At 56.8% G+C, this 253,600-nt stretch overlaps 1 protein-coding gene and 1 long non-coding RNA gene across 4 annotated transcripts; both read left to right on the plus strand.

The window, feature by feature from the left end:
• The first annotated feature begins 39,642 nt into the window (after positions 1–39,642).
• Positions 39,643–187,777, plus strand: ARNT2 (aryl hydrocarbon receptor nuclear translocator 2). 3 transcript variants are annotated; one of them, XM_042940820.1, is made up of 19 exons: positions 39,643–39,702; positions 76,879–76,993; positions 83,122–83,169; positions 90,681–90,894; positions 94,232–94,445; positions 118,659–118,761; positions 122,346–122,411; positions 122,672–122,757; positions 152,881–152,957; positions 154,144–154,278; positions 156,435–156,509; positions 161,444–161,595; positions 170,527–170,599; positions 171,387–171,510; positions 174,501–174,600; positions 178,051–178,189; positions 178,551–178,716; positions 184,834–184,970; positions 186,327–187,777. In XM_042940820.1, exons 1-19 carry the CDS (start codon positions 39,672–39,674, stop codon positions 186,423–186,425), a joined length of 2,154 nt encoding a protein of 717 aa, XP_042796754.1. In that variant the 5' UTR covers positions 39,643–39,671; the 3' UTR covers positions 186,426–187,777. The 3 variants fall into 3 exon arrangements, with proteins under 3 accessions (XP_042796754.1, XP_042796756.1, XP_042796755.1); XM_042940822.1 differs by having other exon boundaries at positions 184,834–185,000; positions 186,327–186,404; XM_042940821.1 differs by lacking the exon at positions 39,643–39,702 and adding an exon at positions 51,946–52,019.
• Positions 134,662–138,771, plus strand: LOC122221520. Its single transcript, XR_006203272.1, has 3 exons — positions 134,662–134,750; positions 137,304–137,385; positions 138,544–138,771. It is a non-coding gene; the product is annotated as an uncharacterized LOC122221520 (long non-coding RNA).
• Positions 187,778–253,600: the final 65,823 nt, after the last annotated feature.

Consider the following 253,600-nt stretch of genomic DNA (forward strand, 5'->3'; position numbering starts at 1 on the left):
ATGGATCCTTCCAGGAAGAACTGCCCCGAAGAGGCCGTTTCCTTCTCAAACCAGGCGGGAGACCCCCCCCGACCCCCCCCACAGCAGCAGGTGCTGAAAAAGGTGAAAGTCCTCAAAATCAGGCCCCTGGGAGTCACCACTGCCTTGTCCATCATCATCCTTGTGTGCGTCTCCTTACACGCACACACGCATGCACACACGCACTCACACGTGCACACTCACACACACTCACAACGCACACCCACACACGCACATGTACACACATGCACACGCACACGTGCACACCCACATATGCACACGCACACTCGCACACGCATGTACACTCACACATGCACACTCACACCACTCACAACGCACTCCCACACACGCACATGTACACACACACTCACATGCACTCACGCTCGCACATGCATGTGTGCACACTCACACACATGCACACCCACATATGCACTCGCACACGCATGTACACTCACACATGCACACTCGTGCACACTCACCGCAGGCACACCTACACTCACACACATGCACACGTACACATGCATACCCATGCACGTGCGCATGCACACACATACACACACAAGATTATGCTGCATTACTGAGGGCTCCACTTTAAGTGCTCATTTAAATTCTCATTTTGCTTTGCCGGCCCCTTCTCTTCTCTTTCATTTCTCCTCAGGCTCCACCTCCCCCCCGTTCCCAGCACATGCTAAGAAATTAATGAGTATTTTCCTGTTTCTCTCTCTCTCCATCTCTATGTCCGTCTATCTATCTATCGATCTATCTATCTATCATCTATGTATCTATGTATCTATCATCTATCATCTATGTATTTATCTCTCGTCTATTTTTTTAAATATCTTTTTAAAATTTATTTATTTTTGTGGGGAGGAGGGGCAGAGAAAGAGGGAGAGAAAATCCCAAGCAGGCTCCACGCTGACCTGAGTTGAAATCAAGAGTCGGGACACTTAACCGACTGAGCCACCCAGGTGCCCCATAATACTTATGTATTACCTATCTACCTTCTAATGTATCTATCTACTTATCTATCTATCTATCTATCTATCTATCTACCTATCTTTTTTAAGTATCTTTTCTAAGTTTATTTATTTATTTGAGAGAGAGAGAGAGAGAGAGAGCTTATTTATTTGAGAAAGAGAGAGAGAGCTTATTTATTTATTTGAGAGAGAGAGAGAGAGAGAGAGAGCAAGCGGGGAGGTCAGAGAGAATCCCAAGCAGGATCCATGCTGTGAGCGCAGAGCCTGTCGTGGGGCTCGATCCCATAACCCTGGGATCATGAGCTGAGTCGAAATCAAGGGTTGGACGCTCAACCAACTGAGCTACACAGGCGTCGCTCATATATCTATTATCTATCTATTATCTATCTATCTATCTATCTATCTATCTATCTATCATCTATCTATTTTCTATCTATTATCTATCTATCTCATTTATCTATTATCTATGTATGTATGTATGTATCTATCTATCTATCTATCATCCACCTATCTATGCATAAGTATTCCTGGATTGGGATCCTTGTTTCCTATGGGTGACATTGCCTCTGGGCTGCTCACTGACCTCAGTCCACATGGCAGGGGACACACAGATGCCCTGCTCGCCGCGCAGGAGGCCAGCATGGCGGTGTGCCCGCCTTACCCACGTCTCTTCCTGATGCACACGCACCTTCCTTCTGGGCTCGGCCACCACAGATACGCCGTAGTAAACATGCTTGTACGTGGCCTCTTACCTGGTGGTGCTTTGCCCCACCGTGGGCAGAATCCCAGGAGTGAGATTGAAGCATTGAAGAGTGTGCTTTTAATCTGAATTCAAAACCTTCCTAGCAGACTGTTTGCTCATGGTCTAAAACAACTCCCGTTCCATCAGTGGATGTCAGCGGCTTCTCTTCCCTGAAAGTTTGCCAGAGGGAGGGTTCCCGATTCACTTTAATTTTGCCAGTCCGATGGGCCTCACGCGATAATGCACTATTCACCAGCAATTTTCAAACTTCAGATGGCTTCGGGTGTCTTTTTATTGGCTTATTGGACAGTTGGCTACGATTCTCTGTTAGTTACCTCTTCTTATCCTTTAAAATGAATTTGGATATTAGATAATTAGTTCTTTATCTGCCATAGATGTTCAATTTTTTCCCCAGTCTACCACGTGTCTGTTGAATTCATAATACATAGTTTCCTCTGTGAAATGCAAGTTACCTTGAATTCTATATCTTTTGCCAAGTAAAATTAAAACAGCATTATTTTTCAAATATGCTTATCTTTTCTCCCGTAACTTCTGATGTATTGTCTTGTTTATAGAAGTCTCTGCGTGACTAGATGTACAAAGATGCACTCAGAACAATGGTAACTGTAATCTGTGGCTGAGGACAACATTAACTGTGTCTTCCGTGGGACAGAGTTCTGGGGGTGGCTTCGCTGGGTACCGGCTTCTGGGTTTCTCCCAACACTACACGGCAGCTGTCGGGGGGGCTCTGGTTACCGCCCCGTAGATGGTGAAAGGTCTACTCCTCGCTCAGAGGGCTGCTGGCCACAGGCCACCCTCAGTCCCTGCCCGCCTCCCCCCTTGCCCCATTGGCCTCTCCACGGGACAGCTCACCACCTGGCTGTGGGCTTTTTCAGAGCAAGTGAGCAAGAAGGGGGAGAAAGTGCCAGCCAAGGGGGATGTCATGGCCTAGATGAGTCTGGGGGTGCTGCGAATCACTGCCTCCGTCTTTTAAATGTTTTCAATGTTTTATTTATTTTTGAGAGAGAGGGAGGGAGACACAGAATCCGAAGCAGAATCCAGGCTCCGAGCTGTCAGCACAGAGCCGGACGTGGGGCTCGAACTCACGAACCGTGAGATCACGAGCTGAGCCGAAGCTGGACGTTCAACCGACTCAGCCACCCAGTCGCCCCAATCATTGCCTCTTTCTGTTCTATTCTATTCTATTCTATTCTTCACTAGAAACAAGTCACTAGGTGCAGCCCACACTCAGCACATAAGTGTGTGAACACCAGCAGTGGGGTCACCGGGGACCATCTTGGAAATCTGTCTGTCCCGATGACAGAAATGCATCCGTAAATGGGATTCTAATTCTCAAGGAAAACAGTGTTGTCCTAAGGTAATTCTTTATGCCTGGTTTTTTGTTTATCTGTTTCGACCTCTTGACTTTATATTGAATCAATTTATTTTAGTGAAAAATGACTGCGCTGTCTTTTTCCTTTTCTCTTTCGGTATCAATAACCACATCTCCAAGGACAAACATCAGTGCAAAGGCTGAATTGGGGGAACCTTTGGACTAGAAGTTTCTTTCTGGTTTTCAAACTCCTTGCTGCTTTTCCAACCAGAAATTAACTTCCAAATGTAGCCGTGCTCAACAAAGCTCATTTTACCCATTACAAATGTGTCTTTATTGTCTAATTAAGCTGCTTTGGATTTAGTGAACGGAGAGCCCATAATTGCTTCATCTCTCCATTCATTACACAGATGCTCCTTGATGTGCCTTTTGAAGCGGGTACACTGACTTTTTATATTTTCATTTCAAAAAGAAAGGCTTTAGCCGCGTGCAAACTACATTAAAATGAAAACCCAGCTTAGCAATAATAGGGCATGGAGACTTGGGATTTGATCGCGCACCACGGAAATCAAAGATTACACCCACACCGATATTTTCTTGGAAATTAGTTTATTCCAAGCACAAAACTAAAACAGAAGGGAATTGGTATGTATTTATAATTCTATTTAGCCGTTCATATCTGTCTCTATTTGTTTACTTGCTGGGGTTATAAATACCAGAGTGGTATGTGGGGAAGCTTCCCGGAGAACCAAACACTGGGGGAAAGAACCGTTTTTCTGTGTGAGAAAAATATCCATGTTTGGGATGGCTTGTGCTGTCTTTGAAGGCAAAATAAAAGATCTATAAAAACATAGGGTGAGACTTCTTGTTTGTTTTTAAATTCTTTTTTTTTAAACGTGTATTGATTTTTGAGAGACAGACATGGAGCGTGAGCAGGGGAGGGGTAGAGAGAGGGGGAGACACAGAATCTGAAGCAGGTTCCATCCAGGCTCCGAGCTGTCAGCACAGAGCCCGACGCGGGGCTCGGACTCACAAACCGCGAGATCATGACCTGAGCCCAAGTCAGATGCTCCACCGACCGAGCCACCCAGGCGCCCCTAGAGAGATTTTTATCATCAAAAGCAAGCTTTGTTCACAGAAATAAATCATGCTACTTTAAATCATTTCAAGATATATCCACTTGCATAGTTAAGCTAGTGGCGTAAACATCAGATAAACACAGGGTGACATTTATTTTAGAGCGAAAGTAATCAGAAGCTAAGGAAGCATGTTATGATTTTCGTAAATGTGTGTTTTCTTGGTACTCACAGGGTATCTAATTAGTGCCGTCAAATGCATGCACTATTTATTATTCAATTTAAATTTTTATGGCTTTATTGACTACTGACGTACTGACTGTAAAAAGATAAAAAGATGAGTTTTGACTGGCGCACACACACGAAAACCACCTGCACGATCAAGATAATGAACTTCAAGCCCCAAAGGTTCTTTGCACCTGCGGATTGACCCCCCCCTGGCGACCCTCAGTCCCTCCCTCCCGCCATCCAGGCGACCTCTGGCCTGCTTTTCTGACGCTGTAGATTGGTACGCACGCCCCAGACTTCGTGTAAACGGGGTTCTCCAATATGCGTCGTTCGTTGTCTGGCTCCTTTCACATAATCGCCGTGAGGCTCGGCCATGTGACGGACTGCACCCTAGCCGGTGCCTTGTCCTTGCTGGGCACTTGTCCACAGTACGAATGCGGCAAACTCACGCATTCACCTGCCGACGAGTACGGGGACTGTGTGAGCTTCTGGCCGCAGAGCTGCTGTGAACATTCGTAGGGAAGTGCTTCGTGGACGTGCCTTTATTTCCTCTGGGTGAGTACTTAGCAGTAGGACAGGTGAGCTTTACAATAGGCGTAAAGACTTCACGTTGTCTAAAGGTCCAACCGTGTGCCAAAGCGGCTGTGCCGTTCTAAGTTCCCGCCAGCCCCGGATGAGGGTGCCAGCACCTCCACGCCGCGCCACGAGATGAATTTCCTGGCTGTAGATTCCACGGAGCGTAGAAATATCTCACCAGCTAATGTCGTCAAGTACGAACGGTCTGGGGTCTGTCGTAGGGCCTCACCGGCCACAGTGACCACTCTGAGGGGACCGGTCGGGGAGGGGCAGGTGGGGCAGTAGGGGAGGGGAGTTACACGTCGGGGAGCAGGGCAGGGCCCCCCCTTTCTCTCCGGGGCCCCGGAGTAGGAGGCAGCACCTGGGAGGGAACCCGTGGCTTCTGGGGGCCAAACCCCATCACGGGGCTCACGGCCCCGCCAGGGAGCTCACGCCCAGCCGGGGACGGAGACCTCACAGCCCGTGCTTGCATAGACACCACACAGGCCAGGACGATGGACGGGCTGAGGCTCTTCTCCGATGCCTGGTTCTCACTAGGCGCAGAAACTACTGCCCGGCTCTGGGAGGGCACCTGAGAACAGTGGGGATTATTTTCATCAAACTGGGAAGCAGAGCGTCTGAGGAAGGTTTCATTTAGTTAAAGAACTGTCACAAACGCTGGCTTAGTGGGGCACCGGGGGGGGGAGCTCAGTCGGTTGAGTGACCGACCCTTGATTTCGGGTCTGGTCATGACCTCACGGTTCATGAAATCAAGCCCACGACAGGCTCTATGCTGACAGTGCTGAGGCTGCTTGCGATTCTCTGTCTCCCTCTCTGTCGTCTCCCCCACTCACTCACTCTTTCACTCTCAAATAAATAAACTTAAAAAAGCTATAAGTGAATAAATGCTGGCTTTATAACGTGCGTTCACGCCCAGATTCACACTTACATGAACACACCATCCGGCCAGAGATTTACTACACAACGGGCACGTCAGACGCTGTAAGAATGCTTTAATTTAGGAAAGGCTGGAACGTTCCCCACCGTCTGTGTGCTGACACTCAGCGGTTATCCACTGCTGAGTAACAAGGGACAACAAAGCGGGACGGACGGGACCGCCACCGTCCGTTAGCTCAGGCCCTTGCAGGGTGCGTGTGGTCTGGACCCTCCTGGTCTGGGCCACGCTCAGCGCTCTCAGCGGCTCGGCTCCCGTGTCTTCCGAGAGCCTCCAGGCCAGCGGGAGGCCACGGGCTCCAAAGTCACCTCAGCGGCAGAAGTGGGACGCTGTCCCCGCGGGCGGCCCCTCGTCAGAAGGCCGGCCTGCACTCTGTGTCACGAGGGGGGTTAGAAGGGCGAGATGGTGGGTCCACGCGGGAGGCCGCCTCACGTCTCTGCGGGTACCACAGGCCACTGTCCCGGGGACCAAAGCGACCGTGAGGTCGGCCCCTGCCCAGGGGAGCAGAGAGACGCCTGTCCTGGTAGAGAGGGAGGCAGAGGGGACACAGAGGGGCCAGGACCAGGCAGGGGAAGGATGGGTGGCCAGGTCCCCACTCATCAGAAAGGTCTGATCAGCAGCGAGCGGAGGGTGGGGACGCCGCAGGGCTGGTCAGGGACACGTCAGCCAGGAAGCCGTGGGGAAAACCACAGTGAGAAACGTGTCCGGACAGAGAGGAGGAGGGAAAGGGCCCAGAGCATCCGGGACCCCCACCTGCTCATGTGCTCCTGTGGGGGAGGGGGTTCCGGACAGAGGAAGGGCCCAGGACACGGGACGAGGCCACAGTGACACTTTCATTGTGTTTCTCAGCAAACACACTTTTTTCTTCTCTTGTGATTCCAAGGGCCTGTGCTGTCCCTGCTCCCGGAGCCACGAGAACCAGCCCCCTCCCTCCTCAGGAAAGTGCTCTCCCTCCGCGACGATGTCGGGCTGCCCTCCGCTCCCCTCAGTCTCCTCCAACCCTCCTCAGGAGGCTCCACGATTTTCTGGTCCCTGTTCCAAAGGCCTCAGAGAAGGGAGGGATCCAACCGCAGCAGGGACGGTGGGATCCCCGGGGCCTCCTAAGCGCCCCCCCCCCGGACGCTGGGGGCGCGGGGGCTCCGGGCCCCCCCGGGAGGCCATCCTCCTGCCCTCCGGGGCCACAACAACCCCGCCTGGGACTCAGCACGGGGAGGGCCAGGGCACACGGTCCCCTCTGCGTGCGGGCCGACGACGCCGGGTCTTTCTGCGGGGTCATCATTCCCTCATCTGTTCGCCAGCGTGCACCGAGTCCCCACCGTGCGTCGGGCGCTCCCCGACTCTGTGGGGCCAGAGACGCGACACCGGGCTGGGACTGGCCCCCAGGGGCTCGCACTGCCCTGCAGGACACAGAGTCGAGGCTGAGCCTCGGCCAGAGTCCCGGAGAGGGAGACAGAGGTGCCGAGCTCCTCAGGTGCACGGCAGGGAGAGCGCTGGTCCGGGCACCCCGCGAGCTGTGACCGCAGGATGGCCCCGACAGCGGCACTCGCCGGTCTAAATGCTCCACGCGGACGGGCCTCTTCAACCTCTGACGGCCGCCGCGGGCGGGCAGGGTCTCCGTTCCACAGGGGAGGACGGGGGCCGGGGGGCCGGCTTGCGGGTCCGAGACGCATGGCCAGCACAGGTGGAGCCGGAACCACAGCCAGGAGCGCGGCTGGAGTCAGCTCTCTGTGCCTCCCTCGTCCCCACGACAGGGTGAGCCCCGGGGGGGAACGGCCCCAGAGGAGGCTCAGAGGAAGGGAGACAGGAGGGCCTCCCAGGGGACGCTGTGTGGCCAGGGATGCAGGGCCGAGCCCCACACGCAGTCGCGAGAGAGGTCTGGCAGGAAGCTCACCCATGTCCTGGGCCCCCTCCCCTGCGTGCTCACCCCTCCCTCCCTGCAGGGACAGGAGCCTCCCGGGGGCAGGGCAGGGTCCCAGGCACCTCACTGTGTAATTTCTGCAGCACCTCCCCCAGCGGCCCCGCTCACCCTGCCCGCACCGGCCGCCTGGCCCCTGTGCTGCTGTGTTCGGGTTCGGACCAGGCCACCAACTCGGCCCTGCCACGGATGACATCACACTGGAACCCCAGCCTCCCTCAGGTCCCGGCTGCTCTCCGAGATGGCCCTGGGGGACGGAGCCCGGGGCTGCCGAGCCCCAGAGATCCAGCCCCGACTCTGAGCCCCGAGCGTCCAGACCTGGGAGGAGGGACGGAAGTCCTCGCGGAGACCACCCTCCTGGCCCCGGGGAGGAATCGCCACAGCCAGGGACGGAGGCCTTTCTCTGAGACTCTGGGTGCTGCCGCAGGAAGACAGGCTGACGGACAGGAGGGCGGCCGGGGCGCCTGTCCCTGGACAGAAGCCAGGGCCGCGGGCGAGAGAGCCGGAGGGACAAATGAGCCCCCGGACGCTCTCACTGAGAGAGTGTCACTCAGCAGAGGGTCCCAGCGTCTCACCTGAAGGAACAATGGGCGAGCGAGTGAGCGAACCCAAGGCCTGTCTGTCTCCCGGGAGACCAGAACGTTCCGTACTTGTGTCCGAGAAGTAACTCAAGCCTCAGGCCTGAGACCCTCCCGCACAGAGGAAGGACGCAGGCAGGGGGCAGCCGGGCACATGGTGCAGGACTGGGGACGGGGGCGCAGGGCACTGGTCCTTCTTGGTGGCACACTTTCTCACGGGTCTCGTGGGGCGTTTAGAGGAGACCTCGGTCAGGAGGTTCTGGACGCGGGTGCAGTGAGGAGCTCGGGGCCCACAAGGCAGGGGTCCCCTCCTGGCGAGCTCCGCAGCTGCCCCCGGCCCGTCCGGGGCAGAGACCTGGGCAGGTGCCGACCCCCGGCCGCAGGACCTCCCCTCCCCTCTCGACCCCCCTCTCCCCTGGGCTCCGCAGCCGGCCGGGCGCACACAGGCTCCCTCACGGTCCCTCGACATCCCCCTCCTTACTGAGCCTGAGCCCCTGCTATAAATCCTGGGCCCTCCCTCTCCCCACCCTCTCCGCCCTCCGCTGTGCTGCCCGTTCCTGAGTCCTCCCTGTCCGGTCCTCTGTCTGGCCCCCACCGCCCTCCCGACCCCTCTCCATCCTGCCTCTTCCCGGGCCTTTCACCCCCACCGCTCTATAAACGCCCCAAACCTGCCCCCATCTGAGGTGCGTCCTGAGCCCCCCAAACTGCCTGCGCGCTCCGACGCACGCACGGACCCCGGGGCTGACAGCTGATCCACCTCAGTGAGGGTGTCCCCCGTTGGCCATGGGAGGTTAGGCTCTCAGACCAGGACAGGTGCTTCCTGCCCGAAGAGCTCCCCTCACGGGGACGCGGGGAAGGACTCTGTTCACACAAAGCCGTTTCCGCCGCCTAGAGTTTCGGGGGAAGGAGGGCACAGGGCAGAACTAGACAAGCAAGAGCCCAAAGCAAGGGCGCGGATCGTTAGGACTCTAAGTATAGTCCCTTCTATCGGCGCCCCTCCCCCCCCTCCTTTGGGCGCTGGGTCTCCAGATGTGCTCAGAATCCACCTGGTAGGAGTCGCGGGCAGACGAGTAACAGAGGTCGTGAAGGCCCCGGGAACGAGCTCATCTCCAAGCACCAACGGGCTAAGGTCATCGGGCATCACACAGATGATGCTGGAAACAAATGAGCCCGAAGAGCCTCCCATCACAAACACGGACCCCAGTGTCTCCCTAGAGTGGACGCTGCCACAGGGCACCAGCGAGTTTCGGGACCGACAGGTGAAGGCAGAGGGGACCCCGGGAGGAGACGGATGAGGCTCCGCGAAGCTGCGGGAGGCAGGGATCCCGGAGCCCCGAGCCCGGGACACGGAGACCTGGACGCGGGGTCGTGGCTTTCACTCTGCTCCCGGAGGCCTGTCCCCGAGCCGCAGGGACGCGCGGCAGCCTGCACCTGCGCGTCCCCGCTTCGGGCCCAGGAGCCACCTAGTGGCTCTCAGAGGCCTGTCTCCGCGGCTCCCGCCGTGTGGCTCCCCGCGTCCCCCAGAATGTGCGCACCCGGAGGGGCGCCCCCCCACTGCGTACGCACCGGCCGGCCCCGCGCCCGTTCTCCGGGCACCAGCGCCCCGCGCCGTCGAGGCTCAGCCGCTGCAGGACCGCACCGTGGGCTCTGCCCCCAGCCTGGCCCAGGACTCGTGCCTGCTGGCGTCCCGGAGCCCCCCCCCGCCCCCGCCGCCCCCGGACGGGAGTCCGGGTCACCTGCCGCCGCCTGCTCGCGTCCAGGCCGCCCCGGGGGCGAACGGGGAGCACGGCGCCAGGGGGCGTCAGCGGCCGCGTGTTCCTTGGGGAGATGCCGGAGCGGCGGCGGCCGCACTTGACCCCGAGGAGCGGGCCCGAGCGTGTCACCTGCTGGCCCGGCGCCCTCTGCTGGCGGCGCGAGGAGGCGGTGCGAGCTGGAGGTGGGACGGGCCGCGGCAGGTGCCCTGGGCAAGCTGGTTTCTTCTTCCATAGGCCAAATATTTTATGGTCAACTACACCCGGCATTCAGTTTCTGGACTTGCTGTTCGGAAATCTCGCTCCCCCATAGCTTCCTAATTTTCTATCAAGATTGTTGTTGGTTCCTTTTTACAGAAAACAACCCACTGAATCCACACTACTTCGAAAAAAGGAATCGTAACGTTCCCGAGCTGCTGGACTGCCTTTGTAATCTTGGTGAGCAGGGTCTCCCGTGGGCTCTGTTCCCTGGGTCTGCTCGTCAGTTTCCAGGCCGCAGCGTTGTTTTTTATCCCGTATTTGATGAGGCAAGATCCCTGTGCCTTCCGCCTTTCTTGTTTACCCTTTGGTGTTTTGCCATTTGGATTTTAAGATTTCTAGAAACAGTAATTGCATTCGATGTATACAGTATTTGGGAGTCGGGCTAATTTTTTACAAGTCTTATCATTCTGGAATGTGTCCTATTACATTCAATCAGCTTTTGCTTAATTTATTCAGTAGCTGGGTTTTTCATAAGTCGCTTGCTGTCCTACTGACGTGTTTTCCTAATAGTTTACAGTTTTGATTCTGTTTGGTACAAAGATATAACGGGGGAAGAGAATGGTCTATACCTCACACCTTCTTTTCTTTTCTTTTCTTTTCTTTCTTTTCTTTTTTCTTTTCTTTCTTTTCTTTTTTCTTTTCTTCTTCTTTCTTTTCTTTCTTTTTTTCTTCTTTCTTTTCTTTCTTTCTTTCTTTCTTTCTTTCGAGTGCTAATTAAGTTGGAGAGAAGCCATGGATTTGGGTATATTTGTTCTGTTTTTAGCCACTTACCAACATTTTTCATTCAGTGTTCTCGGTCTGCAGTTGCATAATAACTAGAATGTTTAGCATCTTGATATTTGTACCTGTCATTTAAAATGTCTGGCTTATTCGGGGAATCTGGCTGGCTCATTCAGAGAAGCGTGCTAGTTTTGGTCTCGGGGTCATGAGTTGGAACCCCACGTTGGGTGTAGAGATTCCTTAAATAAACAAAACCTTAAAGAAAAAAAAATTCTGGCTTATTCATTCATCTTCAAAACGGTGTTGAGAGATAAAATAACAGGTCACTATCTAGTTCCACATTTTATTAAAACATACTGAATAACTTGGCCATTGTTCCCGCATCGGCTGACTTTGGTGATAGTTTGTTATCCACAGCGGGTAACTAACGCATCTGTTTCTTTGACCATTATGGTATTTACCCTCATAGGACACGTTGGGACGGTTTTTCTCTATTTCTACACTTTGATGGTGTTTGTTTTAATATTAAAATGATCTGTTCCTCACGCGTTTGGTGGAACCTGCCAGAGAATTGTCCCAACCTGTTATATCCTTTGTAGAAGATTTTTAACTGTTCCATTTTTTTAACGGTTAACGGGGTCCACAGGAAACAAGTTACTACAAAGGCTGTTTCTGTTTGCTCCAGGCTGCTAAATCCTATCTTAAATTTGTAGATGTTCACTGTTTTCAGCCCTGTCCAAATCAATCAACGAACTCCCAACTGGTAATCATTCCTGGTTAAATGGTCTGTTACCTCACGCTTACTTGCTGCAAGGAAATGAACACTAGTATATACAAGTAGTTTGGGGTCTACAGACTCCGTGGGTCCATTATGTGGGCACGAAATTTTCTAATATTTTTTCCAGTTTGTTTCTTGAATTTTTAAAAACACGTTTGCTCAGTGGTTTCAGTTTTGCTCTCCACATCGGGTCTGTAATCTGGCTGGACTGATTCTGTGCATGGTGTAGACTGGACGGCCGGTGCACCTGTCCATTGGCAAGGAACTGGAATGAATGGGCAGCTGGCGGGGTGGGGGGCGGAGTGGTGGACCCTCGGGGGAAGGCGCCGGAGGATGGCACGGGGTCCTCAGGGGGCTGCGCTGCAAGCCTTAGGGACCGCGGGACCAGGACTTGCGGGCCTCGGGCCCCAGGCCTCCCGGAGCGGCCGGCCCCGTGGGGACCGACAGGAGGAGGGCAAGGGAGGTCCCGGACCCTGACCCGATCCCGGCCCTGCCCCCGATCCGAGGAGTTGTGCTACAGCTGCCTGGGAGGCAGCACTCGAGCCGAGGGTCCTCGGCTCCTGGGTGGCTCAGCCGGTTGAGCGTCTGAGGCTTGATCTCAGCTTAGGTCTTGATCTCAGGGTCCTGACCTCAAGCCCTGAATTGGGCGCCGCGCGGGGCGTGAGGTCTACCTAAAAGAATGGTTTTTTTGGCTTCTAGTGGGGCAAATCGAAAAATCTAGGTTTGGTTTTGTTTGGTTTGGTTGTTTTTGTAAAGTTTCTCTGGCTCCTTTCGCTCTTTCGTGGTTTTTACACACAGTTTAAGAGCCGGCCTTTTAGGCTCCCCAAGAACTCTGCTGCAATCCTGATTGGCACTGCTTGGAGTTTACAGATTGTTTCCAAAAAAATTGTCGTCATTAAATTCCTCAATTTGTTCTATTCACGAACACGATCTAATTCTCCATTTCCTAAGGAGGTTTTTACATTTTCCGAGAAAGATTTAAATACTTCTCGAGAAGATCTGACACGTCTTTAGTCATATCGAAGCTGAGTTTGCCCACAGTGAATCAAAGCCTTAAAGGTTTTTATTCTTGGGGCGCCTGGGGGGCTCAGTCCGTGAAGCGTCCGACTCTTGATTTCAGCTCAGGTCACGATCTCACAGTTCGTGGGCTCGAGCCCCACGTCAAGCTCTGTGCTGACGGCCGGGAGCCCGCTTGGGATTCTCTCTCTGCCCCTCCCCCACTTGTGCTAGCTCTCTCTAATAAATAAATAAACTTAAAAAAATGACAAAAACAAGTTTTTATTCTTTGTGGCACTTTTTAACGACCACAGATTCTTCCACGTGCCTCCCGCCGTGAGGTGGCAGCTGGCGGCCCTTGGCTGGGGGATGGTGGCAGCATCGTCACGGGTCGCTTAGGGCGGAAGTGATGCTGTGCGGCTTCTAGGGCCAGGTCAGAAAAGGCCACGCTTCCTCCTGGTTTGCTCGCGATGCCCAGTTTCGGAAGCTCTCCTCCCCGACGTTCTGTCTCACGGCCCAGCCCCGCTGGGGGAGAGGCACCACAGGCCTCGTGGAGAATCCCCCCCACCCAGGCTGTCCGGCCAAGGGCTCCGCTGAGCACCCCCTCGGCCAGCCCAGCCCGGATGTGACGGAGGCCAAGGGGCCCTGGACATCCCCCCCCCCCCCCCAGCCGTTAGCAGGGGCAGATGGCAGGAGTCCCCGCCGAGCCTGCTCCAGATCTCCGACCCACGGCATCTGGAAGCATCACAAAACCGTAATAAGGTTTCTGTGTCTTTTATGTGAGAAAGTTTGGATCACCTGTCATCCGGCAACGGTGAACAGAGCGTTCTTTATTGCTCGTGAACAGACGTACAATCGGGAGCCATCGCAAGTGAAAAGTAAAGTGAACACACAAACCGTAGAAGATGAAACTGTTTATTTATTTACTTACTTTAGAGAGCACGAGCAGTGGGGAGGAGCAGGGGAGAGGGAGAGGGAGAGAGAGTCCCAAGCAGCCTCCACACGCAGCCCAGAGCCCGGTGCAGGGCTCGGTCCCACAGCCCTGGGATCATGACCTGAGCCGAAATCAAGGGTCGATGCCCAACCGACTGAGCCACCCAGGCGCCCCTGGAACAATTTATTTAAAAAACAGAATTAAGGGGCGCCTGGGTGGCTCAGTCGGTTAAGCGGCCGACTTCGGCTCAGGTCACGATCTCACGGTCCGTGGGTTCGAGCCCCGCGTCGGGCTCTGTGCTGACAGCTTGGAGCCTGTTTCAGATTCTGCGTCTCCCTCTCTCTGACCCTCCCCTGTTCATGCTCTGACTCTCCCTGTCTCAAAAATAAATAAACGTTAAAAAAAAAAACAATTAAAAGGAAAAAAAAGCCATCCATCCCTGTGGGGGTGCGTATGTACATGATAAAACTCGCTGTATTCAAAGGGCATAAGAATCTGCATATACCAGTGAAAATGAATTTGCTGACTGTTCACAAGCTCTCCATGTGATTTGTAACTTTTTTCTGCCAGATACGTCTGATTCCGAAAGAGTGTCTTGGAATTCTCCAAAGAATGCTTTTGTCATTTTCCACGGATGTATCTGAATTGGACGTTAACTTATATTTAAATTAACATTTCTTTCTATTAAAATTATACGTGACACACAAACGTGTGTATATAAAAATGTAGTATCACTTTCAATGCTTTTAAACTTTTATGTATCATGTAACTTTCTATATTCTGCAACGTAATTTAAAAAAAACAAAGTATAATTGCTATTTACGGTAGCAAATAAAAGAAATAGGGAAAAAAATTGGTGAATATGTTAGAGTCAAGAAAACATATCCCGGCCCCCAGTTAATGACATGTGAAGGATACAAGGATACTTTCCGTCAGATTTCAAGCAAACGGGAGAGAGACTGATATGATTTCAGTGGAAAAGAGAAACATTAAACAATGCAGAGAATTTTGTTAAGCAGAAACGGTTCCTTATTAAAGGAAGAAAATAGGCAGAAATATGAAAATATTAAACTGATGCAGTTACTAAAGTAATTCACAAAGCTAAAATCCGAAACCTGAGGCCACGGTAACGATACCAAAGGAAAGATATAATAAGTCTTTAATCCTGTTTTAATATCAGAGAGAAGCAGCTGGGCTGGGTCCTCGTCCAACATAGAAATTACTTAATGCTGAGCGATTAGAATGGAAATTTTTAATTTGAATCCTAATAGCTGCTGATGCTCCAGACTCGGAGAAATCGTCCACGAGATGGGGCCCTTGCTCGTGGTGTAAGCTGTTACCTGTGCTCCCCCTTTGGAAGCTTTCCACCGTCGTTCCGTCAACTGTCTCATATCTGTCACAGAACACTTGCATTTTCCGTATTTAAAAACTTTTTAAAAAGGTTTTTATTTATTTTTGAGAGAGAGCAAGACAAAGTGTGAGCAGGGGAGGGGCAGGGAGAGAGAGACACACACACACACACACACACACACACACACACACACACACACAGAATCCGAAGCAGGTTCCAGGCTCTGAGCTGTCAGCACAGAGCCCGACGCGGGGCTCGAGCTCTCAGACCGCGAGATCATGACCTGAGCCGAAGTCAGGCGCTCAACCGCTTAACCGACCGAGCCACCCAGGCGCCGCTGTAGTAATGACTACAGTGTGTATGTTGTGTAGGACATACGGCTACAGTGTTTCCATTCTGACCAGTCCCCTCGGCAGCTTAGGCAGTGGAGGATCACGCAAGTAATGGAAACATTGACATTCGAGGAACACGCAGTGAGGAAGAGTCACATCTGCGAATAAAGAACACTGGGCGTAAAAGTTTCTCCAAAATAACGCAAGACATTCAGGCCACAGGTTTAGGGAAGGAAAGACACGGGAGTGAGCGCATGGTCGCCGAACGCAGAGAAGACGGCTGTCGCCAGCACGAGTTAATATGTACACGGGTCCCCGCGGGTGCGGGTTTCAGTTCTGGGAGCGGCGTGCCACAGACAGAGGGAAATAGTGTTGGTAAGTGCCCTCATCGGATTAGGTCAGGGTTAGAAGAATCTTTTGCAGGCAGCTTATTCGATTATTTGCAGTCTGATGGCCACCTGAGGATCCGAGGACACGCCATGTGATGAGAGTTTAGACGCCTCTTTCCGCAAGACCACCTGCTGCGCTCCTCCCCCTGCCTTCCCAGCCGGGCTGGGCGATCTGCTTCCTTACTTGGTTGCCACCAAATGGGATCAAATCTGTGTCATTGACGCAGCCCAGCCCTGAGCCTTCGTGAATCTGCCTGTAGCGGGGCGTGGCTTCGTTCTGAATCGGACCCCCCATTACTCCCGTGCTGTGCTCCCGACATCGATGAGGCCATCACCCTCCCTTACCCCTTCTGGGGCCATCAGTTACTTCTCAGGAAAGCCACATATTCTCTCTGCCAGAAAAATCTATTTCCTTTGGGAGTTCCAGAAGGCAGCTTTGTTCCAGGTCTATTATGGGCTGTGTCCCCCCACATTCACACGTTGGTGCCCTGCCCACCCCCTCATGTGATGGTACAGAGAGGTGGGGCCTTTGGGAAGTCATCAGAGAAGGTCATGGCTGCGGGGCCCTCGTGAATGGGATTTAGTGCCCCTGAGAGAGTCAGGGGACAGCTCGCCCTCTGCCACGTGGACATCAACAGAGAAGTCAGCTCTCTGCGACCCAGGAGAGGGCCCTCAACAGACCTGGACCTACTTACTCTGATCTCGGGCTGCCGGCCTCCAGGCCCCTGAGGAATGCGTTTCCGTAAGCCCCCCGGTCTTGGGTACTTTTTGTGATAGCAGCCCAAACAGAGGAAGACCTTACAGAAAATTTCCCCCCTTTGTGCCCCGAGTGCGTGTCTGGCCTCACGGTGAAGAGCCAGCCTGGTCTCAGCCACGGGGGGCTTTCTCAGGAGAGGGGTGGCAGGACGTGAGGGAGGAGGGGTGAACTTGTACTTCTTACTCGGCGTTATGTCTGTGACAGGCGCCTGTACCCGTGGCTTACTCTCCATGCTGGCGAGTCATGTAGTTTAGTTGGGTCTCATTTTAGTCACTCATGTTCCCGTTTACAAATACCACGTGTTCCTGGGTTTTAGGTTTCATCGTGTTGCTGGGGATGCTTGTGAGCCTGTCTCCTGGTGTGCTTACGTAAGGGGTTTCTCCACGGTAAACACCTGTCAGCGAAATTGCTGGATTACACGTCACACGTGTTTCCCATTTGGCTGGATGTTGCTGAACTGCTCTCAGAGTCGTTCCCTTCGTGTCTCAAGGTGGCTGCACCGGCTCCGGGCACACGTCCAAACACGACAAGGGAAATGATCTCTCCTGGTCCTCTTCTCGGGAACGAGAGAACCTTTCTCCGAGACCTCATGGCAGACTGTGTCTCCAGACTGGTGGCTGGGATCAAGTCGCACGCCTGTCCCGGAACTAAACCCGGCCGCGTGGAGCCCACTTTCAGAGCTTCTTGACCTCTGTGCTGTGGACATCTGGGCCGGAGCATTCTCCGTGGTGAGAGACCGTCCTGTGCCTGCAGGACATTTAACAGCGCCTCTGGCCTCCCCCCCCCCCCCCCCCCGCCATCAGATGCCGGCACCTCCCCAGATGTGACAGCAAAAAATGTCACATTTTGCCAAACATCACCCAAAGGGGGTGGGGGAAAACAGCTTCTGGATGAGAACCACTGGCCGGACGAGGTGCTGGGTGAGGACTAGCTGGTGGGAGGGACCCCTGGTGACCCCGAGAGGCCGGGTGCAGGGTGCGGGTGAGCGTCCCGCCCCCGTGTGGAGTGCCTGAGGGCCAGACGCTTTGCTTCCGGTAAAGGCTTCTTTCCGGGAGGGGGGTGGGGGAGGGGGGCAAAACGCTGGATAGTCTGGGTACAGAGTATGACTCACCACAGAGCCTCCCTCAGCTGGGCAGGGAGGAGAGCCCAGGAGTCACCCCCACAGAAGCTTCTGCTACCCCCCCCCCCCCCCCGCCACCGGTGTTCAGGTCGGAATCTCGTCGAAAACCAGGGCCCCCGACTCTCCTCCCAAGGTGTTGAGATCCTTGCAAGTATTGTTGGACACAGAGACAAAACATACCTGGTCTGTTAATTTTCCTCCCACTTTACGGACAGCATGGACTGGTTTTCTGTCTCCTGCTTCGGGGACAGTGACCTTGGCTTCCAGCGGGTGGGGCGTGGCACCGTTTCTGCCCTCAGGGAACCCCTATTTCCGGGGCCCCCACCCCCTCCAGGCTCCTGGGTCCACAGGCGGGACGACCCCGGTCCCCCACCGTGGCGGTCTGGGAGGGCGTCATGCCCCCCGGGCTTCCGAGGGCTCGCACACTTTGGGAAGACCCTCTGCCGTGCAGGGCGCTGATGGGGAACCCTCGCGTGGGCCCTTCTAGCTCTCCCTCTGTCCAGGCACCTCACGTGGCCCAACGGGAGACACAGAAAGCTCAGGGAGAGTCGCAGGTGACGTGTCAGTGTTTCAGAGGGAAGCCCTGCCCCGCGCCCCCCGCCCCGCACCGTGTCCCCTGGCCCCCACTCCTCACCACATGCCAAGCCAGATCCCGCTGTCTGTGACCTGCTGTCCCCCCAGCGCTGTGCTAGGACGCCGGGCCTGCCCTCTGCGGGAGCTCACGGGGACGGTGCCCCCGAATGGCAGGTGTGCGAGGGGCGCCGAGAGCCTCCCGGCTCCTATGACCCGCGGGCGCCCTGGGCATCCTGAGAAGGGCCAGCCGGGTGCCGGCCTCCTGGAGTGACGGGAGCACCGGCATCCGAGCCTCCCTCCTCCACATTGTCGACGCCGCTTTGGGGGGGGGGGGTTGACCTCTTCGACCTCACATTCCCCCACCTGCACCAGCGCTCACTCAGCAGCAGTCGGGTACCAGCCCTCTGCTTGCTGGTTCCTCCCTGCATTCCGCACACGGTCCCGGCACCTACTGCGAGGCAGGGATTTCTGGGGGTGCGAAAGGCAGGCCGGAGAACAGACGTTCCAAGCGCTGCCCTCACAGCCGCGAGGCGGGGACCGGACCGCCAGGTCAGGAGGGGTGAGAAAGAAGGGGTCGAGGGGCCGGAGGGGCTACTTGGCGGTGGGGTGTCCAGGGTGTCAGAGACGAACGGAAGGGGGGGCGTGCAGGTGTCAGGAGAGGAGCCCCCAGCGCAGCGGGGCTCGGGGGGCCTTCTGCGCCGGGGGTGGGGGCACTCAGGGCCGGTGTGGCCGAGGCAGAGCCAGTGAGAGAGGAGGGGACCAGCGGGACACGGTGGGCAGGGCCCGGACGTGCGGGACCTACGGGCCGTGCAAGGGTGGCCTGCTGTGAATGTGGTGGGAGACCATCGGAGGGGACAGCGCCGTCCCGTGGTGTCGCTTTCAGTTCAAAAGTGTCCCTCTGGGTGTCACGAAGAGTGGTGGAGAAGGCGGGGAGACCGGTGCCGGTGACGCGTGATGGTGGCCTGGAGGGCGGACTGGGGTCGTGACGGGGGAGGAGGGCCCATCACCGAGGGGCCGGATGTGGGGTGAGAGCGAGAGACAGGAGGCAGCGCGAGCGGCGGGGCAGTGACGCCTCCGCTAACTCGCGAGCGGACCCACTGGGGCCGAGCGGGTTCGGGAGGTGGGGGTCAAGGGCTCTGCTCTGGCCGTGATGAGCCTAAGACCCTGTCAGACTTCAATGAAGGTGTCACGCAGGCAGTGGACATATTTGGGTTGATATTAACTGAACGTATTAACCACTCAATCCTGGTGACAGACCGCGGTGTTTACTCAGTCTGCACCCATGTTACAGATGCGGGACGGGCCCGGAGAGGTCATGTCAGCAGGAACTCCGTGTCAGGCGTCAATCGGGGCAGGGGGCCGTGACTCACAACGGAGCGGGCGGGACAAGGAAGGTCGTCCCTGGCGGGTCACTGGGGACTCTGGTTGGATCAGAGAAGTGGTCTCGGGACGTGGGGCACGGGTCACACCTGCATCCAGGCGCCGGGTGCCATGTGGCCACCTCGCCCGCCGCTGGTTCCTCCGGCTCCTGACTCGGCTTCCTCGGCCAAGAGGAGGGGCAGAATCAGCGTGGGGGCTTCCCGGGGCCCAGAGACGTCCAGCGAGAAGGGCTTCCTAGGCCGCGGGAGCCTCGGACGGCCCCCCTCCCGTCCTCACGGCCAGCTGTCCCCGACGCAGCCGCACGCCGGCGTGCACGGAATCCTGTCCTCCTCAAGGCCCAGGTCCTTTCCTTCGTCAGGGAGAAGTTCAAACCCCCCCCAAGGCTTGGAAAGAAAGCGCTCCCTCCAGCATCTTCCAGACGCCCGCGCGGGAGCAAATAGTGGAAGGAATCCGGCCTCCACGCCGCCGAGCTCCAAAACCGCCTTTGTGTGCCCTAGAAGCACATTCACTCCATTCACCCAACAGCCATGGAAACCGATCGCAGAGGCATTTTTATTAAGCTCTAACTCAAAAGCTTAATCGCGTTTTGGCAGCTTTCCTCCATGACGCAGAAGCACACACTCTGTTCTCTCTCTCTCTGCCCCTCAGGTCCGGGGATTAGGCCCGTCTTTACGGAACATCACGGCGGTTAAGGAGGAGAGTGGTAAGCTTGCCGGCCACGCCGGGCCGTTCTGTGTGCCGAACCCGGTACTTGTCCCATTGCAGACGCTGCCGGGACGGGTGTCTACCCTCCGGATCTGGAAGCTATAGGAGGAGGGCCCGTGAGGTGTGACACCGACGGCTTCTGATTTCCTCCGTCTCCTACGGGCCGCGTGGCGGGGGGACGGCCAGACTGAAGGGCGACGGGGAGGAAGAGGCGGGGAAGCTGGCGGGACCGGAGGAACCAGAGCGGAGCGATGCCTTTACGAAGCAGAAGACGGTAAACAGAGGCCAGGAAAGTCCGGCTCAGGCCACACTGACCACTAACACCCGAAGGACACCAGCTGGGGTTGGGGGTGGGGATGGGGGTGGGGAGGTCAGAGCAGGAGAGGTGGAGTGTCAAATCTGGGCCTTATCATAAATCCGTAAGAAAGGAAGGAGGCATTTAAGGAAGAGAGGTCGGTTAAGTGCCCGACATCCGCTCAGGTCATGATCTCAGGTTCGTGATTTCGAGCCCCGTGTCGGGCTCTGCGCTCACAGCAAGGAGCCTGCTTGGGACTCTCTCTCTCCCTCTATCTCTGCCCCTCTCTGCTCTCTCTCTCTCTCTCTCAAAATAAATTAACATTAAAAGTCAAGTCTGGGGCGCCTGAATGGCTCAGCCAGTTAAATGTCCGACTTGGGCTCAGCTCATGATCTCAGCATTCGTGGGTTCGAGCCCCGCGTCGGGCTCTGTGCCGACCGCTCGGAGCCTGGAGCCTGCGTCGGATTCTGTGTCTCCCTCTCTCTCTGCCCCTCCCCTGCTCACACTCTGTGTCTCTGTCTCTCAAAAATAAATACACATTACATTTTTTTTTTTAAAGCCCAGCAGGCTGGGGTGCTGAGCAGAGCTGTGAGACGGTCTACCCCTACTGGCTCCTGTGAGCCCACGGTGAAGTTCCCCCGAGTTCTGTGAGTCCGTTGACACCGTGGGCCCAAGATAACACACTTCTTAGAAGCTCCAAACTGGGATCCAAACACAGGCCATCTCCAGTCCCGCCCTTCACACGTTGTGGGCCAGTGAACAGTAAGGATGTCATTTTGCGTAAATTCCTCGGATCGCTATTTCCTTTAGGGTCCCCGTGATCTAGCCATGGCCTCATACCATAAACAGATTAGTCACATAGACTCTTAACCCGGGCCGGGTGAGTGGCTGTGAGGCACCGTCCCCTCAATCCCTCTACAACACACAGCCGGGAGCTTCACGCTCCAACCGGCACAGCCGTCCGATTTCACCCCGTAGTTTTTCTGTGGGTTGTGACGGCGAGACTATGAAGACACCAGATGAGCCCACTCCGGACCCGCCCAGCACACGGGCCCCCCACCACGCCGCGTGGCCACAGAAGTTCTGACAGAACAAAATAAACGAGATCTCTCACGCGTTGGAATAAATCCGCAATTCTACCGTTCAGGAGAGCCACCGTGTCGTGAAAAGTTTCTCCGGCTTTTGGAAATCGGGCTCCTCGCAGGAAAATACAGGCAGAAGGCAACCCGTGGCATCACAGAGAAGCCGGGCCCAAGGAACGAGGGCCACGCGATAAACTGATGCGAATAGGTCGGCGGAGGGAATTCACTGTGATTTCTTCTTTTAAACGTGGACTTAATTTGGAAAGAGAAGCCTCATCGTCTCTTTGTATTTATCAAAGAGCGGATTGCCGCTTTTAGCAAGAAACGCAGTGTCGTTCTTCTAAGAGTTGCTCAAACAAAATTGAAAGGCCCAGCATGCTCTGCCTTGGTATCAATGTCACAGAGCACTGAACGCTGGGCAAAGGCCCCAGCTGCACGGAGAACAGGGACTCCGGTTCACTCTGGCCCAAAGCCGGCCTGCTCTGCGAAGGCTGCGTGTCTTTGGAAGGGTCATTCTACGTCCCTGAGCCTTGATTGCCTTCTCTGGATGACGGAGAGACTCAGAGCTTGCGGGTTATTGGTAAGAAGCACGCGGTATCATTTAGAGCAAAGCTCGCCCGGTTGAGACAGGGGGCTGAGCACTCCCTCTCTCCGCTGAGTTTGGGTGGTATTTACTGTTCACAGATGCCACTGCATCATAATCGTGTCTCAGCCGACTGTTTCCCTCTCTAGAGCGTGAGTTATTTACTCCTGGGGGTGGTGGGGTGGTGGTGACTTTTGTCTTTCCTTTGCAAAAAACACCTGCCTGGTGGTGGTACCTGGGGACTGTCCAGGGAGTGAAGGAATCCACAAGCGGATGGAAGGATGGAGTTTGCGAACTTGAACGTGCACCGGGTAGCGCTCGGGAACCGGCGAGGATTTAATCAGCTCCCTCCGCCCGCCAACACAAAGCCAGCCAGTCCTTGGTGGAATTCATTCCCCGCCATCTTGCCTTCCCTCCCCAGCCTCTTTGCCATCCTCTGAGACAGTGTCTCCTGCTTCAATTCGTTGTCTCATTTCACAGATTGGACCCAACCTTCACGACCACGGCCAGCCTCGTGGTTCTCAAAGCCCAGCAAGCACTGGGATCACCTAGCGGGGGGCTTGTTAAAACACACGTTTCTGGGACACATCCCCGAGAGTTTCTAATTCCAAAGGTCTGGGCAGGAGCTTGAGGTTTTGAAATCGAACAAGTTCCCAGGTGACATTGATGCTCCTGGTGTGGGGACCTCACTTTGAGAACTACCAGTCTAGGTTTCTCTTTCACAGGGAGCCCTCCCCTGGGAGCTCGGAGGTTCCTCCAAGATCCCCTTACGCAGCCCCCTCAGGATGTAAAGGGCTAGGCTGACCTCCTGGGCTGGATCTTTCAGGCCGTTGGGATTTCAGGCCACTGGAGCCTAGGGGCCTGGCAGTCGGGGCCATGTTGCTAAGCGGGTAACAACTGGCTAAGGAGGGCTTGGGGGAGACGGCCAGATATGGGACATTTACCGGTACGGCATAAACACACTGTAGCCAATTTCACGCTACGCATACAGTCCCAGGAGCCCAACGGATACCCAGTAAATGCTTCCTCTTGTTTTCAGGATTCCCCCCAGAACTCCCCCCGAAACATTACAATCCCTCCCAGGGAATAGTCTGTGCGGAGCTTCAGTCACAGAGGATCACATTCTCAAAGTCAGACGTTTGTGTTTTAGAACCTGCTTTCAATGGTGCCGGGAAAGTTCACTTCTCAGCCGGTGTTTGAGCCTGAAACAGGGTAGAGTGCTCGTGTTGTGCCCCATTCAAGACACATGGTACTACGGTGTTTTTCTCATCTCAGGTTCTGCATCAGCGAGAGTGAGGATCGTCGAACTATCAGTCATTACTCCCTGGCAGTCACCAAGCTGTGGCTGTCTGCCTGGCAGACAGTGTTTCAGAACCCTCCGCGTCCAAGAACCCAGAATAACGGGAAACCAGAAAAACAGACCCCGCCCCACCTTGCAGGGCTGTTTTCCAGAGCAGCATTTTCTTCCGTAGCAGGCATGTGCCCTCCAGAGACGATCTGGGCAGAGTCAGGTGCATTCTCGCCAACCTCCAAGTGTGGAGATCCCAAAATGCCCATCTGGCGGGGCGCCTTGTGGGGCTCACTTGGTTGAGCGTCAGACTCTTGATTCCGGCTCAGATCGTGGTCTCATAGTCTGTGAGTTGGAGTCTGCACAGAGCCTGCTTGGGATTCTCTCTCTCTCTCTCTCTCTCTCTCAAAATAAACACAAAAACATTTAAAAATGCCCGTTTGGCACGCACAGATGGGAAGAGAGGCGGACTCTCCAAGCCATAGGCATTCAGCTCGTCTCGAGGAATCGGCAAGGCTCCTGACTCCAAGCACCCCCCGCCGGTCAGGGTCCGCAGTCACTGAGCCACAGGACCGAGCAGGACGGACACCTCCAAGGTGCCACGCGAGGAGTCAGACCGGATGGAGAGGCCGCCGGGCTCCCACGACTCAAGTCCGACTCCGGGATGAAAGGCGTAGATGTGACGACAACAAAAAGTCAGAACTTCTGCTGAGTGTAAACTGGTCGTAATTAACATTTTCGGCTGTAACTACAGGGGACACATCAAGTGGGTTCAGTCCTAGAAGCGGAGGTGGGCTCAGGGGTGTGTGCGAAGCGTCCCGGGGAGAGCTCTTGGGGGGCCCAGAGCCAGATGCCCCCAGGTACCCAAACAGCTCTCCAACCCCCCCACCTCTGTCCCTGCCTGTCTGCTTCACTTTTGTCTTTGTCCCACCTGCCTTCCCAGGCGCCCGCAGGGGACAGCTGCCCCACAGAGGCTAAGAGTCTTCTCCAAATCTGAACAAGGCAGCAATTTCGAGGAGCTTCTAGAGCAACAGGGCAGGTGCCCTGGGCTGGCGAGGTGCATCCTCGGGGCACGGGAGCCATTGGGTTAGGTCCCCCCGCAGGGTAAAGCACTAGGTTGGGACATATGAGGGGACGCGGCCTCTGCCCAGGAAGCTTACGTCCGGCGCACAGACAGCGGTGGAAATGTCCAGATAGAACCAGTACGGAAAGAGCGGCGTAGAAACGTGCTGCGGGAGGTTCCGGAGAAGGTGCGACTGCAGGGCAGGAGGGAGGCGAGCAGAGAGAAGGGGCACTGAAGGAACGTTCCAACCAGCGTAGGAACTGGAAGGAAGCCTGAACCCAGAGGGTGAAGGGGGAGCCTCCGGGGCCCTCAAACAGCAATTGTGGGGCCGGGGCACCAGGTGGGGTGGGGCACCGGGAACGAGTGGGGACAGACAGACGGTTCAGAACAAACGCCAGAATGAGCGCGTCCGCATTCTGCCTCTGTGACGTGCCGGGGAAAGTTGTGACCTTTCCAAGTAGCCAGCTGGGCACAGCTCCTCTGGGCCCTTCTCCAGGGCCATCTTCAGGGACCTGCCACTCAGCCGCGTGCGGTCGGCCCCGGGCCTGTTCTGGCTACGCCTTTGCCCACGTTACGCCTCTTGGATCCTGAGCCCTGGAAATCCGCAGGGTCACCTGTTTGCATCTGCGAAACCTCTCGCAGTGGCGTCACCGCTTAGCTGGGCGCCTCGAAACAAGGGAGCATCTACTTTCAGCCTCGAAGGTCAAACAGAAGCCCCTAAGTAGACAATATGTGTGCTTAAGCTCTTGACTCCTTTAAACGTGGAGATAAATTTAAGTACACTTGGGTGTCAATCCCAACGGCATGAATTAGAGACAATTGTAGCAAGTGCGTCTGACAGCATTTCAGCCCCCGCCCCCTCCTCGTTTTGCGCTAATTAGGAAGCATGGAGCTGAAATCATTTGCATTGATTTATCCAATTTCCTATCGTCAAGTGCTCTGTCCTTGACGTGATTATGCTAATGTGCTAATTAAGCTTGACGTCCTTTGTTGGGCACGAGGCTTTCCGCAAAGTAAGGTAGCATCGCAGGTACGTTCGCCTCGAACGTGTTCTGGGACGCAGAGGGCAATGCCCTGAGAGAGCGGGAAGTGTCATCCCGGGGGCTGAGCCGGCTTCGATACGATTTAATTGGAACAAGCGACGTATTTATGGGGTATGAGAAGCAAGTAAAGAGCACTGACGCCGGGCAGGGGGCCGGGCCCTCACAGCCCTCAAGTGGGGGTGGGGGGATGGTGACCGTGGCTGCACGCGGGTCCCGGGGTTTGGGGGGGGGACCTCGGCGGGGGAGGCAGAGCACAGAATGCTCTGGGTACGGCTCCCCCGACGTCACGTTTAACTCGGGATTTACATCCTGCTCTATCTTTTCCCCTGACTCAACTTACGCAGACGTTTTCATTATCTTTCGTGTCGATGTGGCTTCTGTGTTCATTCTGAAACCCCAGAAGCCCAGGGGTTTGGGCCTGAGGCCCAGACCCTGTCCGCGATGGTGGATGAGGAAGAGTCCGTTGTTTCGATTCACAAACGGCCCCGTGAGCGGAAAGGACCCAGGAATGCTGGGTCCCCGGTCCTCAGAGCGCGGTGAGGGGCCCGAGGGCCTGTCGGCGGAGCCCCGTGTCTGTGCCAGCTCTGCCTCAGGGCCCCCACGGCAAATGAGCTTGATACGTAACGTCAAAACTGGAGCTTTCAAAAGCTTGGAGACCAGCTAAGAGCCGGGATGCGGAGCAGAGGCCTGAGTGACGATCTTGGCTCTCTTACTCACTTTGTAGGTTACTGCACTTTGTAGGTTTCCTCTACTCATTTGTTTTGTTCCTTAAGTTCTACATACGAGTGAAATCGTATGGTATTTATCTTTTTCTGACAGACTTATTTCACTTTGCATAATACCCTCCAGTTCCATCCACGTTGTTGCAAATGGCGAGATCTCATTCCTTTTTATGGCTGAGTAGTATTCTGTCCTCTGTGTGTGTTACACCTTCTCGATCTACTCCACAGTCATGGACGCTTGGTGGACACCTTGAAATAATAGTGCCTTAAGAGTCGATGAACAATAGGTATCAGAAATGCTACCCTAGGGGCGCCCGGGGGGCTCAGTCGGCTGGACGTCCGACTTCTGCTCAGGTCACGATCTCGCGGTTTGTGGGTTCGAGGCCCGCATCGGGCTCTGTGCTGACAGCTCGGAGCCTGGAGCCTGCTGCTGATTCTGTGTCTCCCTTTCTCTCTCTGCCCCTCTCCCACTCGTTCTCTCTCTCTCTCTCTCAAAAACTAAAAACACTAAAAAAGAAAAAAAGAAATGCTGCCCTAACGTTTTATGATGCTTCTGTGTAAATCATCAAGTAATTAAGGTAATAAATTATACCCAGCCTTTAGGATATTTTAGATATGTGTGTATATCAAGTTGCAAATAAATGGAAAATTGAGACCAAAGATATACTAAATTGTGGAGGTAATTTGGGTGCCCTGGGCCCCAACCTGGACTACAGATTCAGCTGGTTATGTTATTGGCGGTCACTTAAGGTCACAGCAGTGAGATCAGTCACAACTCCATCATGAGAAAATCGTAGCAGCCAGTCTAGCCACAGGCCTGGAGGTATGATCGACGGACAAGGACCGTTAATGCTTCAAAAACGGTGGCAGGAACATCTCACCGCACGTGCCTGTTAGAACGGTGAGAACCCAAAGCATTGGCAACGCCACATGCTGGCGAGATTTGGGGCCACAGGGCCCCTCCTTGGATGCAGGGGGAGTGTGACACAGGGCAGCCACTCCAGAAGGCAGTCTGGTGGTTTCTTACCAAATGAAACGTGCTTTTACCGCAGGATCGGCCCACGTGTTCCTTGGTATTTACCAACAGGAGTTGAAAACCTGTGTCCACACAAAACCTGCCCATAGATGTTCACAGAAGCTCTGTTGGTAATCACCAAAGCCTGGAAACAACCAGGATGTCCTTCTGTAGGCGAGCAGGTAAACGAACTGTGGTCCGTCCAGACAATGGAAGATCACTCGGCACTAAAACCAGGCGAGCTACCATGAAAAGACTGGAGGGACCTTAAAACATACCCGTAGGTGAAAGAAATCCATCCGAAAAGGCCACAGATTATAGGATTCCAACACTAGGACATTCTGCAAAGGGCAAAATGAAAAACTATGGAGACGGTAAAAAGATCAGTGCTCACCAGGGGTTCGGAGCCGGGCAGAGATGAGCAGGGAGGGAACAGGATTTTCAGGGCAGTGAAACTATCTGTGTTTGAAACCATCTTTGTGCTATAATGGTGGATACATGCCATTCAATATTTGTCGAAACACATAGAATGCACAGCAAAAGTGAACCCTAATGTAACTGCCGACTTGGGGTGATAACAATGCGTCAATGTCGGTTTGTCGATCGTAACAAACGTCCCACTCTGGGGCACGGCGCTGACAGAGGGCGAGGTTGTGTGTGTGTGTGTGTGTGTGTGTGTGTGTGTGTGTAGGGGGAGGCATATAGGAACCTTCTGCACTTCTGCTTATTTTTTTCTGTGACCCCGAAACCATACTAAAAAATGAAGTTGATTACAGGGGACTACAGAGACATGACAATGTGTGATTATGGACTGGGTTCTGGGAGCCAGTATTCCTTTTCTCCATAAAGAACATTTCGGGGATAATCGGGGAAGACGAAAAATGTGTGCGGCTTCGCTAATCATATCCCATCACGATAATGTCTTGATTTTAATAATTACAATGTGGTTGTGTAAGAGCAAGCCCTCGTTCTTAGGAAATACGCACTAAGGTCTGTGGCAGGAAGGGCTATGATGTCTCCGATTATTCTCAAATATTCAGAAAAAGATAATATGGAGATATATGGAGAGAAAACCTAAGCGTTGTAAAATGTTGACAACTGGGGCGAAATGTATCTGATAGTTCTTTCTACAATTTTTACAACTTTACTGTAAGTCTGAAATTATTTCAGAATAAAGGAGCACAAACTATTGGGGAAAGGAACCACTTCCAGCAGACTACAAAGGACGCAAAGAGTATTAAAGTCATGTCGAACCAATTCTGAATTCCAGCCTCCCCTCGTCACGATGTCACTGCGTTCAGGGACTCCTCCGCCACTACGAATTTCCTCAGCCTGCAGGGGACCGTCTGAAACGAAGTCCACTCATGAGCCTTAGGAAACGTCACTTTGCACGTTAGAGAAGTTGCCAGTTGCCTTCTGATTTCACTGGAACATTCAGCACAAGGGACAGCACATTCATCATAGGGCGTATGGAGTTAGTCACCCGTGAGACCATAACGACCAGTTCTCAGAGCGGTCAGCCTGCAGGCTCCCGCCGCCTGGGTGACCAGACCTCGCCGGAGGCACGGGGCCCGGAGGGCCAACCCCCCTTCCCACACCTGCTCACTCCCCTTGTACCTCGTTTCCACAGTTTACAGCCTCCTAAATCTGCTTCCAACTACCTTCAGGAAGTTAACCAGGGAAGCTACCTGTCAAGTTCGTATGTTACAGTGAGATAACATCCACCAGTGGATCTTGATAGTTGGAGACTGAGTGAGCGAAACTCTGGAGTCAGACCAGTCTGGGTTCATACAGTTGGCTCTGTAACTCATTAGCCGTGTGACCTTGGGTAAGTCATCCAACCTCTCTGAGTATCAGTCACCAGATCTGTCAAATGAAAGCGGCAGTAAGTGAGCTAAAGAATGACAAAGGGTTAAATAAAATATATACAAAAATCATTTTGAATCTTTTAGGCACCTTATATAGATGCAGCATAGATAGATAGATAGATAGATAGATAGATAGATACAGGCCTACGTAGTCACATAAATACCAATGTGATACAGTCGTTATCTAGGTTGCATTGATTAAAATTGGAAACCAGCAAGATGCCCTCCAGGGAGGCCAGGTGATTCTCAGCGTCAGCTTGGGGCATAACCATTGCCTATGGTCTGGAAACGTTTTTTTCTTTTCTTTTCACCTCCAGCGGGCTTATCAGACCTCGAGGGACAGATGGAACCACCCAAATACCAATTTATTTGTAACAGGGAACAAAAATAGAAGGCAGAGTGCTCCTGTGGGCTAAGCGGCTCATTTCCCCCTCACAGCAAGGCCTCCTTAGGTGGCCAGATTATTCCCTGAGGGCGGCCACGGAAGGGTGCGGTGTGTGCGGTGTGGGGCCTGGGCCCGACGGGGAGTCCCGGGGACGAGACCCGTGGCCTTGTGGCCAATGTCACTGCGTCACGACAGCCCCATGCATATCCCTCTGGGGGCTGGGACCAGCCACACACACAGGTTCCCTGGGGCCCTGGACGCACTTTGCTTTCTTTCGCACGTTCCTTCCTGGCTCCTCACCGACGGTTCCTTTCTGTTGCCAAAGGAGTTGTTGATATATTTGGATTTTGTTTTGTTTTGTTTTGTGTTTTCACTTCTCCTTTTTTTTCTTCCTCCTGCTCCTCCCCGTCCCCCTCCTCCAAATATATATTTGTCTTCAGCAGGGCTTTCTTAGATTCTCCGTTCCTGTTCTTTCTGCTTTTGAACAAAGAAAGAGCTTTCAAGCCAACGTCGGCCTCAGACCATTTTCTCTGTTTCGTGTGGACTCCTCAGCTCTGAGTGGAGCCTGAGCTCAGTCTCAGCCCAGGATCCTGACTCTAATTTCCTGTCGCTCACGAACAACCACACCGACCGGCAAAGAGCTCTTCTCTGTGGGCACTGAGCCAGTAACTGGGGGTCTCCCAATAAGGAATACACCTGTTCCTGGGGAGAAGGAGAGAGGCGCCGGGTGCCTCAGTCTGATTCTTTTGTTTTGTTTGATGTTTATTCATTTTTGAGAGAGAGAGAGAAAGGCAGAGAAAGGGGGAGACACAGAATCTGAAGCAGGCTCCAGGCTCTGAGCTGAGCCACCTGAGCCACCCAGGTGCCCCTGAGTCTGATCCTTGATATCGGCTCAGGTCGTGATCTTGCAGTTTGTGGGATCGAGCCCTGCATTGGGTGCTGTGTTGAGCCTGAAGCCTGCTTGGGATTCTCCCTCTCTCTCTCCCTCTCTCTCAAAATAAAAAAAAAGGGAGAAAGTGAAGGTTTCAGGACACCTTATATCGACAGTGTCTGGGATGTACCGTCATCAGCAAGGTTGCTCACGTCCTGTGGGTTGGGTCCCCGTCTGACCACATTCTTGTGAGTTGTGTGAGCAAACAGTCGATACTGGGACGGTCAGTATTACTTTTTCCTTCAAGGATAATAAAGCCAAAGGTGATTTGGTAAACGAATACTCCGTTTAAATCACGATTTTAGAAGCTCGAGGGGTGCAGTTAAGCCCACGTGAAGACTTGTGCTTCCTCCTAAGCATTTTCTCGCTCCTTCCCCGCTGCGGCTGTGTGCTGTAGTTTACCAAAGAGCCTCACCCTGGTTACCCGTCCCCCCCTCCCGCCCCATTCCTGCACTGAGTTTTCTAATAGGGAATATGCTTTAGGATTATAAAGCCAGAGAAGCCTACACGTAGGGAAACTTCCCACTCCCGGCCTCGCCCATCTTGTGGACACAGCAGGGGCAGGGAGAGGAACCCACAGCCTGGTAGGTCTGGGAGGGAGCGCGGGCCCCACCTTCAGGCTTCTAGAGGAGCTGGGACCCTTCAACCAGTCGGCTAAGGGAGGCGTTGCCCCTCTTTCTGGGAGCTGGAAGAAATCGGGGCTCCGGGCTTTAAGAAGTAAGGGAGGGTAGAGCATCTGGGGTGAAGGGTGTGTGCCTGCAGGCAGGCGGGCAGGCCAATGGCATCGACACACCCCGGTTCTCTGGTCTGGCTTGGTGTTCAGCGGATAGCAGGTGGTTTGGGGCACCAGGGCAGGGGAATTAGCACACAGAATGGCCAGTTTCTGGGGGAGCCGGCACCCGGGCCAGTAGCTGGCGACACTTCTGGGTTCTGAGTCAATCTGCAGGTGTAAGAAGGAGCAGAGGCCTCCCCTGCGGTGACCCGGGACGACAGCCCTGGGGTTGGCAAAGGCGGCCAGCGGAGCAGAAACCTAACAGATCATCAGAAGAGCCGGGCGCCAGGCAGGAGAGAAGTCCGGAGCAGACGTTCCCAGGAGGTGGCCGACTGGCGTGCGAGGCACTGGGACGGACCCCTGGGAAATTCAGATTCCTTGAACCCCGCCCCCGCCCCCCCGCCCCAGGACACACCCCTGAAAGAGCAGCTCCACTGCTGATGGGAAAAGGCAGCGTTCCCCTTATCCTCTGAAACACAACAAGGAACCAATGGCGATGGGCCGGCCTTCCCTGCACCCCTCCCCCCCCACCTCGCCCCAGATGCTAACTCGGTCCGGAGCTGGTGCACCTAGACCCTTCCCTCACGATACAGTAAGCAGGGAGGACTGGAGAGCTTCTACGGTTTACCTCTCAGTTACGTACAAGGTGGCTTTCTAAAGTTCAGTTGTCAATTCCACAGACCGTGTTAACACAGGAAGACGTGTAGAAGACCCAAATCTGACCCCTCAAGCAGCTAGACCGTGCGTGCTCAAGATAGCCGTTCTCCCACAGAACCGTGCCCGGCCTCCCTCTACCAGTATGACCTACGGGGAGGGAGTCATTGTCACCTGTCCTGTGTTTGCGCTGATTTGCATGCTAACGACCGAGCTGTTGCAGACCGCTTGGCTGGATAATGAACTTGGTCTGGGCGTGTCGTCTCACAGTAACCAGTGTGGACGCCGACGGAATGTCGAATATTATTACTTGGAGAGAGAGATCAATCATTAACCAACCCCATTAATTCTCGCGGCACTGGTAAGCAAGAACTATGTGTTTATACATAACATAAGCTCAAATGCACCTATTTAGAATTACCCGCTAAAACGTTTGGAGAATCTTCTTAGGCTGAAAAAAAAAAAAAAAGCTGTTGTCATTGGTGAGGACGGTTTCCAAAGTGGATTAAAACAAGCGGGAAAGTGGCTGTCTATGAAAATCCGAATATGGGGTGCCTGGGTGGCTCAGTCGGTTAAGCGGCCGACTTCAGCTCAGGTCATGATCTCGCAGTCCGTGAGTTCAAGCCCCGCGTCGGGCTCTGTGCTGACAGCTCGGAGCCTGGAGCCTGTTTCAGATTCTGTGTCTCCCTCTCTCTGACCCTCCCCCGTTCATGCTCTGTCTCTCTCTGTCTCAAAAATAAATAAACGTTGAAAAAACAATTTAAAAAAAAAAAAAAAAGAAGAAAATCCGAATACATTCACTCGTGCGGCATGCTGTCACTAAGGAGGCCGAGTCAGAACTGTCCCAGCTGTGAAACAAAGGTGTTAGATAGACCGGACTGCCCGAAAGAGCTGAGTGTATGTGTGTAAATTATATGTAATTCATATGTACATATATATATATATGGAATTTATTTATACATGCCTGTTTACATAAATTCTACTCTGATTTTTAGATTCCACATACGAATGTGGGTGGGGGGGTTACAGTCGCTGCGGGAGATGACGCAGTCACTGAGCTCCTCACGCACCTGGAGAGAACAAGGTCGGAGCAGGGCACTGAGCACGGAGTACCTTTTCCTACTCATGTCCCTCTTGCTTCCCAGGAGTAAGTGACACAGCTTCTAATATGCATCGGAATTAGAGCAGATTAACAATAAACTCCCAGCCAAGAGGAGCCAAAGGGAGATGCTGGGAGGATGCGAGCGGCCGCAGAGGGGAGGGCACTGGGCAGCTGTCCACGCGTTTCCTACCCCGGGGGGGGCACAGAGGGGAGGCGTGGCGGGTTATGTGAGCACTCACGACCGACAAGACCGTCAGCCGGACGAGCTAGGTGCCAGGGAAGGGAAAACACGGAAGCAGTAGCTCACAGCTTCACAAAATATGCGTGGACAAGAAATCGACCCTGGCCCGGTGAGGCACGTGAAAGAACGAGGGAGAAGGTGGGACCCAGAGCCCCGTCACGGTGCAGGCGCCACCTGGAAGGGAGGCAGTGACCAGTAATACAGGGTTACGAAGAACGAGAAGTTCACAGGGGAGAAGGGAAAGGGGGATCTCTGTGTGGGTCGGAAAGGACAAGGAGCTGGGTTTTATCGGTGCACAGGTGTTGGTGGGGGGTGGGGACAGGTAGGTGGCTACAGGGAGGTCCCTTCCAAAGACTCAGCCCTTGGACTAATTTACAGATGTTTCTTTTTATTTAATTTTTTTTGGAGTTTATTTAGAAAGAGAAAGAGCATATGCATGGGTGGGGGTTCGGGGAGAGAGAGAGAGAGAGAGAGAGAGAGAGAGAGAGAGAGAATCCCAAGCAGGCCGTGCACTGTCGGCACAGAGCCCGACATGGGTCTTGATCTCCTGGACCATGAGATGATGACCTGAGCCGAAATCACAAGTTAGAGGCTCAACTGTCGGCAGCCACCCAGGTGCCCCTCTTTTTTTTTTTTCCTTATAAGTGTTTCTCTCTGACTTCTTGCTAAATCAGCATCTGCATTTATCTTAGGCAATTTCTTCCCACGTCGTCGTGGAAATGTCCTCACGTCCTTTCGAGCTGCAGGGTTCTACCAGGAGGGTCTTTCTTCTTATGCGACGGGGTCTCCTATCGCGAGAGGGCACAGTCGTGGTCACCGGCCCCCTGGACATGGTTGTTCCGGAGGCAGGCGGCCCAGCCTTCCCCCGAGATGCCTTCCATTCTTTAACGGGGGAGGTGGAGCCAGAGAGGGCACCACCTCTACTCGGCAGGGGCGAGGTCTGCCCACGGGGAGGCAGGAGGGAGAGGTGAGGAAGGGGCTGTATGCACGTGGGGTCCCGGAGACGCGCAGACGCGTGGCTGGGGTTTTGTGTCCCTGCCCTTCCACGCTTCCGCCCTTCGCCCTTTCTTCGGATTCTTCCGCCGAGACCAGTTGAGAAGCTCTCCTTACTGATCGACTCCACCATTTGTCGCCCGTGTTCGTTTGTTCCTGGTTAATGATCAAGTCTTTGCAGCTGTGAATTCCTCCCCGGGGACAGCTTTTGATAAACGGAGTCACCTGTACACTATTTTCCAAATCGCCACTTGCTGTGGTTTGGCATCCGCCCCCAATTTGCCCCATCTCGTTCTCGGTGACTGCACCTTGCTTCTTGGATAACAACCACGCTGTCAACGCGTTTCGCCAACCACGCTCGGGATGATGCTCTAAGCTGTAGACTCACGTTAGCGCCCCTGATTCTCACAAGCCACCCACCCCCGGGGTAAGGACTATTTTATCCCTACTTCATGGATGAAGAGACTGAGGCACAGAGAGTGTAAGTCACACGGCAGGTGTGAGCAGCGTGTTTGGACACGGGCTGTCTGGCTTCCGGGGCCACGCTCTGAGAGCCGTGTAGAGTTTATACCACTCTGTGCGGTAGGGAAGATCACCAGCGTGCCACCAGCCACGGAGAAAGCCCGAGACCCCCGCAGGAGGACGGGGGCAAGCCTGGAGCCGTGCAGGCCGTGGGACGCTGGGTCTTTCAGCCCCGAGAGCAACTCCCAAAGGGCAGGCGCATCCGGGGAGGAAGGTCACGGCTGCCGAGTTTGGGTCCAATACTGCCTCCCGAGGGCCGGACCCTGGCCACGTGCCTTTCCCTCGGGGGCTGGGAGGGGTTCGTTCGGGGGAAGGGGGACACCCGTTTGGTCCTAGTCGTCACTGCCTTGTGATTTGCCAGCCCCTCGAATCTCGAGCAGCATTTTCTGTCTGCGTTTTCACACCACGGGTTTTCACCCCTGAGAATTCACGGAGGGTACGTGTCACTGTCCATGTGTCGTGGCTGTGAAGTTCTGACTTTGGACTGTCTCTTTGTCCCACGTGGCAGGGGCACAAATCTACTCAGCCTAGACTCCTCTGAACCGAGCAAACCCTGACCTTGAACACTGATGGTGTCTCTTTTGGCGAGGGTGGCCTCCTTCAGATGGGGGGCTGAGGGTGGGGAAGGGCCCTGGGGTTCTTGCTCCCCTCCATCCTGGGCGGCCGGGGTGGTCATCTGGCTGCTGAACCTGAAGGCATCGTTCGGAGGCCGGGTTGTGGCTGGAATCCGTGGCCCCTGGTTTGGAGCCTGTGCTCACTGAGTCCTGCTCGCTGAGGCTGGTCCTCCGCACCCAGGAGCCTGGACTCTCTTGGGACCTTACGGACCCCTGGCCTGTGGGAACGTGAGCATCCCAGGCACCCCACACGGAGGCCCCGCGGGGCCAGGAGCGCCACGTGGGGCCCGGCTCACTGGCTGCCTCGTCCCTCAGTCCTCGCAGAAATGTCCTGCGTGGTTTCCCTCCCTGGGCCTCCCGATGGGGGAAAGCCCTCTGCTTTCGGCTTTTGCGTCAGCGTGTTTGAGGTGCGTTCCCGGGACGTGAGCCAGAAGACAGAGGTCAGAACCCGTGGGTCCGACGGCTGTTCCCCTCCTTCTTCCCCCCCACCCCACCTCCACGAAGGCACAACGCAGCTTGCTGCCCCTTCCCGTGTCTCTCCCCCTGTCTGCCACACTTCCCTCCTCTCCGCCAAACTGTCAGAGCAGCATTCTAAAGCATCTCGACTCTACAGAGCACACACATGACCACAGTCAAGTTCATCATCACTGCGGCTCCGCACAGAGGTTCAGGTGGGGAAAGCGAGGCTTTCCTCAGGCTCTAGGGCTGGGAGGGTGACAGAGCACACTTGGTCCCCTCTCTCTGCTTCCAAGGCCGGGTTCCCGCCCTCCTCTGTAGACCCGCCGGCTCTCAGCTGGGCCCGTGACTCAGAGTAACCAGGAAACCTGCCGGCTGGGGGGCCGCCTGGACACAGGGCCTCTGGGCAGCTGTGGAACTGAACACGGGAGGCAGGGTGGGGGTAGCGGACCCACGAGCCTTTCCCTCCTGCCTTGAGCAAGAAGTTAGAAGGAACGGAGGACTGAGGGAGGCTGGCAGGGCCGTGCAGCGTGTGACAGAGAAGAAACTCCCTTCTTGTAGACATGTCAGCCTGTTCCCCTACCTTCCACGCCCTCTTTCTCTGAGGAAGGCCCTGCTTTTCGCCCCGGTCTCTTGCTATCTTTTTTTTTTTTTTTTTTTTAGTTTATTTATTTTGAGAGAAAGAGAGAGAGAGAGAGAGAGAGAATGAGTGGGGGAGAGGCAGAGAGAGACAGAGAGAAAATCCCAAGCAGGCTCCAAGTTCCACACTGAGCTCGACTTGGGGCTCGATCCCAGGACCATGAGATTGTGACCTGAGCTGAAATCCAGAGTCGGATGCTCGACCCACTGAGCCACCCAGGCGCCCCGGTCTCTTGCTATCTTAAAGGGAAGTCAAGGGAAGAGAAGATCCTGGGGTCATCACACATTGTCCGATGGGAGTCCCGGGTCTCACGTCAGAACTCGCAGGGATGTGAGGCAGGGTCCAGGTGACCGACCACTTCCCCCACATGTGTCACCCGCACTGTGGCCGCCAGCCCCGGTCACCGCTGGGAGCGGCACACTGAATCACGTGCTAGGGGCCCAGCTGGTCTGCACCCATTTACAAAAAAAGAAAGCGGGCCTCAGCTTCCAACTCCACAGCCTCCTCTGGAATTTAAAACAGTTCTAGGTGGTTTAAAGGTGCGGACTGAGGCTGCTAACTGGTCACGGCCCGCCAGCCGTCGTAATTAGCACAAGACCACTGTATCGTGTAAATGCCGCTCAGTGTTCAGCAATGACTAACCGCTCCATTTCAGGCTGTTTACTTAAGAGCGGGGCTTTCCTCCACAATGGATGTTTCTGGGTATTTACCCACTTAGCAAGAGAGGAGAGAGGAGAGAGGAGAGAGAGAGAAAGAAAAGGTGAAACGTCTCTGTTAAATTCACACACGCTTCTTACTTACTGAAAACCACAGCACGACAGGCTAGGTCTGTCTCCAAGCAGACTACGGAAGTGTCCCGGCCTCTAGCAGCTGGCCACATGCTACCCAGACAAATGCAAAAAGAAGGATTAAAGGTATCTGCGGAGTAACCCCTGGAAAACGGGCGGCAGGCCTGAGCACACAGTAAGAGAGTAAAACTTGTCAACAGATACGTATGTATATGGTAAATGTGTGTGTGTGTGTGTGATGACGATCATGTTCACTACAATTTTCTTTTCTAGGGAGAATGTTGCAAACGTATCTGTGTGCAGACAATACCAAAGCGAGCCTCGTGTGACGGCGGGTGGGGAAACCCCAAGGAGAAAAGCTGGCCGCCTTGAGGGGCAGGGAAGGCTGGACAGCGCGGGGCTCAGTGCTGGGTGCCGTGTATGGAGACGGGCCAGCACGACAGGCCTGCCGGTGGGGCCCGGGGCCCGGAAGGGCACTGTTCTAGACAGCGGGAACATTTAAGATGGATTTTTTTTACCTTGTCTGAGGTGGAGTGAACGAGTGGACCGCCCCTGGCATTTACCGTAGGAAATCCTCAGTCAGGTACCTATTGTGTATCGAGTGCCTGTGGGTATTGGAGTGCTGATGCCTTGTGTAGAAAAGAGGCTGGGTTCTCCTTTGGCTTGATCTCGGGAAAATCAGGAACATTCTACTTGATGCAACGATGGCGGGGGGTGGGGAGGAGGGCTCAGTTGTCATCCGAGTTGATCTCTACCTGCCTGGGCCTGGCCTATCTCATTGCCAAAGCCAACACCCTTCGATCTTTTCACTTGACGTGTCTTTGTCCACCTCTCCACGTTCCGCTCATTTCTTCCAAGGCTAGTGTTCATTTTCCCGATCACTCCACCCTCTCTCTGCCCGGATTCATTCCCCAGTGACCACCATGCCCCCCCCCCCCCCCCCAACCCTCCAGGCATCTGTGTGTTTCTTGAGCGCTCCTCGCCTCCCCACCCCCAGGTTGCAAGCCCGGGAGGACAGAGCCCCTGTGGCTTTCTTTCCCTGCTCTGCCCAGCGGGCACCTAGCTGGCACGTGGCAGACTTTCAGCGTCTGCGCAATCATAACCGAATGAGTATCATTAAGCCCCTATTAGTCAGATCAATAGTGACAAACTCCCCAATAACCATGCTTATTTGAAAATACATCCCAAGCATTGTTTCTCTACCCGCCCCCCCCCCCCCATGCTTCTCTGCAGGGATTGAAGGCAGTCTGATGTTTTTGCAAACGTGTCCCCGTTTAGGGGCCGTCTTGTCCTTGTTGGCTCTCCCCTGGGATGTATCCATTCTTTCCCGGAAGCTTGCACACAGGGCGCCCGCCTTGGCGGGTTTGCTTCCTAAGCGCCGTGGTCTTTCACGGGGATGCTGGGGTCTGGTAGAAAAACAGGGGTGCCTCCACGCTCTGCGCAGCCCAACCCTCTCACCAGGCTCTGCAGATAAAACACTTAAAAACCCGGTTAAATCTCGGTTTGCTTGTGTCGCTACGGCTCCTGCAGCCGCCCCAGGTAACAGGCACCGCGGTGGGCAGGCGGGAGGAAGGCAGAGCGGGTGCGCCCCTCGACGCTAAGGCACTCCCGGCTCCCGGGCCGGCTGCCTGGGCCGCGGTGCGTACCGAGCGCGCTCCGAAGCGGTCCCCGGCCTCGGAGACTTCTGGGCGCCGGGCGCTCAGCCCTCGGCCCCGGGCCCGGGCAGCAGGCGGCGCGGCGCCGGCATGCTAAGTGGGCCGCACTGGGCGCCTTTGTTCCCCGCGCCTCCGAGGACCGCTTCCCTCTGCATCCTAATGGGCTCGTCCCCCCGCCCCCCTCCGCGTCCCGGACCCCGGGGCGCCGCCCGCCCCCGCCCCGCGGGCTGAGCACCTGCGCCGCCCCCCGCCGCGCCCCCCAGCGGGGGGTCCGGCGGCCCGCCGCGCAAGTCTCGCGGTGCTACGGCCCCGGCGGGGGAGCCGCGGCCCGCGCCCCCCGCCGCGCGACAAAGGCCGGCCCGGGAGGCGGGGGCGGGGCGGCGGCGGCGCGGGGGCGGGGGGGGGGGAGCGGAGGCAGCGCCCGCCCGCGCCGTCCTTTGTGTGGCGGCGGCGGCGGCGCCTGGGCCCGCCCGCCCTCCGGGGCCCGGCTCCGCGCCGCCCTCCGCCCCGCCCGGCCGCCCGGCCTCCCGGCAAGATGGCAACCCCGGCGGCGGTCAACCCTCCCGGTGAGTAGCGGCCCGGCCGGGACCCGCGCTCGGGGGTTCTGCGCTCCGGGGACCCGCGCTCGGGGTGGGGGGGGGGGGGGCGGCTGCGCTCCGGGGACCCGCGCTCCGGGGACCCGCGCGCCGCAGCCCCGGCCCCGGCCGCAGCATCAGCACCGGCACAGCCCCGGCGGCGGAGGCGGGCCTCGCGGCCCCCGGGACCCCCCCCCCCTCCTCGCGTGCCGAGGACGCCCGCCGCCGGCTACCCGGTGCCGCGCGCTGTCGCGTTCGGGGCGCGGCCCCGTGGCATCTCCGGCGGCGGCCGCGGCGGCGGGAGGGCACGGCGCGGGCGCGGGCAAAAGTTTGGAGCCGGGATTCAACAGGGTGGACCGGGGTGGAGCTCGCGGCTGGTCCCCGCGCGGCCCGCCCCCGGGCGCCCCGGTGCCCCCTCCCCGCCGCGCCCCCCCCCCCCCCCCCCCGGCTCCGCAGTGGGCACGGGCGCCCGGCCTGCGGCGGCGGCGGCGGCGGCGGCGGCGGCGGCGGCGGCGCGGAGCATCCCGGCCCCTCCCGGCTCGCGCCCTCTGCCTCCGCGGGCCGCCCTGTCCTCAGGGTGCGGCCGGTGACAACCGTGCTCGCCCCGGCAGATTTCGAAAATGGAACTAGGTCCTGCTAAGCGGGACTACTGACCTGGTTTGCAGTGGGCGCAGGGAAACCCCGGCTTAGTTGGGGAGTCGGGCTCCCTAGGGGTGCCCAAGAATGGGAAGGGGACAGGCAGGCTGCCGGCTGTGAAGTTTTGGTGTCGCGCCGGCATGGCTTGGTGCCGGGTCTGGGGGGCATGCAGGCGGACGAGTCAGAGGCCAGTCCTCAAGGACCCCCCCGCCCCCAGAGGGAGGTGGCCTGTTGGAGGTGGCGATGGGGTGGGGTGCCTAGCAGAGAAAACAAAACTGTCGTCAGAGTTAGGAGTGAAGGATCCCCTGCATCCAAAGTGGTCAGGGGGCGCTTTTGGAGATCAGACATCTCCCAACTGGCCTTGGGAGGATTGGAAGGTTTGAATGTGCAGAGCAGGGCCCAGGGGGCGTGCGTGGGGAGGGGACAGCGTGAATGGCAGACACACTGAGTAGGTTTCAATGAATATTCGGGGACTCCGGAGATTTAGGAGGGAGCAGTGGGGTTTCACAGACTGGTTCGGCTCTGAAGGACAGCCTAGGGAGTCGACTCCCTCCCCGCTCCCCCCACCCCCCCAGGTTAAGGAGTCCTTGGTGGTCTTGAACGCGGAAGTCATGTGATCATGGTTCTTCTGGAAGGTTGACTTGTCAGCCATGTCTAGATAACCTAGAAAGGAAGGAGCAAGGTTGGAGGCAGAGAGGCTGGTCCAAACGAGGCATATGGTGGGGAGGCCTGGAGTTGACAAACTGCTCGGAGTTGGGACATGGGTAAGGGGGGGGCCCTGGAGACACAGGTAGGGAGTCTGAGTAGCTCCCGAGAGGCAGGTTCCATAAGAGAACCTCAGAAGTCTCAGAAGAACTGACGGGGAGCTCCCGGTCCAGGACACGGAAGGGGAACGTGGCACATTTGGAGACCACCCCTCAAGTTTGCTAGTGACTCAAGTCTGCAGTTTCAGCCGGGTCCGCTGCTTACGAACCAATAGCCAGTTGATGGATTTAAATGTTGTGATGTTAAAAAAAAAAAAAAAGGCAAACACAGTAACATGAAGATGTTTTGGTCCCATACAGGCTTATATTGGAAAGAGGAGTACGAAACTGAGGAAACTGAGGGCGTTTACCTAATACACACACACACGCACACACACACACACACACACACCATTACATCACTGTTGGAAACGATTTTGTTCGTCATCGTGGTCCCACGAGCCGCCCGGAGTCAATAGGGCAGCTGCCTGGCGTGGCAGCGTGGTGCCCATGAGTGTCCGTGCCCCGGACGCCGGGAGACCCCACTGCTACAAGTGAGGGGTTGTTTTTATTATTTGGAAACACCGGGCCTCCTTGACAGACGGTGATGTCTGTGTGTCCTGTCCACTGGCTGAGAGGCCAGGGATCGTGAGCACGGAGAGGTCTTCTCAAGGGAAGAGTCTTTCTCTGACCCGGTGCCCTGGGGTGGCACTCAGCTCTGTGGGGCGTGTTGCTCCTGGCCCCTGTGAATATCTGCCTTGTCTCTAAGGAGAAGGCCGATATAGTTTGAACGGATAGGTTGAAAGGCTTGAGCCCAAGAGAGAGACTTCAGATCTGACTTGCAGTTTACAGCAAAGAGAGGCAGGGCACCCAAGCTTCTTGCCAAGTCCACTGCTCCGGGGCAGGAGTCCCTGGATGCTTCTTTGAGCATCTCATCCTCCTGCCACACCCCTGGCCCTGGACGTTGTTGCTCTGCAGAGAGTAAGAGCTTGGTAAACACGGGCCGATGCACCGGGGGGCACCGAGATCTCTGTGTGCTGGTACTTTGTGCCCAGGGTACAAAGGCCGCAGCCCGTCACCTCCCCGCCCACCCACACGCTTTTTCCGTTTTCCCAGCTGAGCCCTCACTGCCCACCGGCAGACCCCTCCGCAGTTCTGCGTCTCCGTGAGGCAGGGCGAGGGCACTCGGGGGCCCGATGATGCCCGAGGAAGCTGGAGGTTTCACATCCTGTGGTGGTTCGGGCGACAGGAGCCCCATTTAAAGCTCTGATTTGGCCTTTCCAGTCTCCTGCTGGGGTTTCAGGTCTGGATTCCAGCAGCCACTCCGGGGGAGACGGGGCTCCCAGGAATTCTCAGGAACTGACTACTTGGCGTATTGCGTTTCATGGAGCCACGTGCCCGTCCACGGCAGGGACACATCGCTGTTTCATCGACTCCTAAGGAAAGACTAGGGCCAATTATACGATGAGGCTCCATTTCAGGCATGTTTTAAAAATGTGCATTGAGAATCAGCCAAGAACCGTGCATTAAGGAAAAACCCATTCTGCTGCTGGCCCGTCCATGTGTAAAACATACGGTCATGTTTTCAACAAAAATCTGTGTAGAGTTTACGCTCTAGGCATGTGCCATGATGGCCTTTTGAGTTCTGCCAAATGAAGAGAACAGTGTCTGAAAAAGCTTCCCTTGTTCTCAGCCAATAGTTACCGTGCAACTATTTTTTTTAAGCTTATTTATTTATTTTGAAGGGGGTGTGCAGAGAGAGGGAGAGGGAGAATCCCGCGAGCAGGCTGTGCGCTGTCGGCCTGGGGGCTCGATCTCGCAAACCGTGAGATCCTGAGCTGAGCCAAAATCAAGAACCAGACGCTCAGCCCAGTAAAGGGAAGCCTGAGCCCTGCAGGCTTCCCTTTACTGAGCAACTGTTATGTGCCAGGTACCGAGAGCTAGGTTCTGGGTGATCAGTGGTAAACCCAGGACAGCGCCTGCCATCGTCCTGTTTGCCGGTGGCCGGGGAATACGTAGTTGTAAAGAATCACGCGGATGTGTGAGTTATGACATCGCTAATGCTACAAATGAAGGAGGTTTGGGGTTTGCCTCTTGGAGGGGGCAGCTTATTTTCTTATATTAAATATAATTTATTGTGAAATTGGTTTCCATACAACACCCAGTGCTCATCCCAATAGGTGCCCTCCTCCATGCCCATCACCCACTCTCCCCTCTCCCCCCAACCCCCGTCAACCCTCAGTTTGTTCTCAGTATTGAAGAGTCTCTCATGGTTTGCCTCCTTCCCTCTCTGTAACTTTTCCCCCCCCTTCCCCTCCCCTCTGGTCTTCTGCTGAGTTTCTCAAGATCCACATATGAGTGAAAACATATGGTATCTGTCTTTCTCTGCCTGACATATTTCACTCAGCATAATACCCTCCAGTTCCATCCACGTTGCTGCAAATGGCCAGATTTCATTCTTTCTCATTGCCAAGTAGTATTCCGTTGTGTATATAAACCACATCTTCTTTACCCGTTCATCAGTTGATGGACATTTAGGATCCTTCCGTAATTTGGCTATTGTTGAAAGTGCTGCTATAAACATTGGGTACAGGTGCCCCTCTGCATCAGCACTCCTGTATCCCGTGGATAAATGCCTAGCAGTGCTATTGCTGGGTCATAGGGTAGATCTAGTTTTAATTTTGTGAGGAACCTCCACACTGTTCTCCAGAGCGGCTGCACCAGTTTGCATTCCCACCAACCGTGCAAGAGGGTTCCCGTTTCTCCACATCCTCGCCAGCATCTAGAGTCTCCTGATTTGTTGATCTTAGCCGCTCTGACCAGTGTGAGGTGGTATCTCAGTGAGGTTTTGATGAGTATGTCTGAGGGAGCAACTTAAAACAAGTTCTTTTTTCCGAGCACTTGATTTTATTGCTTTCTCTTACAGATCGCTCCATATAAAGCCAACTTGGTATATCGATCAGCAGATTTAGAATCAAAACACTCTGACGTGACAGTTGCTACAAAAAAGTCAAGAGGACATTGTGTCAGAGGGTTCCTAGGCGGTCATCGTTTTTAAGGGTTTGTCTTCTTCATTGAGGTTGTCCTGACACTTGCGACGTTGCACGGGCGATTGCAGGCATTTGGTTAATACACAGGTCAGGACTGCTGTCTATCACGAGACATTTTATAGGTGAGAAGGCGGGCGTGGGAACTGTGGATCTCGGCGAAGGTGATAGTGAAACTGATGATCGATGTTGCAGGGGGTTCTACGAGGCAGTACTTTATGACCAACCACTTAGCGTTTGCTGCATAGGTGGGGTGCATTCTAATATGGACGTGTATACGTTCGTAAAACAGAATACGTATTAATCGAACAGAGTAAGTGTACGATGTGTAACGAGAAGCTTTGTGAGACTGTATTTCAGGTTAAGACGAACTTTGTGACATTTATGTGATTTTCCCTTTTGTTGCTGTTGAGTGTAGTTGGCACACAGTGTTACATTAGTCTCACGTCTTACGTTATCCTGGGCCCCACAAGCGTGGCCACCGTCTGTCACCACGTGGCACTGTTATGGCACCATCGGCTGTATTCCACGTGCTGCGCCTTCCGTCCGTGGCCTCCTCGTCCCGTGACTGGCGGCCTGGACCCCCCTCTCCCCTTCACCCATTTGCGATCCCCCCACCCACTCCCTTCTGGCAACCACGAGTTTGTCCTCCGTATTTATGGGTTTTTGGTTTTTTTTTTAGCTTAATACATGTAAGGGCAATCGTGTAGTATTTGTCTTTCTCTGTCGGACTTATTTCACTTAGTATAATGCTCTCTGGGTCCATCCATGTTGTTACAAATGACAAGATCTCATTTTTTTTTAATGGCTGAATCATATTCCATTGTGTGTATGTATGTGTGTATATATATGTAGATACATATGTGGATACATATGTATCTACATATATATATACACATATACACACATATACATATATACAATATATACACATATAGATACATATACACACACATGGATCTACGTATATATACATATGTAGATACGTGTGTGTATATGTATCTATATGTGTATATATATATATGTAGATATGTATGTATATATATGTATATATTTGTAGATATATATGTATCTATATATGTATCTATTTATCTATATCTATATCTGTATCTATATCTATATACACACCACATCTTTATCCATCTATTGATGGACACTTGGGTTTCTGCCTCATCTTGACTATTACAAATAAGGCTGCAGTAAACACAGGGTTGCATATATCTTTTTGAATTAGTGTTTGTTTTCTTTGGGTAAATACCTAGTAGTTGACTTACTGGGTGATATGGTAATTCTGGTTTTAACTTTTTGAGGAACCTCCACACTTCTCCACAGCGGCTGCACCAGTCTGCCTTCCCACCAACAGTGCAAAGGGTTCCCGTTTCTCCACATCCTCGCCAGCATCTAGAGTCTCCTGATTTGTTCGTTTTAGCCGCTCTGACCGGCATGAGGTGGTATCTGAGAGTGGTTTTGATTTGCGTTTCCCTGATGACGAGTGATGTTGAACACCTTTTTGCGTGTCTGTTGGCCTCTGGATGTCTTCTATGGAAAGATGTCTGTTCAGGTTCTTTGGTCGTTTTCTAATCAGACTGTTCGTTTTTGGTGTTGAGTTGTGTATGTTCTCTGTGTAGTTTCGATATTAACCCCTCATTGGATGTGTCGTTTGCAAATATCTTCTCCCATTCCGTAGGCTGCCTTTTCATTTTGCGGATGCTTTTCCTTTGCTGTGCAAAGGCTCTTTATTTTAGTGGCGTCCCAGTAGTTTATTTTTGCTTCTGTTTCCCTTGCCTTAGGAGACGTATCTAGAAAAATGATGCTAAGCCTGTTGTCCAAGGCATGACTGCCTGTTTTCTTTTAGGAGTTTCATGGTTTCGGGTCTCACATTTAAGTCTTTAATCCATTTTGAGTTTATTTTTGTGCCTGGTGTAGGAAAGTGGTCCAGTTTCATTCTGGATGTGGCTGTCCAGTTTTCCCAGCACCTTTTATCAAATGGACTGTCTTACATATTCTTGCCTTGAGGAGCCAACCTGTGAGTTGAGATCCGAGGAGTGAAGAGAAACACGGGCAAGCAGGTGCATTCTGGGAAGAGCCTCTGCAAAGGCCCTGGGGTCAGAAGGGCCCGTCTGCTTTGAGGAACCAGAGCGGGTCAGAGCAGCTGGAGGTGCGGTGGGCGGGTGGGGTCTCGAGCAGGGGAGGGACGTGACGTGACCCGCACTCCGCTGGGCCCTGGCTGCTGTGCGGAGAGCAGATTGGAAGGCCGGACTCCGGTTGGAGGTGGCTGCCAGGGACCCCGGCTGGCAGGGGAGACGCGGAGAAGCACACGGAGGCGAGGTACCCCTTGGGGCGGGGCCGCCACGCTGAACACGCACATCCTCGTGCATCTAGCAGTGGGCCGGGGACCCCCCCGTGTGACCCCCTGCAGCTGCTCCTTTTGGGCAGAACCGGCAGGGCCGCGGTGGGGAGGGTGGGTGTGGTGTGCGCCTGGGTGACAGGAGGTGACCGGACTGGGGAGCCCCCGAGACGAGCCCCCGAGACTGGGCGGGAGCTGTCGCGGAGACAGCAGTCAGGCTGGAGTCCCTCTGTCCCCGTCGGTCTGTGCTGACGCTGGCTGACATGCCCGGGGACGTCATCCCCCTGTGCCACGGCCCCTGGGTGCTGGGCCGTAACGCAAGGGGCAGGTACTGGCAGCCGTGTGGGGCCGGCCGGGCCTGCAGACAGGCTGGTGGGAGCTGTCACTGCTCAGGCGGGCCCTTCCACCCCTTGCAGCCCGATGCCACGCACCCGATTCTGGCCCAGACCCTCGGCTCCAGAGCTCTGGCCGGCGCCGAGCTCCCCTGTCTGCACCCGCCCCTTGCCCACACCTGAGGGTTTCCCTGCCCATGCCCTCTGCTCCTCCTGGTCCCGGCTTGGATCGTCCCTTCTCCCAAAGCCTGTCTCCAGAGACGGCGTGCCCATGCTGCCGTCCGCCCCGGCCCCGTGCACTCCGCATCTGGAGCATTTCCGTGACCCGGGGTGGAGCGGTAAGGTACGTAGCTGCTGCTGGATGCCAGGGTCTCCTGCTGGCCCCGAGGCCCCACGAGGGCGGGGGGAGCCTTCCTCACCCTGCAGCCCCTCCCGTCACACCGCCTCCCGCACGGCAGGCTGCCCATAAGGTGTGCCCGTGGACAAGTGCACGGGTGCCGGGGAGCCGTGTTACATGCCCGTGCGCACCTGCTTGTGAACGCCTGCCTGGGAGACAAGCTGTGCGGCGTGTTCGTGGGCGCCCGAAACAGGAGGCCAGAGCTGTCGAATTTAGGTTCTGGCCTTGGTTTGGGGGAACTGGTTTTGATCTGTAAATCCTAGCAGAGTGGTCCGAACCCAGATCAGCTCCTCCAGACTTCGTCTCATCGTAAAGGAACCCGGGAGATGCACAGATCGTATCCTCTGCCCCAGAAGGAGGGGAGGTCAGACTGGCAATAACCTGGCGACCGGCTGGGAGTCGTGGGAGGCCCGTGCCCACCGCCTTCCTTACGAAAGTCCCCGAGGGTCCCCTGGAAGGGGTCTCCCCGTTCTGCCTTCTGTTCTGTGTGCGGAACCGTGGGTGTGGTGGGCGTGATTCCCGGGGGGCTCCAGACACGACACGGAGGCAGCTTCACTTCTGTTCAGGGGATGCCCGCCGCCCCCCGACGCGATGCTGCTGGGCCCGAGGCCAAGCCCTTTGCAGACAAGGAGCCTCTGTGGCCTTCAAGACTGCAACACTTTGACCGTTTTCCAGGCGAATCCACAGAAAAAGTGAAACTGCCCACGAGCAGGTACTTCCTGCTGTTGTACATTGTGCAGAAGCGGGGGGCCTCTTTCGCCGCCTTGGTTGTGCCGTGAGGGTGGCCAGGCGGAGCCCGCGGGTCCCCCAGCCCCTGCCGAGGCGCCCCCTCCTTTCCTGCTCATAACCGACTCCCTTCCCCCGAGTACAACAATAAACAGACAGGACTTTTCCCCCCAAAGACCATGTGCACATACAGAAGAGAATCGTTCTGAACACACTGCTTTGTTGCCTTTATTTCCCTTAATTAATAGTACGAATGCCACAGCCTCTGTCTTATGGCCCCGTCCTCATCTATGGGCTCTGTCTCTCATGCTTACGTTCATAGCATTTGCTACGCTTTTCCGTTCGTCAGAAGTATGCACAGCGTGTTCATGGACGTCCCCGTATATAAATATACAATTACATGATTTCTTTCTCCCCTTAGGTTAACTTCCTAGAGGAGAATCGAACAATCAGATGGGTTTAAATGCTTTTTAGAAATATGCTTTTTTTGCTTTAATGTTTATTTCTTTTGAGAAAGAGAGCACGAGTGGGGGAGGGACAGAAAGAGAGGGAGAGAGAATCTCAAGCGGGTTCTGCACAGAGCCTGACGTGGGGCTCAATCTCACAACTGTGAGATCGTGACCTGAGCTGAGGTTAGGAGTCAGACTGAGCCCTCCAGGTGCCCCACATGCTTTTATTTTGTATTGGTTTCCGCAGAGGTTAACCCAGAGGCTCAGACTGGTTCAGAGACTTGCCTGGGGTTCCCACAGTATAAATGGGGGAGGAGGAAAGGGCCCCCGCGAGGTCTTCTCTTCCACGTGGCCTTTTCCAGCTGGAGGTGCCATCAGCTGCCCTGGAAACCTTGGATCGCTGCTGCCTGTCTGTGCGTGGCCCGGGCCCGTCCCCAGGGCTTTGAGAGCACGGGGCAGGGGGGGCGCTGTCCTCCCTCTGCCTGCGCCCTGTGGGCTTAGACAGTTTGTGGTGGTTATTCCTGCTTTGGATGCAAACCCAGGAGGTTTTAACACCTGGGGTTGTGTGTGTGTGTGTGTGTGTGTGTGTGTGTGTGTATTTGATTTGCGGACCCCTGTACTGGATAGATACCTCTCTCCCTGGGCCCCGGTGACAAAGGAGAGGCTAGCTGTAGGACAGCTGGGGAGGACTCCCAGGCTGGCACCGAAACCAGGCTCCATGGGTAGATCAGGGCCTCCCGAGAGCCAGATCAGCGAAGGCCTTGCTGGCAGCTGAGTGAGGAACCAGGAGAGAAGGGGGTCATCCTCTGTTCATCAGATCCTCCCGGGGCCCTGCAGTGGTCCACTGGGGCCATCAGAGGCTTGTAGCCTGTCGATGAGGCTTCTGCCTGCCGAGTTTTGCCTGGCCCACCGAACTGTCCTAGTGGCAGTTAAGGAAAAAGCCACTGAAATTGCTAAGATAAGGGAGGCCAGGAAAGCTACGTGGATACACCTTGCAACATCAGTGAATGAGCCGGGTCCCAGACTTCGAGGCACCAGGAGGCCGGATGCTCATTTATGTATGCATTTTTTAAATTTAAATTTAAATTTTATTTCATTTGAGAGAGAGAGAGAGGGAGAATGAGCAGGGGAGGGGCAGAGAGAGAGGGAGACACAGAATCCGAAGCAGGCTCCGGGCTCTGAGCCGTCAGCACAGAGCCCGATGCGGGGCTGGAACCCACGCGCTGTGAGATCCTGACCTGAGCAGAAGTCAGACACTCAACCGACTGAGCCACCCAGGGGCCCCTCCACAGATTTTAAATTCATGGCTATCTCCAAATGGTATTCTCTTTCTTATCTCGGAGAGCCATCTGACCCAGCCGTGTGGCAGAGCCTCTCAGAAACCGGGCACGGGAGCAGAGGTGTGTCCGCAGAGGTGTGTGGTTTCTAGAGGGGGTCTGGTTGTCACGACACTGAAGGGGGTGGGGAGGTGGGGGGGGCATCTGGTGGGTGGAGGCCAGGGATGCTGTTGAACGTCCCACGGCCCCCACACAGCGCAGTTATCCGGCCCCAGATGGCACTCGTGCCCGGGGGGAACAGCCCCGGTGTGTGGGGACAGGACTTTTTGTAACCTCTGGGCACTGGCAGCTGGCCAAGGAGCCCAGAAGTTCCGTGGGGCGTGTGGCCGGCAGAGAATTAGGGGCTGGCTCCCACGACCGGCACGTCGGCGGTGGCCGTAAGGACGAGGTGGTACTTTTCAGATAATCATGATACCCGTGAAGGAAGTTAATTTAAATGTGAAATAACAGAACTGCCAGATTTTTTTTTTTTATTATTATTTTTAGAACAGCATCGATGTTTCTATCACATCAGCAGTTTGAAATGAGGCGTAGTCCGGAATCATCTGCCGTAATTTGATATGCTTGATGGATTCCAAGTTCCCCAAAGAATAAAATGAATGAATGTGTTCAAGGATCACAGCTGTGTTCTCTCCTTTGGAAAGCAGTTCCCACCAGAAATCTTCCCGTTGGGTTCGGGTAGCTTGTCCAGCGGTTTCGGAAACGGCCTCCAGGACAGGCATGTTGGGACAGTTTCTGCCAATGACTGGCCGCCCGCTGGACGGCAGAGGGAGGGGACCCCACTGGCGCCTCCCGCGGGCACGGAGGACGCGAAAGGCCGGGCTGGGGGCATACGGCCGCTTCTGGGACGAGAGCCCGTGGCCTTCCCTGACGCCCGTCTCCAGCTGCCTGCCGGGGGCGTCTGTCCGTGTGTCCCCCGGACCCTGAAGCCTGCCTCTCCTGCACTTCCTGCTCCCCCAAGGCCCCCGGTGGCGGTGAATGGCGCCTGTCTCCATTCACCGGCCAGAGCCAGACAGTAATTATTTTAATCGCTTACCCACCTAATTAAACAGATATTAATTGGATGCCAACTGCGTGCTCACAGCGGCGTGCCAGGGCCGGCGTGGTTTCCGCTTTCGCGGAGCTCGCCGTGTCTTAGATAATCAGGGGCGCGAGGCGATCATTAAAATAAGTAGCGGGAGAGAGAGGGGTCTTCGTTTCCAGATGCCACGGGGAGGCCCGAAGTGGAGGGGACAGGGGCAGAGACCGAGGGGGGGTCTACCCCCCAGGTACGTTGGCGGTAAGCCCGGCCGAGCCGGGCGGCGGACTGGATGTCGCCGATGCGGGGGCAGGAGCGCCACGTTCCCGATTAGGTCACGGGGCGGGTAGGGCGCCGTTTTCCAGGCCAGAGGACCCGGCGAGTCGGGGCCCTTGGGGGTATTTTGGTGGAGGCGGCGGGGAGAGCACGATCGGTCTCGCACATGCTGAGCTCAAGACACCTAAGTGCCTCGGGGATTTGCCGGGAGCCTCGGAGTCGCTCGTTTCCCTTCGGGTCGGGGCGTCTTGTGTTACTTTAACCACCGTGTCCCCAGTTCCTCGACCGAGGCGTGGCACGCGATTGGTGCCTCATGAGCGTTCGTGGAGTGGGCGCCCGACGTGAGCTCCACGTCTCCCAGACGGCAAGCCAACGGAGAGTTGGGTCCACCACAAGGTTGTTCTGGTTTCGGTGGCGTTTACGCGGGGCGGGCAGCTGGCTCGCAGAGAAGTGGCGAGAACGGAGCACAGGACCGGGCTCCCCGAGGGTCAGCCGCGGCCTGTGTGCCGGGTCCTCCCGCTGGCCTCTGTCTCCCTGGGCAACTTGAGGGTGCATGGTGCACCCCGTGCCCCGTCCCTTCTGAATACTGCCACGTGCCTCCTGGTGACGAGGGGACAGGCCCCCCACTAAGTACCTGAGACACGCGGTGTGGCATCCCACACGGAGCTCGCGGCTGCCTCCGTGTGCAACCCTGTGTCGGCAAGAGCCAGACCTCCAAGGTCCCGCGGACCCTGTTGTCAGCGCCCCGAAATTCCTCGGGAGCCGCCGTCGTCGCTGCGCGCCCCAGACTTGCGAGCACACGATCGGTCTCTCCTCACCACCCCCGTGCCGCCCTCTCTGCCCACGGGTCCCGCCCCCGTGCTGTGACAAAAGCACGCTTTTGCACCGCGAGACATCTCCAGAGTTCTTTCTTGACCGTCGCGACGCCACGTCACTGGGAAGAAGGACGTTCTCTTAGGGGACAACAGTTTGTGACCCACGTCAGGGCATCAGCGTCCAGGTGACCCCCAACGTCGCACCCCCCGACCCTACTCTTACTCCGTTAGGCGTTCTTCCAGAATCCTGCTGTTTCCTGGTCCTCGGTTTCATCCAGGGTCGCAAATCCCACTTACTGTATTTCTGATCTCTCCGGCTTATTTATTTCATAACTGGACGTCTGTACCTCTTCTTGCCTTTAACCAGTGCCTGTCACCCCCCCCCCCCACCAGTTCTCTGTATTTAAGAGCGTGTTTCTTTGTTTTTTATTTGTTCATTTCTTTTTGTTTTGTTTTAGATTCCACATCCAAGTCAATCATACGGTCTCTGTCTTTCTCTGTCTGACTTATTTCACACAGCGTAACTCCCTCTGGGCCACGGTTGTGATGTCCCTTTACTCCCCTTTAATTCTGGAACAGTCGCTCAGAGGCGTTGTTGTGTTGGTTTGTTTTGTTTTTTGGTTTTTCTTTTATGGCCTTGACATTTTTTGCCAAGTATGGGCCAGTCATTTTGTAAAAAACCTCCCAATTTTGTTCGATGTTGCCTCATCGTGACACTGAGGTTGTGCTTTTTAAATCAAAAAAAAATCTTAAATTTCATTCTATTTATTTATTTTAAAAATTTTTAAATGGGGGCGCCTGGGTGGCGCAGTCGGTTAAGCGGCCGACTTCAGCCAGGTCATGATCTCGCGGTCCGTGAGTTCGAGCCCCGCGTCAGGCTCTGGGCTGATGCCTCGGAGCCTGGAGCCTGTTTCCGATTCTGTGTCTCCCTCTCTCTCTGCCCCTCCCCCGTTCATGCTCTGTCTCTCTCTGTCCCAAAAATAAATAAAAAAAAAAAAAATAAAAAAAATAAAATAAAAATTTTTAAATGTTTATTTTTTAGAGAGACAGAGTGTGAGCAGGGGCGGGGCAGAGAGAGAGGGAGACACAGAATCCGAAGCAGGATCCAGGCTCCGAGCTGTCAGCACAGAGCCCGACGCGGGGCTCGAACCCACAGACCGTGAGATCCTGACCTGAGCCGAAGTCGGATGCTCAACCGACTGAGCCACCCAGGCTGCCCCGAAATTTTAAATTTTTATCGAATTTTTAAATTTTTATCAAAAACACCACCAGGGTGACGTTGTGTCACGAGGGCGTCTGTCAGCCGTGACGGCAGGGTCCCGTGTGGCCAGGGCTGAGGAGGGGGATTCGTGGTCTCAGAGCCCCCCATGCTTGGTAAGCCTCCTCTGTGGGTTTGCACACCCTTTGTGGGCAGCCACAGATACTCCTTGGTGAGTGCAGGTCCCGGGGGAGTTTTAAAGAAAAGCCCATAAGGCTAATACTTCCCTCAACTAAATTTCAACTTCCTCTGACAAATAAAATAATTATAATCTCACCGTGTAAGGACGATCATATCTCTAATAAAGTCAGTAGGGATTTTGGGCGTTTAATTAGCAGCTCTCCCGACACACGCTGCAAGGCTCTTCAGGTGAGCTGCTCGTGTGCGACTCGTGAGACCGCAGTTTGCGGCGAGACCTTCCTTCAGACGGTGGTTGGCGTGTCGCGTGTCCCGCCCTTTGTTGCTGGTGCACGCCCGCGCTGAGATGTGCATTTTCATTTATTCCAGGAGGCTCGTTTGCTCCTTCTGTGTTCCACTGAAGAGATAAGTTTGTAATTTACTGTGACTTTATAAAGAAAGACCTAGTAACTCAAGAGCCGGGGTTCTTTCTGGAATAATTGGCCTGCAGGCACCTGCTGCGTTTTCCTAAGCCAGAGGCCCTCCCTCATCCCTGTCCCTCTCCCCGCGTCCCCCCTTTCTTTCTCCCTTTTTCCTCCTCCTCCTCCAACTCCTCCTTTCTCCCCAACCCCTGCCCATCCCCCCGCCCTTCTCTCTCATCAGAGACCCGAGGGTGGAAATGTTGGCCTCCAACCGCCAACCCGGGCAGGTATGCAGAACGCAGAGCCCTCCCCTCTGTGCGCAGGGGTGATGTGAAGCCGCCTCCTGGGAGAGGGTACTCTGGGCTGTGTCCTCCGTCCTGTTGTGACTGTCCTTCCCGCCCTCCCCACCTGCTGCTTTCCAGCCCAGTCGTGCCCTGCCCCCCACTCCTCCTCCTCCCTGTCCTCGCGGGCATCACCCAGGGACCGTCCTCCCTCCCAGCACCTCCCATGCACCGGACAGGCCGGGGGGGGGCGGGGGGGGGGGACGGCCGCTCAAGAGGGTCCCCGGACTCTGTGCGGGGCACTTGCCTCTGCAGACGGTGGCTCGGCGCCCCCATCTGCTTCCACCTACTTAAGCGGCTCCCGCCGCGTCCAGGGCAATCGAGTTTGTACACTTTGTGGACAAACTAGAGGTTCGGACACGGGCCTTTTTGCCTTCATCCGTTCGGCACGTGTGTGTCGGCTGCCTGCCGTCACCAGTCCCGGTGCTCAGGTGCTGGGATATGCTGGGGAGACCCAAGGACGCGGCCGGCTGGGAGGCGTGTGCGGTCTTCTGCGCCTGCGCCCCGAGCACCCCCGCAGCGCAGGTCTGTTAGGCCTGTCGGCCACCAGGTGGCGCCGTCCTACAGGTAACGCCGTTCCTCCCGGAGACCTGCGAGCATCCCCCGGAGGCAGGCGTGTGGGGCCCAGTGCCGCCCTCCGCCCCGTCCCGGAGGCTCTGTCGGTGGATAGGCCGGGATGCAGGGGGGCGGCGTTTGCATTTCGGACCAGTCCCCAGGTGACGCTGATGCTCCTGGTTCCTGGACCACCCCGAGGTCCACCGAGGCAGAGGCCGCGAAGCCCAGTGCTGTGCCCGCTGCTGCCCAACCCACCTGGTTCAGGATCCATGAACTCATTGGATCTTCCTGCTGCTTGGGGGTTAATGGCCCCATTTCACAGCTGGTGAGTGTGAGGCTGTTCTGATCCCAGGCGCACTCTCTTTCCACTGTCACCCTGGCTCTCCTGGGTGGCTTCAAGAGGAAGGCAGTGGGTGCATGAGCGAGCTGTCCTGGGAGAGGCGACTGACGTTGTTAGCTGGGCATCAGGCAGCATGAGAGAGGGACCAGAGCCGTGTCCCTGCCCCAGAGGTCGCTCTGGGCATCGGGCAGCATGAGAGAGGGACCAGAGCCGTGTCCCTGCCCCAGAGGTCGCTCTGGGCATCGGGCAGCATGAGAGAGGGCCAGAGCCGTGTCCCTGCCCCAGAGGTCGCTCTGGGCATCGGGCAGCATGAGAGAGGGACCAGAGCCGTGTCCCTGCCCCGGAGCTCGCTCTGGGCATCGGGCAGCATGAGAGAGGGACCAGAGCCGTGTCCCTGCCCCAGAGCTCGCTCTGGGCATCGGGCAGCATGAGAGAGGGACCAGAGCCGTGTCCCTGCCCCAGAGGTCGCTCTGGGCATCGGGCAGCATGAGAGAGGGACCAGAGCCGTGTCCCTGCCCCAGAGGTCGCTCTGGGCATCAGGCAGCATGAGAGAGGGACCAGAGCCGTGTCCCTGCCCCAGAGCTCACTCTGGGCTCTTGGGGACCCTGCTTTCCTTTCTTCTCATCTATAAGATGAAGGTCGGTCCTTGGTGTGGGGATTTGTTTCAGTTATTGTTCTGGGCGTTCAGTGGCCCTTTCAACCTACTAAATTCTTTCTCTGTGTTCTGTCCTTCTGGAAATTCTGGTAGCTGGACATAGACCAGCTGGAGTGGTCCTCCAGGAGGACCCAACTCCTCGATCACTTTGGGGAGATTTAAACTTCTTCAGAAAATAAATCTCTTATTTCTTTCCCCAGAGAAGACTCCAGTTTCTTGGCATCGGGGGTTCACGGAATGCCCTCACTGTCGTTGATGGGATGTCGGGACTCAGGAGTGACAGGGTGTGAGTTCAGTGTGGCGTCTTTCACTGGAAAATGGTGGCTTTTCAAAGCATTTAGGTTAATTGTTTTGTTTTAAGAGAACAAGATTCTCTAATTGAGTAGAATGACTGATGCCCAAGTATACCATCATATACTAGTTACGACTTGAAGAAAGTGATTCAAGGGTTTGAAAATAAAAGGTCTGGCTGTAGTCTGTGAGGCCAATGCAGAGGAAAAGAAACCATGGTCACGATTTTAAAATCAGTGAAAAGGAAATTATGTCACAACATCTCATGGTACAAAGGAGACCATTTTTAGCCTGTAATTTACTGGGTTTGAACCTTAATGCACCAAACAACATTCTATAACTGACAGGAATTTCTCAGGACCCTTGAATGCAAGCCCCATGTTACTGCATTATTTTTTCCCATCAAATTAAATCTGCCTCATCCTTTCCAGCTTGGCTGTTGGGACGTCCTATCTCATTTTCCCTGGGGAAGGTGACCTTTTCCCTGGGGTCATTTAGGACGCTTTGGGCCTTACGTAGCCCAGGAGCACTGGAAGAGGGGCCTCAGATCTTCTGTCAGTTGTGACTCTTTGTGAGACACTCGTTGCCCAGGTCCTTAGGGTGCACGTGAAGGCAGCCAGCTGGCCGGCTGTCGTTAAATCCAAGTGGGCTGTCAGGAAATTACAGCGTTGAAAAATAAACAAGATTAGGGGATCAGTGGAAGAATTTAATAGCTACTAAACACAGATGAATAGAGAATTAATGAATTAGAAAGTGGGATGGAAGGAATTACGGAGCATTTAGCACAGAGGCTGAGTCAGGACCCAGGAGCATGGGGCTCTGAGTCAGAGCCCCGTGCATAATCCACTTATGCACGTAGATTAGAGCCGTGGGCAGAGACGGGTGCAGGGCCGGCCGGAATCCAGGAGAAGAGGCTGGTCACCTTCCAGAACTAATGAGAGGCCCCGAGCCTCGGAGTCAGGAGTTATGGCAGACTGCAAGCGAGAAAAATGAAAAGAAACGCAAACCTAAACCAAGTGTAGTGAAAACAGAAAGGAGCAAAGACAAAGAGGACCAAGGGACTCGAACCCGTCTCCGAACACCTCCCGGCAGGAATGCCGTCCCCGGAGCCCGAGGCGCTGTGCCACCCTTGACACGCCCACGTGTGGCACGCTGCTGTCCCGTGGCCCCCTAAACTGCCATGTTTCCGTGCAGTCCTGACGGGCGTGTTTCCCTCCCACCCTCTTTTGTGAAGGTGGGTATTCCGGTGGCATTTCCACTGGATGACATGGGGGGCCACGGTCCCTATTTCGGGTCCCCGCGTCTACCCGTGAGTCTCCGGCGAATTAGGTACCTCTCAGGATTGGACGGTTAGGGGAGAAGAGAGCAGCATGTAGGGGGTGCACGCGTACAGGAGGAAAGGTTCCCTGTTCCTCTGTGGCCGGGCTGGACGGTAGTTGAGGGCTGTCTCTCCCTTAGGTAGAGCCACAGCTGGGCGGTGCCGGTCCGCGTACTCTCTACTCGGAGCTAAGCTGCGGGAGCGGAGCCGGCTTCGGGGTGCCGTCCTCTTAGATGCGACGGCCCTCACGGCAGCCCAGCTGCCTCCCAAACTCGGTCTCTGTCGACCTCCTGCCCATCCAGCGAAGCCCCGCCTCTCCACGGCCCTTTCCCCCGGGGCTGCCGTGTGGGGGTGGACCTGGCGAAGGGAAGGGCGGGCGGGCTTGGTGCAAGGTCACGGGCCTCGGTCACGAGGCTGTTCCCTCTCCGGCTCCGTGTGGGGTAAAGGGCGTTTCGCTGCTCCTGACCAGGTCAGATGATCTCCTTTGGAGGAACGCGTTGCACAGGTGAGAAACAAACACCCTCTTTGACTGGGTGCCGTTGACCGACCGCCCGGGTCAGCTCGGGCCGCCGTAACGCGGGGCCGTAGACCCGGCGGCTTCGGTAGCAGAAGTTCAGGTTTTCAGTTTGGAGTCCGGGAAGGTCGAGAGCGAGGTGCGGGACGGTTCGGTTCCTGGCCGGAGCCCCCCTGCTGGCTCGATGGCCGCCTTGTCGCCGTGTCTGCTCTGGTGCGGAGGGGGTAGCCTGCTCTCCGTCACCTCCTCCGGCAAGGACGCTGATCCCAGTGCGAGGCCTCACCCTCGAGACCTCCTCTAAGCCTGGTCAGCCCGCACAGGCCCCGCCTCCCTGGGCCGCCACCTTAGGAGCTGGGGCCTCAACCGGGGAGTGGGGCACAGGGGGGCACGAGTCGGTCTGTAGCACCCGCTCGACGCTTCTGTTGGATGTGGTCGCAGCGAGCCACGTTTGGGGCCACGCGGTTGTAGACCTGAGTGGGAAAGGGGAGGTGAAACAGACACAGGGCGGGGGGTCGGCGGGAGTGGCTGACCCGTGACGCCGAGGGACTCCGCCACGGCTCTGCTAAGACGTGAGCGCGGGTTTTGCGAGCCACGTCGTAAAATTATTTTTGGTTCACGGATCACAGTGGACCATCCAGTCGATTCTGACTTGAGGACAGTGACTGGGAGGGCACCTGATGCAGGACGGGCGCCCAGAAACCCTTCGTGGGGGGGATAGTCCGTGGGAGGGCACCTGATGCAGGACGGGCGCCCAGAAACCCTTCGTGGGGGGGATAGTCCGTGGGAGGGCACCTGATGCAGGATGGGCGCCCAGAAACCCTTCGTGGGGGGGATAGTCCGTGGGAGGGCACCTGATGCAGGACGGCACCCAGAAACCCTTCATGGGGGGGATAGTCCGTGGGAGGGCACCTGATGCAGGACGGGCGCCCAGAAACCCTTCGTGGGGGGGATAGTCCGTGGGAGGGCACCTGATGCAGGATGGGCGCCCAGAAACCCTTCGTGGGGGGGATAGTCCGTGGGAGGGTACCTGATACAGGATGGGCGCCCAGAAACCCTTCGTGGGGGGGATAGTCCGTGGGAGGGCACCTGATACAGGACGGCACCCAGAAACCCTTCATGGGGGGGATAGTCCGTGGGAGGGCACCTGATGCAGGACGGCACCCAGAAACCCTTCATGGGGGGGATAGTCCGTGGGAGGGCACCTGATGCAGGACGGGCGCCCAGAAACCCTTCGTGGGGGGGATAGTCCGTGGGAGGGCACCTGATACAGGACGGCACCCAGAAACCCTTCGTGGGGGGGATAGTCCGTGGGAGGGCACCTGATGCAGGACGGCACCCAGAAACCCTTCATGGGGGGGATAGTCCGTGGGAGGGCACCTGATGCAGGACGGCACCCAGAAACCCTTCATGGGGGGGATAGTCCGTGGGAGGGCACCTGATGCAGGACGGCACCCAGAAACCCTTCATGGGGGGGATAGTCTGTGGGAGGGTACCTGATGCAGGACGGCACCCAGAAACCCTTCGTGGGGGGCAGGCAGGAGTTGAGAGCCTCGGGACTTAAGTGAGGTCTGCTGGCAGGATGCCTGGAAGTCAGCCTGCCACGTGGTTTGGGGAGGAGACAGTGAGCTTGGTTTCGAATGTAGAGACTGAGGTCATCTGTGAAACCTCAGCACGTTATGCCCCGCGGTTAGAGGTCAGAGAGCCGCCCTCTTAGGAAGTGTAGGTCGCTGGCCTCAGCCCTGCGGTCACAGCAGGAGCCCCGCAAGGAAGCCGTGGCCTGGTGTCGCCCAGGGCTTGCCCGCTGCGCTCTCCGAGGGGACGCTTTTCTTTTACGTTTACACAGTCTCAGCCCCGGCAGGTTCGCCGCTGCCCTTCCAAACCTGCCTCCCTGACAATTCCCTTTGTTCTGACCTCTGAGGGATGACAGCCCGCATGCGTCTTCACTTCTCCGTGCGTGTTCACCCCCAGCCCTGCCTCCCGGGTGTCGGGACCCCCCCACACCCACCTGCCTGTCCTGCCAGCGCTGGGGACGGCCTCTGTCTGCTGTGGGCGCCTGTGGGCTTAGTGCAGTGGCTTGGGCGGCACCGGTGTGAGGTGCGTGCACCGTAAAAACTATACCTGCTGGTGGCCAGGTGGGGCGTCCCTCGTGGGCCCGCGGCAACGTGGGTGCCCTTCTCCCATCCTGCAGCAGGCAGTGCTGTGGAATCACGCACCCTGAGCGCGTCTGTGCGTAGACCCGGAGTGTTGGAGGGAAGATGCCGGTGGCGTAACAGACGGTGCTCGCGTTGCGCGTTGCCACTTTGACCTGCTCGCAGCGGCTCGGACGTTATCTCACGAGGCGCGAGTAGGGGGGATGCGTAATTTGCAGACGGGTGGAACGCGACCGTGACTCCGCCAGTCTCACGGGTGGGTGAGGCAGGAGCCGGATGCCTTTCTGCGTCCCAGCCGCGGTCCCGTGCTCAGCCTTACGCCCGAGCGGTGCGGCAGTGACCTCACCGGCCGGAAGCCGCTGTCTGCGGAAGCGTCCTCGACCGGTCAGTGCAGAAACGGGCTGAAGGAGGACCGAGGTCCCACGGAGGAGGAGCCGGAAGAAACGAGGTCGTGGCTGTGTGTCCCCCTCCCGGACTCGTGCACCTACACAGCAGGTGTCTCCAGCGTGTTTTTTTCCCCTGATTTTGTAATTTATTTTTATCTGTTTAATTTTTACTTATGTATATATTTTTTAATTTAGAAATGTTTTATTTTTTTTGAGAGAGAGAGAGAGAGAGGGGGAGAGAGAGAGAGAGAGCATGAGTGGGAGAGGAACAGAGAGAGAGGGAGACACAGGATCCGAAGCAGATTCCAGGCTCCAAGCTGTCAGCACAGAGCCCGACACGGGGCTCGAACTCATGAACCGTGAGATCATGACCTGAGCCGAAGTCGGATGCTCAACCGACTGAGCCACCCGGGCGCCTCATTTATGTGTGTTTAGTTAGTCACCTGCTTGTATCTGGACAACAGCAGTTTTCCACGTGTAATGAACCAGATCCTCAATATTTGTCACATACTCCCTGCCCGGAAATGGATTGGAAAAGACGTAGGATTTACCTGATTCGGTGCGTGTGGCCAGGAGAACGACTGTTCTGCGTTCTAGGCTTTCTCTTTGGATAGAACACTGCTCGGCAGGTGCAGTTTTCGGACCAGAGGCACGTGGTGGCCTGACACAGTGCAGTGACAGAGCCTTTGTCCAGCCAGGGGATGCCAGACCCTTCCTCCTCACCTGCGGGGTCACGGGCAGCTTTCTGGTGTAGGATGCACCCCCGACAGCATGTCCTTAGTCTTCCTGTCCTCCCCCCCCCCCATTGTGGTCACACCCACGGGACATCGTTGTCATGCTGAGAAAATACGGACCGGGCAGCCTTGGTGTCACATGCCTATTATTCCCCGCCCCCCACACCCCCCCCAACCCTCTGGCCATCATCCGGGTCTTTCCTTCTCCGGGCACCTTGGGCCCCCCCCCCCCCCCAGACGAAGGCCGCTGTTCCGGGGACGGCCAGGGCCTCCTGGGCCTTCTGCCTCGATAGCACCGCCGAAAACAGGGCTTTCCCGGGCACCCTGTGACAGGTGCACCGGCCCCGTGGCTGCATGTGCGTGGTCCAGGCTCAGAGATCTGCGTGGTTTCCCCGCTCCCCAGGCCCAACCCGCCCCTCCGGGAGCCTGGCCCCCAGGCCAGGCCAGCCACTTCCTTCAGGACCCCAAGTCTCAGGTTGGAAACCTGTCCTGTCTCTTGGCCTCTCTTCCTTGTGCCTCTCGAGAGAGGCTTGGGAGCCACCTGCTCCTTCCAGGGTCGTGGCCGTGGGGTTTCTCTTTTGCTTTCGTGACACAGAGAAGCCATCAGAATGCGAATGGGGGGTGAAGTGCCGTCATCCTCCGTACCGCCCCCAGAACCGAGAAAGCCGTGGGGCGGCCTGCCCGGGCTCGCGTGGCCACCGTGTGCCAGGGGACGACCCCTCCTCTCTCCTTCCTCAGCTCACCCAGGATGGGCGCACATCTGCCCTGCTACCCCTGTTCTGGGCGCTGCGTGAGCAGTGATGAGTCACACGTCCCCCTCCCCGGACAGGGTCCCGGGGGTCTTGCCGGCCATCTTCATACCCTTCACCAGAGTCCACGATCATCGTCCCTCCCACGGGACACTGGGCATCGTCCAGGGAACCAACACATCGTCCAGAAAAGCCAACCAGTCACCTGCCACCAACACCCCTCCCCCCAGTAAAGGCAACAATAGAACTGAACCCCGCACCCCAGATCGTGGCCGGGAGGTCAGCACAGGACCGGAACCCCATGCCCCAGACTGTCCCCAGGAGGTCAGCATAGAACTGGAACCCTGTGCCTCAGACTGTCCCCGGGAGGTCAGTAGCCTTGGGCATTGTGACCAGCGGGCCCTGTGCCTCCTCTGCATGGTCTCCTGGGGGCCCCGCTCTCCTCCGTGCAGGTGGGTGGTTGGGATCGCTGGGGCCCTGGCTGGTTGGATGTGGCCCTTGTGGCCTTGCTCTTGCCCGGGGTCCGGTCATGGCAGGGCCAGCCCCTCCAGCCCCGCGCCGGGGCAGGCTCTCCCCTTCCCGCTGGAACCCCCACGCCGGCTCCCCAGCGCCAGCTTCCTCTCGGGGCCCTGCCCCGGAGCCGTGCTGGTGTCCGAGGCCAGCTGACCCCAGAGCCCGTCCCGGGGCCGGCGCGTCGTGGGGCTGCGGTGGGGACACGCTGGGCGGACGGTGCCTTCCCGGCCAGCCCACCTCCCTCTAGGGTTCCTTCCTCCCATGTCCTCCCTCCGTGCTCTCTCTTCCCCCGGTGCTCCAGCCCGTCTGGCTCCTGTGGCAAGATGCTGTCGTCTTGCGTTTGCCTCTGTTCCTTCAGTCAGCTGCTGGTGGCTCCTGCCGGTGCCCAGGGCGGGCCCTGCATCCCCGGGCTTCCTCAGAGATCCCTGGCAGGGGGCTCATCTCTCACCCCGAGCCGGGCGAGCCTGCGTGGCCCTGGGGGGAGCAGCGCCTGCTGGGCAGGTAGCCCAGCAGTGAAGGCACTGCTCCGAAGGGACCCGGCCGCTCCCGCATCTGCGCCCGGGGACCTCTGCCTCCCGGACAGGCTCTGACGTGCCACCCCCGGGGGCCTGCCGCTCCCCTGCGGCTCAGGCACAGTGGGAGGGCCGTGCCTTGCCCACCGGTCGGCTGAGCTGAGCTACAGGTAGCGGACTCCCCAGCCCCCCCGGGTTCTTGGCCCAGATTGCTGGGCTTATTTGCTTAGGCCAGAGGTTGGCCAGTTACGGCTGATGGACCTCGCCTGTCCGGCCTCCTATTTTTCTGTGTCCCACAAGTTAGAATTATTTTTACGTTTTTTAAAAATTTTTTTAACGTTTATTTATTGTTGAGAGACAGAGAGACACAGAGCATGAGCAGTGGGGGGGCAGAAAGAGAGAGAGACACAGAATCTGAAGCAGGCTCCAGGCTCTGAGCTGTCCGCACAGAGCCCGATGCGGGGCTCGAACTCACAAACTGCGAGATCATGACCTGAGCCCAAGTCGGACGCTTAACCAACTGAGCCACCCAGGTGCCCCTATTTTTACGTTTTTAAATGATTGGGGGGGGGGGCATAAAGGAACGCTATTTCGTGATGTGAACGTGTATGAGATTCTAATTTCAGTGTTCATGGGCTGGTGCACAGCCAAGCCCACTCATTTCGTGGCATCTGGGGCTGCTTTTGTGTAATGCCTGTGTGGATGAGTAGGTGCCACGGAGACCCCGTGGCCTCTGAAGCTAACATACCCGCTCCCTGACCCTCACAGGAAAGTGTGCGGGCCTCTGGCGTAGCTGGTCCACACTGACGGGACCTTCTGCTGGGCCGGAGCCTCTGGGACAGGAATGGTGTTCCCATGAGCTCCGGGAGCCCAGGTCTGCTAAGCCAGAGGTGTGTCCCATGATCCCCGAGGGCCTCGGCCGCCCGGGCTTTGCAGGGGGCCGGGAGCCCCAGCATTCTGTCCTCCAGGGGCCCACCCGCTGCTCTCTGCGACGTTAGGTCCCAGGCAGAGATCCGGCCACTGAGGACAGATCCCATTGGTCCATGGCACCAGAGAGCACAAGGATGAAAAAACACATTACAACGCCTTGCGTGCAAACACTTTTAGTATTTTGAATATTTTATAGTTAGAGAGTAATTCACTGTTTAAAATTGAACACGAGACCTATTTGTCAAATGATGGATGAATACGTTCATCAAGGAATATATTCAACTACTTTGTTTCGAGAAAAGTACTTTGTTTCGTAAAACGTTTGGAAAGGGATTCTGTGTCTACGGAAGGATATGTGATTTCCTTAATCAGTTTGTTGTGTAAACAAGGGGGCATCTTCACATTTATTTTTTTCCTTTTCCAGAAAGGCATTTTTATAGAAGGGGTTGTATGTAAAGAATGGGAAGGGTTCGTAGCTTTTTGTTGGGATTTTACGGATTTCTTTTTTTTTTTTTTAATCTTTTAATGTTTATTTTTGAGAGAGAGAAAGACAGAGAGGGAGAGAGCATGAGCGGGGGAGGCGCAGAGAGAGAGGGAGACACAGAATCGGAAGCAGGCTCCAGGCTCTGAGCCGTCAGCGCAGAGCCCGACGCGGGGCTCGAACTCACGAACCGTGAGATGAGCTGAAGTCGGCCGCCCCACCGACAGCCACCCAGGATCAGGCGCCCCGGGTTTTACAGATTTCTTGACCGAGAAGTGTCCCTCCTGACTTGGGCATCTGTGGGCTCGAGAATAAGAAAGTTGCCTTCTCCAGCGTCCTGTGCAAACCCTACCACCTTGGCATTGATTTTCAGGTAGAGTCAGATGGCAGTGCGTGACTGGGCCTGAAAAGTTGAGGCCGGAAGCTGGGTCTAGAGAGACAAAACCAGGACGGAGGGGCCTCAGAGAGAGAGCGGGGGTGTGGGCGTATGTCGAGTTTACGTGTACTTCTGTTGGGGGGGCGGCGTTGGCAGGAATCGGGAGTCACAGCTCAGTGCGAGCCAGAGGTGAGGGCTGGAGTGAGGGGTCTGGGACCACCGGCAGGCGGTGGAGAAGGGGGCACAGGGGCGGGGGCGGTGAGGGGACAGGGGACAGAGGAGTGTAGGGAGTGTGCCTTCTCAGGGCACAGGAACCCCCCCGAGAAGAGTTGCCGTCTAGTTCTGCTTCTGCGTCAGCAAAGCCCGGTGCTGCCGAGCTGAGGCCGGTCGGCCCTGCGAACTGGCCACCTGTCACCGGGGGCCCCCCTGTGCTCACCTTCCCAGCCCTTCTCATTGTCACGCTTCCCTCCCAGCCACCCAGCGGCCATCCCTGTGCACATCGCTGGCCGTGTCACCCCTCGTCCCACAGCCCCCCGTCTCGGGGCCTCCCCTCCCTCCCTCCATGTGGAGAGTACCCCCCGCCAAGGCCGTTACCGGGGCAGACGTGGGCGGCTCGTGGGCTCCCGAGGTTTTGACACTGCGGTTGATGGCTTGGCACTGATTTTGTGTGTGAATAATTGCGAACCTGGATGTGCCTCGTCAGGTAGCACCCACACTTGGAGTCCATTCGTTCACTCAGGCATTCATTCATTCACTCACCCATTCATTCATTCGTTCACTCATTCATTCATTCATTCGTTCACTCATTCATTCGTTCACTCATTCATTCATTCACTCATTCATTCACTCATTCATTCACTCACTCATTCATTCATTCACTCACTCATTCATTCATTCGTTCATTCACTCATTCATTCACTCATTCATTCACTCATTTACTCATTCATTCACTCATTTACTCATTCATTCACTCATTTACTCATTCATTCACTCATTCATTCATTCACTCATTCATTCATTCACTCATTCATTCATTCATTCACGCATTCATTCATTCACTCATTCACTCACTCACTCATTCATTCATTCACTCACTCATTCATTCACTCACCCATCCATTCATTCATTCACTCACTCATTCACTCACTTACTCATTCATTCACTCACCCATTCATTCACTCATTCACTCATTCATTCATTCACTCACCCATTCATTCACTCACCCATTCACTCACTCACCCATTCATTCACTCATTCATTCATTCATACATGTAGCACCTGTGTTGGAGGGCCAGCACCTCCCAGCTCCCACGCTTGGCACGTGGACACCAGGGAATGAATGATCTCTGTCCACCTGCACCCTGTCTGGTCCTTTCCTCTGCCCACCCCCCCCCCCCCCCCCCGGCCTGCCCAGCCCCCTCTGTGCCTGCCCAGCCCCCTCCGGTTAGAGCCCACCCCCCACCCCCGCGTTGGCTCCTGGTCCTGGCCCTAGCCTCATGCAGCCTGGCTGAGCCCACCACAGTGGGGGCCCCCCATCTTACCGCAGACGCTGTGTCCCGGGGACTCGGTCTCAGTCTGCTGGAGCGACTGTAGTGACGAGGGTGCCACACACTGGGCGGCTCAACCCGCAGACACTTACCTCTGCCAGTCCTGGAGGCGGGAAGTCCAAGGTCAAGGTGCCGGCCGCGTGTCTGGTGAGGGCTCGCCCGTGGACGCCTTCTCGCTGTATCTTCACGTGGCCGGGGGCAGAGAGAGGGAAGCGAGGTCTCCTGCCTCTGCTTGAAAGGGCACTCATCCCAGTGAAGGCTCCACCCTCGTGCCCAAATCCCCCCCTGGTCCCGTCCCACAGGGGATTAGAGGGGACCCAGGAGTCTTTGGGGCCATGAACGTGCGGACCTCAGCCGGTGGGAGAAGCACGCTGGAGCAGGGGTGTGGCGATCAGAGCTCCGTTCTGGGGCCCAGTTTTCCCAGATGCGGCCACAAGGGAAACACGGCCGCCACCGAAGGACGTTGTGATGCCGCGAGATACGGGAATCAACACTGCGCCCTCCGGGCCCTCACCTTTCCTCGGGGCTCGGTGACCCGGCGAGTGGCACGTCGTGGCCACGTGATGGGCTTTCACCTCGTCCGACCACGTGTCCGCGTCCCGGTGCCACCTCTGTAGGGTTGAGCGGGCGGTCTTGGCCGCTGGGTGGCTTGGGGAGCCTAAACGTGGCGGCGGTTTACTCGTGGTTTAGACGGGTCCTGGCTCCGGGGACACGGCCCCCTTGTTGGAGACCGACCACCATCCTGCGTGCGGGCTGCTGTCCGCTTGAGCGTCTGTCCCGCTGTCCCCCGGAGGCGTCCCTGTTTGGATGACAGAGGGTGAGGCCACAGGATCTAGGAGACCCCGTCTGACTCTGTTGGTTCCTGGGTAAACGGCTCACACGACCCGCCGGCTCCCCGCCTCCAGCGCCCGCGGCCCTTCCACGCGTGCCGCGGCTCGGGCTGCGGTCGGCCGGGCCCGGCGGCTGCCCTGCCGCTCTCGTCCTTGGCCGCTTGCTGCTCCTTCTTCCCCGACCTTGGTGGCTCCGTCCTTCCTGTCTGTACGTCTGGGGCCTCGCGCTGCACCCGGATCCTACAGGCGCTGGGCTCCCACTGAGGCGCACTGACGAGTTCACGGCCAGGAGGAGCAGCCGGGCCCCGTCCGTGGAGGCCTTCGGCCCCGTCCCCCGCCGGCGCTGAGACGCCGGGATGGCCAGGACAGGTGCGGGGTCGCCGCCGGGAGGGACCGCGTGTCGTGGCCGCTGTGACCCCTTGTCCCCGCCTGTGGGCCGGTGGCCTGGCCTGCCCCCTCCAGCAACCGACTCCCCGCGTGTCTTCGCTGGAGCCTCACCTTCGTGTCTCACGTCCTGTCTTGTCTTCTTTGCTCTCGTGCAGCCTTGTCTCCCGTCACGTGCACTTTCCTGAGTGTCTCAGGTTGTTCACTGGGCGCCAGTCTGATGCGCTAAGTGCGTGCGATAACCGTTATCACACCGGGAGGCCAGGATAACGACGCTGCCTCCCCGCCCTGCGGGAGGGCCAAGGAGCCTGCGGTGCCTGGCAGCCTCGGGGGCTCCGAAGACACCTCTCGGGGTGGGCCCCACCCTGCCCTCTCCCACCCTTCCCTGCCGTCATCTCCCCTCCTTACCCCTTCCCTGCCATCTCCTCCCCTGCCTTCCCTCACCCCTTCTCTGGTCAACCCTCCCCACCCCTCCCTTCCCCAGCCCTCCCTCATCCCTTCCCTTTGTCTCCCCTCCCCTCTCCCACCCCTTCTTTGCCCTGCCCTGCTCACCCCTTCCCTCTCCTCCCTACCCCTCCCCTCTCTCCTCCTCCTACCCATTCCTTGTCCCTCCATCCCCTCCCCAGCCCTCCCTCACCCCTTGCCTTTGTCCCCCCTCCCTTCCCTACCCCTCTGATCCCCCCTCTTCCTCCCACCCCTCCCTGCCCTACCATCCCCTCCCCAGCCCTCCCTCACCCCTTCCCTTTGTCTCCCCTCCCTTCCCCACCCCTCCCATCCTCCCTCTTCCTCCAACCCCTCCCTGCCCTACCATCCCCGCCCCAACCCTCCCTCACCCCTTCCCTTTGTCCCCCCTCCCTTTCCTACCCCTGCCTTCCCCCCTCCTCCTCCCACCCCTCCCTGCCCTACCATCCCCTCCCCAGCCCTCCCTCACCCCTTCCCTTTGTCCCCCCTCCCTTCCCTACCCCTCCCTTCCCCTCCTCCTCCCACCCCTCCCTGCCCTACCATCCCCTCCCCAGCCCTCCCTCACCCCTTCCCCTTGTCTCTCCTCCTCTCCTCTCCCTCCGGGCTAGGCTGCACGAGGCCCAGATTTCAGGATTTCACGGAGAGCTTCTGTCCACTCCCCAAGCTCTGTCCGAGCTCCCAGCGGCTGCTGTGGAGTCCGGCGTCCTGGGTCTGCTCGCTCACTTTCCGTGGAATCCCGTGCACTATGTGCTGATCATGAGAGCTCTGTATTCTGAGGGTTCACACCCGAGATACCCTAGGAAGTGGTAGGTGGGGGATGAGAGTCCCGTGTGGGTGTTGGCTGTGCCCCCCCCCAGGGGGCTTGCCTTAAGACCCACGGACACACACAGTCTCTGCTCACACACCCACCGGAGGTGCGCGGAGGGAATCGGCGCACGTCACGCCGGGTGGCTGTTTGGTTGTGATTCTGGCTGAAGCTGAAGCTGATCCTTCCTGAATGGAGACCTGACATCTTAACAAAAACGGGTCATTACTGTGCTGTCATTTCGGACCCGTGTGACAGCGGCCCCCAGCGGTCTGTCCAGGCTCCCGTCTATGGCCAGGCTGCCTGGCTGCCTGGCGTTGCAGCTCATGGGACTAAACACGTCCGTTTGCAGCGGGGGCTGGCGGAGAGGTGCTGTGCTGGGGGCTCGATGTTCCCGAACGTCTGCTGCTTTTCCTTGGACCCTTTGTTTTCTTAGCTGTGTCTGGACGGACGACGAGCTGTTTAGATTGTCTTGGTGTGTCTGATTTTTTAAAAGAATTTTTAGTATTGGGCTAAATGGGGAAGGGGCATTAAGGAATCTACTCCTGAAATCATTGTTGCACTATATGCTAACTAATTTGGATGTAAATTAAAAAAAATTAAATTAAAAAAAAATTAGTGCTTATATTTGAGAGAGAGACAGAACGCGAGTGGGGGTGGGACAGAGAGGGAGACACAGATTCTAAAGCAGGCTTCAGGCTCCGAGCTGTCAGCACAGAGCCCGACGCGGGGCTCGAACTCACGGACCGCGAGGTCATGACCAGAGCTGAAGTCAGATGCTTAACCTCCTGAGCCCCCCCAGGTGTCCCTGGTATGTCTGATTTTGAAGCTCCCCGCCTTGTGCATTTTTGAGGTGGCAAAGGTGACCCAGTTGGGTATCACTTTATCCTTAAAAAGATAGGAAAGCGTCCAAATATGACTTTTTCTTGAAATATATGTGGCCTAAACAGAAATAAACGTTTTGATAAGCGCTCATAGTCGTTTGTTATCGCCAAGGCCCGAATACCGGACAGACCCACAAAGGTGCTGGTCACAATGCACTGTGGTAATGGCCTTTCGCCTGCTTTGGATTTTCACTTACGGATCCTTTTCAAAGAGGACAGAGAGGCCTTGCTTCAGGTGTTAGCGAACACGCTCCCTCAGTGTTGCTATTTCGCCCACGTTTCCTTTTACGTGTAAGTATTTGGAAGTTCTCGATCGTTGGTGCTGCGTGTAAAATGGATGGCCTTCACCATATGGCCGTGGACGATCACACGTTTACTCCTGCAACAATGCGCTATATTTGTGAACCGTCTGATTGAGAGGACAAATCCCGCACACGAGATCTTCAGCTTAGTTCGTCTAGAACGCACTTTACATATGAAAGTGAGTGTTCAGGCTCGGGTGACAGGCTCACACAGCACGGCCTATTTGTAGCACCGATGGTGGTCCCTCGGCCGTTGGGTTTGCCCCGAGCGTGACACAGAGGCCGGGTGGGGGTCGCCTCGTGGCTAGCCCTGAGGGGGGGCCCGGGCTGAGCGTGGAGCTTGCCCTCAACGTCCTGCTCCGGAGTCATCATCTCGATGGAAGTCTCCCCGCCCTTCTTCCAGGCCACCTTGGCACCAACTCTGGTTCTCCAAAGCCAAAACCTGCCTGCCGGCGGTGGGGGCGGGGAGGGGGAGCTCAGGCACATGGCGATGCCCCGAGGCCCGTGCCCAGGCTGGAGGCACCGGCTGGTGGAGGCAGGGCCTGGCCTCGCCCGCGTCCACCACCTCCGCCCTGCTGCGGGGACCCGGCCTGCCTGTGGGATGAGCCTGCCTTACAGAGGACACAGGGCTGCTTAAAACGTAGCCAGGACCTGGGGTCCGAGGCCCCGGGCTCTCGGTCTGATGACTTTTCTGTACGTTGAGCTATAAAAATCCCACCCCACGGAGGGCCTTTGGGAATCGAGCGTCCTGCCTTCCTTCCAGAAGTGGAAGGGACCCTCCCTTGCTCTCAGGTCTGGAGGAACCCTTTCTGATCTCCCCCCCGGGACGCGTTAATAATAATCTAGACGTTTTCAATGCATATTGTGGCTGCGTGAGAAATCCAAGTCGCCGAATTTTCAGAACCTAAGCAGTTAATGTTAGAAATTTTGCTGCAAATAAATTGATCAGTATGCAAGACAGTTTTCACGGCTGAATCATGGTCCACAGTTTAGGTAAACAGATCTGTGATGACATTTTCTGAGTGGAATACAAATGCCGTTCATTTCCTCCCAGCGGCTCCTGGCTCTTCTTCTACACGGATAACAGATTCTCCCAAGAAGGTGTTGGACACCAGGAAGAAAGATCTTTGTTTAATCCCTCTGAAAAGGTAGGGCTGTGATATCGGGTGCGATTTCCGTGAAAGGAATTGCTCTGAGAGACATGGCTGTTGGGAGGACATTTTTCTTTGCCTATTAGCTGCCTCTGTGCACCCCCGACCCCCGGAGAGACCCCTTCTGGTGTTCTGATTCTTGGAATTGTCGTGAAAACATCATGTTGTCTTGTGAAAGTTTGCACGTAATTAATTTTTCTCCCCATGTTGTGAATGAAGATCGAGGGATATTTTTCTTATTGCGATTTCCATGAAATAGCAGGGTGGGGGGGGGGGGCCCGGGGTGTTTTCTCACTTCCTCGTGCCGCCGGCATCCGTGATGCTCCCGGGCTCCCTTCTCCCCGCGTCCTCGCTGCCTGTGCCGTGTGGTAGGGATCTGGCACAATATGTCTGCGTCTGAAATGGGAGCCGGTCTTGAGCTAGATGCTACATCACGAGCCAGCTCTGTTCTCTGGGTGGTGGCAAGGCTTTCAGAGCCCTTAGCTCATACTGATGTTAAAACGAGCCGAGAAGCTCATTGCAACTTTGCGCGAGGCAGGCAGTCATTTTGCCCGTGTGTGTGTGTGTGTGTGTGTGTGTGTGTGTGTGTGTGTGAGATGGGAGTCGGTGCTTCCCGGGGTGGGGGGTGGGGAGCGTCTGTGTTTGGAGTCAGACCGCTGTGGACAGAGATCATTCTGCCTGTTTGTGCATTTGCCGTCGGTCATGACCCCGGACCCCGCGCCCAGGTCTGTGCACCAGGGCCGCCTTTGAGGTGGGGGAGGAGTGTTGATGTCGCAGGAGGTGGGGACCGCCAGGGCACGGGAGCCAGGGGGCACGCCCCCCAAGGGCCGGGCCGGGCGGATCCGGTCAACAGCTCTGCAGCAGTCAGAGGAATACATTTCGGAAGAGGGCACCCCGTACATCCTGCTTCATTTCTCCCAGAGCGTTTCCACGGCCAGGATGGCATAGGTGTGGCCTCCTCCAGGAAGCCTTCCTGGGCCCTCGTGGGCATTCCCACAACGTGCTGCCAGGCCACCTGCGCAGCCCGCGGCCCTCGCGAGGGCTCTGCCCAGCCCCGTCGCCACCAGAGAGGCAGGAGGGGTCCTCTCGTCTCTGACCACCCAGCCTCTGCCAGGCTCCCGGCGCCAAAAGCAGAGCTTCGCGAATGCCGTTTGTGATCGCGACGGGGCCCCATTTTCTTACAGCAGCCTCTGCAAAAGGAAGCAGGGTCCGGATTAATCCCATTTCCCGGTTGGAGCACAGGTAGAGAAACAGAGTCGCGCGATGGGGAATCCAGGCCTGTGCCCAGGACCCCGAGCTGGCACACGGCCCTCGGGGTAAGAGGCCGGAGGGAGGTGTGAGCTCGCGCCCCGCCCGGCCGCGGAGGCCCCGTGTGTCAGGTGTGTGGCGTGCACAGATGCAAATGCGCATCCGGCCCGACCATACTTTCCTTCCTCCTCCGGAAATTTTTTGCCCCATAGTCTCCGTGTGGGAGGATCAGGTGATCGAGGCTTTTTAGAATCTTCCCTTTCTGGGTGCTGACGGCGACACATGGAGTATTTTGGGGCGTTGACATCATCTCTTCCCTCCTGAACGCCCTCTTCGCAGCTTGCATCACTCAGGCCCTGCCATCGTCCACCTGGACGGCTGTGACCTTCCTTGCTTCACAGCAGGAGCAGCACAGGTGTGGTAAGAATGAACCACAGGGGACCGGGCCCAGGCCGGGGAAGGGACCGGCCAGGGACAAGCTTCCTGCAGAAGTAATGTTTGAGCTGAGCTGAATGACTGTTAGGAGTTAGCTTGGTGAAGAGGGAGGAGAGCGTTCTTGCCACAGGACATAGCGTGTGCAAAGGCCCTGAGGTGGGAGGGAGCACGCCGTGTTCAAGAAACAGAGAGCAAGCAGTGTGACCAGAGCTCAAGACGGGTGGGTGGCAGCCTGACCACACGGGGACTGGCTGGATGTGGCAGGGAGCTCCACATTTGTGCCGGGAGCGGACAGAAGCCGCCAGACGATATGAGCGAGGCTGGTCTTGGCAGATCTGGCCCCCGTGATGATGCGTGGGGGGGAGAGTAGGTGCAGGAGGCCAGCGGACGGGGGCCTGAGGCAGGCCTGCAGCGGAACCCAGAGGTTGGAGAGACCTTTAGGAGTAACAGCAGGACCCAATGGTGCATTTGGGATCATGGCCAAGCGCCTGGACGAGATGCCCTGGGGAGAGGAGAGGTGGAGGGGAGCAGGGAGACCCAGGAGGCGGGGCCTGTGAGTGGGAGGGGCGTCTGGCACCTTGAAGCCCGGGGGAGGGAGCTCCAGGTGGGCGAGGCGGGGGCAGCTCTCTGGTGGGGGCACGGGGACAAAGGCCTGAGTGCCAAGGGCTGCACGGGAGGCCCCGAGGCTTCAGGGTGACCCACAAGGGACAGGAGACTACTTTACCACGTGACAGACTGTCCCTTGTACAGTTGAAAGTCCCTCATTTGTTTGTACCGTGGGTTTGCATTTTGCTACATGATCTGTCAGTAAAACCGTTCATGTTTCTGGGCCGCACTAGACGCTTCTCCTTTCTCATGTGGTCAGCCCCAACTACATGGGAAAGTCCGGGTGAGGACCGTGACCTTGCCTTCCCTTCCAGCGTCTGCTGGGGCCGCCAAGGGCCTGGGGTCCAGGACTCCCCGGCTCCGCTGGCCTGCCTCCACCCTCGTGCAGGGGTGTAGGGCCATGTCTGTGCACCTGCTCGGGGACGCTCCCGGAGGGCCGTGTCCACGTTGGGGTCAGGGCGGTGTTCCCGCGTGTGCCCGTGTGTGAAGCCCCGTGGGGGCACGGGCAGGGCGGAGGTCGGGGAGGTCAGGGACGGCACAGGGGTGGAGGCACACTCGGGGCCTGTCTGCTGACCCCACCTGCAGTGGTGGTGCTGTGCAGGGAGGCATGAAGTTGGCCCTGGAGAAGAGCTCCCCCCTCACAGCCCTTTGCTCCCACATCACTCGGTGAACTGTCGTGAACGGGGGCCGCTGAGCGATCGGGAGGGCCCTCTGTATGGCCGTACCCCCCTTTGTGGCCCAGCACATAAAATCCTAGAAGTAATTTCATTCCTTACAGTAAGAAAATGACTCCCGGTTTTGTTAGCGTCTGTGTGTTTAATTTGGCCACGTTTATGTGTTCTTTTTAAGTGTATTTATTTATTTATTTTTTTAAGGTTTATTCATTTTTCAGAGGCAGAGAGAGACAGAGCGTGGGGGGTGGCAGGGGCAGAGAGAGAGGGAGACACAGAATCCGAAGCAGATTCCAGGCTCCCGGCTGTCAGCACAGGGCCCGACGCAGGGCTCGAACTCACAAAACAAGAGATCACGACCTGAGCCGAAGTCGGTTGCTTAACCGACTAGGCCACCCGGGTGCCCCAAAGCTCTAACATCTTCGTCCCCCTGTCGGCTCGCGCCCGGTGTCCTGCAGAGGCTCGGAGGGCTCGGGGGTGTGCTCAGGGGGGTCTGATGGAGGCAGAGGAGGTCCACCCGTGCATAGCGTCCAGTGGGCCAGACAGGGTGTCGACGTGCCACGAAGACGGGGCCTGCCCTGCCCTGGCCAAGCCTGGGCACTCGTGCAAAGCAGCCAGTCTCCTTCTCCTTGCTCCCCTCATTCATCTGAGGAAAGGATTGGACAGTGGGTGCCCCTTAGTCGGGTTTTGGGGACCTTTGCTTTCTGTGTCTCCCTCTCTCTCTGCACCTCACCCGCTCATGCTTTCTCTCTCTCTCTCTCTCTCTCCCTCTTTCTCTCTCAAAAATAAATAAATGTTACAAAATCTAAAAAAACAATAAAATAAAGGACGCTCCAAGGAGGGCGAATGGTGTGTGGCTTTTCCTAGCTTGCTTAACCGTGGAAAACTTTTTCTCGGAGAATCTGAGGGGACTGACTCTGTGTGGTTTGTTTTGGGAAGTGGCAACTTTCGTTTTCACCCGTATTTGTGCTGGCAGAGGGATTTTGCCTTCCGTTTTGGGGCCTTCACGGACTTCATCTGTTTCAGTCCCCCTTTCAGAAAAAGGACGGCTTTCTTATCAGAAGCAGCTGCGGTGACAAGGTCATCCCTGTTCACGCTGTCTAGCTGTCACCAATCCAGTACAGTAATTGTTGACAGGGGAGAGCATTACCTTAAGAAAGGGTTTTTTTTCCCCCCCAGAGTACTTTCCAGCGTGTACCTTCGTTTAAAAAAACCCAGCAACTGTGACAGCTCTCGGATTTCTGTGATCAGAGCCCAGCAGCTAAATAAGGTTTTGTTTGTTAGTATTCTAAAATTCTCCTTCAGAAGTTTGGAGCACAGTCGTTTGAGTTGACCTTAGAATGTGTTTATGAAACTCGATGTCTTTGGAAGTAATGTGGGGCAGCTGTCGGACGCCTGCCTGGTTTCTGGAAGGAGGCGGGGCGTGGGAACCCGCCCCTTCTGAGCACCTCCGGACCCCGGGTGCCCGTTCTCCGCTGACAAGGGCCCCAATTCCCGTATTTATCCCGACCTGTCTTCTCGAAGCACATCTAGGAAGCCTGCAGCTTCCCTCCAGACCAGGGTAGGAGCCGGGCCGGGCAAGTGTGGGGCCTAATCTCCAGAACAGTAAGCAGAGTCAGAGAGGACCCTTGAATATTTACTTTGGCGTTTAGCACTCTGCCTGAGTTCAGGAACCCTCTACAGAGTAGGAAGGAGAAGCCGTTTAGCTGTGTGGTTTCCCTGAAATTGGGAATGTCCGAGACGGCCTCAACCCGCTTGCAGAAGCGTCCAGCTCATTAGGAGTGAGGTGTTCAGAGAGTGACGTACAGGAAAGGTCATGCCAGACCTTCTCCTCTTGTTTTGAAAAATGTACTTACTTAAACTCAGGTCAGTTGACACGTTGTGTAATAATGGCTTCAGGGGCAGACCCCAGGGATTCGTCGCCTCCATACAGCACCCAGGGCTCATCCCAGCAAGCGCCCTCCCCAGTGCCCATCCCCCACGCCCATCCCCCCACCCACTCCTTCCATCAACCCCCACTTTGTTCTCTGCATTTGAGTCTCTTATGGTTTGTCTCCCTCTCTGTTGTTTTTTTTAAATTTTTTTTTTTTAACATTTATTTATTTTTGAGACAGAGAGAGACAGAGCATGAACAGGGGAGGGGCAGAGAGAGAGGGAGACACAGAATCTGAAACAGGCTCCAGGCTCCGAGCTGTCAGCACAGAGCCCGACGCGGGGCTCGAACTCACGGACCGCGAGATCATGACCTGAGCCGAAGTCGGACGCTCAACCGACTGAGCCACCCAGGCGCCCCTCCCTCTCTGTTTTCATCTTATTTTTCCTTCCCTTCCCCTGTGTTCATCTGTTGTGTGTCTCAGATTCCACAAAGGAGTGAAGTCCTGTGATATTGGTCTTTCTCTGACTAATTTCGCTTGGCATATCTCCCTGTAGTTCCAGCCACGTTGTTGCGACTGGCAAAACCTCATTCTTTTTGATCTCCGAGGAATACTCCACCGTAAATTCCACATCTTCCTTGTTCATTCACCAGCTGGTGGATCTTTCAGACCTTCTTGTTCGTTACGTTAATGCTCATCCTGGGGAACGTGATCCCGTGAGAGCTGGGGCATCGGACAGGCCCTGTCACTGGCTCATCCTGCGGCCCGTGGTGATGCTTTGAGGCTCCCTGGGCCTCAGTGTCCTCGTGGTGAGCGGCGGGGCCATGCAGGGCTCTATATCCAGGGTTCTGAGTCCAAATTCAAGATGGGGAACAGTCTTCGCCCCTGAGGACGAACGCCCAGGTGGCAGGGGCCGCGGGGGGCTGACTCCTGCCTCTCGGTGGGTTTGCTGCATCCGAGCGGTTTTGCTTTCCGTGGTGCTCGTTCCCCTCAGGTTTTGGCCACGCTGCTGCGTCCGTGGAAGTCTTACCTGCCTCCAGGTGTCCCTCCAGGTGTCCCTATGAAAGCTGCAGATCTGTGCCCTCTTTCACCACCTGGCTCTGCGTAAGGGCACCTCCTAGAGGCCGCTTCCGGTACTGCTGGGTGACTTTCTCGCTCGTTCCTTTCGCGGCATTGACAGACCCTCTCTTGTCTGCATTCCAGAAATGGCTTCGGACATCCCTGGATCGGTGACATTGCCTGTTGCCCCCATGGCGGCCACGGGACAGGTGAGGATGGCGGGAGCCATGCCCGCCCGTGGAGGAAAGCGGCGTTCCGGGTAAGCACCCTCAGCGTTTCCAGGAATCTGGCTTAATACGTGTTGGGCAACACTCTCGACCCGTGAGGGCAATAGTGTCTCTCCCCCTCCGGAGAATCAAAGCTCAGCGGTTTGCATACTGTTTAGATTTTGCAAGATTCCCAACTCTGCGCATGATTTGCACCCAGCTGGGACCTTCTGTTTGCTTGTCCTTGTGAGGGGGAGGTGGGTCGCGGCCCCCTGGGCCCTGCTCAGGCCATCTCTGGGAGGGGGCGCCCCTCCGTCCCCCTGCCTCCGCACGCCAGCCGGGGGGGGGGGGGCGCGGGCTGCAGGCCTGAGCTCCGGGTGGGTGGCGACGACCCCCCTGGTGCTCTGCCTCTGCTCCGTCCTGTGCAGGAATTTGTAGGAATTCCTTTCGAAACCTTGGCTACAGCCCGGCAGCTGAAGGCCAGGCGTTTGCATTGTCTGCTGCTAATGATGCTGCTGAAGGGGTGCGGGCCAGGGCTGGGGGCGGGGGGTGCCGGGCGGACGTGGCCCTGGAGCTGGGGGGACCGAAAACCGCATCTCGTCATGAGCATAGCACCTGTGGTCCCAGGCGCGGGTCTAAAGAACGAGGCAGCTGACAGCAATCCCTGCAGGGAACACGGGACGGACGTTTTCACACCCCGTCTGACCCCCGGCCCTTTGCCCATCAGGTCAGTGTTGTCCCCAGCGAAATGGCTGATGACTTCCTCCTGACGGACATCAGTCTGTCACGGTGCGCCGCGTGGCCCTTACGCGAGGGGCCGGGATTTCCAAGGGTGTCGGGGGGCGGTTTGCAGAGGCCGAGAGGCGGAGCGCAGGGCCCGCCCGCCCCAGCTGTCCTGCGATGCCCGGCCGCTCGCGGCGTGCAGGTGCAGGACCCCACAGCCACGGGGCCGGTCCTCAGGGCAGAACCCCCACACCGGCCGTGGGGTGAGGCTGAGGCCCCGCCGCGCCACTGCAGGGGTGCGGGTCCCGTCCGCCCCTCAACCGACTTGTCTTTTAACAGATTCTAGGTGTTTTGAACTTACTTTATTTTTTTTTTTTATGTTTATTTGTTTTGAGAGAGAGAGAGCTCACCGGGAGGGGAGGGGCAGAGAGACGGAGAGAGAGCATCCCAAGCAGGCTCCGCCCCATCAGCGCAGAGCCTGACACGGGGCTCAGACCCACGAATCATTGAGATCAGGACCTGAGCTGAAACCAAGAGTCGGATGCTCAACCCACTGAGCCACCCAGGCGCCCCTGAAATTATTAAAAAAATGTTTTTAATGTTGGTTTATTTTTGAGAGAGAGAGAGAGAGAGACAGAGCATGAGCAGGGGAGGGGCGGAGATAGAGGGAGACGCAGAATCCAAAGCAGGCTCCAGGCTCCGAGCCGTCAGCACAGAGCCCGACGCGGGGCTTTGAACTCAGGAATGGCGAGATCATGACCTGTGCCTGTCGGACACTTAACCCAATGAGTCACCCAGACGTCCCTGAAATTATTTCAAACGTGTGGCTCCCTCACTTCCGTCCCCTGGAGACGGAGCCCCATGGCTGGCCTCGTCCTTTCTCAGAAGAGGCCAGACGGTCAGGCCCAGCCCGTGGTTTGCAGGGTGATCAGCCCCTCGGTACCGGGGGCCGGTGCTGAACCTCCAGGAGTCCTGCCCCACTTCCCGTCCCGCTCGGGGCTGGGCCACATGGGCCCGCAGCCCACAGCTGGACCCTGACTTGTGCTTCCGCCCCTGGCTGGCAGTTGGGTTGTGGTCAGTGTCTCCTCTGCAGAAGTTGTCCCAGCTTCCCTTCCCGAGCAGACCACACACAGCACGTCCTGGAGGTCGGCACCACCCCTGCCCAGCACGTCCAATGTCAGGAAAAGAAAGGAGGGGCGCCTGGGGGCCTCGGTCGGTTGAGCGTCCGACTTCAGCTCAGGTCATGATCTTGCGGTTTGTGAGTTCGAGCCCCGCGTCGGGCTCTGTGCTGACAGCTTGGAGCCTGGAGCCTGCTTCAGATTCTGGGTCTCCCTCTCTTTCTCTGCCCCTCTCCTGCTCAAGCTCTGTCTGTCTCTCTCTCAAAAAAAAAAAAAAAAAAGTTAAAAAAATTTAAAAAAAGAACAGAAAGGAGAGGTTCAGGAGGGGGTACGGTGCTGACCATTGGCCGACTGTGGACAAGGCATGGGCCCTTTGCCACAGATCAGGAGGCCTGTCTTTCGCGGTCCTCCCTCGTGAGGAAGGTGCCGGCTTCCTTCTCCCCGTCACAGGGAGGGGAGCGAGCACACTGTGGCTCCTTCTGCTACAACCCCAGTGACTTGGGGACTCGGCCCCTGTGTCCAAGCAAGGAAGTGCCCATTCCCACAGGGCTCCGTCCAGAGTGCTTCTCACACCTGGCGTTTTCACCGGTGCTGAAGCTGTGTGATCGAGGCCCCTGCTCTACTCTTGCGAACACTCTGGCCGCAGCCTCAACACTGAGACAAACGCAAAGGAGAGCGTGATGGAGGTCACGCTCATCAGCACGCAGGTGACCGCACGGCAGGGCCCTGCTTCTGTCCCAGGACAGACGCCTTTATCCACGGAATGTGGGGGTGCACCGGGAGCCACAGGCAGGGGGGGAGGGAGAAGAGAGAAGGGGCCCGGGTGATGGGGAAAGGAAGCGGCAACGGGCGGGGGCCCTCTGCCCGCCCTCCGCCCCTGTCCGGGGCTTTCTGGTGGAGGAAGCGTCCGGAATCCCGGGACGGCCACCCGGCCGTCCCCGCAGAGCCGGCCCCTCGCAGGCCTTGGACCCGCCTGGCCGCCTGCCTGGCCCGTCCCTGAGGACCCTCGGGGCTTGGATGTCCTCGCCCTGCCCCGGCAGCCTTCCCCGGGAGCTGAGGGCAAGCCGAGCACCCCGCTGGCCGCCGGGACACAAGGTGAAGGTTCAGGAGTTTCAGATTCTTTGCAAAGTGATTCCACATGTTGGCGGGGGGGGGGGGGTGCTGAAGCGAGTCACTTTGTTCATCTTTGCCGAGACTCCCCCCCCCCCCCATCTCAGGGCCAGCGTGGGGGGGGGGGGCGCACTTCTGGTCGTGGCCGGGGGCCTCGGGCTGGCCCAGCGTCCTCCCCTGCTGCCCCCTCTCCTGCAGAGCACGGGCGAGCTCCGTCCGCCGACTCAGCTTTGCGGACGCATCGTGGTCGCGCCTCGGTCTGTCCCGGGGACGCACACGGCCGACTCTTAACTACTCGCGTGCCCAGAGCAGCCTTTCCTGGCCCCGTACTGAGGTACGAGTTCTTGCTCGTTGGCAGGAAAGTGAGGCAGTGCGTTTTCAGCCCGACGTTTTGTACCGAATTCTTGAAAGTGAACACGGTAGGACTCAGAAGTCCCGTTTTGCTTCTCTCCGTCGTTATCCAGAGGCTTCGTGACAGAGGCACGTGGAGAACACAGAGCCAAGCGTGATTGACTTAGAGCTTTTACAGCAGAAGGAATAAGCCTCGTTATTGTCGTGTTTAAAGTCGGGGTGTGAAGGGGTGACAGAGACCCAAAGGCAGCGTCCTGGTTGTGGCCGTGTCCCCAGGAGCTAGGTTTCCTGTGCTGCTGAGCAGGGAGGCCCGTGAGGTCAGGTGACTTGTCCTGAGGGTTTGGCCCGTTGTCTGTGCACTGATTTATCTGCTGGGCTCAGCCCCGTATCGTGCTTTTCCGAGTCACCGAATCTCATCGCTGCACACGTGTGGTCACGTGTGCATGAGAGAGGAGGCACGGTTTCGTGGTCTCTAATCGTCTGCGGACAAACCCTGGTTCCCGAGCTCCCGCTGACCCCAGAGCAGGGCCGTCCCTTCCCGGTCCCCTGGCTCCCTCGCCGGAGCCACAGCTGACCCGGCCCCAGCGGGGACCGCGTACCCTGCCCGGATGGCTCACGTCCCCGTCTCTCTGCGCCAGCGAGGTCCCCGTAGAGATCGGAGCTGTCTTCACGAAAACCAGGGTGACCAAGCGTCCTGGCTGGCCCGGGACGCCCCCAGTGTTAGCACTGGCGCCCGGCGTCCTGGGAGCCCTCTCAGCCCGGGAAGGTCGGGATGTCTTGTCACCCCAAACACGAGGACGGGGGGCTGACGAACACACGGCGTCGTGCGGGAGCCCGATTCTCACACTCCTGTCGGCGTGCCCTGACCGGCATCGTGCAGATAACAGAGCATCTCACACTCGCTGAAGGTTTTGGCCAAGTGCTTACCTAAATCCTCAGGAATTCTGAAAATTTTGCAAATGCAGAGTCTTTTCCTTGACACAGAGTCTCTTGTAGTCGGGGGCTTAGGTCATCTTTGTGCGGACCGCTCAGTTGCACTGTCCCGTGGGGAGCACTAGGGGGCAGCGTCGCTCTGTGGCTCCGCAGAGGATGGGGGGGGGGGGGGATTTGGTGGCGGCATTTTTGGTGGCTCTCCGGATGTAATTCCTGGTGAGGGTGGGGAGCCGGCTTCGTGACGGTGTGGCGTAACGATGGCTTTGCCCCATTTGGAGAGCCACGCGTTCGGCCCCCATTTGCCCACCACGCAGGCGAGCCTGTGGCTGGCGCCTGACACCCTGTCACCCAGGCGTCACAGGGGGCTGCAGGTCTGTCTCTGCAGTGGTGCGTACGTGGCCCTTCAACTCTCCTTTCGCTTCCTCAGCACTTTTCTTCCCCGCCGCGCCTGCCCTTCGTGCCTGGGGGTGTTTGTCGTCACTGCCGTGTCCCTACTCTTGCCTCGCGCCTTCTGTTCTGTCCCCGGCAGCTAGTGTGGCCCGAGCGTCTGGACATAAGGGATTCCAGACTGGCATTGGATCCCATCATCAGGGCAGCAGATTAGGACTCTGGCCACACCGCACGAAAAGCAAAACAAAAACAACCAAATGATCCCATTTTAAGAAGAAAATAGTCCTTTGCCCTAAGTCCAGTCCCAGAGTCCCCCAAGTTACCCGAAGCCAGAGAATACGATTTATCTCATGAGGGGCCTCTCTCGTGCGTGCGTGCGTGTGTGTGCGTGTGTGTGTGCGCGCGTGCCTGGGGATGGCCCTGCCTGTGCACCTGGCCTTTCCTGGTGGCCGGGGCGGCGTCCTGTACCTTCCCTGAGTCACCACTGCCCACCTGGGGCTGGAGGTGGGGGTCGTGTTCCCCGCGAGGCCGGCCCACCTTCCGCCCCTGGGCCCAGTGGCTCCAGCGGGGGCTTCTCGGCACCGGCGGCCGGGCGGCTGGCCGTCCTCTGCGTGGAGCCCACGGGACCGCACCTCACTGGCCCCTCAGTCCCACTGGGAACGGGGTGGGCAGTGCAGTGGCTCAGGCTTTCCCCAAGGAGCCCCCCTCGGCCCGAATGGCCAGGACATCCATACGATTTCTCATTTTGCTCCTGGGAGATTCTGGGCACAGTTTATCCGAATTAACTGCCCCAGCATCTTGAGGAGCCGTGTTAATTGCTGTTGGAGGGGATTGGTGTTCTCAGGGGAGTTTGGGATATCAGTTAAACAAATGCCTATCAGGACTGTTTTACATGTGTACGGAGAGGCCCAGGGAGGTGGGGTCGTGAGGATTCGGTGGGTTTCAACAGGCAGACGAGTTCTTTGAGCAGCTCAGTCCCCAGGTTTCTCCTGTGCATGCGTTTGTTTGGGTTTGGACCGTAGGGGATAGTGGCCTTCAACGCCCCTTTCGCTCGGACTCCTCCAGAGCGGCCACGTTCTCAGGCAGCACGGCCTGTGCGGGTCCCTTTATCGTCCTTAAAGCTTCCTGTCTTAGGGCCCCTGGGGCGTTTGTGGCCTGCCGATGATATGCCAGGGAACAGTGCAGGATGCAGTTGTCGTGGAACAAACCACGTGGCGGGGAGCAGGTGCCCCAGAGCTGCGGGGGGGGGGGGGGGGTGACATCAGGCACCGTGGACCTTTGCAGGGCACCGTTTGCAAGCCGCCGGCGGCCCGTGGGGGCCCCTTTGCACAAGTCCCCGACCACGTAATGAATGGCGCGTATATGCACGCCCTTCCTTTTGCCCTTTCCTGTACCGAACCCGTTGGCTGACCGCGTCCGAGCGTCTACCAAATAGCTGGGGCTTGGGAGGCTGGGGCATTTGTCCCCCTGCATGGAGCCCCCTCGGTGCCAGCAGCTCGGGTCACCAGTGATGTGTCCTGCCTGTAATGAGTCTCCTCGTGCTCTTGACTTTTCAGGATGGACTTTGACGACGAAGACGGAGAAGGACCCAGCAAATTTTCCAGGTGAGTTTGCTTTATGCCCCTCGGATTCCAAGAAGCCACAGCCGGCCGTCACCGTACTGGGACACCCAGTTTGTCGCTGGACAAGCCGTTGCCTGTAGTCGGGCCCCTTGATTGTCCCTCATCCCGGGCCCGTGTTTGACCCAGTGACAGGCAGCTGGAGGTAGCCCTTCCCGCACGCCGGCCAGATCGCGGAGTCCGGTCACCGGGGCAGGATTGTTGGTCTCAAAAGTGCAGTTAGCTCTTTAAACAATGATTGCCGAGCATTACAGGCTCCTTTTTAAATCTCTTCTTAAAAATATTTTTAAAATCTATTTTTGAGAACGAGAAAGCACACACGTGTGGGGGAGGGGCAGAGAGAGAGGATCCCAAGCAGGGTCCACACTGTCAGCACTGAGCCCGATGTGGGTCTTGATCTCACAACCCTGAGATGATGACCTGGGCCGAAACCCAGAGTCAGACGCTTAACGGACTGAACCCAGCCACACAGGCCCCTGGACTCCTTTTTAACAGACCTAGAGCTCAGGTTTAGAGAAAAGATTCGGCCTCTCCTAGCACGGACAAGAAGGGGAAAGGAAGGCAGTGGGTGGCCGGGGTGCGGCACTGTGAGGTCCTGGGGGCCGTGTTCCTCACCGGGCACGTTGACAGCGTGGTTAATGGGGCTCAGGGGCCGTCCTGAGTGCAGACCGCCTCCCGGAAGGGCGGGGCCGCGGATGCAGGTGGTCAACTATCGCGTACGGGAAGGGTAAGGCAGGCGCAGCCCCTCGGCCCGTCCCTCTTTGTCTTTTCTTTTTCCTCTCTTTTTTTGCGTTGTTTTGTGTGCGTTACACTAGGCGGTTTGGCTGTGTGGAGAGAGAGGCACGGATCGCTCGATCTTCTTGGCAAAGTGCCTGCCCCATCCCTGATTCTCGCTTGTGGAGGGACTTGAAACCCGGCCCGGGTGACGGGTGCCTTCCTCTGGCGTCTGCATTCCACAGTTTCCGTTGACGGCCTTGGTGATTTTTTCTAGGTTTTTAGAAGGATGATGTCCGTGGGGAGCCCCAGGCCCACTGACCTCCCCAGTCTGCTGGCCCCCACAGCAGTTATTTTAGGTCACGGTTCTTTTCGCCCACGTCGTGGCTGTGAATTGAGCACATGTCACCCCAAATGGAGAGCAACACACGTCCCGTTACTATTCGGGGCCTCCCGGCGTCTGCACGTAGTAAACTTACCTCCTGGAGGCACTGTCCTCCCCAACCTGGTCCTCCCGTCCTCAGTGTGGGCTTCGGGGGAGACCGCAGAGAGGAGACAGAGAATACTGTGCTCTCTAATGACCCCGGAGTTTTCTAATTGAAACAAGACGTGAGTTTGAGTCACAGAAGCATGTAGTGTTTTCCCTCAGTGTGGACAGAGCTCCAGCTTGGACGCCCACTTGTTCTAGGGAAAAGCTTTACATTTAGAAAAAAATGTTTTAACATTTATTTATTTTTGAGAGACAGAGAGAGACAGAGCACAACTGGGCGAGGGGCAGAGAGCGAGGGAGACGCAGAATCGGAAGCAGGCTCCAGGCTCCGAGCTGTCAGCACAGAGCCCGACGCAGGGCTCGAACCCACGAACTGGGAGATCATGACCTGAGCTGAAGTCGGACGCTTAACCGACTGAGCCTCCCAGGCGCCCCTAGGGAACAGCTTTAATTGCAGGGAGTGCTTTGTTCCCGAAATGGGAGTAGCCCTTGGACGTAAGGGCACATGGCCCCCTGTCCTGGTCCATGGGCGCCTTACCCAGCCTCCCTTCGTAAGGAGACAGCGACCCCCTCCCCCGCCCCCCGGGTTTCTCCGGTCAGAATCCCCCTTGAGACGACATTGTGCACCGTGTCGAGCTCAGGAGACCGTGATCCCTGGGGCCTCAGGACAGAGAGGAGGAGAGGTACCGAGTGACATTTGCCTGACATTGAGGATCTGAGTCAGGGATGAAATCACAGGGCAGGCTACAAAGAGCTCATTGTACGAAAGCCCATCTTTAAGAACAAACCTTAGATTCTGGGCAGCTATCTCATCAGCCCGCCCGTCCGCAAGTCAGTTTTTCCACGGCCAGAGTTCACAGCGAGGCCTCTGCGGGCCGCGTCCTTCCTTCCACACTTGAGAAACGAGGGGGAAAGATGGGACGTGTTTCAGCAGGAGCCGGGGCCGCACCACTGTGTCACAGGGTGGGGGGTGGTCCACGGACCGGGCAGCCGGCGGGTGCATCCCGGCCGCTCGGAGCTGGGCCAGCCGGCAGAGACCATCCCCAGCCCTCACGCGGCCAGCGGCCAGGGTGCCCTGCGGAGCGGGCTGGAGAGGCCGCTTCGGGTGGCCCCTGGCGGCCGTGTGCGCGGCACGCCTGGGGTCTCTCGGCGTCCCGCCCCTCTGCTCACGGTCAGCCGGGAGAAGCCCCCCAGGGAGGCCCTGGAAGAGAGGGTGGCCAGGTGCCGCCCCGCACCCAGTGCAGATTTGTGACTCAGAATCCGGCCGGGGTGCTGAGCCGTGGCTTCCGGCCCCTGATGTTTGCTCAGCCAGCTTTCCCAGGCTCTCTCCAGGGTGGTCCGAAAGTCAAACCCATCATCAGACCTCGTGTCTCAGTTTCTTATTTGGGAACTATGGTCACTGTCACATAGGAGGTAAGTCATGGCCGTTTTCTTAGAGGGACAGCCAGCTGTTTGGGTAGGAGGATGCAGATTTGCCACGGATGCAGGGTCAGGGGTGAGGCAGGTGCACGAAGCGGGGGCCAGGGGCAGGGGCCCAGCTCAGAGGGGGTGGGGTGAGGCCAGGGCCGGGACGGATGAGGACCAAGTCTCCATTCTCAGGATGGAGCCTCCTCGGTCTGCGGTCTGCGGTGTGGAGTGGGCTCTAAGGTTTTCCGCCCCCTTCTCTGTTGGCATCCGTGGGATCCAGCTCGGGTCACCCCAGACTTGTCTCGGGCACGCCGTGTCGCCTCTGCCGGCCCCTGGACAATGAGGGGGCCGGAGGCAGGGCAGGGCAGGCGTGCATTGGAAGAACGGTGCAGGTTCCACGGGCACCTGAGAGCTGATGCGGGCGGGGGTGGGGGGGCTGTGTTCCAACGGCGGGGGTGCAGCCGTGGGAGGGGCTGGCCGCGGCCTGCGGGAGGGGGAGGGGACAGGAGGTGGGCTACGTGCCATTGGCCCCCCACACCGTGCCGTGTCTGCATGTGCAGCCGATGGGTGACCGTGACTAGGGCCTCGAGGGCGATAGAGACGGGCGGCCCGAGCATCACAGGAGGAGCGATTTTTGCCAAAGAGGCAAGAGAAGCAGGGGTACAGAGTGACCTTGCTTCCGGGGCCGGGTCTGGGGAGGACAGCTTCCGTTGAGAGCACGGAGCCTGACCGCACAGCCGTCCCGCGAGCTCCCGTGTCAGTCAGGGACCCGGGGGAACCGATCACACTCCAGAAAGCGTTTCTGCAAACATGAGTCTCCCCGGCAGCCGGGAGTGGGGCAGGCCCTCTTTCCGGGAGGCCACCGCGAGCCCCGTCCCCCCCCCCCCCCACCTGTGTGGGTGGTCCTGGCCCACCTGGGAGGTGAGCACCTGTCCTGCCCCCGCCCCCAGCAGGGCCTCCAACCTCAAGCCTCCTACCCACGCCTCTTCCTCCCCCACCCCCGCCGCTGCCCCGTGGTGCATTTTCTGGTGGGTCCGGGGTTCCTTTCCGCGTGTGCCTGCAGCCGGGCTTGGCCACCAGCAGTGGGTGCTGGCTCGAATGTCGCTGCAGGGACACCTGGCAGCCCGGAGCCGCCATCAACCGTCAGACCTAGACACGGTGCTCTTTGCGTGATTTGCACGTGTGTGTGTGTGCACACACATGTGCCCACGCATACTGGTTCATGAAAAGAAAGGAAGGGAAACGTGGCCAAGTCAAACCCTTTTGACATTCGATTTACAACTTCCCTCCCAACCTTTCATTCCTGCCCCTGCATGTTATCAACCTGGTTTTCTGCCGTATTCGGACTCACTCTGGACCCCGGCTCTAAACATCCCAGAGACCTTGCCGGCCTTCTCACACCTGTTCTGTGAACCCGGCCACAGTGCGCGGGGCGTCCTGTAAGCCTGGAATCAACCCCCCCTGGAGGCTTTACGAGGCTCTCTCCCCCTTCAACGAATGGGTCTAAGCGACCTTCCTGAGGCCCCACCCCGTCTCTGACGTGTCTTTTTCCTGGGACGCGTAGGGCACCCAGCTGCACTGGTCCCCAGCCACTGCTGGGGGAGCCTCGCCGAGGAACCTCTAGCATTATCTAAAAGGAAAGCTATTCGTGAGAGGAAAGTTTCCACTGAGTCAGCCTTTTATCCTTCATCGCACCTGTTCTGATACTTTCCTCGTGACTTCTGTGCGGTATTTACGCTCAAGAGCACGTTTTTGGTTTCATAGGTGGTGATGATGCTTTAGTTCTCGTCTTTCCCTGTGAATTTGCCACCTGTCTCGTTTATATGTATGGCGACTAAAACCCCGTTGGTCCGGGGAAAAATCCGTGTGGCAGATGTGTCCTGCACAGACCTTCCCCGGCGGAAAAAGCGGAGGGCGGTTGGTTCCCAGAACCCTTTGCCTGCGCATCCTTGGAAAGCCGGGTAGTGTGTTCCCAGGTGGGAAGACACTCCATGCCCTCCTGACGCAGAGAGGGTGGCCAGGAAGGAGGAGGGGTTCCCCTCCACCTGCCGACCTGCTGCCCGGTGTGGGACACGTGCATTGGCCCCGGGAGCGCTCTTTACGGCAGGGAGATAGATGTCCAGCTGAGCCTTCCTGGCTCCAGAGCAAAGACCCAAGGTGGACGTTTCCAGACTCTCCCGACGCTCTACGCCTTGGCGTCCTTGGAGCTCACGACCCAGATAAGCGGGGCGGACCTCGGCAGGGCCACAGGGTGACCAGGGCGTTGAGTTGGGGGTTCTTGCAGACTCAGCAGTTTGGGGTTAGGATCTGGGTTAAAACGCTTCGGAATGAGATCCGTTTTCTGGGGAGCAGGGTCTCTAACATCAGGCCCACGTGGGCCGGTCTTCCCTTCGTATGAGATGTTTGGTGCCCACGTGATTGACGTGGTTTTGATGTCCTTCTTACCTTGTTCGGCTGCCCCCCTCCTCCGTTTCTGTCCTGCAGAGATGAATTAACCGTGACTTGTGGTGACAGTGCCCGGAGAACAGCGGGACTTTGTGGGGAGCGGGGAGGAAATCATTTCTGGGGTCACATGTAGTCCCGAGCTGTGTCCCTCGGAAGCCGCCGGGCATTTCCTCCCCCATGACGCCTGTCAAGGCAGGGGCGTTCCGGCTCTGGATCCGGGACCGGTGAGCGCGCTGGGGAGGCCTGGCTCAGGTCCTGCTAAGTCAGTACCTCTGAGCCGTTGGCCCCTCTGCCACAGAGGGTGTGGGGAGGGTCCGATGTGGCTGTCGAGGCCTTGGCGAGCCGGAAGGTGCTATGTACACGTGGAGGCTGTGTGTCCTGCCGGGGACAGGGATGACCAGAGGCTGGGCCTGGCCCCTTCTTGGGAGGGTCGGCCTTCTCAGTCCCCACCTCTCTGTGCTGCACGGGGACCTTATCTTCAGCCTGGACGTGTGGCTGCCTTTCGCCTGGCAGAATCTGCCTTGTATGGCTCCGGCGGGCAGGGCACCTGCCCGCTTCCCAGGGAAGGAGCGTCCCTTCCCCTTCTGGAGAAGCCTCAGACGCCAGGGAGGGTTCCCGGCTGGACGTGCCTCTGCGGATCCCCCAGAGGGCCTGGCCAGCCCCAGGCTCATTATGGGGCTGCACAGAGTGGCTTTTCTTAGGCTTCCTCGGCTCTCCAGACGTTCTGCCCTGCTGCCCAGGAAGGGCTGGCCGGGACAGGAAGGGTGTTCCCTGAACGCCCAGCAAGATACAGCCTCCCTTCCTGCTGTCAGGAGGAGGGTGCACGTCTGCCGTTAAGAGTGCCTTTGGGCAGGAGACGGGAGGGAAGCTCATCCAGGGTTCCCATCAAGAGTGCAGGCTTGGGTGGGGACAGGCTGCATCCTGCATCACAGCTGCTGTCCCTGAGCGGCCAGAGTTCATGCCCGATGTCGTACCCCCTTTGGCAGCCCCAGACAGCATTCTCTGCACACCATCTCCCCACCTGTCTGCTTTGACAAGGTGCAGGCTGGCCTGGGGGGATAGGGGGTGGGGCGAGGACACCACCCTGAGCAAGCTCACCCAGCCTTTCCCAGAGTCCCGGGGCCAGCAACCCCCCCCCCCATGCCGCCTCCCGTGACAGGTGCACAGTGCTGGGCACAGGTTGGGGGGGGGCCTGGGGCCAGGTGCGTCCCATCCTGCCTCCTGTGACAGGTGCACAGTGCCGGGTACAGGTTGGGGGGGGGGTCCCATCCCGCCTCCTGTGACAGGTGCATGGTGCCAGCACAGGTGGGGAGGGTCCCGGGGCCAGCGCCCCCCATCCTGCCTCCCATGACAGGTGCACGGTGCCGGGCCCAGGTGGGGGGGGGGGGGCGCCTGGGGCCAGGTGTGTCCCATCCTGCCTCCCGTGACAGGTGCATGGTGCCAGCACAGGTGGGGAGGGTCCCGGGGCCAGCGCCCCCCATCCTGCCTCCCGTGACAGGTGCATGGTGCCAGCACAGGTGGGGAGGGTCCCGGGGCCAGCGCCCCCCATCCTGCCTCCCATGACAGGTGCACGGTGCCGGGCCCAGGTGGGGGGGGGGGGGGCGCCTGGGGCCAGGTGTGTCCCATCCCGCCTCCCGTGACAGGTGCATGGTGCCAGCACAGGTGGGGAGGGTCCCGGGGCCAGCGCCCCCCATCCTGCCTCCCGTGACAGGTGCATGGTGCCGGGCCCAGGTCGGGGGGGGGGGTCCCAGGCCCAAATGGGGGGTCCCGGGCCCAGGTGGCGCTGGGCTGTTACTCTACTTCACCCTCAAGGTAATAATCCCGAGGTGGGAGCGCCCAACCATCCCTTCTGCTGGGTTTTCTCTGCACGCATCATGGAGACCGATTCCAGCAACCCCTCACGGTTCTTTTTAACCAATGGGCCATTCGCTGTTTAATAAGCCAGGAGCGCACCTGTCCTATCCTGGGCCGTAGAAACCCTGCCGGGCCTACAGGAGAGGTTTGTCCACGGTCTCGTCCGTCTGTGGCCCTGAGGATGGCGAGGCCACACGGTGCTTCTCACTGTAGGGCCGCAGGAGACACACATCCACGTGGAGCACAGCTCCGAGCAGCGGGCGGGCGCGCACCCACGTGCAGATTCAGGCGCGCACGCACGTTGCCTTTGCTTCCCGCGGCTGAGGGATCAGGTCTCCATTCTCTGTGCTTAGTGGAAACTAGTCGGGTGCGTGGGAACAATGACAAGGGCTCAGGACGCCCTTGGAGGTGAGACGGGGCCCTGCGGAAGCCTGTGCCCCACCCCCGGAAGGCCGCAAGGGGTCTGTGTTTGAAGCGGCAGCCGTTCCGGGTCGGTGTTAGCGGACGCGCCGCTCGGTCCCGTTAGACGGCGACCGCTGGTCTGACGCTTGTCTTTCCCCCGCCCTGTCGTTGCGCTCTCGGGAAGAGAGAACCACAGCGAGATCGAGCGGCGGCGGAGGAACAAGATGACCCAGTACATCACGGAGCTGTCGGACATGGTGCCCACGTGCAGCGCGCTGGCCCGGAAGCCGGACAAGCTGACCATCCTCCGCATGGCCGTGTCGCACATGAAGTCCATGAGGGGCACAGGGAACAAGTCCACAGACGGCGCCTACAAGCCGTCGTTCCTGACGGAGCAGGTACCGTCCGTGGCCCGTCCGTGGGCCCGCGCGTCCCCACGGAGTCACTGTGGGGAGGGGACGAAGTCACCGTCACCGGGGTGACACAAGCTACGCGGGGAAAGGGGTTAAAGGTTGAGGGGTGGGTGGAACCAGGAAGCTGTACTCCTTTCTTCGTGGCGGTGTTTGTCCATCTCTGTGTCCTTTGCTTTTGAGTTTCCCGTAAACCTCAGTGAGGCATCTCTCCGAGAACACCCCGGGCTTAGTGTGCGGACGTGGGACCGTGTCCGTGTAAGCCACGTGCCGCCGTGCCAGCGAGTGGTGGCTATACCATCAAGGTGGCAGCCCGGGAGCGGTCGTGGTGATAATTGTGGCGTCATCACCGCCGGCTGCCAGCTCTCTGCCCGTTTTCGTGCTTCCTCCTCACTCTAGCCGGGGGAGAGGCCGCTAGTGTTGGTCCCTGCTGTGTAGACGAGGGCGTCGTGGCTCACAAAGGGTCCGGCCACCGCTCAGAGGCAGAGCCGGGGCCTGGCACAGGTTGGCCGGGCCCCAAAGCCGTGCTTTCCATCCGTGACGAAGAGCTCACACGCGGAGTGGTTGGCGGGATAGTGTTTTACCAAGTTTACAAACCCCTGCGTCAACGGGAAGGCCCGTGTCCCACTCTCAGCCCTGGCCTGTGCGCCCGTCAGAGGCAGGTCCTCAAACGCTCCAAGCTTCACTTTGCTCGACTCTGGAATGAACGGAGGCTTTTTGCGTCCCTGACCCCGAACGCTTTTGCAGGACACATGGGCCGGTGGGTCTGGAAGGACTTGGTCCAGGGTGGTGGGCGTGGGACAGGCAAGGTGAGGTGGCCGTGGGAGAATGTGGGCGGGACTGAAGTAAGGGAGACTTTGAGGAACCCGCAGAGCATGGCCTGAATCCCTAGCAGTGCGGGGCCATGGGGGGGGGGGGGCCAGAGCGCGCCCGGAGAGCCGGGGACGGGGCACTTGACAGGAAGAGGTCGTGGGCGTGGGGCCGCGGGGGTGGGAGCGAAAGGCGTGACTAGAGACGGAGCCATCTGCTCTGGTGGGGCCGGGCTGTGTCAGGTCAGGGGAGCGAGGTTCCGAAAAAGGACGAGGAAAAGGGGCAGACGCGGGTGACTTCCGCTCTGTGGCCACAGGATCTCACCTGCCCTTTCCTGTCGTCCTGGCGCCTGACCTCGCACGTGTGAGGAGGCTGTGGCCTTGCCATGACCGTGACCCGGGGGACCCAGAGCCTGGCGGTAGGGGCCTGGCTGCCAGCCCCGTGTCCCCTCCATAGGGTAGCTCCACCCACCAAGGCTCTGCTTCCCACAGGGCCTGGCCGGTAACGGGAGGGGGGATCCCCTGGCAGGTGACGGGGCAGAAATGTGTTACGTGCCCACGAGCCGCCAGGGTAAGAACAACGCTTTCTCTACGGGTCCCTTTAACTCACCACAGTCTTGCCGGGTCCGCCTTTGAAGTTAATCCTCATCCTTAAGTGACTGAGGATGGGGAAGGTGAGGAGGGAGGCGGGTACTCTGCTTCCATGAGTCCGGCCCATTCCGTGGTCAATGGCGACAATAGCTGCATCTATGGGGCGCCGACTGTATGCCAAGCCCTTCCTGAGTGTCCACACGCAAGAGCTCATTCAGCGTCACAAAATCCCACCGGAAAAACCCGTGTGGAGAGACGGAGGCTGAGGACAGTACCGTGCCCGGAGGCACACAGCTGCGTGGGTTGAGAGGCACTTCTTTCCCTCCAGAACCCGTGCTCGCCGGCCTTCCTGTTGGTTTAACTGGAGCTCGGAAGCCCGTGACCTTGATTAGGAATCACGTGCTCCCGGAAGACAAAACTGCGGAGGGGTAGACAGAGGGGCCTTGACCAGCGTGAGGCTCCGACCCCTAGACCTTCCCGCAGCCTTCAGCCTCCGCCCCGTCCGCCGGCGCACGGGATCCGCTGTTATGCAGACATCCTGCTCCCTTCTTACGGTCCTACCGGTTGTGAGCTCTTGCGGTCCTGAGCGTGAAGGTGTCGACCCATCCTCTGAGCTCAGGAAGCGGCGGGGAGGCACAGATCAGCTGAAGGACGAAGCAAGGGAAGTGGACAAAACAAACTTTTTCTTAGAAAATCCTGTATAGTCTGCTTCCGCCCTAGGGTCCCAGGCCGAAGATGTTCAAGTTCTGACCCAGCCAAGAGCTCAGAGCTCCCCAGATTCTGCTCACCAGCAGACCCGCGTTTTCTTTGGGTCCTCGGAGCGCCCTGGGGCTGGGCCCCATGCGTCAGATTCCCGCGTGTGCTGTGGGCGCTTAATCGGTGTTACAGTGGGGCGACATCCGAACCGAGGATTCCCAGCAGAAAGTGGCCCTTTGTGGCGGGAGCCTGCTGAGTGCGTGGGGTGTTGGAGGCGCACGTGTGGGCGCGGGGCATGTGGGAGAGTTAGCTCCTCAACGCCCAGAGGGGCAGAGCACATTGCATCGGACTTGATGCGAAAATGACACGGGTAGGTAGGCTACACTTGGGCCGCCTTCAGGCAAAGAAGAGACATCTTAACAGAGTTGACTCTGCTCCGTTCACGCCCCTCTTGGGATGATGGTGGGGCTGCCCGCTGCCCGTTCACGGATTCCACGCAGCTTCCTTCCTGCCCTCGCTGACCGTCACAAGCCCCGTGAGTCAGCGCGGCCCCAGGGCTGGCGCAGCTAACCTTTCTTCTCGCCATAAAGCGATGTGGGCAATGCTGTGTGCCCTGCTGCCTCCCGACGCTGCCCGGAGAGTCTGTCGAGGAGTTCTGGAAGTTTGACGGGTGCCCGAATATGAGGAGATACTCCCGTATCCGCTGCCGGCATTGCGCTCAGAGCGCAGGAAGGGGAGGAAGTGCACGCCAGCCGTGCGGGAGCGGTGGCTGGGACACTGCCCTCCTCACTGTCCCCTTTCTCTTCCCCTCCCCTCCCTTCCAGCAGCAGCACCTTCTGTATTGAGCCCTGTGCCCCGGGCCCTTCTTGTGCCCCAGCAACAGGACTGCAGCTTGAATATGTAGGTGAGGCTATTCACACCTATGGCAGCCCAGCACATTCTGGTGATCACTCCCTTGCTTTCCAGCCCCTGCCCTGGGCAAGAATTTCCTTCTCTCCCTAAGAGAGGGCTGGTTTGGGCAGGGCCAGAAGTCTTTGGAGTAGCTGTATCTCAGAGCTAGGACAAGCTCTGTGCATTTTTTAGCTTATTTTTCAGTAAGAAAAAAGCAATCAAAGTTTCTAAAACTGTGTATCCCAGTGAGGGAGCAAAAGTCAAAGGTTGCTGATAGGACAACTTAATGAGGCTGCGTTTGTCAGTGTTCTGTCCTAACCTCGATCTTCTCTTCCCAGGAGCTGAAGCACCTCATCCTGGAAGCAGCCGATGGCTTTCTGTTTGTAGTGGCGGCAGAGACGGGACGGGTCATTTACGTGTCTGACTCCGTCACCCCTGTGCTGAACCAGCCCCAGTCAGAGTGGTTTGGGAGCACCCTGTACGAGCAGGTGCACCCCGACGATGTGGAGAAGCTGAGAGAGCAGCTGTGCACCTCCGAAAACTCCATGACAGGTCAGTGCTGCCCCCTCCTGGGGGCTGTTTGAGTCTGGAGAGGGATGTCTTTCAGTAAACAGATCAGGAAGCTGGAGGTCAGAAAAAGCTGCCTAAAGGTGAAGCTGGAGGTCAGAAAAAGCTGCCTAAAGGTGAGGGGGTCTATTTGACTTGGCTTGTGCAATGACTTCATTTACCTTGTAACATTTAAACAATTCGATTTTAATACATAAGGGTTTTTCCCCCCACTCTCTATATTCTACCTGCAATTAGGGGATGTTGTCACTAGGAGGCGATGTTGCTACATTAGCCAGAACCACATGTTCTGTGATGAGGTTTATGCCTCTCAGAGCTTAATTATGGTGGTCCTGATCGTAGGCAGTTATTACCTAGGCCTTACTTAGTTCCCTGCAACGAAGTTCCTTATTGTAACATCTAAATAAGGCAGTTCTGCTATAACACAACATACGCATTCCTGGAAGTCACCGCGGTACTCAGACTCTGGAGATAAAAGCTCCAGCAGGAAGAGACGGGTTAGGAGCACAACACTCAAGAACGAATCGCTGACAGATAAAAACAGGAATAGGAACCTGGTAAAAATGGGAGCATAATTTTGCACATTAAACGGTTAAGAAATTCATAAACGTGAACGTGGCACCAGGCCTTGAGACTGACGTGAAATTTACTCGTACAGGTGGGTCCTGGAAGGGTTGCCACTTGAGCGTTTTTGTGCGAGGACAGTCACGTGATGTTAGAAGTTGAAAGGTGGTCGTGACGGTGGATACAGGTGGCTTGTGACGCGTGACAGCCTGGGGGACCCGGCAGGTGTCTGAAACGCGTGCGTGTGTGAGCCGCGTGCTTCCGTTCAGCTGGGTGCGCTTCTCTGTGTTCACGCAGCGTTCCTTGTGGACAGAAGCACGCATAAGCGCACACAGAGCTCACATCGTACTCGATTGTTCCCCAGCAGCTCAATCGCGTTGGAACAAATTTGCATTTTCAGAACAAGCCACTGGGCCGCCGTGTTTGTCTTGCGCTGGGTGGTAGACACGTCTGTGCCTTCAGTTCCCTGCTGCACCGAGAGCCGCGGGGTCTCCATCTACATGTGTGTCCTCAGCAGGAGCCTGGTGAATGCGGGACGGGGGGGTGAACGCTTTGCCCGTTGTGTCCGTTTGCTAGGGCCGCCGTAAAAAATACCAGAGACTGGCGGCTGGCACAGCAGAAATTTATTTTCTCACGCTCTTGCACTCTGGAACACTCTGGAACACTCCGGAAGTCCAAGACCCAGGCCTTGGTAGACGTGCTTCCCCTGAAGCCTCTCTCACCGGCTTGTCCCTGGCACCTGCCCGCCGTGTCCTCACGTGGTCTGCTCTGTGCCCAGGCGCCCCCCATGTCTCCCTTCCTGGGAGGACATTGGTCAGATTAGGGCCCCACTCTCATGACTCTATTTAACATTATCTCCTTAAAGGTCCTGCCTCCACATATAGTCACATTCTGAGGTTCTGGGAGTTAGGGCTCCACCATACTCATTTTGGGGGGACACAGGCCGGCCCCTAACACTTAGATAAGACTGAGTCGGACGTGGTCAGAAATAATAGACGTACAGCTGTTTCTGGACGATACTGGTAATGGTCTCGGTGTTGGTGTCAGTGACGTGGGGGCAGAGGTGGGGAGTTATAGGGATGGGGCCTGTGCTGTGCTCACCTCCACGTGGCCTGTAACGGTGACGCCTGGCCGGTCAGGGAGCTCCACGCACAGGCTGAGAAATGATGCTAAAACGGACTCTGCTGTCGCAGCCTCGAGCCAGATCAGAGAGCCCCACGTAGCACTTCCAAGGGAGACACTTTATAAAGTTCGGCATTCCAGAGGGACTCGAGAAGGACAGTAAATCAACCAGGAAGTGTTGACAGCTGGAGTCACCTTTTCCGGAAAGAGCCGTCTGTCTTTCCCTACTTTGCCTAGGCTTCTGGGTCTGACCACAGGATGTGGCTTTTGGAAACCCAGTCAGGAGCCCCGCCTGGGGCAGATGGCAGAGGGGGTGATGGTCAGGGGGAGGTCAGGCTCTGGCCATGGGTCTAGCTGACTCACCAGACCTGGGTGGACACGTAATAAACCTCGGGGGTGATTTGGGGCCTTTGGCCACTGGGCTAGGGTCTCAAGCCCTCCCGTCCCTTCATTTCCGGCGTGGGGAGCAAGGTCGCGGCCCCCCTGGTGGGGGTCAGCGTGGGAGGGTGAGGGGCAGGGGGCCGGGCAGGTCACTGGGAGTGGCGAGGGGGGGTGGCGCTCAGCCTGGCCTCTGGGCCTCTCCGTTGCACAGTCCATGCCTCAGCCGTGGGACCCACAGGGTGGGCTTGTACCACACGGGGGGGGGCACTTGGGGGGCATTGAACGTGCACGGTAGGGGGGACATGTCGTCACTGGACGGTGGGCCCGCCTTCCTCCCAGAGACCTCTGCGCTTACAGAAAAGTGGCTGTGCAGCCAGCCCGGGTTCAAGTGACAGAAAACCAGCCCCGACTGGCTTGAGTGACACAGGGACTATCGCTGCCGGACGGCAAGGGCCTGTCGGCTTCAGGCGCAGTGATCAGACGCTGGAAACGGAACCACGCTCCTCCCTCGTCACTCGGGAGTCTGTACTTGCAAATCCGCCTCTTGGCAGAACTCAGTTGTAACCCCAAAATGCATTTGCAGGCAGACGCGGACGTGCACAGAGGGGAGAAAATCTGAGTCGCTGGGGCCCGCGTTTCTGGCTAAGGTCACACGGGATGATCGCTGCCCTTGCCTCCAGCCCTTCGTGCGCTGGGTGGTTTTGCTCTGTTTGGTTTTGCATGTTCGTGCTTTTTGTCGGAGATCTTGCCGTCGAAGATGACCCCGGAGCGAAGGCTGATGTGCCGGCCGGGGTCCGCGAGGGCGGGCCGCCATGTGCCTCACGGGGGAGACCCTCGTGTGTGGGTCAGCTTCTCGCGGGCGCGAGTCACGGGGCTGGTGGCCGGCAGTGCAGGGTTACCGAGTCGGCGACACCGAATGAGGGGTCTTGGAGCAGAAACGCACCTGAGACACGGTTCCGAATCCCGGATGACGACGGTGCTGCGCGCGGAGGCTTTCCGGGAGCTGTTGCCTCGGAGCAGCGGTCCAGTACCCGCTCGTTGGTGTTTGCAGTGACTTCGTAAAACGTAACTACGCTGGCTGGGCGTGGTTTTCTCCATCTCCCGGCTTCGCTTCTGTAGGTACGCCCTCACGCGAGCAGCCGAGCGTGTTTAATGCGTATGTTTTCGTGAGTCTGGTCGTACGCACACACCCGGGGATACCATTGCCACTGTCGGGGTACTAAGCACATCCGTCACCTCCAGAAATTTCCCGTGTCCCTTTGTGGCTTTTTCCTTTTCCTTCTCTCTCTCTTCCTTTCTCTCCTTTTTGTGCTAAGAACACTGGATACGAGCTCTCCCCTCTTAACGTGTTTCAAAGCGCCCACCCCTGGGGGCGACGGGGCGGCTCAGTCTTGAGCATCTGACTCTTGATTTCAGCTCACAGTTGTGGGATCAAGCCCCGCGTGGGGCTCTGCGTTGACGGCGCGGAACCTGCTTGGGATTCCGTCTCTCCCCCTCTCTCTCTGGTCCTCCCCGCCCCCCTATAAAATGAACAAATAAAATAGGTGTTTTTAAAGCACGCTCTCTGTATTAGCCGCAGGCACAGTGTTAGCCGGCTGACTCCAGAACTCATTCACCCCACGCGATTGAAACGTTGCGCCCGTTACGCCCCAGCTCTCCGTTTCAAGCCACCCTTGTGTTCTCTGCTTCTGAGTTGACTCTTGTAGATTTCTCACGGAAGGGGAACCATGCAGCGGTTGTCCTGTGACGGTCTCACGTCACTTAGCATGCTGGCCTCTCAATTCATCCATCGTGCTGCAAATGATAAGCTCCCCCCTCCCCCACCGCCTTTTTCAGGCCGAGTGATACTTCAGGGTGTGTGTACCACCTTTTCTGTGTCCATCTCTCCGTCGCTGGGCTTTGGGCTTCCTTCTGTGTCTTGGCTGCTGTGAATAACGCGGCAGCGAACGTGGTGTGCCGACGCCTCTTTGAGGTCCTGTTTTCAGTTCTTTGGGGTCTGCGTGCGACCCGGGACGGGGGTTGCTCCTGCGCAGGGTGCGTTCTCAGGCGGGCTCTCCTCACGTAATGGAGGTGTGTGTTAGCAGCCGCGGGCCCCGTGGACCGCTCGGCAGAACCAGCAGAATCCGCCTTCTCTGGGCGTCCCCGCAGAGAGCCCAGGACCTGCCCTGCCCACTTCGGGGGGGGGGGGGCCAAGGAGTCTGGGCCTGGGGGGTGAAGCCGGAAAGTCAGGGAGGGGTGATTCCCCGTGGAAATGGGGCGCAGTCGCCACAGGGAGGGAGGTTTGCACCGGCCGGCTGGGAGAGCTGGCCTCCGTGGTGTTAGCGGTGGTCCTTTCGGGGAAGGGCGGGGGCACATCTTGATTGCTGGGGGAATGCTGGCATATTTGCGTTCCGGGCTTGAGACGGAGGGGAAGCTTCTGGCAGGTGAGGACGGTGGTAGGGGTCAGATAAAAGTCGGCGGACGTGGGGGGCGTGCTTCAGAGACACGTACCGAGGACGTCTGAGTGACCTCAGCCGCAGCCCGCTGTGGGGAGGGAGGGAGCTGAGGACAGGCCCTGGGCTTCCCAGGAGATCCCAGAGCCTCTGAGGGTGACCGAGTCTGCCCCACGGGCCGGGGTTCGGAGGGCAGGCAGCACAGCGAGGGAGCACAGAGGGAGCGCGTCCTTCTCTGCGTCCGTGGCCTTTCCCAACTTCCCCTCCACCCCTGTCCGTGGCCGCTAAGCTCTGGCCGGCCTCGATCCCGGGAGCAGAAGCTGGAGGCGTCTCATCGGTGACCTCAGGCGCCGTGCCGCGTAGGAAGTGCCCAGCTGCCCCGCCTGGGACGCGGGTGTGGAAACGGGTAACCCGTGGCCCCGACAGAGAGAGGTTGGCGTGGCCCATCCCCTCCGTCTGACTCCTTCTTCCTTTGTCCGGAGAATCGGGCCAGCATTTTGGCTCAATACAGGGAAAAGTTGGCAGCGGTTGGGGCAGTGCGGTGGTGGAGACGGATGTGAGCCAAAGCAGAATTAATTCTCCCTCCCTGCCTCCACCCCTGCCCTCCCCACCCTCTCGCCCCTCCCTCCCCTCCCCCCCTTCTTTGTCCGTAAGCTCATGCATTCAGCAGGTACCTGTGTGCGTGGGGTTCCCAGCTGCTGGCGAATGAATGGACCCCGTTTCCTAGCTGTTGTGATAATCTGGGGAGAGCGCGGGCCGGGTCGGTCCCTGAGGGCTGTGGCCAGAAAGCCCCTCGTGCACGAGCACCACGAGTCACAATCAGCTGCGATTAAGCCCCCACCCCCACCCCCACCCCACGTCTCCTGGGAGCCCCGCTGCGGTCCAGAGATGCTTTCGGCCTTGGCTCAGAGGATTTGGCCGGCGCTGGTCAGGGCCCAGAGAGCAGCTCGGGAGAGCGGGCCTCCGGGGACCCCTGTTGGGTCATCGACCTCTCCTCGGGTTTGTGTGACATTCAAGACGGTGTGGGCCTGTCAGGGAGAGGAGACATCTGCGGCACGCTGGGCGCATTGTGCTTTCACGGCGAAATAGTAATGTTGCGGTGAGCTCTCTTACATTTTATAGCACCTCTTCTTTTCTTTGTTTTTTAACCCACTTAGTGGTTCTCAACCCGGGCCGAGAACTCATCACCTGGGCACATGTGACAGGCATGCCTGCCCGGGATTTGGGGGTGATGGGGGGTTTGGTATGGACCCCAGATGACAGGTGAGGAGAGAGACGCTTGGAGTCACGGAGAGGTTCTGGGGGCCACACGGCCGGGGCCGAACAGGTGCTGCAAAGCGGAGCTCGTCTGTGAGGGCGGAGCCTTTGTGCCTTTGGGGACATCTGGGTACAAAGAAGCCTCAGAAGGCTGGCCTCGTGTGGCCAGTCCAGACGAAGTGCTCAACACAGGGCTTTGGGGCCCCTGCCCCAGGGGCAGGCGGGCAGGAGTCAGTGGGGGCCCCTGCCCCAGGGGGCAGGCGGGCAGCGGTCAGTGGGGCCCCAGACACAGGGGCCTCCGGGGTCCTGCGTGATCTCATGTAGGCTCTCACGGTGTGGCCTCTGGTCCCGCTGCTTGAGCATCACTCGTGAACTTGTCGGGGAGGCAACTCCGCCGGAACCCAGACCTCCTGAGGCGGGAGCGTGGAGGGCCCGGGAACGTGCATTCCCAGTGGCGCTCCTCGCGGTTTGACAAGGCCTGGCTTGGTGCCCGCATCCGGGGACGCGACACCACGTCCCCTGGGTTGGGTCCACCTCTGTTTGACCTCGTCCGGTCGTCTCATCTCTGACTCGAACCTAAGGTGGGGACTGTCACGTTAGCTGTGACCCTCAAGGCAGACGTTGATTTGTGTTGGATGGTAAACCCCGGTGAGATCAGAACCTGTGCTCTGTGGCTTCGCACCACCTGCAGCCCCTGGGAACCTCCTAGAAATGCAGGTTCACAGGCCCCATCGTCCGGTGGGGGGGCGGGGGCAGGGGCTGACTCAGCACCTGCATTTTCATTTTTAATGTATATGCATATTGACGTTTGAGAAGCCGTGCATTAAAAACCAGCAGGGTGTGGCTGGGGGCCTCCTGCAGCTGCGGCCATGGCCAGGGGGTCTCGGGCAGGGCCGGGCCTTGGGGCAGAGCCGGGAGGAGAGCAGTGTCTGGGGTTTGTGTCCCCCCCCACCGCCCCCCGGGGCCTGGGGATGCAGCAGCGGCGGGGGGGGACATCACTCTGCAAGTCTGCCCTCCACACGGACAGCGGGGTCAGCAGGGGCTGCCGTATATTCAGCCGGCCGGCATCCACCGCGGCTCAGGGACACAGCGAGGAACCGAGGGCGTGCCCGCGCTGGCTCCCCGGGCGACCCGGGTCGGAGCAGAAAACGCCCCACCTCCGCATGATACACAGACACGTGTCACGGACCGTGGCTGGGAAAGTGGCCGGCAGCTGTCAGCACTGAGGCCCAGCCCCTCCAAGATGGCCGGGCCTTCTCGGGGACACTTTGCGAAGAGGGCGAGGGCAAAACCGCGTGGCCGCGGCCGTGCAGTCCTCCCGTGCAGGACCGTCAGGTCACGGCCCCACAGGGGCTCGGTGAGCTGTGGAGCCCTTCCCCCCACCGCTGTATCAGTTCTGGAAAAGGACGGCCTCTTCCCACGTGTCCGTCACGAAGGTAACTTCATTAAAACCACACTTGCAAATACGTGGCTTATTTTCTTTGCGATACCCAGGCTTCGCCCTCGGACTGGTGCCAGAACCCGAGATCCAAAACACGGCTCGGCAGCCTGGTTCTTGCCTTATGAGGGGAACAGATAAACATGGCCAAGAAAAGAAAAATTCCCGATTTTGTCTGAGTCAGCGATTAACAGTGTTCCTGGGTTTCTGTGTTTGAAATAGAAATAAAGTGTTTTGGTGGCGAGAGGAGCATGTTTATTTGACTTAGGCCCCAGTGATGTAGTCCACACGCCGGCCCCGGAGGAAGCATCTGCGGGCAGGTGCTCCGTGAGCCCACGAGAGAGTGCAGCTGAGAACCACGGGCTGGTTACTTCTCGTCCTTCTCAGCGACGTTCCCGCTGGAAACCGCAGCCCCCTCGGATCCGTGATCCCAGATGCACTTTGGTGCTGGCTCAGTTCTTTCCTCCCAAGGTTAAATATTGGTACGACCCGCCTCGGTCCCCTTCCCTCCGTGCCTAGCGTGCTAAAGCCGCTTGTGTTCCTCTGTTTTGTGTTGAAAGATGTTTCCTGAATCTGGATAGGTTTCCAACTCAGGCGGCTGGGTTCGTTATCGCTCTGGTGTCCCGGCAGATAAGGGAGTCAAGTGCAGGGTCTGTGTACCCATCAGGGACCCCGGCTGGAGGGCCGCGTCCCCGCCCGTGTGCGTGCTCTCCTGGGCGGCTACGGGTGAGGCTGGTGTGGGCTTGGGCTGTAGGGGAGGCAGCTGGGGGGCAGTGGAAGGAAGGATCCCCTGGTGCCAGTCACGGTTCACGGCCCTTTGCTTTGGGTGGCGGACTTCACCGCCCCAGGTCTCCGTGTCCTCGTCCATGAACGCACCACACCCAGTGAGACGCTGTGCTGACTGTGGAGGGTGTACTGAGAAACAACACTGATGGGGTCTGGCTCTCGGGGGGTCCGCGGGCTAGGGGTGGAGAGAGACATCAGCGGCATAATCACATGGAAAGGCCATCGCGCATCACGATGAGTGTTGAGCAGGAAAAGTCGGTGGGGCATTGAGAACCTGTCGATGTCACCTGTCACCAGGCCTGTCTGGTGGGTTGGGCAGGGCTCTCGGGAGCGCGTGAGGCCTGGGAAGGTCTGGGGAGGAGATGGTGGGGGGGGGAGGGGGTGGGTGCCCGTCCCCAGGGCAGGAGATGCCAGACCCCTACAGGTGTTTGCCCAGAGGAGTCCCGTGATCCAAGTGCAGAGCGGGGAGCGTGTCGGGGTGGGGGGCAGACCAGCCGGGGGACGAGCCGGCGAGGGTGCCGACGGGGCGCAGGGGAGACCGCGGGGCGGGGTTGGGTGCTGTCCGTCGCTGCCATCGGCACGCACCAGGCCGCCAAAAACCTCAGGGGTGTCCTCTCTCACGGCTCCGGGGCTGGGAGGTCCGAAATCAGGATGTCAGCACGGCGGTTCCTTCCGTGGGCTCCGTGGGAGAGACTGTTCCGCGCCTCCTTCCCGGCTTCTGCTGGCGGCCAGCGGTCCTGAGCCTCCCCGGCTGTAGGCGCCCCTCCCGTCTCTGCCCCGGTCACACACAGCGTTCTCCCCGTGTCTCTGTGCAGACTTTCCTCCTCCCGTCAGCGCCCATCCCTCACCCAGTTCGGCCTCATCTCGCCTGTCTCCGCGCGAGGCCACGCCCAGCAATTCCAGGCAGACCCGCTCGGCGCAGCGATGGTGGGGACGTGGGCTCTCAGGGAGCACAACGTGGGCGTGTTTCCACTCGCTCTAGTTCTTTCCTCCACCCAGATAACGTTAAGAGAGCTGATTATCGGGGGACCTTGGTGACCCTTTCTCGCGGCCCCGTGTTGTCACTGCCCCATCTCTTCGGCCGGAAGGACAGCAGGAGGCACCTCGTCGGTGGCCCCAGCTTGCCGTGTTGAGTCGGGCCACAAGACCCACGCCTTCCACGGACGCGTTTGTGTTAACCGCCGGGTCCCCGTGGGCCCATCGGTCCCTCTTCACCGACCGACGTGGCTCGGGTGCGGGAGGCGCTCCGCGTGCCCACGCTCGGGTTTGCTGTGTGCGCCGCGAGCCGCCAGGAGCCAGGAGCGGTCCTCCAGCCCCTCCCCGCCCTTGCACCTGCTCGTCCAGGTGTGAGCGTCCTGGAGGCGAACCACGCTGTGTCACTCTCCTGCCCCCGCTTCCCCACCTCCCCCCCCCCCCCAGCTGCACCTGCTGGCACTGTCTTCCTCCCTGGACGGTGGGGTAGGCCCGCCCGAGGGGGGACAGAGAGCACACTCTCTCCCTGCTTCTCCGCGTCTCTCGGATCTGCCGGGGCCTGGAGCGGTCACCCCCCCCCCCGGCCCCGTGGTGCCGTGCGATCTCTCGGCGGTGCCCCTCTCCTGGGATCTCCTCGCTCCAGCCCCTCGCCCGCCTTCCGACTCAACTCACTGCCTGGTGCCTGGGTCCTGCCTCGGGCCAGACCTGCCACTTGGCACTGCCTTCGTGGACAGAAGCGGGGCCGGGACCAAGGCCCTTTTCTCCAGAGACCAGTAGGAGGTCACCACGGCCGGAGGAGGGGGTCGGGGGGTGAGCCAGAGGGAGGCAGTGGTGCAGGGACGCCCGAGCCGGGGAGGTGGGGACAAGCAGTGGACAGCTGATGGGTGAGGGGCAGTTTGGCCTCCAGCCCGGGACGGGTTCTGCTGTGACAAGGACCCGGCCCGCTCAGGCCCGGCTCTGCCAGTCTTCAGGGTACAGAGTAGTTTCCGGAAGCAGCACTTACTAGTGGATGCAGGCCGGCTGGTGCCGGGCCCTGTGCCTAGGTTTCCCGAGGCGTCCTTTGTGGCGTGGCACCCTGTCCCCATCACCGGGCCCAGACTCCTTTTTCTTCCTGTCCTTGCCTCCCATGCCCCAGGCCCTAGCCGGTGTGGTCCAGAGTAACAGCTCCAGAGTAACAGCTTGTTTGGGAATGGGCCCTGAAACCAAAGCATGCTGGGCTTTGCAAGGCTGAGTACTGGTGGCACCGAATGACGGGCTTTTGCATCGGTCCCAGAGCCCACATCCGTAGGAGAAGTGACAGGTGTGCACAGCCTCCTTCACGAAGGGGCTTGCAGGGAGGCAGGAAGGCAGCCAGGGACGCAAGGGAGGCAGCCATGGCTGGGAGCCCTGTGTCCCCTGCGCCCCGCACCTGGGCGAGTCGAGAAAAAGTGGCGACGACGTTAGGTTCTCTCGAACGAGCCCATCTTCGTATCTCCCAGCCCCTTACAAATGCGTGTGCATGGCATTTGGGAACCCTCGATCTCGCTCTAAATCCACGGGGAGACGTCACCACCTCAGCGGAGCGTCGCTGCGTTCCTTTGTGATGCTACGAACCTCGAGATCTGTTCTCTGCGTTTCCATTTCTGTAGCCTGGCTTTTCCTGAAATGGAACATCCAAGTAATGCTTGCAGAACAGCAGCTTTGTTAGTAACTTTTGAAAATCCCCAGCCCCTAAAACAGTGGTCCTCAATGTCCGTGCACATCTGAATTTTACTGGCTCTTTTCAGGCTTCTGAGGCTGGCATTGCAACCCATTTCTCTGACCCTGTCGTGGTAAAGGCCAGGCGTCCAGACTCGCCCGGCGTGTCCCTCACCAAAAACAAACAAACCAACCAAAAAACACCCATAAAAATGAAAGAATACAGCCCGGATCTGTTTTTTAGCAGGACAAACATGTCAGCAGGATCAAAATAAAGAAACAAAATGTTAACAATGTCATCTGTCAGCAACATCATTGAAAGTAAGCAGCAGGAGCCCTGAAATCCTCTTTGCAAGCCTGGAATTCTTAACCAAGTATCTTTGGTCCTAGCTCTGAGGCTCAACCAGTAAATAGACAAAGACTTGATTTCTCCATCTATAATGGGAAACTGGAACAAAAATAACCTATGAGTCGTATTGTTTTTAGGCAGATAGAATTATTTCGAGTTACTTTAGGACAAGTGAAGAGACCAACGGCATCATTGCTTGCTCCTGTAGGATGCAGGTTTTAGTAAGAGCCTCACGTGGCGGCCGTATTTTGTAATGCTTTGGTTAAAAATAACTCGATTGCAAACGCTCCAGCAGGATCAAGAAAATTAAAATAGTTTCCTTTAGCTTCACTAAAAAAAGAGACACGTTTCCTTCTGAGATGTCATGACTCACACCAAACGGTTAAATAAAAATGCACGCACAGCAGTGATCTTTCCTGTTTATTGCTCTCCCGGTAGAAGCTAATTGAGACGAACATCTGCGTTCACTTTTCCTTTTATTTTTGTAGATTCTTTTCTTACGCACCAACGCAGAGCCTCGCCTGCCAGCCGTTTACTCAGGCAGTGATCCGACGACCGATGGGTTTCAGTTTTCCCCTTTCTGGTGATGACATAAATTAGTCTCAAATGAGCTATTTACAATGTCATTCTTTAACCTTGAATCAAGTGCACATATTCTGAGGGCCCAGAATCAGAAGAGCTCCGTGCCGTGGGGACCTCAGCGCTCATACAGGCCAGCTCTTGTCTGGGCCGCCTGGCTCCTTCTGGAATGCACCCTGCCCGGGAGCCCCTGGCCGTGTCAGGAGACTGCCCGGCCGCCGTGGAATGTACGTGCTTGTGCTCAGTTCGAAGCCCCCTTGGTCGCCCTGCCTCTGTGCTCAGCAGCCCGGCTGACACTGTGGGACGGGACCGGGAAAGTGCACGTGCCTCACAGTTTGTGCCCATGCACACTCACCTGTGCCCGGGGTGGGGGAGCTAAGAGTGTGGGCCTGGGAGCCATAGTCCGCCATGGGTTTGGGTCCCGGGTTTACCCCAGACCATTTAGGCAGTCGTGAACAAGGTATGGGTTCTCCCTAGGTGCCCAGGTCCCCACCGGCACGAGGACAGTGTGAGTGGCACCCAAGACAGTGCCCTGTGAGCTCGGTTGGTGCTTTCCTCGTGCAGGCAGGCTCTGTCTCGGGCCGAGTGCCTGGACAGCAAGCCTAGATGGGGATCTGTGCACACGCTCGGAGAGAGACACCCCTGGGCGGGCCGTAAAGGGGGAGCAGTGCAGGTGACAGGAGGGGCCAGGCCAAGACGCGGCTCAGGAAGGTCTCGCCTCAGCCTGATGGCCCAGGGGGCTCGGGAGGAAAGGATGCACTGGAGGCAAGAGGGCGGCTGTCGCCTGGAGGGGTGGGTGAGACTCCCAAGCATCCTCAAGCCGTGTGGCTTTATGAGAAGGTGCCCGAGTGAGCCGTCAGCTGAGGCGCCGTCAGCGGCTGGGGCAGGGCCGTGCCCGTCGGGTGGGTCTGAGCGCCGGGGGATGCGACTGGGGGTCAGCAGTGGCCCTGGCGGCCCTGGAAGGACCGAAGGCAGCCCATGGTGACCCCCAGGCTGGCCCCTGAGAGTAGCCGAGGCTCCGGGGCTGAGACAGGACCCACACGGGCCCTCCTCTCCAGGACTGCCGGCTCCCAGGGCTTGGCCAGCGGGTCTTTGCGGACGAGGGGAAGCACTTGACGGAGGCAGGTGGCGCGTCGTGAGGCCATCCCCTCGTTGCTCGTGCAGCACGCGTAACTGCGCCCGATACGGGAGGCACGTGGGTGGCCACGCAAAGCGGACGCGGTCCCCGTCCGTGGTGGAGCTGGGGGAGGGGTGTGGCTGGGGGAGATGGCCTCTACCGTGATGACAGCGTGGCATTTCCTTTCTAGTTCTTGCAGTGAAGTACATTGTTTGAGTTTTTCAAAGCGAAGCAGGTCTTTGGTTCCTGAGATGAACCGCACTTGGGGCAGGACGTGGTCGGGTTTGACTTGCTGACGTTCTGTGTCAGGGTTCTTCCGCGGTGCTGGTGACGGGCGTGGGCCTGTGGTTTCCTTTGCTGCTGTGAATCCAGCATCTTCTCGTTGGCGTTGGCTCCCGCGAGAAACTCCGTGCCGTTCTCAACCCTGCCCTCGGTACAAAATACCTCTTTTTATCCGGCTGGCTTTAAGGTTTTTCTCTTTGTAACTGGTGTTGAACATGGGATTATGGCTCGCCTGCGTATGGCTTCCTCGTGTTTATTGTACTTGGTGTTCATTTAGTGACTTTCATCTTTGGGCTTACGGTTTTCATCATATTTATAAGAAGCACCAGCTTTTCATTCCGCACATGTTTTTCCCTGTTCCCGTCTTTCCCTCCTGTTTCTGGGACACCAATTACACATATATTAGACGGCGAGAGTTCTCCCACGGTTCACGGATGCTCTTTTCATTTCCTTAAATCCTTTTGATCTCTGTGTATTTCATTTTGAATACTTTTTTCTGTGTGTTCAAGTTCACTAATCTCTTTTTCTGAAACATCTTGTCTGCCTTTAATCCCATCTTGTGTGTTTTCCATTGGAGACAGCGGTTTTCATGTCCAGAATTTCAGTTCTCAGCTCTTCCTTCTTTCTAACCTTCCCGCGGGCACTTTCTTTGGCCTCAGGTGGTTTCCTCACACGCACCAGCCGATCGGTAGCCTGGTACTGGCTCCAGGGGACCCCTGCAGAACTCTGGGGTCCCCTGTGTGTCCCCTCCCGCCCTGGTTCTCCGTCCTAGTCTCCCAGGTGCACATCCTCCACTAGCTGGCTCAGTCTGGGCCCTGTCCCCTGAGCTGCGGCCTGGGGGTGCTCTCCAGGCGGTCCCTGGGGGACCCGTGGCCTCGCCTCGCCTGTTCACTGTTGTCCTATGTATTTTGTCAGTTGTTTGATGGGTTCAGAGGGAAGGTGAAGCTGGGCCCCATTGCTCTGTCTAGACTGGAAGCAGAAGCCCCTGTAGTGTGTCCCCTGTCCCCCGTGTCCCCCGCTGTGGGCTCTGTTCTGTGGCTCCAGGACTATTTCTCGGAGGTTCTTGTAGTTTCCTGGTTGAGCTGCTCTCATTTGGGCTTTGATCCTGAAATCACGTTTTTCACCCAAAAGCAACCTTTCCCAGACTCAGGTCATTGCCTTTCTGTTTATGAAGGATCTTGTGCGTACCACCAAGATGGGTATTTCGGTGTGGCCCGCGTCCCTGGAATGCGTTTCGTGGGGTGGGGGTGGGGGGGTACTTGGTGTGATTTTGCAGTCACATCCTTCTTGCCGTGTTGAATCTTCCCATGCGTTACGCTCGCCTCCTTCACCTTTTCATTCATCCCTGGATCCTAAGGTGTACAAAGAGCTGAAATGGTTTGGGTCTGTGTGTATTTCTTTGAGAGTTAATTTTTCTAGACTGGGGCTGGGTTGTGGGGGGCGGGGCTGGGAGGCTGCCGCCAGCTGGGGTTGGCAGGGGCAGGGGGTGGCGTGTGTGCTGGAAGGTTCCCCCCCATCCCCCACCCCGTTCCCCAGCCCCCTCCCCCGACAGCCTGCCTCCTTCCTCCCCTTCACGGGGCGGGCTGGCTGCCAGAAGCCCGGGTGACACGAGAGCTCTGGCCGGGGCCCTCCGTCCAGGCCCTGGGACCCTCGTCTGCTTCCCGACTCCCTGGTCTTTCTGCTGCTTGTGCATTTGGAGGCTTCCCTTAGGGGAACCTGTTATTTGCTTCCCAGACAGTCCCTTCCTCTGTCTTTGTTGAACCACAGGCCGCACGTGCCCTGTTCCTGCAGAAATCCCTCCGTGTTTCGGATCTGTTCGAGGCCCTTTTCGCCGCGTTTCCGCATGGATACGGATTTCTGTGGCTATTTTTGTGTTTTCTTGATTGTCTTGTTAGCAGTGTGCAGGGGAGGCAAGGCATGGCCTGAAACTGCCTTCTGGAACACAGTGTGTCAGCCCGGGCTCCTTGTACGCGCCAGGCGGCCTTTCCGCAGCCAAGGATGGAGAGGGCGCTTCATCGTTTACCGTTACAATGAAAGCCTCAGGCCTGCATTTCTGGCATTTTTGTAGCATGATACCCCGAGAGGAATGTGTTTCTTTAAAGCACAGCCCAGCATGTTCTAAACAGGACGAAGCACTTGTACTGTTTCTGCAGATTAAATAGCAGAAGAGGCGCGGGGGGGGCCGGGGGGGGCCAGGGGTGGCCACGGCGGGGGAGGGACAGGGCGGGGGGTGGGGTGCGGGTTTGGAATGAACACTGGAGCCGCGGGTGGCGCTCGGGTGGTTGGCGTCAGGCCTGGAATGTGTCCGCCGGAGAAAGTTCCAAGCCGGGGGCTCTTGGGAGGCCGCGGGAGCCCGGTTGTCCACGGCAGAGGCAGCGTGGCCGTCCCCCACCGAGGGTCTCTGCCTACCCCCGTGTCCACCCTGCCCTTGTCAGCGTGCAGGACATCACCTCCGTGATGCTCTGCGCACGATGGCCCGGCCGCCGGCCCCTTGCCCGGCCAGAGGCTCCCCACCGCCTTCCCCGGGGGGCAGGGTGGGCTCGCGCACAAGTCACAGGGGCTCCTTGTGAGCGTCTGTGGGGCCTCGGCCCCTGTCACCAGCTCTAGTTGTGGGTCCCTTTGTGTTTCTTTTGCTATTCGAGGGCCATGGGCTAAGTCCTAACCCAGAGGAGGGATGGTTCCCTGCGAGCCTGTCCTGCTCCCTGGAAACGCTTCCCTCTCTGGGCTCTTCTGTTCGGTGACATGATCACCGCTGCCAGTGGTCACTTCTCCCAGCTTCCTTCCCCGCAGACTGACTAGGACGCTCAGTCCCCCAGGCCGGGCGTCTCTCTCTCGCTCTCTCAGAGATGGGCGGCATTAAGTATTAATGCTAGTCTTATAAGCATTTGCTTCTAAAATCTAAATTATTGATAGTCTTACATTTAAAATACAAATCATCTGAATTTCCCCAGACGGTTCTGCCTTTACAGTGTGGGGCGGCCCTCGCGAAGCACACTCAGAGTATTGCCCACTGACGACGTCAGGGGACCGCTGGACCTCAGAAGCGTCAGGAATCCCTGGCCGGCCTGCCTCTGGGGGAGTGACTGCTCTCCTAGTAACTTCTGGGACAGCGGGCAAAGCCAGGACCGCCCCGGCCAGCCCCGCCAGCCTGGTCACTGGCTGTGCCTGCCCCGGGGGTGCTGAGGCCCTGTCACTGCACCCACAGTGGGTGCAGACCCCTCAGGAGTGTCCCCGGGATGGCGTGACCTAAAGGCTCCTACCAAAATGCAGGCAAAACCGGAAAAGCAATAAACACACGAATTACAAAAGAGGGAAAAACCACCACCCTGGGATCCACCCCTGCAGCGGCTGTCCCCTGTCCCCCACCCACCCTGCTCGCCCACCCTGCTCTCCGCTGGTTGTGGGGGAGGGGTGGGCTACAAGTCCCCGAGCAGCGGCTGCCCTGGGAGCAAGGACCCTTCCTCAGATCCCCACGAGGAGGCCAGTCTTGGCTGAGTTTTCTGGTGTCTCTGGGCTTCAGTTTGCCTCGGGGACCACACGGCCGGGTCTCGCGAGCAGGGGGGTCGTGGGGTGTCTGTGCCCGGGCCGCCACAGTGAGGGGCTGCACTGCGCACGGAGAATTTAGGAACAACAGCGGAGCCTCCCCTAAGTCGGTCTGCGTCTTATTATCTCCATGTGCCCGTAGTTCCCGGACGTCTGGACGGCACAGACAGGGTTTCTCCCCGGGAGGCCGGCCCCTCCCAGTCAGTGCCCTTCTCCTCCTGCCTGTTGGCTTCACCGTGACCCCACTTCTGGGGTCGTGATGGGGTCTCACGGGGTCACGCGCACAAACTGTTGTGTCGTGCCCCGCCCTTAGGAAAAGCCTCAGTAGCCCTCGGTCCCTTGTCCTTCCTTCTGTCAAAGGCCGAAGAGGGTTGCATTCGTCTGGGCTGTTTGCTTGCAAGTGACAGAAGCGGGTGTTCAAGGGGGGGAGGGGTCTGGGGGTTGGTGGCACCAAGGATCTGAACACCGTGATGGCACTCTCACCAGGCAGCACCTTCACGGCTTTCTTAGAGTCCGTCTCGTTGCCGTCGGTCCGGTCCTCCCGTGAGGCTGAGCTCAGGTTCCTAAAGAAAAGGGTAGAGAGAGGACAGGTGGGAATGCTCACATTTGGCCCGTGGGGGACCCTGACTGGCCTGGCTGGATCCTTTCCGAGTTTGGGGACCGGTCACTATGGACAGAGGAGGAACGAGGTGCTGTGATTGGTGCAGCGTGTGCCAGGGGCCCAGCCCTCAACCAATCATCATGGCCGGGGAGGCGGGCTCAGACAAGAAGGTGGCAAATGCTGTGACAGTCACAATAAAGAAATAGCAGGAGAGCACTGTGCTGGGGGAGGCCCGGGTGCTTGGGGCGACGGGTGTCCTGCCCACCCAGAGCCCCTTCATCTGGTGCGAGAAGAAAACCGTTCTGGCCACCACTTGAGCGTTGGTGTGGCTGTGCCCTCGGTCGTGCCCAGACACCTGCCAGCCAGGACGAAATACGAGGGAAACGCACCCGAGCTCCCTCGCAGGAGGCTCCGTCGATGCGGCTTGCGCTCTGGAGCAGATCCCACGTGCCGGGGGGTGTTTGTTCCTGTGTGCACAGCTGCTAACGTGGCCGGGGTCAGCCTCTGAGAACAAGAACACGCTGTCACTGGAACAGCAACCAAAGTCCCGTCCAGCCTCTGGTCCCCATCCCGGGGGCCACACGTCTTTGGAACAGCATCAAATAGTGTCCATCACGGGGCCACCGCTTTGCCTTTGTTCCTAATAATTTTCCCATGTTTTCCTCCTTTGCTATCTTGGGGTTTCTTCTTTTTAAACCGAGATAAGATGTTTCCAGTTTTCTTAAGGATTCTTTTGATGAAATAATTCTCATTTATATTTGTATTTCTGCTGTAGCCTGGGGAGCTGTTTTATGAGCACAGAGCTTTCTTTTGTGATCTTATCCAACACAAACTTCTGATTCTTTTTCTTCTTCTTCTTCTTTTTTTTTTTTTTACAAAGTTACCGCTGATCTAAATAATACTTAAAAATCAGCTTAGTGAAAACAGTTACAGAAGGACCCTTTGCCCATAGAGGACCCACTCTGTGTTGGCATCTGTGATCATTCTTCTAAAAGTGGGAGCTGGCAAATGGTTTTTTGTTGAGGGCCAGGTAGTCGGTAGGTTTGGCTTTGTGAGTCTTACAGTGTCTTTCACACGCACTCAACTCTGCCATCGTAGCACGAGAGGAGCCGTGACGGCTGTGGCCGTGATCCAATAAATATTTAAATAACAGTGAGCCCCTTTGGGGTCAGATGTCACAGATGTCAACACGTAGATTGCCGAGTCCTGTTCTAAACCCTATACGCTTTAGACTTAGAAAAATTATCATCGAAAAGCCTGAGATGTGCCATAATTCTGTCCGTTTCATAGAGTGGAAACACTCTCCGTGCGGGACCGTCCGCGGTTCACTCGGAGCCTGGAGTAGACCGGGTGTTGGTACGGACAGCCTGTTGTCACCGGAGGCGGGATTTCCATTCTTGGGAACCTACCCTGACATGGTGTGGATGTATTTTTCTTCCCAGTTGCTCGCCACGGCATTATTTGCCGTGTGGAAGCCCTGGGAATAGCTTCATGTCCGAAAGTAAATTATCTACTCAAAGTGATGCTATAGAGCCTTTCAAATAATGTTTATGATTACATTTTATGAGTTTCTGTTGTGACATAAGGTGGAAAAGTAAAGACCATGAAGCCTCAATTAATGAAAAGAAAGAGCAGACATGCACACGAAAAGTTTGACGGGAAATAGGCCCAGATGTCGATAGTCTCTTTCTCTGGACAGGAAGATTGGGGTTTTTACTGTGTGTGTATATGTATGCGTGTATTTGATTTTTCCAAGAGATCACTTTGGATTTACAGTAAAAGCATTTTAAGAGGAAAACAAGTAGTTCTGCAACCCTTTAGCCTGAGATGGTGTTCTGGGCTGTATTCTAGAACCTTCCAGAATGCCCTCTTCCCTCAGAGAAAGCCAAGAGGCAGGGGCCGGGCCGACCAGGGGAGGCTCCCCGACCGTGGGGCTCCAGGCCAGGATGCTGTCATCTTGGGGCTCACGCAAGTGCCTCCTGGACCCGCCAGGCTCTTACGCTCTGGTTCCTGAAGGGGGTTGACTGACCTTGCACGTGTACGTCTTAGGTTGTTCACGTGACCTTCAGAGTAGGCATGTCTGGTCCCGTGTTCCCACAGAGAGGACACCAAGCAGGCCGCTCGTCCCCCACAACCCCCACGGGCGGGGGCCGAGCCTCCGGGCCCTGCTGCCCCTTCCTTCCGGAATGGGCCATGCCATTGGGTCCCAGATGGTTCCCCTCTGTGCGCCAAATCCAGAGAAGTGTATGCTTCCGCAGCTGCTGGTTGTGTGGAGGTGGCCGGGGCCTCTTTGGCACCCTGGCCACGGAGTCACATGGGCCCTGCCTGCTCTGAGAATGGACCCACGCCCCGGGGGGAGTCATCGCTTCTGTACGGTGCTGAGGATGTAGGGGTGCGCGTTCCAGAGGGCACCGTGGAGGAGAGAGGGCAGGAGGGGAGCAGGGGCATGGGGCGTGGGCGAGGGGTGCAGGGACGAGAGGTGGCCTCGTGTCTCTAGTTCAGCAGTGGCCACGGCGGGGCAGGCCGGGGTTCGTGGTGGGCCCGCCCCACAGTGGCTTTGCAGAGTGGGCCCTCCGACCCCCGGGGAGCAGGTTGGACCCTGGAAGGCGTCGGCCTCGGCCTGGATTCCGCTCCGAGGGGCCGCTTGCCTCCATACGTCCCCGCTGCTTTCAAATTTGTCAAAACTCCAGTTTTCCGGACAGCCTTTCAGGAACACCCACTGTACGAAGTTGAGCACGTTTTCCTCCCGAGGGGCCCGGGAAGGGGGCTCATCGTGCCCAAGGAAACCAGAGAAGCACACGGAGAAATAAACGTGGGAGTGGTTGCCTCTCGGGGTCACGACAGCAGATCATGGAAATGTGTTTTTTCATTTCCTCGTATTCCACGGCTCATGTGTTGCGCAGCTGTGATTTATTTTCAGAGCCCACTTTGGAATTTGACAGACTCTCACGCTGGCCCGCTTCAAAGCTGAAACCGTGTGCCATTTGGTCGATGATAAAGCAAGTGACAATTTACAACGAAAACAGCCGCAAAAAAGAAGCCGTCTGTGAGTGAGACAGACAGGTGTCAAACCGGGGCAGGGGCTCCCGGCAGCCTGGGGGGCGGGCCTCTCGCTGGGGCCGAATCCTGGTGGACACGTCCTGCCCGCAGGTGCAGGGCCGGCAGCGCCCGGAGTGCTGGTGTCCATAGGGGGCCGTTCACCCTGCAGGGCTGGTCCCCTGGGAAGCAGAGGCTGGAGCGTCCCTGCCGCTGAGGGTGCTGGGAGGGCCGGCCGGCGAGGCACCTGCTCCAGCCCTGAGTGCCAGCTGGCTCTGGTCCAGGGAGACGGGGTCCCCAGGTGCTGGGTGGGGGGGGACGGGAGGTGACCACCCTGTGCTGTACGTGCTCTCTACTCCCTCCTCTCTGTTGGGAGCGGTGAGCCCAGCCCTTTGGGTTTCAAGTGATAGAAATCCATTCAACTGTTTATCGCAAAGGGGCGGGTCTCTGGTCACGCGGTTACCCTTTCTCTGCTTTCTTTTTGTTTGTAGCATTTATCGCCACCTGACAACGGTCTCTTCCCTCCCTTGTTTTCTCTTCTTCGGCTTTTGCTGTCTGTTCACCCTCGAGATTATATAATGGCTTCTGCCTGTGTAACTCTTTGTGCTTTTATCGGTGCCTAGCATACTGGAGGCATTTAGTAAATATGTATTAAATGATGGCAAGGTGACGCCTGGGTAAGTTGTGACAAGAAATGGGAGGTCATCAGGCAAAGGGAAGGAGGAGCTGCTGGGGAGGCCAGGGCCTCAGGACCCGGAGTGGCGCATGGGGACGGACGGGGACAGCGAGTTGCTCTGAGCCGGGCGGGATTGGGGGGGGGGGGGGGTGGAGGGGCACGCAGGGGTGCAGCAGGTGCAGCCAGAGAGGCGAGCAGAGGCCAGATCTGGGGGCGCCTTCGCAGAGGGCTGCAGGTCTTGCAGTGTTTTGGGGATCCGTAGCGGGGAGCATGAAAGGAGCGGGACACGATCGTTTGTTTTGAGTTTCCCGGGAACCTCGCGCTTCGTGCGTTCCTTGTGTGTGTCCTGAGCGCCGGGTCTTAAGCCTCCGTTGGCGGAAAAGGGAAAGCAAACCAAGCGAGCATAGAGCAGCAAAGCTGAGCGCCAGGGTCACCCTAGTGATCGAGCCCGGCCGTTTCGTGTTGGAAGTGGAGACTTCTGAGGGATGCGGACGACGGGTGGAAGGGGGTGAGGCCGGGCGGGTCGGCTGCCCACGCGGACGAGCAGGGGGCTGAGGGCGTCGGGACGCGGACGCGGGAAGGTGTCGGGGGGGGGGGGGGGGGGGAGGGCAGGAGGGACAGAGTGTTGGCGGCTCCTCAGATGCGCCGTGAGCGCTCCGTGTTCCGTACTCAGTAAGCGTTTCTAGAGCACTTCCTGAGCCACACACGGTGTTGGTCCCTCTGTGGCGTCCGCGGGTTTCCTCGTCACGCCAGCGTCGGGGGGCGACACTCCTGCAACCCTCATTTTACAGGTCACACGCCCAGGGTCGCGCAGGAAGAGAAGGAGGCGCGATCGAAGCAGGTCTGTGCCCCTGGCACTGGACGTCTGGCTTGAGCGGCTGGGTAGGGGTGGGCTGGTGACCGCGACGGGGCCTGCGGGAGGCAGGGAAGGTCTGGGCGCCCTGGACAGGAACGCGGGTTTGGTCTTGGACCCGCAGAGCGCCAAGTGTCTGAGAGGCCCCGACGGCAGGTGGACGCGTACGAGCCTCCCAGAGAGGTCCTGCTGGGGAGGCCGCCTTGGTGTCATCGGCACGCAAGGCGTGGGGCAGCCGAAAGAGCCCCTGAAGGTCCTGCGGAGAGCGAGGGAGAAGGGTCCCGGCCCACAGGGGGAGGACTGGGGGGGGAGGAGCCCCCCAGGGCCGAGAACCAGCAAAGGAGAGGCAGGAGACAGAGGCGCCCTGGGGGAGAAACGTCCAAGAGGGACGTGCAGGTCGAGGACAGGGACCATTTCTGTTTGCCCCCTCCCCCGCCACCATGACGGAGATGTGAGGGTGTCTGAGTGCCGGACGGAGGAAGAGGAGGAAGAGGAGGAGGAGCGGCCGGGAGGCAGGTGCCTGGTCGCGAAACAGGGCCCGCTGAGGGCGGGGACGCGGCGTTTCTTCCGCGGAGGGAGCAAGGCAGGGGTGATGGATGCGTGCCTCTTCGTGAGTGCTCTGCTGTGGGATCAGGGAAACGGGTAGGTAGGAAGCCGTTCGTACTAGCTGGTTCCTTCGTGCCCACTTTGGGCAAAAGCCCTTTCCGGACACATACAAACGGTTTCAGTTCAACCGGCAAGTACGGTTTTCCAGGCACTCTCAGCCGTGTTGGGACGTTTCGCACTTGGTCCCGGCCCGCGAGGCACAGAGCTCAAGCGCAGGGCGGGTAAGTCCTCGCCGTCCAACGTGACGGGTGTCACAGACGGGTTTCCTCCACGGGACGTGCGGGGAGGGTGACCGTGCTCGCAGCCGCGTGGGTCCCGGAGCCTCACAAGATGCCGGGCGCGGCAAAGCCATCGGATACACACTGAGCAGGCGAGCAGGCGAATGAAGACGTGGACGGGGGGGGGGGGGGGGGGGGGGGGGCCCTGCCCGGGGGCCAGGGACAGACTCCCCGGGGTCGTGACCCCCGAGCTGGCCCTGGACAACGAGCAGCCGTTCACCAGGATGACAGTTCACGTGGAACGGGGCGTGAGCTGGCAGAAAGGCCTGCGCGTGCACACGTGTGGGGCGCAAGGCCCCGGGAGATGCGCACGCGGGGGCACCGTGTCTGGAGCCGCTCGCACACCCCGTCCAGGGGCCACCGACCACGTGTGCTCGCCACGCGCCCGGAACAGGCTCGTTGGAGTGGAGATGTGCCCCGTGTGTGAGAGACACATCCCTTGCAAAGACCCAGAGAGAAAGAATGAGGGGCGCCCGGGGGGCTCAGTCGGTTAAGCGTCTGACTCGATCTGGGCTCCGGTCACGATCCGAGCGTCGTGGGATCGAGCCCTGTGTCGGGATTCTCTGTCTCCCTCTCTCTGCCCCTCCCTCGGTCACGCACGTGCGCGTGTGCACTCTCTCTCTCTCAAAAAAAAAAAAAAGAAAAAAATGAGACATTGCCCATTAGTGTTCTACACGGTGAAATGGTAATACTCCAGATCTATTACTGAAAGCAACTTCGCCTATTTGTTAACTTTTTTAAGAAATGTGCCTTCTAGAACGTGTCAAACTAGACGGGTGGTTCCCACAACATCTCTCTCGGGCAGGGTGACGGGAAGTGTAGCGGAAACGAGGCGCCGTGGCTGGCAGGGCCGCGTGCCGAGACGCTCTGCCGGGGGCTCCTGTGAGCGATGTGCTTTGGAGCCCAGGCGGGCAGTCAGATGTGTGCTGTCTACACAGCTGGAGGCCGTGGGACAGGGGCACTGACAGAAAGGATGCTGGAGGTTGGGAGCCAGCGAGTGTCAGTTGAGGGAAGGCAGGCAGGGGGAGGAGGTGGAGAGACCGATGGGGGTGCAGGAGGGGAGGGCGGGAAGGACTCCCACATGGTGTCTGGAATTCTGACCTGGATTTCCGCGCTGACGGGGGTGCATTGGCTGATGTCGGGGAGGAGTGGGTGGTGCTGGGTGGTCTCGGGCTGGGGCGGAGGGGCTGCAGGGGCCGGTGCCGGAGGCGTGGGGTGCAGAGGCGGTGTCCCGGCCGTGGACGAAGCCGGTAGGGGGGCGCGGCGGGAGGAGAGAGGATGGCCCAGCTGGGGTCTCCTCGGAGAGGAGAGGAGACCACGGGCAGCGGCTGCTGGGGTTGGCATCTGGGGACCGCGGCGAACGTGTCTCCGTGAAATGATGGGGGAGAAACCGAGTCGGAATGACTCCAGGTGGTGTCCTAGGACAGAGCAGGGACAGCAGGTACAGACTGTCCTCGGAAGAAGACGAGGCATTTAGAATCGTACGGGTTTTGTGACCCCGCGGTGTTCCCAGCCCGAGAATGTTGGGGATCCAAGAAACGATCCGTGCAGCCCCGTGTGCCCTCATTTGCAGAGCGTTTGGAGAAAGCTCTCCCCGCCCTACGCCCTCGTCCGAGGCAGAGGCTCACACGTGTCCCTCTCTCGCTTAGGCCGGATCCTGGACCTGAAGACGGGGACGGTGAAGAAAGAGGGACAGCAGTCCTCCATGAGGATGTGCATGGGCTCGCGGAGGTCCTTCATTTGCAGGATGAGGTGTGTGCGGGGCGGAGGGCCGTGGGTGGCGGGTAGATGAGGTCTGTGCGGGGCGGCGGGCGGCGGGCAGTGGGCGGCCGCTCCCTCTGCTCCACCAGTAGGAGCCTTGACGGGCTCTGCTGAGGTGAAACCCCGTGGTCCCGGCTGCAGCACGTGAGCCTACACACCCCGTGGTCCACCTCGGACGCCGCGTCCCCCTTCCTCCCACCCACCTTGTCTGACTTCCTGCCCGTCCCTGCCCCCTCCTGGGTTGGCTTCCCCTGTCGGCTGGGTCCCAACTTTCTCCCGGTCCTTCAGGACCCTTCTGAACTCCAACCCCTCCAGGCACCATATTGTTCAACACGTTTTATGTAAGATGGGTCGATTTTGGACGCTTTTGTGTCTCCTGTGCCAAAGCACACGTTTTCATTAGCGTTTAATTATTAGATTGTCGCATGATGCTTCAGGTGGAAATGCCTGGGCTCTGTGAGTCAGCAACGGTTGCCCTGAGGACAGGGGCTTGGAGTTACCTTCTCTGAGCCGCCCGCGATCTACACCGAGTGTGTACGTGGTTAACGCGTGGTGTGGAGGAAATGCAGGAGTGACTGAACTGGGGGGTAATTAGAGAATTTTCTGTCCCCTTGGAAGAAAGAACAAGGCTTCAGAGTCCCTGTACCCTCAGCCCCAGGCCCTGTAGGGGTGGGGCGGGGGTGCCTGGTGAGTCGAATCTGCCGGGACGTGGAATTGCAGGGGCTGTAAGACGAGGCAGTGCCCCTCATTCATTCATTCATTCATTCATTCATTCATTCATTCAGACATCTATCGAGGGCCTGCCTGTGCCAGGCCGGGGTTCAGCCCTGAGTAAAGCAAACAAAATCCCTGAGCTTGTAGAATGTCACTTCAGTAAGGGAGATCTAGGATGGACAAAAGTACCAAGTAGAGACAGGGAATGTCAGATGGCAGTAAGTGCTCTTGAGGAAAATAAAACAAATTTAAGGAGGAGGAGGAGTGGTTAGTTCACATGTTACGTAGGTTGGGTGGGGGTGGGGGGTCTCAGTGATAAGGTGGCATTTTGGAGATGTCCCAGGAGACCTGGGACTACGTGGGGAAAGAAAATACCAAGTGGAGGGAACCGCAAGTGTAAAGGCCCTGGGGCAGGGATGTTCTTGTGTTTAACCAACAATAAGGTTACTATCCAAGGAACAGGGTGAGTGGCCGTGGTGGGCAGAATGGTCATCAGTAAGGTTGGGCTGGGGGCGCCTGGGTAGCTCAGTCGGTTAAGCATCCGACTTTGACTCAGGTCATGATCTTGTGGTTCGTGGGCTGGAGCCCCGTCTGTGCTGACAGCTCGGAGCCTGGAGCCTGCTTTGGATTCTGTGTTTCCCTCTCTCTCTGCCCTTCCCCAGCTTGCATTCTGTCTGTCTGTCTGTCTCTCTCTCTCTCAGAAATAAACATTAAAAAAATTAAAGTAAAGTAAGGTGGGGATGTTGGGTAACTTACAGCTTTTACTCTGAACGAGGCAGGAGACCACTGGCGTTTTCTCGTAAGAATGACACGTTCTGAATCACGTTAAATAACTCACTCTGCCTGTGTGGGGGGGACAAACCCGCAGGGGGGACGAACAAGGGTGCGAGTGAGGAGGCGGCTGGACGCAGGATTCTGGAATGCAAGGGAGAGGTTGGGCCGAAGGTACGGACTTGGGGACCGCCGTCACCGAGATGCTCCCCGAAGCCTGGAGACTGAATGAGGTCACCGGGAGGTGGGCGGGGCTGGAGGAGAGGTCGAGCCTCAGCCCCCGGGTCGCTCCTGTGGCAGGGGGGCGAGGAGGGGCCAACAAGCCCCAGATGGAGCTGCGGGCCGGTGGCAGGGAAGGGGGGTGAAGGACGTTCCTGCAGGGAAGGCGTGCTCCCCGCAGAGGCTCCTGAGGGGTCCTGAACACGAGGGCCGGGGCATCCCCGCCGCAGAAGGAGAAACCTCGGGAGCCCCAGCTGCAGGCAGGTGGCAGGGCGGCCTCCGCCCTCTCTTCCCTGGCACGGGAGCCTGTCCCCGCTGCCCGGCTCGTGGTCTCCCAGGCTGTCCTCGAGTCCCTGGGACCCCACACCGACCTTGATCGAGCCCGGCCGTCTCCTGCCCTTTCTGAGCTTCTGCCGAGCTGTGCGACAGCCCCAGGCTGGCTCAGGGGAGCTCAGCACAGATGTCGCTCTCCTCCCGTTTGCTGCCGGACCTGTGACTCGTCAGGGCCGTCCGTGCAGAGGGGAGACCCGCCCTCCAGCCTGGCGCTGGGCCCCAGGAGCCGACAGAGGGCTTGAGGAGGGCTGCCCTCTCCTCCGAGCCAGCGCCCCTCCGTTCTTGCGGAAGACGGGACGGAACTCCCTTCGACACCTGCCTCAGGTCACACGACGGCATTCGGGCGACGGAAAACACGATCACTGCATCTGAGTTCATATTAGCCTGTGTGGATGAGTGCTCTCAGTCCGCTGACAGGCACGGGGACGGCAGGGTGCCCGTGTGCTGGAGGCCACTGGGGACAGAACGCCGTCCCGGGGACAGAACCGCGGACAGCGCCCCATCAGCAGAGCACGCCCACCCCGGCGCGGGGGCAGCACCTGCCGGATTTTGAGTCCAGCACCACGCGGCCCCCTGCGGAACGCCTTCCCCGGGGACGTCACCACACCCGGTTCTGCGTCTCCGTGCCATCGTCACTCTGCCTGCAGGCCACGTCAGGCAGCCCCGCCCTGCCCCGGTGCCCTCTGGGGGACGTGACTGCCCCCTGAGGCAGGCAGTTCTGCCGTCTGCCGAGCGCCTGACCTCGTCCTCCCAATAAAGCGGGTTCGTTCTGGGAGGATGCCAGCCGGCCAGGCGGCGCGGTCCCGGGTCGTCCCTGCTGGGGGACACGCACCTGTGGGTGGCCGTCCCCGGTCTCAGAGCACAGCTGGCCTCTCCTCTGTGCCCTACGGAGCGTGAAGATGTCCAGAGCGTTACCTGCCCTGGAGTCGGGACACGGAAGCACATGGAAGGATGGGTACACACAGCACCGGCTGTACCCTGGTGGCAGGGCGACCCTCGATGTTCAGAGCCTGGGGGGGATTGAGAGGGGCGGTGCAGAAGGTCGCCTCCCGGCCCCCGCCTCCCGGAGAAGGGCCTCCGTCGCCCCCACTCTGCCCTTTGCCGTCAGCGGGCTGAGGCGGTTACGTCGCTGCCAGTGACGGGACACTGCAGGGGCAGGGAGGGTCCCCACGGCCGCAGCCGCAGCTGCAGCCTGGGAACATGCGTCCTTCCGTCAGCGGGCAACGTGCGTCTTGCGTTGATGGCTCTGCTGAGGCCCGAAGAGACCCCACCGCCCTGCTTGCGTGACCCCGAACGTGATCGGGAGCCCCTAGAGTCTTTCTTAGGGGTCCGGCCTGCGGCGGGGGGGTGGGGGAGATGAGGGAGGCTTTGCATCGCCAGGTGGGTCACGCTCCCCCGGCCGCGGTGACAGCCGGGGACCGGAGGTGCGCGAGCCCGCGTCAGAGCGCCAGCATCGATCAGAGCGGCTCTCTGACCGCAGGGCCATCCCGTACGCCTGCTTCGGGCTTTACTCATCCTCAGCCTTTACCGAATCCTAGGTGTGGGAACGCTCCTTTGGACCACCTGCCGCTGAACAGAATAACCACCATGAGGAAAAGGTTCAGGTCAGTGAGCCTTGGCGACGCGTGACGGGGGCCGCGCGGGGGGGAGGGCGTGATGAGCGCCCTGAGCTGGGGTGCCGGGGGGGGGGGCGTGGGACGCGTGCGGGGCTGAGGGGAGGGAGGGGGCTGGGTGCACCTGCCGGGGGAGGAGGGACATCAGGGTGCCGGGAGGGCGAAATTCAAGCCCCCGAGGCACGCATGACCCCGGCGTCCCTGCCTCCCGCCTCGTGCGGAAAGCCGTCTCACGGATGCTCTTTCTTCAGGAACGGCCTTGGCCCCGTGAAAGACGGGGAGGCCCAGTACGCCGTGGTGCACTGCACGGGTTACATCAAGGCGTGGCCCCCCGCAGGTAAGCCGTGCGTTCTTCCCGGGCGGCTGGGTGCCCTCACCCGACTGTGCCTTCCCGTCGGGAGCGTGTGCCGCAAAGAGGCAGAGAGATGCGCTCGTCGTTCTTTGTGCTTAGAACGTGATGATCTCTGTCACTGGGGCAAGTCCCGCTTCCGGGAGCAAAGGTTTCTGGAAAGAGCGATCCTGCGCGGGTGCTTAGAGCCTCCGCCGCTTCCTGCGGTCTGTCACCCGGAGCCCTGTGTGAGGTCGCGGTGGCCTCTGAAATGACAGCTGTCACTGTCACCGGGACGGTGCCACAGACGGCGGCAGGCGTCGGCGAGGAGCTGGAACCTTGGCAGCCCTCAGGTCGCGCAGGAGGCGCGGTAAACCAGTGCGGCTGCTTCTGGAAACCGGAGGGCCGGTCCTGGCCGCCGTGTGCCCGGGCCACCCCACTCCCAAGGGCACGCGGGAGAACCGAAAGCGTTCGTCCGCCAAGAAACTTCCAACAGGGGAAGCGGGCAAGTGATTCCTGCTGCAATATCCGTGCACCTTGAAAGCGTCACGCTAAGCGGGAGAAGCCACACACCCAAGGTGACCCGTGATAGGATTTCATTTATGTGCAATATCCAGAGAAGGTAGATCCCTCCAGGAAGAAAGTAGACGTGTGGTTTCCAGGTGCTGGGCGGCGGGACGAAGGGGGGCGTGGCTGTCCCGGGTACAGCGTTTCTTTTCTAGATGACACAAATCCTGAAATCAGATGGAGTGACGGTTGCACAAGTCTACAGATCTGAAAACCACTGCCTTGTGCCCTTGAAGATGGCGGGTTTTATGGCGTGTGAGTTATTAATCAATCTGTTATTAAGCAAAGGAATATACGTCTTGTCGACCATCTGCGTCCCCGCGATGGCTCCGAAAGTGGTCTGGCTCTGGGAACGTTCCCGGTCTGCTGGAGAACGTTGCGACTCTGCTGTTATCGGATGGAGTATTTAAGTGCCCGCGAGGTCAGGTTGATCGATAACGCTGTGAAGGACGACTGTGTCCTTATTGATTTTCACCTGCTCGATGGATTGATCGCTGAGGGAGGCGTGTTGAAGTCTCCAACTGTAACAGAGAGAGGGCTTGCCTGTTCCTTCCGGTTTTGCCCGTGTCTGCCTCTCATCTCTTGATGCTCTGTTGTATGGTCCATACACGCTACGGGTTTTTATGTCTTCTTGGAGAAGTGACCCCTTTGTCAGTGTGTGATGCCCTTCCTTCTTCCTCATAAGTTTCCCTGCTCCGAATTCTGCTTTGTCTGAAAATAATACAGCGACTCCAGCTTTCTTTGAATTGGTGTAAGCATGGGGTGTTTTTCTCCATTTTTTACTTTTAACCTGTGTCATAGTTTAAAAAAAATTTTTTTTAACGTTTATTCAGTTTTGAGAGACAGAAAGAGAGCGCAAGCAGGGAAGGGGCAGAGAGAGACACAGAATCCGAAGCAGGCTCCAGGCTCTGAGCTGTCAGCACAGAGCCCAGCACGGGGCTCAAACCCACAGACCGCAAGATCGTGACCTGAGCCAAAGTCGGAGGCTTAACTGCCTGAGCCACCCAGGCGCCCCTAACCTGTGTCATTATATTTAAAGTGAGCTTCTTATAGATGTGTTGCTGGGTCCAGTGTTTTTACCCACTCCGACCATACAACTTTTAATTGGTGTATTTAAACCATTCACGTTTAATGGGATTATTCATATAGTTTACTCAATACCTACCGTGTTTTCTATTCCGTGTATTTGTTCTTTCTTCTCCCCTCTCTGTGCATTCCCTGGTTTCCACTGAACGTTCTGTAGGATCTCATAGTCTCTCCTAGCATATCAGTAATATTTCCTTAAAAATATCTTTGTTGTTTGCCCTGAGTTGAAATGTATATTTACACCTAATGTAAATCCAGTTCCAAATAATACTGTACTGCTTTTGTGGGTAGTGCGAGGGTCCCTGGACTCAGCTTCCCTTCCTCCCTCCCTCTCCCACAACACCGCTCTCATGGGCTACACTTACCCATGAGCACATTGTTACTGTTGTTGCCGGGAACACACGGAAATATATTAGCTCAATTAAGAAGAAAAGCGCGCCTGGGTGGCTCAGTCGGTTAAGCATCCGACTCTCGATCCTGGCTCAGGTCATGATCTCACCCTTCGTGGGTTCGAGCCCCCAGTCGGGCTGTGCACTGATGGCATGGAACCCACTTGGAATTCTCTCTCCCTCTCTGTCTGCCCCTCCCCCATTCTCTCTCAAAAGAAATAAGTAAACTCAAAAATTAGGTTGAAATAAAAATAACAAAAATAAAAAAGTGTATTTCCCCTTAATTTTTTCCTTTATGTGTATCCGAGTTTCTAACCCATATTGTCTCCTCCTTCCTGAAGAACCTCTTTTAACATTTACCGCAGGACGGCTCTGCCGGGGGGTGAAGTCTCTATTTTTGTTTTTCCCAGGTTCATTATTTCTCCCTCACTCTCAAAGGATAATTCTGCTGGGTTTAAGGTTTTAGGTTGGCCTGATTTTCCCCCGGCACTTCAGATCTCCACGCCTTCCTTGTTCCTGTGGTTTCTGACGAGAAGTTCACGGAACTGGTACCTTTGTTTTCCTGTAGCCCGTGTGGGACTTTTTTTTTTTTTTTCTGGCTTCTTTCAAGGTTTTTTCTCTTTGTCTTTGCTTTTCTGCAGTTCTAATATTACATGCCTCAGAAGCTCGTTTTATTTTGGTTTTTGGTTATTTATACCGCTTGGTAATTTCCGAGCTTCCTGTGTCTGTGGTTTGGTGTCCTTACTTTTGAAAAATTCGTCGGGGCGTCTGGGTGGCGCAGCTGGCTAAACACCTGACTCTCAACTTCCGTTCAGATCGTGATCACAGTTCATGAGTTCAAGCCCCGTGACAGCATGGAGCCCACTTGGGATTCTCTCTCTCTCTCTCTCTCTCTCTCTCTCTCTCTTCCTCTCTCTCCCTCTCTCTCCCTCTCTGGCCCTCCCCCGCTCATGCTGTCTCTCAGAATGAATAAACTTTTTTAAAAAAAGGAGAAATTTTTGAACGCTGTGTCTTCACATATTTTCTTTGTTCCGTCTCCTTTCTCTTCCTCCTGGGATCGCGACTGCCCGCGTATTATGTCGCGTTCGAAATTGTGTTGCGACTCGGGCGTCTTCTGTTCTGGATCTTTTCACTCTTTTCTCCTCTTTGCATTCTAGTTTGGGGAGTGTCAGTCGACAGATCTTCATGCTCACCGATTCTTTCCTTCTCGACGTCCAGTCTGCTGATGAGTCTGTCGAAGGCACTGCTCGTTTCTCCAACAGTGTTTTTTGTTTGAATTTTTTAAAAAGTTTATTTATTTATTTTGTGAGAGAGCCGGGGAGGGACAGAGAGGGAGACAGAGACAATCCCAGGCAGGTTCCACGCTGTCAGTGCAGAGCCCGACGTGGGGCTCGAACTCAACGAACGGTGAGAACGTGACCTGAGCCGAAACCAAGAGTCTCCGACGGTGTTTTTTATTTCTAGAATCTCCTTTCGGTTTCCTCCTGGAGTTTCTGCCCCTCTACTCGTGTTACCCATCCGGTTTTGCTACTGTCTGCTTCTTCCATTAGAGCTCTTAGCATATTAATTATAGTTATTTTAAATTCCCTGTCCAGCAATTTCAGTCTGTGTCATAGTGCAGTCCGGTTAAGATGCTGACTTTGTCTCCTCAGGCTGTGCTTTTTCTTGCCATTTAGCACGCCTTGTAAATCTTTGTTGGAGTCCAGATGTGACGCGTCAGGTGATACCAACGGAGGTTAAATAGGTCATAGAAGTTTAATTGAATTATTCCAGGAGTCGGATGTGTTTAATTTTTTTTTTTAACGTTTATTTATTTTTGAGACAGAGAGAGACAGAGCATGAACGGGGAGGGTCAGAGAGAGGGAGACACAGAATCTGAAACAGGCTCCGGGCTCCGAGCTGTCAGCCCAGAGCCCGACGCGGGGCTCGAACTCACGGACCGCGAGATCATGACCTGAGCCGAAGTCGGACGCTTAACCGACCGAGCCACCCAGGCGCCCCAAGAGTCGGATGTGTTTAATGTTTGCCATATATATACATATATATCAGTTCGACATACAGACGTGCGTGTGTTATATACTTTTAAATTGTGTATTTTTTATTTATAGATTTTTCTTTCCTGTATAAATCATAACACACATAATTATCAGGGTGCTGCTTGCCTGAAGGGCCCCAGTTAGATTCAAGACTTTGAGCGAGCTGCCTTCACAGGTGTCCCGAGCCCAGACCTCAGCTCTGTAGATCTAGAAACAGTCCTGATGGGGCCCGAGAACGGACCAGCCCCGGCGAAGGTGGGAGTCCTTGCAGGCTGATGTCTTAACCGGGTGTGACCCATAATGCCGCGGGGCTTCCCCGTCTCTGATGGGGATGCTCACGCCCGTCGTCCGGGGATCCCGTGAGGTTCTGAGGCTGCCGTGAGGCCAGATTTGCATTGGAAGGTTGTTTGACGAGAGGCAAACCAGAGGAGAGGCGTGGACAGCCTGGAGAGAGACTTTGCGCAGCAGCGTGGCTCAGGGAGCACGCGCGATGGCCTGACCTGTGCCCGCTGCTGAGCACCAGACACGGGCCCGTCCCTCGGGGAGCATGGAGCCGTGTGGCTGGGGGGCCAGCACGCGCACAGGTGATGCAGGAGGGTGTGGGGAGACGGCCCGTCCCAGGGACGGTGGGGGGGCCTGATGCCCCCCGGGGACAGGAGAGCTTCCTGGAGGAGGCTCCTCGCAGTGTGGGTCGGTACCACCAAGTCCAGCCCTTGGGACCCCTGTTCCAGGAGACCATCTCGTTCCTGAGTTCCTCTCCTGAACTCGTCACTCTTACGATACCAGGCAAATTCCCCGTCCTGTTTCTGGCCTCAGAGTGCCCTCCTTCTGACCGCCGTATTTGGGCTCCACGCCTACAACATCACGAGAACTGCCACGGTCATGGTGAGTCTAACGCAGAGTCCTTGTGGGTGAGCAGGAGAGAGGAGTCTGAGGCCCGGGGTGCAGGCAGGTGACTGTACCCAGAGCCCACAGAGGTGACTCAGGGCAGGCCCTTCTGGAGCCGCGTGTGGGTGCGTGCCTGCGAGTGTTTGTGTGCCCGGGGTCACGGGGCCAGTAGGACTTGGCATGAAGCCTTCAGTGACCGCCCTTGAAACCGCACCATGTGCAAAGGCGTTGAAGGAGCCGGGGGTGTTTATCTTGGAGAAAGCGAGACATGATTTCTGTCTCTAAGTATTTGAGGGGGTGTCATATGAAGGAAGAATTAATCTTACGAAGGATAGTTCCAGAAGGCACAGTTTGGACCAAAAGAGGAAAATTACCAAAAGGCAGATTTTTAACTCAATAGGGAGAAATGAGCAAAGGACCGAGCAGGACAACAAAAATAGCTCTAAATACGAATACGTTCCACGCTCAACAAATGGGGAAAATTTAGTTTCTGGTCAGAGCTGCAAATGAAAATAATTTCATACTGTCTCCTCTTACCTATCGAGTGGCAAAAAAGTCAAAAAGACAAAAAAAAAATGTCGGGCTGTGCCGACAGCTCGGAGCCCGGAGCCTGCTTCCGATTCCGTGTCTCCCTCTCTCTCTGCCCCTGCCCCGCTCACTCTCTCTCTCTCTCTCAAAAATAAAAACATTAAAACAAAAAAGACAGAATACACCGCATTGGTAAAGTTCAGGAAAATGGACACTTGGATGTACCGCTGGTGGGGATATTATAAATCAGCGCCAACCTTCCGAGGGGGAAGTTGGCCGTATCACCAGATGCTTTAAAAAGCACATTCCTCAACATACAGGGCTCGCGCTTCTAGGGATTGACCCCAGGGAGTCAATCAGAGAGACGTGTGTGGCACGTTTAAGCATCGTCTGTAACCGTGGAAGCTTCGAATTGACCCAGATCTCAGTGGTAGAGAAGAGCTTAAAAAACAGCACGGAACATCCATTTGGTGGAGTACCGGACGGCCGCAGAGTAGGCCTGCTTTCGAAGGACGCTTAAGGACGCAGCGGCGAGCTGCGAAGGGTCAGGCCAGCAGCTTCTACAGAGTAAACGTCGTGACCCACGTGTATCTTTCAGGTGTGAATGAGTCGTGTCATCTGTGCGTTGACGAGGTGTGCATACGGCGTGAGCCATTGTTACTCCCGGGGAGCAAAGCGCTGGTTACTTTCTTCTTCCCTCTTCGCTCCTACGTTTGCCCAGTTACCACGTGACTTTCGTAATCAGAGACAATGACGTTTTAAAGAAGTCCCTGTGACTTTTCTAATGCACGCTGCGGACAGTCGGAGCGAGTGGTTCGTACTGAGTTCAGAAATGGTGCCTTTCTGTTTGCGTTTTGGTTTGGTCTCACGGTGTAGCATTCGACTGCTGGCCCCTAGGAACCTAGAACTTCTGGAAAACAAGCCTGCGTCAAACCAGCCTGAGGCTGTGCTGCTCGTTCCTTGGTGGATAACTACATTCTTAGCACCTGTCACACTTTGTGCCTCCCCCTGAGACTCGAGACCGAGCTCAGGCTGCATCCTTCTCCTGCCCCAGGACTTAGCCCAGACCGGGCTCGGAGGGTATATTTCAAGAAGACTGGACGGACGGATGGATGAAAAGAAAGAAGGAGTGAAAAGGATGAACGAGACGAGAGTAGTTGACCTAGGGAGTGGACGTGGGAAAGAATTTCTTGCCAGAATTTCCAAAGGCGTTTCTAGGACCTGCTTTTCCAGAAATCTTTTCAGATGGAAGAAGCAGTCATCTGCCCTGGATGAGGTGGCTGGAGTGAGGTCATTGGCACACTCACCCTAGAATCAGGTCACGGGGCCGGAGGCCGGGAGGAGGAGCTCCCTCTCCGCTTGCACGGAGCCTGGTGAACGTTCTCCAGGAGTCGTGTCCCCGCGGCCCCCAGCTCCTTAGTCGCAAACCACGACGTGCTTAGAAAGGATGAAGATTTCCCGAGCACCAAAGTTGCCGACCTTGACAGTCTCTCAAGGTGCAAAGACGCGGACCTCACGGAGCAGACGGGGGGCTCGGGAAGGACCCTGGGGAAGCCGCGTGCAGCACGTGCGCGTCCCCGCGAGCCTGCCGGGTGTGCGCTCAGAGCCCTGCCTGGGGCCGCCGACCCCACGCTGCACAGGAACAGCACAGCGCACTTCGGCGTGTCCAGAGGCCTTCGTGATTTGCCTCGCTGCGTTGTGTACCGCGTGGGTTTCACCTGAAGTGTTTGGGGTGCGACAGGGAGGAAAGACGGGGTTCCGAAGACCGTCCCCTTGCCAAATCCCGCAGCTGCTTCGTCTGAAGACGCGGGCTGTGCTCGACAGAATGAGCAGGTGAAGAAGCGCCCAGAACGGGTTGCGTTTTGTATCTCGTGAGGTGTGTCCAGAGCCCGAAGGAGACTTTGACCTTGGGAAGACGTTATTTGTGGCCCCCACCGGGCCGTCATCGCCCTGTGGCCTTGCATTTCAGACGGACGTCCAGAGTCGAGCCTCTGTTCCGGTGACCGTCCTCTAACCTGCCTGGGTCGTCACCTGGCAACCCGTGGGAGACCTCTGGTGAAGGGGCAGTGTGTCCGCACAGGGCAGCAGCGGTCAGGCCCGGGGGAGGGGGAGCCCGAGCAGGGCCCAGCTGCTCCCGCCCGGACCGCGAGGTCAGGACGGGGGTCGCTGTCGGTGCCCGCGTGCCTTTTCGGCGGTGAGGCCGGTTCCTGCCTTCACTTTGCTGCCGGCCGGTCAGGGAGCCTCGGCCACGGCGTGCCAGAGGCCGAGGTGTTTGGGGGTCTTGGCTAGAGTCCGCGGTGGCCAGGCTGGTGCTGTCCCTTCGCCAGACGGCTCCGCCCCTGCGCCCGCTCACCTCGAGCAGCCCCACGCTTCTTGTGCTTTGCTCGTTGAACACGATGTGCCTCCGGTTGAAAATCTCCAAAAGCTGCTTTGTCTGAATCGAGGCCACCGGCCCACGAGGCGGCGGCCGGCTCCCTGCTGTCTCTTACCCGCGGCCACCCTGTCCTGCGTCTGCACATCAAGCCTCGGTCTCCTGCTCGGCCCCTCGGTCTGAAGCCCCGGTCAGACGGCAGAGCCGTGACCTTTGCTTTGAGACCCAGAGCTGTGGTCCGCGAGGCCTTTCGGGGCAAAGCTGCCCTTCCGTTCCCACCATGGGCCGGGCACTTGGCTGGGCCCTGGGGACCCTCAGGCTGGTCGGGCCCAGTTCCTGCCCCTGTAGGTCCGGTCCACTGGAGGGTGCAGGTAGGCGTGCGGGTCATAGCAGAGCCCGGGGTCAAGGGTGGCAACGGAGGCACAGAGGGGAGAGCCCGTCTGCTGGGAGTGCCCTCCTGCTCCCTCTGGCGACCCTCCCCGAAAGCCTCGCCGGCAGGCAGAAAGTCACAGTCGAGCAGGAATGTCGACAGGAGGGAGACAGAGGGATTTCCTCATCGAGAAAAAGCCTGGCAGGTGTAGGGAAAGCATGGATGGGGGCTGCAGGTTGAACAGCGACCGCGGCTCCCTTGGTGAGTGCTCGCCATGAGCGAGGCTCTAGGAAAGGTCCCCTGTGTGCTTTAGGCTGCTGAGCTTTCACGACGCCCTCCGGAGGTGCTGGCCCCGTCGTCATCCCCGCGGCACAGACGGGACACCGGAGGGCACGCACGGTGCCGTTGCCAGCCGGCAAGTGGGAGCGCTGGGCTTGCGGATGCCCTTGCCGCGGCGCCCTGCTTTCTGCCGGTGGGAGGGGTGCTGGGCCGGCAGCCACGTGCGGTTCTCCGCGGCCGGAGGGGGAGACGCTGCGTGGGCAGGAGGGGTCCCGTCCGGGGACCAGGCCGGGGTTTGGAGCCTGCTCTACACTGAGCATCGCTGAGGCCGCTGCCGGTGTTTAAAGATCGTTCTGCGTGTTGAAGCCAAGCGGAGGGGGAGCGGGGATGGGCCCGGAGGCCCGGGGACCGGAGGAGACTCACCCAGGGAGCCACAGGGCTGCCTGAGTCGGAGCCAGGCCGTGCTGATGGCAAGGGGTCGGGGGTGCCGGGAAAGCAGGTGCGGGCTGGCCGCACGGCTGGTGGGGCCCGGGCTCCAGCCCAGGACCGACTCCAGAGTCCGCGGGTTCAAGGGTCACGCGAGATTGGTTCCCCTTACGCGTGCGCAGATCCATAGCACAGAGTTCAGGTATTCGGTCGTTGTCTTACGTCATCGTCTCTCAGGACGGTCGCCCACCCTTGCTCGGCCCCCCGTGACTGCTCTGCTCACCCTCGTCCCCCCCAGGCCGGGTTCCCTCCGTTATTGTATGTCCTGCCTCAGTGCCACGGTGACCCTTAACAGGCCTCTTCAAGAAGGGGGAGTGGGGGCACCATTCACAAGCCCTCGACGTGGCTGCTCCTGGGAACTCGCGGGTCGCGGGGCTCCCTGCCTGAAGGGGCCCGAGACGGGCTTCTGTTCTGGGCGGCCTGCTTCCCTTTTGTCCCGCTGTGACATTTGTAGTTATCCCCGGAATTCAAGACTTTCACTCGGGTGGCATCCAGTGTCAGTCTGTTTTCATTAATTGTAACTGGTCCTGGCTGACACCTCCCCCCCCCCTCCCCCGACTCTGTCTTCACCGTGGGGGGCTCGTCTAGATTTTCCAGGTCGCTGCTGCTTCCCGGCCTGCCCGGCTCACACCTGCGGCCACATCGATTTCCCGCGTCTGCCCCCTCCCACTTCCACTGGTTTCTTTATCCCCTTCTTCCACATTCTGGTGGAGTTTCTCAGTCCTAATCCCCTCTCTGTGGTTCCCATTTAACTTTGCAAAAACTCTGTTGTGGTACATTTCACGTGAGCTCAATGCTTGTTGAATTAAAGCTGTGTCTTTTTTGTAAATACGGTAAATTTAGGGGATCCCCCCCTTTTTTTTTAAACTAACTTTTTTTTTTAGTGGGAACATGCACTGTGATTCCTTCACTCAGTCTCCTCTTTTTCACATGGTTGTGATTTTCCCACGGGGCTCACCTTCCAGAGGCCGCTGGGCGGGCGTCCACTGTCGAGGCCAGAGGCCGGTTCCATCACTGACCGTGTGGGTTCTGGGATGACCTGTCAGGCCCGACCAGGGCAGACGAGCAGTGCTTCCCTTTACCAATACCTGACCGGGGGTCCGTTTGTCTGCACCCGACGACAGGGTGGGGACAGGAGGAGACTGAAGTCACAGACAGCCCAGATGGGGCGCCCTGATGCCTTCTGGGAGGTGTGGGTTCCAGGCTGGCTCTCCCTCATGACTTCCCCCCTTCCACACTTGTCTCCGGCCGCCATAGCTCGAAGCTTGTAGGTTGGCCGTATCGGGCACCCCAGGTGACCTTAACCTTCCTGTACGGGGACTTGTGTCTTGCTCAGCTCTCCCCTTGGTGGTCTTGCCCAAACCACCCCCACACAGGTCTGCTCACGCTTGCCCGTCTGCTTATGGGAACCCTGCTGGTTTCTGATGCTGACGCACACTTGTCCCGGCTCAGGTTCTGGTCCTTTCCACGGTGACTTGGGAGGCCGGGGTGGTTAGTCAAGTGGTCTCAGTTGCCTCTTTTCCGCTTTGCGAAGTGGAGGGTCCATTTCTTCAGAGTCACCAGCAGGAACGCTGAAATTCAGCATTTTCCCAAGTATCTTCCGAGACCATGTGTCCCCGGAGAGGCTCCGTGAAGAAAACGCTCTGTGGTCAGTGACTTGGGAAATTTCACGTCCTGTTTTTCCCTCGTAGGGAAGCATATCCCAGAGGTGCAAACCAAAGTCTCTGAGAAGCCCTAAGTGATGAAACGCCTTTATCTCTGTTTAAACTATGCTTCCCAAATGTGTTTGGCCAGAGAAACTTTTTTTTTTTTTTTTTTTTGCCTAAAACTTATTAGTATTCCTCGGGGAGTATTTGGGACGTGTGCTATGAACAAGTGGCCTGAATTCCTTGCAGCAGAAGGTGGTTGTTTTCTCCCCCTGCGTTTGGCAGGGTGCAAAACTGTGTCTTCATCCACATGTGAGGATGTGGGTCCCAGGACAGACTCCACCCAGCGTTACCGAAAAACAGGCCAACTTTCCATGAGCATCTGCGCGGGGTTAGTGCAACCCCGGGTAAGAAATGAACACACACTTCTGGCCGCTGCTGAGTTTTACCCCAAGCAGAAGTTTCCAGTTACACGTCATTCATGCTGTTGTTTGTATTAGTCGGGATTTATTTAGACCTGGCATCAGCGAAGCGGGTTTCCGAAAGAGAGGCGATCGAGCGTAAGGCAAGCTGAGTTTGTGAAACCGATTAGGGAACTACTGAAATCTGTTAAAATGGCTGCAGTTATCCTGTTCCTATTAAAACCCACTTTGCTCAGAGCTGCGGGTCCTGCCAGGAGGCGTCCCTTCCCGACACCCTTCCTCCAGGCCTGGCCTCTGGCCTCCTCGCAGCCCTGTGCCCCTCTCTGTGCGGTGCTCTGGCTCTCTGTGCCCCCCACCAGCCAGGCGGCTCCTTGAGGGCGGGAGCCGGGCCTCACGCGCCGCTAAACCCCCAGGGGAGTCCGGGCGCTGAGGACCAGCTCAGACGGTGCGTTGAACCTGGCTGACTGCGTGGCTGAACTGCGACCTGGCCTTTGGACCCCTGGAATGTCAGAGCCAAGGAGAACCTTGAGCTCACCTCGGGCCAGCCCTCTCTGCAGAGGAAGCCCCGCAAGGCCGTGTCTCCGCTGACCCCGGTGTCTCTCCCCTGCCCTTAACCGCAGCCCAGGCCCTCCAGAGGGACGCCTGCAGCCAGGCAGAGCCCAGCCACCGCATGAGGCCGCCTCTGTGACCAGTCTAGGGATGGCACTTTCTGTGTCACAGTGAGGGTGAGAGCCGGTTGTATCCAGTTGCCCATGCTGGGCACTGTGCCAGATGCTTAATACATACTGCGTTGCCCCATGCCCCCTTCACGCTTCGTCGCCCTGTGCCCCTGCACTTCCCATTGTACAGATCACAACTGTCATGGTCCCGTCTTCTGAGGCTCTGAGAGGCTGGGCGCTTTGCAGTCAGTACAGGGTGGACCTCAGATTCCCAGGTCAGGACTCCTGTCACCGCCGCTGGGGGGCCTTTGTCCCCAGCAAGACCACTCTGTTCCCAAAGACTTGTCTCCTGTCGAAGCTGGTGTCAGCCATGGTGACCACGCTCTCTTGAAGGCCTTCTTTCCCGGGGCCAGGTTTGCCGCTCGGTGCCCTCGCCGGGAGGCTGACATCCTTGTCACCAGCATTCTGGGTACAAAGACAGCGCGTGCCTCGCCGTGTCCAGGGGTGACCCCAGTGCTCAGCCGCCGCCCCCTGAAATATGCCCCCGGAAGGACACACGTGCCTTCTGCGCCACGGGCAGGCCACGGGCCGCCCTCCGAAGGGTGAGGAGAGACAGTGGAGCTCAGCCAGCCTGGGGCGGAAAGTTCTTCGTTCTTCTGTCTCGAGTATCTGCCCTTCGCATCGTCCCCCCCTTCCCACGGGCCAGGTTTTCCGGGTACGAGCCGCCGGAACCAGTTTGGAGATGCGCTCCCACAGGTGGAGCGAACGGCCCCCAAGTTGGGGGGCCTTGTAGGTGTTTTGAAGGGGGGCTTGACATCGGGTGGGGGCCGCACTTTCAGGGGGTACAGGGCGGAGCACGGCCAGGATGGGTGGCAGGGGAGGGGCGAGCGTGGATGTGGGCAGAGGGCTGCAGAGCTGCGGCAGGAGGACGGTTGTGGGGGGGCAGCTGGGTGGGGGGGGGGTGTCCACAGTTAGGGGCCATTGGAGGAAGGAGCAGCCCCTGCTGGGGCGGTGGTCACGGGGAGGAGGGTCCTGGAGGCGGCCAGGTCACAGAGCCTGCAAGAGGCAGGTGGCCACGGGCTTGGGTGGCAAAGAATCATTTCTAAGGACTGAGTGGAAGGAGCTCAGTTCGAGAAGGTGAGCGGAGGCAATGGGGGCCTGACGTTCGTGGGGGAAGAATACGGAGCAGGAAGTGGTGGGTGGAGGGTGACAGCCGGCCGGGGGGCAGGTCACGGCCGTGGCAGGGGGGGCCCTCGGGTGCCCAAGGCAGCAGTGCTTTGGGGAGGCAGTGAGAGCACAGCCCTAGGCAGGCACGGGGACGACAGACTGCTGGCCATAGTCCCCTTCTGCGCCACTGGGGGTTTCGATTCTAGAAGCCAGCTAGTGGGACGTGTGCCTTTATCTGTGAACTTGTCACAACTGAGAGCTGAAAATCGCAGTGAAGTCCCCCCTGCCCGGGCGTGCGGAGGACCGGGGGTTCAGTGTTCTTGTTCTTCCCTTGGAAAACAGCCCACTGCTGTCCATGGAAACCCCTCCCTGTCAGGGAAAGTGACAGCGACTCGGCCTCACATGGCCGGGGGCCTGGGAGGCCTATGGTGAGGTGGAGGCCTGGAGAGGGGTGGCCGATGTGCCCCCGACTCCTTCTTCCCAGTGTCCGCGCTGCACCTCCGTGGGGCGTTAGTGTCACAGCCCCTTACCGGCCAGTGCTTTGTTTACAGGTTATGATTTATTGGAAAGAACGCTCTCGGTCCAAGTTTATACAGAAAATACTCGTTTACAACTTGCCTTTTAGGCAAAAGAAGATGCATGTTAATTTGCATGATTTAGGGGCAGTTAATTTGGAAAAGGGGTGTTCCATTTCTGCCAGATGTTTTAGAACTAAACTCCTACCGTCTCGGGTGCATTTTCCCTCAATTTGGGGATCAAAGGGTAGAGTCCTTATTTTATTTTATTTTTTAGTGTTTTTTATATTTGAGAGACAGAGCATGAGCAGGGGAGGGTTAGAGAGAGAGGGAGACACAGAATTCGAAGCAGGCTCCGCTCTGTTCTATGTTATCAGCATAGCGCCCAACGCGGGGCTCGAACCCACGAACTATGAGATCACGACCTGAGCCAAAGTCGGATGTTTAACCAACTGAGCCCCTAGGCGCCCCACAGGGTAGAGTTCTGATGTCTGGATTTAAGCACACAGCACCCATGGTCCTGGCTCTTACGTACCACCTAAGAAAACTTCCCAAGTGTGTGAAGCCCACATTTTAAGTATTGGACACCATGTGCTTGCCTTATTTTTATCTTGTTGTCTTTAGTTTTTAAACAGCTATTGCAAAAACAGCCCATCTTCATTAAAGAAATTTAAAAAGTCTATAAAATCTTGAAAAATATGGTCAAATTCACCCACAAATCCATTTTTTTTTAATTTTTAAAAGGTTTTAAAAGCCTACAAATAAGTCTCCCTTCGTACCCTGGTCCTACGCCTGAGAACCAACTGGGAACACCCCCGTGCTTCATCTTCTAGGTCTTTTTCTATATAAGAAAACGGTCGGAGGTCATGTTATATATTTTACGACACAGCTCGTGTTTTAACGGGTCACGAATTTCATGAATATGTTACCAAGCTGGTACATACACCACTAGTCCATTCTTTTCATTCTTTTAAGTGGCTGCATCAGATTTCATCGGCCATTCCTCAAACGAGAGCACTGAGATCGTTTCTAGGTTAGGGCTCCGGCTGAGGGATGACCTTGTATGCGATTCTTTACCCTTGAGTGTGGGTTTCTGCAGGGAAGTCTCCGCGTTGGTAGAGTGATGACCCAAGCCCCTTTTCGTAGATACTACCAAGTTCACCTTACAAAGCTGGAGGCCAATGTGTCCGTTTTTCCACACTCTTACCAAGAATGTTTCCATGCTCTGGTAAGTTTTGCCAGTCTGATAGGTTTGGGGGGAAAGGACATATTTTAAATTGAGTTTTCTTCATTAGCAAAGTTGAGCATCTTTCCTTGGTGCATTGACTATCTATCTGCATTTCCCCGTGAGTTGCTTGTTCATGACGTACGCCCAGTTTCCTGTCGGGGGATGTGTTTTCCTCGTTCACTTAGAGAGGGTCTTTATAACATTATAAATATTAATCCTCTGTTTATTGTATGTTGCAGATATTTTCTTCTGGCCTGATGTTTAGCTTCTGATATTATTGTTTTTCACGCACAGAATGGATGAGGCACACGGAACATAGTCTCATCTCTCTCTGCTGATTCGGAGCTCTTATGACAGAGTTCTAGTGCTGGACAGGAATTCACGTGACAATTCAAAGATGTCCTCAGGACTTTTCAGCCCACTGCCGCCTCCCCTGTGGCTGTTGTTTTATTGGTGGTTTGTTTCGGTGGTTGTTTCCTTTTACGCTCCATAGGATCCACTGTCCTCAAATCCACCTGCTGGTGGCTGACGCTTGTTCCCTTGCATGTGCCTGTTTTCATCCTGTCCCCATCTGGGGACACAAATTGCTGTTTGTCATCCTTCATGGTCGAGACAATCAAACAGCCCAACTTGCTGGTATCCCGGGTGAGAGGAAATAAAATAGGCTGTGAGCTGGGGACTGGCAGCCTTTCCTGAGAGCAGAGCGTACGGACTATACCGAATGGTCTTGGGGACATCCGTGAGGGGAGCGGGGAAACGTCGTTCTGGTTGCCGAGATGATAACGGGTACTTCCCAGATGGATGAGGTGCTTTTGCAGGCTTCCGCCTTGCATGAGGGACCCCCTGTCGCCTGGGGGCACAGGGCCTGGACGTGTGTGTAACTGTGCCAGACTTCCGTGGCACCACGCCGCACCCTCCCCCCAGCGCCATTCCAGACCCTTCCGTCCGCAGTGCCCACCAGTCCCGCCACTGACCCACCCAATTCTCACAGACCCTTGTCCCTAAAGCCTCCCCCAGCGTTCCGCCAATAACTTCCAAGCCACTTTATTTGTGTCCTGTTGTCCTTGTTATGACAGCTTGTTCGCATCTGTTTTCCCCGCGTACGTGCTGCTCCTGGAGAGCAGGGGCCACATCACGCGCATTTCTGTGTTATTTAAGCTGCAGAGCACGGGGCTTCGGACACGGCGGGAAGCCTGGTGAATGTTTGGTGCCTGAATCTCTCTCTACATCTCCCAGTTACACACCCCACAGTTTCTATCCAGGAGGTACCCAGATTTACCGCTGTCACTATTTAAAATCTTTAATCAGTGCTACTGAAAGAATTTATGCAACTTTACAATAAAACACTAAGTACAAAAACAGCAACGGCAGATAGGTTTTATTTGAAAGCCCACTTTAAAAAAAAATTTTTTTAATGCTTATTATTTTTGAGACAGAGACAGAGCATGAGCGGGGGAGGGGTAGAGAGAGAGGGAGACACAGAATCCGAAGCAGCTCCAGGCTCTGAGCTGTCAGCACAGAGCCTGACACGGGGCTCGAACTCACGACCCGTGAGATCATGACCTGATCTGAAGTCAGACGCCCAACCGACTGAGCTACCCAGGTGCCCCATTAACACATGTGACTCTTGATCTCAGGGTTGTGGGTTCGAGCCCCACGTTGGGTGTAGAGATTACTTACAAATAAAATCTTAAAAAAAATAAAGCTGTGGCTTGAAATGCTTTTATTATTAAATTGGGGAAAACTAGGAATTTAACTTATGAAAATCGAACTTATTTAACCTGTGAACAAGGAAAAGATAACAAATTACCATGAGCTAAGTAAGAAGATGGAAGTAATGAAATAAAAATGAAAAAAATTAAATCTGAAAAGAGAACTATTGTCTTATTGATAAACAAGTCCTCGTGAAGATGTGTAGAAGAGACTCTGAAAGCCTAATTCTAGTTTTATAAAAAGAATGAAAATAAATTGATGTTAAGAATGAAGAAATTTATCAGAAAAAGTTTAAAACATATAAACATATAGCATGTGTAATTTAGATTGATGCATGTTAAAATCTTTAGGAAGAAAGCTAATTTCTGGGAAAATATATAACTAAATTTGAATTAAGAAGGGAGAAAAGATCAAAGCCAGGCAAGACATTGTAAAAACTGACAAAGAATTGCTCCCTAAATGGTACCAGGCCTGGAGGTTTTATGGGCAAATTATTAAACACTTCCAGAGTATAGGAAGAGATAGAAAGTGCACTGCTTTGTTTTTTAAAGTTAGCACGACTTTGATACAAAACTGGTAAGGGCATATTAAAAAAAAAAAAAAAGTATGAATGCAATTTCATTTGTAAATATAAGACACTAAGTACAAGGGTCAGCAAATCAAATGCACGATTGCAAGGTTGCTTGAGTGGTTTAACATTAGAAAATCTGTTCATGTCATTAATTATCCAAAAGACAAAAGCTATATGACAGAAATTCATTTCAGTCAGCAAATATTAAAAATAGATATCTTTAGAAACTAATGAAAGAACCATATTTCCTTAACATGGACGAAACGGTCGTCAACACCTTACGGGACGCGGAAGCATGGGAAGGGTCCGGGGCCTTCACTGCAGGGGCCAGTGCTCCCCGGCCCCCTCACACAGCATTGCTGTGAGACCCCCACCCACAGCAATCACATGAGAAGAGGAAAGAAGACACAATTACTGCTTGAAAGGAAGGAAAGAAAGAAAAGTAAGATGAAATTAACATTACTTGCAGAGGATGTGATGATCTCCCAGAAAAACCAAATCTAACCTACAGAAAATGTTTTAGGAGATTGAGTACAGAGCCATTTAGGAAATTCTAGAAAAACAAAAAATCAGTACCAGTTAGAAAAATACAATATGAAAAATACCCATTTATGAAGATAGCAACATTACAGCATACATGTTAAAAATATTGACATGTGTAAGAGTACTGAGACACCTGGGGGGCTCAGTCAGTTAAGTGTCTGACTTCAGCTGAGATCATGATCTCGCAGTTTGTGGGTTCAAGCCCCGCATTGGGCTCTGCACTGACAGAACAGGCCTTCTTGGGATTCTGTCTCTCCTTCTCTGTCCCTCCCCTGCTTTCTCTCTCAAAATAAATAAAAATAAACATTAAAAAAAGAAATGCGTAGAATTAAACTACCAAATAATACTGAGGGACACAAATGACCTAGCTAACTAGAGCATCCTGCATAGTCTTTGAGACAAAGGTTTAGCATTATAAAGATTTCAGTTAGTTCCAAACCAGTGTAGAGATTTGATACAGTTCCAATAGTTGCCCCATTGAGATTTCTTCTAAATGAAAATTAATTCTCAAATTCATACAGGCCAATAAATATTAAAATAGCTAATAAAATCTCAATACACTGCTGGGGAGTAATTTCTGTACCAAATATGAAAATACGTGTGTTAAAACCTGAATAGTTAAAATGTGCCACGAAAGTACAAATCAAGTTATTGAACAAAAAGACCCAAAAGAGACCCAAGTATTTTTAGAAATGGGCTATGTGATGAGGGGAAGCATTTCGGCTAGTGGAAAAAGGAAAAAATTGGTCAGTACATAGTTTGAGGACAACTGACTAATCATTTGGAAAAACATGATGTCAAGCATATCAAAAATAAGTTTCAGATTTATTAAAGACAAAATACGAAATTTGAAAGTACTCTATGAAAATATAGGTGAATATTTTCCATAACCTTAGGGTAGAGGTCATTTCAAAAATTTTGTTTTAATGTTTATTTATTTTTGGGAGAGAGAGCACGAGCAGGGGAGGAGCAGAGAGAGAGGGAGACACAGAATCCAAAGCAGGCCCCAGGCTCCCAGCTGTCAGCACAGAGCCCAACGAGGGGCTTGAACTCACAGACCGCGAGATCATGACCTGAGCCAAAGTCTGATGCTCAACCGACTGAGCCACCCAGGCGCCCCTGGTAGGGGTCATTTCAGAGAATGAACCCCAAAGGCCAAAATTACAGGGTAAAGACTGACCGTTCTGATCATCTATTCTTTAATAATATTCTGTTCAAACAGTAAGAAAATACTTTTGGGGTGCCTGGGTGGCTCAGTTGGTTAAGCATCTGACTTCATTTCAGGTCCTGATCTCACGGTTCGTGGGTTCGAGCCCTGCGTCAGGCTCTGTGCTGACAGGTCAGAGCCTGGAGCCCGCTTCGGATTCTGTGTCCCCCTCTCTCTCTGCCCCTCCCCCACTCATGCTCTGTCTCTCTCAAAAATAAATATAAACATTAAATTAAAAAAACAAAGCCAGAGGGGTCTAAAAAGTGACATTTTCAGGATGTCCAGAGGACAGTGTGCATTTCTCTAAACCCAAAATGAGATATTCCTTTTCCTTTAGAAATGACCCTGCAATTCTCAATTTAACTTCTTGATCTTCTGGGGCCATATACTGAATCAATCATTTCTGCAAGGCGTCAGATTTTTCCTAATTAGGGAAGAAGGATCGACACTATATGCTAAGAAGGAAGCAGGACCATTTTCTTCTGCAGAGAATCTCGAAAGCCTTCAGACCAACAACCTAACCAGACAAGTGGAGGCTCCAGGATCTGATTTGGAGCTATAGGTGGGATATTTCCCACGTGCATTTATTTAACAGAATGGACTTAATCATTAAAATAGAGTTAGTCAAGGAGCGCCTGGGTGGCTCAGTCAGTTCAGCGTCCAGCTTCAGCTCAGGTCATGATCTCACGGCTCGTGAGTTTGAGCCCTGAGTCGGTCCCTGTGCTAACAGCTCAGAGCCTGGAGCCTGCTTCAGATTCTGTGTCTCCCTCTCTCTCTGCCCCTCCCCTGCTCATGCTCTGTCTCTCTCTCTCTCTGAAAAGTAAGTAAACATTAACATTTAAAAGAAAAAGAAAAAAATATACTCTTTAGAAAACAAACTTAAAAAGTAACTTGTGTGAGCCCCGTGTATTCTTAGCATGTAATGAGAGTTTGGAAATCCATGAAAAAAAAATGATCCCCAAGAGCTCTTTGGTATCAAAGAGTCTGCACAGGCTGTCCCCTAAAGAACAAATGGAAAATAAATATATATTCAAATGAAATAAAAGAACAGCAAATATACCCAATAGCGAAGTACCGTTTATGTTCTCTGAGCCAGCAGTTTCGCTTCTAGGAACTTTTATAGGAAAGAAGTCCTCGATCTGCTGGAAGTCTTTGTCTGCAAGGGTGCGGGTGGGGGCATCACTCAGGTGAGCGAAAAGCTGGAACACCAAATGGCTCAGGACCGAAGGGTTCGGGTCCGACGCATCACCGTCCGGCCGTACAAAGGGAAAACGACAAACAGATGTTTCAACACATCGAGAGGTTTTCCCAGTAAGTTCTAAAGTTTCCGAAGCAGGTTACAAAACAGTTTGAGGGAAAAAGAAAAAAAAAAAAAAAAAAAAAGACCTTTTATTATATACACAGTAAAGGGCATAAACACTCTTCCCGTAATTACGGGTAATTTTTAACGTTTATCTTTTATTTTTCTATAGTTTCTAAATATGCTCCACAAAGACAAAAGTATACCAAATTGTCACCTTTGATATTTTTTGGCTTTGGTGGGACTGTTTTTTTTTTTTTTTTAATGTTTATTTATTTTTGAGAGAGAAAGAGAGACAGAGCACGAGCGGGGAAGGGGCAGAGAGAGAGGGAGACACAGAATCCGAAGCAGATTCCAGGCTCTGAGCTGTCAGCACAGAGCCCCACGTGGGGCTCGAACCCACGAACCGCGAGATCATGAGCTGAGCCCAAGTCGGACGCTTCACCGACTGAGCCACCCGGCGCCCCTGTTTTGGTGGGACTTTTGAGTGGCTGTTTATTCCCTTCAGCTCCACCTCTTTGTGTTTCAAAATCTTTTTTTTTTTAATACACCAGCTTGATTGAGATATCATGCAGATATCATAAAATTCACCCATTTAAAGCGTACAGTCTCTTGGATTTTGGTGCATTCGCGTAGTTTTGCAACCGTCCCCACCGCGAATTGGAGGATATTTTCGCCACCGCCACAAGACATTCCGTACGCGATGACAGCTAGCCCCCCTTTCCCCCCAGTTCTAGGCACCCGCTTTCTAGATCCACGGACTTCCCTATGCTGGACGCTCCCCACAGACCCGTGCCGTACGTGATGCCTGTGTCTGGCTTCTTTCCCTCGGCCCGACAGTTGGCGAGGTTCACGCTACAGCGCGAGTCACGGCTTCCTCTTTGTTGTGAGTAAGACTGCATTGTCCGTGTGTCCCCTCAGCAGGTGCTGGGTGTTAGGGCTGTTGACACTCGTGGGGGCCACGTGGTAGCTCGGTGCTGAGCCTCGTGAGGAAGCCGCCAGACTGTTTTCCGAGGCCCTGGCACCGATTCACGTTCCGGCCGGCGGCGTGGGAGGCTGCGATCTCCCCACAGCTTCACCAGCATTTGTCACTGCATTTTTCGAAGCTGTAGTCACCGTGCTAGGTGCGAGGTGGCTTTGACTCGCATTTCCCGAATGGCTCACGATGGGCAGCGTCGTGCCTTGTGCTCATTACTCACTCAGGCGTCTTCTCGTTTGGAGTAACGTTCAGACCCCTTGCTCGTTTTCAGTGGGGAATACGTGTCTCTCTATTGCTGGGAACTGAGTGAAAGCCGTGCTTCGAGATCCCGTGGGACCTGAGGACGGCGCAGAAGCAACACTGGGAAAACAGAGACCATCCAGATACGCGGAGGGTAACCCGAGGATGGCCCAGGACCGCCGTGTCCGAGGTGCGTCGGAACAGAGGGCCACCCTGAAGCCGCCCCGCCTCCCGCGGGCACCCGCAGCCGCTGGGCCCCAGTCACCGGAGGGGTGGCTGCAGGTGCACCGGCGGGCAGACCCGGGCTCGTGGGGGCTGTGGCAGGACAAGCGTCTGGCCCGCCGGCCTCGCTGCCGCCCCTTTCCTGGGGGAGCCGAGCCCAGGGTCCTGAGAGATCCTTCAGACCTAGGCCCCTAAAGAACCTGGTCCCTTCAGGAAGGTTGGCGTTACTGAAGACTTTCTGGAAACCTCACAGACGCACCGTTGGATCCCATTCCCTCCGTGACTTGCCCGCATTGAGACCCAACCCGTTCATGCAGCAGGTTGCGCCGCACTTCTGCAAAGCCAAGGAATTATTTCAGCGTGACTTTACCTGGTTGGCCAAAAGACATTCTCCCAGGCGCGCCTGTCCGCGTGCGTCCCGGACCGGTGTCTCGGGCCCCGTCCCACGTCCTCCTCTGCCCGTCCAGGCTGCCGCCCCTTCTGACCAGGACTCGTTTCCTTTCCTTGGTTGGCATAAAACCACCAGCATTTTCTCATGCTCGCGGAGCGTGTGGGGGAGGACCTTAGACGCGGTGCGGTAAGGACAGCCTTCCTCCGCCCCACCGAGCCTGGGGCCGCGGTCTGGCATCACTTGCACTGTGTTTTACTGGTCAGAGTCGTCACAAGGGAAGCCAACTTCAGCCCTCGGTGGAAGGGACGTGGAAGAGAATTTGTGGCTGTTTTTTTTCTCTGCGGAAGTTCTCCGTCAGCGCCTGTTAGACGAAGAACGGACTCTCGAACGAACCGCAGCGCGTCCGGTAGGCGGTGTCGGGTATCGGCCAGGGAGAGCCTGACCCTGCGGGGTCCCCCCAGAGGCTGGAACTGACGCCACTTCCCTTCACGCCGGCCACCCCACAGCGCCCTTCGCACAGGCCCCTCCGCTCCCCGCCCGGCCTGTGGCGCTGTGTCCTGATCCCACGTATGGCGGACACGCACCTGTGCCCGCTGCCTTCCTTGCCCACAAGCCCACCGATTCCCAGCAGCTGGAGAGCGAGGGCAGAGAAGAGAGAAGGCGGCCGGTACCCAGGCCCCGGGCTGGGAGCTCCACGCACATGGTCTCCTTCGGCCCTCGCCACGTCCCCGCAAGGGGGGCTCGTTCGCCCCTTTCGCATGTCGGGAACCGAGGGTCCTGTTGGGTCGCTCCCGCGGACACCTCGGGCGCCCGGCCCTGGTCTCAGCCCCAGCCGCGGCCGACGGGTCCTGGGGAGCTGAGACCCGGCCCGGGCTGACAGCGCCCGGCATCGCGGTGTGGCATCTTACTACTTTCCGCACCAGCGGCTTCCCTGAAGGGATGGCGCCTCGCACAGTCGCGAGCAGAGCCCGGAGCCTGGAGGCGCTAACCCTCGGCTGGGCTCCCCCTCTGTCACACCCCTCCCTTCCTCGCGCCCTCCTCCTTGGCCTGCCTCCCACAGGAACCGTCCGCACCGAGGTCCTGGCCTCAGGCGCCGATTTGGGACAAACCTCACTTGGCCAGTTGCGGGAAAAACTAGGGTTGGGACCGCGTTGAGTCCGTGACACCTGAAGAACGGCGTGCGTCACACGGCCCCGGAGCCTTCGCCACTGACGGCCGAAACCGATGGAAGACGATGGGGGTGCAGGAGAGCGGGGGCTAAAGGGCGCACGGGACAACCCCCACGGCCCCTCCACCTCTTTCTGCGCGCGCTCAAGTGAGGCTGTGGGTCAAGGCGTGCCTGAGCAATCGGCGAGTGAGGACGTGAATCCTTGCAAGTTTTGGAACTCGTCCTCGACAGTAGGCGCCGTGCCCCTCATGAGCACCGCGGCGTGCGGCAGAATCCGAAGCAGGCTCCAGACCCCGAGCTGTCAGCCCAGAGCCTGACGTGAGGCTCAAACCCATGAACCACAAGATCATGACCTGAGCCAAAGTCGGACGCTTAACCGACTGAGCCACCCAGGCGCCCTGAAAGACCTTTCCACTTGGTAAAGATTTCTAGGTAGGCAGGTTTTTGTTTCCCTCTCTCTCTCGATACTTTAAAATACACGCACTTGCATTGTTTCTGTCAAGAAATCGACTCTTCTAAAACGCATTTCGTTGTCTGTAGGTCAACGTGTCCCTTTCCCCTGGATGCTTGGAAGATTTTGTCACTGGTTTTCGACAAGTGATGCTGTGTGCTGCTGAAATTGTCATAGCTCCTGTGCTTGGGGTTCGCCAGGCTTCTAGCATCTGTAGATTCATACTTTGTAGTAAATTTGAAAAGTGTTCAGCCATTAGTTGTTCAAATATCCTTCCTGTCTCCCTTCTCCCTCTTTGGAGACCCCAGGTGCACATATCAGGCCACTTGAGGTTTCCATGGCTCACGCACTGGTGTGCACTTCTCTAAAAAATCGTTTTGTTTCTAATGTGGGATCGTTTCCAGTGCTGTGCCTTTGAAGCACATCCCTCCTTTGCCATTAATACATCCAGGACACGTTTCATCTCACACATTATAGTTTCCATCTCCAGGAATTTGATTTTGGTCTTTTTAAAATATCTCCCTTGGCTCGACTTAACTATTTGAACATACGGAATGCAGTTATAAAAACAGTTTCAGTGTGTTTGCTAATTCTAAGATCCGTGTCAGTTCTGGGTCTGTTCTGCCTGGTTGATCTTTTCCCTTATTTATAGGTTATATTTTCGTGCTTCGTTCCATGCCTGGTAATTTTTTATCTGACGGTAGACATTGTGAAATTTAAGCTGCCGGCTTGGAGACTCTTAAGGCGAGAAGTTGGGGCGATCGTCGGGCACATTTGCTTTCCATACCTCACAGATGATTCTTATTTATTGTCTCATATACAGTGTCTTGAACACCATTGTTTCTTTTTTTTAATACTTATTTTTGAGAGAGAGTGAACAGGGGAGGGGCAGAGAGGGAGAGGGAGGAAGGGAGGGAGGGAGGGAGGGAGGGAGAGAGAGAGAGAGAGAGAGAGAGAGAGAGAGAGAGAGAGAGAAGCCGAAGCAGGCTCCATGCCGTCAGTGCAAAGTCCAACAGGGGCCCCAAACCCACAAACTGTGAGATCATGACCTGAGCTAAAATCAAGAGGCAGACGTTTAACCAACCAAGCCACCCACGTGCCCCCAAAACCGTTGTTTCTTAGATCTGTTTGTTTCCGGCTGTTTCGGGCAGGAAGGTAAATTGGCTGGAAGTGTAAGTCGTGGGCAAGCGTATTGTGGACGGCTGTCAGCGTGACTCACACCTTGCCTGCCCCGCCTTCCGTGCCAGGGACCCACGTTCCGTAGCGTCCAGAATAAACGAAGCGAGGTCATGGCAATGGTCATACCTAGAGCATCCTGGAAAACCGTTTCCAGGGGAATGCCCCGGCCAGAAGCATATTCAGAGGAGTGACAAGGAGAAAGGGACACTTGGGCCATTTTTGAAGGAAGAACGGTTAAACTGAAGCAAAAGGATGTTTGGCCGCCTTGGGGGACCGCGTACCCTTTATCTGTCGGAAGGGCGAGTGCAGACAGGTCGAGGGCCTGCAGGTGAAAAGTCAAGAGACCGTCATTAGGTACGCGGTGACCATCCCATCTCTGGAGGCCTTGTCGTGTGGCCGTGGCTTCCTGCCTTCAGGATGGCTGCAAGGGCTCCACCATCACGCTTGGGCTCCCCAAAAGGAGGCTCTTTCCTGAGAGCCTCGCGCAGGGACTTCCGCTCACGCCTCACAGGCCAGAGCTGCGTCCCTGACCACCGCCACCTCCAACGGGGTGGACACAGCCCCCTCTGAACAAACCTGCGTTCTGCCGGCATGGAAGGGGCAGAGGATGTACGCGTACGCGGGACGAAGGGGGCGGGAACGTACGCCGGAGGGGGAGGGGACGTACGCATACGAGGGAGGGGGAGGGGACTATGCATATGCAGGAGGAAGGGGGAGGGGACGTACGCGGGAGGGGGAGGGGACGTACGCCTGCGTGGAAGGGGGAGGGGACTATGCGTAAGCAGGAGGAAGGGGGAGGGGACAGACGCGGAAGGGGGAGACGTCACCAGCCGTCCTCTGCAGGAAGGGAGACCAGGGGAGCAGGCGTTGGCAGGACGATTTGGGCAGGGTTGAGTCTGACGGCGTGAGACAGGGGTGAATCTTCCCAGGAGGCAGGTGGAGTCAGGGCCCGGAGCTCCAGAGGCAGAGCGAGTCGGGGACGGTCTCGGGTCCGGTTACTGTGTGGCTAGAAGTGGAGGCAGGGGGAGAGGATCAGCGGAGACGAGGCCGGGAGGCCCAGGCTGGGGGGGGTGGGGGTGGTGACAGCACGTGCAGTGGCGGCTGTCAGGGCTGCTCCGTGGACCCCGGGCGTCCGGAGACCGTCTCAGAGGCGCGCAGAGTTGAGACGCTTTCCCCGGGGCCCTGAGACGTGGTTGGACCTTTAAACTGCGTCCGCTTTGCGCGGGTGGTGCGTAAGCAGTGGCGGGTAGACACTTGTGGAGCCTCAGCGTGCGTCAAGGCAGTGCCACCAACCTGCCGTCGTGGTCACCGCACGCTTGCAGTGAAAGACACTGTAACATTTTTTTAATGCTGGTTTCGCCTAAGCATGTCCTTGATGAGGCTGTAAAAAGCACTGACCGGATGGGACCCTGAAATGGGAAGGACGCACGCACACAGCCACTTGTGCTGCATATCCAAGCATAGTGGTTGTGTCCGGGAGAAGCACATGTGCAGTTGTTTGAGTTGTGAGCCCAACAAGTTGCTTTTTTTATGACACGCCATTTTTTACTTGAAAGAATGACTGACAAACTGTGGTTTATTTAAACTTGCATATTTGGGGGGCGCCTGGGGGGCTCAGTCAGTGAAGTGTCTGACTTCGGCTGGGGTCATGATCTCATGATTCGTGAGTTCAAGCCCCACATCAGGCTGCTTGGGATCCTCTGTCTCCCTCTTTCTGTCCACCCCCCTGCTTTCATGCATGCGCGCGCACACTCTCTCTCTCTCAAAAACAAACGTTAAAAGATAAGTAGATAAATTTGTGCATTTGGCAGATATTTTTGTAAAAAATGAAAATGAACCTGTCACCTCAAGGAAAATGATAGTATTTGCTGTCAGTGATACAATTAAAGCTTTCTAGTAAGAATGTGAATTTTGGGAAACTTGTGTCCACCACCATGGTCTTGACCAATACCTAGAAATGTTTCTGATGAAATACGCCATGGTATTAACTAGCAAGTCAGATTTTTAAAATATCACGTATTCTAACGTGGCGACATTTAGATCTGTGTGATTTCATGGACCAGTATTTCCCTAGCGATCAATACATTGTGTTCCACTCATATATCAGTGAAAGGCCCATTCAAGGCCCATTCAAAGTGTTAGACCAATCTGTTAGAATGTAACGTTCTGAAATACTCATTGATACCGTTTTTATTTTTACATTGCAGTTGACCTTAAAGAAGCAACCACTTGTCAGGGCGCCTGGGTGGCTCAGTCGGTTAAGTGTCCGACTTCGGCTCAGGTCACGATCGCACGGTTCGTGGGTTCGAGCCCCGTGTCGGGCTCTGTGCTGATGGCTCACAGCCTGGAGCCTGCTTCCGATTCTGTCTCCCTCTCTCTCTGCTCCCCCCTCCCTGCTCACACTCTATGTCTCAAAAATAAATAAACATTAAAAAAAAAAAAAAAAGGAGAAACAGCCACTTGTCAAGATTTAGGAAAGCATCAAAGATTAACATCCACAATGATCTGAGAAAAAACTTCTCCCTCCTCCAGCTACCTGTCTGTGTGAGGGCACATTTTCTTCATATACCTCAAGTAAAACAATATATTGTAATCGACTGTGTGCGTAACAGATGTTAGAATCCAGATGTCTCCTATGAAGGCATTAGATAGATTTTCAAGAATATACCAAAGTGATTCAGGGATAACTTGTCTTTTAAGAAGGTATCTTATGTGATCGAGAAATCTCCGGCATTTCCAGTAAGATCGGAAACAAGGCAGGACTTCCCAATCTCTCTACCACTCTTCAGCGTCGTAAGAGATACCAGCCCGTTCCCTTAGATGAATCAGAGGCAACTAAATGTGTGAAGAAGGAAAAATGACGTCTTTTCAATTCTGTGATAGTTCACCTGCAAAAGCCCAGTGGGCCAGTCACAAAGCTAACTGAAACAGTAGCACAATTCAGTGAAATGGCTCACCGCGGTGCGGACATACAAAATCAGTCGTCCCCGTATACGTAAATAATAAACGGAAGTCGTAACGGTAGAGCGAACCCCCTTTAAATAGCAACGGAAGACGATTAAAGACTTAGGAATAATTTTAGTAAGTGTACAGAGTACAAGTACATGCGAGGAAAATTTTAAACACCCCCCCAAAGACACAAAAGCAGGCTCAAACGAATCGGAAAATGCCCCCCGTTCTTGGGGAAGATGACTCCCCATCACAAAGATGTCCGTTCTCGTGAAGTTAATTGATACATTTAACGCAGGCCGGATAAGAAAACCAGAAAGCTATTTTGTGGAGTGAAGTAAGTTGGTACTAAGCTTCATGTAAATACCTGAGCATAGCCTAGAAAACACTGAAAAAGCGTAAGAGAGGAACAGCCTTACCAGATACTAAACCCTACGATAACGCCTCTATGATTAAAATTGCACAGGACTGATGCTTAATAGACCGCTGGCCAGTAGAATAGAAGAGAAAGCCCAGAGTTAGATCCAAAGGTGTATGGGAATTTATCGTAGGATAAAGGCAACATCTTAGATCACTGTGCTGTTAATAAATGTGGATGGACAAACAGCCATTCGGACAAAGATCAGATCCCGTAGCGCACGCCCCACACGAGAATAGTTTCCAGTAGGTTAGGGATCTAAATGTAGGAAGTGAAAGCATGAAAACATCAGGGGAAAACACGGGTGAGTTTTGGTGTAGGAAATGGCTTTCTGGAACTCCATAAAAGAGCTTGCTGGTATTTTAAGAACGATGGTGGTAAAAGAAAAGATTGATGAATCTGACTCCATAAAAACTAAAGTTCAGTCGCCATATGCAAAGCCAGAAGACGGCACCAACCAGGAGACCATATTCACGACAAGGACTTAATCCCTTAATATGTGACGAACTCTTGAGTATTGAGAGGCAGAAGGGCGCCTGGGAAGCTCAGTAGGTTAAGCGGCCGACTTCGGCTCAGGTCATGATCTCACAGTCTGTGAGTTCGAGCCTCGAATCGGGCTCTGTGCTGACAGCTCGGAGCCTGGAGCCTGCTTCGGATTCTGTGTCTCCCTCCCTCTCTGCCCCTCCCCTGCTTGGACTCTCTCTCCCCAAAATAAATAAACATTCAAGAGAAAATTGAGAGTCAAAGGACCAAAATCCCAGTAGGAAAATGGGGAAGGGACGGAACAGATAATTCACGGAAGGGCAGGATCCAAAACTGGTCCTCACACGTATGTGACGGCATGCTCCGCTGGCCGAGACTGGGGGGACGCGGGCCTCTCGGACACGTTGTGGGAACGCTCGTCGGCACGCCCCTCCCGGGGGAAATTTGGCAACACCCAAGCCTACGACGGCACCTGCCCTGCACCTGGCAGTCCCTGGGACGGGTGTCCTCTGGGCGAATTTGCAGGCGCACTTCCTCACAGTTGCCGGAAGACGCACGAGCACAAGGTGGTTCTTTGAGGCGTTGACATTGCCCAGCGTGAGAAACACCTGCACGTTCGCACGCGGGCAAGTGGTCGATGAGCCCCGGTACCTGCGACCTGGGAATAACGAGGGCGTGCGTTCCGGGACCTGCTGTCCGGTGAGGTGAGCGAAAGCCCGGGAGTGTCTGAGGTACGCTCCTCTTCCCGGTCCAAAGGAGAGGAGGTAAGAAAACGACGCGTGTACCTGCTCCTTTGGGTGGGAGAGAAATACAGCAGGGGTGAAGCAGAAACTTCAGAGACCGGCTACCTGCGGGAGCGGACGGGACGGAACGCTGGGAACGGAGCGACGCTTCTCTGGCTCTCAGAGCCGCGCTCGGCGGTGAGGGGCTGTCCCCGTACTTGTGGGGTCGCGTCCCCGGAAGCTTTGGGGTGACCAGTGTGGCGGTATTTATGATAAGCTGCGCGGCGTAAGAGACGCTCGCTTGCTTCACTAAGGCGGGAACCTTGCACCACGAGCGACGCGCGTTGCCAGACCCCCGCCGGACGGGGCAGAAGACTCTTTTCCGACCAGAGAACAACGAGGGTTGTTTGAACCAGGTCCTGCCTCTCCAGAGCACCGGGGTTTTGTTTGTTGTTTAAGGATTTTATTTTTAGGCGACCCCCGCGCCCAACGTGGGGCTCGAACTCGCAGCCCCGAGATCCGGAGTCTAATGATGCCCCGGCGACTGAGCCAGCCGGGCGCCCCAGAGAGCTCTGGTTCTCAGCGCTCGGTAACCATCCCCTTTTGTCCTTTCGAGTCCGTGCAAATGAAACGTTTACGGCACCAGAAATGCCCACTTGTGCTTCTTCCCGAGGTTTCTTTTATAGCTGGACGTCCTGGCCAAGTTTGCAAATGTCCAAATGGATACTTTGCACTTCATCTTCCTCACCATCTTGCGTGTCATCCACAGACGCAGGTGTGAGGCCCCGGGAGGCCACCGGAGACGCCGGCCGGGCGGGTCCCTCCACTGCCGCCTCCCCAGACCGTGGGTGGCCCACGCGTATCTGTACTTTTGGCTGCACTCGTACGTGCCTGGGCGCTTCTGCCCTTTTCCATCCGCCTTGGGCAGGCGTGGACGAGCCCGGCTTGTCTCGTTTCAGGGATGACTATACCTGAGGAGGACGCGGACGTGGGGCAGGGCAGCAAGTACTGCCTCGTGGCCATCGGAAGACTCCAGGTGAGGGAGGACAGCAGGAGCGGGTGGGTGACTGCCCCCAGCCCTGCGAGCCCAGCGTCCTCAGGGCTCCGGGCCCCTCGCCGGGCAGGGCGGAGGCTGGAGGTGGGAGAGAGCAGGGACGGCAGGACGCCAGCCCCTGCTGGCAACCGCGGGCCACAGTAGACGTGGCTCGGGGGACGCTAGCCTGTCGCGCTCCTGGCTCCCAGGTCTCACCGCCTTCAGACACGTGGTTGAGAGGCGTCATTCACGTATCCACGTGTGATAAGCATTGCTTATTCCTCACAGTGGTGGGGGGGGGGGGTGGAGAGTGAAGCCTTGCAAACATTCGCTCCACAAGCGTCTACTGTCCAAACGTCTGACCCGTCCCATACAGCCATTTGCCATCCTGAGTCAGGGGAAGGTGGGGAAGGGAAGAGTAGGAACACCTCTGAGCACCAGCTGCATACCCTGTGAGATCGCAGGGGGTTCGTTGTTCCCACTGGCCGGTGGGGAAACTGAGGCTCAGAATGTAAGGTGGCCCAAGCGTACAATTAGTCGAAGGCGAGGCCAGGACGCTTTGAATGTTAAATTTTTTTTTAATGTTTATTTATTTTTGAGAGAGAGAGACAGACAGAGCATGAGTGGGGGAGGGGCAGAGAGAGAGGGAGACCCAGAATCCGAAGCAGGCTCCAGGCTCTGAGCTGTCAGCACAGAGCCCGACGCGGGGCTCGAACTCACGAACTTCGAGATCATAACCTGAGCTGAAGCCAGACGCTCAACCGACTGAGCCACCCAGGAGCCCCTAGAATTTTCCTCTTTAGAGGAAGAGGCAAAGACATGAGATATAAAAAAAAATTTTTTTTTAACATTTATTTATTTTTGAGAGAGAAAGACAGAGTGTGAGTGGGGGAGGGGCAGAGAGAGAGAGAGACCCAGAATCCGAAGCAGGCTGCAGGCTCCAAGCTGTCAGCACAGAGCCCGACATGGGGCTCGAACCCACCGACCACGAGATCGTGACCTGAGCCAAAGTCGGGCGTTCAGCCAACTGAGCCACCCAGGCGCCCCTTTGAACATTTCAGACCCGCTGTACCGATGACACAGAAGCATCTGTGACATTAACTCCCCGTGGGTTGTTCCCAGTCTCTGCCTCTCCTGCCCCTGTCCCTGTCTCTGTCAAGACCACCTCAGTGCGGATCCCTCCTTGCAGGTGACCAGCTCTCCCGTGTGCATGGACATGAGCGGGGTGTCGGTGCCCACGGAGTTCTTATCCCGACACAGCTCTGATGGGGTCATCACGTTCGTGGACCCCCGGTGCATCAGCGTGGTTGGCTACCAACCCCAGGTACGTAGCTCGGGGCCCGTGGCGGGTGGCTAGAGATTCGCCTTTACTTGAAAAGCCCTTCTGTCCTTTGTTCGAGATTCAGCAGGACGACAGTGTAGGGAACACGGCATAGAAATCCATATTCCTGCCGGGAGAGAGGGATGTCCTTCCAAAGCAAGGAAGACGTTGCACATGGCCGGCTGCACGGCTTAAAATTAACCCTTCGCTTCTGGCCCTCGCCATCCCGTCCGTCTGGCTGAGTTTTCACAAACCAGAGTCAAGATGCTCTAGGGAAAAGGGGCTCTCGGATCCGTTACCTTGGATGATCACGAAACAGGACTTCTCCTTCTTGGGAACTTAACAAAAACATATTCTCAGTGTCAGGACTGAGAAGCCTTGAGGAAAGACATTCACCTAATTTTGCCTAATCCCTTGTTACTGAAACGTACTGGGGACCTTTTGTTACAGGAGCATATTGTCCGATCTTTGTCCCAGACCTTTTTTAAGAAATATCAGCGTCACGAGAGACACAGAAAGGCAGGAGAAGTTATTCTAGATTAAGAGAACCCAAATACAAAACGTCACAGTCTGCAGTGGGAGAGCCTTCCGTGGGGCCCCAGGCTGGAGACACGTAGCCAGAAAGACGTCTGGGAGATAACTGAAGAAATATCAATATGTGTGGAGTATCAGTGGGGTTTTTAGGTTTCATAGGGAATATTCATTTTCTCGTCAGATGCCATTTTTTGAGATACATACTTTAGGACAGGTGTCATTCTGTCTGCTGCTTCCAGATGATTTAATAAGAACTTTTTCAGGGTGTGTGTGTACGTACGAAAGATGTTTCGCTTCACATATTTTCATATTTCTCATTCGTGTACTTATGTTTCCATACGTGCAAGAGAAAGTGAAAACCGCAGACATGACAATCTAGGTAAAGGACTTTTCTATGGATTGTAATGTCTCCCGAAAGAAAAAGCATTTAAAAGAAGAAAGAAGAAGACCTCTGTTCTAGGAACGAAATCTGGGATACGCCGGTGTGGGTCTTTCGCTTACCTGTGATTTTAGAGCCACAAACCAAATTGAAATACTGGAACCATTCGGACCAACGTCCATCTCCAGATTCTTGCAAACTTGAGGTTCTTGGGTGGAATCCAGGGGGGAAATGAACTGGTCCCCAAATTCCCCGTAACCTCAGACGGCGGCATGTGCCTAGCCAGACCCGTGCACCCGCCGGCACCTTCCGGGAGCATCTAGATGCCTCTTGGCACGCAGAGCGGACTTCCTCCCCCCTGCCAGCTCCCGCTGAGGCCACTTGCTGGTTCGGGTTCCCATCAGTGGATTAGCTTCCGTCCTTTGCCGCCTACGACACGTCCCACGTCCAGCTGGACCACTTTCCCACAACACACAGGAGCTGCCTTGCGACGGCTCGTCTTCCACTGGCTGGTTTTGCGGCAAAACACGCTTTGGTCTCGGGTCGGTGCTGGGTCCTTTGGATACAAGGCAGACGGTGAAGGTAGACGGTAAACAGCCTTCACAAGTGCAGTTATCTCACACTCCAGCGTGCGTGCGGCCACGAGAGAGTGCCGCTGTCCACACCAAAACAGTTCCCGTTTCCGTAGGCAGCACATCCGTCCTTGCCCTGCCATTTGCTTTCTTTTCATGCTTTTTTTAAACATTTATTTTTGAGAGAGAGAGAGAGAGAGAGAGAGCACGAGCAGAGGAGGGGCAGAGAGAGAGGGAGGCACAGAATCGGAAGCAGGCTCCAGGCTCCGAGCCGTCAGCACACAGCCCGACAAGGGACTCGAACCCACGAACCTCGAGATCATGACCTGAGCCGAAGTCGGACGCTTCGCCGACTGAGCCACGCAGACGTCCCTCAAGTTTTTAAAACATTTTTAAATGTTTTAAAGCGTGTTTATTACCGTTTGCCTCTCCAAGGCGAACCAGTAACATCGCACTGGGGCTGCTGACGGAGGGCCTGAGCCAGATGCAGAAGGGGTGCCGAGCGAGCAGAGGGACAGAGGTGGGCACGGGGGGGGGGCCCCCCGCGTCCACTGTCCCCCTTACGACGCGGTGAGCGGAGGGACAGGGCGGAAGGGGATGCAGACGGATGCTTCTGCAGTCGTGCGTCAGTCGTGGGGGGCGCGGGGGTTCTTCACACTTGTCTCTTTATTCAGGATCTCCTCGGAAAGGACATTTTGGAATTCTGCCACTCAGAGGATCAGAGCCACCTGCGCGAGAGCTTCCAGCAGGTACCGCCGGAGCCGGCTGCTGACATGCGGCCCGGGTACCCGTTCGTCCCCGCACCTGCTGGGCAGGTCCAGTGGGGAGGGCGGACCCAGCCGGGAGCCGTGACTGGCAGAAGGGCAGAGGACAGAGAGGCTAATAATGTGCAGGGAGGCGGGGGGCCGGGGTGAAGGCTGCCGAGGCCACGTGAGGCGTTCAGGCCCCCACCCCCGCCCGAGTCCCCGACGAGAGTGCACGCGGGGCAGCATATTCGAGACGGTTTTGGCGGCCGGGGTGCAAGGAAGGCAAATGTGGGGGCACCTGCCTGGAGGGGGTGCCCTGGGAGCTGGACGTCCAGGTGAGGGGTGCCGGGTGGGGAGGGGCCTCAGGACACCCCTGTCGGCCTGCTGACGCCCCGGGAGGGGCAGGGCGGGGGAGACAGACTCAGGACGCTCCGGGAGCCTGGGAGGAAGGCGCCCCCTCGCGGGCCCGCCGTCCGCTGCCTGGGGCTGAGCACCTGCTCCGGTGGGGCCCGGGCTCCGCGGGAGACCTGCGCCCTCAACTTGCTGGCCGCTTCTGCACAGTCGCGGGCACATCTGGGGACAGGAGAGGGCCACTCGGGAGCAGGGGCTCCTGAGACCACAGGGTGGATGCGTGGGAGCCAGGTGTCCCAGCGCTCAGCCGTGGCGGCCGGGAAGAGGTTCCTCCTCCCAGGCCGCGGGCGTCCCAGCCCAGGAAGGGAAACCGCGGGTTTTCCAGGATGAGGGCCTTTGAGTTCCTTCTTTAGGGGGAATGGCCGCTCGCCGCGTCCACCGCCAAAACACCGCTCCATTCACGCCCCGTGTCGCCGTCGGGCAGGTCTCGGCTCCCCCTCCCCCCCCCCCACTCGTCTCAAACACCGCCAGATCCTGCTTCTCCAAGAGCTGGGCCCTTGCCTGCCTTCCCTCTTGCTGTCCCCATAGCATCTCCCCAGCGACTTTGTCCAGGTGACAGCACCGACTGTGGGCGCCCAGGCACCTCGCACGCCCCTGCACCGCGCCCACAGCCCTCGGGCTCTCCGAGCCCGCCCCCCTGCACCGCCGTGGCCCCGCCTGCACGGGCCAGGAACCCAGACAGCGTCCTCCCTGCTCTGGCTTTGCTGCCACACCCAGCACTCACGTCCTGTTCCCCCGGGACGTGTACACAGCTGTCCCCTCTCCCTCCGCTCCTTCCTGCCCGCCTCGACCAGCACCCCCCTCCCCACCCACTCTCACTCTCTCCATTGCGGCCGCAGCCTTGCCGGTCTCCCCGCTCTACTCCCGCCCGCTCCACACCGCTGAAGACGCAAATCAGGCTTTGCCGTGGCCTTATTTACCCGTGCCGGTGGTTTTCCAGCACAGCCAGAATCAGATCCGAGCTCCGTGCCACGGTCGCAGGCTCAGTGTGACCCTCGGGTCTTCGGGTGCTGTTCCCCACCTCAGGGCCTTTGCACATGCTCCCTCCGACTAGAATGCTGTTCCCGCACTCTTCCCAGGACCGAGGTCTTCTTACCGATTAGGCTTTAACTCCTGTCCTCTCAGAGGTGTGGTCAACGGCCACCATGCCACCCAAGAAAGCCCCCACCCTCCTTCTCTGCCCTCGTTTTTCCTCCACAACAGCTGACCCAGTTGGTAATTGTTTTATCTATTTGTCCCCTGATTGCCTTCCCCCCATTCCCTCTCTGAAACATAAGCTTCCTGTGGTCGGGCTCCACGTCTGTGCGTGTCACCATCACGTCCACCGTGGAGGTGGAGCTTCCTCCTGGGTGGGTGGCTCTTGATAAAGTCTGAATGGACCGCGGCCCGTGGCAAGTGACTTTCCTTCCGGGAACACGTGAGAGGAGAGGCTGAAGCGTGTTGCCCGAGTCGTCCTCATGAGACGTGTTCGCCGAATCCCTGGAGATCGTTCTACACCTCGCGCTGGGTCTGCTCCCCTTTTCCGGGTCTGTGGCCACAGAGCCTCCCTGCCCGGTTAGTGACAGAGCCCTTGTCGCACACGATCTAAGGTAATCGTCAGCCCACGGGGTGTGCAGGCAGCCCCACTTTTCAGGGCGGACGCCAGGACTCAGAGAGCTTTGGCCGCTGGCCCAAAGTCACACAGCACGGCGCTAACCGGGGGGTGAGGCCACCGTTGCCAGCCCGTCCTGCCTGTCACCACATCGCACCCAGGCCTCTCCGTCCGACAGCAGGCTGACATGACCCCGCGGATGCTGCCGGAAGCCGGTGGTTTGGGGGCAGAAACAGGAGGAATGTAACACCCGACCCCGCGCGGCACCTGCTTACGGACCCCTCGCCCCGGGAGCGACCAGCTCACCCTGCGGGCAGGAGGCGAAGCCCGAGCCACACCTGAGGGCCGGCGGCCCTGCGGTCACCGCTCGGCAGGCCACAGCCGGGCGGCCACGGGGACGTCCTGGAGCGCTGGCCTCGGCCCCTCGAATGTGTTCTTTGGGCTGTGGCCACTGGCGGCCGGGCTGGGGGACAGATGTTGATCAAAGGAAGCGGCTGGTTTTTCCAGAAGCGCAGAGGGGGCTGTGTCGGCCCACGGTCCGCCCTGGAACTCCGGATTTAAACCGAAGTGTGTGAGCGGCCCGGACGTGAGACCTCAGGGGGCCGCCAGGTTCCTGAGCGGTTTGGGTTTGGGGGGGGCCCGACGCAGGGGCCCCCAAGCTGCGTCTGCCCTTGGCTCTGCTCTCGGACCCTCGCCGGGTTACAGGTCCCCAGAGGTCAGGCGGAAGTGTGGGACCCCGAGGGACCTGCGGCCAGGACCCCGGCCCCCTCTGCTGTCCGCTTGCTCGCCATGCCCAGTGGAGCACCGAGTGCGGGGTGGCGGGGCTGTGGCCGGCCTGCGTGGTCCGTGCGAGCCTGGCAGCCGGACTCAGCGTGCACGTCGATGCTGTACGTCCGGGAGCCCAGCCCTGTCTCCGTCCAGGAACCCTCCGCGGACCCCACGGCGTCCTGGCGACCCCGTGCCTCCTGAGCCTACCGTTTTGAGACGCGACTCGGCCTGCTGGGTCTGGTTACCGCCGCTGACGTACCTGTCCCGGGACAGGGGCTCTGCCTCGGCCTCAGAGGGTCATGAAGACACAGCGGGCGGTGGGGGCCGGGGGATCCGGGACCCCCTCCTGCCTCCGCGCCGCTCCGTCAGGCCCTGGCGGGATGTTTAACTCCTTTGGGGCTCGCTGTCCAGATCCACGCGGTGCTGTCGTGAGGGCCACGCGAGGTGGCTGGTGTCACAGGCCGAGCCAGGAACTTGGCCCCGGGGAGGGCGGGGGCTGCCGGCGCCCTCCCTCCGCTCCTTCGGCTTTGCACCCGGGCGGTGCCTTGGCTGGTGTTTGTTCCGTGGAGCTAAAACCTCTCCCCCCATCTCGGGCATTCGGTTAGGAGACGCACAGCAGCTGCCTCAGGGAGCCACGACCCGGGGCTCAACACGTAGGAGGTGGCTGCCCTCTTCCCCGTGTTCTGTGCAGATTCAGAGAGTCTCCCACGGGACCCCCTCAGCGTGCCGGCCTCCGGGGCACGTGGCCTTGACCTGTGGTCCTGTGGGGAAAGAGCCAGCTTCCTGCTGGGACCTGCTGACGGGCAGTGACCCCTGAGGGTCGGGGTCTTGCCTGACCCCGCGTCCGCCTCCTCGAGCTCGGTGCCAGGAAGGGTCACCGCCCCCCTGGACATTGGTCTGGTTTCTGGATCACTCAGGGTTTCCCACCAGGGCGTCCAGCCCTCTCAGGTTTCATTCGTCTGGGTTCCCCAGGGGTGGTCGCTCAGGCGCATCAGCCCAGGGCGTGGGGCCAACAGACCCATCAAGGAAGTTCAGATGATGTGCCGGCTCTGTGCGAGGGCAGGGCTGGGGGTGGGGGGGGGGGGGGGACTCAGGTCACCAAGAGGTCCCTGTCCCCAGGCTGTGCACAGACATCCAACCAGGAATAAAGTACAAGTGAGGGCAGTTAAGGAAGAGGGGCCGGGCCCTCTGCGACCCTGGGACCAGGTCCCCGTTCTCACCTCTGATCACACTCTGGTCTCGTGGTCAAGCCAGCCCCGCTTCCCCGGGTCCAGAGCCTTCTCTGTCCCGACCAGCCCCAGGATCTGGGGACACAGGCCTGCGGAGAGGCATGCCCGTCCGCCTGGCTTTGTTCCTGGGCTTTCTCCTGTTTATGCCGTAGCCGTGGGAGCTGGTAGCAAGGGCCGTGTGAGCACGCTCACAGCCCTGTGTCTCTGCTTGTGCACACATTGTGCGTATACACGGAGCACAGGAGCGGGCACTCGTGGTTTGGCAGTAAGACCTTGCTTCCCGGCCGAGCTTCTCCCCCAGAGTCGTCTGATCTCCGGCAGCTTACTTAACTTGTCCGAGACTCGGTATTAAAGCCCTACCCAGAGTGAGACCCACCTTACCAGCCTCCTGTGAGGACGTGCGTTTGGAGGTAGTTTGGAAGCCGTGCCGCAGCGTAAAAGCAGTAACAGGTCCGCGCACGCACAGATAACGCACATGAATTTATCGTTTCGTTACCCTTCCTCCCGGAGGGTATACCTGACCCAATTAGCAGCGTTAAACGGAGCTTAAGGATTTTTGTAATGCGAGGTGGGAAGCAATGAATCCACTGCTACGATGTAACTCTACACCCGAGTGAGATCATTTCTTGGGGGGGGGGGGGGGGGGGGGGGGCGGGGACGGGGTACCAGTTGCAAACCCAGAGTACCCTAGCAGCCCAGGCGAAAAGGGAAACACTTGGCTCATAGAGTTTTATGGCCCGATTTGGAAGAGCTGAGAAGTCCTGGTAGAAGACAGGTGTTTCAGAGAACGTGACAGAGGACAGTGCCTGCTTCAGGGGGAGAGGCCCCCTCGGCCCAGCCTTGCTCTCTGGCCGTCCCCTCGGGCTGTCTTTGCCGCGGCGCCCCGTTCTGAGCCCTGCCTCCCCCTGACTTCCTTCCTCCTCCGAATGTTTCCTCAGGTGGTCAAACTGAAGGGCCAGGTGCTGTCGGTCATGTACCGGCTCCGCACCAAGAACCGGGAGTGGCTGTTGATCCGCACCAGCAGCTTCACATTCCAGAACCCCTACTCCGACGAGATAGAGTACGTCATCTGCACCAACACCAACGTCAAGTACGTGCTCGCCACGCCCCAGCCCTGCTGGGTCCGGGTGCCCTCCCCGAGTCGAGGGCTGGTGACCTTACCCCGGGCCCTTTCCCCCCCCATAGGCTCCCCGCCCCTGCAGCGGGCGGTCGGTCCCTGTGGGCCCCTCACTGCGTCCTCTGCCACCGCCATGCTTCCGTCCCCCTTCCCTCCAAGGCCGAGGGACGTTCCCTGCTCCTGGCAGCCCTGCTTCTCGGCCTCAATTCCGGTGCCCTGCTCCCCAGGCCTCCCTGGTTCCCTGCCTGGTGCGCCGGCCGCCTGTGCCTGGTTTCCGGGCCCTTCTGAAGCTGGGTGGGGGGAGCGAGGCTAAGGCCCTGGCAGCTCCAGGGCCCCGGGGCAGGGGGCTGGGGGTGGCGCTGCAGGGACACTCCTGCTCAAGGCTCCGCAGTCCCCGGACCACCCCCGGCTTCACCCTGTACCCCACGCGCCTTGGCACGCACACCTGGGCCCCGGTCTGGACACCCGGCTTCCTGTACCTCGAGTTGGGTGTCACGTTACTTCACAGCCCTCGCTTTCCCGTCTGTGCAATGGGGCGATAATGCCTCTCCACTGGGTTGCTGCGGGGAGTCAGTGGGGCCGGGCTCCCGGCCGGGACCAGGTCATGCCTCCTCCCTGTTATTCTCGAGGAAATGCAAGGTCAAAGAAGCAGTGTGAACAAAGGCCAGGGCGGTCCCAGCGTCTGCGGGCACTACAGCAGGGGAGCGGGGTGAGCTGGCAGTGGGGGGAACAGTCCCTGAGTGCCCGCGCTGGCCAGTGGCACCCCTGTCCCATTTTCCCCGGCTCCGCACTGAGCTGGTGGTGTCTGCTCCCCCCTCCAGCTCCCGACGGCCGTCCCGGTGATGCCGCCCCCAGGCAGTGGCCGTGGCCTCCTGTCTCGCTCACTCAGTGCTCTGGCCCCATTGTGTCCCCTGCCGGCTCCCTGGATTGGGGCGTTCCCCTCGGAGCCCCCCTCGGGGCGTCCTTCCGGGGAAGCCCCACCCCGTGCCTGTGCCTCAGCCTCAGCCCCGCTCCTCGCCCACAAGGCACGGAGCCGGCCGGGCCGGGCCACCCGCTCGAGGTCCCTCCGGGCGGCTGACCTGGGTTTCCGCGTGGCCCCCGCCCGGCACGTCTGTCAGGTGACCTCGGGTCCCGCGTGCAGCCGGCGTGTGTGAAGCAGGCGGGCGGGACAGCGAGCCGGAGCGGGCCCGGTCGGTGGGGTGGGGTCCGCCTCAGTTGCCGCAGACGGTGTTGGGGCCGCGGGATCCCCTCTGCCACCTGCCCGCCGTCCGCTCTGGGGCCCTGGCGTGAGCCGTCCTGCTGGCTCCTCCCGGCTGCTTCCTGCCTGGCGGTGAACCGAGAAGCAGGGCCCGGGCACGAACCTCCTCCCGTCGGAGGGACCGAGGGGCTCAGCGTCCCCTCCTCTCCTCCCGCTCCTTCCCCCTCCGGGGCCCTCCCAGCGCATCCTCTGTCTCCCGTGGGCCACACTCCTTGTCCACCCCTGCCACGGGCTCTTCCTGAGACTCTCGGACGGGCACCCGCTTCCTGAACATTGAAGACCCCGGGCTTTCTGGTCTTCCAGAACTTTCTCTGCCCAGCTCTCTGTCGGGAGCCCCCCTTGGCCGTCCATCCCGTCGTAACCCCTCACAGCCTGGCATTTGCTCCCACTTCTGTCTGGCTTTCTCTGCAGCCACGGGGACGGGGCGGGGGACGGGGGGGGGGGACTGGTGTCAGCAACTCGCTCTCAATGCCCTCTGTCCCCGGGCCGAGTGACCTCCTGCTCTCTGTCCCCAGGCCGTGTGGCCTCCTGCCCTCTGTCCCCGGGCCGTGTGGCCTCCTGCTCTCTGACCCCAGGCCATGTGACCTCCTGCTCTCTGCCCCCGGGCCGTGTGGCCTCCTGCTCTCTGTCCCCGGGCCGTGTGGCCTCCTGTTCTCTGTCCCCGGGCCGAGTGACCTCCTGCTCTCTGTCCCCAGGCCGTGTGGCCTCCTGCCCTCTGTCCCCGGGCCGTGTGACCTCCTGCCCTCTGTCCCCAGGCTGTGTGACCACCTGCTCTCTGTCCCCGGGCCGAGTGACCTCCTGCTCTCTGTCCCCGGGCCGTGTGGCCTCCTGTTCTCTGTCCCCAGGCCGTGTGGCCTCCTGCTCTCTGACCCCGGGCTGTGTGGCCTCCTGCCTTCTGTCCCCAGGCCGTGTGGCCTCCTGCTCTCTGACCCCGGGCCGTGTGGCCTCCTGCCTTCTGTCCCCAGGCCGAGTGACCTCCTGCTCTCTGCCCCCGGGCCGTGTGGCCTACTGTTCTCTGTCCCCGGGCCGAGTGACCTCCTGCTCTCTGTCCCCGGGCCAAGTGACCTCCTGCTCTCTGTCCCCGGGCCATGTGACCTCCTGTTCTCTGTCCCCGGGCCATGTGACCTCCTGCTCTCTGTCCCCGGGCCGAGTGACCTCCTGTTCTCTGTCCCTGGGCCGTGTGACCTCCTGCTCTCTGACCCCAGGCCGTGTGACCTCCTGCCCTCTGTCCCCAGGCCGTGTGGCCTCCTGCTGTCTGCCCCCGGGCCGTGTGACCTCCTGCCCTCTGTCCCCGGGCCGTGTGACCTCCTGCTCTCTGTCCCCGGGCCGAGTGACCTCCTGCTCTCTGACCTCAGGCCTTGTGGCCTCCTGCCCTCTGTCCCCAGGCCGTGTGACCTCCTGCCCTCTGTCCCCGGGCCGTGTGACCTCCTGCCCTCTGTCCCCAGGCTGTGTGACCACCTGCTCTCTGTCCCCGGGCCGAGTGACCTCCTGCTCTCTGTCCCCGGGCCGTGTGGCCTCCTGTTCTCTGTCCCCAGGCCGTGTGGCCTCCTGCTCTCTGACCCCGGGCTGTGTGGCCTCCTGCCTTCTGTCCCCAGGCCGAGTGACCTCCTGCTCTCTGCCCCTGGGCCGTGTGGCCTACTGTTCTCTGTCCCCGGGCCGAGTGACCTCCTGCTCTCTGTCCCCGGGCCAAGTGACCTCCTGCTCTCTGTCCCCGGGCCATGTGACCTCCTGTTCTCTGTCCCCGGGCCATGTGACCTCCTGCTCTCTGTCTCCGGGCCGAGTGACCTCCTGTTCTCTGTCCCCGGGCCGTGTGACCTCCTGCTCTCTGACCCCAGGCCGTGTGACCTCCTGCCCTCTGTCCCCAGGCCGTGTGGCCTCCTGCTGTCTGCCCCCGGGCCGTGTGACCTCCTGCCCTCTGTCCCCAGGCCGTGTGACCTCCTCTCTGTCCCCGGGCCGAGTGACCTCCTGCTCTCTGACCTCAGGCCTTGTGGCCTCCTGCTCTCTGTCCCCAGGCCGTGTGACCTCCTGCCCTGTGTACCCAGGCCGTGTGACCTACTGTTCTCTGTCCCCGGGCCGAGTGACGTCCTGCTCTCTTTTCCCGTGCCGTGTGACCTCCTGCTCTCTGTCCCCGGGCCAAGTGACCTCCTGCTCTCTGTCCCCGGGCCATGTGATCTCCTGCTCTCTGTCCCCGGGCCGTGTGACCTCCTGTTCTCTGTCCCTGGGCCGTGTGTCCTCCTGCCCTCTGTCCCCGGGCCATGTGGCCTCCTGCCCTCTGTCCCTGGGCCGTGTGACCTCCTGCTCTCTGTCCCCGGGCCGTGTGACCTCCTGCTCTCTGTCCCCGGGCCGTGTGACCGCCTGTTCTCTGTCCCCGGGCCGTGTGGCCTCCTGCCCTCTGTCCCCGGGCCGTGTGACCTCCTGCTCTCTGTCCCCGGGCCATGTGACTTCCTGCTGTCTGTCCCCGGGCCGTGTGACTGCCTGTTCTCTGTCCCCGGGCCAAGTGACCTCTTGCCCTCTGTCCCCGGGCCGTGTGGCCTTCTGCCCTCTGTCCCCAGGCCGTGTGACCTCCTCTCTGTCCCCGGGGCGTGTGACCTCCTGCTCTCTGTCCCCAGGCCAAGTGACCTCCTGCCCTCTCTCCCCCGGCCGTGTGGCCTCCTGCCCTCTGTCCCCAGGCCGTGTGACCTCCTGCTCTCTGTCCCCAGGCCAAGTGACCTCCTGCCCTCTGTCCCCGGGCCGTGTGGCCTTCTGCCCTCTGTCCCCAGGCCGTGTGACCTCCTCTCTGTCCCCGGGGCGTGTGACCTCCTGCTCTCTGCCCCCAGGCCGTGTGGCCTCCTGCCCTCTGTCCCCGGGCCGTGTGACCTCCTGCCCTCTGTCCCCGGGCCGTGTGACCTCCTGCTCTCTGTCCCCGGGCCGTGTGACCGCCTGTTCTCTGTCCCGGGCCGTGTGACCTCCTGCCCTCTGTCCCCGGGGCGTGTGACCTCCTGCTCTCTGTTCCCAGGCCAAGCGACCTCCTGCCCTCTGTCCCCGGGCCGTGTGGCCTCCTGCCCTCTGTCCCCGGGCCGTGTGATCTCCTGCTCTCTGTCCCCGGGCCGTGTGACCGCCTGTTCTCTGTCCCGGGCCGTGTGACCTCCTGCCCTCTGTCCCCGGGGCGTGTGACCTCCTGCTCTCTGTTCCCAGGCCAAGCGACCTCCTGCCCTCTGTCCCCGGGCCGTGTGGCCTCCTGCCCTCTGTCCCCGGGCCGTGTGACCTCCTGCTCTCTGTCCCCGGGCCGTGTGACCGCCTGTTCTCTGTCCCCGGGCCATGTGACCTCCTGCCCTCTGTCCCCGGGCCGTGTGACCTCCTGCTCTCTGTCCCCAGGCCAAGTGACCTCCTGCCCTCTGTCCCCGGGCCGTGTGACCTCCTCTCTGTCCCCAGGCCGTGTGACCTCCTCTCTGTCCCCGGGGTGTGTGACCTCCTGCTCTCTGTCCCCAGGCCAAGTGACCTCCTGCCCTCTGTCCCCGGGCCGTGTGGCCTCCTGCCCTCTGTCCCCAGGCCGTGTGACCTCCTGCTCTCTGTCCCCAGGCCAAGTGACCTCCTGCCCTCTGTCCCCGGGCCGTGTGACCTCCTGCCCTCTGTCCCCGGGCCGTGTGACCTCCTGCTCTCTGTCCCCGGGCCAAGTGACCTCCCGCCCTCTGTCCCCGGGCCGTGTGACCTCCTCTCTGTCCCTGGGCCGTGTGGCCTCCTGCTTGCAAACGGGAGTCGATCTGTGCTGCAGAAACAGCACGCTCCCTCATTCTCTCCCGTATCTGAGACGGTCTAGTTGCAATAGGGTAAACTTGGTCACGTTGAGGGCTTTTGACTCCCTCCCTCCCCCGCAGAGGTGTGATCTCTGGGTCTGAGTCCGGCTGCCCCGACACAACAGGACGCACGTCCCTGCGGGGTGCGGCCCCACGTGTTGCTCTTGACAGCCCTTTGGGGGCAGAGGGGAGGAGACCGCCGGCGGGAGGAGCTGACAGCCAAGGGGACAGAGCGGCCCTCCCTGGGCGGGGACGGCGGGAGCTGTTCGCCGTGGGCAGCAGAGGGCAGTGACGACCGCCAGCCCTCCGGCCCTCCCCGCGTTCCTGCCTCTGGCTGGACTCGGCCAGCAGCAGCAGACTCCGCGGAAAGGTCCTTAACCGCCCTGTGTCCCGGGGGCAGGAGTGGGGGCGGGAGCGGGGAGCGAGAGCAAGGGGCCGACCTCGCCTCTGCAGAGCTTAGGGCCCCGGCCCGGGGCTCGGCCTGCGTCCCGCCCTCCTGCGCACCTGCTGCAGACAGCCTGGTGGAGAAGAGGGCCCCACAGCGTCTCTCCTGGGACTCCTGTCCTCCCTCCCTGCCTCTTCCCCTGTGCCCTGATGAGGCCGCCGCCCTGTCTCAGGGGACGTCCCTCCTCTTTGCCGAGCAGCTCCCCCTGCCTTCTGTCCCGCCCCGAGGAGCCCTCTCCGTAGAACACGCCCCTGCTTCTGGACGGAGGCAGCCACGGACCCCGTGAGGGGCATTCGGAGTCCTTCCCCACGGGCGTGCAGACGGCACTCCGCCCGTGGGGGGCACTGGTAGCCCCACCCGGGTCGGCCGAGCCCGTGGAGCCCCCGTGCCTCCTCACCAGATCCCGGTTCTCCCAGACGTCCGACGGCCCCCCTCGTGGCTGCTCGCTTGCTCTGTCGGGGGAGTGTCACACGTGATCGACGGCATCCCGACGTCCCTGGCGCAGGGAGGCCACGCAGACCTTGAGGCTCTGTGTGCGTCTGTGAAATGGGGAGGCCGCAGGGGCACCGCAGGGCAGGCAGGGAGAGGCCCCGGCTGCCCAGGGGCCCGCAGGGTACACGTGAATTGGCAAAACCGTAAGAGACGAGTAGGGCGATACGGACAGTTAGGGTGTTTCTGCGGATTGTTAGATTGATTCTTTTTCCATGTTCTGAAATAGCAATTGTTTAAAAACCTGATTTTAGTGCTGCTGTTTCCTGGTGTTGTGGGTGCAGGTACAGACTCCTGGGGGGAAATCCCACGTTTTATGGCTCACCTTTCCCCTGGGCTCTCGCACCCGGGTCTGGAGACCAGCCGCGTGTTCTTTCTTCCCGCGTCCTGCCTCTGACGTCAGCACCCTGGGCTTGCGGACTCCTCTGTCCTCCCGTGGAGAATGTCCACACCGTGACCACCCAGACCCTGTGGGGCTGGCCCCGTCATTCCCCGGATCTAGCACGGAGCCTGGTGTAGACAGTCTAGGACGCTTCCTGGAACGGGGCCGGTCTGGGCTAGCTTCTAAATAAGCTGGTCGCTGGTCCCCCAACGGGGCTCTCTTCTACGTGGTCTTCCCTTGGCGGTTGGGGGGTGGGGACACACGCCCAGGCCCACGTGAAGGGCACGGCTGCAGGTGAGTGGGGTTCAGACGTGCATCTGTCTGGCTGCTGAGAAGAATTCAGTTTGTCCCGTTTCTTGGGCCGGAGGATGGGAACTCAAAATGGGACTTGGAAGGAAGTAGGTCTGGGCTGTTTCAGGGACAGACTTGTTGTGATTGCTTCCCTCCGCGATGGGGCAGGCTGCCTGGAGAAGCGGCGGGTCCCCAGCAGAGAGGGCGCCTGGCGGCTCAGTCGGCTGAGCGTCGACGCTTGATTTCGGCTCAGGTCATGATCCCAGAGTCACGGGCTTGAGCCCCGCATCAGGCTCTGCGCTGAGCCCAGAGCCCGCGTGGGATTCTCTCCCCTCCTCCCTCTGCCCCTCCCTTGCTTGCTCTCTCTCTCTCTCTCAAAAAGAGAAAAGGGGGAAACAGAGACCGGCAGCGACCTGTGCCGTCTCCGTCTCGGTGGGGGGCTGTGGACCACACCGCCTCTGCTGACTCTGCCCCCAGGAGCGGAAGTGGTCACTAAGCGGGGGGGAGGGGGGGCTCTTGGTCAGTGTGACCCAAACAGCCTGCACGTGGACCGAGGCAACCTAGTCGCGCTCCGTCTACACCGCCCGCCAGTCTGGTGGCCCGGCCTGTTTGCCGGGGTCGGGCCGACGTTCGCCTCCGTGGACAGGACAGCATGAGCTCCTTGCTCTCAAGCTTCCAGCTGGGGGGCCGGTAGAGGGACTGGTGGGGGGCCGTGGGGCAAGACTTTGGTGACACCCCCCTGCTCTGGGGTGGCAACTGGGCTCTGAGGCCGGGCTCCTGGCGGGCCTCGCCCACCGGGTCCGGTCACCGGCGCCCACAGTGGCCGGCCCAGGCCTTCCTGGACCTCCCAGGTGGGTGTCCCTTACGCTGTGAAATAGCCCCTGCCCCAAACCCTCTTTCGTCACCCGCTCCCCAGGGCACGGTCTCTCTCCTGCAGACGCCTGGCGTCTCGGGGCCTCGGCGCGCTCCGCCGTGAAGGGAGTTCAGAAACCACCCACTTGGAGCGGTGGCGGCTCCCTTCGTGAGCTCAGCGTAGGTCGCGGTGAGCGCAGGGCCCCGGGGCACGCGGAGGGCACCGGCGTCCTCCGTGTGGAGCTCTGCCGTGGGCATCTCCCCCGCGCCGGAACTTTCTGCGCAAGCCGCCGTGCTAACTGTGTTGTTACCCGCTTCGTAGTCGAAGAATTGATCGCCCTCCAGGTTCGTCCTAATTTGCACTCACTCTGTTTATTTAAGGCTGAAAGTGTTTCCCTGCTTACTGTGAACGTACACGTGCTGTGTGTGTCACATGTACGTTTGTGCCTGAATTGTCCGTGTCCCTTAAGCTGACTCCTGGGCGTGTGGTTCGGGTCAGCAGTCTAACCATGTTCGCCTGGCGTTCTTGGCCGTGTGTGGACTGGAAAAAGACGCTCTCATCCTGCCCCATCGTTAGGCTCTGAGCTGTGGGGCTCACTGTCCCGGGAACGTAACCAGTTTCCACCTTCTGAAACTTTGTAAAGCAGCCATTTCCTGTAACGAGTCCTTTTCTGTCCCGAACGGGGCAGTGGGGGGGCCTGCAGAGCACAGAGTGGGGACCGGGGGCATCAGGTCAGGTCCTGGCCGCGAGGCCACCACCTGGGGAAGCCTCTGTGTACTGGGCGTCAGGTCAGGTAACGCTGTGAGAGTCCAGTGTGAGGGCTGGAGGGGGGGACATGAGGTCACCCCCCCCCCATCAAGCTTACAGGTTGTCAGGCCAAGGGTTTCTTCTTTCCGTGTTGATCGGAACTTTGCCGTAACTGTTCGTTTTCACGTGGTGTCTTCTTACCCTGCGTGACATGAAATCATTAACCAAAACGCATTTCCTAAATGTTGGCAACCTAAACTTAAAACACAGGGCTTGGAGTCTTGATTTGGGGCATTTAAAAATAATCACAAGGGGCGCCTGGGAGGGTCAGTTGGTCAAGCGTCCGACTCTGGTTGTCGGCTCGGGTCACGATCTCACAGTTTTTGGGTTCCAGTCCCGCGTCAGCCTCTGTGCTGACCCCATGGAGCCTGCGTGGGACTCTCTCCTTCTCTCCCTCTCTCTCTCTCTCTCTCTGCCCCTCCCCTGCTCGCGCTCTCAAAATAAACTTTAAAAAGTCATAAACTAAAACAAGTAAAAATTGAAAACCACTTAGAGGCCCGTTGGGTGTCACCCGCCGTCCCTCTGGGTTGGGGGAAGGTTCTAGTTCGGCCCCGCGGCCACCACGTCATGACCTTGTCATGACTCTGTTGACCTCTCGTTCCACAGGCAGCTCCAGCAGCAGCAGGCAGAGTTGGAGGTGCACCAGAGAGATGGGCTGTCGTCATACGACCTGTCGCAGGTGAACTTCCGGAAGGTTCTTTCCCAGTTGGAGCTGTCTCCGGGCCAAGGGTCGGGGGCTAAGTTCAACCCTTAGCTTGACGCCCTCAGCCCAGCAGGTGCTGGTGCTCTGTCCTCCCACCGAGTGCAGAGACGCAGGTCCCACCCTGGGGGTGTCCTGGGACCCTCCTGCAGGGCTGGGCCATGGAAGGTAGAGGACACGTGAGGACTGGGCGGCCGAGTAGGGCCTGAGCTGCCCGTATGGGGAGTGTCCCGGGGCGATTGGGAGCTGCGGGGGCTCTAAGTGAGCCCAAGGACCGGACCAGCAGACGCGGAAGCCGACAGAGGCAGTTCTGAGCCGCGTCACCCGTGCCCTTCCCGGCCGTCTGTCCTGCCCTGCACCGGGTCCCCACTCTGTCCACGCAACCTCCCTCCCTCCTCCCTTCCCCTCTGTCCCTCCTCTTCCTTCTGCCTTTTCTCCCGCTGCTTCCGACGGCCGTGTAGAGAAATGACAAGGTGTGTTGGGGCTGGGCCTGTCACCCACCTTAGACTTCAAGTCCACGCTTCTGGTGTTTAGGGTGGTTGATTATCGGTTATCTCTCTGTAAGGGATCCGTGCCACTCTGCGGTCCCCGGCTCACACCGCACCTCCCGGTCTCCAGACGAGCCCCCCACCTCAGTAAAACCACACAGCCTGAACTGCCAGCGAGTGGGGGGGGGGGAGGGGACCCGACGGGGACCCGACGGGGCTGCAGACACGTGCTCTGTGTCTCACACTCTGGATGTGGTTGTGTTTTCACGTGCAAACAGGTTCCTGTCCCCAACCTCCCGGCCGGCGTTCACGAGGCGGGGAAGTCCGTGGAGAAGGCCGATGCCATCTTCTCCCAGGAGAGAGACCCCCGGTTTGCTGAGATGTTTGCGGGAATCAGTGCGTGTAAGTTCCCGAACAGCGCTAACGTGCCGAGGGTGTGGGGCGTGTGGCCGCCGTCGGGCCGTCAAGGGGCGGCCATCCCGAGGGAGCGGGTGTGGACGAGTGCCGAGTCCAGGAGTCCGAATGGAACCCCTCGACTTCTGGCCTTGCCTCTCGTTCGCCTGCCGCCTGGGGCCCTGGACCCCTCATCTGCTGAATTCGAGGGTTTGGAATAGACGTGCACACGGATGTCCACGGTTCACCCGGTGGCGGCCAGCGGGGGCCCCCCTGTGTCCGCCTCGCTCCCGGACGGAAGCGTGCCATTCTCGGCTTCCCACCCCCGCCCCCCAGGCAGATTTCCACTAAGATGAGCAGCCTGGAAACATCTCTGTCATTCCAAACCAGCTGACCCACCCAAAGGAAGCATGGGAACGCTGATCGGAAGGGACCCCACAGCGTCCTACGGGACTGAGGAGCCGGGGCCATTCGCGCAAATCCCAGTCCTCCTGACGTCGACACCTGTGGAGACCCCGCCGTCCTCCCGCTGGGCCGTGGACCAAAGGCGAAGGAGCAGGGAGGTGCCCGAGCCGCCTCCCTGGAGCGCCACCGTCGGGTGGGGCGTGGCCTCCGGTCTCCAGCACAGAACACGCCCGTTAGCACCACCAGGAGGCTCTCCGCTGTTGGCTCCCACGGGCCATCCAGACACGCCGGCTGCGTCCACCCCTGTCTCTCCACGTCCGCGGACGAGAGCAGAGACGGCACGTCTAAAAGGGCCTCTCTTCCTCTCCGAGGAGCCGGAATGTTTGACCGGATCCCCACGATATTCCCAGGGAATCCGTGTGAGGTTGTGATGTTACCCAAACACGGACACCTTCCCACAAGGATGACAGAACAGGGGACACGAACCCCCAGGAAAAAGGAAAGGGAAGGAAGGAAAGCAGGAGATGCAGTGCTGCCCCCACCAGGCTGCGCTCACAGCCGGAAGCCGCAGAAGGACTCCCCAGACACGGGCCGTCTGCCTAGGCTTCTGAGAAGACGGCCTGCAGACACGGTGCTTGTTCGCGACATGAATCGAAATGGAGAAGACCGGAATGGAAGTGGCAGGTTGAAAAAGCAGGAGTGTGAAGGACGAGGCACGCCGAGAGTCGGCGCGAAGATTGTCGGAAGGTACAAAAGAAAGGGTAAATAAAAACCCGAATCGAACCCATTCAGCAAAGATCTAGGTGCATCCTGGGTTGGGGGTCCTACACAGACGTTTCCCATCGGCACGTGCTGGTTTTTTTTCTCTGACGTTTATGGAGAAACCCAGCTTCCCGTGGGTCTAAAGATAGCCACTCTTGAAAGGAGAAAAGGAGAAGCAGGAAGGAAGTCTCACAAGAAAAGACGAGGACATTTTTAGCAAATTGCAGGATACTCAGAAAAAAAGCGAACGGGTAAGGAAGCGTGAACATCACGAACGATAAACTAAGCTGGTGTTCAGGGGCCCCTGACCAGCAACTCCCGATTGACATGCTGCCGAAATACGCCGTAGCCCAAACGACATGACGTGAAACCCTTTAACCCGGAGGAGTAGGGGTGTGGTGCCCTCGGAGGCAGCTAAGAGCCGTGGGCCAAGATGGTTGTCTTCTTTTTTTAAAGTTTATTTATTTTAAGAGAGAGAGAGAGAGAGACTGGGGGCGCGGGGGCAGAGAGAGGGAGACAGAGAATCCCAAGCAGGCTCCACGCTGTCCCCGCAGAGCCCCGCGCGGGGCTCGATCTCACGAACCGTGAGGTCATGACCTGAGTCGACACCAAGTCGGATGCCTAACCGACTGGGCCACCCGGGCGCCCCGCTGAGATGGCTAACTTCTACAGATACGATGCAGATACGGGCTGGACCCGAAGGTGAAGGTACATGTGTCATGAGCCTCGGAACACGGGAAAACCAAAATAAGCAGGAACACGAGAAAATCCTGACAGAGCCAGATTTTGCAGCGGTCAAGCAGGTCAAAGCCACAGAGCGAAAAAGGACGCAGAAGACTGAATGATAAAACCGAACATCTTTACATACCTGTGTCCACGTATGATCTCGTACCCTACAAACGTCTTAGAGCGCTTAGGAAAAAATGCGTTTCTCATTTACCCAAACCACCCAAACCCCTAAGTGCGTAAGAAAATAACAGCTTACGTTGAGTGGATGGTCACAAGTCCCTGGGGCACCTGTCTCCTGAAACCTTTAGCCCCTCTCCACCTGCGGACCAGTCAGAGGCACCCACGTAGGAGTCCAAGCCCCTCCGTGCTGTGGGGTTTTCGCTGCAGCAAAGGAAACGGACCCAGAGGCTGCCCAGTGCCTCAGTTTATCGGCCCGTCACAGAGGTAGTCGGCGCGTGGTCAAGGAAGCCCGCCCTCTCCGCCCCAGGTCCGCGAGCCCGCGTGTCCATCCCTGCTCATGTCCGCCCAGTGGGGGACCCCCCCCAACTCTGCGTGTCCCCCCCCCACCTCCCAGGCCACAGATGGGTACAGGCGAGGGGTCTGTCGAGGCACGAAATAATTGCCCTGTAACTAACTTTAACTTCCCTTATCCTGGTATCTCGTGGGTGGGCCAGCAGGTGTGTGGAAATAACACGTGTGGGAGTTTCGAGACTGCAGGGAAAGGAGCCCCTCGGTCACAGGTGCAAGGCCACGCCATGACAAGCAGGGCGGCGCTGGGGTCCACGCTCAGGGAGTTGGGGCCACTGCCCCGCGCTTCCTCCGTGGGCTTGGGAGGAAACTGTCCGAGGAGGAGCTTCCTTCCGTTGGTTCTTTCCATCGTCCCGACCCTCGGGAAGGGCCCGCCCTCCGGCAGCGTGTGGCCCAGCCCGGGTGTTGGAGGACGGCCCGTGCCCTCGTGCGCAGAGAAGGCGTGTGCGGCCGGACGGCCGGGATGCGTCCTGCTCGAGGACACCCGTCCTTCGCCTGCTCCCCGGCTGCCCCCCGCGTCCCATAGTCTGGAGGACAGGGAGCCCTTGACCGTGACCTTGCCCTGCCTTTCCTAGCGGAGAAGAAGATGATGACCTCAGCCTCTGCGGCGGGAACCCAGCAGATCTACTCCCAGGGAAGCCCGTTCCCCCCCGGACACTCGGGGAAGGCCTTCAGGTACGTACTGGGAGGGGGCCGGGGGCGGGGGATGCCCCTCACAGGGAAGCCCTGGATCTCAGAGCTCGGCCCCGTGCACGGCGAATGCTGCAAACACCAGTTAGGGGCTGCTGCCCTCTGGGCCCTGGGCCGGGCCGGGGTTCTGGTGGCTCTGGTCCTGCCCCGGGAGCGCCCAACGTGTTGCTATTAGATGCATTGCTATCGCCGGCTGGGGAAGGAGGGTCGGGGACTGGGAAGAACGGCCAGAAGAGAGACGGGCTGCCCGCAGGAGGGTGTGTGGGTCCTACGTGCACCCACCAAACATCCAGCTCTCGAGGAGAACGGTCCCAGGCCCAAGCCCAGGCGGGCAGAGGTCCCCATACAGCCTGGCCACCGGGTGACTTGGCCAGAGCCCAAGGGAGCGTCAGGTGCAGGCAGGGACCGGGACCGGGCAGGTGGCACTGACCGCCCCGGGGGAGGGGGCCCTGCCAGGAACCTGCCCTCACGAAGGAGGTGCAGGCTCACGCTTCCCCACTGGGCCGCGGACGGACCTGGAGAAGCAGCTCAGAGCCGACCCCAGGGTAGCAGGCTGAGATCCCACGGTGGCCGCGGCCTGCCCTTCAGCGGGGTGTTCTGGATGCAGCCTGCTCCGGGGCTCTGGGGAGCGGCTCCCCGGTCCGGACAAGAAGGCGGCCGAGCCAGCTGCTCCTGAGCCTTCGTCACCGCCGGCCGCCCCTCCCTGCGGCACAGTGCAGGAGGCTCCAGACTCCTCTCCTGCCGCGGGGTTACGTGCCCCCCCCCCGCTCTCGGCACACGGTGACGGCCACAGTTCCGTGCCAGGCTCTGCACCACTCCCAGCCCGGGCAGGCGCTCACCGAGTCCTGGCGACACTTGCCGCCTGTCCCTCTGTACAAGGGGCGGCGGGGAGGGAGCAGAGGCCAGAGGTGAGGAGCGGCCAGGCCTAGGTAGCACATCCGGCGAAGGCCTGGCCGGCTCCTGAGCCGAGCCTGGAAGCCAAGGTCAGCTTGTCACTCGATGGGGCGATGGGGCACGCAGGCCTCGGGAATGTGCCGAGCAAAGCCTGGGTGGCGGGAGAGGCTTCGAGTCTGGGGGAAACAGGAGGGGACCGCGGAGGCCTTGAACACCATGCTAGGGAGCTGGAGGGGAGAGACTTGGGGAAATGGGTCTGGGAGAAAGTCGGGGGCGGTGTGTCGGGGGAGAGTGGAAAGTGAGGCTGGAGATGGTTCTTAGGACAGATGGTCCAGCTTGGGATGCTGAGCTGGGCTGAGGCTGTTGTCATAGAAGCAGAAGTTGGAGGGCAGTTACGGAGGAGAGGCAGGCTGGCGGTGTGGGGAAGGAGTCAGGGGAAGGCGCCAGCCCCCTGACTGGGATCCCGAGCCTGGCATCGGGAGGCATTTACTCACTGCTCATCTATGGAGTGGATGGATGGGTGGATGAAGAAGGGATGGAGGGAGGGAGGGAAGGAGGGATGGAGGGATGATGGAGGGAGGGAGGGAGGAAGGGAAAGAAGGAGGGAGGGAGGGAGGGATGATGGAGGGAGGGAGGGAGAGAGGAAGGGAAGGAGGGAGGGAGGGAGAGATGGAGGGATGATGGATGGAGGGGGGGAGGGAAGAAGGGAGGGAAAGGAGGGAGGGAGGGGGGAAGGAGGGATGATGGATGGAGGGAGAGAGGGAGGGAGGGAAGGAGGGAGGGAGGGAGAGATGGAGGGATGATGGATGGAGGGGGGGAGGGAAAGACGGAGGGGTGGAGGGATGATGGATGGAGGGAGAGAGGGAGGAAGGGAAGGAGGGAGGGAGGGAAGGAGGGATGGAGGGATGATGGAGGGAGGGAGGGAGGGAGGAAGGGAAAGAAGGAGGGAGGGAGGGAGGGAGGGATGATGGATGGAGGGAGGGAGAGAGGAAGGGAAGGAGGGAGGGAGGGAGAGATGGAGGGATGATGGATAGAGGGAGGGAGGGAAGAAGGGAGGGAAAGGAGGGAGGGAGGGGGGAAGGAGGGATGATGGATGGAGGGAGAGAAGGAGGGAGGGAGGGGGGAAGGAGGGATGATGGATGGAGAGAGGGAGGAAGGGAGGGAAGGGAGGGAGGGAGGGGGCAAAGAGGGATGATGGATGGAGGGAGGGAGGGAGGGAGGAAAGGAGGGAGGGTTGGATGGATGCTCATGAGGCCTTAACCCTGTGGAATGGGCTGAATTTCCTGTAAATCTAAGGGGCCCGCGCTCGTTTGAGGGGGAAGAGTGTGGGGCGAATGGCAGAGGTGGCCCTGAGCCCTAGCACAGTGGCCTTGCTGCACATGCCCAAGCGTGTCCTCACCCGAGTCCTGCCGTGGTGCTGCCGGCCTTGGCCCCGGCCCGTGTGTTCCGAGACAGGGGCCTCTGGGGAGGGCCGGGCACGGGGCCGGCCCTCCTCTGCCAGCCCCCTCCCGGGGGTGGCGGGGTGGGGGAGAGGCCCCTGTAAAGAACCGGGATCAGAAAAGGCCTTCTGAGGCCGCCTGGGAAAGGGGCCTTGTGTGTGAAGTGACGAAGTGTTTTATGGGGGACGGGAACGATGTCCCCTCGTCACGGCCAGGACCGGAGGGCTCTGATGTTCTCCGGGGCTCCCTGGCTGGAGGGGAACCGGATGGCATAGAAGAAAGACTAACTCATGAGTAACGTTGTCCCCTCGCTTCTCTACTGGTCTGTAAACTGCCTTTCTTCAAAACCCACCAGAGCCTTCCGTGGTTAGCCCCGTCCCCCTCCCCCGACTCCCCCCTGGGCCCCCAGCGCTCTGGCCCGAGAGCGGAGCCAGGAGGAAGGGCCTGAAGGGAGACAGCAGTCTCTGGCCACCTTCCGGTCTTTAATGAGCTTATTGTATAATCGGAGTGGCTGGAAAAAGCTCTGGGCAGCAGCGTCTGCCTGCAGGGGCCATGGGGCCGTGGGGATGCGCCCCCTGTGACACACACACAGCAGGCGTGGGGGGTCGTGAGGAGTGAGGGGGGCGGCGGGGAAGTGTGCTCTGGGGGTTGGGGGAGGCCCCCCCCCCCCGTCCCCCCCAGCAAGCTTTCACTCACAGGCTCTCTGTTCACTGGGAACCAGCCGACAGCCTGCGGCCCGTTTGCTGAATCCTCGGCCCTGTGGGCGTCCCCTAAGGGACACATTAACCAGAGCACAGAGCAGCCATCCACTCCGGGCTGATTTTCCTTCTAAGGAGCCGCCCCCTCAGAATCTTCTGCGGGGAGCAAGAGACACACGGGTGGGGTCTGGGCCGCGGGGAAGAGAGAGCAGGGGGCTCTCTGCTGGGGCCAAAGAGGCAGAGTGCAGCGGTGACGGGCTGGGGGCCTTTTTGTCCCGTGACGTGCTGCCCTGGAGAGACAGACGGACGGACAGAGGCCGCACGTGGGATTGAACAGGAGGCCCAGGGACCCGCGTCGCGGGCGAGGGGTCTCCCGGGGACAAAAGCGATGTCGTCTCTCGTAGCTCTTCCGTGGTCCACGTGCCTGGTGTGAATGACATCCAGTCCTCCTCGTCAACGGGCCAGAACATGTCCCAAATCTCCCGACAGCTGAACCAGAGTCAGGTGGCGTGGACAGGGAGCCGGCCGCCCTTTCCCGGACAGGTACGGGCCTCAGTGAGGGCGTTGCCCTGGGTGCCAGGCTGCTGGGAGCCCCCGGCCCTGGGACACGCCCAGCCCCCTGGTAGTCGCCATGAGGCGGGTGTCCACTGTGGAGTCTGCCGAGCCCAGCGCCCCGAGAGCCCCGCTCACTGCGGGACCGGGGGCAGGTTCAACCAGACCCGCCCCAGAGACGCGGGGCCCAAGTCCTGCAGTTCCTGGGCCCACACACGCTGGCCCGATCCCAGGCTCGTGCCCAGTTGGCCAGGAGGGCCATGGGGAGTCACCGTCGGCCACTGGGGTGGCAGCGACCCACCTGGGGCCTGCTGGCGACACCGCCCTCCTCTCTGCTTTGTCCTGATTGTAGCAAATCCCTTCCCAGTCTGGCAAGACTCAGTCGTCTCCCTTTGGGATTGGAACGAGCCACACGTACCCAGCAGACCCCTCTTCCTACAGCCCTCTCTCCAGCCCAGCTACGTCCTCGCCCAGCGGGAACGCCTACTCCAGTCTCGCCAGCAGGACTCCGGGGTTCGGTAGGTGGGGCGTGAGGGCGGGAATTCCCGGGGGAGCCGGCAGAGTGCTTTCTGCACATCCCGAGTTCGGGGGACCGAGCCCCCAGCTCCCAGAGCCCTGGGACCAGGTCTGGAGGTTTCCAAGCGCCTCCTGTCCAGCTCTGGGGGTCCGGTGGTATTCCTAAGACACTGGCTGCTTGGGTCTTGGCTTTGTGGGGTGACTGGCATTTCCAAGGCCCTGGGACTATATTCCTGTGTGCCGCTGCGTTCTGAGAGCTGTTTCAGCCCTTTTCGGTCCTTGGCAAGGAGTTTCAGGTGCCCCACGTCAAAAACACCATAACCTTGGTTTCAAACAGTCAAGGAACAGTCGTGAGGATGGCCAATTGTATAAAGACATCGTGTGTGAATAAGAGGCACTGTGATGTTCTCTCTCTTGTTAATATGCAAAGAGGGGCCCCCTCCCACGTGAGAACACCTGTCCCAGCTCCTCAGGCCGTAAAGGGTTAAGTGGCCGTTCCTTCTGGTGCGAGTCCCGGGGGCCTTTGCTCCTGCTGTGTGGCTTGTGTGGCTGGCGTGGGCCGGGGCTCTGCTTCACATCAGGAGGGGCTGGGGAGGGGCCCGGGGCCCGGCCCAGCATCCTGAGCTGACGCCCGCCCGCCTTCTCACAGCGCGGTCGCCAGTGACAGCCAATGACATGGCCCTCGGGGCGGGCGCCTCACTGCTGATCGGGATTTCCATTCCAGGCCGGAAGCTCCCCTTTGCGTGTCTGTCGGCCTTACGGACGAGGCCGTGTCCCTCGCCCGCACGCGGGGTCGTCCGCCGCGCCCCACGTCTTCTCCCACCCCCGCCACTCGCGGCCCCGCAGCCCCTGCGGCATGAGGTCGTGGGCGTGGCGTTTCGCAACCTCTTGGGGTCACTGCCGCGTGGCTGCAGCTCAGCTCTGTGGCCGTCCGTTCACTTGGAGCAGGTGCTCGTGTGGGGCCTCAAGCTCCCCCTGCCAGCTGGTTCCGCGCCGTTTCAGGAAGGACAGGCCCTGAGCCGCTGCCTTCCAGGCCCCCGGGCACCCAGCTCGGAAGCCACCCTGGTCCCCTCACCCTCACCTCCCGGCGGTCTCTGCCTCCGGCTCCGGCCCCTGGGGAGCGGTCCACACGCCTCACCCTGAAGGGGCCGGGGCAGACCAGGCCTGCAGGCACCCGGTGCTTCCTGGGAGACGGGAGGCCTGGCCCTCGGTGCGGCATCGAGGCCGGGAGACGCACGGGCACCGGGAGACGGGCAGGGCAGCTCTCTGGGGACAGCAGCCTCGGTGTGACACAGGCCCGGGGGGCCGCCGCGTCTGGAGGGTCAGGGGAGAGTGGGTGCTCGTCCTGGCAAGGCCACAGCAAAAACAGCGGGGGCCCCTGCGCTGCCCTGGCGATCTGGGCTCTGATCTCCCCCTGGCAAATGCGGGCTCTGAGCTGTAGACGTAGATGAGACACGGGAGGGACACAGGCCCCGGGCTGAGGCCCCTGCACGACTCGACGGCCAAGAGCAGCCCCACACGGACGGGGCTCCGGGCTCAGCAGACGCCTCGGCATTGCGCTCACGCTCTGCTGCCCTCGGCGATCCCGGTGGGAGTCACGGCCGCGGCTGACTCTGGACGCTCTGTCTGCCCGGCACTCGGCACGCGAGAATCCTTCAGTGCTGCCGGTAGCCCTAAGGGGGAGAGGCCTGATCGCTCCCATTTCACAGAGAAGTACACTGAGGCGCGGTGAGGCCCCCTCGGGCTCTGCTCACCAGCGTCTTCCAATCCGCTGTTCAGGGCGCCTTAGAATCGGGTGGGGATCGGTGTCCCTGCAGAGGTCTCTTGGTCTGTGTTAACGAGAGGGCCGGGACCCCCTTGGCAGGGTGCGTGGAGAGCGGTTTCCCGTGGCCTTCCCTCTGTCCCTCCTTTGCTGACGGTGACCCAGCGAGGGGGCCGTGGCGGGCTTGGAAGCCAGGCCCTGGGGAGGGGGACAGGAAGCTGAGGGGGAGCTTGGGACGGGGGTTGGTCTTGATGGGGGGGTGCCAGCACCATCCAGACGAGGCGCTCGCGGGGGCCGGCCAGCGGCTGGTGTGGGCAGGAGGCCCCAGCACAGGTGTGGGGGGCTGGGGGGCAGGCGGGGTGGGGATGGGGGATGGGGGATGTGCAACGTGTCGGAGACCCATAGCTCTGCTCCAGGGGCTTCAGGGACACGGGGCCCGTGGGGACGGGCTTCGGGCAGGGTCAGAGAGAAGAGGGTGTTCAAGGGGCTGGTGAACAAGGATGGGTGGTCCCGAGCACGGTGGGAGGGGTGCAGGGAAGAGAGCGGGAGAAGGGACAGAGCAGCCCCCACTAAGGCCAGACTCAGCAGTCATCGAATGAACCCAGGACTACGAGCCAGCCGCATCTAGCCGTGCAGTGGACACTCCCCCAGGCCCCGTGTGCGACCTGAGTGGCTTCCGGGCCCCCTCTGAGGGCGCAGGCCGGACAGCCGTGCGTGGGGCCTGCTGGTTGGGCCCGGAGGGTTCGCAGGCCCGCAGCCCCCCTGCCCACAGTACCTGGCTCAGCTGGTTGCCCGGGGCCGGATACCGGGGTCCCGACTGCCCTGTGTCACCAGCCAGAGCAGGCGAACTGACGGCCGGCACCCATGGCAGCCGGCGTGACCAAGGTCTGGCACAAACAGGCCAGCGCTCCGGCGGGCTCCTCAGGATGGCCTGTGGACCGAGCTCCGACCTTGAACGGGAAAGCGGCCCTTCTGGGTTCTGGCACCTTCTACGAACCACACGCTCATTTGCTCCCCGGGTTTCCCGGCGTCTGCCCAAAACGCTCCCGCCCTCGCGGGCCTGGTGACGCGCCCTGAGCTGCGCTGCCGATGCGTTTCCATTTCCAGAACTGGTTTCAGCTTCTGCTCAGCCTGGGTCTCACCCCGCCCGACGAGGAGGTCCAGACGCGGAACCGGAGCCACGTCCTGGGGGCCGACAGGTGCGAGCGTCGCCTCCCTGTGGAGCTAAGCGGGAGGGGCGCGGTCCGGGTCCAGGCAGGACGCAGAAACCACACCAGCCACGGGAACCGGGACGCTCGGTATAAAGATCCTTAACTAAGAAGAGGCGGTGAAAGACGCGGCCTGAGGAAGACCGGTGCGGCAACATGGGCGCCAGCTTCCCGCTCAGAGAAGCGGGTTGCTCCTACGACCCAGGAATCCACGCGCTTCTCGAGGTTGTGAAGTTTGGTCTGGAAGCCCACCCGTTTGCCCGGATGGCAGCAGCCCGCAGCACGCTCTCCTTGGACCGCGGGGCTGGCGGGCTAGGAGCGGCCAGCCCCGCGTCACCCGGGAGGGGTCGCCTTGTAGTCACGGCGCATCGTGGAGTCTGCCCGTCACCCGCACGGCTCGGGAAGCGGTGTCTCAGTGGCAGAGGCTGGAAGAAAGAAGGTCCAACCCCCAGGCCTCCTGGCGGTGCCTGGGAGGGACCTCCCCCGGGAAGACCCCGCAACGGGAGGTCCGGCTTCCGCGTCCCCCCGACGCCGCCCGGCTCCCCTTGCAGCTGTCGGCGCTCCTGGTGGCCTGGTCGCTCATCTGTCCTCCCCAGGGCACTGGCCAGTCTTGGTCACCACCGTGGCCCCAGCACTCCGCTCAGCGGCAGGTGCACGGTGGGTGTTGGATACAAACGCTCGGTTTACCAAGCGAGTGCACGGGGCGTCCGCGTCAGAACGGGGCTCCGGCATTCACAAGCCGGACGAGTCGGGCCAGTTCTTTCCCTGGCGTCTTAGAGCCTCGGTTTCCTTGTGTGGCAAAGGCGGGTAACGGGCCCGTGTCTTAGGGTCAGAGGGAAGAGTAAGTGACACAGAGTGACTTTTCCCGTGGCGAACGTTTAAGAAGGAGCATTTTCCTTCCCGGCAGTTTAAGGATGTTTATTCTGAAATCCCGCGTCTGTCGTCAGCAGAACTACGCCGACCGTCCTGCAGCCTTCAGCCCCTGCCGCCTGGCCCGCCGCGGGGCGTCACGGGGCTGACGCAGGAACGTGCATGGGTTTCATCACAAGCTGACGGTGGCCGGGACGCTTCAAATGGGAGGAGGAGGAGAGGGTGACGGGAGGTTCGGCCCTCTTTCCGCTCCTTTCCGTTCTTCTTTCCCTCCGCAAATACGTCCGGAAGTCTCCAGTATCGAGAACTGGGGGGACCCTCGGTGACGCGTGACCTGGGGCTGGGTCAGCGTAGTGGCGGCCCCGCCAGGAGGTGACGTGAGGCCACAGGCAGGCTGGCACCCGACGGGGCGCTGCGTTCAGGGACGCGGTGCAGGGGAGTGGACGTGAGCCGGAGGAGAGAGCCCACAGCTGTGCCTTCCCCGCCTGGAAAGGGGGAGAGAAGCTGGATTGTCGCACAGGGAGCCCGAGGCACCCCTCGGAGACTTAGACGTGGCCCCCAGGCCGGGCAGGTGATCCCGCAGCCGAGAGAAGCAGGGCTGTGCGCGTCCACCCACCGGACGCAGGTGTGGTGTCCTGACCGCCCGCGGCCTCCACCTGCGCCCCCTCCGCCCCGCGTCCGCTGCCAGGCGCCCTCACGTCGTGCACCCGTTGCCACGGCGGCCGCCTCGTATCTGGGCTCCTTTGCTCTCTGTGCGCTCGCCCTGGGCGGTGGGGCTCCCGGATGCACGGGGCTGTGCGGCCGCTCCCCTGCCTGCGAACCCCTGCGGGTCCCTGCCACCTGCACAGCGGGGGACCCGAGCCTGGGCCTTCCCTCCGGCTGGTCACACTCAGGCCCTTATCCCCAGAGCCGCCACTGGGTCCCCGGGCAGAACACGCCCTCCTCACGCCCACGTCTTTGCACAGACGGATCCCTGCGTCGGGGACGCTCTTCACCGTGCCTCCGAGCTCTGTGCCGTCAGCTCCTGCCCCTGGGAGCTTTTCCTGCATGCGGGGACGGGTCAGGTGCCCTCCGAGAGCTGGCTTTGTCACTGTCGCACCCTGTCACGGCAGCCCCCGACTGCGTGGCCCTGCCTTTCTGTCCCCTCCCTGCCCTGCCGTGAGCTCCTCCAGGAGGGGCCGGCTTCCTGGCCTGGGTGCCTACTTGCAGGGAGCCGGGGTCAGGGCAGGAGCTCAGGACCAGCATATGGGGGGTGGGGGGGACAAGGTTAAGGCCGTAGCCGGAAGGAAAGATGGAAGGAATTGATTCACGGCGGGCAGAACCCCAGCAAGGACTCACTGTGGTGGCAAAGTCCTGGGGCCTCCCGAACCGCGGTCCCTCCCCCGAACACTTTGTGGGGTCGCCTGTGGTCAGTGTCGCCGCTGGAAAGGGCAGGATGGGGCCTGTCCTGCTACCCAGAGCCTGACGGAGAGCTCATTGCCTGCAACATGGCACCGAATGGTTTACAAGAGAGAACGTTCGAGGTGTTTCTTTTTTTTTTTTTTTTAGCGTGCTCCCGGATAAACTGATCCTCTTAGGTTGAATCTTCAAAATATTTTAGACCGACTTCTGCTCGTTTTTCCTGCTTGGTTTTTCCATTGGGTGTTTGTTGTAAAGTGTAGACGGAGACAAGCTGTTCTCCGCACAAATTAACGTGCCGATTCCTGCAAAGAGGCCCATCTCCGGGTCTGAGCCGCGCCCCAGTGCCTTTGCTCACACGCCACCTGGAAACACTCAGGGACGAGCCAGCGGGGCCGTGGCTCGGGGCCCCCGTGGAAGGCCCTCGCGGCTTCAGCGCAGTGAGGTTGGCGGAAGGCAGGGCACGCTGAGCCGAAACTCTTCCTCGGGCAGAACCAGACTTTTCAGAGGACAGCCCGGGGGCTGCAGCGGCAGAGATGGCTTCTCCCTTCTCGGGGCTGCAGGGGGGCGGCCCGGGGTGGGGGTGGGGGCTCCCGGAGCCCGCAGACAAGCCCCCCACCAAAGCTCCAGAGGGCACGGAGGGCTCCAGGACCGAGCCCCCGGTGCCCCTGCCGGTGCGCTCCGAGGGGACCCGCCCCCTGCACCGAGTGCTGGCGGTTGGCATCGACTTGCTACCCGTGGGTCGGTGCGAGCCAGAAGGGGACGGCGGCCGGCTCTGGACGGAGCGTGCCTTCCAGACGCGGGGGCCTCTGGGCCGTGGCAGGTCCGACGGAGCCGCGGCTCGGCCCTGAAGGCGGTGTCCTGTGCGTGGGCTCTTTCAGCTGAGAGCGGACAGAGCGGCGGGCAGTTCCAAGGGCGGCCCTCGGAGGTCTGGTCCCAGTGGCAGAGCCAGCACCACGGGCAGCAGAGCGGTGAGCAGCACCCCCACCAGCAGCCCGGTCAGACTGAAGTGTTCCAGGTAAATCGAGCGAGCACCGCCTTGTCGTAGGTACCGGCACCTTCTCTCTGCTTCCTTTCCCCTGCCCCCCGCCACAGCCCCGCCTGCTCCATAGAGACCTGAGTTCTGGCCCAGCCCCGGGGACGGGGGCCGGGAGCCCGGGCCTCCGCTGCCCTCTCTGGTCGGGGACACCCGGGCATCACGTAGCCGTCCGTCGTTGGAGACGCTCCCGGCCACGCCTCGTCCCCTAGCCCCGCGCGCCAGTGCTCTGCCCCCTTGGGCTTTTTCTGGGCCCATCTTCGGCCACAAGTTTCCCCGGGAGGAAGGTTCCAGATGGAGGCGTGAGCTGATTGGCTCCCCGAGCCCAGTGCTCGGCCCATCCCACGGGGCCCGCACGAGGAAGAAGCACCGAGGCGCCTTCCGTTGTGCCCGGAGCTTCCAGGTCTGCCCTGCAGAGCACGGATGCGCAGGAAGCACGTGGGGGGAGGGACTTGAGACCCCCCGGCCCGTAACCCCCCTCCCGAGGGGGCTCTCTCCTCGTCCCCAGCGCCTCTCCCACCCAGCCGAGCGACACCTTCGCAGACAGGGGTCTAGAACCCAGATGTCCCTCTAGGTCTCCAGAGGGGCAGCGTTCTGACCTCCTTCCTCCTTCCTTACGCCGCACAGCAGCCGCGTGGCGCAGAATTCCCCAACCCGGCTCTTCGTGGTCGCGAGGCTAAAAAGAATTCTTGGTCAAATAAGCGCGTGAAACGCTGGTTAAGCAAAGTTGTTCGGTTTCTTGACCGCAGGACTTATCAGAGGCTTTTATTATACTAATGAAGACTGAGGCTATTTTAGGCGGTAGGCGGAGTGCGTATGCCTTGTTCCCCACAACGGGCTCGTCCACACAGTCCTTTTCTCCCAGAGTGTCTCACGGGCCAAGAACTTGAGAGAACACGCCTTGGGAAATTTTCCACAGGGGATTGAAATACTGGCTATGCCCATTGTCTGGATGGGCACTCTGAGGCCGGCCGAACTCGAAGGGCCTGTTACAAGTGAAGCTTCAGGAGGCAGGCATTTGGCCCCGCCCCCGGAACACGCACAGCCTTGCTCCGGGCCCTGATAGGTTCACCCCACCGATGGGCTCCTGTGCGCCCTCCGTCCTGGCGTTACATACACGCGGGTTATGTCCTGAGGCTCGGTTTACCTGCTGGGATGACCCCGCCCCCCCAGGGGGTAGCGGCTTCCGGGTGTGGACATCTGAGGCCCCCCTGAGACCCCTGGGCTGCCCCAAGGAAGGTGAGCGTGAGGGGGAGCGGCAGGCTGGGCTCCTGGGACACGCAGGTGCCCAGGAGGGGGAGCTGACCGCCCTCGGCCTTCTCTTCTCCCCTCCCGCAGGACATGCTGCCCATGCCCGGAGACCCGACCCAGGGGACCGGCAACTATAACATCGAGGACTTCGCGGACCTGGGCATGTTCCCGCCCTTCTCCGAGTAGCGGCGGGCAGAGTGCGGCCGGCGCTGGGCGGCGTGGCTCCTGTCGTGACCGCGCCACCCACGCGGGCGGGGCCCCCCCCCGCACCCTGCTTGCCCCGCCCGCCCCGCCACGGTCCCCCCCAGCAGAAAGCGTCTCACCCCCGTGCTCCTCCCCTGCACAGCGCCTCTCCGCTCTGGCCCCCAGCCCGGGGCCACCGACCAGGAGCCCCGGTAGCCGTCGGGGGGCTGGTTGTATTTATTGTACTTTGTGTGTGCTTGGGAGGCGAGCCGACTGGGCGCCGGGAGTCTGGTTGTGAATAATCTCCTAGTAGACGGTTTTCGCCTATAAAACGTTCACCTGCAGTCCAGAGTGAGTGTCCGGGGCCTGCCCAGGCCTCAGTAATTGGGTCTCTTCCCGCCTTTAACCGCCGTGGGTGGGCGGGCTCGGGTGCGGGGAAGGGAGGCCAGCAGGACGCCTGGCCTGTGTTCTCCGCGCTGGGCCCGAGCAGGCGGGGACCCAGGGCCGGACGCCAGCTCCCCTGCCCCCCAGCTCAGCGGCGCCCCGACTGGAGCGAGCTTGGCCCGGGGTCCCGGTGCCCGGCTGCGGTTCCACAGCCTCGCCAGGAGTCCTGGCCGGGAGCCCGCTCGCTTTAATGCGCCGGGCTTCTGAGAGGAAGCGGCCGCCTCCTCTTCCAGGAGGCCCCGAGGACCTGGCTGCCTGGTGAGCGCACGCCCTCGTCCCCCCACCAGGCCAGCGCCTCTGGGGCTGCAGAGCCCTGGGCCTTATGTGGAGGAGCGAGCGGGGAGGCGGGACGCCCAGGCCCCCTCGTCCCGTGCCCTGCCGTGCGGGCCTGCTCCCCCAGGACCGGCCCTGGCGGCCACGTTGCATCAGTGACCTGGACGGGGCTCAGGTGCAGACCCGCACGGGGGCAGGAACGCAACCCACCAGGCCCCTGAGCCTTCTCTCCTCGGCCGGCTGGGGGGCCGTGGTGTCTGGGGAGGGACAGGGTGCAGGTCTGTGAGGCAGGAGCCTGGGGCTCCCGCTCTGATTCTGCCACACTCTCCCCGGGGCCCCGAATTCCTCAGGTGGTCTCAGGACGCGAAGAAGAGCCCACTTCTGGAAACTTCTGCTGGCTGACTGAGCCGTGGTCCCTGGCTGGCTGTGTTTCCCCGTCTTTGCTGACCTCGCCCCCTCCCACGCCCTGTGCGCACAGAGGCAGGCTCTCTGAGCCTCTCCTGTCCTCTTCGTGACAGCCACGCCTGGCCCCACCGTCCCGTGGGCCCCCTGCCTCCCACCCCCGGGAAAGCCCTGCGTCCCTCCCAGGGTCCCTCAGGCAGCCCTGCTCAGGCACCTGCCTCGGACACAACCCACGTGTCCCTCCCCTGGGATTCCGGAAGGCCAGGCCGAGTGGAGCAGGGTCTCAGCTGCCTGAGAGCAGAGTGGGCCCGGCGTGCAGGACGGGGCCGGGAGCAGTGTCTGCGCTGACCTCTGCGAGCTGGGCCTTAAACGCCAGCCCCGCCCGGTGTCCGTCAGGGATCCGCGTGGCCTGTCTTGCTTGGAGAGGTCCACCTGCAACAGTCCAATGTGGGTAGAATAGCTTTGGCGAGCAGCCAGCTCTGGGTGATCCTGGTTCCTAGACTCTGGGTTCACACTCACTCAGCAGTTTCTAGAGCAGCTTTAACCCCTTTGTGTATAGCGGTGATTGACGATTGAGTACCGGGTTTAGGCACACCGGGGTCATTTTACCCTCCACACACCCTCACCGTGCCAGACCCAGAGATGGGGACAGGTGCCAGACCGCCGGGGGGTGGTGAGGGGCAGGTGCCAGACCTGGGGGGGGACAGGTGCCAGACCCAGAGATGGGGACAGGTGCCAGACCGCCGGGGGGTGGTGAGGGGCAGGTGCCAGACCTGGGGGGGGGGGGGGGGGGACAGGTGCCAGACCCAGAGATGGGGACAGGTGCCAGACCTGGGGGTGGTGAGGGGCAGGTGCCAGACCTGGGGGGGGGCAGGTGCCAGACTGGAGTGGGGGGCTTCCCAGGGCTCACCCTGCCCGGGGCCGCCTCTGCCTCCAAGCCTGAGCCGACCCCGAGCCGTGCGTGTGTAATGTTTTCTGAGAAAGGCACAAAAAGGGCTTTTGGGTCCAAGAGCGGTTGCTCTGTGAAACGAAAACAGACTTTTTGTGGCCTTTAGCCTGTGAGTTTGGCAGAATCGGGAATTTCGTATTTGTTCCTTCTGTTTTCTGGAGGGAACTAGGGGATTCTCTGGGCTGCGCACGTCAGGGGGGGCACGCCAGCTGTGACCTGGGGCCATGCTGGACGCGGAGGGGACGCGGAGGGGACGCGGGAGAGGCAGAGCAGCCTTGCCCCGGCGGCCTTCCGTCCTCTTCTGTCCCCACACCAGGGCCTAGGGTGCAGGCTGCTGCGGTCCGGGTCCGGCAGGCGAGGCCAGAGGGGCCTGAAAGCCAGTGTCATGCAGAATGTCATGACTCAGGAGGCGTGGCCTCCCCTCCCCCGACCCCCCATCCCGCATCGTCCCAGGGGCGCCCACAGGGAGCCTGACCGCGGTCCGATGGGCCGGCCTGAGCTCTGCGTCCTCTCTCCTCCACCTCCCGCTTTCTGGTTGTGATTCTTGGAAGCCATCATGTGGCCAATGGGAAAACAGGACTGGAAGGATCTCGTGCCCCAGAGACTCTTCCCCCAAGGAATCTTGAGGCCGGCCAGGGTAAGAGTTGGAGCCCTACCGGGCCTCACTGTCCGGCTTGGGAACAGGCCCGTCCAGCCAGCAGGGGACCGAGCGAGGCCCCGGCCCAGACGCCTCTCCCGCGACAGACGCGGCCCAGCCTGGGCTGGGGCTTCGGCCGTGACTCGCTCTGCCGCTCGCACCTCCTCTCCCCTGTGAGACCTTCCCGGGCTCCCCCACGGAGCGGGCCGGGCCGTGGCTGCCTGCGTCTTGCGGGAGGACACGAAGCAGCCACGTCGAGGCTCAACCGGGACTTGGCTGGTGACTGTGGCCGTGGCTAGGGAGGTTCTAGAACACTACGGATGTGTCACTAGGGAGCTGGTTTTGTTTCTAGCTATGGCGTCAGGGAGTGACAGAGCCGTCACAAACGTCACGTTCTTCCTCTGCTCCCCGATGTATTCAATCCAGCCCCTTTGCTGTTTCGTGAATACCGTGCAGAGAGTTGGCGGGGATGGGGCGGGGGGCGGTTCTCTTAGTCGGAACTTACATCAGGGAGCATGGACTCCGGTAAAGAGACGGTGTCTCCCCCATTTAGCCACATGTGACACAAGGGATGGGGCAGGTCCCAGGAAAGTGAGTACCGGTCCCCGAGCGCATCAGCACCTGGGGGCAGGGACCGCGACAGCCACTCCCCTGGCCCGCCTGCTCCCTGATGGTTGTGACCCGTCTCCGAGCAAGACCGAGCCTGCTGCCTCACGGACGCTCTAGCGAGTCACGAGTCAGGACAGAAGTGCCAGAAACTACGAGTTTGGTCAGTACTTGCCAAGGGGGCCCGTTGTCTCCTCCCTCCGCCACATCCCCGCCCCGCCTCGTGTACGAGGGGGCCACGAGTCACCTGGCTGTCCACCTGTTATCGACGGCCGGGGGTCTGGGACAACGTGGAGAGGCAGCGCACCGCGGGGCAGGCACCTGTCCACTTCTAGAGTGCCTGGGTCTGGTGGCCAAGGCTGGTTCGGCGGTCCGGCCACCGGCCAGAGCCCGCGTGGGCGGCACCGACCGTGAAGACCAGGGCTCGCTGGGCCAGGCCTCTTCCTTCATAGACGAGGGCTTCTCAGACGGGCGTCCGTGGACAAGTCGAGCACTTAATCGTTTCTCTTGTAGCCTTTCTTCTTATGGATGTGAGCCGTGCTGTGGATAAATCATCGTTTGTATTTCTTGAATGTTCTCTATGACTAACGGTTATTGAGTTGGTTGTGTATATGTGTAACTAATGTAACTGCCTTTTAAAATTTCATTACAATAAAAATGACTTTGCTCTGAACCGTGAACAGCGCAGGCCAACTTTGTGATTGAGCAGTTCGCGGAACCTTCCCGTGGACGTTGGGACGTGCCCGGGGTCACGCCTCTTCCTTAGGGGTGTGTTTGTGTCACAGCCGGCACAGGGCCGGAGAGCTTTGGGCAACGGAGGGACCCTTCCTGGGGCCTTAGCTACCTAGGAGAGGAGGGGAAAAGAACCGCTCTCCTTGCCTGTTAGACGAGGCTTTCTAGAAGCCTGTCTGTAAGTGGTGTATTTGCTCCTCGTTACAAACCTGTGCTGTGTGATTATTACTCCCAGTTTGTGGATTGCAGAACTGGGCTGAGAGCAGTCACGTGGCGTACCTGAGAACCCGAGGGAAGAAATGACAAACCCAGGATTTCACAGGCCCCACTCCGAGCCCTGGACACGTTGTCCTCTCCACACACTCATTATTGCTTTTTAAAATTCTGCCAAACTTGGGGCGCCTGGGTGGCTCAGTCGGTTAAGCGTCCGACTTCAGCTCAGGTCACGATCTCACTGTCCGTGGGTTCGAGCCCCGCGTCGGGCTCTGTGCTGACCGCTCAGAGCCCGAAGCCTGTTTCGGATTCTGTGTCTCCCTCTCTCTCTGACCCTCCCCCGTTCATGCTCTGTCTCTCTCTGTCTCAAAAATAAATAAATATTAAAAAAAAAATTAAAAAAAATAAAATAAAATTCTCCCAAACTTTAGTATTTTAATATACCCAAGCCTCTAGTAAATACTTACACATTCTAACATTTCTCTGCTGAGAGACGACTGTGTGGGGTCTAGCAAAATGGCGGCCTGAAATCATTTAAAACTTTTCCATCAGACATCCAGCGTTCCCATTTTTTTTACAACTTTATTGAACGATTATGTGTTTACGGCCTAAATGGGAGAAGATTTGGTGATCTTGAGTTAGGCGTGGATTTCTTAGATACTGCACCTAAAAAGCATGATCTATAAAAGAATAAAATTATAAAGTGGACTTCATAAAAAATTCAAAACCTTTGCTTTTCAAGGACACTGTTAGGAGCGTGAAAAGATCCTCCATTGACGGGGAGGAAACATGTGCAAGCCCTGTATCTGACAAAGGATTTGTATCCAAACTATGTAAAGAACCCTTATGACTAATTAAACAAGTCAGTGCAAAACAGGCAATAAATTTGAACAGACACGTCACCAAAGGAGATACATGGGGGGAAATGAAAACCTAAATAATGGCGAGGGTCATTAGTCATCCGGCAAATGCCATCCCAATCCCCCGGGCCGTTAGAATGGTTAAAATTTAAACAGATTGATGACAGCAAGCGTCCAGTGTGTGGAGCCCCGAGACACCCCCACATGCGTGCCGAGCGCCACGGCCCCTTTGCACAATAGTTTGGCAGTCTTGTATAAAGCTAACGCACACGCGCACCACATGGCCTGGTCTTGCCACATCTAGGTCCTTACTTGCCCAGGGGACGTGAAAACACGTTTCCGCACAGAGACGTCAGTAGGAATTTTCACCGCAGCCGTATGTGTACTAAGAACCAAAAACAACCCCGCTTGATGTCCAGTGGGGGTGACTATGTCCACACGGCAGCACGCTACCCAGCAACAAAACAGAGCGAAGTGTTGGTACGAGCAACCACGGAGACCCGCGTAAACAGCACGCAGAGTAAAAGAAGCCAGGTACAAATGTACCGCGTGATTCCATGTATATGAAATTCTGGGAGAGACTCCTCCACGGGACAGGAAGCAGGCTGGTGGTTCTGGGGCTGGGAGAGGGGCTGGGGAGGAAGAGAGGAGGCGACCGGGAAGCTCTAGATTGGACTGGTGGCCGCAAAGGTCTATGCAGCTCACGAAACCTTCACTCTTCACCGAAGGTGGGTGCTTTCATTACGTTGTGTATAGTTATGTCTAAGTTGGTATAAAAATAATCACGGGAGAGGTTTTTTGTGTAATCTGACAAGGTGGTCCCAGATTTCCTACGGAAGAAAAAAAGAAATAATAGCCAATAAATGTCATTGACATTTATAATTTTTTTAATGTTTTATTTATTCTTTAGAGAGACAGAGACAGAGCGTGAGCAGGGGACGGGCAGAGAGAGAGGGAGGCACAGAATCTGAAGCAGACTCCAGGCTCCGAGCCATCAGCACAGAGCCCGATGCAGGGCTCGAACTCACAGACTGTGAGATCATGACCTGAGCCGAAGTCGGGCGCTTAACCGACTGTGCCACCCAGGCACCCCCTTTTTTTTTCATTTTTTAAAATATTTTATTTGTTTTTGAGAGAGGAATGAGACATTTGAAGAAGGGCAGGAAAGGAGGAGGAGGAGGAGGAGGAAAACAGCATTCTGCCTTCCAGGCACCTGGAGGCTTCATAATGAAAAGTGTGGCTTTGGCGCGGATACAGAAGGCTAGATCAGGAAGAACGTTCAGAAGGGGGTTGTGGTTTGGGAGAGTCACGGGGGCCGGGCAGACTCCCAGGGAACACTGGCAGGAAACCCGCAGGAAGCAGACATTTTATCCTTGTGTTTCACTACGTACAAAATACGGTTCGCAGAGAACAAATCCCACGGGGATGACAATACCTGAATGGTGGAAGGCGATGTATGCAGGGGTGCTGGGGGACTCAGTCGGTTGGGCGTCCGACTTCTACTCAGGTCAGAATCTCGAGGTCCGCGGGTTCGAGCCCCACGTCAGGTTTTGTGCTGACGGCTCGGAGTCTGGAGCCTGCTTCTGATTCTGTGTCTCCCTCTGTCTCTGCCCCTCCCCTACTCATGCTCTGTCTCTCAAAAATAAATAAATAAATAAAAATAAATAAATAAGCATTTAAAGAAATGTAAAAGACAGCCAATAAACTTATAGAAAATGCGTGCCATTTATATTTTATATGCCCAATGGAGTGGTAATTGGGCAGAGTATTCAGAATATATGAAGGATTTATTAAAATCGATAAGAAAAACACAACGGGCACATGAGCAAAGGGTTTGAACTGTCCGTTCGTAAAACTCAAATGGCATTAAATACATCAGAAGAAGTTGAGCCTCCCTAGTAACTGAGGGAAACACGAGATTAAAGCAAGTTCGTTACGTCCTCAGATTTACGAAGTCTGATCAACACAGTTGTCATTGAGGACGTGGGGGGAGAGGGGGCCTTCCCTTGTTGGTGGGAGACGGGGCGGCTGCCCAGGAGACTGTTAGGCAGTGTCTCTGCAGGTCAAAGATGCAGGAGACCTCCGAGTCGGCGACCCCAACTCCAAGCCTTTGGCACCAGCGCCAGAGGACAGGGAAAAGGAGACCGTGGGGCTGTGTGTGACAGTGAAAAGTGAGGCAGTCTAACCGTATCTCAGAGGAGCAGGGGGGACACTCGGTCACACAAAGGAATACGCTTCAGACCATCACGTGGTCTCCTTGCAAACAGGGCACTGAATTCACATTTTTATAACTCAGGGCCATCGCGTATTTTACGCATAGAGAAGTAGTTAAAGAGTTAAAAAAAAAAAAAAAAAAAGTCTCATGGACCGACCGATGGGGGCAACTCTGGATGGAGAGGGCGAGGAGCTGGTGGGACTGTGGAGTTTGCACGGTTGAGTTCGTCTTCACACAGATTAAGAAAGAAAAGAGAGGGCGGCGTGGATCAGAAATAGAGGGAAGAAGGATCTGAAGGATTATGGCCAACTGTTCAACAGCTGGTGTCGTCTTGGCAGTGAGCATGGGGGACAATGTTACCCTTTTCTCAGAGTTGCTGTGTTATGGAAATATTTAATAATTGCAAATAAATCAGGAAGCGTGAAAACAGCTACTTCATCTCAGGAAAATGCAAATTAAAGTAACAACGTGACGGCATTTCTCAGCCCCAACTGCATCCACCAAAGCACAAAAGAACACTTAACACCCGTCCTTGTGGCAGGCACAGAGGCACGGAAAGAATCTTCTGACATGTTTTTGGTAGAAATGTACGTGTTTTTACAACTTACTGTGACAGTGTCTTTTATATTTTTGAATGTTTATTTACTTTTGAGGGAGAGAGAGAGGCAGAGACAGAGTGGGAGCAAGGAAGGGGCAGGGGGAGAGGGAGACACAGAATCCGAAGCAGGCTCCAGGCTCTGAGCCGTCAGCACAGAGCCCGACACAGGGCTCGAACCCATGAACCATGGGAGATCATGACCTGAGCGGAAGTCGGACGCTTAACCGACGGAGCCACCCGGGCACCCCGAGTGACAGTGTCTTTTACTTGAAAATAAACCCATCTCTGGCCCGGCTGTCTCCATTCTCGACATCCTTCCTGGTGAAATAAAAGCCTTGAAACACTCAAGTGTGTGCGTGAGAACGCTTGTGGCACAGTATTTCGCAGCGGGAGAAAAGCGGTAGATGGAGGCAGGGCCCCCGATAGACGAATGGATGGCCCAGCTGGGGAACGCTTTCCCATGACATACAAATGGCGTCACCTCCGTATGCAAACAGATATAAAACAACACCACTTTCGGCCCAACAGTTGTGACCCCGTTTTCCCGCAAACTCTCTCCAGCCTGTTCTCGGTAAACGCCTTTGTGACAACGGCCACCTGCGAGACACGGGGCTGGGGCTGCCCGGGGAAGACGCGCCCCGTCCGTAGAAAGCCCAGTCCTAGGGGAGAGAGACGAGCAAACAGATAGGACATTCCAGAACGTGCTAAGGGTTCAGGCAGAGGCCCCCATCCCACACCAACGCCCGACCGGGAGACTGAGCCAGCACGAAGGGCTGAACAGCATGGAAGGGTGTGCCTTGCTTGACCTTGACCTTGACCGAACCAACAGGGCCCAGACGGGGGACCCATCAGCCGGGGAGCCTCCCCGCTGGGATCGCAGCTTGTGGGCTCAGCCTTTTCAGGAAACAGTGGGTTCTCATCTCCAAGCCCAAGACCCTTAAAAGTCCTGAGCGGGTCTGCCGCCCTCAGAGGACACGGGCCGGGCTGGCGAGCAGGGACATGGCACTGCCCCGTGGCAGCGTGGAGGCGTGAGAGCTCCCGACAGCACGAGCCACGTCCACTCACTTGTCTCGGGGACCTCCACACGCCATGCGGCTGCCACGTCATCGCTGTGGCCGTGGCTGAGCGGAAGCTGGGCCGCAGAGCCACAAGCATGGGCCACAGCAGGCCAGGCAGCCCCGGAAACTGTCCCTGTCCCCGTGAGTTCACGGTGGCCGGTGGGGGCTCAGAAGAGGTTTCCGGGAGGGGTCAGCCCCGACTCCGCGGGCCGTGGTTCTGGGACACGGGGAGGGGGAAGTCCGCGGGAGTTGGGGTGTACACACGTGCCTGTGGCCGGGGAGGCCGGGGAGAGGCCGGGCTCTGGAGGTCGTGGGCACAAGCGCCCCCTCTCTGGGACCTCCGAGCTTTGCCCCCGTGTATCTGTTTTCCCTTGTCGTGTATGTGGGGAGGAGAAGGCGTCTACCAGAGCCAGATCCACAGTCTGTCCCAGGGAGGGACCTGCAGGGACGCCCAAGCGTGTAGGCCGTTCTTGTCACCGGACAAGACAGCTCCTCGGTGCCTGGGCCAGTGGCCGAGCGGTGGAGCACCTGGGACAGAAAACCTGAAGTTACAAGAGAAAGACAGGCGAGGAGGCTGTGTGGCCGGGGCCCCGATGGGAATGCTGGTCCCCGAGGACCCTGGGCCGGCCCGGCTCCCAGAGAACCGGGCCTCAGGATGACAGGAGAAGGCGACAAGGAGGTCACAGGACACGGGCTGGGTTGGGAGGGTGCTGCCCCTCCGAGGAGACCGCAGACGCCCCTGAGCTCCGTCCCGCTGGTGGACAAGCCACCGGGCGGCCCCCCTGCCCGCTCTCTCTCTCCGGCTCTCTCTGACTCCGTCTCTGTTAGGACTGTCCTCGGCCACCGGGCTCCGCCCTGCCGGCACTCGAGTCACTGTCACAGGAACGTTTTTCTTAGGTTCTGCTTCCAAAAAAGCCAACCTCAGCACCTCACACCCTGAATGGAGCAAAACAAAGAATTAAAAACATGTGAACACCTCATCGTTCTAGCAGAAACGACATACAAAGAAGATGCCTTTTATTTATTTATTTATTTATTTTTAAATTTTTTTTTTCAACGTTTTTTATTTATTTTTGGGACAGAGAGAGACAGAGCATGAACGGGGGAGGGGCGGAGAGAGAGGGAGACACAGAATCGGAAACAGGCTCCAGGCTCCGAGCCATCAGCCCAGAGCCTGACGCGGGGCTCGAACTCACGGACCGCGAGATCGTGACCTGAGCCGAAGTCGGACGCTTAACCGACTGAGCCACCCAGGTGCCCCAGAAGATGCCTTTTAAAGAGCTATGGGTACCGGGGACCTGGGGGGCTCAGGTCAGGATCTCGTGGTTCGTGGGTTCGAGCCGAGCTGTCGGCTCGGAGCCTGGAGTCTGCTTCGGATTCTGTGTCTCCCTCTCTCTGCCCCTCCCCTGCTCACGCTCTGTCTCTCTGTCTCTTAAAAATAAATTGAACATTACGAGAAAAAGAGCTACACATACAAAAAAAAATGAGCCTTTACCTGTCAATGAAAACAAGTGGATATTGTTAGTGATCTTTCGTACTGGAGACGGGACAGCGTGATGCCCTCAAGGATCCCAAATTTCCCCCAGGAAAGTAGCTCGTCCCAGTTTACCCGGGACTTTCCCCGTGGTAGCCGTGAAAGTCCCACATCCCGAAAGCAAACAAAACGAGGCCACATGCTCACCCACCCGGGACCCCAACATTTGCTGGCCGTGAAGGCGGAGCCCGTTGGCAGGAAGGAAGACATCGGCGGGATTTCGTAAGGCCGCAGACGGCTGGAGCCGGACGGGATTTCGGTGATAACCCGGAGCCCAGAGCTGCATTCTTAGGTAACAGACAGGGAAAGGGGGTCCAGAAGTTCACGTGGATCTTGCTTTGTTTCCCAGAAGCTTTAGCAACAGAAGAATGCTCTTCTGGGCCATGGCTGTGGGGATGACCGAGGTCAAGCACCGGACCCACACAGATCCCGCGAGGAGTTGGCGGGAGGGGTTCTCTATGCCCCCAGCAACTCAGCAGCAATCATTCCTTGAATGTCCAGACACACATTGTTTTGGTTTTTTAAGATTTTGCTTTTTTAGGTCATGTCTACATCCAACGTGGGGCTTCAACCCACAACCCTGAGATCAAGAGTCACATCCTGCCCCCACGGAGCTGGCCAGGTGCCCCCACATTGCATGTTAGTTGGTTTTTGGCTTTTGGGGTTTTTTTTGAGATAAATTCACATTCCATACAATGTGCCATGTTGAATTGTACAACTCACTTAAAAGGCTAAAAATAATACATCATACAGGTCAGTGGTTTTAGTCCATAAACAAGCTTGTGCGACCATTGGCACCATCAACTCCAGACCTCATCGCCCCACAAGCAAACCCGTCCCCCCTCTAGTCCCTCCTCCCCTCAACTCCTACGACCGCTCGCCTCCTTCGTGAGTCTGGGGTTTGCCTCTTCCGGGCAGCGCACACAGACGGCGTCATGTGGCGTGAGGCCATCACTCCGAGCCTCTCTCCGGCTCCCCCCATGCCGCGGCGTGTCCCTGCTTTAGCCCTCGTATTGCCACATAATATCCCTTGTGTGAACACGGCGCTGTGTATTTATCCGTTCATCAGTTGGTGGCCATTTGGGGTTGTTTCCACTTTTCGAACGTTACGGATAATGCGGTGACGAGCACGTGTTCATTTGCACGAACACGAAGAGCGGAGCTGCGGTTTCACGTGGGAAGTCCACGGTCAACCTTCTGAGGAACCGCCAGACCCGTTTCCAAACGGCTGCCCCACTTTACGGCCGTGTCCCCGTGTCTCCCTCATGCACACCTGTTATCATCTGTCTTCGTATTTATAACCACCCTAGCGGGCGTCAGGAGCTATCTCGCTGTGGGTTTTGTTTGCATTCTCTTGATGGCCCAGGATGTTAAATGTCTTCACCTGTATTTAACGTCCATTTGTCCGTCTACTTTGGAGACATGTCTATTCGGATCCTTTGCCCATTTTTAAATTGGATTACAGGAAAACCTTGGATCGCGAGGAACTTGTTCTAGGAGGGTTCCGCAAGAGGATCAAACGTTTCTAATAAATTTAACCCTGATAAACAAGCCATGTCTTGCGATACGAGGCGTACGTGATGTCACATGATCACAACGGAGCCAATGGTTCTTTCTCTCTCTCTCTCTCACTGTGGGATTGTGGGTGATTGTGTCCCATGCTCGGATGCTCGGTCTCAGGCCGTGGCGTTTGGCAGAAATCCGTGATTTTTCAGCACGTTGGAGGGTGCCCGTAACTGGCACTCGTGTATTTTTTGTCACTTCCAAGCACCTGTGGACAGTCCTTTGCTTTTGCGTCCAAGAGTGACCTTAGGAACGCTTTGCTCATTCCAGGTCAGGCTGCCTGCTGATACAGACCCTTTCCTCTGCTGCCTTATTGCCAGTTATATTCGATATAGTGTATGACAAGAGTTTAGTAATACTGTACTGTAGTCAACAGCCGTTAGTGACGGTGAAAGTCGTCCTCCACAGTGACCCTCCTCTCTCTCTTGTCTCCCTCACACCAGCCACGAAGGTTTTCGAAGGTAAGTGCTGGTTAATTTGTTTATTTTTCTTTATATTTTGTATTTTCTTTATTATTTTGTATTAGATGACAGTATTGTAATCGTTTTTAGATGGATATTTTTGGCTTGTGCAACGAATCATCCGAGTTTCCATTATTTCTTATGGGGAACTCCACTTTGATGTACGAGTGCTTTGGATTACAAGCGTGTTTCCGGAACGAATTGTGCTTGCAAACCGAGGTTTTACTGTAATTGTTTTTTTGTAATTGAGTTGTAAGACTTAGTGATGCCTTCTTAGCCATGAGTCCCTTATTAGATACATGCCTTGCAACCACCTTCTTCCATTCTGCGGGTTGACTTCTTACTTTCCTTATGGTGTATCCTTTGAGGCACAAAGGTTTTTAATTTTGACGACGTCCAATTTACTTTTTGTGGCTGTTATTTGTGCTTGTGGGGTTATAGCTAAGAAACTGGCATCTATTCCAAGGTCCCAGAGACTGACACCTGTTTGCTTCTAAGCGTAGCACTTGGGTCTTTGGTCCATTTTGAGTTAACTTTTGCATGTGAGGTAGGAGTCCAAATTTGTCCTTTTGCCTGTAGAAATCCAGACATCCCAGCGCTATTTGCTAAATAGGCCACTGTCCTCCCGGACAGTGGACCCCTGGCCAGTGGACCCTGCAGGAAAGAAATGGACCGGCGATGTGAGGACTCCTTTCTGGCCTCTCCATTTCATCCCGTCGGTCTCCGTGTGCGTACTTAGCCCAGTACCACAGTCTTGATTGCTATAGTTCTTGATTTCTATAGCTTTTGAAATCGGGAAGTGTGGATTCTCCAGGTCTGTTTCTCCTAAGGACAGCTTGGCTACTCGGGTCCCGTGCATTTCTAGACGAACGAATGAATTTATGAATAGGAATGTGAATGTCTAGGCACACGAATAGGGGTGAATTTTGGAATCGGCTTGTCCCGCTGCAAAAAGGGCAGACACTCATCTGTTGATCCACTTGGGGATTTATCCTTAACAGTAGTAGGTCTTACAATCCACGAACACGAGACTCTATTCATCCATGTCGGCTTTTAATTCTTTCAACAAGGTTTTACAGTTTCCAAGTATACAAGTCATATACTTCTCTCGTTACATGTATTCCGGGGCTTTGATCGTAGAAATGGAATTTTCTTCATTTGCCGAATGCCCGTAGCCGGTGTGTGTGACACAGCTGATGCGCGTATGATCTTGAACCAGGCAGGCTCGGTGAAGTCACTGATAGGCTCTAGTGTTTCTTGGTTTTGGGGGGGTTGTTTTGTTTTGTTTTGTTTGCCTTTTGCGGACGCTTTAGGATTTTCTCTATATGGGCTCATGTCACCCGCGAATAGAGATTGAGCTTCACTTCTCCTTTCCAATCGGGTGCCTCTTGCTTCCTTCCCTACTTATCCAGGCAAAACCTACGGTTCAGGGTCACACGGCTTCAGTGAGAGCAACCGACCTTGTCTTATCCGTGACCTTCAGGGAAAAGCTTTCAGTCTTTCACCAGTAAGTGACCCTTATCTGATGGAGGCATTTCCCTTCCAGTCCCGCTTTGGTAGGTGTTTTTGTGATAAAAGGGTGTTGGATTTTATTCAGTGTTCTTTTCTGCATCGATTACATCTGTTAAGATGCTCGTGTGGCTTTTGTCCTTTATTCTATTAATACGGTGTCTCCGTGACAGATGACCTTTTCTTCCGCCGTGTCCAGTAGTCAGTTAATCCCCTCCCCCATTATTTTTCATCGCAGACACTGTATTTTTCACCCAGAAGTTCAAGTGGGGTCTCTTTATATTTTTTGTTTCTACTTACCATCATCTTTAGTCTACCTCATTGTCGTATAAACTACATTCTCAAAACAGGTCTCACGTTCTTCTCTGCCCCTTTTATCATCTGTATCATTGCCGGATCTGTTTCTATGGGCTGAATTTTCTCCTCAACATGGATCACATTTCCCCGCGTCTTCAAATGCCTGGTAAGTTTTGCTCGGATGACGGACCTAAAGTTTACCCTCACGGATGCTGGATAGGTTTCTATTCGGAGGATAATCGGTCCCTTCTCATGGGGCAGTGCCTGCCCTCCGAGCACCCTCCCTGATGCCCCCCCAAATGATGGAGTTCCCGGTTCCAGCTTGGGGACACAGGAACGGGTCCCAGACCTGCGTGTGTACCGGGAACTGTTCTCTGCTCCTTCGGGCTGCACTTTCTCTGACCTTAAATGGTTCCTGATCCCGCTCAGCTGAAGACTCAGAAAAGCTTCTTTCAAGAGCTCCGTACCTACATCCAGGCCTGCACGTGTAGGTGCACAGCCGTGCCCCCGCCACTAGGCGCCTTGGCTTTCCCTGGTCCCCAAGCTCTTTTGCTTCAATCCGGAGGCTCTAGATGCTGCCTAGACCCCCTTTCTCTGCGCTGCATTCTGGAAACTCAGGCACTAACCCGGGGAGGTAACCGTAGCGCCCTCCTCACAGATCCCGGCTTCTCTTCTTACCGGATGAGCAGGGTCAGAAAACCACTATTTTATCTATTTTATCCGTGTTGCCTGACTCAGGTAGGAGCGTAAATCTGCCTAATGTGTTTGAGTCAGGCTGATACCTACTCCGAAGTCTGAACCTGGCCTTGGTCTCCGATTACAAGTCCCCCTCCTCCTGCTCCTGTCTGAGCCCCAGACTCCGCCAATCTGTCTCCTTGCACCTGCAGATCCCCCTGTTAGGGACACACGGGATTTCGGTCTCCCGCGTGCTGCCCTGGGGAGAACCGAACGCCTGTCCAGACCACCTCCACCTGCCTGCGTCCTTCTCCCGTCACCCCGCGGCTCCGTGGTGCTGGGCCCGGCCCGTGTGGCCTGCAGCAGAAAGAGAGCGGCACGGACCCTCAGGTGCTTCCTGCACAGAGAGCTGCTGCAGGCGGTGTGTGTCATTTCCGTGTTTGTGTCACTCGTCCTACATTTGGCTGAGGGCAGCATTCTAAGCTCCAGAAGGTCAGGGATCTTTGTGGTGTTGTCTGATGACTCCCAGCGGCCGAGGTTATTAGCGGGCAGACGGTGGCACACAGCATCCGCTGAGTATTTTCCGAATTTCCCTCTCTCAGAAACACTTCCTGTTTGGTAAGAACTTCCTGACCTCATCATTGACTTCTTCTTCTTATGTAAGGGACTAGATTGTTCTGGGTGGTAGCGCCCTCCTCCTTTTCCCAGGGGCTCTGGTTCCCAGGCTTTCTGCGAGATGGCAGAAAGGCCCACAGAGGAAGGAAAATATCCAGATTGCTAAGACAGAAAAGACGTGGGCAGGTAAATCAAAGATATTTTCTTTAAAAAATTTTTTAAATTCTTATTTATTTTAGAGAGGCGGGGGGAGTGGGGGAGGAACAGAGTGAGAGGAAGACAGAATCCAAAGCAGGCTCCAGGCTCCGAGCTGTCCGCGCAGAGCCCCACACGGGGCTCGAACCCACGAGCTGTGAGATCATGAGCTGAGCCGAAGTCGGACGCTCATCCGACTGAGCCCCCCCCCCCCAGGGGCACCCCTAATCAAAGATATTTTCCAGGCTACTTGAGGCACTGTGTTTTTGCAAAGGACAGACTTCTTTGCTGTAGGTTATTTCCAGGTTAAAAGCTAAGCCTTTCCTGTTAATGATATGGGGCCTTCAGCCACGATGGAAATAGGTAAATTACAAGTGTCATGAGACATCACAACGGCTACAGTGAACAGCAGTGACAGCGCCACGGGCTGGCGGGAACGCGAAGATGTTGCCCGTGGGAATAGAAAATGGGATTCGGAGAGGTCGCTGGCCTTGCGAAACTAAAAAAAAAAACCAATGTGGATTGATCCGGACCCAGCATCTGCAGTGTGGACATGTCTCCCAGGAAAACGAAGGCTTATTTTTCACCCAAGAATTTGAAAATAAATGCTCGGAACAGCTTTCTTCATAAATAATCAAAAAGTGGTCTTCAGTGGATAAAAAACCCAAAAACTCCTTTGCTACATCCTCACTGGGGAACACCACTCAGCGACCGACTGGTGATTCGTGTGACAACCGGGAGGGTCCTCAGGGAAATCAGGCCCATGTCAGGAGGACACGTGCCGCTTGATTCTAGCGATGTGACGTTCGGAGGATAACAGTCACCGAGATGGGGAAGGACAGGTGTTCCCGGGGCTCTGGGTGGGACGGGTGCGGTAGAGACGCGAACAGGAGCCAGTCCTGGGAGGGTGGAGCTGGGTATCCTCTTTGTGGTAGCGGGTAGGCAGGCCACACACGGGCGAAACCGCGCAGGGCTGCGCGCACACACACACACACACACACTCATTCACACATGCACACTCACACTCCCTTGCACACACACACATTCACACATGCACACTCACACTCATTCACACAACACTCGCACACACACACACTCATTCACACATGCACACTCACACTCATATTCACACAACACTCACACTCCCTCGCACACACACACACAGTCATTCACACATGCACACTCACACTCATTCACACAACACTCTCACACTCCCTTGCACACACACACATTCACACATGCACACTCACACTCATTCACACAACACTCGCACACACACACACACAGTCATTCACACATGCACACTCACACTCATATTCACACAACACTCGCACATACACACACACACTCACACACTCAGGCCACACACGGGCGAAACCGCGCAGGGCTGCACACACACACACACACACACACACACACACACAGTCATTCACACATGCACACTCACACTCATATTCACACAACACTCGCACATACACACACACACTCACACTCAGGCCACACACGGGCGAAACCGTGCAGGGCTGCACACACACACACTCATTCACTCACACATGCACACTCACACCCATATTCACACAACACTCTCACACTCCCTTGCACACACACATGCTTACACACTCAGACCACACACTGGCAAAACTGCAGGGCTACACACACACACACACTCTCTCACACATGCACACTCATTCACACAACACCGCACACTCCCTTGCACACACACACACGCTCACACACTCGGGCCACACACAGGCGAAACCGTGCAGGGCTGCACACACACACACACACACACTCATTCACTCACATGCACACTCACACTCATATTCACACAACACTCACACACTCACTTGCTCACACACTCAGGCCACACACGGGAAAAACTGCCCACGGCGACACACACACTCACACTCTTACACACAGGCATGCACACTCGCACACACTCACACACACTCATCCAGTCACAGTCTCACACCCACCCACACATTCACACTCATATTCACACCATACTCGCACACTCACTCACACACTTTCACACTCACGCTCACACTCACTCTTACACCCACACATTCACACAACACTCGCACACACTCACACACTCACGCTCACACACTCAGGCCACACACGGGCAAAACCACGCAGAGCTACTGACACACTCAGACTCTTACACTCACACATGCACACTCGCACACACTCACACACTCACACACGCACACTCATGCTCACATACTCATGCGGTCACACTCTCACACCCACCCACACACTCACACATATTCACAACATACTCGCACACTCACACACACTTTCACACTCACTCACGCTCACACACACGCGTGCATACAGAACAGCTGAACTCAGCAAGCTCTGGATTGCACCGGTTCAATCTCGGGGCTACGATGTCCGATGGCTGTGAAAACATATAAAATTTAACAAGGGTTCAGAGGAGAGAGAAGGGTGCACGGGACCTCCCTGCGCATTATTTTGCAACTCCTGTGAATGTAGAATCACTTCCAGGTAAAAAGTTTGTTTTTCGGGGCGCCTGGGTGGCGCAGTCGGTTAAGCGTCCGACTTCAGCCAGGTCACGATCTCGCGGTCCGTGAGTTCGAGCCCCGCGTCGGGCTCTGGGCTGATGGCTCGGAGCCTGGAGCCTGTTTCCGATTCTGTGTCTCCCTCTCTCTCTGCCCCTCCCCCGTTCATGTTCTGTCTCTCTCTGTCCCAAAAATAAATAAAAAAAAAAAAACGTTGAAAAAAAAAATTAAAAAAAAAAAAAAAAAGTTTGTTTTTCAATGAGGCTTCAGTACGGCACGAGTGCCGTGTATCTATCTGTTGTGAAATGCTTTTCCAGATCCCTTTCTGCCCTTTGTATCTTCCCGTCACTAACGCACACTTGCTCCCAACACTCAGGAAAGCCAAAAGGGAACCATCATTTTTTTTAAACAGACACGTATTAAGGAAGTAGCACAGCTGTCTAATGATATTTGGCCCGGAAAGTGTCCGCTGGCTCTGAGTTTAGGAGTCACCGGGGACCCAGCGAGTGAAAGTCCAGTGGCGAAGCAGAGATAGAAGTCAGGTGCCCTGTCTGTGAGGACTGGCCCCTGGAGGTTATTCGGAGGAAGACAGGGACGGCGGGGCAAAGCCCGGGTGCCAGGCTGTGATTCCGGAAGCACGGCTCAGCGAGTGGACCCACGGCTCCAGAGGCTGGGCGGAGCCCGCAGGGGGAGGGCACGGCAGTGGGGGAGAGCCACGACGATGCTTCCCGCCGCACGAGCGCGTGCTCAGGGATGCACAAGGCGGCCACGCAAACGCGCAAGGACCCCGAGTCACGTATCGCTCCGTGCTGTACTCGGCCTCGGCACGGCCGTCTACGGCTGTCTTAAGAATAAAAAATGGGACCTCCGTGCACTCTCCTTCCTGCGCTAAGTGGTCATTATTGATCTCGGGGATACGGCGCTGGTCCCGCGGGGCCCAGAACAGACCACTGCACGTTTCTGATGGCCATTTAGCGAGAGGTCATACGCCAGGCAGACCTATGAGCAAAGCCCCATCCATTCATCCAGAACCTGGGAATGTATTATTCAACAGAAGGAAGAGCTAAATCTGCAAAATGCTTCATTTCAGTTACGTTTATGCTGTCGGGTAACGACTTAATCCCGCGTCAGGAATATTCCACCGCCTTCGCCCTCTCCTTCCCTTCCCACTAGCCGCGCAGGGAGCCCGAACAGCCTCTGTGCATCCTGCCACCGGTGACAAACAGAAAGGGCCTTAGCAAAGGGACGGAGGGATTCCATAAAGACACAGAGCAGCCACAGTCAAGGCACTTCGCGAGATCCAGCCTTTCTGGAAAGTTTAAGAGGATTTTCTAGGTATTCTAGGGTCTGGGATTCAAACGCAAGAAGCCAAGGTCGGGGAGCCGAGTGGAGTTCTAACCTCCCGTAGAGTAAGGACGACTCGGGGTGACCTGACAGTCCCCCTTTGCCAACAGTGACTGACCTGAACCCGTGGGGGCTCGGGATACGTCACCCGAGATATGCCGCTTCGGTGCATCGATTATTTTGAAGTATGAGTACTTGAGAAACGACAGGTGCAGGAGGGACCCGCTGCCCCTCCTCTGCCCCGTGAAAGCAGGAGATAAATCTCCTGTGGGAAAGGGGGCCTCCCGGACCCGACACCTCTGTCACCAGAGACGGGATTGAGGACCGGGATGCCCGGAGGACAAGCCTTGTGACTTCTTCACCATTGGCCACCCACAGCCCAGACCCCTTGTCTTGTGCAGATCTTCACAAACTTGTTGTTTCTTTGTCTGAAAGGTATAAAAGCTGCGTGCTCTGGCCCCGTCTCTGAGTCTCCTGTCTTCGTGGGGCTTGTACGGACATAATTAATTTGCTTTTCTCCTGTCAATCTGGCTTCTTATTAAGGGGGGGAGGGGTCTCTCAGTCAAGGATCTAGAAAAGTAGAGGGAAAGTGATTTTTCCTCCCATGCACACCCAAAGGGCCGACCAGGGAGGACGGTCAGAGCAGACAGGCTGTGGTGTGGACGCTCTCGATCTCGCAGAACAGTGGCCCCGGTGTGGTGACGGTCCCGGGGGTTTGTGGGTGTCCCAGACCAGAAAGGCTGGTGCCTCCTTCATAGCACAGCAGCCCAGCGCCTCGGCAGAAGGCCGGCAACGGTGAGGCCGGCGCTGAGGAAGTGTGAGAGCCCCTCGGTCCCAAGGGGGCTGCAGAAATGCCGAGGACGCTGGTGGCTGTAAGAGGTGGGGGGTCAGAGCAAGGGTGACACGGGGAGCGTACGGCCCTTGTGACCAAAGCAGGGGACCGTGAACATCAGCTCCCGATGGTCCCGGGACCCAACGCCAGGTGCGCGAGCCTCGACACAGCGGAGAACAGCACGAATACGTCGCCCCTCGGACCCTGGAAATCAGACCACCTCGGCAGAGCTGAAACGGGGAGGGAAAACGGAGACAGTCCCGCACCGGACCCGAAAGGTGCTTGGAAAGCAAAACTGAGAGACGGATGGTTTCCTCCCATCTGTGAACTCGGCCGAGTCCAGGAAGGAGGCCCGAGTCCCAACAGCACAGCACTCCAGGCCCGGGGCCGACGGCAAAGGACATCCTCCTCAAGGTGTGTGTGGGGGTGTGGGGGTGCACATGTGTGTACGTGAGTGTGTAAGTGCACATGTATCTGTGTGTGCACGGTGTGTGTACGTGTGTGCACATGTGTGTGCACGCACATGCGTGTCTGTATGTGCACAGGTGTGTGCGTGCACGTGTTGTCGGTGTGTGCACGTCTGTGGGTGCGTGTGTGTGCATGCATGTACGTGTACGTGTGTGTTCATGCATGCATGTGTGTGTGCACAGGTGTGTCTGTGCACGAGTGTGTGCACAGGTGTGTGTGCACAGGTGTGTCTGTGTGTGCATGCACGCATGTGTGTGCGTGGTTGTGCACAGGTGTCTGTGTGCGTGTGTGAGTGTGGGGGGGTACAGGGGTCTGGAGGCGGGGAAGCACAGGACCCCCTCCCCGCTCTCCACACTGCCCCCCCCCAGGCCATCCCCCCCAGCCCCCCTCCAGAAGGAACAGCACCTTGCTTATCTGCTGCTCTTTTGCTGGAAGAAAAGAACCCTTCTGTTGTGTGCCAGAGACCTCAGACGGCGGCTCAGCCCGTTTTCCTCGACCCACCTTCGGAACAGGAGCACCCTAGCATTGACCCCAACTGCTCCCACCCGGGCCTCACGCGTGTCCTCCGCGAGGCTGACCTCCAAGGACTCGGGATTTTCTCCAAAGTTCCGGTCACATGCCTCGAGCCTCTGCGGCGCGCCCCCAAGCCCACCTGCCCAACCCGTCGCTCCTCCACGTGTTACCCCGTTTGCCACCCACGGTCTCCGTGCCCTCGGCTCTGGCTGCCGCAGGGGGACGCCACAGCCGGGCGGCCTCCACGGCAGAGATGGCTTTTCTCCCAGTCTGGGGGCTGGACGTCCACGGTCAATGTGCCGGCAGACCCCTGACCTCTGCCGGGCTTGCAGATGCCTTCTCATCGTGTCCTAGCGACGCCCTTGAGCCTCTCTCTGGGTTGTGCAGGGGAGGGAGCTCCCTGGCATCTCTTCCTTCTCTTGCAGGGACACCAGTCCCATCGGGTCAGGGCCCTACTCTTACGACCTCATTCAACCTTACTTACTTCCCCAGGGCTCTCTCTCCAAGTACAGTCACCCCGACGGTTAGGGCTTTGGCACAGGAATGGGTTGGGGGGGGGACAGAATTCAGTCCGTGGCACTAAATGCTCCTCCCAGGCACTCATCTGTTGGCGCCCTCGGCCCTGTGCCCAACCCTCCCGACCCAGGACACGTCTCGCATTTTATACCCTTCGCTGCACGGGGAGCCTCTACAAAAGTGCAATTTCTGGGCGATTCCGGGGATCCGTGGACTTACGTTTGCCCCCTTCCTGGGCCGGGAGCTTCCTGAGGGGAAGTACACGTTCCACTACACTTTCACCCGTCCCGGCGCCTGGCATCGGTTGCTGAGCTCAGTGACACACACGTGGAGTCACGCTGTCACCGAGGACATTTGTCCAGAAGAAGGAAAGAAGGAAAACCAGTTCCGTTGGCTCTTCCTGAGTAGGTTTTCCCAAGATGCTTTGGGTCAGCAGAGCCGGGCTGGAAAATGTCCCCAGGTGTGTGAGGTCCCGATGGCTCCTGTCACAAATCACCACAAATGCGGTGGCTTAAAACAACACCCATTTCTCTCTCATCTTTCCGGAGGTCGGAAGTCCAAAACCAGTGTCCCTGAGCTGAAATCAGGGTGCAACAAGCCGGTTCCTTGGGGAGGGTGCGGGGAGAATCTGTTCCTGGGCTTTTCAGCTTCTGCCGGCCGCCTGCCTTCCTCCGCTCCTGACCCCTTCCTCAGACAAGGCCAGTCTCCACCTGGTCCCCCTGACCCCCTTCTATGGACTTTGTGACTTCCGTGGACCCACCCGATGGCCAGGTCCCTCTTCCGTCTCAGGATCTCTAACCGTGTCAAGTCTGCAAAGTGTCTTTCGCCCGGGAAGGTAACGTATTCACGGGCTCCGGGGATTAGGACACGGGCATCTCCGGGGACCGTCGTCAGCTTACCACGCCTCTCAAGAGGACGGCCGCCTTATCCCTCGTCGTCGGAATTGCCGTAGTTATCAAACGACCGACCGGTTCTGCTACAGAAGGATCTGCTCGCTCCCTGAGTTTCCTCCCGTGGGCGGAGCGGGACAGGCTGGAACCCCAGATGCGCCCGGAGCACTGTTCTCGGGCCTCCGGTGTGTCCCCTACTCCACGATCTGGAACCCTGGTGCCTTCAGGGGCAGACGAGAAGCCACACGCTGCTACGGGGACACAGGGAGCCGGTGCCCGCGGGAAATGCTGCACGCACCCGGGAACCCGCTTCCTGCCATCCGCTGTCCCTGTCTTCCGTCAACCCTGGTGATGAAGGCATCTCTCGAGTTTGACCATGACTGAGCGTGTGGTGATGGAGGCGATGTCCCCTCCCCTGCAGACTTGAACGAGGGCCTCTTGAGCTCACGTGGGACTTCGTGGTGCAGCACCATTCGGGCAGGTCCCGTCTCCCTGCCATTGTCGAGGTCAGGGGCGCCCCGGTACACACGTGCACGCACACGCACATGTGCACGCCCAGCCTGCCTGCCGGCACTGTTCCAGGACGCGCTCTTCGATGACCGACTAAGTCGGCAAGAACGAGGGCATGACGCCCGGGGGACAGTGAGGCTGGGAGGGCGGGGGGGGGGGGGGAGCCCCCTTGGCCAACTCAGAGCCCGCACCCCGTCCCTCCTCGCCCCTCCTCCACGCCGTGGCTCCCACAGGGTCTGTTTGCACGTGCAAATCTGATCGACCCACATCTCTTCTCAGAGACTTTCCTGGCTCCCCCCGCCTCCCCCCACCCCGACCCGGGAGCCCCTGCTCCTCCGCGGACTCTGAAGCCTGCCCTTAAGGACCCGGTGCATCCCGGCAGCTCCTCTCCACCACCCCCTCCCTCAGCCACTGCACACCCACTCAGCTTCTTCTGCAGGTTCCCGCTGCCTCTGTTGTCACGCCTTTGACCGTGACCATGCAGCAGCCCTGCTCCTGATGCCCACCCCGTAATTAATGGCTTGGGAGTGACCCCTCTGGGAAGGCTCCTCTGCCCCGCACCCCCCACCCCCCGGCCGGCTCAGGGGACTCCATCCAGCTATACCCTCATCCGTGGCACAGTTGCTAACATGCGTGGACGTAGCTGTGGGTGTTTCCCACCGGATGGTCCCCTTCGGGGCAATGACCATGTGCCGCTCACCTCTGTGTCTCCCATGTGTCATTCTGTGCTTGGAACCCGGTAAAGGAAGTGAATTACAATGAGCTCAAGCAATCTGCGTCCCGGCAGAAGACGCCGATGCTGACCCGTCCGACGGGCTCATAAAGGCGGGCTCAGCTCATTTACCGGATGTCTGGAAAGCAGCCTAGAGATCCTGTGGTTCAAAAACAATCTCCCTAGGTGGTAGTTCAACCGTAAGCCCAGAACTTCAGAAACTACCAGAAAAGGGCAAATGTGACGGAAGCCGGTGCTCGTTACTCACCACTGACATTTGTTTCTCAGCCAAATGGGTTTCTTGATGAATGGTTTTGTAAAACATTTGGGAAAAATAGAAAAACAAATTAACGTGATGTTCTCTGATTCCCAGATCCCTGCCAACCATCGTCTGTAACATATTGCCAATCTGGCAACTGACGAGCGTCGTTCTCCTCGCCCAAGCCCTTTGAGTCCTGGGGAGAAATTCAACAGCCCAGTTTGAAGCAAAAGTCCTGATGAAGTGCACATTGATGTCACCGACCCCAGGAAGACACACACACACACGGGACAGTCACCTCCCCTGCCTGAAGGCTGATATGGAATCCCAGAGAATTCTTTTGTGGATTTCTTCATTTCCTCTGTTTCCTGCCCTCACATGGCTGCGAAATTGAGGAAGTTAAAAAAAAAAGAGAGAGAGAGAATTCTTCCTACCAAGTTTGGGACTCGCTTGGTACCAAGGCAATGAGGTTTCTCGCGGTGTTCGACAGCTAACTGTTGACGCTGTGCTGTAATGCATCCGTCCCTCGCCGTGTCCCAGTGAGGTCACGGTCGGAATCCACATTTTACGGAGGTAGAAGCTGAACCCCATCCCAGCTCTGCCAAATAACCACCGAGTGACGGAGCGGAGATTGGAGCTTAGTTCAGCTTGGACTTCAAAGCCCACGCTCTTGGCTACCTCGTGTGGTATCTGATCCCCTGACCCCGCTACCACTTGACCCACGAGTTCTCTGAGTCACCGAATTCTAGCATCCAGAGGTCTAGCATCACAGGCGCCTTCCTCACTACCAGCAGCATTCCTGCTAAAGCAGAAACCCCCCTTGCCTCCAAGGAAGCGTGTTTCAGCTTGGCTCAGAAAAAGCCGTGGGCAACGTCTTCCCCGTGTCGAGTCCAAAGCTACCATTGCTCTACCTAACAGTGCCATTTTTGAGCCCTGGGGCCCCACAGAACCGTCTTCTACAAGATGGCCTTCGAAGTGTCTGAAGACAATCCCCCCCACCCTGGGCTGCACCGGGACATGGGACGGAGCCCTGAGAAGAGACAGCAGGCCAGCCCGGGAGCTGAATGTAGACAGAGGACTGACCATGAGCACGTACGTGGCACCCATCACCTCTGCTTCTCCACGGAAGGTCCTCCTTGAACCAACATCCAAATTCTCCATCTGCTAAGCTTTTCTCAAATGGAGCTGAATCGAGATGGTTCTCTCCCCTCGAGACTAAGATAGGAATAACTACAGAGACACAGAGTGAGGAAGAAGGGCCCACACGGGGCGAGAAGTTACAGTGCAGGTCGGGTGGGGACGGTCACTGGGTCGGCCCCGTCCTGTCACTGCATCCAGAGCGTCCCTCGTGGAAACACAGTGGCCGGACCTAACCAGTGATTTCCAATCCCCACTCCTATCCGGCAAGGCTAGGCTCCCCATCTTGGAGGTGTGGTCATGGCTTGTTTCTTCCTTCATCTGCTACTTTCTCTTCTGCTGCTGCTGGGCTTTGTGAAAAAGAGCTCAAAACAGAGCTGACAAAGGCCAGAGAGTAAATATTTCAGGCTTTGGGGCCCGTACAGTTTCTGACACAACCCTACTCTTCCTCTGCGGCAAGAAAGCAGCCACAGACTTTTTGGGCCATCCAGAGTGTAAATCCTTGATGACTCAATCCTGTCTCTGCATGGTTTCTTCCTCAGACGCCCCACTCCTCTGCCCATGGCCACACCAAGGCCAACATTAATTGCTCGTCACATCCGTTTACGTCTCAATTCTGTGCTGTCACTCGTTGGAAGGCTTGGCTTGCACGAGAGGAATATTTGACAGTTGTCTTGAGCTTTGACTCGTGACTGCAAAAGGGAAAATGCCTGAAAATTAATTCCCTAGTGGAGGACACATGATTAAGGAAAGACGTGAAGGTTTAGGGACAATAGCAGTTTCGTGGGAAGCTGGGCACTTGGGGAAGCTGGTGTGAACCAGGAGTTGGAACAGGCCATTAAGCTGGATCGCTTGAGGACACAGTAGCTCGTCTTTGAGCTAAAAACAGGTATTTTCCAATCTTACAAGCATTTCTCAGACTCCGTCTAAGTAACTTTTGGTGTTATGATAGAGTTGTTATAAAAATCAGAGCTACTTTTAAATATTATTTTAAGTTGTTTGCAGCAAGTTGTTTTTCTTGATCTGGAAGTGGGAGTTTTGAGTTCTGCTAAATATTGTTATTTCTTTCAAATCCTTTGTTTGTCTTAGGAAAGTCCCAGGGCTCTCGTTCCAGCTTGTGTGTTGGTCTGTTTGTCAAAGCTCGGTGGAACTCATTTTTTCCCCACTTTTTGTGATGCTTGGGAAAAGGAAGACCACACAGTTGGGGTCACTAGCCAGCAGGTCAACAAACTCTCCTTCCCCGTTCCAGACCCAGGAATGGGTATAAATCTCCCGAGCGCTGCGGCACAAAGGTGGGTGAGGGGTGTAGAGTACGTGCGAGGCAAGTCTGACTGCTCAGACGAAAATCCCAGAGTACTTGTGTCAACCACGTTCTGACCCACAAGTCTGAGGAAGGAATGAGACGAGCTTCCAAGGTGTCGGCGAAGTGACTGCACGAACCATACATTGGTTCCACTGTAAATACTCATCAGTTCACAGATTATGGGAAACGTCGAAGGGCTTCCAGACAGATGTCCGTTTACAACACATAATTGGCTCTTAAAAATGTTTTATTGATTATATGATAAATATCAAAAGGCATGAAAGCAAATAGGATATAACAAGTTAAAACAATCCATTCCTCAAGCAATTACACACAGAACTACCATATGATCCAGAAATTCTGCTTCTAGGTATATATCCAGAAGAATCGAAACCAGGGACACAAACAGGTATTTGCACACCCATGCTCATAGCAGCATTATTCACAATAGTCCAAAAGTTAAAACAGGGGCGCCTGGGTGGCTGAGTTGGTTGAGCTTCTGACTCTTGATTTCAGCTCAGGTCATGACGAGGGTCGTGGGATCGAACCCCGTGTCAGGCTCTGCACTGAGCACGGAGCCTGCTTGGGACTCTCTCTCTCTCTTTCTCTCTCTGCCCTTCCCCTGCTCATGCTCTCTCATGGTCTCTCTCTCACTCAAGATAAATAAATAAACATCTTTTTTTTAAGTGAGAACAACCCAAGTGTCCACACACAGACGAATGGATACACATGCCGTATGCACGCAATGGGATATTATTCAACCTTAAAAAGGAATGCATTCTGACACCTGCTAGAACATGGATGAACTCTGAGGGCGTTATGCTAATGAAATAAGCTAAACGTAAGAAGAAAAATACTGTGCAGTTTCACTTCTATGAGGTAACAAGCCTACTGGAATGAATAGAGACAGAAAGCGGGATGGTTGTTATTGTTTAATGGGCACAGAGTTTCACTTTGGGAAAGTGAAGTTCTGGAGATGAATGAAAAGCCCGGGGAATGCATTTAATGCCCCTGAGCTGTGCTTAAAAATGGATAAAGTGGTAAGTTTTATGTTATGTGTATTTTATCACAAGAAAAATTATCCATTAACAAAAGAAGTACAAACTGATACCCCCAAAACCATAAAAAATTGTGGGAAGAAAGTATAGAAGACCTAAAGAAAGTACAGAAGGTCTAAATAAAGAAAGCACGGAAGACCTAAATAAAGTACAGAAGACCTAAATAAATCAAAAGCATTTCATGTTCACGAGCCAGAAGACTTACTAAGTGTTAGAATGGCAGTACAGATTGATCTCAAATTGATCTACAGATTCGATGCAATGCTTTTCAAAATCTCGGTCAAATTCTTTGCAGAAATTGACAAGCCAATTATAAAATTTTTTATGGAAATGTAATGACTCAGCATAGCCAAACATTTTTAAGTATTTGTTTATGTATTTATTTAAATGTTTATTTATTTTGGAGAGAGAGAGACAGAGCATGAGCAGGGGAGGAGCAGAGAGAGAGGGAGACACAGAATCAGAAGCAGGTTCCAGGCTCCGAGCTGTCAGCACAGGGCCCGACTCGGGGCTCAAACTCACCAGCTGTGAGATCATGACCTGAACGGAAACCAAAAGTTGGATGCTTCACTGATCGAGCCACCCAGGCACCCCAAACATTTTTAAGAAGAATAGAATTGGAAAACTCAGACTTTCCAGTTTTAAGCTTACTGTGAAACTGTATTCATGAAGGAACCAGTGTGGTACCGGTCTATGGATAGACACGTAGGTCAACAGGATAGAACTGAGAGTCTGGAAATAAGCCGTTGCACTTACAGTCAACTGGTTTTCCACAAGAGCTCCAAGAGCCAAGAACACCCAATGGGGAATGAATCGTCTTGCGACGAACGGTGCCGGGCATCCGGATAGCCACAGGCAAAAGGAAAAACTGGACCCCTACCTCACACCAGATCCAAAAGTTAGCACGGATCAAAGACCACATGTAAGAGCTAAAACCAAACCCCCATGCACTGCTGGTTGGTGTAGACACTGAGGAAAACAGTCTGGCAGTTTCTGAAAAGACACCGAGTTACCACACGGCCCAGCCTGGAATCCACCCAAGAGGGATGCATCATATATCCATACAAAGACTTGTACATGACTGTTCATAGCTGTATTATTCACTTTCAGCCGAAAGTGGAAGTAACCCAGATTTTCACCAACAGATGAATGAATAAACACAATTATGTGGTATGTTTATACAATGTAAAATTATTCAGTCATAAGAGGAATACAGAAGTCCTGACTCAAGCTACAACATCTCTGAACCTGGAGAGCATTACTCTAAGTGAAAGAAACCAGACAGAAAAGACCATATATTGTTTGATTCCGTGTTATGACGTGTCCAGCATAGACAGATCTGGAGAGACAAAGCTGACCTGATCGCCTAGGGCAGGGGGCGGAAAATGAGCAGGTGGAAAATGAAGACTGATTGCAAATTGGTACAGGGGTTCTTTTGGGGGTGATGAAAATATTCTAAAATTGATTGTATTACTCTCTGCCCCTTCCCTGCTCATTCTCTGTCTCTCTCTGTCTCAAAAATAAATAAACGTTAGAAAAAAATTAAGAAGAAATTGAGGTACAAATGGTTTCACAGCTGCAAATATACTAACATCATTGAATTGCATATTTTCAATAGATGAATTTTATGGTATATGATTTGTATCTCAAAAAAGCTGTTAACAACAGCAAAAAATTATCCATTTAGCCTTCTGGTATGCAACTTTATGGACTTTTTGCCGTGTATATATACATTTTTAAATTTTTTTTAACGTTTATTTATTTTTTGAGACAGAGAGAGACAGAGCATGAACAGGGGAGGGGCAGAAAGAGAGGGAGACACAGAATCTGAAACAGGCTCCAGGCTCTGAGCTGTCAGCACAGAGTCCGACACGGGGCTCGAACTCACGGGCCATGAGATCGTGACCTGAGCTGAAGTCGGATGCTTAACCGACCAAGCCACCCAGGCGCCCCATATACATTTTTAAATAAAATTAGGAATGTGATGTTGCATAGCCTATATATTTTTTCCAACTATATATTTTCATATCATTAGTCTTCCCCAGAATAATTTTTTTTAAATAAGCTCCACACCCAGTGTGGGGCTTGAACTCATGACCCTGAGATTAAGAGTCAGTCACATGCTTTCCCAACTGAGCCAGCCAGGCGCCCCTTAAATGATTTTATCGTATCCATTTTATGGATGGATTGCCAGTGATTTAATCAATACACTGCCATTGGAATTTGGATGGCTATGATCAAGAAGACAGATAGTAATAAGTGTTGGTAAACATGTGGAAAAATTGGAACTGTTATATGCTGCTGTGGGGATATAAACTGGTGCAGCCTGGGGCGCCTGGGTGGCTCGGTCGGTTAAACATTTGACTTCGGTTCAGGTCATGATCTCACAGCTCGTGAGTTCAAGCCCCGCGTCGGGCTCTGTGCTGACAGCTCGGAGCCTGGAGCCTGCTTCGGAGTCTGTGTCTCCCTCTCTCCCTGCCCTTTCTCCCACTCACGTTCTGTCTCTCTCTCTCTCTCTCTCTCTCTCCTTCAAAAATAAATCAACATTTAAAAAAATAATAAAATGGTGCAGCCACTTTAGAAAACAGGTAGACAGTTCCTCAAAGGGTGAAACACGGAGGTATCACGTGACTCAATAATATCACATGACTACGTATATACCCAAGAGAATGGAAAACATGTACTCGCACGAAACCTTGTTTTTAACACAAAAACTTGCACGTGAGCGTTCATAGCGGCATTACTCATAATAGCCAATTAGTAGACACAACCCAGATGCCCATCAACTAATAAATGAATAGACAAAAAGTGTTATATCCTTACAATGAAATACGGTTTGGCCCATGCACAGAAGGCTGCATGTTATTGGTTCCAAATATGCGGCGTCCAGGACATGCAAAGCCACAGGGACAGGAGGTAGATTTGTGGTTGTGCAGGTGGCGGGGGGAGGGCATGCCATGGAGGGGACCGATACTGGGCCTTGGCGGTGTTTCTGGAAGCACGCAGATGTTCTGGAATCTGGAATCGGATGGTAGTGATGGGCCGTGACTTTGTGAATATACTAAAACCTGCTGTACGGTATACTTTAAGGGGGTGAGTGTGGGGCTCTGTGAATTATATCTTAATTAAGGGGGAAAAAAGGCTGTACCTCTTTTTACTCCCGGTAGCATGAAGGGTCTATTTCCTGGGACCCTTTATGTCTCCCTGGCATATTTTTTTAAGTGTTTATTCATTTTTGAGAGATAGTGAGAGGGACACAGAGAGACAGAGAGACAGAGACAGAATGCGAGAAGGGGAGGAACAGAGAGAGAGAGGGAGACACAGAATCGGAAGCAGGTTCCAGGCTCTGAGCCGTCAGCACAGAGCCCGGCGTGGGGCTCGAACACACGAACCGTGAGATGATGACCTGAGCCGAAGTCGGACGCTCAACTGACTGAGCCCCCCGGGGGCCCCTCAAGTCCACCAATACTTTTTTTTTAAAAAGGAACAAAACATCAATATTGCAATGCCCATTTCTGTTCGTGCAGCAAAGTTATCAGACGATAACCGTGGATTCTCAGGAAATAATACTGGTAGACACACAATAGATTATGTAACGAGTTGTGTATGAGAGTGTCGTTTACGGTAGCGAAGAGAACAAAGTAACCCATCTATCTAACAGGAGAATGACGTTAAGGAAATTATTGTAAACCCACACCACGAAGTACTTTTTAGGCGTGTAGATGTCTAAATCGTACGTTTAAAATGTCTAAGTACTACATTAAAGTAATCCTGTCAATGAGCACCTACCGACATAAAAATGTCTGTGGAATAATGTTACTGGATAAGGAAAAAAATACAGACTTAAAAATAAATAGCATAGACACGTGGTATAAATGCATGTGTATTAAATATATGTAGGCGTATATGTGTGTGCACTCTGGGCGGAAATCAAGAATCAGAACCTTAACCGACTAAGCCACCCAGGGGCCCCAAAAAGATGTTTCTAAAGGGAAGCTTACAGTCCTGATGCCCAGGCTACAACCAATTAAATCATCGTGCTAATTTCTCGGGTGGGGACCAGGTCTCGGTAGAACCTCATGTGCTTCCGAGGTGCAGTCCTGCCCTGGTCTGTCCACTCTCCTTCTCACCTCCAAAGTTAAAGGGCCGTGTTGGTAAGTGGCTCCAATCTCTCTTCGTGCGTTTGGTCCTCAGGAAGTGAGGCCCCGTGTTGGGCTTATGGCAAAGGAGCCGGGGCAGTTTCTGGGCTCAGGACGTCCACACTGTCTCTGCGGCCAGCAGGACTGCACCTGCCTGAGCCTCCCCCAGGTTCTCAGAAGAGCGAAGGTTCTCTCTCTGTGGGTTCCGTCTTGCTTCGTGACAAGGTGGGTCATAGCCAGAGAGGGAGACCGAGCCACTATTGGACTCTAACTATGGGCAGGACAAGCGGGTCCAGACGTTTTCAGAGACCCTAATGGCACCGAGTACCTCGATGAGCCCAACGTGTAGGGAGACAGTGGGGTGGACAGCTGCCTGCCCCACCTCTGCAGCCCCCCTTCCCCCAGCTTTGCCCACCTGTCAGGTCCCAGGGGGAGGCGTGGGGCTGCGTCCTTCTAGGGCGGGAGGAGGAATCCCCCCTCTACCCTTTACGTTCTGTGGCTGAGATCCATGTTATAAAAGACAGATGAACCAGAGAAAAATCACAGAAATGTAATCGCATGTCTGCCTCATGTGCACGTGGGAGAAACCGGGGAAACGGAGGGAAACTCCCCGGGTGGCCCGAGCCACCACTACAAATGCCATCGTCAGCTGAAGGTGGGAGGGGGAGGGGCCGTTACAGGGGTCGCGGGGAGGGGCCCCGAGTTTGTCATGCAGATGGGGTCTGGGCCTCCTCCAGGTAAAGAATTACTGGAGATTCTGGGGCCCCTTCCTCTCCGAGGTACCAACCTACCGGAACGCCCTTACAAATGTAAATTTCTTCTCCTTTGTTTCCAGAGATTCTCCAGTGTCGCCTTGTTTCTTAAAAAAAAACCAGCTCACAGTAATCCTTTTGCCAAAAGAGCACACCACAGGCTGGCTTATTCACCTGCCCTTCACTGGCTCTCCTGCCACAGCCCCCACCGGTCACCACAGTTGCCTCCAGGTCTCAGGGCCACCCCCCCCCACCCTGAGTTGGCGGCCGTGAGGCTTGGGCTGTGTGCGGTGTGGAAGGAAAGACGTAGGACAAGCGGAAATCTGGATGCCAGCCTCAAGCCCCCCACGTCTGAGCCGCCGGACCCGAGTCTCTCTGACCCGCACCTGTCGCAGCAGCTATGACGCAGGAATGAGACTTCCCGCCTGCTCGCGTGTGAGCGTGTGTGTTCACAGCAGCGGATCTCAACCCGGCTGCCCTGGAATTCTACCTGTCCCACCTGCAGAGATGACCGGCTCATGGGCCTCGGGGCTGCTCCAGAGTGACTCCAGTGCACGGCCAGCCCTGTGTCACAGCGTGCCTCTCCAAGCGGGGTCCTGGGACTAGCCTTGGGAACTTTCTAGAATGTAAATTCTTTTTTTTTTTTTAAACAAACAGGTAGGGACTACCTTCAACCTAAAATTTTCTGCCAAGGAAGCAACCCACAAAATAAAAAATGTCTTTTGGAACAGGAGATCATATCTGTGAACCGTAGTTCTACAACAAAGGGTGAATATAAATATGGCAAGAAACTCACACTGCTCAAAGCAAAGAATAATAGTAACAACAAGCTAAATAAAAATGGATACAGCAACTAAATAGACATTTTTCTTATACACACACACACACACATATATATACAATGGCCAGAGATATGTGAAAAGATCGTCAACACCACTGGTCGTGAGGGAAATGCACATCAAAACCACTTTGGGGTATCACCTCGCCCCTGTAGATATGCCTATTGTCAATAATTCGGGACACAAAGTGTGTTGGAGAAAATGAGGGTAAAAAGGAAAACTTTCACTGTGAGTGAGGTACAAACAGCTACAGCCACTATGAAGAAAGTACAGAGTCTCCCCCCCCAAAACTTGGAAGAGAATCGTGTAATCCAGCCCGCACTTTTGGGTAGCCGTCCAAAGGTCTTGAAATCAGTATCTCAAAGCGACAGGTGGGTGTCCCCACTCTGCCCTGAAACGCCGTTCCCATCAGCCTCGGTAAAGAAACAAGCCAAGCGTTGTGTGTTGTTCGTTCTATGCGTGCTTAACGTAGTAACGGGATACGTGCATTTCAATCGCCACAATCGAAGCTAATATTAGCTGGCTTCTAACATCGTGTGGCACCCGGAAGAAACAGAGGAAAATATCCGCTTGTGGGCATGATGGCCTTCATTTCCGCTTTTTGTTTCTTTCGTGTGTACACGTGTGTGCATTTGTAGATAGAAGTATAGTCAACCTACAGTGTTGTGTTCGTTCCTGCTGTGCAACGTACTGGTTCAAAAATTCGACACATTCTACACATGACCCCACAGTGAGTGGAGTCACCACCTGTCGCCAAACAACGTTATTACAGTCTATGTTCCTCGTGTTGCCCTTTTCATCTCCCTGACTTACTTTGTAACTGGAAGTTTGTACCTCTTTTTTTAAAAATATTTTTTCAAGCTTATCTATTTATTTTGAGAGAGAACGTGAGCGGGGGTGGGGAGGGGCAGAGAGAGAGAGAGAGAGAGAGGGAGAGGGAGGGAGAGAGAGAATCCCAAGCAGGCTCCACGCTGTCAACACAGAGCCCCACGTGGGGCTTGAACCCACAAACCGTGAGATCACGACCTGAGCCGAAATCAAGAGCCAGACAACTTGACCGACTGAGCCCCCCTGTAACCTCTTAATCTTTTTTTTTTTTTTATCCATTTTACCACCCCTCTCACCTCTCCTCTGTCAACTACCAGTATGTTCTCTGTATTTAAGAGTTTGGCGTTGGTCTTTTTTTCCTTATGTTCATTTGTTTTGTCTCTTAAAACACCTACCCGTGAAATCATATCGTGTTTGTCTTTCTCTGACCTTTTCCACGTAGCATTATACAGTCTGGCTCCCTGCACATTGGTGCCAATGGCCAGATGCCATTTTTTTTTTGGCTAAATAATATTTTCTGTATGTATATACACACCACGTCTTCTTTATCCGTTCATCAGCTGACAGACACTTGGGCCGTCTCCACATCCCGGCCGTTGTAAACAGTGCTGCCCAAACATCGGGTGCATGTGTCTTCTTGAATTAGCGTCTCTCTTTGCTTTGGGCTAAATACCCAGTAGTGGAATTGTAAGATCCTATGATAATTCTTGTTTTAATTTTCTTGAGAACTCCACACCAACTCTTGCTCCCACCCACCCTGCGTGAGGGTTTCCTTCTCTCTACACCCCCCTCCCCCGTATTCATTATTTCTTGTCTTTGGATTCTAGTTATGGTCTCCACTCCTTAATGATAACATTCCAGGATTAGCAAAACAATATTTGGGCAGTAAGCACTGATCGTATGCCTATATATAAATCATTTTGTAACTATATCTCTGAATTATTTTATTAATACGTGTGTTGTTCTAAGTCGTGTAATACAAAGATGATACAATAATCACACGACTGGTGTGCAGGTAAGGATTTAGCTGCGTTTACAAGTGGAAACTCTTGGGCTCTACCCTGGCCCCGCAGAATCAGAGCCTAGCGCGCAATCTGTCTCCGCCACACTCTCCCGATGACGCTGAGTGCTGACACGTGGGGAGCACTGTTTCGGGACAATGGCCCTCCACTCATTCGAGCAGCGAGGGAAGCTTGTTTGAAAACGGTGCTCATGTCTGGACCTCAGAGCGCGAGCCCCATCCAATTGCCGGGAGCGAGGTCCAATCATTGTGGGTTTTTAAAGTTCTCCAGGGTGTGAGGTGCCTGGGCGGCTCAGGGGGTTACGCATCCAACTCTTGGTTTCGGCTCAGGTCGTGATCTCACATTCGTGAGTTCGAGCCCCACGTCGGGCTCCGTGCTGACACCCAGGAGCCTGGTTGGGATTCTCTCTCTCTGCCTCTCCCCTCCTCTCCTTCTCTCTCAGAGTGAACAAATAAACTCAAAGCCCTCCAGGGTATTCTAATGCATTCAGGTTTGAAAACCATAGTTTTAAAAAGAAAGACAGCTTCAGGCAGAAACCTGATGAAGAAAACACACGCACGCACAGGCAGATGCACACACACGTGCACACGCACGCAGGCACACGAACACACGTGCGTGCACACACACCTCCTGCACACTTACACGTGCACACAGCAGAAGCCCAGGCTGCCCCTCCAGCCTGCGGGGACGAGTTGCAGAATCTGTGATGTTTACGACACGATTGAGCTCCTCTCTTTCAATAGTGACCTTTGCTTAGTTTGAATCATTTCCTTTGGAAATAAAAGAAAATGCCTCCATTGTTTTGGACGAGTTTTCTTCATCATTGAAAAAATCTTGCAAAACAACTTTTCTCCCAGTGGGAAGCCTCAAGCTTCCTCTCAATTGGGTCTCCGCGGACCCAAGCAGACGACCGCATCATGCTGTGGGAGAACTCTTGATTTACTGGGGACGTTTTCACGGAGGAGCTGAGGGCACCCTTGGACCTCCCCCCACCCCCCCACCCCCCCACCCCCCATTTCGCAGCTGGGAGCTGAGATCCGGACGGCCTCCAAGTGCAGTGCTTGGGGCTGGGTGGAAGGTCAGTCGCCAAGCTGGGAAGGGGACCGGCCTCCCGCCACCTCCTCTAGTCCGACTTTGCCAGATAACGTGGCGTGGACAGTGAGCACCTCACCGGAACCGTCTCCGGTGCGGCCGGGGGGGCCGGCTGGTGCGCCCATGAAACGCCGGGCACCTTGGCATCAGCAGGTCCGGGGTCAGATCCTGCCTCGGCCGGCGTCAGCCGTGAGGATTCTCACACGTCCCTGAACCTCTCTGTGCCTCAGTTTCCTCCTCTGTAAAATGGGGGGCTCACAGTGAGGACTGAGCGGGTTAATTCACATAAGGCGCGTCAAGCAGCGGCTGAACGTGAGAGTGAGCGTCGTTCTTCTGGTCCCCGAGGGTTTTTGCACTGACCGCTCTGGGAGGCTGTGTGCTGTGCCCGAGGGACCGGACCCTCTCACCCGGGCGATGGTGCTGCTGTCCGGTCAACAAATGTGAGGACCGATGTTTGGGACCTGGGGGCAGAGGGAGGGCTCTCTAGATGGGCCATTTCTGAGCATTTTTGCTCAAAGGGCAGCCATTCATTTGGCCCCTCACCAAACCATGGTGACAGCTGCCAGGGGGTTACTTTGAGGCAGTGAGGGGCCAGCTGGGGACCCTGGTAGCCACCAGCAGACTCTGGGACTGGGGACAGGGTTGTAGCCCCAGCTCTGGCCCCGCCCAGCGTGCCCTGGGACATGGGGGCTGGCACCTCTGTCTTCCGGCCCCTCGCGGTGCTACGACCTGGCCTCATTTGACCCTCTCTGTTCCTGGCAGTGAGGGCTGGGGGCTGGGGACGCTGGCTCTCCGAGGGACCCGCCCAAGATCGAGGTGCGAGACACCTGGGGGGTGCCCCCCGTGGCACCCCGCTCCCTGCACCTGGCTCTCCCTGCCCTCCTCCCTCCCTCCACCAGCCAGCCGCTCTGGTTTCTCCTTTCTAGTAGAAATCCATCCCGGGCTCCCACCTCCCCCTGGACGCGGCTGAAGCCTAGGTCTTTGGACACAGTGACCCTTCCCGGACAGCGGTGGCCCACAGTGGCTCGTGAGTGACCACTCTCAGGAAACTGAACTGATACTCCGCACCACTTCTTGGGTGAAAATGCCCTGCCCGGGGGGGATGACCGGCTCAAATGACGGAAATTTCCGGCGCGCTGGCCGGCCGGCCCTCGGGGAAGTGGAGGCAGAGCCTGAGCGAGGGCCGGCCGGGCAGCCGGGCCCGACTCCGTCCCTCCACCGACGACGCGGGGCGGCAGGTTGGATTGAGTGCACTTGAGGCGCCCCAACCCGGGTGTTTCCTTCTCTCAGGTGGGGCCCGGGGATCTCCCCGGAGACACAGCTCTTGCCCTGCACTCTTCCTACCTCCCTGAGGGATCCCAAGGTACCTAGAAAGTTCCCTGCCGCACCGGCTCCCTCCCGACAGCTTTGAGACCTTGCAGGCCTCCCACCCTCACCTGGGCCTCCACCTTCCTGTTCAGGGAGCCGAGGCCACAGGTGCAGCACATGCTGCCCAACCGCAGGGTCTCCGCTCCCTCCCTGCAGGCCCCGGGCTGCAAGCCTGCAAGGCAGCCGGAAGAGGCCGGGGAGGAAGGGGACGCCGGAGGCCAGAGGACATCCGGGCGCAGAGGTAGGGGACCCCGGCTGGGTTAGGAGGAGGCCTTGGACACGGGATGTGGGGGACCCCGGCTGGGTTAGGAGGAGGCCGCGGGAGCTGGGGACGGGTACCCCGGCTGGGTTAGGAGGAGGCCTTGGGCATGGGGGGTGGGGGACCCTGGGTGGGTTAGAAGGAGGCCACAGGCGCTGGGGACAGGGACCCCGGCTGGGTTAGGAGGAGGCCTTGGGCATGGGGGGTGGGGGACCCCGGGTGGGTTAGCAGGAGGCCGCGGGAGCTGGGGACGGGTACCCTGGCTGGGTTAGGAGGAGGCCGTGGGCACGGGGGGTGGGAGATCCCGGCTCGGTTGGCAGGAGGCCGTGGGCGCGGGGCATGGGAACCCCGGCTGCATTAGGAGGAGGCCACAGGCGCGGGGGACGGGGACCCCGGCTGGGTTAGGAGGAGGCCTTGGGCATGGGGGGTCGCAGTACTTGGGACGAGGCCTGGGACACGGTGGTTCGTACTTTCGAGGGACGAGGGCATAGCCATAGCACACTGATGGAGACCGTACGGCTTGGAAGGAGATTGCGGGTTCCCGGTTCAAATCCCGGCTACTCTGTGTCCCCCTCAACTGGGCCAACGCACACACAATACGCGGGGCGGGACCTACCGGCAGTCGCCCGCGGAGCCAACTCGTGTAGTGTGGACCACGACTGCCATTACGGCTCGTCTGCTGAACACAGTCATGTCGGGCTGACTGGCCGTCCCCGTTTCCCCGTGGCTGTAGGACCTTATGTGCCGGGAATCCCTCGGACGGGGCAGACTGGTGGCCGGTCACCCAGGTACCGTGAGAACGTAAAATCGCCTCGTTTCCACCATCTCGACACCCCCTGCCTTACACAGACAGAAACGGGGATTCCGGGATGGTACGAAATTCGCCCGGATGACACGGTGGCCCCAGGACCTGAAGCCACCCCGCGTCCTGTCCGGCGTCTTTGCTGGGAAGCGGCTGGTTCCCGCCGGAAGGCTGACTCGTGGTCGCCTGAGCTCATCCCCTCCCCGTTTCCCAGTTGTGTTCTGTGCTCGCCGTGTGCACGTACACTAGCCTCACGACTAGCCCGTGGTGTCCGGACGGGGGAGGAGGCGGGGATTGCCTCCCGGGAGGGCCCGTGAGCCACCGTCACCCTGGGGACACCGGGGCCAGTCGTGTCGAGTGAGTGGCCGTGGCCACAGCGACGCCACCTACCCTCTTTCGCCTTCCTCTTCCGAGCGTGTGGACGGAGAGACGCAAAGCCTCCCGTCCCTCCACCCACGCATCCTCGGGCCGGTGCTGGGCACCCGGCCCCGTGACCCTGTGACTGGAGCCAAGCTGGGAGCATCGGGGCAGCTGGGTCCAGGCAGAGGCTCCCGGGAGCACAGCCCCCCAGGCCCACACGGCGGGCCGTCCTGGGGCCCGCGGCACCGCCGGGGGGCGGGGGGGCCGCCAGGAGAGACCGCTGCCCTCTCACCGGGTCCCTACCCCCTGCTTCCCCGGAACCGTCTTCAGACCCTCATCCTCTTCCCGCGGCAGGTGGGGGTGGCTGGAGGCTGGAGACGCCAGGCGGCCGGTGCCCGGTGCCGACTGCCATCTGGGTGATGCGCAAAGCGACGGCTCGGGGCTCTGGTCCGGTGCATGTCTGGCCGAGGCCCCCCGAGGCCCCTCCAAGGACTCAATAAAAACGATACTAACAATAGCAATACGATGACGGCGGTGGCGATGATGAATTGCATATTACACAGAGCTTCGTACTGTGCATTATGCTACGTACACGTGTGTGTGTAACCTTCGGCACGACCCTACCGCGAGGCCGCCGTGGGGGGACCCACCCGGGCTGTCGTCTCCTGTTGCGTTCCGTATTTCTACTCACGTGGAAACTACTGCAAAGTAAAATCACGTGGCTTTTTTTTTTTTTTTTTTTTAGCCATGAAAAAGCTGGAGTGAGTTCAGGGAAGAGTGATAAAGAAGGGAGTTCTGGAAGAAGCCAGAGGAAGGCTGCCTTGCTGAGCTGACCAGGTGAGAGGGACGGGAGCGGCCCCCAAGGTGAGGGCCGTGCAGTCAGGGCAGGACTCAAGGCACTTGAACTGGATTAAGAACACAGGCTGGCAGGGGCGCCTGGGGGGCTCAGTCGGTCGAGCGACCGACTTCGGCTCAGGTCACGATCTCGCGGTTTGTGGGTTTGAGCCCCGCGTCGGGCTCCGCGCTGGAGGTGTAGAGCCTGCTTGGGATTCTCACACGCTCTCTCTGTGTCCCTCTCCCACTCTCTCTCTCCCTCAAAATAAATAAACAAATAAATAAACTTAAAAACAAACCCCACAGGCTGGCGTGGGGGTCTGCACTCTGGGTAGAGCGCAGGGTGGCTGAGCCAGAGCCCCCGAGCTGCTGTTCCACGCTGTGATTCTGGACGTGGATGAGGGCACAGTCCAAGGACGCCGTAACCCGGAGGGGTCTCAAGGGCCAGCAAAGAAAGAGCAACTTCCAGAACATTCCCTCTGTTCCCTCGCTGGAGCACAGGCAGAAGGTGCCTGGAATAATTTGTAATCTACAGTTTTCTTACCCGTCCCCGGGTTTTCCCCTTTTTCGTTAATAACAGAACAGGGATGAGTAATTTTATGTGACTTCATAATGACATCAACTGGTCCTCCTCCTAAGAACCCTTGTCTGCCGACTGCCCTTCAGGGAAGTCTGTTTGTATTCATGTCTCATTTATTCTCCCCCCTGTGGCTTGTGGCTTTCCGGGACAGGAGTAAATTCTGCTTTAGGGGAAGATGGAAAATTCGGTTGTTCAATTGGCGATAAATCCCGTTTCCTCTCCTTTTTTCCAAGACGAGTTTTTCAATCACACGTTAGGGACGGTCGTCACGGGAGAAACACGAGGCCTGCGGTCTTTGTGCCTAGCCACATTCTGTGGGTAACTTTCTGAGTCGTTCTTACCTGGGTTTTATTTTAACGCCATCAATCTCCTCTGCCGTTAGGTTCGCCTCGCCAGAGCGTCCGCATTCGTGGGTCCCTCAGCTCTTCACAAACAGACCCCCACCGCTCCCTTTGTCACTTTGCATCACGCGCGGCTGCTTTGGGGATATCGACTGATTATCCTCGGCTGGGGTCGTGGGGCTCCCTCCCACCACCGGGCCTTTGCACGTGCCGCCGGCTTTGCCGAGAGTGCCTTTCCTTTCACTCTGGGCCTCGGCGGATTAAGCACAAGACCGGCCCTGCCCCTTTCTCCCGGAAACCTTCACAAGCCCCTCCTTGAGGTGGTGACGCGTCCCTCCTCTGGCTGTGGCAGTCTCTGTTCACCTCTGTCACACACTGTGGCGACCCGTGCTTGCGGGAACTGTACAGACGGGGACTCTGGCTTTGTCTTATTCGTCCTGGTAGCCCACGGCCTTTATGTTGTGCAGGGCAAGGAACCCAACAACCATGACTCAATAAATACCTATTAATGAAATACAAATATCCAAGGAATCAATTTGCTACGTCACCTTCTCCGGGAAGACTTCTGTGATCCTTCCAACCTGGGAGGCTTTTCCCCACACGGGCTTCCTTCCCATTCTGTCTGTGCCTCCTTTTTCCCCCCGACCCCTTTCTCCTTTTCTGTTCCACGGCGGGTAGCCGGGCACTTAGGAAGTGCTCGGTAAGCGGTCACCGAGTGACAGTTAGTGGAAAACTGAACTGATTTTGTTTACAGCAGCATGGAAAGAATCATTCTGGGATATTCCGGGTACTGGCATCTTTTTTTTTTTTTTTTTTTTTTGTCCTTACGTTGTCAAAACCGATATTCCAAATGTCCCCTAATATTCCACGGAACAGCATTAATTCTGAGACCCGATCACCTGTCTGGGTAATGTATTTACCTTTCACTGGTTGTACAGGCTCGTGGCATTTGCTAGTTATTGTTGTCTGTCGTTGTTGTCTTGAGGCCCGGAGAATTTTCGGGGCCTAGAAGGTGAGGGTCAGTGCAGCCCTGAAAGGTCGCCTGGTGTTTTTCAGGCCACCTCCTGTTATAGACCAGGAAACCAAGGACTAGAAAACCAGAATATTTCCTGAGGACAAGTCAGAGGCCAATGAAGCAGGTCTCATCTGTCCTCGCCTTCTACGCACAGACATGCGCTCTGCTCGAGCCTTAATCGAGGCCGCTGCATCTCATATGAAGGGACCCGGTGGCTTGGGAAGCCTTCACGAGTGGGTCCAGGAGGGAGACCTGGCCTCCCGTGGGGCCGCAAAGCCCACCCTCTCAGGGCTCTCAGCCAGCCCGGGATACTGGTCTGTGCTCCACGCGGGGCACCCAGGAGCCTTGGGAAACACTCGGCCCCGCTACACCCTTGATCTGATCCTAATACCCAACCCCCCCGCCCCGCTGTCGTGCCTGACTCGGTAGAAGAATCCTCCAGAGATGCGGGAACGATGCGTGTTAGGAAGGACCGTTCAGAAAACACGTATAGAATTCAGGAAGCTTCACTGCCACTGTTTTCGCCGGGTTGGAAGGTCCATGAGGATGGTGGCCTGACCCCATCGCGTCCCAGCACCGGTGATGGCACCTAGTAAAATAGCACCCAGTGCATATTTGTTGCGTTGGAATTAAGAATGTGCACTTCACCAACTTGTTGCTCCAAACTGGAATGATGCAGGGGCCCCCGGGGAGGCTCAGTCCGTTAAGGGCTGGCTCTTGATTTCGGCTCAGGTCATGATCTCATGGTTTGCGAGTTCGAGCCCCGCATTGGGCTCTCCACGGAGAGCACAGAGCCTGCTTGGGATTCTCCCTCTCTCTCTCTCTCTCTCTTTCTCTGTCTGGCCCTCCCTGGCTCACGATCTCCCCCTGCCCCACCCCCCACAAATAAATAAACATTAAAAAAATGATGATACAAAGACCCCCATGCTAGGGTGCTACATAACTCAGTAAAGGAAGATAAACATACGGGAGAAAAAATATAAAAACCTGAGAAGGAAGAATATAAAGCAGCCTGAGAGTAGGAACCAGCAGGGATGGGGGTACCGGGGAAACTGGAGTCGTATCTATTAGGTTTCTTTCTTTCTTTTTAAAAAAAATTTTTTTTAAGGTTTGTTTATTTTTGAGAGAGAGACAGAGACAGAGCATGAGCATGAGCAGCGGAGGGTCAGAGAGAGAGGGGAGACACAGAATCCGAAGCAGGCTCCAGGCTCCGAGCTGTGAGCACAGAGCCCGACGCGGGGCTCAAACCCATGAACTGTGAGATCGTGACCTGAGCGGAAGTCAGACACTCAACCGACTGAACCACCCAGCGGTCCCTATTAGACTTTACTCCTAATAAGAAAGAAAGAAAGAAAGAAAGAAAGAAAGAAAGAAAGAAAGAAAGAAAGAGGAAAGGAAAGGAAAGAAAAGAAAAGAAAAGAAAGGAAAATCAGAGAAGTAAAGCAAATATGACAAAATGTGTTTATTCTGTGCGGTGGGCACAGGGGTGCTATATTCACCTCTGTGGTTTTCTGGAGGGTTAAGACATGTTATAATACTGCAACTGTGTGATGAAAGCATGTTAGTTTTACTCTTGGCCCCGGGGTCGGGGTTTCCAAGACCGTTCTCAGGTTCAATGATTCAGAGGGACGCACGGAATGCAGAAAAGCGGCTTTCCCTACGGCGTGGGGAGGCAAAAGGACGGGGGAGGGAGGATCAACAAAAGACAGGAGTACGCGGGACAGCGTCCGGGAGATGAGGCATCAGTGTCCGGTCGTCCTCTCCGGGGGGCTCGTACAGGAGGCCCTCAACGCTCTCAGAGATGAGGCGTGACAGGTGACATCAGGCACCCCGGCCAGGGAAGTCCACCTGAGTCCTGCCGTCCGGGGTTTAGCAGGGGTCAGTGACAGGGCCATGGAGCCCCTCCACGGCTGACCTAGGCTATAGTCCCTGGGCCTCCAGGGCTCCAAGAGATACGGTGTGGCCAGAGGCCCTCCTCATAAATCACGTTGTCAACATTAAGCTATCTGGTGTGGTCCAAGGTCCCAGGTATGCAAAGATACTGTTATCAGGCAGAACATTCCAGGGACTCCTACATCAGGTCATGCCAGACCGAGAAGGGCCGGGCCCTTCTTTGGAATGTGCAAGATTGCACCTCGTAAGCCTGCGGAGTTAACCCTTTGTTGCACAGCCGAAGAGAGACGTGAGGCCTCCACCTGGATCTGGAAAGGATTCTGTGACCCTCAGGCCACCACCTGTCTCCAGGCTACAGAAAGTCTGGAGACACTGGGGTGTCTGGTGAACCTCCCCTCACCTCAAACCCAGGAAAATGGTCTCCGGAGGGACGGGTGGAGAGCTAGGCTTGTGTCTCCTCAAGGCCAGAAACCAAGGGACTGGTGCTGGATTCGCACCTGGGAGATCTAACGTGGGAACCCCTGGCGTGGCTGCTCTGGCCACAGAGCTTTGGGACCTCAGCGCGTGCCCGGGTTGTCCTGGGACCAAAACACAGGGGCGTGTTTCTGGCGGCCGGAGGGAGGGAGCCCACTGAGGACTTTCTTAGGTCCTGGCCAAGGTGAGTCCAACAGGGGGCTGGACCACAGGGTTCTCAGAGGCTCGGGAAGGTGCTGCAAGCAACAAGCCAGAAGAAAACACATCAACCCAGAAATGGCAAGTGGAAGGTTTGGGAAGGACCCTTTTACTTTTTTTAATTTATTTATTTTGAGAGACAGGGAGAGAGAGAGAGAGAGAGAGCAAGCGAGAGAGGGGCAGAGAGAGAGAGGGAGCGAGAGAATCCCAAGCAGTCTCTGTGCTGACGTGGGGCTCGAACTCACGGACCGTGAGATCGGGACCAGAGCTGAAACCAAGAGTTGGACGCACAACCGACTGAGCCCCCCGGGCGCCCCCGAGGAACCCTTTGAAATGCCACGGAAGGGGCAAGAGTAAACATCCCCCCCTGCCACGCCCAGGGAAAGAGGAGGCCAACCCACGAGTCATCGGTGGGGAGATGTCCCGTCTGTTTTCTGCCCTCTGGAGAGCCAGAGACCCGTGCGCAAGACGTGTGGGGAAAAGCAGGAGAACAGGGTCTGGGGAACCATCCCGTCTGGTTCAAAGCTGGGGAAGGAGGGACACCCTCAACCGCGAAAGAAGCAGAAGTTCTAACTGTTAAGGACACCGCGGATCGTAATTATGGCGCGGGGACTGTCCTGGAGGACACAGTGACAAGAGCAACTTTTGGGCTCCTTTTCCCCACTCTGTGCTTCGGTTCTAGTATGTTCTATTGATTTGTCTTCACCTGCACTTAATTCTGTTCCCTGCTGTGCCCTTCTCCTGTAAGCCATTCTATTAAGTACCTAACTTCAGATGTTAGGTTTCATATTTCTAGAATGTTCTTTTTTTTAATTGTTTAATATTTATTTTATTTTTGAAAGAGAGAGAGAGAGAGAGAGACAGAGCATGAGCAGGGGAGGGGCAGAGAGAGAGGGAGACAGAGAATCCGAAGCAGGTTCCAGGCCCCGGGCTGTCAGCACAGAGCCCGACGTGGGGCTCGAACCCATAACTGTGAGCTCATGACTTGAGCCGAGGTCAAACTTCACTGACTGAGCCACCCAGGCCCCCCGAGAATGTTCTTTAAAAATATATTTTAGGGGTGCCTGGGTGGCTCAGTTGGTTGAGCGTCTGACTCTTGATTTGGGCACAGGTCATGATCTCACAGTTTGTGGGAGTGAGCCCGGCATCGGGCTCTGTGCTGACATGTGGATGCTGCTTGGGATTCTCTCTCTCTCTCTCTCTCTCTCTCTCTCTCTCTCAAAATAAATAAATAAACATGAAACAAATTTAAATACGCATTTGAGTTTCCTATCGAAATGTCCGTTCTTTTCACCCATTTTCCCTCTATTTTCCCAAAAACACGAATCAAAAGAAGTCCCTGTCTCCTACCACGTCCCACATCGGGGTCGTCTCAGACTCCACAGCTACTGACCGTTTCATTTCTTGAGCACTGGCTTCCTTTGCGTGTCTAATATTGTATCATGTGCAAATATTGGACAGGGCAGATGACAGGGGCCCCGGATCCTCAGATTCCTCTAGAGAGTGTCTGGCTTTGGTCTTGCACGCCGCGCGGTCGCGGAGGGACTGCCTTGGTCGTGCTGAGACGCGAGCGTCGGCTTCGGCTGTGTGAGGACAGGTCTTTGCACTTGTACCCAGCTGCTGGGGCGCAGCCCTTCCTGCTACCGTGCGGTCCTTGCTGCCAGGGCGTGGGCTTTCTGAAGTCTCGGTCAGGGGCTCAGGGGCTACCCGAGCGTGTCCGCTCTGGCTGCTTCCGACCTCTTCAGGTCTGCACGGTCTCTGAGGTCTTTCTCAGCTCTGCAGCCCCCTGCCGACCCGGGGTCTCACCCTACCCCTGCACAGGGCAGGGTTCGGCCCAAGATGTGACGGGAACATGTTGGGGTTTTTTTGCAGATTTTTTTCACTCCTTATCTGAGGCTCTGTTCTCACAGGTGCGCTGACCCACAGCCCAGCAGCCCGGGCAGCCCCAGGCCCCGGTCTGCGAGGCAAGACTGCTCTCCGCGTGCGCCATGGTCTGGAGATAATTTGTGAGCCCCAGCTCAACCCTCCGATGTTCCCTGCTGCCCACCTCCGTGCGGAGCCCACAGAAGGGAGAGAGAGACTGGAGGGTGAATCACATCCCGGGATGCTCGGTTATCCCAGAGCGACGGCAAGCCGGGCTCAGGGAGGAAGTACGTGTGACGAGAGTGGTTTTCATGTTGCGGGCTATCAGGATACTGGACTCTGGCATCGGGAACGTAGGAAGATCTGAAAAGACAAAACAAAGCTGGAGAAACGTTCCCGTTGAATGCTTACTGGACTTCACAAATTAAGGTAGAAACTGTGCACTTAGATGTTACTTCCAGATTTAAATTTGCAGAGGGTAAGGTTCCAGCATTCAATTAACACACAGAGGGTGTAAGGATTGAACTTCTTCTCTACCCTCTGAAACAGAAGAGAGCTAAGGGTCTGAAAGGCAAATTTGACAACCAACTCAAGAGCACAAGGACAAAAAAAGAAAGGAAGGAAGGAGGGAAGGAAGGAAGGAAGGAACAAAGAAAGGAAGGAAGAAAGAAAGAAAAGAAAAAGAAAAGAAGAAAGAAAAAAGGAAGGAAGAAAGAAAGGAAGAAAGGAAGAAAGAAAGGAAGGAAGAAAAAAAGAAAGAAAGGAAGAAAGGAAGAAAAAATAAAGAAAGGAAGAAGAAATAAAAAGAAAGGAAGGAAGAAAAAATGAAAGAAAGGAAGAAAGGAAGAAAAAAGAAAGGAAGGAAGAAAGAAAGGAAAGAAGGAAGGAAGAAAGAAAGAAAGGAAGAAGGAAGGAAGAAAGGAAGGAAGGAAGAAAGGAAGGAAGGAAAAAGAAAGGAATAAAGAAAGAAAGGAAGGAAGAAAAAAAGAAAGAAAGGAAGAAAGGAAGGAAGGAAGAAAGAAAGGAAGGAAGGAAGAAAGGAAGAAAGAAAGGAAGGAAGAAAAAGGAAGAAAGGAAGGAAGAAAGAAAGGAAGAAAGGAAGGAAGGAAGAAAGAAAGGAAGGAAGGAAGGAAGGAAGAAAAAAGAAAGGAAGAAAGGAAGAAAGAGGAAGAAAGGAAGAAAAAAGAAAGAAAGGAAGAGAGAAAGGAAAGAAGGAAGGAAGGAAGAAAGGAAAGAAAGAAGGAAGGAAGAAAGGAAGAAAGAAAGGAAGGAATAAAGGAAGGAAGAAAAAAGAAAGGAAGAAAGGAAGGAAGAAAGGAAGAAAAAAGGAAGAAAGGAAGAAAGAAAGAAAGAAAAAGAAAGAAAGAAAGGAAGAAAAAAGGAAAGAAAGGAAGAAAGGAAGAAAAAAGAAAGAAAGGAAGGAAGGAAAGAAAGAAGAAAGAAAGAAAGAAAGGAAGAAAGGAAGGAAGAAAAAAGAAAGGAAGAAAGAAAGGAAGGAAGAAAGGAAGGAAGAAAGGAAAGGAAGAAAGGAAGGAAGGAAGGAAGAAAGAAAAGGAAGAAAAGAAGGAAGGAAGGAAGAAAGAAAAGGAAGAAAAGAAGGAAGGAAGGAAGAAAGAAAAGAAGGAAGAAAAAAGGAAGGGAGAAAGAAAGAAGGGAAGAAAGGAAGGAAGGAAGGAAGGGGAGAAAGGAAGGAAGAAAATCGTAGGCAACGGTTCAAAAAGGACACTGCTTGTTCACCACAAGCGTTGTAGTAATCTCTGACTTGTACGAGTACATAGATGAATTTTGATCGTTCCTAACAGAAATATGAGCAGAAGGGATGAACAGGATGCTTAAGTTTAAAAGAAATGCAAATGGCCAAAATCAGCAGAAAAACTGTTCAAAGAAAGGCGGAATAAAACAATCGGTTCAGCCGGAAAGCGTAGCATGGAAACGAAGCGCGGAATGCTTTCAATTAGCTGTCGACTCAATGTGCGCGTGTCCAAACGGGTGGATTGCTTAACTAAACGATGATGGCTCACAGAATGGTGTGAACAGGATCCTGTCCTGACAGAAATGTCACCAGTTGTGTGGGTAGATGCGCGTGTGCATGTGCGCGGGCTGAACGGTACGTGTCGCCGAATCAGCGACCGTTGACCCCATAGTGCCCTCCTGCTGCCTGTGTTTACGTATGATAACAAATACGTATTGAGAAATCAAGGGTCAGACGCCTGGGGCGCCTGGGTGGCTCAGCCAGTTGAGTTTCTGACTCAGTTGGGGCTCAGGTCACGATCTCACGGTTCACGGGATCGAACCCCGCGTCGGGTTCCACGCCGTAGGGAGATCACGACCTGAGCCGAAGTCGGACGCTCAAGCCACTGAGCCGCCCAGGCGCCCGCCCCACCCCACCCCCCTTACACGTCCAATATCCCGTATTTATTTATTCACCTGCCGCCATTCCCATCAGCTCTTCAACTACCTTCACTCGCCTTGGCCCTTGCTCCCACCGTCCTGCTTGGCCGGCCAGGCGCCCACCCCGGCCGTGCCCACTCCTGGCGTCTAGCTCCCCACGACCTGGGTGTTTCTGCACGGGAGCACACGGCCTCCAGGTGACACGTTCAGAGGATCCCGGCCCTTCCAGAGGCTCTGTCGGCTCCTTTGCCGCTGAGCGGCGCTGTCCTGGCAGCAGCTGGTTTGGGGCCGAGAGGATACGCGGAGCCGGCTGATTGCATCCGGGCAACCCTCCTTCCTCCCCAGGAGGCCACGGCCGGGAGTTGCCGCACAGGTGGGGGGACTTCGTACGTGTCCCCTTGTGGAACTTACTTGTGCCTCCAGACCGTCCAGGCCCGGCAAAGGCACGGTTTCGGTCGCGGGCCACTGTCGTGCCCACACCACCTCACGGCTGGGGGCGTCGCCAGCACCCAGATCCTAATGGCAGTTTTGATCCTTCCGTGACTCACGCGTGACACACACTCTCACCCGGGAGCCCGCGGCACGCCAGGACCTGCCTTTCCAGCGGGAGCCGGGCCCGCTTCTGGAACGCGGGGGGCGGTGCCGGACTTGACCTCACACGAACTCCCTACTTCCATGAAGTCCTCGGGCACCGTGCCAGTAAGTCCCCGGGCACCGTGGAATTTGCCAGATCACGTGGCCCTAGTGGCAGGGCTGTTTGTATCACAGTCCGGAACCCAGGGCACAATCCTGTGTGCTCCGGGCTCTGGCCAGGAAGCCTGTTCCGTTCTGGCAGCTGAACTCAGGCTCTCTCATACGACCACGGAAAGGCCCAGAAGGCACGTGGACAAGGAAGGGGGGGAGCAGAGACGCCAGGTCGTGTCCGCCATGTTCCCCTCGCGATTACTACGCTTTTGTGACCATGTCTGTGTTAGCGCCAGCCCGTCTCTTTCCCCCTTTGAGGATACAATTTACCTTTTGAGCTCTGTCCCCGGGAATCTGATTTCATGTAGGCAGCACCTTGAAACTAAATATGCTTCCGTTTCCTGATTGCCAGGACACAGACGCGCTCATTCCTTCCAAGATATCTTTTAAATATTTATTTGCTTGCACGGAGGACTTTAGAAGTCCTCAGGAACGTCAGGTTAACGTTTTACCCACCATTGCTTTATTTTTTATTTTTTTTTAACGTTTATTTACTTTTGAGAGAGAGAGAGAGAGAGAGAGAGAGAGAGCATGAACAGGGAGGGTCAGAGAGAGAGGGAGACACAGAATCTGAAACAGGCTCCAGACTCTGAGCTGTCAGCACAGAGCCCGACGGGGGGCTCGAACCCACGGACCGCGAGATCGTGACCTGAGCCGAAGTCGGACGCTCAACCGACTGAGCCACCCAGGCACCCCCTACCCACCATTGCTTTTAAGCGTCCAGGCCAGTATTCTCCAATAGAAATACAATATGTTAGTGTAAACTTTCTAGCAGCCACCTTACAAAAGGACAGCAGGAACAGGTGAAATTGATCTTTAAAAAAAATTGTTTTTAATGTTTATTTACTTTCGAGAGACAGAGACAGAGCATGAGCAGGGAAGGGGCAGAGAGAGAGAGAGAGAGAGGGAGACACAGAATCCGAAGCAGGTTCCAGGCTCCGAGCTGTCCGCACGGAGCCCGACGCGGGGCTCGAACTCACGAACCGTGAGATCGTGACCTGAGCCGAAGTCGGACGCCCAACCGACTGACACACCCAGGTGCCCCGAAATTAATCTTAATAATATACTTTGTTTAATCCAAAATATCTGAAATATTTTCAGCATGTGGCACTAGCCGCGTGGCAGGTGTCAACAGTCCCCCGCAGTGAGCGGCCACGTTGGAAAGCTCTGATCCAGACACACCCCAGGAATTCCTCGTAATCGTACTAAACTCTAGAGGTTCCACATTTTCCCCCATGCCCTACCCAGTCACCAGAAACTAGCGGAGATGGGACTCACGTCCAGCTGTTTTGAATCTAATTCTGTCTTGCACAGAGCCGCGGTTCCAAACCTGTCTGCACATCCAAAGCCCTTCAGGATCTTTCAGAATTTCCAAAGTCCTGCCACCCCCCCGGGCACATTACATCGCAGCATCTGGAGGCGGGACGCGGGTATCAGTAGTCGTTAAAGCTCCCTGTGGTTTCAGCGGGTGGCCACGTGTGGAGACCACTGGTTCGCATCCTCGATACTCCAAGCGTGGCCTTGCAGCACGGGCATCGGGAGGTTGGGAGTGCATCGTCTCAGACGTTAGCCGGACCTGCTGAGGTTTGACAACTGTTTCCGGGGGCTCGCAGTTTGGGGCAGGGAGCTAACACACACATCGGAACGGCCGCAGAAGGACAGGTGATGAGTCAGGACGAGAAGGTGCTTGGGTACAGGGCCTCGGAGGCGGGGGAGGTCACCTCCCGCTCGGGGTTACGGAAGCTTCTCGGGAAGGAGGCACAGGAGGATCTGGACGTTCACGGGCGGGGGGAAGCTGCTTTCAAGGAAATACTCGCTGGGGTGTCTTTGTCAGGACGCTTGTTGGCAGGGACTGAGATCCCACTTGTCCTGGTTGAGGCGGGAGGAGAGGTGTTCGGCTCGTGGATCCACCACGAGCGGAGAAGCCTCTGGAACATCAGGAACCACGGACGCCCAAACGGCCGGCTGTCCTTCTCTCTGATTTTCCCTACGTCACTTCCATCGTCTTTTATGCTCAACTGGCTTCCTCGACACGACAGAGAAACAGGACCGCAAAAGTGCCTGTCTTGTATGTGCATCCCACACCGTCCAGCACCAGCGAGTGAAACCCCAGAGAGCTGGTCCTCAAGCCACAATAATATGCGAGGAGGAGAAGCAGGTGCACTTGGAAATGAAATGAAAAAAATCCCCAAGAAGTCACGTTCCTTTGTCCCGATCCGACTCCGGGTCAGGCAACAGCGACCAGGGCGTGTATGGGCGTGAGGCTCCGGGGAGACCCTCGTGTCCGGGACCGCGGGGCCGGAAGGCAGAGCTGCTCCCCAGACAACAGGGGGTTGTGTCTCCAGGGAAGAGGGAGGGAGGGATCCTGGGCAGAGGCGCCCCACTCCATGCTGACCTCTGACCTTGCATCACCTGCGTCTCTCTCCCGGGCTCGGTGCCGCCCGTCTGAGGGTCACCGCTGCCCCGGCGGGATGTCCCCCGTGCACCTGCGCCTCGGGTGCTCAGAATCTAACTCGACCACCTCCTCCAGTCTATCCGGTCTACTCCCCCCGCCCCCGCCGCCGGGTGCCCCGCCAGCATTTCTGAGTCGTGTTCAACTGACCCTGCTCCCCCCCACACCCCTCTCTCAGCGTTATCGAGTCTACCTCTGGAACATTATCTACTCCGTCTCGTCCTCCTTCTTCCCTGCTCCACGGCCCCGATTCAGAATTCTCCCAGCGTCCCTTGCTCTAGAGCCCACACTGGCTCACACAACAGCCCACAGCCGTCTACAGCACCCATCTAACGACTTCGTTCTGTGCTTTGTGAACCCGTGACAACCATAAGGCATTAAGGTCATTTATTTATCTTTTTGATGTTTATTTTTGAGAGAGAGAGAGAGAGTGCTAGTGGGGGAGGGAAGGGAGAGAGGGAAACATGGACTCCCAAGCAGGCTCCAGGCTCCGAGCTGTCAGCACAGAGCCCCATGTGGGGCTCGAACTCACAAACCGTGAGATCATGACGCAAACGTCACACGTTCCTTCAAGAATCCCTCGGAAGGCAGGGCGTGAGTCACTAAGCCTCTGCGCACGGGTCAGCCTGTCTCTGTCTCTCTGGACCTGTGGCTCTGGAGTTCACGCCCTACCCAGGTGTGGTTGGACTGGGAACCTCAGGAGGTCAACAAGGAGTGAGGACGAGGACTCGTGAGTGGCACTGAGGGCGCACTTGATGTTGCTAACGCGGCACAGGTTTTCGTGCTGATGCTTGGCGGCCCGCGATGAAAAGCCGAGGAGACAGGTGTTTGTGTTCCTCCGAGGCTGGGGACTGGCTGGTAAGGCGAAGGGTGGCCAAAAAGAGCCACTTCCTTGAAATCCACCCAACCGTAATGTCTTCTTCCCCCCCCTTAGCCCCCTTGTTCCTCGCGGACCGTGCGTCTGGCACAAATTTGTTCACACTTTCCACTCTACGTTCTCAGAATTTATTGATCTATTTTTTAAAAAAATCTATCCTCTTTCCTCGTTTGACAGAGCAAAGGGAAAGGCATTTTTCACAGTTTTCCAAATGCTATGTGCCTCAAAATCTGATGGATGAGTGATTCCTTTAATAAAGAATACATAAAAGGGGCACCTGGGTGGCTCAGTCAGTTAAGCGTCTGACTCTGGATTTCGGCTCAGCTCATGATGTCACGGTTCATGAGTTCGAGCCCCGGGTCGGGCTCTGCACTGACAACGTGGAACCTGCTTGGGATTCTCTCTTCTTCTCTCTCTTCCTCTCTCTCTCTCTCTCTGACCCGGTCCATCTCTCTCTCCAAATAAATAAATAAACATGAAAAAAAAATAGAGGTGATGTAAGAGAACAAAATAAACCTTATCTCGTTAGACTTTCCAAAATAAAGCGGGGTTTCTTAGTCACCCATGATTGTGATCCTTCTGCAAACATCAAGGTGCTGGGAGGGAAGGGACTGGGCTTCCTGGGTCTCTACTCTCAGCTTGGGGGTGGAGGTGGGGGTTGAGCGGGAGGGTGGGTGAAACTCTCCCTTCCTCCACGGACCGTCTCGAAGGGGAGGAATGGCTGGAAATTGAGCCGGAGTGATTCGGTAGCCGATAAAGAAGAAACTCTGACTATCAGAGTCTCCAAATAACCCTGCAACCAAGCCCAACAGCTGGTTGAAACAGCTGAAACAGCACCCCGACACCTGGCTGGGGAAGGAACGCCCTGGAGAGGGTCGGGGTGGATGTTTATGTCACGGCGGCCACGTGACCTGATCAGAAGGGCTTTAGCTTGAATTTAGAAGAAGAGCAAGACAGACGCCCAGATAAGCCTGTGGAGCCAGTTGCTGTGGAGGGAAGGTTTGACTCACACAGGAGGAGCCTCGTGATTCACAGAGAAAATTATTTGGAAGGGGCTGGAAACGGCGCATGCAGCCTGGGCTGCCGACGTCAGAACGCACAGTTCTCTGGTGATAACGTGCATTTGAGGTCGAGATAGAGGGTAGTAAATGCAGGCTTCCAGGATCGGGTGACTTGGTGTGATAAGAACTCAAGATAGGACAACGGGGAGTAAAAGGGGCAAACGTTTTTAAAGTTATTTTTTATTATTTTTTAGGGGTGCCTGGGTGGCTCAATTAAGCGTCCAACTTCAACTCAGGTCATGATCTCGCGGTTCGTGGGTTCGAGCCCCGTGTTGGGCTCTGGGGCTGACAGCTCGGAGCCTGGAGCCTGCTTCGGATTCTGTCTCTCCCTCTCTCTCTGCCCCTCCCCCTTTCATGCTCTCTCTCTCTCTCTCTCTCTCTCACTCGAGAAATGGGGGGGGGAGGGGCAGAGAGAGGGAGAACTGACTGGCGCCCCATCAAACTATTTTTAAATGACCAGTTAGAAGGGAAACTGGAACAGGCCTCCAGGTGCACAGAGCACAGCCACGGATTGAGGGCCATGGCACTGGGCCCCGGGGATGTGATGACAACGGAGACAAATATGCTTTCTGCCCTCACGGAGCCTACAGACTAGTGGGGAGGGCGTAGAAAGTAGGGCGTGTTTAAGCAGTTGAAGTGCCCGGGGTTCAACACCAATCCCGTCCAGACTCCCGCCTCAACAACGTCTCTCCAATAAACAGATCGACAAGCGTTTGGCGCCCTGGTGGTTTTAGTCGTCATATTAAGAGCACGACTGCCTTATTGGGGGGCATAGCAAACATCGAAATCTGGCCGGGGAGTTGGGGATACGTACCAACACTTCAACAAAAGGTAATGTTACTGTGAACACTAAAGTCCTAGTTCTTGACTTAGGGATTGTTGACCTTGAAAGTGTATATCCCTCACCCCTGATTTTTTTTTTTTTTTCGTTCTTATCTATTCAGGCTGAGGAAAACCTTGTCCTGGCATTTCACACTCGGATGGATTTCTAAAAGACCCAGTCTCTCTTAAAATTTTTAAAAAGTGTTTACTTATTTTTGAGAGAGAGAGACAGAGAGAGAGCATGAGCGGGGAAGGGGCAGAGAGAGGGGGAGACACAGAATGGGAAGCAGGCTCCGGGCTCCGAGCTGTCAGCACAGAGTCCGACGTGGGGCTCGAACCCATGAACCATGAGATCGTGACCTGAGCTGAAGTCAGACGCTTAACCTACCCGACCACCCAGGCATCCCCACCCCACCCCCCACCCCCCAGGTCTCTCTTAGAACTGCCAGTCGGTGGCTGAGGTCACGCACCATAAAGTCAGGCAGACAAACAGTGCGGAGGTCAAGAAATTCTCTTGACTTACCAAAACTCTTAAGAATGCCTCTTGCGGTCGCCTGGGTATCTCAGAAATTAGTGAGATGCAAATTATGTGACCTGCCTGTTTGCGTCAGGGGTCCTTGCCATGCTTCAGGGCTTATCTGACACAAGCATACCATAATTACAGGATAGCTCTGGGGACTGGCTTCAATTAGCCAACCGCTTCTCAGTTATCATTATATTATCCGTATTTATAGCATTTGACATTCTCACAGTGCTCTTTAATCATATTGCATGTGGGTTGCCTTCATCTAAATCTTTCCACATACTTGGGGTACCAGATGTTCCTGTTCTCTGCATCTTCCAGGTGGTAAAACAGAGCACGCAGCAGTGTCCGAGGACAGCCCCCGGCAGTTACAGTCTCGGGGCACTTGGGCAGGTGGGTGGCAGTTATTTTTTTTAATGTTTGTTTATTTTTGAGAGAGAGAGAGCGGGGCAGGGGCAGAGAGAGAGGGAGACACAGAATCCGAAGCGGGCTCCAGGCTCCGAGCCGTCAGCACAGAGCCCGACGCGGGGCTCGAACTCACGAACCGTGAGATCATAACCTGAGCCAAAGTCGGATGCTCAACCGGCTGAGCCGAGCCCCCCAGGCGCCCCTGGTTAGTGGCAGTTAAACATTCAAACCAAAGCAAAGGCCCGTGGGGTAAGGTTGTGCAAGTCGACGACACACCAAGGCACTAAAGGCAAAAACGTGTGTCTTTAGTTCAAAGACCTGAGGACCGGACTTGCCTACCCAGAGCAACGGAACGTCTGGAGCCCAGGGTCTTGGCAACCGCCAGGGCACAGAGCCAAGAGCCGTCACGGGGCCTCGCTGTCGTTTACGCCGGGCTAGCTCTGGAATCCTTGCTCCCCCCCTCCTCACCCCCAACCCCTTCCTCTCCGGGTCTGCGAGCTCTCTAGTCTGTTCTGGCCTTTGCTCATCTCCACGTTGGATGGCGAAGCTTGGGGCAGGGAAGGGAGGGTTGTCTGAATCTGAAATACGAACGTAGGATCCCCCCCCCCCCCGTCTGCTCCCTGCTGATTCTCCCTCCCACGCAGGTGGACCCCACGGCAGAGATTCTGACAGAATCTGTTTACGGATGGACACTATGACCGGTCTGATTTGCAGCGGCCCCGAGTTCTCCCGGGCACATCCAGTTCCAGGGGTGCAGCCACCTGCTGAGATGACTTTCTTTGCCCAGCCATCAGAAAGGATACCTCTCTGTCATTCCACATCGGCTTGGAGAACACAGCCACCCCACTCCGGCCTCCAAGGTCTCTTGGTTTCGCTGTAACTCGTAAAGCTCACCCCCAAGTCTGCAGATCTGGAAATGATTTGAATGCGGGGCTGGATTTGTTAGAAATGGGTTTTTGGCCCTAAATATAAAACCCACCAAATGTTAGATTGGTTGAATCGCTGAATGTGGTGCTTAGGTGTTGTTTTCTTTAATGAGACGAGTAGTTTCAAAGATGAATGACCTGTCCTGAGATTTCCTCGTCCAGGTCAGCGTTTGACCAAGCGGGGCAGGCTGGTTTTGTCAATGTCCTCACTCAGCCAAGTTCTTTTCAAGGAATGGCCTTCCGGAGCCTCAGCCAGACCCTCGCTGTTGCTCAACATGGGGTCACACATTGTCACTTACTCCCAGGCGGTGTCTCAAGCCTCAGCTTTACTTGTTAACCCGTCCAGCCCAAGGGTATCCCCGCATGATGTCTCAGCACACAGCTCACCGACCGGCTGAAGGATCCTCCAACCGGCCTTCTAACCCTCGTCGTGTCTTCCTTCACCTTTCTGCTCCCGTTTGCAGCTGAGCCTGCCAGTGGAATGTCGTCTTTGGTCAAGCCCGGTCCTCTCCTTGTGCTTTCGATCCTATACCGTCCTCTTTCTCCGCTCCCTCCGTCAGGCACCCCTCCTGCCTGCAAAAACACCATGTCTCTGTCTTATCAAAGAAACGCCCTTCCCTAAAAACAAGACGTAGCCCTATGGCTTGTCTACGACTCACCATCAGGTTCTCTACGCCACGCTCTACCCCCAGGTGGGAGTTGAACAGCGTCCGCCAGAGTTCACGTCCACTCGGATGCTCGGAATGTGACCTGATCTGGAAATAGAGCCTTTGAAGAATTAATTAGTTGAGAATCTCTAGGGGCACCCGGGTGGCTCAGTCGGTTGAGCATCTGATTTCGGCTCAGGTCATGATCTCGCGGTTCGTGGGTTCGAGCCCTGCGTCGGGCTCTGTGCTGACGGCTCGGAGCCTGGAGCCTGCTTCGGATTCTGTGTCTCCCTCTCTCTCTGCCCCTCCCCCGCTACACTCCGTCTCTCTCTCTCTCTCAAAAATAAATAAACATTAAAAAAAAAAAAAATCTCTGGGTGACATCATCACAGATTTGACGCTGGGTCAGCCACTGGGTCTCTCTTCACCTCCTACTTGGTTTATGGCTCTGCCTCCCTTGTCCCATCGTCTCCCACCATCCCTCACTCTGCCGCTCCTGGTACTTTGCTAAAGCATATGCTACTCTTCTGATGGAAAATGCCAGATGGTTCCCCACCGTCTGGAGAAGTTCAAGGTGCCGGCCCTGACATTTTGTAATTCCTCTGTAATTTAGTCCCAGTGCGTATAACCTGATTTTATGCTGTGCCTCTTAACCCCACTAAGTCTGCCCTGAAGAGTGTGTTCCAACCTTGGTGTCACTGCTGTCCCCTCCCCAAGCCTTTGTAGGCAGTGTTTCCTAATTACCCTCCACCCCCGCTGGAAATCTTAGTAGCACAAATAACAGTATATACTTGTCACGTTCTGTGCCCCTTTGGGGCGCCACAAATCATTGGGCCATCTAAGGGTGCTTTCACCGAAAGCCAATTTTGACGTCCTTGGAGGTGATATCACTCCACATCCAGATCGGAGAACGCACGAGCAGGGGTGAACGTGGACTTCGGAACCCGAATCAGATTCGGATTTCTTCTCCCAGATGTACGGGCCGTGTGACCATGGAGAAGCCGTTCACACTCTGGTCGCCAGAGACGCGCGTGCAGGCGGTGAGGCCTCCCTCGAGCCCACCCCACGGTCCACCTCCTTCCCTCCATTCCTACTTCCCTTTAACGGGAGCGGGGCCGAGAGCCTCCCGCACCCTTACGCTCTCGGAGTCAGCTTCCCCGGGGGCCACAACCTGACAGTTTCCGACCCACCGCCGGCACGCAGGGGGGCTCCACGCACCTGCCTTCCCGCCCCCCCCCCCCGATTCTGCCCAGCGACCTGGGCCGCCGCTTATGCTGCCCGTCTGTACGCGTTCTGGATACTTCCTCTTGTTTGGAAGCCACCTTCTCCGTGAAGCCTTTCCCGACCGCCTGCCTTCCCCCGGGGTGGAGGGTGAGCAGGCTGTGGGCGCCCACAGCATCTCCCGGCGTTTCCCCACGATGCCGGCACAGAACAGGAGCGGGCGGGATGCTCGGCCGACAGGCACGTTCCGGGGGGGCTCCCAGGAGGCTTTCCTGCTGTCCAGAGCCGGGTCCACCCATCCCACGTTAGAGAACGGGCCTCGCTTCCGGGGTCCGCGTCCTGCCCCCGCGCGGTCTCCCAAGTCCCACTGAACCCATTCATGGACACGGCACCAGGCTCCGACTTTGTTAGAGGTCACGCCGTGGAAGGGCCTCGAATGCTCGGCCCGTGTGCTTAGCTGGTGGACACCTACTCCAAACGCTTGGGGGAAGAAAGCAGGATAAAGAATACGAAGGTAGCGTTCGATTTAGCTATTAGAGAGTAATTTCATCGGTGGCCCTCGAGGAAGCAGCCTGCAAAACGTGACGGCAGGGACTCCCGCTGAAACCAGAATTTCCTGGGGAGTTTCCAACACCAGCTCTTGGGTCCTGCCACTGGACATTGTGACTTATTGATCTGGGGTGCGACCTGGGCTTGGGAAGTTTAAAAAAAATACTCAGATAATCTTTTTTTTTTTTTTTAATTTTTTTAACGTTTTTTTTATTTTATTTTATTTTTGAGACAGGGAGAGACAGAGCATGAACAGGCGAGGGGCAGAGAGAGGGAGACACGGAATCCGAAGCAGGTTCCAGGCTCCGAGCTGTCAGCACAGAGCCCAACGCGGGGCTCAAACTCATGGACCGCGAGATCATGACCTGAGCCGAAGTCGGCCACCCAACCAACTGAGCCACCCAGGCGCCCCAATACTCAGATAATCTTAGTAGGTAGACAAGTCTGGGAACCACCGGGTTACGGGGTTATTGAATGTCGACGAAGTGTAGACAGTGAGTATAGACCACTCTTTCCAAAAGCTTGGCAGTGAGGAGAGAAATGAGCATGGAAGCTTGAGACAGTGGGAGGCAGCCAGCAAGGGGGGGGGGGGTTGTTTGTTTGTTTGTTTCAGAGGTGGGGAAACTTGGAAATCCTTGCCAGCTAAAGGAAAGAATCCAGGAGGCAATACAGATTGAAGCTGATAGATGGCACAAGAAGTTTCTAGAATACTCCCGGAGGTGATGGGTCAGTGGTACTAGTGGAGGGACTTATCTCAGGAGGGGGAAAAGGTATCCTTTGCTTAGAATGACCCCCTGTTCCTTCAAAGCCCAGCTCGGGCATCATTCAACTTTGTGACCCCTTTGTAAGTCCCGTGCAGTTCTCAGAAAACACTATATTCACTTAGGTGAACTGCACCCTACCTTTTTACAAAAGTGATTTAAGAAAGCTTAGGAGGATATCAAAGTTTTAAGTCAGCATAAAAGTGGGGAGTTAAAAATAAAGGGGAAAAAACAGAGGCGACAAAATAGAATAAAAAGCCAACCATCATTGCAAAAGATCTCCTACTTGCTTTCTTCCAAAAGGGCAGCATTTGGGGCGCCCGGGGGGGCTCAGTCGGTGGAGCATCCGACTTCGGCTCAGGTCACGATCTCACATTTCATGAGGTCAAGCCCCGCGTCGGGTTCTGTGCCGACGGCTCGGAGCCTGGAGCCTGCTTGGGGCTGTGTCTCCCTCTCTGTCTGCCCCTCCCCTGTTCATGCTGTCTCTCTCTCTCTCTCTCAAAAATCAATAAGTAAACATTAAAAAAAAAAAAAGGCACCGTTTGGCTCTGAGCTTCCTGGCAACCCATGCAAAAGGACAGAATCTGGACCGTAAAATTCACAGTGTTCACTGCAAGTGAGTGGATGACAGAGGGACAATTTGCTACTCAAGAGTTCTCAGTGTCAAGCTTGAATTGCAAACTTCTTCCAGTGGGTCCTAACAAAGAGGATTTTACACGGCACGACAATAAAGCGTCGCGTTCCGGTTATCTGCGCTACGTGGCAAATGGCTCCACGGCTTGGTGGCCAAGGCCAGTTACTGTCTCCCATTGTTCTCGTGGGCTGAGGGGCCCAGCTGGTGGCTCTCGCCTTCATAAGGCTGTAAGCAGCTGGTGGCCGAGGCCGGGACCTCCCAAGGCTCCCTCCCTCAGGCATCATGTCTGGTACCTGGCCTGGGACGGTAGGCGGGGCTGGGGTTGGCCAGACATCTGTCTGTCGCCTGTCGGTCTGTCTGCAGGCCGTCCGTTTGGGTGGCGGGAGCCTCCCCACAGCCTGGCAGCTGGCCTTCCCCACGGGAAACAGATCAAGAGAGTCTGACGGAAGCTGGGAGGCTCCTTAGAATCTGCAGCAGGGGATCTCTCCCATGGGGAGTCGTGACGCTGAGGCTTTTCTTTCCAGGAAGCAACTTTATTCGTGCCGACACTGCCCAGCTGGGTTCGTCCCCGAAGAACTGAGCCCGGAACGTCCCGTGGCGTAGATTTTTCTGTAGGCTCTGTTCTGTTGTCTCCCATAGATGGTAACACGCAAACGTGCAGGCTGATTAAGCGGTCTCATGTTACGAGGTCGCGAGGGATGTTGTCGGGCACACATACGCCTTGAGGTTTTTTGGGTTTTTGGTGCTTTCTTTGCTCAGGGAGGGGCCCTACCACAAACCTAGCCTTGGAAGCCTCACGGAATCCCGCTTCCCAAGCTCTGCTACTCAGAGCAATCGCAGGCAAACCCAAATTCAAGAGGGCAGAGGGGCAGAACGCATCTCTGTGCCGGCCCGCAGGAGCTGGCAGCTGGTGTAGTAAATGAAGCAGGGGCAGATTGTGACGTGCGGAAGGAGGCACGGGTCACCCGCACGGGGCCGGCGAGTGGCTCCCTCCGCATCTGGGCTCCCCACTTTGGCGACGTGGAAACCAGGGTCTTTTTGACCGACACCCACACGAAGGACGTCGAGCCACGAGACGTTTCACTCACAAAGCCCGGGAGTGGGGGAGGCTGCTGCGAGTGGTTTCCAGGGGCTGGAATTCAGGCATGTGCTGTTCCAGCATCTGCATTCATAACCTTTGAGCTCTCGTCCGGGTCTATCCCCCTCCTGGGCGACGCCACTGAATCAAGCTGCCTCCCATCTCATCACGTGTAAGGATAGAAAAGCAGTTATTAAACAACGACGAGGTCTGGATACCCCAGCTCTGTACTGATTTGAATGAGTGCTCAGTCACAGTTGGTTAAATACCTGACCTAACCAGGGAAGGGACACAGCAAAGTGGGCACAGCACAGGGACAGCAAGTGAGGTGGGGGGTGCATACGAAGGTGACGGGATTTGCCGTCCGTTGGGCCAAGGTCAGGACGGGCATTCTGGGCTGTCTGATCAAGGCAGGAGTGCGACACAAGGGAGTGTGGAAGGGGTTCAGAGGGAGGGAAGGAAAGGGCGGGGAGGAAGAGGAACTTGCATGTTGGGAAGGGGGCCGCACCCTCCAGGAACGACAGACTGCCACGGGATGACAGGGTCCAGGGGATGACAGCGTTTACGAGCAGTTCAGCGGAGAAGCAGGAGGACAGGAGGCAAAGGAGAGCTGCGCACAGGCTCACAGTCCTGAGTGCTGTCCCCCCCCCATCCCGGAGCACCACCCCCATTGCCAGGACAGGGAGTCAGAGGACAGGGGGAGAGGCAGAGAGGGAACCGCTGCAAGAAACAGCACAGAAGAGAAAGCACATTCCAGGGCTGGGCAGGAACCAGCCTGAGAACGTGCCTACCATCAGATAATAGAGACTCCGAAGGAGAGAGAGGAAAAACAGGTCCTCCGGGATCTGGCCGGTCTTCTGTTTCCTGCAGGAACACCACATTCCTGGCACATAGTAGGTCTCAGCAGAGCCTTGCTGGTCTCAGCTGCCATAACATTATTTTCTTCCCACGTGAGTGGAGTCTGACTTCATCTTTGGGACGTTCAGTTTTGAAACATGTTCATTACTCTAAGGTACTTGCTTTCCTCTCCTTCCCCCCCCCCCACCCCCCGTTTGGCTTAAAATAACCGTTATGAGTCCCTCGTGATTATAAAAATAGTACATGTCCAGAACCTATAATGAGTATACCCAGACTCCAGAAATGAAGGACCAACCAAATCAAAGTCTCCAGAATCTCGCTGGCCCGGGACTGTTTTTTCGTGTTGCAGCACCTATTTTGGACTGGTTTCATTCAACCACTATAGATATTTTCCCACCATATGAAATGTGCTTCGATTCTGGTCTCACGTGTCGGTCTATTGTCTGAGACACTATCCCTGACTTCAGGCTTCGATGTTATCAATTTTTTCCCTTTGCTATAATAAACTATGCATCATAAACATCCTAGTATTTAAAATCCACATGCAAAGCAAGTTATTTCCTTAGGCTACGATCCAACCGGGATTACTTGGCTACAGAGGGGGCGTGCTTTCAAGTCTCCTGATACACATCGTCGAGTTTCCTTCTAGAAAGGGATACGCGTGAGCAGTCCCACCAGGAGGTTGTGGACCAGGTCTTACTTTTCCACATTATGTCCAACAGAGTACTAGGGCTCTTTAATCCTTTAAAAAAACTTTTGGATCAATTAAAGAACGTTAAAAATAGTTGGTTGAGCGTCTGACTTCGGCTCAGGTCATGATCTCGCGGTCCGTGAGTTCGAGCCCCGTGTCGGGTTCGGTGCTGACAGCTCGGAGCCTGGAGCCTGCTTCGGATTCTGTGTCTCCTTCACTCTCTGCCCCTCCCCCACTCATGCTCGCTCTCTCTCTCTCTCTCTCTCTCTCTCAAAAATAAATAATACAAATAAATAAAATTTAAAAAATAATTCCAATATAGTTAACATACAGTATGCTATTACTTTCAAGTGTACAAGATAGTGATTTAAGAATTCTATACATCGGGGCTCCGTCGGACAAGCATCTGACTCTTGATTTTGGCTCAGGTCATGATCTCACGGGTTCATGAGATCAAGCCCCGCATAGGACTCTGTGCTGACAGTGTGGAGCCTGCTTGGGATTCTGTCTCCCTCTCTCTCTGCCCCTCCCCCACTCACTCTCTGTCTCTCTCTCTCTCTCTCTCAGAATAAATAAATAAATAAACTTTAAAAAAAATCCTTGATTTCTTTTTTACCCATCAGAATTGAACTTTATCTCTTTGCAAACATTTAACCAATTATTGAGTGAATTAATATACCCTCACTCATCTGAAACATCAACTTTATCAGACGTGAGAGATGTATAAACAATTAGGCCATGCTAGTTTTTTCTGTCTGGTCTTTTGCTGCAACCTACCATTTTTTGAAGTACGTGTTTAGCATTTGTTATTATAAATTCCCTGGAATAACGCTACAGATTAATCATTCATGTACACGGTTTTAAGGTGCAACTATACACTATTCTGGAAAAAAAACCCCTTAAAATTAATACCAAGATATTATTCACTATCACCTCAAAATTAGATTTTCAAGGTCGGCATATAAAAGGCCGTTCCCACTTTCCACTTTAAAACATTACTCATGGGGCACCTGGGTGGCTCAGTCGGTTGGGTGGCCGACTCTGGCTCAGGTCATGATCTCGCGGTTCGTGGGTTCGAGCCCCACGTCAGGCTCTGTGCTGACAGTTCAGAGCTTGGAGCCTGCTTCGGATTCTCTGTCTCCCTCTCTCTCTCTGCCCCTCCTCTGCTCATACTCTGTCTGTGTCTCTCTCTCTCAAAAATAAACATTAAAAAAAAATTTTTTTGAAACACTATTTCACATAGGCCTTTGCATCTCTGCACATTTGAGAAAAGTGGTTAGAAATTCCCAGCAACTGAATTCCAACCAAGTGACAAATGTGCTTTGAGCTGGTGCTGATCACACAGGGCGAAACCAGGGGGACAAGTCCCTACCTTAAGAGGTCTACGAGGCTGTGATCAATTTCAGGGATGCTGGGCCTCCCATCAACAATCCACACGGAGGGGGGACTCATGCAAAAGGCAGGTCTGAAGACACAGTCACCCTTGCAGCGGATGGAACTGTGAAAACACGCATCCGTGGGCGGTTGGCGTTTTCTTTCTTTCAATCTTCGTCTCTTGCGACGCTTTCTCAGCATGTCGTGGGTCTCTGAGATCTCCCCAGCTGGATTCCAGCCCATTTAGAAGATTTGTGAGAAGCACCCTCAGGCTGAAAAAGGTTCTGGGAAAAGACAGTTTGCCTCCAAGAGCCCTTAGCTGAGTGGAAGGCCCCTTCCCCTAATGAACACTGGTGCGGGGTCCCCGGAACAGCCTCCGTCAGCTATGCTGTTTTTTCCAAAATTGTAAGCTTTCATTCTTTTTTTCCCACATTTCAGATGTGTTAGTTTAACGGATCTCTCTTCAAAAAAAAAAAAAAAATCTATCCCACCTTTAGCCACACTTTAAAATTTTTCTCTGGTGAAAAAGCAGGATCCAGACGTAACTGTGCCACGGTCAATCAACGAAATACTCTTTGTCCTTGTTGAGAAAGCAGGTAAGAACGACGTAAGACCTTTTGCTTTTAATTTCTGAAGCGGCTTCCTCATCACTGCATTAGGCTCTAGGGAACACAGAATCCAACGGCAGCGATAAAGTGGTTTCTTTTTCTCGCCCAACAAGAAGCCCAGACAAAGGCGGGCCGGGCAGCTGCTCACCACCGCCAGGAAGCATCTGGATCCTTGCCTCTTGTGTCCACCGTCTTCTACGTGACATTCACTCTTCACGGCTGCAAGGTGGCTGCTGTGGCTCCAGTAACGCCCGCAGCCCAAGCGGGAAGAAAGGGACAGGGTCTGGCTCTGCTCAGTCTCTCCCCACCTGAGTTCCCCACTTACAGACCATTGGCCAGAACCCAGTCACATGGCCATGGTCGCAGCAGGGGAGGGCCACTGTCACCGGAACAAAACCCAAGCTCTGTGCGTAAGCAAGATGGGGGGATGTCGCCGGTCCCCGGCCAGAGGACAGGCGTAGGCTACCCCGGGACACTGGTGTTGGCTACAGGTTTCTCTGTATCTTCCTCAAAGCCTGTACTCGTCTCATAGTACTGCCTGAACCAGAGAAACGGGCTTGTCTCTTGGTGCCCTCATCAAATCACTCATTCAGTCTTTAATTTACCAATTTAATGTTTCCTGAGGATTTTCTCTCAGCCAGGCATAGGGTGAGGGGGGGAAACAGTGGTGCCCACAATAAACCCCATCCTTGCCTTCACAGGACATCCACTCCCAAATTAAGAGAAACGCAATGGGGCGCCTGGGCGGCTCAGGCGGTTAAGCGTCCCACTCCGGCTCAGGTCATGATCTCACGGTCTGTGAGTTCGAGCCCCGCGTCGGGCTCCGTGCTGACAGCTCAGAGCCTGGAGCCTGCTTCGGATTCTGTCTCCCTCTCTCTCTGCCCCTCCCCTGCTCACGCTCTGTCCCTCAAAAATAAATAAACATTTAAAAACAAATTTATAAAGAAAAAAAAGAAAGAAACGCAAAGCAGGGCAACGTCCTTTAGATTTCTCTTTTACCGCCCATCTAAACAACCAGATTCCTTTTTAAAGAACAAATATCCTTCCCTTATGGTCAATTAAAGATGGCCATTCTGCTCTATTCTGCTGATAACCAAGTTAGATCTCGAGAAACTCGACATCAGGCAGAGTAATATGGAAGGAGAGTTTGGCGTGTAAAAGGCCGATTAAATAATAGAGGCCGGTGCATTGAGCTACTTGGGATATTGTTTGGGGGACCGGCTGGCTCAGCAGAATATGTAGGCAGGCCCACCTGCAGCCCATACTTGGAGCTTTTCTGAATGTTTTATTTTATTTTTTATTATTTTTTAATGTTTATTTTTGAGAGAGAGAGAGAGAGAGAGAGAGTAGGGGAGGGGCAGAGAGAGAGGAAAACACAGAATCCAAAGCAGGCTCCGGGCTCTGAGCCATCAGCACAGAGCCCGACGTGGGGCTCGAACCCCCAAACCACGAGATCGTGACCTGAGCCGAAGTCGGACGCTTAACCGTCCGAGCCCCCCAGGCGCCCTTCCCTTGGAGCTTCTGGAGGGGAGGAGGGGCTGTGTCTCAGCCGCCTTCGCGTTCCCCAGATCAACCCTGTGACTGGCTCATGGGGAATACCTCGTAAACAGGTTCGCTGACCCAAGTTCAAAGTCAGACCTTCCTCTGCTAGATGGTGAGGAGCCACAGAGAAATTCTTCAAGCTCAAAGTGAACAGCTGGTCATCTCTGCCCTTTGCATTTATGGGGAAGATTTATTCTTTCTGGGTTGCCTGTTAAAGTCCCCCAATCAACATGCCTTTAAGACACACTGACGGCCGTGGACGCGCCGAGGTGCTGAACAGACCCTCCCACGATCATACGTCGCACGGGGCGACAAAGCTTTGGTCGCTCTGCTCTATGGCATCCAACTTTCGGGTCTCAAGCCAACGTTCACACAAACCTGCGACAGCTCAGCTCCCGGGGGATGTATGTACTTGTTCGTGCACCGGTATTACACCGCAGGGCCCTCCA

This window comes from Panthera leo, chromosome B3 (genome assembly GCF_018350215.1).
Source record: "Panthera leo isolate Ple1 chromosome B3, P.leo_Ple1_pat1.1, whole genome shotgun sequence".
NCBI classification, from domain to species: Eukaryota; Metazoa; Chordata; class Mammalia; order Carnivora; family Felidae; genus Panthera; species Panthera leo.

What these genes read in the sequence shown, in the direction of transcription:
- ARNT2 (XM_042940820.1), top strand. Translation starts at nt 39,672, where the DNA reads ATGGCAACCCCGGCGGCGGTCAACCCTCCCG. An exon ending in GGAGGAAAGCGGCGTTCCGG is followed by an intron (nt 76,994 to 83,121) that starts GTAAGCACCCTC and finishes TTGACTTTTCAG; the next exon opens with GATGGACTTTGACGACGAAG. An exon ending in CACTCGGGGAAGGCCTTCAG is followed by an intron (nt 174,601 to 178,050) that starts GTACGTACTGGG and finishes CGTCTCTCGTAG; the next exon opens with CTCTTCCGTGGTCCACGTGC.